The 288358-nt window shown below is 46.8% G+C and overlaps 5 protein-coding genes across 14 annotated transcripts in view; 3 read left to right on the forward strand and 2 right to left on the reverse strand.

Annotated features, from left to right (window-relative positions):
* The first annotated feature begins 319 nt into the window (after positions 1-319).
* Positions 320-55405, forward strand: LOC144609913 (annexin A4-like). 2 transcript variants are annotated; one of them, XM_078428312.1, is made up of 15 exons: positions 320-641; positions 20288-20404; positions 23205-23290; positions 25399-25824; positions 35241-35328; positions 36977-37071; positions 39984-40097; positions 41984-42074; positions 42643-42722; positions 44403-44459; positions 48695-48788; positions 50887-50982; positions 53004-53062; positions 53513-53635; positions 54298-55405. In XM_078428312.1, exons 2-15 carry the CDS (start codon positions 20299-20301, stop codon positions 54355-54357), a joined length of 1575 nt encoding a protein of 524 aa, XP_078284438.1. In that variant the 5' UTR covers positions 320-641; positions 20288-20298; the 3' UTR covers positions 54358-55405. The 2 variants fall into 2 exon arrangements, with proteins under 2 accessions (XP_078284438.1, XP_078284439.1); XM_078428313.1 differs by lacking the exon at positions 25399-25824.
* Positions 55406-61675: 6270 nt separating this feature from the next.
* polr3a (polymerase (RNA) III (DNA directed) polypeptide A) lies at positions 61676-123355 on the forward strand. The gene is made up of 31 exons (XM_078428388.1): positions 61676-61800; positions 71740-71875; positions 72770-72907; positions 73997-74168; positions 75779-75933; positions 76892-77131; positions 77870-78032; positions 82706-82842; positions 82925-83028; positions 84835-84976; positions 85315-85455; positions 87000-87069; positions 88376-88503; positions 89819-89957; positions 91822-91986; positions 94065-94237; positions 97630-97741; positions 99730-99848; positions 100518-100655; positions 102597-102767; positions 103393-103506; positions 108266-108352; positions 108556-108638; positions 114539-114709; positions 115653-115746; positions 117190-117282; positions 117974-118138; positions 119392-119556; positions 120367-120498; positions 122030-122162; positions 122292-123355. Exons 1-31 carry the CDS (start codon positions 61757-61759, stop codon positions 122438-122440), a joined length of 4173 nt encoding a protein of 1390 aa, XP_078284514.1. The 5' UTR covers positions 61676-61756; the 3' UTR covers positions 122441-123355.
* Positions 123356-124519: 1164 nt separating this feature from the next.
* Positions 124520-149899, reverse strand: LOC144609960 (2-hydroxyacylsphingosine 1-beta-galactosyltransferase-like). Of its 2 annotated transcripts, XM_078428366.1 has the most exons (7): positions 149841-149899; positions 148827-149016; positions 143876-144695; positions 129737-129876; positions 128869-128945; positions 126331-126550; positions 124520-124939 (listed from the first exon to the last, which is right to left on the reverse strand). In XM_078428366.1, the coding sequence occupies exons 3-7, from the start codon at positions 144692-144694 to the stop codon at positions 124612-124614; spliced, it is 1584 nt and encodes a 527-aa protein (XP_078284492.1). In that variant the 5' UTR covers position 144695; positions 148827-149016; positions 149841-149899; the 3' UTR covers positions 124520-124611. The 2 variants fall into 2 exon arrangements, with proteins under 2 accessions (XP_078284492.1, XP_078284493.1); XM_078428367.1 differs by lacking the exon at positions 148827-149016 and having other exon boundaries at positions 149841-149896.
* A 4020-nt stretch (positions 149900-153919) lies between these two features.
* Positions 153920-167711, reverse strand: nolc1 (nucleolar and coiled-body phosphoprotein 1). Of its 3 annotated transcripts, none has more exons than XM_078428445.1 (14): positions 167536-167711; positions 165492-165547; positions 164398-164528; positions 164025-164149; positions 163488-163641; positions 163123-163244; positions 161695-161866; positions 161053-161388; positions 159707-159811; positions 158049-158834; positions 156981-157087; positions 156743-156775; positions 155147-155233; positions 153920-154479 (listed from the first exon to the last, which is right to left on the reverse strand). In XM_078428445.1, exons 1-14 carry the CDS (start codon positions 167695-167697, stop codon positions 154321-154323), a joined length of 2535 nt encoding a protein of 844 aa, XP_078284571.1. In that variant the 5' UTR covers positions 167698-167711; the 3' UTR covers positions 153920-154320. The 3 variants fall into 3 exon arrangements, with proteins under 3 accessions (XP_078284571.1, XP_078284570.1, XP_078284572.1); XM_078428444.1 differs by having other exon boundaries at positions 161053-161391; XM_078428446.1 differs by having other exon boundaries at positions 154345-154479; positions 155147-155207; positions 161053-161391.
* Positions 167712-232864: 65153 nt separating this feature from the next.
* Positions 232865-288358, forward strand: part of camk2g2 (calcium/calmodulin-dependent protein kinase (CaM kinase) II gamma 2) — a 298181-nt gene continuing 242687 nt past the window's right edge. For 3 of the 6 annotated variants that reach the window (XM_078428654.1, XM_078428656.1, XM_078428657.1), the window contains exons 1-2: positions 232866-233048; positions 233221-233315. In XM_078428654.1, the coding sequence (XP_078284780.1) occupies positions 232984-233048; positions 233221-233315 (160 nt within the window). In that variant the 5' untranslated portion in view covers positions 232866-232983. Of the gene's footprint in view, positions 233049-233220; positions 233316-288358 lie in introns of all 6 variants that reach the window. The other 3 variants (XM_078428653.1, XM_078428659.1, XM_078428658.1) reach the window with 3 other exon arrangements.

A 288358-nucleotide genomic window follows, 5' to 3' on the forward strand; every position in this document is an offset into this window, starting at 1 on the left:
TTCGTTTTTAAATTGCATCTAAGCAAAGTTAGCAGTCGCCCTTCGACATTTTTCCCGTTTTCCACACATTTCCCCCACCGCCAGCCAACCTGCAAGTGATTTTGAAGTTCACTTTGCACTTTTACACGGAAGAGAATGTGATAAAACCAACGTAGGGAGGAGGAGGGGGAGGGGTTTAAATTTAAAAAAAAAAAAAGATTGTTGCAGTTTTCCGCTTCCTTGACGTTGCGAATGGGAGTGTCTGGGCTGGGCTGGGCTGTGTAACACACACACACACACGCCTACTGTCGCTGGAGAAGGAGGAAGAGAGGAGGGAGGGAGGGAAGCAGAGAGAGAGAGAGAGAGAGAGAGAGAAGAGAGAGAAAGCACAGAGAGAGAGAGAGAGAGAGGAGGAAGGAAGAGAGAGAAAGCACAGAGAGAGAGAGAGAGAGAGAGAGGAGGAAGGAAGAGAGAGAAAGCACAGAGACAGAAGGGAGAGAGAGAGAAGGGAGAGAGAGAGAAAGAAGGGGGAGGGAGAGAGAGAAAGCACAGAGAGAGAGAGGAGGGAGGGAGGGAGGGAGGGAGAGAGAGAGAGAAGGGAGAGAGAGAAGGACGAGAGAAGAGAAGGACAAGACTTGTGACGGTGCGGATTCTGTGAGCAGGTAGGTCGGGGTGTCTGGCAATTTCCAGTCTGCTTCCTTTCCTTGATGTTTTGTGTGAGGCTCGGTCTGATGGTCTGAGGCTCGGTCTGATGGTCTGAGGCTCGGTCTGATGGTCTGAGGCTCGGTCTGATGGTCTGAGGCTCGGTCTGAGGCTCGGTCTGATGGTCTGAGGCTCGGTCTGATGGTCTGAGGCTCGGTCTGATGGTCTGAGGCTCGGTCTGATGGTCTGAGGCTCGGTCTGATGGTCTGAGGCTCGGTCTGAGGCTCGGTCTGATGGTCTGAGGCTCGGTCTGATGGTCTGAGGCTCGGTCTGATGGTCTGAGGCTCGGTCTGATGGTCTGAGGCTCGGTCTGATGGTCTGAGGCTCGGTCTGATGGTCTGAGGCTCGGCTCGGTCTGATGGTCTGAGGCTCGGTCTGATGGTCTGAGGCTCGGTCTGATAGTCTGAGGCTCGGTCTGATGGTCTGAGGCTCGGTCTGATGGTCTGAGGCTCGGTCTGATGGTCTGATGATCTGATGGTCTGAGGCTCGGTCTGATGGTCTGAGGCTCGGTCTGATGGTCTGAGGCTCGGTCTGATGGTCTGATGGTCTGATCCCCAATTCCCCGCAAGCGACTGTATCCGATTAGCTTCAGCAGCGGGGAGAACATGTAGCAACTGCAGATACTGGTTCAGACCGAAGAAGGACCCAAAAATGTTGGGGTAACTCAACGAGACAGGCAACATCTGTGGAGAACATGGACACAGAGTGTTGGAGTAACTCAGGGTCAGGCAACATCTGTGGAGAACATGGACACAGAGTGTTGGAGTAACTCAGGGTCAGGCAACATCTGTGGAGAACATGAACACAGTGTGCTGGAGTAACTCAGGGTCATGCAACATCTGTGGAGAACATGGACACAGAGTGTTGGAGTAACTCAGGGTCATGCAACATCTGTGGAGAGAAAGAGAAGGGACGGGTAGGGTGTCGGGTCGAGACCCTTCTTCAGAGAGTTGGGTTCTTGGTCCTCCAAGATATTCCAAATGGAGTTTAAACTGGTGGTGGTTAGTTGTCGGTGGATTTAATGAAGGGCGGATTAGACAGGGAACAGGAAGAATGTATTTGTTCCCCTCCCTTGTCAGACTAGCAGATAGAACATGGAGAGAACTTGCAACTGGGTCTCTGAGACTGACTGAGTCTGAAGAAGGGTCTCGACCCCGTTCCTTCTCTCCAGAGATGCCTCCTGTCTTGTTGAGTTGCTCCAGCATCTTGTGTCTTTTTTCGGTGTAAGCCAGCATCTGCAGTTCCCCCTGTATACCCACTCTGTCTGCAGCTTTGCTTCTGTTCTGGTGCAGGCACTGAAACTAACGTGAAACTCGCACCGAGGGAGTGGCCAGAGAGTCAGCTCGGTGTTGTCTTCTCGTGTGTTAGTCTTGGGACACGGATCACACGGATTTGCTTTCCCCATGACTTGAATTCGTGTAGAAAGAACGGACCAAAGACCACTCACTCACTCCTGGTCCCAATTCTAAATTTTCAATCTATTTTTTATTTTTTTGCTGAGAATTTCTTAAATTCTCAATTCTAAACCTAATTCTGGTCAGCCCATGGTTTGATCCAAACCCAAGTAACGAGCAGTGCAGTATTACTGAGACCACCACAGCAATGTTACTCATTTGATGTTTACAGAATAATCTGCCATGTTTTTGTTTTTTTGTAATATCCAGTTCCGGTTCTGTGCTGGAAAGGGTGTGTGGAGAAACACAAAATTCCCAATAGGATACACTGGAATTTAGAAGGATGAGAGGGGATCTTATCGAAACGTATAAGATTATTAAGGGGTTGGACACGTTAGAGGCAGGAAACATGTTCCCAATGTTGGGGAAGTCCAGAACCAGGGGCCACAGTTTAAGAATAAGGGGTAGGTCATTTAGAACTGAGATGAGGAAAAACTTTTTCAGTCAGAGAGTTGTGAATCTGTGGAATTCTCTGCCTCAGAAGGCAGTGGAGGCCAGTTCTCTGAATGCATTCAAGAGAGAGCTACATAGAGCTCTTAAGGATAGCGGAGTCAGGGGGTATGGGGAGAAGGCAGGAACGGGGTACTGATTGAGAATGATCAGCCATGATCACATTGAATGGCTGTGCTGGCTCGATGGGCCGAATGGCCTCCTCCTGCACCTATTGTCTATTGATAGAACATTTTGAGCCAAACTTACATGTGTGTGTTCAGAAGGGTGTCCAGCTGTTAAGCTTTGGATAGAGTGATACAGTGGGGAAACAAGCCCTTCGGCCCAACTTGCCCACACCGACCAACATGTCCAATCTACACTAGTCCCATCTGCCTGCGTTTGGCCCACTTCCCTCTAAACCTGTCCCATCGATTGCGCCTGTTACCAGCCACAACTAACCTCCCCCCCCCCCACCCCCGCGCGCCAGTTCCCCCCTTGTTCTTACACCCCTCCCTCACGGCGGTGCCCCCAATCAGGTACAGCACAGGTACAGGCCCTTTGGCCCACAATGTCTGTACTGAGCACAATGTCAAGTTAAACTAATCCCCTCTGCCTGTACGTCTAGAGTCAAGAGTGTTTTATTGTCAAACAAACAAACAGAGAGTTTTCGTGTATAGATGTCCCAGATAGAACAATGAAATTCTTACTTGCAGCAGCACAACAGAATATGTAAACATAGTGCACTGTAAACTATATAATAAACGAGAAAAAACTTCAGTGTGTGTGTGTGTGTATATATACACATACTCACATATGCATATATATATACACACACACACACATGCACACATACATATAAAAACAAATGATAACAGTGCAATACTAACAATAATAATCAATGTAGTTCAGAGCCCATTTAGAGGTTGTAGTGTTCATAGCCTGATGAATGTGGTGAAGGAACTGCTCCTGAACCTGGACGTGACAGTTTACAGAGCGGCACGGTGGCGCAGCGGTAGAGTTGCTGCCTTACAGCGAATGCAGCGCCGGAGACTCAGGTTCGATCCTGACTACGGGCGCCGTCTGTACGGAGTTTGTACGTTCTCCCCGTGACCTGCGTGGGTTTTCTCCGAGATCTTCGGTTTCCTCCCACACTCCAAAGACGTACAGGTATGTAGGTTAATTGACTGGGTAAATGTAAAAATTGTCCCTAGTGTGTGTAGGATAGTGTTAATGTGCGGGGATCGCTGGGCGGCGCGGACCCGGTGGGCCGAAGGGCCTGTTTCCGCGCTGTATCTCTAAATCTTAAAAAAATAGACTTCTGTATCTTCTTCCCAAAGGCAGGGGTGAAATGAGAGCGTGGCCAGGCTGGTGTGGGTCTCTGATGATGTTGGCTGCCTTTTTGATCTATACCCTACGTTCCCAACTTATTCATGTACCTCTCTAAAAGCCTCATAAAGCCATGATCATATCTGCCTCCACCAGCTTCATGATCATGGCCAGGTGATCCTCCAGGAGGCCTCCACCAGCAGCCCAGGCAGCATGTTCCAAGCACCCACCACTCTGTGTTTAAAAAAAAACCTTGCCCTGCACATCTCTTCTAAACGTTGCCCTGTCGTCTCATGTTAAAGTCACACTCCCTACTCTTTGCCATTTCTATCCTGGGAGAAAGGTTCTGACTGTCTACCCTATCCACGCCTCTCATAATCGTTCCTACTTCTATCCAGTCTCCCCTCAGACCCTGATGCTCCAGAGAAAACAATCTGATTTGTCCAAACTCTCCTTGTAGCTAATCCCCTCCAATGCGGGCAGTATTCCAGTAAAGCTCTTAGTTTATAGTTTAACTTAGAGATACAGTGTAGAATCAGGCCCTTCGGCCCACCAAGCCCACGTCGACCAGCCTGTACACCAGCACCAATCTATACATTTGGGACAATTTCCAATTTTGCCGAAGCCAATTAATATACTAATCTGCACAGCTTTGGAGTGTGGGAGGAAATCGGAGCACCCTGGGAAAACGTATGTGGTCACGTATAGGGGAGAACGTACAAACTCCATACAGACAGCAACCGTTGCCAGGATCAAATCCAGGTCTCTAGTGCTGTGAGGCAGGGACTTTACTGCTGAGCCAATATGCCGCCTGTTGTTAAATATTATTTTTAAACATTGTTTTAATCAGGTTGTACAAAAGTATGGTTTAAATACAAAAAAGACATGGTTGACACAGGAAACCTCGTTTCTATTCTATTATCAGAATTTTTAATTATGAGCAAATGTCATTTTCTTGAGCGAATGATCGGGAATTGCACTCGTAAACCGTTGTTGGCCTTGCCAAGTGCTGTCCTGATCCATTGCTGATGAAGGAACATTGAAATATGCTGAAGTTGGACACAGAATGCTGGAGTTACTCAACGGGTCAGGCAGCATCTCTGGAGTAGGAGTGGGTGACATTTGGGGTGGAGACCCTTCTTCGTACGTGCCTGTGGCTCGAATGTTGTGTGAATGGGGGGCACCGATTGGCCTTGGTGATGGAGGTCAATGGCCTGGGAGAGGAAGCTCTTGGCGTAAACCATGCTTAGGGGCATCCTGTCGATGCTGCAATGTGGGATCTCTGGAGGTAGAGGGAATGGTTGGGTTAATGGGCAGGGTACCAAAGGAACAGGTTCCAACATCTCCTAAGGTCTTGGACTTCTAGAGTTGGGTTGGATGTGACGTGTGGAGAATGACCCATCACACTCTGGATGAGTTCTGCGGATGGTGGAAGGGTTTGTTTTCGGGGCCCTGGTCACTCCCCTTCGGATACTCAGCCTCTCCGTGTGTTGAAAGACTGGAGCGACTGGGCTTGTATACGCTGGAATTTAGAAGGATGAGAGGGGATCTTATTGAAACATATAAGATTATTAAGGGATTGGACACGTTAGAGGCAGGAAACATGTTCCCAATGTTGGGGGAGTCCAGAACCAGAGGCCACAGTTTAAGAATAAGGGGTAGGCCATTTAGAACGGAGATGAGGAAAATCTTTTTCAGTCAGAGAGTTGTAAATCTGTGGAATTCTCTGCCTCAAAGGGCAGTGGAGGCCAATTCTCTGAATGCTTTCAAGAAAGAGTTAGATAGAGCTCTTAATGATAGCGGAGTCAGGGGGTATGGGGAGAAGGCAGGAACGGGGTACTGATTGTGAATGATCAGCCATGATCACATTGAATGGCGGTGCTGGCTCGAAGGGCCAAATGGCCTACTCCTGCATCTATTGTCTATTGTCCAATGGAAATGGGAAATGCTAGAAGCACCCAACAAAGTCAGGCAGCATCTGCGGAAAGAGAAATGGTTAACATTTCCAGCTGAGGACCATTGATCAGTGCCTGTGGTCTGCTTTGTCCGTGACTGTTTTGCCAGAATTTTGGTTTGGAGCATCCAGATAGATTTTCAGTAATTGGAGTATTTCATGCAGCATTTTCGGAGGGCAGGTTGGAACTGGTGATGTTCACTGCAAGCTCTCCTGCGTACTGGTTCAGAGCCAAGCAGAAATCAATAGATCTTTGCTCTAGGCACCAGTTGCCTGATGGGGAACCTGCCATGTTTTAGATTGCAGAACAGTACAGCACAGGAACAGGCCCTTCGGCCCACAATATCCACACTGACCACCATGTCAAGTGAAACTAATCTCCTATGATCCATATTCCTTTATTCCCTGCACATCCATGTACTAGATCGAAAAGCCTCTTCACTATTGTATCAGCCTCCTCCACCCCCTTTGGCAACATGTTTCGGACACCCACCACCCTCTGTGTCAGAAACTTGCCTTGGACACCCCCTTTAAACAAGTCAAGTCAAGTCAAGTCAATTTTATTTGTATAGCACATTTAAAAACAACCCACGTTGACCAAAGTGCTGTACATCTGATTAGGTACTAAGGAAAAAAAATGAAACATGCAGTAGCACGCAAACAGTTCACAGCGCCTCCTCAATGAGCCTCAAGCGCTAGGGAGTAGAAATAGGTTTTGAGCCTGGACTTAAAGGAGTCGATGGAGGGGGCAGTTCTGATGGGGAGAGGGATGCTGTTCCACAGTCTAGGAGCTGCAACCGCAAAAGCGCGGTCACCCCTGAGCTTAAGCCTAGACCGCGGGATAGTGAGTAGCCCCAAGTCGGCCGACCTGAGGGACCTGGAGTTAGAGAGGGGAGTTAGAAGATTTTTGATGTAGGGGGGGGAATGTCCATTTAGGGCTTTATACGTGAATAGGAGGAGCCTCTCACCTTAAGGCTGTGCTCTCTCGTCTTTTATGTTTTCACCTGAGGAAGAAGGTTCACACTCTCTTCTCTATCTATGCATCTCAGAATTTGTACGTACTTCTATGAGGTCTCCCCTCGATCTCTGATGCTCCAGAGGAACCAAGCCAAGTTTGCACAACCTCTACTTCTAGCTAATACCCTCTATTCCACGCAGCATTCTGGTGAGCCTCTTCTGCACATTCTCCAAAGCCTCCACATCCTGCCTGTAACGGGGGGACTAAAACTGCACGCTCCAAATGCAGCCAGGCCAACGTTTTATAAACCTACGACAAGATGAAAGTTGGGACACGGAGTCTGAACTCGCATGGGGTAAGAACACCATGTAAGGACCAGATGGGCTGAATGGCCTGTTTTCTGCAGTCCAAATAAACAATGGAATGTTGGCCTTCATAACAAGAGGAGCTGAGTATAGGAGCAAAGAGGTCCTTCTGCAGTTGTACAGGGCCCTAGTGAGACCGCACCTGGAGTACTGTGTGCAGTTTTGGTCTCCAAATTTGAGGAAGGATATTCTTGCTATTGAGGGCGTGCAGCGTAAGTTTACTAGGTTAATTCCCGGAATGGCGGGACTGTCATATGTTGAAAGACTGGAGCGACTGGGCTTGTATGCGCTGGAATCATTGCAATATTGTCTATTGTCTATCAGCCCTGTGCTGGTGATAGGGTGACATTTGTCTCTCGAGCCAACATTAACAGGTAGAAACAAGAGACTACAGACACTGTGACCTTGAGCAAAAATCAAATTGCTGGAGGAACACAGGGTGTGCAGTAGCATCTACGGAGAGAAATAAACATGATGATTTGGGTCAGGACCCTACTCCAAACGCAGCAATATTTTTCCCTTGAGCTTAGTGTATTTCCACATTCCGAGATTGCTTGGAGGGTGGAGGGAATGAGCTGCCAGAGGAAGTAGATGAGGCAGGTACTGTAACAACATGCCTACTTGGACAGGTACATGGATAGGAAAGGACTAGAGGAATGCGGGCAAAACGTGGAGAAGAAGTGTCCGGTCCTCAAACGTCACCTATCCATGTTCCCCAGAGACGCTGCCTGACCCGCTGAGTTACTCCAGCACTCTGTGAAACGTCACCTATCCATGTTCTCCAGAGATGCTGCCTGACCTGCTGAGTTACTCCAGCACTCTGTGAAACGTCACCTATCCATGTTCTCCATTGAGAATGATCAGCCATGATCACATTGAATGGCGGTGCTGGCTCAAAGGGCCGAGTGGCCTCCTCCTGCACCTATTGCCCAGAGATGCTGCCTGACCCGCTGAGTTCCTCCAGCACTTTGTGTCCTTTTATCTAAACCATCATCTGCAGTTCCTTGTTTCTGCGGAGTAGCTTAGATGGAAGAGTCGGGCCGAAGGGCCTGATTCTGGGCTGAATGACTTGACTGTTTGTATCTTGAGCACGTCTTACACCGTTTCTGCCACCGATGACCCTTTCCTTTGAAGTTTTTTTATTTTCGCAGAGAGCTAGTAGGAAGTTTCAAACCTCGTGATATATAATTTACTTTATGACTTCCTGTTAATTACAAGTGTTAGACTTTGTGTGTGTATGTGTGTGGAGTGCAGTCTGTTGCAACACGCCCAGGGTTGGTCTGAACACTCTGAGAGGGTTCTTGCTCCGAGCAGTCATATTTTCCTTTTTGCCGATGATTTTTTATTTGCATAACAGCCTGAAAAAATACGTCGAACTATAACAGCTCGTTTGTTGCCCTGGAATGCAACACCAGACCCAGTTAAAGACCCTGCATCCCAGCTAAAGTTCCTCATACTAAACAAAGCAGTTTTAAAGTTAGATCGCTGTTGTAATGTTGGGAAATAGCAACTATTTTCCAACATTGCAAGATTTCCTTGCAGAGCAATGCTTAAGTTGAGTTTTAGTTTAGTTTAGCGATACACTGGAATTTAGGCTTGTATACACTGGAATTTAGAAGGATGAGAGGGGATCTTATCGAAACGTATAAGATTATTAAGGGGTTGGACACGTTAGAGGCAGGAAACATGTTCCCAATGTTGGGGGAGTCCAGAACAAGGGGCCACAGTTTAAGAATAAGGGGTAGGCCATTTAGAACTGAGATGAGGAAAAACCTTTTCAGTCAGAGAGTTGTGAATCTGTGGAATTCTCTGCCTCAGAAGGAAGTGGAGGCCAATTCTCTGAATGCATTCAAGAGAGAGCTAGATAGAGCTCTTAAGGATAGCGGAGTCAGGGGGTATGGGGAGAAGGCAGGAACGGGGTACTGATTGAGAATGATCAGCCATGATCACATTGAATGGCGGTGCTGGCTCAAAGGGCCGAATGGCCTCCTCCTGCATCTATTGTCTATTGATACATCACGGAAACAGGTCCTTCGGCCCATCGAGTCCGTGCCAACCTGCTATCACCGTGTGCACTAGCTCTACCCTGCACACTCGAGTTAATTTACAATTTTTACTGAAGCCAATTTCTATAAACCTGCACGTTTTTGGAGTGTGGGATGAAACCGGTGCGCCTGGAGAAAACCACACGGTCACAGGGAGAATGTACAAACTCCGTTCAGACAGTACCCGAGGTCAGGATCAAACCCGGGTCTCTGGCACTGTGAGGCAGCAACTTTACTGCTGTGTCATTGTACCGCCCTATCTTTTGCGAAGTTCCTCATAACAAATGAAGCAGTTTTAAAGTATTGACAGTTTAAGAATAAGGGGTAGGCCATTTAGAACGGAGATGAGGAAAAACTTTTTCAGTCAGAGAGTTGTGAATCTGGAATTCTCTGCCTCAGAAGGCAGTGGAGGCCAATTCTCTGAATGCATTCAAGAGAGAGCTAGATAGAGCTCTTAAGGATAGCGGCGTCAGGGGGTATGGGGAGAAGGCAGGAACGGGGTACTGATTGAGAATGATCAGCCATGATCACATTGAATGGTGGTGCTGGCTCGAAGGGCCAAATGGCCTACTCCTGCACCTATTGTCTATTGTTATAATATTGGAGAATACCAGCCATATTCAACATCTCAGGTTTCCATACGGAGGAATGCTTAACATGACGAAATAACTTGTTTTAAGAAATATTGTGTGCAACTGGTAGTGTTGCTGCTTCACAGCACCAAGAGACCACGGTTCGATCCTGACCTTGGGTGCTGTCTGTGTGGAGTTTGCACGTCCTCCACGTGGCCTGTGCGGGCTTTCTCCGGGTGCTCCGGTTTCTTCCCACTTCCCAAAGATTTGCCGGTTCGTGGGTTAATTGGCCCTCTGTAAATTGGCGCTGATGTGTATGGAGTGGATGAGAAAGTGGGATAACGTGGAACTAGTGTGAACAAGTGATCGATGGTCGACGTGGACTCATTGGTCCAAAGACCTGTTTATCATGCAGTGTCTTCTATCAATAAACTAAATTCTTGTGAAGAATGAATGCTTACGTAGGAGTCCAGAGAGACTGGCCATGCCACCCTCAGAGTTGAATGCTACTGGGTCTCTGATATTCCAGTGATTAGGGGCAGCGCAGCGGTAGAGTTGCTGCCTTACAGCGAATGCAGCGCCTGAGACTCAGGTTCGATCCTGACTATGGGCGCCGTCTGTACGGAGTTTGTACGTTCTCCCCGTGACCTGCGTGGGTTTTCTCCGAGATCTTCCATTTCCATTTCCGGTGCTGGCTCGAAGGGCTGAATGGCCTACTCCTGCACCTATTGTCTATTGTCTATTGTCCAAAGACGTACAGGTATGTAGGTTAATTGACTGGGTAAATGTAAAAAGTTGTCCCTAGTGTGTGTAGGATAGTGTTAATGTGCGGGGGTCGCTGGGCGGCGCGGACTCGGTGGGCCGAAGGGCCTGTTTCCGTGCTGTATCTCTAAATCTAAATCTAAAAAATGACTGCACAAAAAAACCAGTTATGTAGATGCCACGTCTACATATCAAATTCGTAAAGGACTGGCGAGGCTAGATGCAGGAAAAATGTTCCCATTGTTGGCGGAGTCCAGAACCAGGGGTCACAGTTTAAGAATAAGGGGTAGGCCATTTAGGACTGAGATGAGAAAAAACTTCTTCACCCAGAGACTTGTGAATCTGTGGAATTCTCTGCCACAGAAGGCAGTGGAGGCCAATTCACTGGATGTTTTCAAGACAGAGTTAGATATAACTCTTAGGGCTAACGGAATCAAGGCATATGGGGAGAAAGCAGGAACGGGGTACTGATTTTAGATGATCAGCCATGATCATATTGAATGGCGGAGCTGGCTTGATGGGCCGAATGACTTCCTTCTGCACCTTTTTTCTATGTTTATTCAAGTGCTTTATCATCGATCTTCTCATGCTCGCTCTGTAGAAATCTATGAGGAAGTTAATATCAGATGCAAATATTGGCTTTCATGTGACCTATTCTGGTGATGTTACTGGGAGTTTTGCCAATAATACTGTTTTTAAAAGACATGGAAATAAAGTTAAATGGAAAAGGCTTTGAGTTTATTTCTAGCATGTACTCCACCGAATGCTTTCACTTCTCTAAGATGGTAGCTGGCTCTTTCATAAGTTTGAGGAGCAGAATTAGGCCATTCGTCCCTTCAAGTCTACTTGAACAGTAAGAATAGTCGGCTACACTGAGGTGGTATGCAAAGCTCGGGAAATTAAAGCGCGATTTTACACCGAGTTCTCCACAATGTCCTGTGCAATATTTATCTCCCAAACAATAGCATTAAGTCAGAGCATCCGGTGATTTTCACATGGACCAAAATGGAGTTGGCTTGTGCATGACATGGCACTGAATTCCCGACATGATATCGGCCACACTATCAAGAGTCAAGAGAGTTTTATTGGCGTGTGTCCCAGATAGAACAATGACATTCTTACTTGCAGCAGCACAACAGAACATGTAAACATGGTACACTGTAAACGATATGATAAACAAGAGAGATAAAAAAGTTAATCCAGCACTTTGTGTTCTTTTCTGGATTTTCGATCATGGTTTATGGGTGGATGGGATCTGGAAACAGAAGAGATACGGTCAAAGGGAACCTCTTTGGCGTTTTCTGACATTTAAGCACTTTACTTCCATAAGGTCAAATTGTGTTGAAGAGAGATGAACAAATATTTGCCTCCCCGTGCACAGTTCCTGTGTTTTGTCAGCAGCCATCGTTTCCTGAAGCTTGTGTTGTTTTGGGCCTAAGCAATGTTGGCCTGTGCTTATTGTCAGGATCATGCCTTTGTTCAAAGAAACAGCCTGCATGAATTGGACTCGAGGATATGTGCGTATTTATTAGGGTTGCCAACTGTCCCGTATTAGCCGGGACATCCCGTATTTTGGGCTAAACTGGTTTGTCCCGTACGGGACCGCCCTTGCCCCGTATTAGGCCCGCGGGCCGCTGTAGGCCGGGACAGTGTAGGCTAACGGAGTGTGTTCGGGGAGCGGGGCCGAGTGTGTTCGCCTAACGGAAGTTGCGTAGCAATCGGCCCCGCTCCCCGAACACACTCCGTTAACCTGCACTGCCCCGGCCTACAGCGGCAGGCTGTACAATGGCGGCCGCCATTGATGGAGCGGGAGCACGTGGCCGCTGGCTGGGTGAGGTCACGTGGGACGCGAGGCAGAGACGTCACCTTGTCCCGTATTTGGGAGTGAGATAGTTGGCAATCCTAGTATTTATACACCTCTGTTATTTTGGCAACAAACCTGGAGTATAATGAGTTGCCTGTGTAAATACCAGTTGTTACTTCTACATTTATTACCATGTAGCTTGACTATTCGCCAACCCCTTCTCCTTTCAGAGAAAGCCTGCCCGTCATTGTAACTGTGTAGGAAGGAACTGCAGACGCTGGTTCACACCGAGGATATAACCAAATGCTGGAGTAAGTCAGCGGTCCAGGCAGCATCTCCGGTTAGAAGGAATGGGTGACGATTTGGGTCAACTCCCTTCTTGAGAAGCATCTCGACCCGAAACACCACCCCTCCCTTGTATCCAGAGATGCTGCCCGTCCCACTGAGTAATTGGAACTCTTCCCCAGATCATCCACCTGAAACATTAATCCTGTTTAAACCACCAGTCTCTCCCCGTGACCGCGTGGGTATTCTCCGGGTGTACCGGTTTCCTCCCACGCTCCAAAGACGTGTTGGTTTGTAGATTAATTGGCTTCTGTAAAAATTGTCCCTTGTGCGTAGGATAGTGCTAGTGCTAGTGATGGTCGCCACGGACTCGGTGGGCCGAAGGGCCTGTTTCCACTCTGTATCTCTAAACTAAACTAAACTAAACTGATGACATATTTTGCTTGGGCAGCTTACAACCCAGCGGTATGACTATTGATTTCTCCAACTTCCAGTAACCCTTGCTTTCTCCTCCTCTCTCCGTTCCTCCCCCACCCTGGTTCTCCGACTAGTTTCACTGTCCTCTGATTAATTTTACTGATTATATTCTTCCTTGTCACCTTCCCCTCTCCTTAGCATCGTCTGCTTTGATCTGTCCTTTTCACACCTTACCCCCCATATCTCGAGACTCCCTCTCTCCTGACTATCAGTCTGAAGAAGGTTCGACCAGAAACATTACCTATTCCTGCTCTCCAGAGATGCTGCCTGTCATGCTGAGTTACTCCAGCATTTTGTGTCTAATCACTTCGCTGTCTGACCGATTGATGCACTATAAGTTGGTGCAATGTATTTAGCCACAAAATGCTGGAGTAAGTCAGCACAACAGGCAGCATCTCTGGAGAGCAGGAATAGGTAATGTTTCTGGTCGAACCTTCTTCAGACTGAAGTCAGGGGAGAGGGCGGTACATAGATAAGGAAGATTAAGGTGTGAAAACAAGACAAAGGGAAGGAAATTCAAGGGGAAATGTAGAATAGATCATTGTTAGCTGGGAGAAGGTAACGACAAAGCAAACATGTTTGAGATAAAATGTAGTCGGAGACAGTCAGACTGGGGAGACAGTCAGACTGGTCGGGGAACGGGAAAGGGGGAGGAATGGGAAGAGAGGGAAAGCAAGGGCATTTCCTACATTGACTATAATATATCAGTCTGAAGAAGGGTCTCGACCCGAAACGTCACCCATTCCCTCTCTCCTAGGTGCTGCCTGACCTGCTGAGTTACTCCAGCATTTGGTGATACCTTCCATAATATAGCAGCATCTTTGAATGACGTTCTGGACGTTCTGACCTTGTGACTGGTAACATAGAAATCTTTTGAAAACAATGTGTGCCTTTGTGTAGGTGAAACAGGAGCCCAGGGAGACTGATCCTGGGGCTACTTGCTCATGCCCGCCAACACAGTGGGTCCAAAAGGAATTCAGCGCAATTAATGAGGCGGTAAAGCTCCAGTGGATTTGTAGTGACAGCGTTTGCTTGGACTTTGAGGCTTAGTTTGGGACCTGTTCAAACTCACCCATGGAGATTAACGATTAATGAGGGCAATTAAACTAAATCCTGGCGATCCTTCCTCCGGGAGTTCTGCAAGACCTTCTCTCTCACTGCTCCCTCTCTGTGATTCCTACTGCTCTCCGGATCGATGGCCTTCCCAGGCCGACCCTGTCTGAGGGAGGACTGAAGAAGGGTCTCGACCCAAAACATCACTCATTCCTTCTCTCCCAAGATGCTGCCTGACCTGCTGAGTTACTCCAGCATTTTGTGAATAAATACCTTCGATTTGTACCAGCATCTGCAGTTATTTTCTTATACTCCCTGTCTGAGGTGATTTGTTGCTGGCCCTGATCATCAGCTCATCAGTGGTAGGAGGAGAATTAGGCTATTCGGCCCATCAAGTCTGCTCCGCCATTCAATCATGGCTGAAATATCTCTCCCTCTGAACCCCATTCTCCTGCCTTCTCCTCATAACCCCTGACACCCGTACTAATCAGGAATGTATCTGTCTCTGCCTTGAGCTTTTTACTGATTTACTTTACTTTGAGATACAGCACGGAAACAGGCCCTTCGGCCCACCGGGTTTGCGCCGGCCAGCGATCCCCGTACACTGGCACTATCCTACACACAAGGGACAATTTACAATTTTTACCGAAGCCAATTAACCAACACACCTGCACAGTTTTGGAGTGTGGGAGGAAACCAGAGCACCCGAGGAAAACCCATGGGGAGAATGTGCAAACTCTGTACAGACAGCACCCGTAGTCAGGATCGAACCTGGGTCTCTGGCGCTGTGAGGCAGCAACTCTACCGCTGTGCCACCGTGCCATCTGATAGATCCTGGTGTTTTCTCCCCTTCAGTTCTTCACCCCAACTTTCAGTCTGGGGAAGGGTTCCTCCCCGATACGTCACCCATCCTTTTCCTCCAGAGATGCTGCCCGACCCGCTAAGTTACTCCAGCACTTTGTGTCAAAACCCTGCATCTGCAGTTCTTTGTTTGGTCAGTAGAAATAGCTGGTGAGTCAATCAATAAGCACGTTGGAACCAGTCAAGCCGGTTACTCTGAGCTGAGCTGGAGAGAAGGAATGGGTGACGTTTCAGGTCGAGACCCTTCACTCTCTCCAGATGCTGCCTGTCCCACTGAGTTACCCCATCATTCTGTGCCTATCTGCCGTTCCCCCATACACACTCTTTACAATGTGATTTGTCTTGATAACTAGCAAAGACCGGGATGAAATTAAACATCCCTGGACATTGCACCAACTACAGTAGTTGCTTAGATGCTGCTAAAGGCATTTAGTGGCGTTTCCCGGTCATTAAACAGTTAACTGAATGTAGCACTCCCATTTAATTTACATTATTCATTTTCCAGACCTTTCTGTTGGTAGCTATGGCAACAGGTTGCATTTGGTAGAGTCTGCTAACTGGCTTGTCTGGACTGAAGGAAGGTGGTAAACTCTACAACCAATCCTCCTCAGTATATGTGTAAGAAGGAACTGCAGATGCTGGTTTAAACCGAAGATAGGTATAAAAAGCTGGGTAGAAAAGTAGCTGCAGATGCTGGTACAAATCACAAAATGCTGGAGTAACTCAGCGGGTCAGGCAGCATCTCAGGAGAGAAGGAATGGGTGACGTTTCGGGTCGAGACCCTTCTTCAGACTGATGTTAGGGGATGGGACAAAGAAAGGATGTAGTTGGAGACAGGAAGACAGTGGGAGAACTGGGAAGGGGAGGGGAAGAGAGGGACAGAGGAGCTATCTAAAGTTAGAGAAGTCAATGTTCATACCGCTGGGGTGTAAGCTGCCCAAGCGAAATATGAGGTGCTGTTCCTCCAATTTGCGGTGGGCCTCACTCTGACAATAGAGGAGGCCCATGACAGAAGTTGTGTACAGACATAATGAGACATAAGTTTTCTACAGACATTTTGTGATCCATAAAAAGCTGCAGTAACTCAGCGGGACAGGCAGCATCTCTGGAGAGAAGGAATGGGCGATGTTTCGGGTCGAGACCCTTCTTCAGACTCTAGCCTTTACTAGCCTTTACCTTGTACTAAACGTTATACCCTTCATCCTGTATCTGTACACTCTGGACAGCTTGATTGTAATCATGTATAATCTTTTCACTGACTGGATAGCACGCAACAAAAAGCTTTTCACTGCTCCTTGGCACATTCCTTGACAGAAATAATTAACTAAACTAAACAAAGTTACGGTCCCCTTAACTAAAATAAAAATTGGAGTGACATTGGAGAATGTTCATAGGAGATTCACCAGAACAATTCCAGAATTGTTTGAAGAAGGGTCTCGACTCGAAACCATTCCTTCTCTCCCGAGACGCTGCCTGGCCCGCTGAGTTACTCAGCATTTTGTGTCTATGTGGGATGGATAGATTGTTCTACCCAACAGAGATTAAATAGTTTGGGCTGGTATTCTGTGAGGATGATTTTATTCAAATATATTAGAATTTAAGGGTGGTTTTCAGGCTGGATGTTGGGATGTTTTCACCATTGGGAGAAACGTGAATAATGGACACAATTACAAGTTAGGAGGCTGGTCATTTTAAAACTGAGATGCACCGAATGTCTATCACCTGTTCATACTAGTTCCACTTTTTCATCCACTCCCTACACACTTGGGGCAATTTACAAAAGCCAATTAACCTCAAACCTGCACACCTTTGGGGTGTGGGAGGAAACCGGAGCACCCGGAGGAAACCCACGTGGTCACAGGGAGAACGTGCAAACTCCGTACAGACAGCGCCCGTGGTCAGGATCAAACCCGGGTCTCTGGCGCTGTGAGGTAACAGCTCTACCCGCTGCGCCAGTGTGCCGACTTAATTTAAAAACAGAAAATGTTAGAAATACTCAGTGAGTCAGGCAGATTCTGTGAAGACCGAGTTCACGTCGCTAGTTGATGTCAAAAAATCATTTTGTTCCGATTGACTCCAGAATGGTTGTTAGCACTTTTGCTTAAATGAATGAGGTCTGAAAGTGTAAATAATAACTGACCAACACGTACAAGTCCAATGTTAGTCTTGGGCGGTGCTGGGACTTTAGACAGCATCAAGTTACTCTGTGCCAAAATATAATTATAATGATGGCCCTCTTTACATGATCTACCGTCTGTCATCCCAGCCCTCCCACTGTTACACCATTGATCTCACCAAGCCCTTCGAAGCTGTTACCTGCTTTAGACGAGTTTGATATTTGTGTGTGTGTGTGTGTGTGTGTGTGTGTGTGAGCATGAGTGTTTGTGTGTATATACACCCATATGTGCCAAGTGCATAAACATTAAGTTATCTTTACACCATTCTAAACAAATAATAGTCTTGTCGTGACTGTCCGTGTTTACTTTGGCTGATGTGCTTTCACCCGATGGAAGAGTGTTCTTTGCACAAAGAAGCCACTTGTCCAGGTGAGTGGGCTTTAATAAAGATGTTTCCGACCCTTCCCTTTCCTTGTGTATGCACATACTTGGCCAATAAGCTTATTCATTCACTTTCCCTGCTCGGTAGGAAAACCTAGAGTTTTCCCAAGTTTCCACCTCGTGTCAATAGCAGGCTGTAGTCCAAGGAAGTGACGTGGACAATGGAGGAGGCCCAGGACAGAAAGGTCAGAGTGGGAAAGGGAGGGGGAGTCGAAGTGCTGAGCCACCGGGAGATCAAGTAGGTTTAGGCGGACTGAGCGGAGATGCTCAGCGAAACGATTGCTTGGTCTCACTGATGTACAGGAATACATAGTGTACTAGACCAAGTGGAGCCGTTGGGCCCAAACCTTTCCTGCATTGGTGCAGCACCCTCTCCTCCCTCTTCCCCCTCCCTCCCCACCCCTCCCCATCCCCTCCCCCTACCCCCCACTACCCTTTGCCCCTCAACCCCCCCCCCTTGTCCACCCACCTCCCTCCCTCCCTAGGAGATAGATTTAAACTTTAAAATGTGAATAATTTAAAAAATATAACACCGATTTCAATAAAACTACTTGCATTATCACTAAAGTGACAAAGGTGAGTAAGGTGGGCCTAAAATTGCCGCGCTATCGTGCACCGTTTTGGCTGAAGTACAGTCACAAACAAGATAACAAACGAGAGTTTTAGTATGGAGATGGGTGATCGATGGTCAGCGTGGATGCGGTGGGCAGAAGGGCCGTTTCCAAGCTGTGTGTCTAAAACAAAAAACAAAACATCTTGCTCACGCATCATTGGGACATGATGAGCATGAGTGTAGTTGTTTATCCTGTGTTTGAGAGAAACAGCAGGGAAACGCCCTTAATTGTCATCTGCACAGCGAACAGAACAATTAAATGTTTATTTGTTGCAGGTTTACTCTTGAGGTTAACGCAACAACACAGTAAACATGCAGTAAACATTGATACCTTAAATTATCAGTTGTACGAGGTAACAGGACCACGATGGTGTAAGCCAACATGTATCATATCATATCATATCATATCATATATATACAGCCGGAAACAGGCCTTTTCGGCCCACCAAGTCCGTGCCGCCCAGTGATCCCCGCACACTAACACTATCCTACACCCACTAGGGACAATTTTTACATTTACCCAGCCAATTAACCTACATACCTGTACGTCTTTGGAGTGTGGGAGGAAACCGAAGATCTCGGAGAAAACCCACGCAGGTCACGGGGAGAACGTACAAACTCCTTACAGTGCAGCACCCGTAGTCAGGTTCGAACCTGAGTCTCCGGCGCTGCATTCGCTGTAAAGCAGCAACTCTACCGAGCCTGATGGCTGAGGGGAAGAAGCTGTTCTTGAGGCTGGAGGTCACGGTTCTCGGGCTCCTGTACATTCATCCTGATGGTAGCAGCGAGATGAGAGAGTGGCCAGGGTGGTGTGGGTCTCTGCTGATGTTAGCCACCTCCATCAGGTGATACTAGCTGCTTCCTTTAGATCCCTGTAATGATGGGGAGGTCAATATGTGATGGACCAGGCAGTATCCCAAACTTTCTGCAGTTGAGTTAGGTAGACTGCAGGAAATCTTTCCCCAAAGCTGACATGGATAAAACAAGAGGACATAGATTAAGGTTAAGGGATAAGAGATTTATGGGTGATTTGAGGGTGATCTTTCCTCCCCAGAGAGTGGCGTCCTAGAATGCACAGCCTGAGAGAGGGGTAGGAGCGCATTAGCTAATGGCATTAAAGAGATTTAAGAGAATCTTTGAAGCACTTCCCTCTGGAAGGCGACTCCAGACTGTCAAAGCAGCCACAGCCAGACATAAAAACAGCTTTTTTTCCACAAGTGGTAGCTCTACTCAATAACCAAAGTCTGTAGTCTCTTTTTTGCTCTGGTTTATTTTCACCCACATGTTTAGACCGCAATGTTGTATCCTTATTGTTTTGATGTGTTTATGATTTATTCTTAGTGTAAGAAAATAACTGCAGATGCTGGTACAAATCGAAGGTATTTATTCACAAAATACTGGAGTAACTCAGCAGATCAGGCAGCATCTCAGGAGACAAGAAGAGGGTGACGTTTCGGGTCGAGACCCTTCTTCAGACAAAGGGTCTCGACCTGAAACGTCACCCTTTCCTTCTCTCCTGGGATGCTGCCTGACCTGCTGAGGTACTCCAGTATTTTGTGAATAAATATGCTTTATTCTTAATTGTTAACTGTATGTTTGTGTTGTCATTTGTGAGCGGAGCTCCAAGGCACATTCCTTGTATATGCACATACTTGGCCAATAAACGTATTCATTCGTATAAGAAAATAACTGCAGATGCTGGTACAAATCGATTTATTCACAAAATGTTGGAGTAACTCAGCAGGTCAGGCAGCATCTCGGGAGAGAAGGATCACAAAATGCTGGAGTAACTCAGCAGGTCAATTTTCCCCCCAGGTCCTTCTCTCCCGAGATGCTGCCTGACCTGCTGAGTTACTCCAGCATTTTGTGAATAAATAAACTTATTCATTCATTCAGATGTCTAGATGACCACTTGAATCCCCTTGGCATACGGGAGCATGGGCCAAGTGCTTGGAGATGGGATTAAAATAGGTGGGCACCCACTGGTCAGAATGGATGTGGTGGGCCGAATGGACTGTTTCCACACTGTATCTCTCTAAAGTATAAACTCACGATGTTTATAGATGCCAATTTTCCTTTCTCTGCAGGTTCGCAGAGGATGAGCTACCCAGGATATCCTGGAGGTTACCCGCCCGCGCCTGGGGGTTATCCACCAGCACAAGGGGGGTACCCTCTGATCCCAGCATCATATCCGCCAGCACAAGGTAGGGTTCAATACCGCACCGTCTCGACAGAGGTCCCAGACAGGGCTGGCACGGCTGACAGGACTTCCCTTCTGAGATCACGGCACGGTGGCGCAGCGGTAGACTCGCTGCCTCACGGCGCCAGAGACCCGGGTTCCATCCTGACTATGGGTGCTGTCTGTATGGAGTTTGTACGTTCTCCCCGTGACCATGTGGGCTTTCTCCGGGTCCTCTGGTTTCCCCCCACACTCCAAAGACGTGCCAGGTTTGTAGGTTAATTGGCTTCAATAAAATTGTAAATTGTCCCTAGTTTGTAGGATAGTGATTGTTGGTTGGCACACACTTGGTAAGCAGGTAAATAGCTGACCCATTAGTTTGACACTGTGGACCCTGGATTAAAGGATATCTCTGACCTAGATTTAGTTTAGTTTAGAGTCTGTGCCAACCAGTGATCTCGATACACTAACACCATCCACGTACACACACTAGGGACAATTACATTTTTTTTACCAAAGGCAATTATCCTGCACGTCTTTGGAATGTGGGCGGAAACCAGAGCACCTGGAGAAAACCCATGCGATCACAGGGAGAACGTACAAACTCCGTACAGACAGCACCCGTAGTCAGGATCGAACCGGGTTCTCTGGCGCTGTGAGGCAGCAACTCCACCGCTCCACCACTCCAGAACAAGGGGTCACAGTTTAAGGATAAGGGGGAAGTCTTTTAGGACCGAGATGAGAACGTTTTTTTTCACACAGAGAGTGGTGAATCTGTGGAATTCTCTGCCACAGAAGGTAGTTGAGGCCAGTTCATTGGCTATATTTAAGAGGGAGTTAGATGTGGCCCTTGTGGCTAAAGGGACCAGGGGGTATGGAGAGAAGGCAGGTACGGGATACTGAGTTGGATGATCAGCCATGATCATATTGAATGGCAGTGCAGGCTCGAAGGGCCGAATGGTCTACTCCTGCACCTATTTTCTATGTTTCTACCACCCTTTGTCGGGCCAACCCCTGTGAGAATTGTGTACAGTTCATTCTTCTAAACAGGAGGGCTTCCACCCAATCTCTACCCTATCCCACGAACTCAATGAACATAAAAATAGATAGCTCTGAAATAGCCACCGAGCCCCACCTTCCCAACCCCCAGCGAGAAACGCTGGACTCCAGCCCGTCTGACTGTGGCCCTCACTCTGCAGTAGTTACGCCCTCATTCATTAAAACTGCAGCTCTCTCGAGCTTTCCCTGACTTCAGTGTTTTCCCGAAAATAATTTCCTAAAGTGCAGTTCAGCATTAAAACCCAAGTGCCCGTGTAATCCCGTCTCCCACCACTCAGTCAGAGGTTTGCCTTTGCTAGTTTTAATTGGAGAGTGCAAGAGGCAGCTCCATGTTACGGCAGTGCAGTGAACTAAGTTATTTCTGTCTGTCCATTGGTCCTTTGAGAGTGAGACACTTCCTTGAAACGAGTGCGTTTGGCTTGGAACAGTCCCTGGTGCAGGAATTTGTTTTCAGTCACGTGTAGTAATACGATGCCCCACCCTGAAACTCGACTCCTTTCTTGGCGATGGTATTTCATGCATCGTGCGATACACTGGTCTCTTCTCCTCAACCCCTTCAAGCCACTCCTTGGAAAGCAATCCGAGTTTGCATGATAGGATAAATGCCCTGTGACAAACAGAGAGCAGTACAGCACAGCACCAGGCCCTTCAGCCCACAATATCCATGCTGGACATGATGCCAAGTTTAAACTAATCTCTGCCTGCACATTCTTGGTTTGGTGTAGAGATACAGTGTGGAAACAGGGACTTCGGCCCATCGAGTCCACGCCGACCAGTGATCGAACAACAGTTCTATCCTACACACACTAGGGACAATTTACACAAGCCAATTAACCTACAAACCTGCACATCTTTGGAGCGTAGGGGGAAACCGGAGCACCTGGAGACAAACCCACGCGGTCGCAGGGAGACCGTACAAACTCCGTGCAGACAGCGCCCGAGGTCAGGATCAAACCCAAGTTCAACCCACTTCATGTCCCTGGTTCCAGCGATCATCCTGTCTGCAGTTTGAGTAGTTGATTCTGTTTGTGACCTTGGCTACAATTGTGACCAGTACGCTTTGGGACTGAAACAACACTTGCTTCTTAAGGTCATAGGGTCATAAGTAACAATAGACAATAGACAATAGGTGCAGGAGGAGGCCATTCGGCTCTTCGAGCCAGCACCGCCATTCAATGTGATCATGGCTGATCATTCTCAATCAGTACCCCGTTCCTGCTTTCTCCCCATAACCCCCTGACTCCGCTATCCTTAAGAGCTCTATCTAGCTCTCTCTTGAATGTATTCAGAGAATTGGCCTCCACTGCCCTCTGAGGCAGAGAATTCCACAGATTCACAACTCTCTGACTGAAAAAGTTTTTCCTCATCTCTGTTCTAAATGGCCTACCCCTTATTCTTAAACTGTGGCCCCTGGTTCTGGACTCCCCCAACATTGGGAACATGTTTCCTGCCTCTAATGTGTCCAACCCCTTAATAATCTTATACGTTTCGATAAGATCCCCTCTAATACTAACAGGAGTAAAATTAGGCCATTCGGCCCATCAAGTCTACTCCGCCATTCTATCATGGCTGATCTACAACCCCATTCTCCTGCCTTCTCCCCATAACCTCTGACACCCGCACTAATCAAGAATCTATCTATCTCTGCCTTAAAAATATCCATTGACTTGGCCTCCCCAGCCTTCTGTGGTGATGAGTTCCACAGATTCACCACCCTCTGGCTAAAGAAATCCCTCCTCATCTCCTCCTTCCTTGTGTGGTTTCAGGTGGTAACCCATGGGGTGGTATCCCAGTTGGAATGGAAGTTCTTGCCAACTTTCAAAATATGAATCCCTCCTATATCGAAGGAATGGTGAGTACTGTTTCATTAACTTGTTCTGAGTGGCACTGTGATACAGTCCCAGGGTTGTTAGTAACCATAGACACAAAGCTGGAGTACCTCAGCGGGTCAGGCAGCATCTCTGGAGAAACGGAATAGGTGACGTTTTGGGTTTGGACTCTTCTTCAGTCTCGAGAAAGACCCAAACGCAACTGAAGAAGGGTCTGGACCCGAAACGTCACCTATTCCTTCTCTCCAGAGATGCTGCCTGACCTGCTGAGGTACTCCAGAATTTTGTATCTATCTTCGGTGTAAACTGGCTTCTGCAGTTCCTTCCCACACATTGTTGGTAACCGTGTTATAATTATTGCCACTGCAAACTGGTTCACTTTGCTTTGTGGTTCAGCATTGTGTTTGAGAAATAAATGCCTCTTTCTAAGTCCTGAGGGAATACAGAAGTAAAACTATCTAAGTGGTATTTGAATGAATTGGCACAATCTGCTTCTCCTGCTGCCATGATAGATAGCTACTGAAAACGCTTTTATGCCAAGGACCACTTGTTTACTGTTAGAATTTCCCTGCAGATTAGGCACCTTTTGTTCAATATGTCTGTGTTTTCACTTCTAACCTGAAGCACTTTGTCACGGTGTAAGATGTCCATTCCCTCGATACCTTAGTCAGCTATTATGTCACCTATCACATTTCCTTTTCAGGTGAGCCAGGGACTAACACGAAAAATAAATCAGACAGGTCGTTCGACATTAACGGGAGGCAGTGTTGTGTTGTTTCAGTTTTTAATCTTTCCAAGTCACTGAACCCTTAACTCACTGAACCCTTAACTCACTGAACCCTTAACTCACTGAACCCTTAACTCACCGAACCCTTAACTCACTGAACCCTTAACTAAAAGTACGAACAAAAAGCAGAAATACTACCCCGGGGTTACGCCCAATCAGCTGCTTCCTCTAGTCCGCTTCTTTTAAGGTGTGTGGGAACGTTTTTATCTCCAACCGCTCCAACCGCTCCTGGGCCTCTGTGTGAACAAGCCCCGCGCTGGGTTTTTAAACCTACCGCCCGGACGCTGCTCCAACCGCCTCCAACCGCTCCTGGGCCTCTGTGGTTGAGGGGAAGAAGCTGTTCTTGAAGCTGGAGGTCACGGTTCTCGAGCCCTGTACATTCACCCTGATGGTAGCAGCGAGATAAGAGCGTGGCCAGGGTGGTACGGGTCTCTGGTGATGTTAGCCACCTCCTGCAGGTGATATTGGGCCCCAGTGCCTATTCCTGTGCTGTGCTGTTCTATGTTCTCAATGTTATTGTGCAGGGAATTCAATGTCAACTCCGCTCAGTCCATCTCAGCCGACCTGATCTCCCGGTGGCTCAGCACTTCAACTCCCCCTCCCATTCCCGAACTGACCTTTCTGTCCTGGGCCTCCTCCATTGTCAGAGTGAAGCCCAGCACAAATTGGAGGAACAGCACCTCATATTTCGCTTGGGCAGCTTACACCCCAGCGGTATGAACATTGACTTCTCCCACTTCAGGTAGTCTCTGCTTCCCCTCGCTGGCACCTCCCCCTTCCCAGTTCTCCCACTAGTCTTCCTGTCTCTGACTACATCCTATCTCTGTCCCGCCCCCTCCCCTGACATCAGTCTGAAGAAGGGTCTCGACCCAAAACATCACCCATTCCTTCTCTCCCGAGGTGCTGCCTGTCCCGCTGAGTTACTCCAGCTTTTTGTGTCTACCTTTGTGTAGAAGTGAGCTCCATCTACAACAGTGTGACTGTCAGCAGATAATTCCTGTGCTGTACTATCATCATATCATATATATATACAGCCGGAAACAGGCCTTTTTTCGGCCCACCAAGTCCGTGCCGCCCAACAATCCCCGTACATTAACACTATCCTACACCCACTGGGGTCAATTTTTACATTTACCCAGCCAATTAACCTACATACCTGTACGTCTTTGGAGTGTGGGAGGAAACCGAAGATCTCGGAGAAAACCCACGCAGGTCACGGGGAGAACGTACAAACTCCTTACAGTGCAGCACCCGTAGTCATGCTAAACTGAAGCAAGAGTTCAGTTGCGCTGTTGCTAGCCAACTATCTGAACCCTGTGGTATTGTCTTCTGTTTCTGTTGCAGGCTCAGACCATTAGCGGCTTTGGTTCAGGACCGCCCAATATTGGGTTTGGGGCACCTCCCAATCAACAGCCAACACCTCCCTACGGAATGTACCCGGGTCAGCCCGGCCAGCCTGGAGCGCCACCCTACAATCCAGGATATCCCGGTTCCGCCCCTGGATTCCAATCTGGCCCCACCCCTGGATATCCTTCTGGTCCAGCTCCGGGTTATCCTTCTGGTCCAGCTCCGGGTTATCCTTCTGGTCCAGCTCCGGGTTATCCATCGGGTCCAGCTCCAGGTTTTGCTTCGGGCCCTGCTGCGGGTTACCCCTCTGGTCCCGCTCCGGGCTACGCATCAGGGTCCACTCCTGGTTATTCATCTAATCCATCCCAAGGATACTCTGCCACTCCCAGCTCCACTGTAACGCCATCAGTAGCACCAGTGAAGGTAAGGCACACCGCACACCATCCCAACACAGTTCCTGCAATGTTCGTCATTACTGTGTCTAGTTGTTAAATTTACTTGTTTAAAACTCGTATTAAAACTTGGAGAAATTCAAGTAGCAAAGACATTTTGGTGTGGTGGATGGGGGGACAAGAGACCCTGAGTACTGTGCAGCGGTAGGAAGGAAGGACACATGTAATTCACTTCACATATTAACCCCTGTACAATTTGGGACCATATTTGGGTCAGTATTGAGTCATAAGGTCATAAGTGAAAGGAGCAGAATTAGGCCATTCGGCCCATCAAGTCTACTCCGCCATTCAATCAGGACTGATCTATCTCCCCCTCCAAACCCCATTCTCCTGCCTTCTCCCCATAACCCCTGAAACCCGTACTAATCAAAAATCTTTCTATCCCTGCCTTAAAAATATCTACTTACTTGGCCTCAACGGCCTTCTGAGGCAAGGAATCCCACAAATTCACCACCCTCTAACGAAAGCCTTGGCTTGTCCACGGGTTTCTATTGGTAAAGCTGCACGTGTCTAATTCCAAGCGTTGCGTACATGTGATGTGCCATATATATTAACCTCTGCATAATTTGAGTCCACAATAATCTCTTCGGCCTTGCCCAAAATGTGTGGTGATTTCCTAAATGGGTGGTTTGCTACGTATTGAATACCTGTGTGGGGTCTTCCAAGGAAAGAATGGTTTTCCATCTTACCGTCTTCGCTTGGTTTAAAATAATACGGTGGTACATTCTATTGTCAAACTATCGGGGGGAACCCTAAAGTGGAGGTGCTGAGAGCATGGGGGGGACAAACCTCTCACACATTGATCGCTCATCTCTCTTGGGTTCCACCAAAGATACTAGAGGAGCAAGATGAACCACTCTGAAGTGTAGCACGCAAAATACACCCGCCATTTTAGTAAGCAAAACCCGCCGTTCGCTATGCCTCCCACAGTGTAATCAGTGTTTTGGGGGAACAGTATAGACAATAGACAATAGGTGCAGGAGTAGACCATTCGGCCCTTCGAGCCTGCACCACCATTCAAAGTGATCATGGCTGATCATATCATATCATATGATCATATCATATATATACAGCCGGAAACAGGCCTTTTCGGCCCACCAAGTCCGTGCCGCCCAGCGATCCCCGCACATTAACACTATCCTACACCCACTAGGGACAATTTTTACATTTTACCCAGCCAATTAACCTACATACCTGTACGTCTTTGGAGTGTGGGAGGAAACCGAAGATCTCGGAGAAAACCCACGCAGGTCACGGGGAGAACGTACAAACTCCTTCCAGTGCAGCACCCGTAGTCAGGATCGAACCTGAGTCTCCGGCGCTGCATTCGCTGTAAAGCAGCAACTCTACCGCTGCACTACCGTGCATTTGATCATTCTCAATCAGTACCCCGTTCCTGCCTTCTCCCCCATTAACTCCTGACTCCGCTATCCTTAAGAGCTCTATCCAGCTCTCTCTTGAATGCATTCAGAGAATTGGCCTCCACTGCCTTCTGAGGCAGAGAATTCCACAGATTTACAACTCTCTGACTGAAAAAGTTTTTCCTCCTCTCCGTTCTAAATGGCCTACCCCTTATTCTTAAACTGTGGCCATGGTCATCACACTTATGTGTGATGATACCATAAAAATGCAGAATATTTCTCATCTATCAATTCACAGATTTTTGTTATTTTTCTTTTTAAATGTTTCTGCGAGTTTCTGCCTACTAAAATGGCGCCGTGACCATCTACGGTTTTTAGGGTCGAGTGGTCTATCTTGCTCTGCTCTATTATCTTTGGGTTCCAGCCTCTTGTTTAGGGTAGTGGTTGAGGATGAGTGAACTCTGAGGATTTAAAGGAGTAAGATTGGTGTTCAGCAAACTCACTGATAATTGGGGGGGATTTAAGAAAATGGTTTCTCACACATTAATCACATTAGCATTAGAGTTGTACAGGATGGAAACAGGACCTTTGGCCCAACTTGCCCACACCGACCAACAAGTTCCATATAGATTAGTCCCACCTGCCTGTGTTTGACCTGTATCCCTCTAAACCTGTTCTATTCATGTACCTGTCTAAATATTTCTTAAACGTTGTGATGATCCCTGCCTCAACTACCACCTCTGGCAGCTCGTTCCATACACCCACCACCCTTTGTATGGAAAAGTTACCCCTCAGATTCCTATTAAATCTTTCCCTCTCCACCTTAAACATATAGACTCTGTTAATATTAATATTCTGTTAAAATTGTTCCTTGGTGTTTTATCCCAGGTTTATTCAGAATTTGAGGTAAGCTTATGGATATGCCTGTTGAGTTGATTCTCCCAATAACTGCATGCTGTGGGCTGAGTGAGCCTGTGGATGTTTCCAATACTCTCTATGGAAGGTTACTCTTCTCTACAGAGCTGCCGTATGACTGTGTAGAGTCGGGGAGGAGGTGCTTCACTGCAGTCTAGATGTTCCCTCTGGGTGCCGATGTTCAAAGTGATTGTGCAGGTAGAAGTCTGCTGGTGTGTGCGTGTGCATGTGTGTGTGTGCAAGTGTACATGCGCGTGTGCGTGACTCTGAGACTGTTTGTGAGACTGAGTCTGTGTATGAGAGAGACTGTGTGTGTGTGTGAGACTGTGTGTCTGCTTGTGTGTTCATGTGAGAGACTGTCTGTGTGTATGTGTATGAGACTGTGTGTGTGTGACTGTGTGTGTGAGACTGTGTGCTTGTGTGTTCATGTGAGAGACTGTGTCTGTGTGTATGTGTGTGTATGAGACTGTGTGTGTGTGACTGTATTTGTGTGACTGCATGTGAGACTGTGTCTGTCTATGTGTGTGTGTGAGACTGTGTGTATGTGTTCGTGTGAGAGACTATCTGTGTCTGACTGTGTGTGACTGTGTCTGTGTGTGTGTGTTCGTGTGAGAGACTGTGTCTGACTGAGACTGAGACTGTGTCTGCGTGTGTGTTCATGTGAGAGACTGTGTGTGTGTGTGTGTGTGTATGAGACTGTGTGACTGACTGTCTGTGTGTGCATGTGAGACTGTGTCTGTGTCTGTGTGTTCGTGTGAGAGACTGTCTATGTTTGACTGAGACTGTGTGTGTGTCTGTGTGTGTTCATGTATGAGACTGTGTATGAGACTGTGTGTGTGCGTGTGACTGTGTGTCTGTGTGAGGAACTGGAGTTTTCAAAGTATCAAAAATTGACAGTGAATGGAATCAGATTGAATACCTAAAGCTGACAACACAGTGAACAAGTCCAATGACACAATATCCCACAATATCTCAACCGTTGCATCTTAAAACATCTTGGAACCTTCAATGAATAGAAGTTGAGAACAAGAGACATTAGGCTGCATGTGACAAGTTGTGTGATGTTCTGGTTTACTCTGAGGCTGTTTCTTTGCTCAGGCGTTAGTGACACCTCATGCAAGATGTCTCTGCATTAATGGAATGGCTTGAGATGATGCAAGATAGGGTTTAATATTAATATTCTTTAAAAATTGTTCCTTGGTGTTTTACCCCAGGTTTATTCAGAATTTGAGGTAAGCTTATGGATGTGCCTGTTGAGTTGATTCTCCCAATAACTGCATGCTGTGCTGTGCTGTGCTGTCTCTCAGTGGGCTGAGTGAGCCTGTGGATCTTCCAATACTCTATGTGGAAGGTTACTCATCTCTACAGAGCTGCCGTATGAATGTGTACAGAGATGGGGAAGAGGTGCTTCACTCCGGTCCAGGTGTTCCCTCTGGGTGCCGATATTCAGGTAGAAGCTGCAGGTAGAAGTCTGCTGGGAAGTGTGTGTCTGTGTCTGCATCTGTCTGTGTACGTCTGTGCGTGTGCGTGTGTCTGTCTGCGTGTGTCTGCGTGTGCGTGTGTCTGCGCCTCTGTGTCTGCGTGTGGCTGCACCTGTGTGTCTGCGTGTCTGTGTGTGCGTGTCTGCGCCTCTGTGCCTGCGTGTGCGTGTGTCTGTGTGCGTGTGTCTGCACCTATGTGTCTGCGTGTCTGTCTGCGCCTCTGTTTCTGCGTGTGCGTGTGTCTGTGTGTGCGTGTGTGCATCTCTGTGTGTGTGCGTGTGCATGTCACTAGAGTTTTCAAAGGGTCAAAAATTGGCAGTGGAATGTAATCAGATTGAAAGCCTAAAGCCGACAACACATAGGACAAGTCCAAATGACACAACTTCCCACAATATCTCAAGTGTTGAATCTTAAAGCGGCCTGCTACTACCCTCAATGGACAATGAGACAATAGGCTGCATGTGACAAGTTGTGTGATGTCCTGGTTTTCTCTGAGACTGCTCCATGCATGTCAGGTGTTCGTGACACCTAAGGCAAGATGTGTAGGAAGGAACTGCAGATGCTGGTTTACACCGAAGATAGACACAAAATGCCGGAGTAACTCAGCGGGACAGGCAGCATCTCTGGAGAGAAGGAATGGGTGACTTTACGAGTCGAGACCCCTCATCAGTCTGAAGAAGGGTCTCGACCCGAGACGTCACCCATTCCTTCCATCCAGAGATGCTGCCTGACCTGCTGAGTTACTCCAACACTTTGTGTCCATCTTCTATTGCAAGATGTCTCTGCATTAATGGAATGGCTTGAAATGACATGAGATGGCCTTGGTTCCATCTGCAATGTTTTCTCCTGTGCGTTTGCATGTGTGTATTGGTGTGTAAGATATTGTTCCTAGAGCTGATTTGGAAGGCTGGTAAAATATAAGGTGGTTATCCAGAGAAAAACTCTGCAGATGCAGAAACGAAAGCAAAAAAAATGGTTGAAGAACACGCCAGTAACCGCGGTGGAAAAACTCAGTATTTCGGATGAATATTTGTCAGTCTACAGTAGCAAGTTTCCCTCTCTGTAGATGCTCTGAGTCACAGAGTCATGCAGCGTGGATGTGAGGAGATATTTGGTTAACATGCCAGACTGGTGACCGACCATCAGAACTGAAGGACCTTCTACTTCATCCATGAACTTTGTTTCTCTCTCCACGGTTGCTGAGTGATGCTTGCGTTTATGCTTCCTATTCTTTGTTTCCAGCAGTTGCAGGACTTTGCAGTTGTGGGTATCTACGAAGCATGCTTAAAATCGAAGAGAGTACAGTAACTTTAATGCATGCTCATTCAATTCTGTACATAGTAACCGACTATGACTGACATACATGAAAGAGTACAGTACAGCACAGGAACAGGCCCTTCGGCCCACATTGTTTGCTGAACATGGCGCCAAATTGGACGGCTCGACTGTAATCATGTATTGTCTTTCCGCTGCGTGGTTAGCAAGCAACAAAAGCTTTTCACTGCACCTCGGTACACTTGACGATAAACTACACTCAAATTCAAATTAGATTAATCTCCTCTGCCTGCAGCTAACCCATATCTCTCTGTTCCCCACATATCCATAGGCTCTTAAACAGCACTGTTGTATCTGCATGAAATCATATCTGTCCTTGTGTAATCAGAATGATACAGCGGGCAGGGTGACCATTCTGCCCATCGTCCCTGTACTAGCTCTTTGCAAGAACTACCCTGAAGACAATAAGAGGTGGAAATAAGGGCAGGCCATTCAGCCCCTTGCTAGTGTCATACCTGGCCAATTAATCCCACTGCTCTGTTCATTGTCAGTTGCCCTGCCCTTTCTACTACTCAATGACAAGTATAGAGATGGAGAGAAAGTATTTAAAGAAACGACCTTTGGTCTTAATTAGATGGGAAATTGAGCAGATCATGAAAATGATTCTGTTCAGCAGCTGGGATTATTTGCACAGTTGAGGATTTGTTTATCAGCCTGGCTGTGGAAAGGACAATGAGGGAGGAATGTAACATGAGAAATGTCAGGTAATTTAGAAACAGAAACATAGAAAATAGGTGGAGGAGGAGGCCATTTGGCCCTTCGAGCCAGCGCCGCCATTCAATGTGATCATGGCTGATCATCAGTCCCCGTTCCTGCTTTCTCCCCATATCCTTTGATTCCGCTAGCCCTAAGAGCTAAATCTAAATCTCTCTTGAAAACATCCAGTGAATTGACCTCCTGTGGCAGAGAATTCCATAGTTTCACAACTCTCTGGGTGAAAAAGTATTTTCCCCATCTCAGTTCTAAATGGTCTACCTCTTATTCTTAATCTGTGACCCCTGGTTCTGGACTCCCCCAACATCGGGAATAATTTGCCTATGAGTCCCAGAAATTACTGGTATGAAATGTTGGAAAATCAACACTTCGTGTGTGACGTACATCATGGAGCTATGCAACATGGAAACAGGCCCTTCGGCCCACCTTCCCCATGCTGACCAAGTTGGCACACTGCACCAGTCCTTGTTGCCTGCATTAGCCCAGAGCCCTCTAAACCATTTCTATTCATATACCTATCCAAGTGTCTTTTAAAAGTTGTAATATTTAAGTAAATTACAGATAGTAATTACACACGTAATTGTAAAAGGAATAATTACCCTTTTCCTCAAACACAAAAGCAGAGATTTTCTCCCTCTCCACCATTTAAGTTTTTAATCTTCTTTGAACATTTCAGGGGTGGCGCATCGGTAGAGTTGTTGCCTCACGGTGCCAGTGACCCGGGTTCGATCCTGACTACGGGTGCTGTCTGTACGGAGTTTGTACGTTCTCCCCGTGACCTGTGTGGGTTTTCTCCGGGATCTCCGGTTTCCTCCCACACTCCCAAGACGTGTGGGTTTATAGGTTAATTGGTTTGATATTATTGTAAAATGTCCCCAGCGTGTGTAGGATAGTGTTAATGTGCGGGGTTCGCTGGTTGGCGTGGACTCGGTGGGCCAAAGGGCCTGTTTCTGCGCTGTATCTCTAAACTAAACTAAACACTTCTTCAGGGCATGAGCATTGAAGAACTGTAGAGACTGGACACGGGGAGCATGGTCATAAGGTTATAAGTGATAGGAGTAGGATTAGGCCATTCGGCCCATCAAGTCTACTCCACCATTCAATCGTGGCAGATCTATCTCTCCCTCCTAACCCCATTCTCCTGCCCTCTCCCCATAACCTCTGACACCCGTACTAATCAAGATAATGGTCTCAGAATAAGAAGTTGGTCAGCCACACCTCTCTGCCTCTCCACTATCTGCGGTCCCGCAATAGACAGTAGGTGCAGGAGGAGGCCATTCGGCCCTTCGAGCCAGCACCACCATTCAATGTGATCATGGCTGATCATTCTCAATCAGTACCCCATTCCTGCCTTCTCCCCATACCCCCTGACTCCGCTATCCTTAAGAGGTCTATCTAGCTCTCTCTTGAATGCATTCAGAGAATTGGCCTCCACTCCCTTCTGAGGCAGAGAATTCCACAGATTCTGACTGAAACTCTCTTTCCCAGCAGTATCTGCTTGTATCTGATGTTAAGATACCATTCTACAAGCCCAGCAAGCCTTGCATGACAGGAGCATGTGGGGCTGGTGTGATGCAGTCATTCAGCATGGAAACAGGCCCATTCAGAGCCCAACTTGCCCACAGCAGCCAACATGTCCCAGCTACACTAGTCCCACCTGCCTGCATTTCTCTCTAAACCTGTCCTATCCATGTACCTGTCTAATTACTTCTTACACATTGTGATCATCCCTGCTTCAGCTACCTCCGCCGGCAGCTCGTTCCGTACGGCCACCGCCCTTTGCTTCTGTTCCCCAAGACAGTCTCAGTTCCTCAGTCTGCACTTCAGTCGAATGAGGAAGCGTTTGGTAACTGAGGAATGCCTGGAAAAACATAGACATCTTCTCATGCCACAAGAGCAGACCACACAATGATGTCATCCCTTTCTGACTACGTTTTACAAACTCAAATAGAAATAATTAAAAGAGTATTGCATGTGAACGGCACCTCTGGCTTCAGCATGGTTGCATAAATAGGATTTTGTAAATTCACTCCAATGTATAATTTGGGTACACATTTCATCATTATACCAGAGCTACACAAGTTTACGTTTGTTAAATGTAAGCACCAAAATGTTCTCCTTTAGTTTAGTTTAGAGATACAACAGGGAAACAGGCCCTTCAGCACACCGAGTCCACGCCGACCAGCAATCCCCGCACATTAACACTATCCTACACATACCAGGGACAATTTACTATAACATCAAGCCAATTAATCTACAAACCTGCACGTCTTTGTCAAGTCAAGTCAAGTCAATTTTATTTGTATAGCACATTTAAAAACAACCCACGTTGACCAAAATGCTGTACATCTGATTAGGTTCCAATGGGGGAAAAAAATGAAACATACAGTAGCACGCAAACAGTTCACAGCGCCTCCTCAATGAGCCTCAAACGCTAGGGAGTAGAAATAGGTTTTGAGCCTGGACTTAAAGGAGTCGATGGAGGGGGCAGTTCTGATGGGGAGAGGGATGCTGTTCCACAGTCTAGGAGCTGCAACCGCAAAAGCGCGGTCACCCCTGAGCTTAAGCCTAGACCGCGGGATAGTGAGTAGCCCTAAGTCGGCCGACCTGAGGGACCTGGAGTTAGAGAGGGGGGTTAGAAGATTTTTGATGTAGGGGGGGGAATGTCCATTTAGGGCTTTATACGTGAATAGGAGGAGCTTGAAGTTGATTCTGTACCGTACAGGGAGCCAGTGGAGAGAGGCCAGAATCGGGGTGATGTGGTCCCTTTTACGAGTGTGGGAGAAAAATTGGAGCTCCCGGGGAAAACCCACGCGGTCACGGGGGGAACGTACAAACTCCGTACAGACAAGCATCCGTAGTCAGGATCAAACCTGGGTCTCTGGTGCTGTTAGGCAGCAACTCTACCGCTGCGCCACCGTGCCGCCCAATTCCTGATACACAGAATTCAATCCTGTAAAGCTTTAGGTAGTAATTGGGTTATTTGATCTGTTCCGAACTGAACCAATATATTCTTGTGCTGTATTGACTGCTACTGATAAATTGTCATTGAATCTGAGATGCTAAATCTGTTCGTGGATACCAAGGGTTGATAGGCGAGGAGATTTTCTCTTATGTATCGATGGGATAAAGTTGTCGCTGGTGATGCTGGTGCTTAACGTCCATCCCTGAAATGGGGTGATGGTTGCAGGTCAAAAGTGCTGGTGAGCCCTGTGTCACACAACAGCTAGGACAATGAGGTGATTCAGCCAACCCCTGGGATCAGCAAGTTTGCTGATGCACCATCTTCACTGGAGAACCTCGTGTGTAGGAAGGAACTGCAGATGCTGGTTTAAATCAAAGATAGACACAAAATGCTGGAGTAACTCAACGGGACAGGCAGCATCTCTGGAAAGAAGGAATGGGTTCTCGACACAAAACGTCACCCATTCCTTCTCTCCAGAGATGCTGCCTGTCCCGCTGAGTAACTCCAGCATTTTGTGTCTATCTTCACTGGAGAACCGTTGGGGCTTGGCGTGGACTTGAAGACATGCTGTTCTCTGCACTGATCTAATGATGTGGCGTTTATGTTTTGTGTTTAGCCCGTCAAACGGGGAACCGTCCGAGAAGCCGCTGGGTTCGACGCTCTGCGAGACGCTGAGGTTCTGAGGAAAGCCATGAAGGGCTTCGGTGAGTAGATTCTAAAGCGCGGCACCATGCTAGAACATAGGACAGTGCAGCACAGGCCCAGCATCAACAACATCGAGGATGGCACGGTGGCGCAGCGGCAGAGTTGCTGCCTTACAGCGCCGGAGACCCGGGTTCGATCCTGACTACGGGCGCTGTCTGTACGGAGTTTGCACGTTCTCCCCGTGACCTGCGTGGGTTTCTACGAGATCTTCAGTTTGCTCCCACATTCCAAAGGTGTACAGGTTTGTAGGCTAGGTAGACACAAAATGCTGGAGTAACTCAGCGGTGTTGGGTAATTGGCTTGGTATTTTTGTAAAAATATTTCCCTAGTGTGTGTAGGATGGTGTCATTGTATGGGGATCGCTGGTCGGCGCAGACTCGGTGGGCCAAATGGCCTGTTTCCACACTGTATCTCGAAACTAAACTAAACATAATGCCAAGACTAATCTTTATCTGCCTGCATGTAATCGATATCACTCTTTTCCCAGCATATCCGTCTACCTGTCCAAACCTCTCTTACACACCTTTACCTGCCTCCACCACCACCCCTGGCAATGTATACCAGGCACTCACCACTCTCAGTATAAAAATCAACCATCCTCACATCTCCTTTTAAACACTGCCCCTCTAGATTTAGATTTAGATTTTTTAGATTTAGAGATACAGCGCGGAAACAGGCCCTTCGGCCCACCGGGTCCGCGCCGCCCAGCGATCCCCGCACATTAACACTATCCTACACCCACTAGGGACAATTTTTACATTTGCCCAGCCAATTAACCTGCATACCTGTACGTCTTTGGAGTGTGGGAGAAAACCGAAGATCTCGGCGAAAACCCACGCAGGTCACGGGGAGAACGTACAAACTCCGTACAGACGGCGCCCGTAGTCAGGATCAAACCTGAGTCTCCGGCCCTGCATTCGCTGTAAGGCAGCAACTCTACCGCTGCGAACCTTGGAAAAAGGTTCTGACTGTCTATTACCATCGATGCTTTGTGTAATTTTATTTAATTTTTTATCAATCTTTGCAACCTCTGGCGTTCCAGAACATAAAGAACCAAATCTGTCCAAACTCTCCCTGTAGCATTTACCCTCTAATCCAGGGGGCGTTCTGGTAAACCTCCTCTGCAGCCTCTCCCTGTAACATCAACCCTCTAATCCAGGGGGAGTTCTGGTAAACCTCCTCTCCAAAGCCCCCCACATCCTTCCTGTAATGGGGCAACCAGAACTGTACGCAATACTCCAAATACGGAAAAACCAAAGTTCTTGTTTTTGAGTATCACAACTTAAACAAAAACATTTAGACAGGTACGTGGATAGGACAGGTTTAAAGGGATATGGGCTAAATGCAGGCAGGTGGGACTAGTGAATGAATGAATGAATGAATAAGTTTATTGGCCAAGTATGTACACATACAAGGAATGTGCCTGGGTGCGCATTCCTCGTGGGTGGGCATGTTGTTCGGCATGGGCAAGTTGGGCCGAAGGGCCTGTTTCCACGCCCGGTGACTATATATTTCACGAGTGCAGCGTGACCCAAGCTGTTTGTGGAGTCGAGGGTTAGGATTTTTGTCATAGTTTGGGTTGAATGGTTGAAAATGTTTGATGGAATTGTTGGCCCTTCCTGACCTTGGCCGTTCCTCTGTTCACAGGCACGAATGAACAGGCCATCATAGACGTCGTTGCCCAGCGGTCGAACAAGCAGAGGATGCAGATTGTCCTGTCCTTTAAAACCGCCTACGGGAAGGCAAGTACCTTAGTCCAGCATTGTGCGGGTACTACACACCTTGCTGAGTCTTTGCTCGCTCCTTACTAATATCAGGAGCAGGTCAAGTGTGTTTTATTGTCATATGTCCCAGGTAGAACAATCAAATTCTTTCTGAAACAACTGAATCTGTAAACTTCGTAGACACTAGAGGAATAGACAATAGGTGCAGGAATAGGCCATTTGGCCCTTCGAGCCAGCACCATCATTCAATGTGATCATGGCTGATCATTCTCAATCAGTACCCCATTCCTACCTTCTCCCCATACCCCCTGACTCCGCTATCATTAAGAGCTCTATCTAGCTCTCTCTTGAATGCATTCAGAGAATTGGCCTCCACTGCCTTCTGAGGCAGAGAATTCCACAGATTCACAACTCTCTGACTGAAAAAGTTTTTCCTCATCTCAGTTCTAAATGGCCTACCCCTTATTCTTAAACTGTGGCCCCTGGTTCTGGACTCCCCCAACATTGGGAACATGTTTCCTGCCTCTAACGTGTCCAACCCCTTAATAATCTTATATGGTTCGATAAGATCCCGTCTCATCCTTCTAAATTCCAGTGTATACAAGCCCAGTCGCTCCAGTCTTTCAACATATGACAGTCCCGCCATTCCGGGAATTAACCTAGTAAACCTACGCTGCGCGCCCTCAATAGCAAGAATAATCTCTAGAGAGAAGGAATGGGTGACGTTTCGGGTCGAGACCCTTCTTCAGACTGTCGGTAAACCCAGTACAGACGCTCCTCAACTTACGATGGGGTTACCTTCCGAGAAACGCATCGGAAACCGAAAATATGGAAATGCATTGAATACACGTGATCATGTGGCCAGAAGCGAGCAGCCGGTCGCTACCATTTGCACCTTCGCAAAGTCGAAATATCGTATGTTGAAGCATCGTAAGGCGGGGAGCACCTGTACTCTGTAAACATATTATAAACGAGGAAAACAAAGTTCAGGAGTTAGTGCATGCACATACGTACACATAAAAAAATAACAATACAATACAATACAATATATCTTTATTGTCATTGTACAGGGGTACAACGAGATTGGGAATGCGCCTCCCATACGATGCAATAATTTAATTAGCTAGTCAGTATTAATTTAAACAACCCAATGAAACAAATTGGAACAGTTTTAAAACAGAATAAAGTGCAAGTAGATCTGTGCCGGATCACTGTGCGATGTGACCATCCGGCTCAGCAGGACCGGTTCATAGCAGCTATGGCCCTGGGGATGAAGCTGTTCCTGAGTCTGGAGGTGCGGGCGTAGAAGGCCTTGTATCGTCTGCCCGATGGTAGAAGTTCGAACAGACTGTTGTAGGGCTGTGAAGAGTCTTTGTGGATGCTGGGGGCTTTTCTGAGGCATCGTGTGTTGTAGATGCCCTCCAAGGCTGGTAGCTGTGTAACCCAACAAAATATAATACAGTTCAGAGATCCCACTGTAGTTCCCACTGGGGTAGCCATCTTCAGTCCTGCATTGCATCTTCTCAAGTGGATGTTCTGTTCCCAAAAGAGAAACACAAGGAACAGTGTATACTGGTTTGCCATAAAAGATTCACAGTGCTGAAGTAACTCGGATGGTCAGGCAACATCTCTGGAGAACGTGGGTAGGTGATGTTTCTGGTCGGGACCCTTCTTCAGACTGGCCTCTGAATGCAAAAGCACCTCATTGCATCTGACGTGTGGATCTTTACATGAAGACCCAAGAAACTGTAGATGTTGGAATCTTGAGGAAAACACAGAGTGCTGGAGGAACTCAGTAGGTCAGGAGAGAATGGAGAGACAAACGTTTCAGATCAGACCTCTCTTCACGTAAAGGCCCATAAATGTCTCTACTTTCTTCAAAGATCTAAAAGCTTTGGTGTGTTGATGAATATTCTCTTGAACTTCTATAGGTGTGCAGTTGAGAGCGTGTTGAGTGGTTACATCACGGACTAGTTTGGTAATTTGAACGCCCTGGAATGAAGGCAATTACAAAACGTAGTGATCACTGCCCAGCCCATTGAGTGTACTCACCTCCCCAACATTGAACTGAATTGAATTGAATACTTTGCTGCCATGGGACATTTCACAGAGATTTTTTTTTGCTTGCATACACAAGGTATGCAAATAGTCGCTACATAAAGGGCACCTACAAGGTGACAGTGTACCCCCGCCCCAGATCCCCCTTTGTTCTCCCCCTCCCCCTCCACACAGCGTTCCCCCCACTCCGGGTCCTTTGTTCCTTCAACCGGCAGCGGCGTCCTCACTTCCGCCCGGTCCGGCCTCGCCATCATCGACCACCGCACCGGCCTCTCCGCTAACGGCGCTGGGTCCTCTCCGTGCCGCCGACCCACGCAGGCCCCAGCCGCGGGCTCCGCAGACCCAGGGGCCGATAGCTGCAGGCGGGCTTTGCCGGCCTGCCAGGCTCCGGCCCCAGCTTCTCAGCGGCACCACCGGAAGGCATCAAGGGATCCCCATCAAGGGATCCATAGCAGGCACTGCCTCAAAATGAAACCTGCCATCCACAAAGACTCACACCACCCTGGCCACACTCTTATTTCACTCCTACTGTTGGGAAGATGGTGAAGGAATCTGTCAACCATCCCATCAGGCTCTGGAACACTGTACAACTCTAACGATGACTAAACCTGTGGACATCTAGGGACTGTCTTTGGTTGCAATAAGGACTTTAGGTATTTTGGCACTGGTACTGTGCTTATTAATTTATTGCATTTCTGTTTCTTGCATTGATTGTGTGTACTGTGTTTACAGACTGTTATGCTGCAGCAAGTAGGAATTGTATTATTCCATTGTCGACAAGTGACAATGAAACGCTCTTGACCTGATGGCTGTGTTTGTGATCTTGCTATAACCTATAGAGTGTGTGACCTCTCTCCTCTCTCCTGCTGCAGGATTTGATTAAGGAGTTGAAGTCCGAGCTGTCGGGCAACTTTGAGAACGCTGTGCTGGCTCTGCTGAAACCAACCTTGCTCTTCGATGCCACCGAGCTGAAAGAAGCCATCAAGGTTGGTGAGCACAGAATGTGCAGGGAGGAACTGCAGAAGCTGGGTTACACCAAGGATAGACACACAGGGGCCGCAGTAACTCAGGCAGCATCTCTGGGGGGGAAACAATGAAGAAATGGGTGACGTTTCGGGTCGAGACCCTTCCTCGGGAGCTGGCCTGCAGACAGATGCCGATGCTCAACATAAAATCCTCCACAGCGGAACAGTGGCACAGTGGGTAGAGCCGCTGCCTCACAGCGCCAGAGACCGGGTTTGATCCTGACCTCGGCTGCTGTATGTGTGGAGTTTGCACGTTCTCCCTGTAACAGTGTGGGTTTCCTCCAGGTGCCCCGGTTTCCTCCCACATCCCAATGATGTGCGGGTTTGTAGTTTAATTGGCCCTCTGTAAAATTGGACCTAGTGTGTAGGGCGTGAATGAGAAAGTGGAATAATATAGAACTGGTGTGAACAGATGATCGATGGTCGGTGTGCTATTAATTGTGTTCTATCCAGTCAAAGGCTACACGTCAATGCAATCAAGCCGTATACAGATAAAAGGTACAACGATTAGTGCTAGACTTAGCAGTGAAGCCCGATAAAGTCGAATTAAAGATAGCTCGATTGATATAGATGGGAGGTCAGGACCGCACTCTAGCTGATGAGAGGATGGTTCAGTTGCCTGATAACAGCTGGGAAGAAACTCTCCCTGAATTTGGAAGTGCCGTTTTCAAAGGTCCGTACCCCTTGCCTGATGGGAGAGGGGAGAAGGGGGAGTGACCGGGGGTGAGACTGGTCCTTGATGATGCTGCTGGCCTTGCCGAGGCAGCGTGAGGTGTAGATGGAGTCAATGGAAGGGAGGTTGGTTTATGTGATGGTCTGGGCTGCGTCCACAACTCTCTGCAACTATATGTGAACTGGCACCTTATTTGTTTGGAAAAAAATCCCTGGATATCATAAACAATGTAATAATTAAAAATCCAACACGACAGAGCTAAGGCAACATGGTGTGCAGAAGGTCTAGAACTAGGGACCATCGGTTCTGGTGATTCTATTTTTAAACTTTGCTCTCTCAGTAATATTAAAAGTGGCATTCCATCATCCTCTCAATACTTAAAGGTTGCATTTTAATATTTACAAATCAGCCTTACATTTTTATTACTGTAGTGGGTGGAAAGGCAAGGCAGTATTAATGCACGTCCCTCTTTGTTCTTGGAGAGGTGATTGTAAGACAATATCACGAGCCAGGGAGCTCCAGAAGATAGATCAAGCAACAATGAAGGAGCGATGTTGCATTTTCAATTCAGATTATTGATTAGTTTAGGAAGGAACAGCACAAGCTGGTTTAATGATTCGTTTAATTTAGATTTTAGATTTTTTAGAGATACAGCGCAGAAACAGGCCCTTCGGCCCACCGGGTCCGCGCCGCCCAGCGATCCCCGCACATTAACACTATCCTACACCCACTAGGGACAATTTTTTTTTTTACATTTGCCCAGCCAATTAACCTACAAACCTGTACGTCTTTGGAGTGTGGAGTATTTAGTTTAGATACAGCGCGGAAACAGGCCCTTCGGCCCACCGAGTCCGCACCAACCAGCGATCCCCGCATATTAACACTATCCCACACACACTAGGCACAATTTACAATTATACCAAGCCAATTAACCTACAAACCTGCACTTCTAGAGTGTGGGAGGAAACCGAACATCTCTGAGAAAACCCACGCAGGTCACGGGGAGAACGTACAAACTCCGTACAGACGGCGCCCGTAGTCAGGATCGAACCCGGGTCTCTGGCGCTGTGAGGCTGCAACTCTACCACTGCGCCACCGTGTTGCGCACAATTGACGATTGATTTTGCAGTCTGTTTTTTCTGTAAGGGTAATTGCTGATACTCTTATTCTGCAGGGAGCCGGTACTGATGAGCAGTGTCTGATTGAGATCCTGTCTTCTCGCTCAAATGCTGATATCCATGAGATCTGCAAGTTGTACAAAGCAGGTGAGATGTGATCGGTGTTCTGCACAGTTACATATTATACACATACACAGCATGTCGGAGGTGTGGCTAAACAATACTAGCCTTTACTTGGATCATTGCTTGGATCCATGTCTCCTCTATTCACTGGAGCGCAGGAGGATGAGTGGAGTGTGGGCGGAAACCGGAGAACCCGGAGAAAACCCACACTCACGGGGTGAATGTACAAACTCCGTACTGACAGCACCCGTGATCGGGATCGAACCCGGGTCTCCGGTGCTGAAAGGCAGCAACTCTACCACTGCGCCGCCGTGCCGCCCTTAACAGGTTTACAGATGGCTGTGTTAGAATCAGTGGATGGTTTAGCCGCCATCTCGGTCATAAGCTCTTAGGTTTCAAGGAATCAAGGGAGATGGGGGGAAAAAGCAGGAACAGGGTACTGATTTTAGATGATCAGCCATGATCCTATTGAATGGCGGTGCTGGCACGAAGGGCCGAATGGCCTACACCTGCAGCTATTTTTCTATGTTTCTATAAAGAATAAAGGCACTGGTACAAATATCGAATGCTGAAGACCGTGATTGTTTTGCAGAATTTAAGAAGACTTTGGAGCAGGATATTAAGAGTGACACGTCTGGGCACTTTGAACGACTGCTGGTCTCCCTTATCCAGGTAACTGTGGCTCAGCGAGCATTCTGCTTTGGCTTCTCCATGTGTTCTTCCTTGAGGCTGATTTACACCATCAGCTTCTGTTTGAGAAAGCCTTGAACATTACAAGGCATGGATCTCAAGCTGACACCGGTCCAGGTTCTGGTTTATTATCGTCATGTGTACCTATCCATTCTGATCAGATCCTTTATCATATATCTGTCCACTGTAACTTGGCTCCATTGTCATCATGTATTGTCTTTCCGCTGACTAGTTAGGGCACAACAAAAGCATTTCACTGTACCTCGGTACACGTCAAAGATACTAGAGGAACAAGATGGACCACTCCGTTGAAATCGAGTATACTGAAGTGTAGTACGCAAAGGAGCCATTTTAGTAAGCAAAACCCGCCGTTCGCTCTGCCACTCGCAGTGTTTTGGGGGAACAGTATGTGTGATGATACCATTAAAATGCAGAATATATTTCATCTATCAATTCACAGATTTTTGTTATTTTTCTTTTTAAATGTTTCTGCAAGTTTCTGCCTACTAAAATGGCGCCGTGACATACTACGGTTTTTAGGTTCGAGTGGTCTATCTTGTTCCTCTAGTATCTTTGGTACACGTGGCAATAAACTAAACCAAACTGAACTGAGATGATACTGGACATAAATACAATCAGGCCAAACTCAAGTAGAATAGGTCCAGGGTGGAATCAGCATTAGAACTACCTGCTGACAGATGTTTACAGATGCACCATAGAAAGCTGACCGTTTGCATCACAGCTTGGTTGGAGAACAGACAGCTCTGCCCAAGACTGTAAGGAATTGTAGAGAGTTGTGGATGCAGCCCAGTCCATCACACAGACCAGACTCCCCACCATTGACCGGCACCTCCTCCAACCTCATCTATTGCATCCGCTACTCTAGATGTCAACTTATTTACATCGGCGAAACCAAGCGCAGGCTCAGCGATCGCTTCGCTGAACACCTGCGCTCGGTCCGCATTGACCAAACTGATCTCCCGGTGGCCGAGCACTTCAACTCCCCCTCCCATTCCCAGTCTGACCTTTCTGTCATGGGCCTCCTCCAGTGCCATAGTGAGGCCCACCGGCAATTGGAAGAACAGCACCTCATATTTCGCCTGGGCAGCTTGCAGCCCAGTGGTATGAACGTCGACTTCTCCAACTTTAGATAGTTCCTCTGTCCCTCTCTTCCCCTCCTCCTTCCCAGATCACCCTCTATCTTCCTGTCTCCACCTATATCCTTCCTTTGTCCCGCCCCCCTGACATCAGTCTGAAGAAGGGTCTCGACCCGAAAAGTCAACCATTCCTTCTCTCCCGAGATGCTGCCTGACCTGCTGAGTTACTCCAGCATTTTGTGAATAAATATCCCCACCATTGACTCCGTCCACACTTCACGTTGCCTCTGGAAAGCAGCCAACATAATCAGAGACTTGTCCCACCCCAGTCATCCCTTCTCCCTGCTCCTGTCCGGCAGAAGGTACAGAAGCTTGAAAGTGTGCACCACCAGACTCAGGAACAGCTTCCTCACCTCGGCCACCAGGCTTCTGAAGGGTCCTTCCGTAACTCGGGCCAATCCGATACTGTCCGGTGCTTCTCAATGTCTCTCGCTGGAGGTGTCTACTTCATGGGCACGAACCACACAAGTAACCACACTCATCCTTCTTTCCGTCTGATCTCCAGGGTAATCGAGATGAAAGCCAACAGGTGGACATGACGCTGGTTAAAAAGGACACGCAGGTAAGTCGATGTTTTCTGCAGGCCATCACTTTGCTAATTGTTGAGGACAATATTGTGATGTTCAGGGCAGCCTGAGGTTCTTCAGAAGGGTCCCGACCGGAAACGTCACCCATTCCTTCTCTCCAGAGATGCTGCCTGTCCCGCTGAGTTACTCCTGCTTTTTGTGTCTATCTTTGGTTTAAACCAGCATCTGCAGTTCCATCCTGCACAGTTCTTCAGATGCCTTATGTAGATCCATTTATGTGACGTTCAAAGACATTTAATCTCTTCCCGATGTCAGTCACCTCTTCAAAAATCCCGACCAGCTTTGTCCAGCATGACCTATTTTTACTAAATCCTTCACCCCGGCCCCTTCCACCCACATCCCTCCCTCTGGCTTTACATTTTACTCCTCTTTTTCTCTCCTTATCTGACACTCTTTAGTCTCCTCGGAAATGGCCTAATGTGTAAATCTGGAAACTGGCTTCTTTGCATTTTCCATTGACTTTACACTTTGGAGATAGGGCGTGGAAACAGGCCATTTGGCCCATCGAGTCCCCGCAGGCCAGCGATCACTAACACTGTCCTACACATGAGGGGGAATTTACAGAAGCCAATTAACCTACAAACCTGTACGTCTTTGGAGTGCGGGTGGAAACCAGGGCACTGGAGAAAACCCACGCGGTCACGGGGAGAACGTACAAACTCCGTGCAGACAGCACCCGCTGTCAGGATCAAATCTGGGTCTTTGGCGCTGTGAGGCACAGCTCTATCACTGCGCCACCAAGCCGCCATTGAACTCTTTAATATTGCGGCCAAGATAAGGCAGGTAAATATTTAGACTGAAGTGGGAGTGGTGCGTGACAGGGATTTGGAGTTGAAGAACAAGATCAGATTAGCCGGGATCTTGCTGATTGGCAGAGTAGGCTCAAGGGCCTTGTGGCTAATCCTGCTCCTATTTCTAGCACCAAATAAACTCTCGATAGAGAGAGAGAGAGAGAGAGAGAGAGAGAGAGAGAGAGAGAGAGAGAGAGATGCAAGCTTGTTAAAATATGATGGCCATTAACAGCCGATCATTGGTGGTATCCTGTAGCATTGCTGCAGGTAACGGGTGCAATGTTTCACGCCGATCGAGGCAAAAATAGCACAAGCCTGGGTTTTGGATTTGAACATAAAATATCCCTACTGCAGCGGGGAGACTTGTTTATCAGTGAATGCTTTGTAACTGGAGAGCTATTTGGAATGTTGCCAATGTGCTGTGCAGATATTTCTGGCTGTGATTACTGTATCGTCAAGCTTATTCTAATGCTTCAAAGTGCCGGAGTAACTCAGCAGGTCAGATAGAGTCTCTGGAGAACATGGATTGGTGACGTTTCAGGTTTTGTTAGTTTAGAGATACAGTGCGGAAACAGGCCCTTCGGCCCACCGAGTCCGCACCGCCCAGCGATCCCTGCACTTGAACACTATCCTACACACACTAGGGACAATTTGCATTTATACCAAGCCAATTAACCTACAAACCTGTACGTCTTTGGAGTGAGTGGGAGGAAACCGAAGATCTTGGAGAAAACACACGCAGGTCACGGGGAGAAGGTGCAAACTCCATACAGGCAGCACCCGTAGTCAGGATCGAACCTGTGAGGCAGCAATCCCACCACTGCCCCTTTGTCAGTGTCTGCAGTTTCTTGCGCCTGCATTCTAATGTTTGCTGGTTTTATTGCAAGGGTGAGGTTGTTTTTGTAATGAATGATTTACGTCAACTCTGAAATATCCAAGTCGTCTTAACTGTGCCTGACAGCATTACACTGCAATGCGCTGTTGCAGCTGTTCCTACTGACTGTGCACTGGTGACTGACAAGCTGGGGAACGCCTTCCGCCCCACATTGTTCAATGCAATCGTCAGTACAAAACAAACGGACATCTCCACAGAGATTTGTTCATCCAACTACATGAGAGTCTGGGCGGCACAGTGGCGCAGCGGTAGAGTTGCTGCCTCACAGCGCCAAAGATCTGGGTTCCATCCTGACTGCGGGTACCGTTTGTACGTTTGCCCCGTGACCTGCGTGGGTTTTCTCCGGGTGCTCCGGTTTCCTCCCACATTCCAAACTCTATGCCAGAAAGGATAACGGAAGTGTCAGAGACACTGAATGAAAGAATATTCAGTCATTGTCCCACTCCAGAGACTTCTTTGTCCCACTCCTGCTGACGTTTTAGTTTAGTTTAGTTTAATTTAGAGATACAGCGCGGAAACAAGCCCTTTCGGCCCACCGGGTCCGCGCCGACCAGCGATCCCCGCTCATTAACACTATCCTACACCCACTAGGGACATTTTTTTAAACATTTACCAAGCCAATTAACCTACAAACCTGCACGTCTTTGGAGTGTGGGAGGAAACCGAAGATCTCGGACAAAACCCACGCAGGTCACGGGGAGAACGTGCAAACTCTGTACAGTACAGCGCCCGTAGTCGGGATCGAACCCGGGTCTCTGGCACTGCGTTTGCTGTAAGGCAGCAACTCTACCGCTGCGCCACCGTGACCGCCGACATTTTAGTGCAGTACTGAGGGAGTGTGGGCTTGCTGGTCCCACTGTCTGTTGTGAGGTGAAACACTGCCCCACCTACCTCAGTGGGAGTAAAGAATTCCACAGCACCTTTTGGAACTGGAGCAGAGGCCACGATTTACCCAAGACTTGGCCGATATTTACCACGTTATTTAATTATTAGCACATTGCTCTTTGCTGGCTGCTACATTGCAGACATTTGCATTTTTGAAACGAAGCCCTTTCTTTCTTAATGAGGTCTCTGGCTTTCTGGAGCGCCAGCGAGCCTCTCTGTCTTGCGTCTGTGCACAGCCTTGAGGCGGGAAGTGTGCCAGAGAATGCTGGCAGTCACTAAGCCCAGAACACACCGCACTGCACTAAAGCCCTTAGCCCAGCCCCCACTGCTTGTTCTACGTCAGGGGAGATTGCTGCCTCCTCTAATGGACCCAGTTCAAAGTACACCCTTCGTTGTTTAAAACCGGGAGGGCTGCATTTTAAAACGCTGACCGTTCAGTTCACACAACCCCATGGTTTAGGTACGGAATGTCAATCTGAAAACCGTCACCCTAAATGTAAATCATAGCCACACCCCAAACAATCAAAGCCTTTTGCCTGGTGTTATTTATTTCTTAGCCAGTTTGAATGCATTTATTAATAAGTGGAAAATTCCATGAAATGCTCCAAGCTACACTGCATATTTTAAATACTTAACGTGTGTGTGTGTGCGTGTATGTTTTAAGGTAACTATTTCTTGCTGTGGTGTATAGAAATTAAAACAGTTCAGCATAGGAACAGGCCCATCCATCGGCCCACTATTTCCACAATGCCAAGTTAAGGTAATCTCCTCCGCTCACGTGATCCATATCCTGCCCCATTCCCTGCATATCCGTGTGCCTGTTCAAAAGCTTCTTAAATAGCACTATCTGCCTCTACCACCACTCCTGGCTGTGTGATCCTGGCACCCACCACCCAAAAAAAAGCTTTGCCCCGCATGGCACGGTGGAGCAGCGGTAGAGTTGTTGCCTCACAGCGCCGGAGACCCGGGTTCGATCCCGACTACGGGTGCTGTCTGTACGGAGTTTGTACGTTCTCCCCGTGACCTGCGTGGGTTTTCTCCGAGATCTTCGGTTTCCTCCCACACTCCAAAGACGTACTGGTTTGTAGGTTAATTGGCTTGTTGTAAAATGTATAAAGGTAAAATTGTCTCTAGTGTGTCTGCAGGATAGTGTTAGTGTGCTGGCCGGGAATGGCTGGTCCGTGCGGACTCGGTGGGCCGAAGGGCCTGTTTCTGAGCTGTGTCTCTAAACAAAACTAAACTAAACTAACATGGCTAACAACAAAATTACCCAATAAAGTGTTGATGCTTGTTTTCTGAACTCCATTTCCGTTTACAAGTTCACGTTATAGGAGTAGAATTAGGCCGTTCGGCCCATCGTGTCTACTCCGCCATTCAATCATGGCTGATCTCTGCCTCCTGATCCCATTTTCCTGCCTCCTGATCCCATATCCCTTGCCACCACCCGTTCTAATCAAGGATTTGCCCATCTGTTTAAACATGAAGTGATGAAGCTTAATTGGCTTATTGACATCAGTCTGAAGAAGGGTCTTGACCCGAAACGCCACCCATTCCTTCTCTCCTGAGATGCTGCCTGACCCGCTGAGTTACTCCAGCATTTAGTAATACCTTTAATTGTCTTATCGTTCCTTTCCCTCAGGACCTGTACAACGCTGGGGAGGGACGTATGGGAACGGATGAGTCGAAGTTTAATGCTATCCTGTGCGCAAGGAATCGACCCCATCTGAGAGCAGGTACTGGTTGGTCATCATCAACAGCAATGGCAATGACGGTCTTGTGAAACTCTTTGAAAGCCACAAAGTTAAAGAGTAGCTTGGTATACCATTGACAGAGTTATTCAGGCTTGGTCATGGCTCGTAGAATCAGAACGAAAACATAACACAAACAGTCTGGGCCAGTTAATGAACAGCTACCCGGCCTAACCCTACCTTTTCAACACGTGGTCCAGAGCTCTGTGAATCAGTTATTTGGGGCGGCACGGTGGCGCAGCGTTAGAACTGCTGCTTTACCGCGCCTGAGGCCCGGGTTCGATCCTGACTACGGGTGCTGTCTGTGCGGAGTTTGTACATTCTCCACGTGACCGTGTAGGTTTTCTCTGGGTGCTCCTGTTTCTTCCCACACTCCAAAGACGTGCAGGATTGAAGGATGTGAAAATGGGATAACATAGAACTAATGTACGTGATCGTGGGTCAGCATGAACTCAATGGGACGAAGGGCCTGTTTCTCCAGTGAGTGTGAACTATGACAAGAAAGTCTGTCTCGGAGTAACCTCCGCACTATCTCACTCACTCATTCTCACTCACACTTGGATTACCCAACTCTTGCACGTGAACGCTCACACTTGCACACACATCTTCGCAGTTGTCCAAGTACTGTACCATCACTTGCATGCACGCATACAAGCACTTGTACACATACTTTAGATTTTAACCTTTTAGACTTTACTTTAGACCTTTGAGATTAAGCATGCAAACAGACTCTTTGGACCACTGAATCTGCGCTGACCAGCGATTACCCAGTACACTAGCACTATCCTACACGCACTAGGAACAATTTACAGAAGCCAATTAACCTACAAACCTGTACGCCTTTGGATGAAACCGTAGCACCCGGAGAAAACCCACAAGGTTACAGGGAGTACGTATAGTCAATAGTCAAGTTTATTTGTCACTACACATAAATGTGCAGTGAAATGTAAGATTACCCACAGTCCAACAATAAGAGCAATAACAATAAGCAATAACACACACAATCATAAACCAACACCAAACAAAAAGAAACATCCATCACAGTGAGTCTCCTCCAGTCACCTCCTCACTGTGATGGAAGGCCACAATGTCTTTTCTCTTCCCCTGCCATACAAACTCCGTACAGACAGCACCCGTAGTTAGGATCGAACCCGGGTCTCTGGCGCTGTGAGGCAGCAACTCTACCACTGTGCTGCCCTACTTGCACATGCACTTTCACACACACACACGCGCGCAAGAACGCATGCAAGCACGCACATGCACTTGTACACATACTGTATGCATACCGGGATGCAGGTCTGCAGCAGTCACCTGCGGGTTACCTGGATCAGGGGGGCTCCAATACGTCCAGCTTGTGGACCGGACTTTGGACTTTTTCTTTGTCTTTGTAAACGGCGCCACAATATGGTGACTGTGCATCTGTGTGTTGTGCAAAATAATGTCACTGTGCTGGGCATACGTGACAATGAAGAACCATTGAGCCTTTGACCATGCACTTGCAAGCACACGAACATGCGTGCCTGCACACACACCATGCTTGCGTGCACACAGACACTTAGAGCACACACACCCACACTTGCGTGCACACACACACACTTGGAGCACACACACCCACGCTTGTGTGCACACACAGACACACTTGTGTGCACACACACCCACACTTGCCTTCACACACACCTACACCTGTGTGCACACACACCCACACTTGCGTGCACACACACACACACTTGGAGCACACACACCCACGCTTGTGTGCACACACAGACACACTTGTGTGCACACACACCCACACTTGTGTGCACACACAGACACACTTGCGTACACACACACCCACACTTGCGTGCACACACACTGACACACTTGTGCGTGCACACACACCGACACACTTGTGTGCACACACACCACGCTTGTGTGCACACACAGACACACTCACAACGGTCAGCAATTAAACCTAGAGCTTGCTCGGTTTGGAGAGCTCAGCACTTTCAATATAAACCCTTTAGGAAGCTTAAGACGGAGGTTGAAGTTCTTTAATGTAGTTTGAGAACATTCTGTGAATGAAATGCTTTTATTTGTCTTTCAGTTTTTGAGGAATATCGGCAGGTGTGTAAGTACGACATTGAGAAGACCATTGCCCGTGAGATGTCTGGTAACCTGGAGAGCGGCATGGTGGCAGTAGGTGAGGTATTCTCCCTCAGTGACCCACAGTATTCCCTTCTCTCACTCTCCTTGATACTGTTAGCTTGGGGGCGGACGGAGAGGACTTTCAATGACCTTGAGATAGGAAGGATGGAGGGATATGTATCACGTGCAGGCGGAGGAGATTGGCTTAGCTTGGCATGATGTTTGGCACAGACATTGTGGGCCGAGCGGCCTGTTCCTGTGCTGTACTGTGCTGTGTTCTTTTAGCTGAACCCGGCACGGGCGGCACGGTGGCGCAGCGGTAGAGTTGCTGCCTTACAGCGAATGCAGCGCCGGAGACTCAGGTTCGATCCTGACCACGGGCGTCGTCTGTACGGAGTTTGTACGTTCTCCCCGTGACCTGCGTGGGTTTTCTCCGAGATCTTCGGTTTCCTCCCACACTACAAAGACGTACAGGTATGGCGGTGCTTGGCTGGTCAGAGAAACCCACATTGGACGTGGAGAGACGGATTTTTAAATTTAGATGCAGCGCGGAAACAGGCCCTTCGGCCCACCGAGTCCGCGCCGGCCAGCGATCCCCGCACATTAACACTATCCTACACACACTAGGGACAATTTTTAATTGACTGGGTAAACTGTAAAAATTGTCCCTAGTGTGTGTAGGATAGTGTTAATGTGCGGGGATCGCTGGCCGGCGCGGACTCGGTGGGCCGAAGGGCCTGTTTCCGCGCTGCATCTAAATTAAAAAATCCGTCTCTCCACGTCCAATGTGGGTTTCTCTGACCAGCCAAGCACCGCCATCTGGTGGCAAAGCCCTTAAACTGCGGTGCTTTCCGCCAATGCAATCCAAGGGCGACACGGTGGCGCAGCGGTAGAGTTGCAGCCTTAAAGTGCTTTCAGCATTAGAGTCGCGGGTTCGATCCCGATTACGGGCGCTGTCTGTAAGCAGTGGGTGACCGCGTGGGTTTTCTCCAAGATCTTTGGTTTCCTCCCACATTCCAAAGACGTACAGGTTTGTAGGTCAATTGACTTGGTATGAATGTAAATTGTCCCTAGTGTGTGTAGGATAGTGTTAGTGCGCGGGGATCGCTGGTCGGTGCAGACTTGGTGGGCAGAAGGGCCAGTGTCCATGCTGTATACCTAAACGAAACTAAACTAAATCTCAGCGTTATGAAACAACTTGTCAGCCTGACGTTAGCTGAAGCCAAACTACAGGGTCTAGAAGTTCATAAACCTAATGCTGTCTAGGATTTTCTGTGTTCAGGAATGAACTCTTGTATTGTCTGAGACTTTACCAACGAAATTGAATATTCGGCAATTTTCGGCGTTCAAATCTATGGTACCTTTTCCAATGGATGCTGTGTGGGGCCAAATGTCCTTTTCACTCCACACATGCTGCCGAACCTGTTGGTTTCCTCCAGAAATTCTTTTTTGCATTTGTGTAAAAAGCTTGTTTCATGTCCGGATGTTTTCACCACTCTCAGGGGTTATGGGGAGAAGGCAGGAGAATGGGGTTCGGAGGGAGAGATAGACCAGCCATGATTGAATGGCGGAGTAGACTTGATGGGCCGAATGGCCTAATTCTGCTCCAATCACGTATGACCTAATTTTTGAAGTGGGCAGTGAATTATTATTGAGCGTCACAGTAGAGTTGCTGCCTCACAGCGCCAGAGACCCGGGTTCAATCCTGACTGTGGGTGCTGTCGGAGTTTGCACGTTCTCCACGTGAGTAGCACTGAGTGCACTTTTGTGTCATTCTGTCTGCAACCAACTGTGAAGACGGATGAAGACTTGTGTCCCCTGTTACTACCGTTCAGCACCAGTTGAAACCTTCAAACTTGGCCAATGATTCGCTTACCTCATTATTACATTGAGCCCGTCACCCTATGCTAAAGCCTTTAGGTATTCTCCACACCTTCTCAGAATAGCCCCTTGGTCTTTTCTACTTATCCTGCCAATGCTTTGGTCTGTAATCCATGAACTGTCAAAGGGATGTTGGCTACTTGTGAGTGTTATACCTTGCCGATGACTAATCTCGAACCTTCGCTAATGTTGCAGTGAAGTGCCTGAGAAGTATCCCAACATATTTCGCTGAGAGACTGTACAAGTCCATGAAGGTAAGATTCGACGGCTATTGCTGCTTGTGTTATGTTATCGTGTGGTCTTCACGGGAACCAGGTATCAGGGGGGGAGTACTTAGGCAATTAACAATGTAACACACCCTTAGGGCCGCACGGTGGCGCAGCGGTAGAGTTGCTGCCACACAGCGCCGGAGACCCGGGTTCGATCCCGACTACGGGTGCTGTCTGTACGGAATTTGTACGTTCTCCCCGTGACCTGCGTGGGTTTTCTCCCGAGTGCATCGGTTTCCTCCCACACTCCACAGACGTGCAGGTTTGTAGGTTAATTAGCTTTGGTGAAAATAGTAAATTGTCCCTGGTGTGGGTAGGATAGTGCTGGTGTGCGGGGATCGCTGGTCGGTGCGGACTCAGTGGGGCAAAGTGCTGGGGAGGCCAGGTTGCAGAATCTCATGTTGAAGTGTCGTGTTCTCCTCTGATCATCTGCAGGGTCTGGGCACAGATGACAAGACCTTGATTCGTGTCATGGTGTCTCGCTGCGAGGTTGACATGCTGGACATCAGGGCCGAATTCAAGAGGATGTACGGGAAGTCGCTGTACTCATTTATATCGGTAACTATGACTTTTCAGCTTTTAACGTGTGTCCAAAGGCCCAGGAAGGAATAGTTCAGTTTATTGTCACGTGGTCACTAGGTTCAGTGAAAAGATTTTGTTGCATGCTAACCAGTCAGCGGAAAGACAATATATGATTACAATCGAGCGGTAGAGTTGCTGCCTTACAGCACCAGAGACCCGGGTTCAATCCTGACTACGGGTGCTGGCTATATGCAGTGTCTCCATGACTGCCTGGGTTTTCTCCGAGATCTTCGGTTTCCTCCCACACTCCAAAGACGTGCAGGTTTGCAGGTGAGTTGGCTTGGTATAATTGGGAATTGTCTTTAGTGTGTGTAGGGTAGTGTTATTGTACGGAGCTCGCTGGTCGGCGCGGACTCGGTGTGCTGATGGGCCTGTATCCTCGTTGTATCTCTAAACTAAACTAAACACTTGTAGTCCAGATATGGATCCAACAAATGCCAAGTACTGTTCCGAATGCCACCTATTGAAGGGCCTGTTTCCACGCTGTAACACTTTTAAAACAAAAATGATTTCCAAGCCTTCCACTCTGTATAAAGCAGTGGTTTAAAACAGGCCACTCCTTGTCACCCATGTATAGATACAAGCAAATACCAGGTACTTTGTTGATATTAACCATTCCTCTTTTTCTGTGTCGCTAGGAGGACTGCTCTGGGGACTACAAGAAGTTGTTGCTGCAACTCTGTGGCTCGAATGACTGAGAACGGCCCGGGTGCCGAGATTTAGACGGTGGTCTCTCAGAAGCACTTCCACCCGTCCGAACATAGAAGCATCCTCATCTTTCTTTCATTGGTTTATTTCCTTTTGTATCGGCTTGTAAATGTAATGGTGTTTTATCAGCATATTCAACAGTGTATTTCACCAGCTGAGGTTTGAGATGATGACCTGACCCAGTTGCTCAGGGACAGCGCTAGTGTGGGACTAACGCTCACCATCCCAAAGCCCTGCCCCTCCTGTTCATGGTCCTCCGTTTGACTTGACATTGGAAGGAGAGTTGTTCCTCTCCCACCCAGTCTGTGACAAGTTTCCACTCTGCCCCTCTTCTGCTTTCACTGTCCAGAGCCCACTGTGCCAATCGCAACGACCATCACCCTTCAATGCCCTGCCTCACCCATGCATGCCGTTCTCAGCTTCAAACTGAGCATCAACTTAATCAACTAACACGATCGCCGGTAAAAACCAAAAGTCAACTAATTGCTTCAAGGGTATTGAACAGTTTGCGATCCTTGTACTTTTAAATATATATTTTTGTAAAATTGTTTGCGAGTGCCAATCTCACTGGGCATTCACCCCTTTGCCACCTTATCCAACTGTCCTGATGTGACAGAAGAAAGGAAGTGTCAAATGCAACCTATTTCCGTATTATTTTGACTTGTAAGAGATTATCTTGCGTTGGGAGGGCTTATTCATATCTTGAGCCAGAGATTAATTCCCTGAGGTAGCCTGGAACCTGGAAAATGTAACCTGTGCACACATCCAGGGTGTAGTTTCCCCATTGCAAAGAACAGCGTCAAAGGCCTAGAGTCATTGTTTGACCAGCTGACCAAAGCTTCTGCCCATGCCCCTGCCTGCTTCTGAAGCTCCTCAGGAATATCAGCGAGGTTGGTGCCTCTTGAGTTATCTGCAAGTCGGCCTCGTTTGGAGAGTCGGCAGATAGTGAAGGCAAATATGTGGATGGAAGAGCTGATGGAAGAAGGGGCAAAGTGCCATGTGCTCAAAAATATAAATGAATCAAAAATAAATACTATGCAACCAATTACAACTGTGTTTGGCTCGATACGATACGATACGATAAAACTTTATTCATCTCTGGAGGGACGTTGGTCTGCCGACAGTCACAACACACAAAGGGGAGAAGGCAGGAACGGGGTACTGATTGAGAATGATCAGCCATGATCACATTGAATGGCTCGAAGCGCCGAATGGCCTACTCCTGCACCCATTGTCTATTGTCACACAACAAGGTACACATAAAAAGACAAGGCTGTCGTGCGCACAGCGGCTTCACCGGAACAAACGAACAAACAAACGCAGGCTTATACATCGGGCAGAGGATTCTAAAACTAGAGTGCCCCCCCTCCTCTCTCCCACACCCACACAGAGTTCCCCTTTGTTCTTTCACCGTCCCTCACGGCGGTCCCCCCACGCTGGGTCCCCATTGTTCTCCCCTCTCCCCTTCATCCTTTCGATCATCCTTTGAGTATGAGTGAACCTCAGTAGCGTACATCTTAAGTAGTTTTGATCTTGTGTTAGAAGAGCCGTCTGCGGCAATGGATTCCACAGATTCACCACCCTCCTCATCTCCTTTCAAAAAGTACATCCTTTAATTCTGAGGCTGTGCCCTCTGGTCCTAGACTCTCCCACGGGTGAAAACATCCTCTCCTCATCCACTCTATCCAGACCTTTCACTATTCAGTAAGTTTCAATGAGGTCCCCCCCCTCATCCTTCTAAACTCCAGCGAGTCCACGCAAAGTGGCATCAAATGCTCATCATATGTTAACCCAATCATCCAAGTCATAGAGTGATACAGTGTGGAAAATTCGGCCCAACTTGCCCACACTGACCAACATGTCCCAGCTACACTAGTCCCACCTGCCTGCGCTTGGTCCATATCCCTCCCAACTTGTCCTATCCAGGTCTTTCATTTTGATCTACCGTCCTCGTGAGAGGGTGGTGAGGATATGTTTACTTTAACAAGAGACCTGTGACAATGCAGTAGCCGCTTGGTGCCAGTCCACCACTGATTTTACAGCACCTCCTTTAATCGAGACAAAGTGCATTTGAAATCTCCTCTGGAAGTCACTCCGAAGTTGTGTTGCTTAGACCGGGTGAGGCGGCCAATCTCGACCTCGTCGGGACTTCCACGGATGGACTTTCAATCGGCAGGACAAATTTCCCCCACTGTGGCCGGGGCTTTGGAACTCTGGCCCGGCCTGAGCCGGCAGATATGTTCTCATAGCCGACTTCCCAGGCCGGCTTTGTGGGGCCGGTATCTCGGCCACCCAGCAGCCTAGTCAGGCCGTTCCGGTACCGTTGGACTCCTCTCGGAGGCCCTGACCTCTGTTGGTCCGGCAAACCGGATAATCCGGCAAGGCTTTGGAATCACGGGTGCCGGAAAATCGATGGTGCACCTATATTGAATCAGAGAATCGGTTAAGGTATTTGCACTGGGCTGCAATGAGCTTTGGTCCCAGAACTATGATTCGGAGCCAGTAAGCAAGGATAACAGTATAACAGTATAACAGAACTTTATTGTCATTCGGTATAAATACCGAACGAAATTTCAGCAGTCACAAGACACTGCAAAAAAGAAAAGAACACAGGACACCCGACCCCAACACCAACATCCATCACAGTGACTCCAAACACCCCCTCACTGTGATGGAAGGCAACAAAACTTCCACTCTCTTCCCCCTCGCGCCCACGGACAGGCAGCTCGACCTCTACCGAGGCAACCGACACGCACAGCCCCCGCAAGGGGATGGAAGGCCCCGCGGCCGAGCCGCACCGGGCACTGAAACGTCCCGCAGCCGAGCCGCGCCGGCGATGTTAAGTCCAGCGGCCGAGCTGGAAGGCCCCGCGGGCGATGGAAGGCCCCGCGGCCGAGCTGCGCCCCGGGGAAGAGACCCAATAAAAGAAAGGTTTCCCCCACCCCACACCCCCCCCCCACACCCCCCACACATACACAGCCAAAAACCATCCCAACACCGACACACACAAAAAAAAGACAAACAGACTGCCAGAGAGCCGCAGCCGTTAGGCGCAGCCACACGTGACAGAGTATTCGGAGATTGTGCCACTGCAGATTGTAGTTATAATGTCTAGTATATTTAAATTTTTTATTAATACATGGAAATGTTAATTTGTGCAGATTTTTTTGTGCTACCGTGATCATCATAAGAGAGTTTATTGTTCCGATATACTCTCAGCTTATCCGTAAACCAGCTGTTCTAGCGTTGTACTGTTCCATGTTGGACCTTCAGCATAGAACAGTACAGAACTGGAACAGGCCCTTCGGTCCACAATGTCAGTGCTGTACACGATGCCAAGACCAACTCCACAGAGAAAATGTGCAGGAAAGAATTTTGGGAGCGGCACGGTGGCGCAGCGGTAGAGTTGCTGCCTCACAGCGAATGCAGTGCCAGGGGACCCGGGTTCGATCTCAACAACGGGTGCTGTCTGTACGGAGTTTGTACGTTCTCCCTGTGACCTGCGTGGGTTTTCTCTGAGATCTTCGGTTTCCTCCTACACTCCAAAGACGTACAGGTTTGTAGGTAAAATTGGCTTGGTAAATGTAAAAATTGTCCCTAGTGTGTGTAGGATAGTGTTAATGTGCGGGGATCGCTGGGCGGCGCGGAACCGGTGCGCCGAAGGGAGTTTCCGAGCTGTATCTCTAAACTAAACTGAACTGCAGATGGTGGTTTATGATCTCCATTCCCTTTGTCTTGTTTTCACACCTTACACTTCCTTATCTATATACTTCCTTATCAATGTACCGCCCTCTCCCCTGACATCAGTCTGAAGAAGGGTCTCAACCCGAAACGTCACCCATTCCTTCTCTCCAGAGATGCTGCCTGTCCCGCTGAGTTACTGCAGCGTTTTGTGTCTATCTTCCACAGAGGAAATAACTGTCAGAGGAGGTAGTTGAGGCTGGTGCTTGGTGGATACATGGATAGGAAAGGTTTAGAGAGAGATATGGTCCAAATGCAGGCAGGTGGGATTAGCAAAGATGGCGCCTCGTTATCGGAATAGGCAAGTTGGGCCGAAGGTGAGTTTCCATGCTGTATGGCTTTAAAACAATAAGCTATATTGATTAACGATTTTTTCCATCAATACACCACCCTCTTCTATAAATTGTCCCGAGTGTGTGTAGGATAGTGTTGGTGTACAGGGATCGCTGGTCGGCATGGACTAAGTGGGCCAAAGGACCTGTTTCTGCGCTCTATCTCTAAACTAAACTCTACAGCAGAATTCTGTGAGCTTGCTGGTCAGGCAGCATCTCTGGAGAACATGGATAGGTGATGTTTCGGGTCGGAACTCTTCTTCAGACTGATTGTACGGGTGGGGTACGGGTTGAACTGCAGATGCTGAAGGTAGACACAAAATGCTGGAGTAACTCAGCGGGACAGGCAGCGTCTCAGGCAGATGAAGGAATGGGTGATGTTTTGGGTCGAGACCCTTCAGACTGAGAGTCAGAGGAGAGGGAAACTAGAGATATGGAAGGGTAAGGTATGAAATCGACAGATCAAAGCAGACGATGCTCAAGTAAACGTGGAATGGTTCATTGTTGGCTGAGGGTAAGATGACATCGAGGCATACAAACAGTAAAATTAATCAGGCCAGTGAAACTAGTCTAACTCTGTGTCTGCCTAACTCTGTCCTTCTATCTCTGTGTGCTCTCTGTGTGTGTGTGTGTGTGTGTGTGTGTGTGTGTGTCTGTGTCTATCTATCTGTGTGCCTGTGAGTGTGTATCTGTGTGTGTATATCTGTGTGTGTGTGTGTGTCTACCTGTGTCTAAGGAGGTGGCTCTAGAAATAGTGGAAGCATTGGAGATCATTTTTCAATGTTCTATAGATTCAGGATCAGTTCCTGTGGATTGGAGGATAGCAAATGTTATCCCACTTTTTAAGAAAGGAGGGAGAGAGAAAACGGGTAATTATAGACCAGTTAGTCTGACATCAGTGGTGGGGAAGATGCTGGAGTCAATTATAAAAGACGAAATTGCTGAGCATTTGGATAGCAGTACGGGATCATTCCGAGTCAGCATGGATTTACGAAGGGGAAATCATGCTTAACAAATCTACTGGAATTTTTTGAGGATGTAACTAGGAAAATTGACAAGGGAGAGTCAGTGGATGTGGTGTACCTCGACTTTCAGAAAGCCTTCGACAAGGTCCCACATAGGAGATTAGTGGGCAAAATTAGGGCACATGGTATTGGGGGTAGGGTACTGACATGGATAGAAAATTGGTTGACAGACAGAAAGCAAAGAGTGGGGATAAATGGGTCCCTTTCGGAATGGCAGGCAGTGACCAGTGGGGTACCGCAAGGTTCGGTGCTGGGACCCCAGCTATTTACGATATACATTAATGACTTAGACGAAGGGATTAAAAGTACCATTAGCAAATTTGCAGATGATACTAAGTTGGGGGGTAGTGTGAATTGTGAGGAAGATGCAATAAGGCTGCAGGGTGACTTGGACAGGTTGTGTGAGTGGGCGGATACATGGCAGATGCAGTTTAATGTAGATAAGTGTGAGGTTATTCACTTTGGAAGTAAGAATAGAAATGCAGATTATTATCTGAATGGTGTCAAGTTAGGAGGAGGGGGAGTTCAACGAGATCTGGGTGTCCTAGTGCATCAGTCAATGAAAGGAAGCATGCAGGTACAGCAGGCAGTGAAGAAAGCCAATGGAATGTTGGCCTTCGTAACAAGAGGAGTTGAGTATAGGAGCAAAGAGGTCATTCTACAGTTGTACCGGGCCCTGGTGAGACCGCACCTGGAGTACTGTGTGCAGTTTTGGTCTCCAAATTTGAGGAAGGATATTCTTGCTATGGAGGGCGTGCAGCGTAGGTTCACTAGGTTAATTCCCGGAATGGCGGGGCTGTCGTATGTTGAAAGGCTGGAGCGATTGGGCTTGTATACACTGGAATTTAGAAGGATGAGGGGGGATCTTATTGAAACATATAAGATAATTAGGGGATTGGACACATTAGAGGCAGATAACATGTTCCCAATGTTGGGGGAGTCCAGAACAAGGGGCCACAGTTTAAGAATAAGGGGTAGGCCATTTAGAATGGAGATGAGGAAGAACTTTTTCAGTCAGAGGGTGGTGAAGGTGTGGAATTCTCTGCCTCAGAAGGCAGTGGAGGCCAGTTCATTGGATGCTTTCAAGAGAGAGCTGGATAGAGCTCTTAAGGATAGCGGAGTGAGGGGGTATGGGGAGAAGGCAGGAACGGGGTACTGATTGAGAGTGATCAGCCATGATCGCATTGAATGGCGGTGCTGGCTCGAAGGGCTGAATGGCCTACTCCTGCACCTATTGTCTATTGTCTATTGTCTGTCTATCTACCTGTGTATATCTGTGTGTCTCTACCTGTGTTTGTCCACCTGTGTGTGTGTCTACCTGTGTGTGTGTGTCTACCTGTGTGTGTGTGTGTGTGTGTCTACTTGTGTGTGTGTGTGTCTACCTGTGTGTGTGTGTGTGTGTGTGTGTGTGTCTACCTGTGTGTGTGTGTGTCTACCTGTGTGTGTATAATCTACCTGTGTATGTGTGTGTGTGTGTGTCTACCTGTGTGTGTCTACCTGTGTGTCTACCTGTGTGTGTATATCTACCTGTGTATGTGTGTGTGTGTGTGTCTACCTGTGTGTGTCTACCTGTGTGTGTCTACCTGTGTGTGTGTGTCTACCTGTGTGTGTGTTTACCTGTGTGTGTGTGTGTGTGTGTCTACCTGTGTGTGTGTGTGTGTGTCTACCTGTGTGTGTCTACCTGTGTGTGTCTACCTGTGTGTGTCTACCTGTGTGTGTGTGTCTACCTGTGTGTGTATATCTACCTGTGTGTGTGTGTGTGTGTGTGTGTCTACCTGTGTGTGTGTGTGTGTGTGTGTGTCTACCTGTGTGTGTCTACCTGTGTGTGTCTACCTGTGTGTGTCTACCTGTGTGTGTGTGTCTACCTGTGTGTGTGTGTCTACCTGTGTGTGTATATCTACCTGTGTGTGTGTGTGTGTGTCTACCTGTGTGTGTCTACCTGTGTGTCTACCTGTGTGTGTCTACCTGTGTGTGTGTGTCTACCTGTGTGTGTCTACCTGTGTGTCTACCTGTGTGTGTATATCTACCTGTGTATGTGTGTGTGTGTGTCTACCTGTGTGTGTGTGTGTGTCTACCTGTGTGTGTGTGTGACTTTCTGCGAGTTGCAGTGCGGCGGGTGGCCGCGTGTGGCGCTGTTGCGGGCGGCGGCGGGGCCTGCGGGAGGGTGGGGAGCCTGGGCCTGGGAGTAGCGAGCGGTCCGGCGGCGGGGAGAGGGCGAGCGGGCAGCGGGCGGCGGGGGCGAGGGGCAGTAAGGGTGAGCGGGCAGCGGCCCCGCCGGCAGCAGCGGCGTCATGGTGAAGGAGCAGTTCAGGGAGACGGATGTGGCGAAGAAAATGTGAGCGGGGGGGGGGGTTAATGTGGGGACTGGTGGGGGGGGGTTAATGTGGGGACTGGTGGGGGGGGGGGGTTAATGTGGGGACTGGTGGGTGGGGGGGGTTAATGTGGGGACTGGTGGGTGGGGGGGGGTTAATGTGGGGACTGGTGGGGGGGGGGGTTAATGTGGGGACTGGTGGGGGGGTTAATGTGGGGACTGGTGGGGGGGGGTTAATGTGGGGACTGGTGGGTGGGGGGGGTTAATGTGGGGACTGGTGGGGGGGGGGGGGTTAATGTGGGGACTGGTGGGTGGGGGGGTTAATGTGGGGACTGGTGGGTGGGGGGGGTTAATGTGGGGACTGGTGGGGGGGGGGTTAATGTGGGGACTGGTAGGGGGGGGGGTTAATGTGGGGACTGGTGGGGGGGGGTTAATGTGGGGACTGGTGGGTGGGGGGGGTTAATGTGGGGACTGGTGGGTGGGGGGGGTTAATGTGGGGACTGGTGGGGGGGGTTAATGTGGGGACTGGTGGGTGGGGGGGGTTAAAGTGGGGACTGGTGGGGGGGTTTAATGTGGGGACTGGTGGGTGGGGGGGGGTTAATGTGGGGACTGGTGGGGGGGTTAATGTGGGGACTGGTGGGTGGGGGGGTTAATGTGGGGACTGGTGGGGGGGGGTTAATGTGGGGACTGGTGGGTGGGGGGGGTTAATGTGGGGACTGGTGGGGGGGGTTAATGTGGGGACTGGTGGGTGGGGGGGGTTAATGTGGGGACTGGTGGGGGGGGGGTTAATGTGGGGACTGGTGGGTGGGGGGGGTTAATGTGGGGACTGGTGGGGGGGGGTTAATGTGGGGACTGGTGGGTGGGGGGGGTTAATGTGGGGACTGGTGGGGGGGGGGTTAATGTGGGGACTGGTGGGGGGGGGTTAATGTGGGGACTGGTGGGTGGGGGGGGGTTAATGTGGGGACTGGTGGGGGGGTTAATGTGGGGACTGGTGGGTGGGGGGGGTTAATGTGGGGACTGGTGGGGGGGGTTAATGTGGGGACTGGTGGGTGGGGGGGGTTAATGTGGGGACTGGTGGGGGGGGGTTAATGTGGGGACTGGTGGGGGGGGGTTAATGTGGGGACTGGTGGGTGGGGAGGGTTAATGTGGGGACTGGTGGGTGGGGAGGGTTAATGTGGGGACTGGTGGGGGGGGGGGTTAATGTGGGGACTGGTGGGGGGGGTTAATGTGGGGACTGGTGGGTGGGGGGGGTAATGTGGGGACTGGTGGGTGGGGGGGGTTAATGTGGGGACTGGTGGGGGGGGTTAATGTGGGGACTGGTGGGTGGGGGGGGGTTAATGTGGGGACTGGTGGGGGGGGGTTAATGTGGGGACTGGTGGGTGGGGGGGGTTAATGTGGGGACTGGTGGGGGGGGTTAATGTGGGGACTGGTGGGTGGGGGGGGTTAATGTGGGGACTGGTGGGGGGGGTTAATGTGGGGACTGGTGGGTGGGGGGGTTAATGTGGGGACTGGTGGGTGGGGGGGGGGTTAATGTGGGGACTGGTGGGTGGGGGGGGGTTAATGTGGGGGCTGGTGGGGGGGGGTTAATGTGGGGACTGGTGGGTGGGGGGGGTTAATGTGGGGACTGGTGGGTGGGGGGGGGGTTAATGTGGGGACTGGTGGGTGGGTGGGGGGGTTAATGTGGGGACTGGTGGGTGGGGGGGGAGTTAATGTGGGGACTGGTGGGTGGGGGGGGTTAATGTGGGGACTGGTGGGTGGGGGGGGGTTAATGTGGGGACTGGTGGGTGGGGGGGGGTTAATGTGGGGACTGGTGGGTGGGGGGGGTTAATGTGGGGACTGGTGGGTGGGGGGGGTTAATGTGGGGACTGGTGGGGGGGGTTAATGCGGGGACTGGTGGGGGGGGTTAATGTGGGGACTGGTGGGGGGGGGGGGTTAATGTGGGGACTGGTGGGGGGGGGTTAATGTGGGGACTGGTGGGTGGGGGGGGGTTAATGTGGGGACTGGTGGGTGGGGGGGGGTTAATGTGGGGACTGGTGGGTGGGGGGGGGTTAATGTGGGGACTGGTGGGGGGGGGGGGTTAATGTGGGGACTGGTGGGGGGGGGGTTAATGTGGGGACTGGTGGGTGGGGGGGGGTTAATGTGGGGACTGGTGGGGGGGGGTTAATGTGGGGACTGGTGGGGGGGGGGGGTTAATGTGGGGACTGGTGGGGGGGGTTAATGTGGGGACTGGTGGGGGGGGGGGTTAATGTGGGGACTGGTGGGGGGGGGGGGTTAATGTGGGGACTGGTGGGGGGGGGTTAATGTGGGGACTGGTGGGGGGGGGGGTTAATGTGGGGACTGGTGGGGGGGGGGGTTAATGTGGGGACTGGTGGGGGAGGGGTTAATGTGGGGACTGGTGGGTGGGGGGGGTTAATGTGGGGACTGGTGGGGGGGGGTTAATGTGGGGACTGGTGGGTGGGGGGGGTTAATGTGGGGACTGGTGGGTGGGGGGGGTTAATGTGGGGACTGGTGGGGGGGGGGGTTAATGTGGGGACTGGTGGGGGGGGGTTAATGTGGGGACTGGTGGGTGGGGGGGGTTAATGTGGGGACTGGTGGGGGGGGGGTTAATGTGGGGACTGGTGGGGGGGGGGTTAATGTGGGGACTGGTGGGGGGGGGGGGGTTAATGTGGGGACTGGTGGGGGGGGGGGTTAATGTGGGGACTGGTGGGGGGGGTTAATGTGGGGACTGGTGGGTGGGGGGGGTTAATGTGGGGACTGGTGGGTGGGGGGGGTTAATGTGGGGACTGGTGGGGGGGGGGGGTTAATGTGGGGACTGGTGGGGGGGGTTAATGTGGGGACTGGTGGGTGGGGGGGGTTAATGTGGGGACTGGTGGGTGGGGGGGGTTAATGTGGGGACTGGTGGGTGGGGGGGGTTAATGTGGGGACTGGTGGGGGGGGGGTTAATGTGGGGACTGGTGGGGGGGGTTAATGTGGGGACTGGTGGGTGGGGGGGGGTTAATGTGGGGACTGGTGGGTGGGGGGGGGTTAATGTGGGGACTGGTGGGGGGGGTTAATGTGGGGACTGGTGGGTGGGGGGGGGTTAATGTGGGGACTGGTGGGGGGGGTTAATGTGGGGACTGGTGGGTGGGGGGGGTTAAAGTGGGGACTGGTGGGTGGGGGGGGTTAATGTGGGGACTGGTGGGTGGGGGGGGTTAATGTGGGGACTGGTGGGGGGGGGTTAATGTGGGGACTGGTGGGTGGGGGGGGGTTAAAGTGGGGACTGGTGGGGGGGGGGTTAATGTGGGGACTGGTAGGGGGGGGGGTTAATGTGGGGACTGGTGGGGGGGGGTTAATGTGGGGACTGGTGGGTGGGGGGGGTTAATGTGGGGACTGGTGGGTGGGGGGGGTTAATGTGGGGACTGGTGGGGGGGGTTAATGTGGGGACTGGTGGGTGGGGGGGGTTAAAGTGGGGACTGGTGGGGGGGTTTAATGTGGGGACTGGTGGGTGGGGGGGGATTAATGTGGGGACTGGTGGGGGGGTTAATGTGGGGACTGGTGGGTGGGGGGGTTAATGTGGGGACTGGTGGGGGGGGTTAATGTGGGGACTGGTGGGTGGGGGGGGTTAATGTGGGGACTGGTGGGGGGGGTTAATGTGGGGACTGGTGGGTGGGGGGGGTTAATGTGGGGACTGGTGGGGGGGGGGTTAATGTGGGGACTGGTGGGTGGGGGGGGTTAATGTGGGGACTGGTGGGGGGGGGTTAATGTGGGGACTGGTGGGTGGGGGGGGTTAATGTGGGGACTGGTGGGGGGGGGGTTAATGTGGGGACTGGTGGGGGGGGTTAATGTGGGGACTGGTGGGTGGGGGGGGGTTAATGTGGGGACTGGTGGGGGGGTTAATGTGGGGACTGGTGGGTGGGGGGGGTTAATGTGGGGACTGGTGGGGGGGGTTAATGTGGGGACTGGTGGGTGGGGGGGGTTAATGTGGGGACTGGTGGGGGGGGGTTAATGTGGGGACTGGTGGGGGGGGGTTAATGTGGGGACTGGTGGGTGGGGAGGGTTAATGTGGGGACTGGTGGGTGGGGAGGGTTAATGTGGGGACTGGTGGGGGGGGGGGTTAATGTGGGGACTGGTGGGGGGGGGTTAATGTGGGGACTGGTGGGTGGGGGGGGTAATGTGGGGACTGGTGGGTGGGGGGGGTTAATGTGGGGACTGGTGGGGGGGGTTAATGTGGGGACTGGTGGGTGGGGGGGGGTTAATGTGGGGACTGGTGGGGGGGGGTTAATGTGGGGACTGGTGGGTGGGGGGGGTTAATGTGGGGACTGGTGGGGGGGGTTAATGTGGGGACTGGTGGGTGGGGGGGGTTAATGTGGGGACTGGTGGGGGGGGTTAATGTGGGGACTGGTGGGTGGGGGGGTTAATGTGGGGACTGGTGGGTGGGGGGGGGGTTAATGTGGGGACTGGTGGGTGGGGGGGGGTTAATGTGGGGGCTGGTGGGGGGGGTTAATGTGGGGACTGGTGGGTGGGGGGGGTTAATGTGGGGACTGGTGGGTGGGGGGGGGGTTAATGTGGGGACTGGTGGGTGGGTGGGGGGGTTAATGTGGGGACTGGTGGGTGGGGGGGGAGTTAATGTGGGGACTGGTGGGTGGGGGGGGTTAATGTGGGGACTGGTGGGTGGGGGGGGGTTAATGTGGGGACTGGTGGGTGGGGGGGGGTTAATGTGGGGACTGGTGGGTGGGGGGGGTTAATGTGGGGACTGGTGGGTGGGGGGGGTTAATGTGGGGACTGGTGGGGGGGGTTAATGTGGGGACTGGTGGGGGGGGTTAATGTGGGGACTGGTGGGGGGGGGGTTAATGTGGGGACTGGTGGGGGGGGGGTTAATGTGGGGACTGGTGGGTGGGGGGGGGTTAATGTGGGGACTGGTGGGTGGGGGGGGGTTAATGTGGGGACTGGTGGGTGGGGGGGGGTTAATGTGGGGACTGGTGGGGGGGGGGGTTAATGTGGGGACTGGTGGGGGGGGGGTTAATGTGGGGACTGGTGGGTGGGGGGGGGTTAATGTGGGGACTGGTGGGGGGGGGGTTAATGTGGGGACTGGTGGGGGGGGGGGGTTAATGTGGGGACTGGTGGGGGGGGTTAATGTGGGGACTGGTGGGGGGGGGGGTTAATGTGGGGACTGGTGGGGGGGGGGGTTAATGTGGGGACTGGTGGGGGGGGGTTAATGTGGGGACTGGTGGGGGGGGGGGGTTAATGTGGGGACTGGTGGGGGGGGGGGTTAATGTGGGGACTGGTGGGGGGGGGGGTTAATGTGGGGACTGGAGGGTGGGGGGGGTTAATGTGGGGACTGGTGGGTGGGGGGGGGTTAATGGGACTGGTGGGTGGGGGGGGGTTAATGGGACTGGTGGGTGGGGGGGGGGTTAATGTGGGGACTGGTGGGGGGGGGTTAATGTGGGGACTGGTGGGGGGGGGGTTAATGTGGGGACTGGTGGGTGGGGGGGGTTAATGTGGGGACTGGTGGGTGGGGGGGGTTAATGTGGGGACTGGTGGGTGGGGGGGGTTAATGTGGGGACTGGTGGGTGGGGGGGGTTAATGTGGGGACTGGTGGGTGGGGGGGGTTAATGTGGGGACTGGTGGGGGGGGGGGGGGTTAATGTGGGGACTGGTGGGTGGGGGGGGTTAATGTGGGGACTGGTGGGGGGGGGGGTTAATGTGGGGACTGGTGGGGGGGGTTAATGTGGGGACTGGTGGGTGGGGGGGGTTAATGTGGGGACTGGTGGGTGGGGGGGGTTAATGTGGGGACTGGTGGGGGGGGGGGGGTTAATGTGGGGACTGGTGGGGGGGGTTAATGTGGGGACTGGTGGGTGGGGGGGGTTAATGTGGGGACTGGTGGGTGGGGGGGGTTAATGTGGGGACTGGTGGGTGGGGGGGGTTAATGTGGGGACTGGTGGGGGGGGGGTTAATGTGGGGACTGGTGGGGGGGGTTAATGTGGGGACTGGTGGGTGGGGGGGGGTTAATGTGGGGACTGGTGGGTGGGGGGGGGTTAATGTGGGGACTGGTGGGGGGGTTAATGTGGGGACTGGTGGGTGGGGGGGGGTTAATGTGGGGACTGGTGGGGGGGGTTAATGTGGGGACTGGTGGGTGGGGGGGGTTAAAGTGGGGACTGGTGGGTGGGGGGGGTTAATGTGGGGACTGGTGGGTGGGGGGGGTTAATGTGGGGACTGGTGGGGGGGGGTTAATGTGGGGACTGGTGGGTGGGGGGGGGTTAAAGTGGGGACTGGTGGGGGGGGGGTTAATGTGGGGACTGGTAGGGGGGGGGGTTAATGTGGGGACTGGTGGGGGGGGGTTAATGTGGGGACTGGTGGGTGGGGGGGGTTAATGTGGGGACTGGTGGGTGGGGGGGGTTAATGTGGGGACTGGTGGGGGGGGTTAATGTGGGGACTGGTGGGTGGGGGGGGTTAAAGTGGGGACTGGTGGGGTGGTTTAATGTGGGGACTGGTGGGTGGGGGGGGGTTAATGTGGGGACTGGTGGGGGGGTTAATGTGGGGACTGGTGGGTGGGGGGGTTAATGTGGGGACTGGTGGGGGGGGGTTAATGTGGGGACTGGTGGGTGGGGGGGGTTAATGTGGGGACTGGTGGGGGGGGTTAATGTGGGGACTGGTGGGTGGGGGGGGTTAATGTGGGGACTGGTGGGGGGGGGGTTAATGTGGGGACTGGTGGGTGGGGGGGGTTAATGTGGGGACTGGTGGGGGGGGGTTAATGTGGGGACTGGTGGGTGGGGGGGGTTAATGTGGGGACTGGTGGGGGGGGGGTTAATGTGGGGACTGGTGGGGGGGGTTAATGTGGGGACTGGTGGGTGGGGGGGGGTTAATGTGGGGACTGGTGGGGGGGTTAATGTGGGGACTGGTGGGTGGGGGGGGTTAATGTGGGGACTGGTGGGGGGGGTTAATGTGGGGACTGGTGGGTGGGGGGGGTTAATGTGGGGACTGGTGGGGGGGGGTTAATGTGGGGACTGGTGGGGGGGGGTTAATGTGGGGACTGGTGGGTGGGGAGGGTTAATGTGGGGACTGGTGGGTGGGGAGGGTTAATGTGGGGACTGGTGGGGGGGGGGGTTAATGTGGGGACTGGTGGGGGGGGGTTAATGTGGGGACTGGTGGGTGGGGGGGGTAATGTGGGGACTGGTGGGTGGGGGGGGTTAATGTGGGGACTGGTGGGGGGGGTTAATGTGGGGACTGGTGGGTGGGGGGGGGTTAATGTGGGGACTGGTGGGGGGGGGTTAATGTGGGGACTGGTGGGTGGGGGGGGTTAATGTGGGGACTGGTGGGTGGGGGGGGTTAATGTGGGGACTGGTGGGGGGGGTTAATGTGGGGACTGGTGGGTGGGGGGGTTAATGTGGGGACTGGTGGGTGGGGGGGGTTAATGTGGGGACTGGTGGGTGGGGGGGGGTTAATGTGGGGGCTGGTGGGGGGGGGTTAATGTGGGGACTGGTGGGTGGGGGGGGTTAATGTGGGGACTGGTGGGTGGGGGGGGGGTTAATGTGGGGACTGGTGGGTGGGGGGGGAGTTAATGTGGGGACTGGTGGGTGGGGGGGGTTAATGTGGGGACTGGTGGGTGGGGGGGGGTTAATGTGGGGACTGGTGGGTGGGGGGGGGTTAATGTGGGGACTGGTGGGTGGGGGGGGTTAATGTGGGGACTGGTGGGTGGGGGGGGGTTAATGTGGGGACTGGTGGGGGGGGTTAATGTGGGGACTGGTGGGTGGGGGGGGTTAATGTGGGGACTGGTGGGTGGGGGGGGAGTTAATGTGGGGACTGGTGGGTGGGGGGGGTTAATGTGGGGACTGGTGGGTGGGGGGGGTTAATGTGGGGACTGGTGGGTGGGGGGGGTTAATGTGGGGACTGGTGGGGGGGTTAATGTGGGGACTGGTGGGTGGGGTGGGAGTTAATGTGGGGACTGGTGGGTGGGGGGGGGTTAATGTGGGGACTGGTGTGGGGGGGGGTTAACGTGGGGACTGGTGGGTGGGGGCGGGGTTAATGTGGGGACTGGTGGGTGGGGGGGGTTAATGTGGGGACTGGTGTGGGGGGGGGTTAATGTGGGGACTGGTGGGTGGGGGGGGTTAATGTGGGGACTGGTGTGGGGGGGGTTAATGTGGGGACTGGTGGGTGTGGGGGGGGGTTAATGTGGGGACTGGTGGGTGGGGGGGGTTAATGTGGGGACTGGTGGGTGGGGGGGGTTAATGTGGGGACTGGTGTGGGGGGGGGTTAATGTGGGGACTGGTGGGTGGGGGGGGGGTTAATGTGGGGACTGGTAGGTGGGGGGGGTTAATGTGTGTGAGGGAGGGGGTAATGTGGAGGGTTAGTTGGTGTGAGGGGGTTAATGTGTGTGAGTGCAGGGGGTGGGTGAGGGGTCAATGTGGGGACGTGGGGGTGGGTGTGTGTGTGGGGGTGCGGGGTTTAACGTGAGCTAGGTGAGGGGTAATGTGGAGGGTTAGTGGGTGTGAGGGGGTTAATGTGTGTGAGTGTGCAGGGGGTGGGTGAGGGGTCAATGTGGGGACGTGGGGGTGTGTGTGTGTGTGGGGGGGGGTGCGGGGTTTAACGTGAGCTAGGTGAGGGGTAATGTGGAGGGTTAGTGGGTGTGAGGGGGTTAATGTGTGTGAGTGTGCAGGGGGTGGGTGAGGGGTCAATGTGGGGACTGGTGGGTGGGGGGAGGTAACGTGAATGAGCTGAGGGGTAATGTGGAGGGTTAGTGGGTGTGAGGGGGTTAATGTGGGGACTGGTGGGTGGGGGGGTAATGCTGGTGCAGTTGAGGGGTTAATGTGGGGACAGGTGGGTGTGTGTGGGTGAGGGAGGGGGTATTGCGGAAGGTCAATGAGGAGTGAGGGGGTTAATGTGGGGGCTGGTATGTGGGGAGAGTTAATGTGGGTGAAGGGGGGTAATGTGGAGGGTCAGTGGTGTGTGTGTGGGGGGGTTAATGTGGGTGAGAGGGGGTTAACATGGAGGGTCAGTGGGGAGTGAGGGGGTTTATGTGGGGACTAGTGGGTGGTGTGGTTTGGGGGGGGTTAATGTTTGTGAAGGTGGGGGTTGGTGTGTGTGGGGTTAATGTGAGTGAGGGGACGGGTGAGGGATAATGTCAAGTCAAGTCAAGTCAATTTTATTTGTATAGCACATTTTAAAACAACCCACGTTGACCAAAGTGCTGTACATCTGATTAGGTACTAAGGAAAAAAATGAAACATACAGTAGCACGCAAACAGTTCACAGCGCCTCCTCAATGAGCCTCAAACGCTAGGGAGTAGAAATAGGTTTTGAGCCTGGACTTAAAGGAGTCGATGGAGGGGGCAGTTCTGATGGGGAGAGGGATGCTGTTCCACAGTCTAGGAGCTGCAACCGCAAAAGCGCGGTCACCCCTGAGCTTAAGCCTAGACCGCGGGATAGTGAGTAGCCCCAAGTCGGCCGACCTGAGGGACCTGGAGTTAGAGAGGGGGGGTTAGAAGATTTTTGATGTAGGGGGGGGGAATGTCCATTTAGGGCTTTATACGTGAATAGGAGGAGCTTGAAGTTGATTCTGTACCGTACAGGGAGCCAGTGGAGAGAGGCCAGAATCGGGGTGATGTGGTCCCTTTTACGGGTACCCGTCAGGAGTCTCGCTGCGGCGTTTTGGACCAATGTGGAGGGTTAATGGGGGTGAGGGGGTTCATAGCTTGTGAACGTGCAGGGGGAGGGTTAATGTGGGTGAGGGGGATTAACATGGAGGGTCAGTGGGGAGTGAGGGGTTTAATATGGGGGCTGGTGTGCCGGGGGGAGTTTGGGACAGGCAGCATCTCTGGAGAGAAGGAATGGGTGACGTTTCGGGTTGAGACCCTTCTTCAGACTACTTGTGCATCTTCTTTGCACCCTTTCCAACTTGACAACATAATTCCTATGACATGTCCCTCTGGTTGATCGCTGTGTTTGGTATATATAGACACAACTATCTTTGATTTGGTTCCTTATATAGAAGCCACATCTGTTTTGGGATGAAATCGGCTAAGGAGATGCGGCAGCAAGCACACATTCATGTGGTCAGTAAGAACCTGTACAGTCAAGACAACAGTCACACCCCCTTGTCCAATGGTGTGCTGGATCATCGCATGGTAAGCATGCATTGGGTTACCACCTATCTCACTCCCAAATACGGTACAGGGTGACGTCACCGCCCCGCGCCCCACGTGACCTCACCCAGTCAGCGGCCACGTGCTCCCGCTCCACCAATGGCGGCCGCCCGGGCCGGGAGGCGGGTTGCTACGCATCCTCCGTTAGGCGAACACACTGTCAGGGGCGCTGTCGGCCAGGACAATGTAGGCTAACGGAGTGTGTTCATTCTACGGAGGTTGCATAGCGGGCCAAATACGGGACAAGGGCGGTCCTGTACGGGACAAAACAATTTAGCCCAAAATACGTTATGTCCCGGCTAATACGGGACAGTTGGCGACCCTAAGCGTGCAATCTGTTCACCCTCGAATTATCCGATAATGAAAAAACATGTCAGCAGTCCCAAGGACTTGGCGTGATCAAGCAATAAGATGAACTCATAATGCTAAATACAAGTGGAACTTGTATCTCTCCTTTAAGTCACATAAACGCACAGATCTCTCGCTGTTTAGTTAAAGCATCAACATTAGCGTGTTGTACACCCTGGATTTATAAATTGACGCGGTGAATTTTCCAATTTAATTGATGCCAACATGTTCTGCTGTTGTTGTAGAAACAATGGAAATAGGTGCAGGAGGAGGCCATTTGGCACTTCGAGCCAGCACCGCCATTCAATATGATCATGGCTGATCATCCAAAATCAGTACCCCGTTCCTGCTTTCTCCCCATATCCCCTGATTCCATTAGCCCTAAGAGCTAAATCTACCTCTCTCTTGAAAACATCCAGTGAACTGGCCTCCTCTGCCCTCTATGGCAGAGAATTCGACAGATTGTGTGGGTAAACACCTGTAAATTGTTCTGTGAATGTATTGATTGTATTCCCTGTACATTGATAGGGCACCAGTGAGAAAGACCGTCCGTGTGAAACGTGTGGGAAGAATCTGGCTGACTGCATTGGACACTATGGTTACATTGACTTGGAACTGCCATGCTTCCATGTTGGTTATTTCAAAGCCATTATTGGAATCTTACAGGTAAGAATAAATTACACAGGCACAAGCAACTGCCGGTTACTGGAATCCTGAGTAAAATGCAGAGTGCTGGAGTAACCCAGTGAGTCAGGCAGCATCTGTGGAGGCGATGCATAGGCAACATTTTGGGTTCGGATACTCCTTCAGACTTAAATAAATAACGGATGTAGGACCAAGCAACTGCAGATGCTGGTTTACCAAGGAAAAAACTCAAAAATGATAGTTATTCCAGCATTTTGTGTCTTTCCTTCAAATAAATAACATCCAGCTATGAGGACAAACAGATTCAAGAAATAGTCATATTGTACTGTCCTGGCACTGCCAGCCTGTTAACTTTAGTTTAGTTTAGAGATACAGCTTGGAAACTGGCCCTTTGGTCCACACCAACCAGCGACCCCTGCATATTAATACTATTCTACACTGGGGGCAACTTTAAATTTATACCAAGCCAATTAACCTGCAAACCTGTACGTCTTTGGAGTGTGGGAGGAAACCGAAGATCTCGGAGAAAACCTACGCAGGTCACGGGGAGAACGTACAAACTCCATACAGACAAGCATCCGTAGCTGGGATCGAACCCAGGTCTCTAGCGCTGTGAGGCAGTAGCTCCAACGCTGCGCCACCGTGCCGCCCCTCTGGAATTTGCTGAGATATTATGATACAGGTTTCACTGTCTGAAGAAGTGTCCCGACCCAAAACGCCACCTCTCTATTTCTTCCAAAGGTGTTGCCTGACCTGCTGAGTGACTTCAGCACTTTGTTTTTTGTTGTTGTAAACCAGCATCTGCAGTTCCTTGTGTCTACATTTCACTGCATCATGGCGACTGATATGCAAGTGTTCGGAAAGTCAAGAGTGTTTTATTGTCATGTGTCCCAGATAGAACAATGACATTCTTAATTAGCAACAGCACAACAGAACATGTCAACATAGAACACTGTAAACAATATAATAAACGAGAGAAAACAAGTTTTTTAAAGTAATATTATTTAAATTTAAAAGTAATTTAATAAGTAATTTAACAGTAATAACCTTATTAATGATTTTAGTTGTAATGTTCATGGGCTTCTTACACCTTTCTGTCTTTATCCCCAGATGATCTGCAAAATATGTTCCCGTGTCATGCTGTCTACAGAGGAAAGGAAAATGTTTATGGATGCTTTGAAAAAACCTGGCTTAACCTATCTTCAGAAAAGGGGCCTGAAAAAGAAAATATCTGAAAAATGTAGAAAGAAGACCATATGTCTATTTTGTGGATCGTTTAATGGTAAAAGCCTATTATAAAAAATATACCTAGTAGCGGACAGCACAGTGGCACAGCGGGTTGATCTGCTGCCCTGCAGCACCAGAGACGTGGGCTTGATCCTGACCTCGGATGTTGTCTGTGTGGAGTTTGCATGGATGCTCCAGTTTCTTCCCACATCCCAAAGATGTGTGGGTTTGTCAATTTTAAATAACCTCTGTAAATTGCCCCCTGAGTGTCGGGGGTGGGTGCGAAAGTGGAATAACAAAGACCTAGCGTGTATGGGAGATTGATGATCAGCGTGTTTGCATGCGGTACCTCTAAATTAAACTATTCAAAAACAGCATAGAAGCAACAGAGAAGGCATATAATATGGCAAAGATTAGCAGGAAGCTAGAGGACTGGGAAGCTTTTAAAAAACGGAAGGCAACTAAAAAAGCAATCAATAGACAATAGGTGCAGGAGTAGGCCATTCGGCCCTTCGAGCCAGCACCGCCATTCAATGTGATCATGGCTGATCATTCTCAATCAGTACCCCGTTCCTGCCTTCTCCCCATACCCCCTGACTCCGCTATCCTTAAGAGCTCTATCTAGCTCTCTCTTGAATGCATTCAGAGAATTGGCCTCCACTGCCTCTGAGGCAGAGAATTCCACAGATTCACAACTCTCTGACTGAAAAAGTTTTTCCTCATCTCCGTTCTAAATGGTCTACCCCTTATTCTTAAACTGTGGCCCCTTGTTCTGGACTCCCCCAACATTGGGAACATGTTTCCTGCCTCTAACGTGTCCAACCCCTTAATAATCTTATATGTTTCGATAAGATCCCCTCTCATCCTTCTAAATTTCAGTGTATACAAGCCTAGTCGCTCCAGTCTTTCAACATAATCAGGGGAGAAAAGATAAAACATAAAGGTAAGCTAGCCAATCAGTGGTGTTTGGTAATTGGAGAGTTTTTTTTTTAGAGAATCCACAGGGTCTACATGCAGCTGTAAAGGTCAAAGAACAGTTAGGGACAGTCAGCTTAGCTTTCTGAATGGGGAATTGTGTCTCACCGATTTGAGTTTAGTGAAGCGGCAACTGAGAAGGTTGTTGAGGGCAGAGCAGTAGATATCGAACGCATGAACATTCGCACAGCCTTTCACAAGGTGCCATGTGGCAAGCTATGCTGGAAGGTAAGATTGTATGGGATTAGCTAGCCCAATGGATACAAAATTGGCTTGAAGGTGGGAAGGCAATGAGTGCTAGTAGAGGGTTGCTTTTCAGACTGGAGGTCTGTCATGGTTGGAATACCACAGGGACCGTTGCTGGGTCCAACCAATCTGGCCTTTGGATGACACGCAACAGAAGTCCCCTTTATCTCCTAATATTTTGTGTCCATCCTAAGAAAAATGAGTGTCCCTGTTGATGGTACTCTTTGCATGCCGTCATGACATTGTTCTTAATGGGCTATTGCACAATGACCGTGTACAATGCAGTTCAACAAATAGCATCTTATGAGACTTCTGAAGTACGATGAAAGCATTGTACAAGCTTTTTAATTTTATTCCTATCAAATAATGAATAATCACTTCTTTTTATTACTTCAGTGTATTTAGCTTTCATCAAGTTAAGTGCCGGTGATTTGTTTTAAATAGGTCCTGTGAAAAAATGTGGTTTGCTGAAAATTATTCATGAAAAGTACAAGACCAATAAGAAAGTAATGGATCCTGTGGTGTCTGATTTTCTCCAGTCCTTCGATATAGCCATTGAACATAACAAAGAGGTGGAGACATTGCTTGGCAGAGCACAGGTTAGTAATGTTGAACATTATTGAGCATATTCTTCACTATTCGCAGAATTCCATTGAATTTCATTTAATTCCATTGATTGAATGATTGCTTTATCAAATAATTTTAGAGATATGATTGGGCAATCTCTAAAATGCTTCTTAATAAATAGAACATTAGAATAAGCTTAAACCGCAGATCCATCTTATTAATGCATTAGACATCAGTCATTTTGATTATTTGCAAGTAATGTTGGGTATTTACTGCGAAGTTACTTACCGATGTGATTGCTTTAAATTTTAGTTTCAATAGACAATAGCCATTCGGCCCTTCGAGCCAGCACCACCATTCAATGTGATCATGGCTGATCATTCTCAATCAGTACCCCGTTCCTGCCTTCTCCCCATACCCCCTGACTCCGCTATCCTTAAGAGCTCTATCTAGCTCTCTCTTGAATGCATTCAGAGAATTGGCCTCCACTGCTTTCTGAGGCAGAGAATTCGTTTAGAGATGCAGCGCAGAAACAGGCCCTTCGTTCCACCGAGTCCGCGCCAACCAGCGATCCCCGCACACAAACACTATCCTACACACTAGGGGCAATTTACAGTTTTTACCAAAGCCAATTAACCTACAAACCTGTACATCTTTGGAGTGTGGGTGGGGAGTGTGGGTGGAAACCGGAGCACCGGAGGAAAACCCACGCGGGTCACGATGAGAACGTACAAACTCCGTACAGACAGCACCCGTAGTCAGGATCGAACCCGGGTCTCTGGCGCTGTGAGGCAGCAACTCTAAAATTGTGCCACTGCACCGCCCCAAAATCTTTATTTTTATCATGTATCTTTATCATGCCATTTGGTCGTGTCTTCTTTAAGATCCAGGGCAAGGCTTTGTGTGTATGATGTCTGAATGCAGCATTGATTATATGCACTGCAATCTAATAAAAATGTGTCTTTACAACTTGTGTACTTCACCTTGCAGGAGAATCTCAACCCCCTTGTGGTGTTAAATATATTCAAAAGAATTCCCTCTGAAGATGTGCCGCTGCTTCTCATGAACCTGGAGGCGGGGAAGCCTGCAGACTTGGTCCTCACTCGGTTATTGGTCCCACCACTGTGCATCCGCCCATCAGTAGTCAGCGACTTGAAATCAGGCACCAACGAAGATGACCTCACCATGAAACTGACAGAAATCATCTTCTTAAACGATGTAATTAAAAAGGTTAGCGTACATTCTTTAACTTGAATTAGAAATAATGAGTGAAATGAAATAACAAATGTGTCAGAGGGTGGTAAATCTGCGGAATTCATTGCCACAGAAGGCTGTGGAGGCCAAGTCAATGGATATATTTAAGGCAGAGATTAGATGGATTCTGGATTAGTACAGGTGTCGGAGGTTATGGGGAGAAGGCAGGAAAATGGGGTTAGGAGGGAAAGGTGGGTCAGCCATGATTGAATGGCGGGGTAGATTTGATGGGCCGAATGGTTTAATTCTGCTCCTATCACTTACGAACTTATGAAATTATATATTCCATGTTCACTAGTGTAAAAGTAAAGTCAATTCAATCTCAATAGCCAGTACGGGTCTGAGCTGGGGTGTTACAATAAGCAGCAAATAAGAGGACATTAAGATCTGCTTAGAAATGGGAATGGGAGCTGATGTCCTCTGCATGATGTGCGATTTATCTCATGTGGAAGAGAAAAGAGCATCTCAGCTGGTATTACAAAATATCAGATGATGAAGGGTAGGAAGGAACTGCGGAAGGGTCTCGACCCGAAACGTCACCCATTCCTTCTCTCCTGAGATGCTGCCTGACCTGCTGAGTTACTCCAGCATTTTGTGAATAAATACCTTCGATTTGTACCAGCATCTGCAGTTATTTTCTTATATTATTTGTAACTTGTGAGTAGATTCCACTTTCAGGGCACAGAATTAGATAATGGTCTCTTGTCTCTTCAGCATCGCATGTCTGGAGCGAAGACGCAAATGATCATGGAAGACTGGGACTTCTTACAGTTACAGTGTGCACTCTATATCAATAGTGAGCTTTCTGGCATTCCTCTCAACATGGCACCAAAGAAATGGACCAGGGGATTTGTACAGCGACTGAAAGGAAAACAGGGTAAGTTGATTTTTAAAAATTACGCTGAACATCTTTCCGGTTAAATGCGCACAGAAAATGCTAGCAACACTCGGGTCAAAGAATCGTTATTGTAACTCTTCCCCTATTAATGTGGAGCATGGAACAGTACAGTACAGGAGCAAGCCCTTCAGCCTACCATGACTGAAGGCATGCTAGCCCTTCAGCCTACCGTGTCTGTACCAACCATCATGGCAGGTTTCCTCATCTGTGGATGGAAATGGACAAGTGACATTTCAGGTCAGGGCCTTTCTTCAGACTTCTTCTTCAGACCCTTCAGTGGGGCAAGAGAGCTGGGGGTGGGACAAAGTCTGGCAAGTGATAGGTGGATACCGGTGAGGGGGATAGGTTCCTACCTGGAGTATTGCGTACAGTTTTGGTCTCCTAATCTGAGGAAAGACATTCTTGCCATAGAGGGAGTACAGAGAAGGTTCACCAGGTTGATTCCTGGGATGGCAGGACTTTCATATGAAGAAAGACTGGATAGACTCGGTTTGTACTCGCTGGAATTTAGAAGATTGAGGGGGGATCTTATAGAAACTTACAAAATTCTTAAGGGGTTGGACAGGCTAAATGCAGGAAGATTGTTCCCGATGTTGGGGAAGTCCAGAACAAGTGGTCACAGTTTAAGGATAAGGGGGAAGTCTTTTAGGACCGAGATGAGAACGTTTTTTTTCACACAGAGAGTGGTCAATCTGTGGAATTCTCTGCCACAGAAGGTAGTTGAGGCCAGTTCTTTGGCTATATTTAAGAGGGAGTTAGATGTGGCCCTTGTGGCTAAAGGGATCAGGGGATATAGAGGGAAGGCAGGTACGGGATACTGAGTTGGATGATCAGCCATGATCATATTGAATGGCGGTGCAGGCTCGAAGGGCCGAATGGCCTACTCCTGCATCTATTTTCTATGTTTCTACTGCGATCAGTCTGAAGAAGGGTCTTGACCTGAAACATCGTCGCTCCGCTTTGCTCCACGGATGTTGCTTGATCTGCTGAGTTCCACCAGCACTTTGTGCTTTTCCCCTCAAGATTCTAGAACTGCCGTTTCTTGTGTCGCCAGTGGAGGGCATCGTCTTCCCACAGGGAAGAACGTAAAAACATAAAACCAAAGCAACAAAACAGACGACAGAACTCCGGGGCCTGTTGCCCACCTAATCCTGCGGTGTGAAATTATCAAGTAGGCATGGACGTTATCTCACATGTCGTAAATAAAGGAAAGTTTTATTAAAGAAAGCATCACAGTCTGCTTCAGCAAGTCGAACACCCAGGAACAAAGACGATTGCAAAAAGTGGTGAACACTGCCCAGTCCAACGCAGGCACTGCCCTTCTCACTATTCAAGGGATATACAAAAGGCTCTGCCTCAAAATGGCCACCAGCATTATCAGAGACCCACACCACCCTGGCCACGCTCTCATTTCACTCCTGTCATCGGGAAGAAGGTACAGGAGCCTGAAAACTGTAATGTTCAGGTTCAGGAACAGCTTCTTCCCAACAACCATCAGGTTATTTATTTCACAAAATGCTGGAGTAACTCAGCAGGTCAGGCAGCATCGCAGGAGAGAAGGAATGGGTGATGTTTCGGGTCGAGACCCTAGGGGGGTCTTGACCCGAAACGTCACCCGTTCCTTCTCTCCTGAGATGCTGCCTGACCTGCTGAGTTACTCCAGCATTTTGTGAAATAAATACCTTCGATTTGTACCAGCATCTGCAGTTATTTTCTTACACCATCAGGTTATTAAACACGACAACCTCCAAATAAGCTCTGAACTATATAGACTTGGGGGCATTTAGTTTTGACTTTGCACTATTACTGTTTGTTCATTTGTTTGTTTTTTATATATTTTTTTATTTTGCTGCTTATTATGGGTTTTACAGAGTACTATGTTTGTGTATCTGTTGTGCTGCTGCTGCAAGTAAGAATTTCATTGTTCCGTTTTGACATGTGTAAATGTTTTGTTAGCTGAGTAAAACAAACATACTGAAGATAATTGTATAAAAATCCAGTGAGACCAGGAGACTCGAGCAATTGGAATAGTTAATCTCTCTCCATCCCTCCCCCACCCTAGTTCCCCGATCAGCCTGACTGTCCTCCTGATTAAAATTCTACATTCTATTCTTTGGTGTCACCTTCCCCTAACTAACAATGATCTATGCTACATTTTCCTTGACCTTCGTCCACTTTGATGCCTCGTTGTTTCACACCTTACCCTTCCTTATCTCTGTCTCTCTCTCCCCTGACTCTCAGTCTGAAGAAGGGTCTTGACCCGAAACATCACCCATTCATTCTCTCCAGAGGTGCTGCCTTTCCCGCTGAGTTACTCCAGCATTTTAGACAATAGACAATAGACAATAGGTGCAGGAGTAGGCCATTCAGCCCTTCGAGCCAGCACCGCCATTCAATGCGATCATGGCTGATCACTCTCAATCAGTACCCCGTTCCTGCCTTCTCCCCATACCCCCTCACTCCGCTATCCTTAAGAGCTCTATCCAGCTCTCTCTTGAAAGCATCCAACGAACTGGCCTCCACTGCCTTCTGAGGCAGAGAATTCCACACCTTCACCACCCTCTGACTGAAAAAGTTCTTCCTCATCTCCGTTCTAAATGGCCTACCCCTTATTCTCAAACTGTGGCCCCTTGTTCTGGACTCCCCCAACATTGGGAACATGTTATCTGCCTCTAATGTGTCCAATCCCCTAATTATCTTATATGTTTCAATAAGATCCCCCCTCATCCTTCTAAATTCCAGTGTATACAAGCCCAATCGCTCCAGCCTTTCAACATACGACAGTCCCGCCATTCCGGGAATTAACCTAGTGAACCTACGCTGCACGCCCTCCATAGCAAGAATATCCTTCCTCAAATTTGGAGACCAAAACTGCACACAGTACTCCAGGTGCGGTCTCACCAGGGCCCGGTACAACTGTAGAAGGACCTCTTTGCTCCTATACTCAACTCCTCTTGTTACGAAGGCCAACATTCCATTGGCTTTCTTCACTGCCTGCTGAACCTGCACGCTTCCTTTCATTGACTGATGCACTAGGACACCCAGATCTCGTTGAACTCCCCCTCCTCCTAACTTGACACCATTCAGATAATAATCTGCCTTTCTATTCTTACTTCCAAAGTGAATAACCTCACACTTACCTACATTAAACTGCATCTGCCATGTATCCGCCCACTCACACAACCTGTCCAAGTCACCCGGCAGCCTTATTGCATCTTCCTCACAATTCACACTACCCCCCAACTTAGTATCATCTGCAAATTTGCTAATGGTACTTTTAATCCCTTCATCTAAGTCATTAATGTATATCGTAAATAGCTGGGGTCCCAGCACCGAACCTTGCGGTACCCCACTGGTCACTGCCTGCCATTCCGAAAGGGACCCATTTATCCCCACTCTTTGCTTTCTTATGTCTATCTTCGGTGTAAATCTGCAGTTCCTTCCTACACAGTTAATTCAGGATATTGATCCCTTGGAAGTGATTGAAATCATGAACAGGTCTAGTACGTTGGTAAGACGTTAAGCAGAAAAGTTTTAATTTCACACAACACATGAATTGGGGAAAGAAAAGATAATTTTCTTTTCGCTCAGAAGTTTCAGCTCCTGTGACCAAACGTTCTTGCAGCAACATCTCCACACCATAATTACATTTAATTCTGTCTGAATCCCGTTCTTATAGCACAAAATGGAACTGCAAACTGTTTGAGATCAGAGGCTGATCCAAAACAACAGTGTATACACAAGTGTAGAAAAAAACTGCAGATGCTGGTTAAAATCGAAGGTAGACACAAAATGCTGGAGTAACTCAGCGGGTCAGGCAGCATCTCGGGAGAGAAGGAATGGATGATGTTTCGGGTCGAGACCCTTCTTCAGATTACCCCAGCATTTTGTGCCTTCCTAGTGTATACGCAGGGCCTTCTCAGCTTATGGTATTGTACCTGCACACTGTTCATCACCTGGACCATCTGCAGGTGGGATAGGTGGCCACTTACATAGGTGCCACCCAGCAGAAGATGCAGCCCCACAGCAGCTAGCAAGTCGATCCTATCAGCACCCCATACACTGCTGCATACGGGCTTTACAAGAGGCGGGCATTATAGGGTGTGGGGGACGTGTACAGTATTTGACATTCTTGCTATCGAGGGCGTGCAGCGTAGGTTTACCAGGTTAATTCCCGGAATGGCGGGACTGTCGTATTTTGAAAGACTGGAGCGGCTAGGCTTGTATACACTGGAATGTAGAAGGATGAGAGGGGATCTTATTGAAACATATAAGATTATTAAGGGGTTGGACACCTAAGGGGTTAAAGGCAGGAAACATGTTCCCAATATTGGGGGAGTCCAGAACCAGAGGCCACAGTTTAAGAATAAGGGGTAGGCCATTTAGAACAGAGATGAGGAAAAACTTTTTCAGTCAAAGAGTTGTGAATCTGTGGAATTCTCTGAATGCATTCAAGAGAGAACTAGATAGAGCTCTTAAGGATAGCGGAGTCAGGGGGTATGGGGAGAGGGCAGGAATGGGATTCTGATTGAGTATGATCAGCCATGATCACATTGAATGGTGGTGCTGGCTCGAAGGGCCGAATGGCCTACTCCTGCACCTATTGTCTATTGACATAGTCAAACTAATTCTCCATTCGAAAAAATGTTCAGGTCGATTTCGAGGGAATCTGTCTGGGAAACGAGTGGATTTCTCCAGCCGGACTGTGATCTCTCCTGATCCCAATCTGCGCATAGATGAAGTGGCAGTCCCAGTGTTTGTGGCCAAGATCCTGACCTACCCCGAAAGGGTGAGTTCTTCTTGTAAGGTACACTTCTTCTCTTGATTTGGAGAGTACCTGTTACACATAAACGTGGTTATTTTTACTGCAGGTGACAAAGGCCAATCTGGAACTATTGCGAAAACTTGTGTGTAGCGGCCCTGAAGTCCATCCGGGTGCTAACTTCATTCAGCAGCGACACACGAATCTGAAGAGGTAAAAACTTACTTTTAGTTTTATGTACAGAAGAAGGAATTTTTTTCTTTACTATTTCCAATACAACTTGAAATATTGTTAGTTTATTTTAGGTGCAGTAAATCATTCATGTTCATGGTTACACTAACTCAAGTCAAGTCAAGTCAAGTTTATTTGTCACATACACATACACGATGTCCGTACAGCTCCTGTAGTCAGGATTGAACCCGGCTCTTAGGCGCTGTTGTGGTTTTATTTGAAGATGGACACAAAAAGCTGGAGTAACTCAGTGGGTCAGACGGCATCTCTGGAGAAATGGAATAGGGTCGAGACCCTTCTTCAGACTGAGAGTCAGGGGAAAGGGAAGTGGCAGATATAGACCGTGTCATAGAGAGATATTGAACAAACTAGACCAAGTGCACCCGTTGGGCCCAAACCTCTCCTGCATTGGTGAAGCACCCTTCCCTCCCCCTCCCCCCCCCACTCTTCCCTCCCTCCCATCCCCCCTCCCTGACCCCTCCTACTTCCCCTCCCCCCACTCCATCCCCCTCAACCCCCCTTATCTCCCTCCGTCCACCCCGCCACCCCCTCCCCCATCTCCTCCCCCGCACTCCATCCCCTTATCCCTCCCTCCCCCACCGTCTGCCCCCTCCTTCCCTTCCCTCCCTCCCCCCTCCCTCCCTAGGAGATAGATTTAAACTTTAAAATGTGAATAACACCGATTTCAATGAAACTTCTTCCATTAGCACCAAAGGGACGGCGGTGAGTAAGGTGGGCCTAAAACTATCGCGCTATCGTGTACCGTTTTGGCTGTAGTTCAGGAACAAACAAACAAACAAACAGACGAAAGTTTTAGTATATAGATGAAAAATATGAGTCGGAGAGCAGGAGGAATCACAGAGGGGAAGCAGCGAGAGAGGATGTTGCAGAACTCTCATCAGAGAGAGGAGAACTTCGAAGCAGGCATATCTTGAGGAAATTTTGCAATGGAGCAGACAAGATGTGTAGGAAGGAACTGTATTTAGTCTTATTCACAAAATGCTGGAGTAACTCAGCAGGTCAAGCCGCATCTCAGGAGAGAAGGAATGGGTGACGTTTCGGGTCAAGACCCTTCTTCAGACTGATGTCAGGGGGGGCGGGACAAAGGAAGGATATAGGTGGAGACAGGAAGACAGTGGGAGATCTGGGAAGGGGGAGGGGAAGAGAGGGACCGAGGAACTATCTAAAGTTGGAGAAATCAATGTTCATACCACTGGGCTGCATGCTGCCCAGGCGAAATATGAGGTGCTGTTCCTCCAATTTCCGGTGGGACTCACTGTGGCACTGGGGGAGGCCCATGACAGAAAGGTCAGACTGGGAATGGGAGGGGGAGCTGAAGTGCTCAGCCACCGGGAGATCAGGTTGGTTAAGGCGGACTGAGCACAGGTGTTGAGCGAAGCGATCGCCGAGCCTGTGTTTGGTTTCGCCGATGTAAATAAGTTGACATCTGGAGCAGCGGATGCAATAGATGAGGTTGGAGGAGGTGCAGGTGAACCTCTGTCTCACCTGGAAAGACTGTTTGGGTCCTTGGATGGAGTTGAGGGGGGAGGTAAAGGGACAGGTGTTGCATCTCGTGCGGTTGCAGGGGAAAGTGCCCGGGGATGGAGTGGTTTGGGTAGGAAGGGACAAGTGGACCATGGAGTTACGGAGGGAACGGTCTCCGGAACGCAGAAAGGGGAGGGGATGGGAAGATATGGCCAGTGGTGGGGTCCCGTTGTAGGTGACGGAAATGTTGGCGGATGATTTGTTGGATCCGCATTTTGTCTTATTTTGTCTTCTTGTAAACAGGTTCCTAAGATATGGAAACAGGGAGAAAATGGCACAGGAACTGAAATATGGTGACATCGTGGAAAGACATCTATTTGACGGAGATATCGTACTGTTCAATAGGCAGCCATCCCTGCATAAATTGAGCATCATGGCCCACATAGTAAGCGTTTTGTAAATCATGAACTACTGTGAAGGGTGGATTATTCATATTCTGGGCTCGCTCATTATGGGTGTATAATTGGAGTAGGTAACATGAATAAACCTTTCACATCAGCTAATTGAATATGGTACTGGAAAAATAATTAGATAAATGTGTAATTTAAAACCAAGCTAACATGTTGTGTTATTGATTGTTTTGACATATCTTCAAGATGTGAAAAATGTAAGATAAAAAGCAAGGGTAATCTGTAGCAGGAAATGATAAATGTAGAGGTTGACAAGATCAAAGAATGGGTAACTGCAAATACTTTATCGTTTTTATTTTGTCATCATTTTCAGGCCAAGGTAAAACCACACCGTACATTCAGGTTCAATGAATGTGTGTGCACGCCCTATAATGCAGACTTCGATGGGGATGAAATGAACCTTCATCTTCCTCAAACTGAGGAGGCCAAGGCTGAAGCTCTTGTCCTGATGGGGGTAGGTGTGATCTAACTACCTTGTTTACTCTTTTCTGACAGTACTTCGGAAGTTGACAGGTATTACTCCTGATTTTAATTTAACAAGGGGAGTTGTAAGGAACTCAATCAATGGGAGAGATTGGATACACTGGTGTGAAGCAGGGTGATTCAGGCAGAAATCCCCTCTAAAAAGAAATGAACGCCTCCAGATTCAGTGGGAAAATAATTGCAGATGCTGGTACAAATCGAAGGTATCACAAAAGGCTGGAGTAATTCAGACTGAAGAAGGGTCTCGACCCGAAACGTCGCCTGTTCCTTCTCTCCTGAGATGCTGCCTGACCCGCTGAGTTACTCCAGCCTTTTGTGATGCCTCCAGATTCAGGGACAGTTTCCTCCTAGCTGTTACCAGGCACCTGATCGGTCCTCTCATCAGCTGGAGTGTGGTCCTGACCTCCCATCCACCGCATTGGAAACCTTTGAGCCATCGTTACGCACACCTCCAGATTCAGGGAGTTTGTTCCCAGCTGTTATCATTCTATCAACAACTAGAGAGCAGTCCTGAGCTACTATCTACCTCATTAGAGACCCTTGATTCAATCTTTAATCGAACTTTACTGAACTTTATCTTGCACTGAACGTTATTCCCTTTACCATGTATATGTACACTGGTAGACACAAAATGCTGGAATAACTCAGCGGGACAGGCAGCATCTCTGGAGAGAAGGAATGGGTGACATTTCGGGTCGAAATATGTACACTGGATGGCTTGATTGTAATCGTGTATAGTCTTTCCGCTGACTGGATAGCATGCAACGAAAAGGCTTTTCACTGTACCTCGGTACACGTGACAATAAACTAAACTAAACTAATCGGATTTTATCTTGCACTAAATGTTGAACCCTTTATCTTTTATCTGTGTACATTGTGGACGGTTTGGTTGTAATCATGTATGGTCTTTCCGCTGACTGGATAGCACACGAAGAAAAGCTTTTCACTGTACCTCGGTACGTGCTAAACTAAACTAAATCCTGGCGGATAGGTGGCAGTGAATTAAACAGTCAGTGCAAAGCCAAACATTGCAGTGGCTGGAACTCTGAAGTAAAAACAAAATGCTGGCAATGCTCAGCAGGTCATACAATCTGTGGAGAAGGAAGCTGTGGACCTTTCAGGTTCATAACCTTTCGTCAGAACCAAGAGAACGTTAGAACAGGTGTTTTAGGCAAGGAAGTGTCTTAATAAAAGGGGTCTTTTCTGTACTTTGGTTTTTATGGCAATTAAGAATAACATACCTGGCTGAAGCTCGCAAGGTGAGAATCTCCAGTGAGTAAAGTGGCTTTCACCTGTCATTGCAACTGCCTTTGAAGCAAGAGATTGAAACTTTCTAACCTTTGTTATTTTATTTTACATCTCTTTGATTAGTGACTGCATTTTAAGCCACGTTGTTAATCATAACTTTTTTTAGTTCTATTATTTATCGATTAATTTTGCTCACTATGTGTCAATCTCTGAACCAGTCAAGATGTTCTGGTGCATAGTTCATCAGTGCATTTCTTTTCTCTTTAGACAAAAGCAAACTTGGTGACTCCGAGAAATGGGGAGCCGCTAATTGCAGCAATCCAGGACTTTTTAACAGGTGAAGTAAAGTTGAGTGTTTTTGTGTTAAAATCTGAGATTTTACTTGAGAGTTGGTTAAAAAGTAATGGAAATACTACACGCAAGGATTTAGTTTCAGGATTTATGTTCTCTGCATATTTACCTGAGCACAGCTGTATATATATATATATATATATATTTTTTTTTGTTTAAAGTCCTTTTGAGTAGACTTACATCTTTGTTTCTTTTTGAGAGGTTGTATAATGCAATTTGCTACGATCCATAGTAATCAATTTTTAATTTGTGTTATTTAAAAAAATCTATGAACATATTCATTATATCTTATTTTAAATGGTTGATTCTTAACAATCTAATCCTTAATTATCAATTTTTCTGTGTTGGATTGTTATTTTTAATAAGTTACCTGATAGGAAGAGAGAGAACATAATAGTTATTGATTGTGCATCGGCCTACTGGTACCAATGTCAGTTTCTCAATCTATCTTTGTTTTGGTAGAGGTGACTAGAAATCTTCAAACATGGTGCACTTTTTGTTTTGTGAACAAATGCAGAAACTAATCTAACATGGTTTCCATTATCAATTTCAAGTTGATCTTGAATCAAGCATGGCAGTGGTCTGAAACAATTTTAACAATCTTTTCCAAAGTAATTTCTGATTTCCAGTACTTGGCTGACATTTTGAGTCTATCCTTAACTAGAGCACACTAAGACTAGCAGAAGATTGATTTTTATCTCCCTCCCCCACCTAATGTTTCTGGATTGGGAATCCATGCTTTTCTAATAACAATATTCAATAGGGTGGCCACAAAATGCTGGAGTAACTCAGCGGGTCAGGCAGCATCTCAGGAGAGAAGGAATGGGTGACGTTTCGGGTTGAGATCCTTCTTCAGACCCCGTTTCGGGTTGAGACCCTTCTTCAAACAGGGTGGCAGTGTGTGCAGCCGTGCAGTTGCTGTCATACAGCACCAGAGACCCGGGTTCGATCCTGACTATGGGTGCTGCCTGTACCTAGTTTGCATGTTCTCCCTCTGCCCGCGTGGGTTTTCTCTGGGTGCTCCGGTTTCCTCCCACATTCCAAAGAGGTGGAGGTTTGTAGGTTAATTGGCTTCTGTAAAATGTCCCTCGTGTGTAGGATAGAACTAGTGTACAATTGGTCATTGGTCGGCGTGGACTTGGTGGGTTGAAGCCCCCTGTTTCCACGTTGTATCTCTAAACTAAACTACATTTGGATGTACTGCTGATATTCCGTGTAGTGTAGTGGCTCGATACTTAGCGGCTATAAAGATGCTCTTTTTAAAAAACTATTTCCCCCCCTTGTCTGTGCAGGTGCCTATCTACTTACGATGAAGGACACTTTCTTTGACAGAGCAAAGACATGTCAGATTGTTGCTTCCATTCTCGCAGGGAAAGATGAGCGAATCAAAATTAGTCTTTCACACCCTGCAATCGTGAAGGTAACACTTATTAAAGAAACTGAACTAATTCATCTTTGGCTGCAGAAAATAAGCCGGACGCTTGAATAGGGCTGTCCTTTGTGCGTTAGTTCCTAAGATGATAATAATAATAATAATACATTTTATTTATATAGCGCTTTTCATATACTCAAAGACGCTTTACAGAGATTTTGAGAACATAGGGAAATGAATAAATAGATAAATAAGTAAATAAATAAATGAACAGAGAAAGGAGACAGAGGGTGAGGTGACCTTCAGTGGTTGAAGGCAGTACTGAACAGGTGAGACTTCAGCGATGTTTTGAATGTGGTGAGTGTGGGGGAGTCTCTAACGGTTTGGGGTAGTGAGTTCCATAGGGTGGGAGCAGCGATGGAGAAAGCCCTGTCCCCCCAGGATCTGAGTTTAGTCCGGATGTGGGGGGATAGGAGATTGGCAGCGGCAGAGCGGAGGGTGCAGGTGGGAGTGTGCCTGTGGAGGAGGTTGGTCAGGTAGGATGGGGCCAGGTTATGGAGGGCTTTGTAGGTTATGAGGAAGATTTTGTACTGGATTCTCTGGGGGATGGGGAGCCAGTGGAGTTTATAAAGGACGGGGGTGATATGGTTACCACATATTCGGGTTATTTTGGATAAGGCACAATCACAGAATATTTGCAGCATAGATGAAGGCCATTTGACTGATCATGTCCACACTCACCGTCTCCCAGTGCTACTAATCTGTTCCTTCCATGGCCCCTTCCCTGTCGCCTTGCCAATCTTTTTAAATATATTTATCCAATTCTCTTTTGAAAACGACACAGAACCTGTCTCCGCATCAGCAGGCAATACCTTCCAGCTTCCCATTTTATACTTGGAGAAATGTAGTTGGTCGAGTTAAAATCCAACTATACCTCGACTCCATAGAAAATGTGTTGATTTCAAAGAACATTTTATAAGTGTACGGGATTCTCAAGTAGGTAAAAACGACCAAACAGTTTTCATTGCCTCATTTAAAGTGTTGGGCATATTAAGTGGCCTGGATTTTTACAGCACAGTGCAAATTTACAGTTAAATTCTTAGATTTTATATTGTAGTATAACAAACAGATATCTATTTTTGTGAGAGTATTATACCATATAGCCAAATTCATACTGCACGCTAGTCATCTCACAGATGAATTCATTCAGGTGCATTGCGCAAATCTGATTCTGTTATGATTGTTTTATGACTTTGGTAATAAAGAACTAAATGATAATTTGTAAATCCATCGTGGCAAATCGAGAGCTGGGCTTGGTGTGTGTGCTAACGTGCAGGATAATGTCAGACTGTCTCCTTCGCAGCCCGTGACATTGTGGACAGGGAAGCAAATTTTTAGTCTCATTCTCAAACCGAACAAAGACTGCCCGATTAATGCCAACCTGCGCACCAAGGGGAAGCAATACTGTGGGAAAGGCGAGGACCTCTGCTCCAATGACTCCTGTAAGTCATCACATCATCAGATCGCAATGGCAAGATTGAAAACAAATTGAACAATATTATATTCTCAAAAATGACTGTTTTTATGGGAGATACTTTTGTTACCAAAGGGTCCAAATTTGCTGCAGATTTGGTGTCAGTCAGGCTGGCTTCAAATAAAACTGAAAGGTGGACACAAAATGCTGGAGGAACTCAGTGGGTCAGGCAGCATCTCGGGAGAGAAGGAATGGGTGACGTTTCGGGTTGAGACCCTTCTTCAGACTGATGTCAGGGGAGGGGGCGGTCCCGCCCCCTCCTCTGACATCAGTCTGAAGAAGGGTCTCAACCCGAAACGTCACCCATTCCTTCTCTCCCGAGATGCTGCCTGACCGCTGAGTTAGACAATAGACAATAGGTGCAGGAGGAGGCCATTCGGCCCTTCGAGCCAGCACCGCCATTCAATGTGATCATGGCTGATCATTCTCAATCAGTACCCCGTTCCTGCCTTCTCCCCACACCCCCTGACTCCGCTATCCTTAAGAGCTCTATCTAGCTCTCTCTTGAATGCATTCAGAGAATTGGCCTCCACTGCCTTCTGAGGCAGAGAATTCCACAGATTCACAACTCAGACTGAAAAAGTTTTTCCTCATCTCAGTTCTAAATGGCCTACCCCTTATTCTTAAACTGTGGCCCCTTGTTCTGGACTCCCCCGACATTGGGAACATGTTTCCTGCCTCTAACGTGTCCAACCCCTTAATAATCTTACACGTTTCGATAAGATCCCCTCTCATCCTTCTAAAGGATGAGTTACTCTCTGCATTTTGTGTCTATTTTCTATTTAAACCAGCATCTGCAGTTTTTTTCCTATTCAAATAAAACTTGTTGTTTTGGCTATCATATCATATCATATATATACAGCCGGAAACAGGCCTTTTCGGCCCACCAAGTCCGTGCCGCCCAGCGATCCCCGCACATTAACACTATCCTACACCCACTAGGGACAATTTTTACATTTACCCAGCCAATTAACCTACATACCTGTACGTCTTTGGAGTGTGGGAGGAAACCGAAGATCTCGGAGAAAACCCACGCAGGTCACGGGGAGAACGTACAAACTCCTTACAGTGCAGCACCCGTAGTCAGGATCGAACCTGAGTCTCCGGCGCTGCATTCGCTGTAAAGCAGCAACTCTACCGCTGCGCTACCGTGCCGCCCAATCTGCAGTGCTTGACATTTAAATGTGATTTTGTACAACCTTCATTATATCATTGAATTTTGAACCCAGTGGAACACACATTGATATCTCTTTGGATTTTCCAGGATTGTTGTGGGTATCAGAGTAGACTATACGATGCGGGGCATACAATACACGACTAGACTGGTTGCAATATTCATGCACCCTTTTAATCTTTTTGCAAATATTTCCTTTATATTTGATATGGAACCATTTTTTAATTTCTTTAGTCGTAGGGTGGTGAATCTGTGGAATTCATTGCAACAGCAGGCTGTGGAGGCCAAGTCTGGATATTTTAAAGGCAGAGATAGATAGATTCTTGATTAGTACAGGTGTCAGGGGTTATGGGGAGAAGGCAGGAGAATGGGGTTGAGAGGGAAAGATAGATCAGCCATGATTGAATGGTGGAGCAGACGATGGGGTGAATGGCCTATTCTGCATCCTATCACTTATGAAGATCTGAAAAAGTGATCATGCAAATTGATGTAAGTAAGAAATTCATAGTTGCGTTTTTGGTATATTTATACACTCTTGACTTGACTCTTGATTCTTGTTCAGAAGGGCCCCTGACTAGTTAGTTATATAATGGCAGCTACAACATTAGGTCTTCTATAGTTACCAGTCCTAACCAAACGTAACATTGTCATTTTGCAGTTGTCGTCATCCAGAACAGTGAGCTGATGGCTGGGACCCTGGATAAAGGGACTCTGGGCTCGGGATCCAAGAACAATATCTTCTACATCTTACTGAGAGACTGGGGACAGATGGCAGCTGCAGATGCAATGTCTCGCCTTGCTCGTCTGGCTCCTGTCTACCTTTGTGAGTATTCGCAAGTAATAACTTATCTGAATACATAGTGAATTTATACAATTGATTATTTTAACATTCTATTTGCCAGCAATAACATTCACAAAGATAGACACAAAATGCTGCAGTAACTCAGCCGGTCAGGAACTACTCCAGAATCTAAAGAGTTTTGAAAAATTATCACTAATGCATCCACTATTTCTGGGGCTACCTCATTAAGCACTCTGGGATGCAGCCTATCTGGCCCTGGGGATTTATCAGCCTTTAATCCATTCAATTTACCTAACACCACTTCCCGACTAACCTGGATTTCACTCAGTTCCTCCATCTCATTTGACCCCCGGTCCCCTGCTATTTCCGGCAGATTATTTATGTCTTCCTTAGTGAAGACAGAACCAAAGTAGTTATTCAATTGGTCTGCCATGTCCTTGTTCCCCATGACCAATTCACCTGTTTCTGGAGAAAATGGAGAGGTGTAGTTTCGGGTCAGGACCCTTTTTCAGAATTATTGTAGGGGGGGGGAGGAACTGGAAGCAAGAAAAGACCAGTACGAACCAGGGCCGGCAACAGATCCCTATCCATTTCCTCCAGAGATGCTGCAGACCTGCTGAGTTACTTCAGCGTTTTGTGTCTACCTTTGGTATAAATCAGCACCTGCAGTTCATTTCTAGTCAATACAATTCATAGTCTACTGAAGTTATCTTTTTTCATTTTTAACAATGTAATAAATGTCTACAGGCTTCTTCTGCTGCTGCAAGTAAGAATTTCATTGTTTGGTATTCGGTACATATGACAATTAAACACACTTGACGATTCTCAAATGCACAGTTAAGCTAATATTCTGTCATTTTTAGTTATGGATACTTTGGGCCAAAATATGCCTAGTTTATTTTGGGAAAATATGTAATTCCAGATGTAAGCTAACCATAAAATATATTCGAAGGTAGACACAAAATGCTGGAGTAACTCAGCGGGTCAGCCAGCATCTCTGGAGAGAAGGAATGGGTGACGTTTCGGGTCGAGACCCTTCTTCAGACACGAAACGTCACCCATTCCTTCTCTCCGGAGATGCTGCCTGACCCGTTGAGTTACTCCAGCATTTTGAGTCTACCTTCGATTTAAACCAGCATCTGGAGTTTTCTTTCCTACATAAAATGTATTCCTTATCTAACTCATATTTTCTTCCAGTTCTTAATTTACCAAATCAATTCATTTATTTTGCTACCGTCTGTCGTTTATTTTCCCAGGAACAGTTATGCGGTCGTACCTAGTATTATAACTCCACTGTTCTGAGGGAGTATGTAACTATTCTGAAATTAGGCATCTACTGCAGAGAATAAGGGCCTTGAGTTTCTATAAATCAAAAAAATCAAGGGAACTGCACTGTCTTGGATACACCTGCCAATAACAAAACTAATTTACCTATTTAGGCTTTAAATTAGCATGTTTTAATTTCATTGTCTTTGCACAATTTCTATTTTGTGTTGATTTTTTGAGTAATTTTGCAGAAGCAAATTTTGCAATGAAAATCTTTACTTTTGACAGATGTGCCATTTATGTTCATGTAAATCAAACAGTTGGAAACCTAAATTAAAAGCGAAAACCATTTTGTTAAAAGCCTAAGACAGACACAAAATGCTGGAGTAACTCAGAGGGTCAGGCAGCATCTCTGGAGAAAAGGAAAGTCAGAGGAGAGGTGAACAAGAGATATGAAGAATAAACCTGCTGAGTTACTCCAGCATTTTGTGATACCTTAGAGATATGAAGAGGAACATAGAACAAATGAATGAAAGGTATGCAAAAGGACATACCGAAGGCAGCAACGATGACCAAGGACAGGTGAAGCCCACAGTGCTCCATTGTCGGCTGTGGAGAAGGTGATCTCTGGAGAAAATTGAGTTAAAAGCCAATTGGACAGGTACATGGACAGGAAAGGTTTAGAAGGATAAGGGCCAAAGGAGGGAAGTTTGGACTAGTGTGGATGGAGAGTCTTAATCGACATGGGCAAGTGGGCCAAAGGATCTGTTTCAGTCCTCTATGACTTTAAATGCCTAATTTTCCTCTCATATGTTTGTTTATTTAAAACATAGCCAATCGGGGATTTTCTATTGGCATTGGCGATGTGACACCAGGACGGGGTCTACTGAAAGCCAAGCAGGAGCTACTTGATGCTGGCTACGCGAAATGTGATGAGTTCATTGAAGCCCTCAATACAGGCAAACTTCAACAACAGCCTGGATGTACAGCAGAAGAAACATTGGAAGTAAGGAGATACCCAAAACTTGCATTCCAAACGTTTCCCTGATTATCTATTTCATGAACAGTTTATTCCTTTTAAGGTAGCCAAAAAATGCAGGAGTAACTCAGCAGGTCAGGCAGCATCTCTGGAGAGAAGGAATGGGTGACGTTTCGGGTTGAGACCCTTTTTCAGTCTGAAGAAGGGTCTCGGCCCGAAACGTCAACCATTCCTTCTCTCCACAGATGCTGCCTGGCCCGCTGAGCTACTCCAGCATATTTTGTCTACCTTCGATTTATACCAGCATCTGCAGTTTTTTTCCTACACTTATTCCTTTTAAGAATAAGATGGTGATTCCTATGGAAGACCAAATAAATTGGTGCCTACATTATAAAACAGAATGGGTGTGATATTTAATGAAGAAGTATGTCTTCCAGAAATTGGTCTCTAAAGTAATATACATGCTGTTTTTCCCCCAACATGTATCTTTTTAGCTGAAATCTCTCGAGTGAATATCAGTTGTTAAGGAAAATGGCTGGCTTCATTTCATCATACAACTGACAGTAATGTAGATTTATAAAAGCAAATTAAATTGAAATAGGAATGCACTATTTCAACCTTTGTTCCTTGAATTTTCCTTATGTAAGTTTGTTTTCAATAAGCTCCTGGTGATCTTTTATCACAATTCTACTTACTTACGCTAACCCAATATTCATTGAATCTCTTAATATCCAAAAGTCTGTCTAGCCCAGTCTTGAATATAATCATCATTCCCAACGATCTTGGGTAGAGAATTATACAGATTCACAAATTTCTTATCTCACTCCAGAAGGAACAGACTCTTAGTTTGAGACTTGCGAAAGGAAATATCAACTCTGCATTTACCCTGTCGAACCCCATAAGAATTTTGTATGTTTCAATGAAATTGTTTCACCTTTCTTCTAAAGTTGAGAGTATGGCAATTGTTTCTTTTCTTGGGTAGACCCACCAGACCTGCTTGGAGCGATCTCACCAGCTCCCTAAATATCTGGAGAAAACTTGTATTAGAAGCGTCTTTTAATAACATTGCTGTTTATCTTCCTAATTGATTGTTCTACCCTGTTGTTTTGGCATCTTTTGGTAATCTGTCTACACATCTGTTCCACTATCTCCCGCTTGTTATTGGGGGGTCGCTTGTTATTGGGGGGTCTATAGTATAATCGCATTAGAGTGCTTACACCCTTGTTATTTCTAGCTCTACTAATTTTGCCTCAGTATAGCCTCTCATTGCTTGTTTACTTTCACCACATTTAATGTAGTTTCCTAATCTATCATAGCAAACCTATACCTTCTTAGTCCACTTTATTCAAAGTTAAGTTTGAACTAAAACATTTAAAAAAAAATTATATGTGAAACCTTTTCATATTATTAACACTGTTAATAAGAATGGTTCTTTAACTACCAGATCATTAATTAGCCTTTTCTCATTAAATAATGCTGGATCTAAAATTGCCTGTTATCCAGAGAGCCTTGGTATCAAAACTCCTGAAACTTTTGCGTGAGAATTATTCAACAAAACCTTCATGTCAATTTATCGATAAACATTCGGGATTTGTTTTTAAAAGTTAGTCTATAAAATGAAAGTAAGGAGGAATAGCAAGACTCATTAAATAGCGGTGAACTGTTAAAACATTGATTTAGGTTTTATGCTTATTGATTTGGGTGTTTTTGATGTTGAGCTAATTAGATTGAAATTCATGGTCCTATAGCTAATCATTTCTAATACTCAAAATAGATACTGACTATTATCTGTTGCCCATTTGGTATTCAATATAAAAAATGAAGACAGCTGAAACCATACCCTTCTGATCTGCACGAGTTGAAGTTAACAAAATATCGTCTTTCAAAGGATTCATAGTTTGGTTATCGCAATTTCAGAGGCTGGTATTTTATTCCGAAATCCCTACTGAGTTATTGGAGGCTATGAATTTCTATTTGTGTCACTGCTTTGTGAAATTGGTGTAAACTAATCACATAGGGGTCATAGAGCTGTACAGCACAAGACAGGCCCTTTGGCCCATCTTGTCCATGCCAGGCATGTCCCCTTTGCCCATATCCCTGTTAACTCTTACTCTCTATATATCTGCCAAATGTCTTTTAAATTTCACAATTGTGCCCACCCCTACATCTTTCTCTGGCCAGTCGTGATTCTGCCCACTTCGCTAGTTTCCTCAAGCAGCCCTTTCCAGCTATGGTGAGAAAGTTGCACCTGTCCGTCTTAATTCTTTCCCTTCTTCCCTTAAGCCTATGTCCTCTAATTTATGCTTGTTTATGCGTGGCCTTGTCGAGGCCGCATAATCCAGGACGAGTCTCACCCCGGCCACTCCCTCTTCTCCCCTCTGCCATCAGACTAAAGGTACAGAAGTGTGAAAATGCACACCTCCAGATTCAGGGACAGTTTCTTCCCAGCTGTTATCAGGCAACTGAATCATCCTACCACAACCAGAGAGCAGTGCTGAACTACTATCTACCTCATTGGTGACCCTCAGACTGTCCTCGTTCGGACTTTGCGAATAAAACGTTATTCCCTTATCATGTATTTGTACACTGAAAGTGGCTCGATTGTAATCATGGATTGTCTTTCCGCTGACTGCAGATCACGCTACAAAAGCTTTTCACTGACCATGGTGCATGTGACAATAAACTAAACTGAGTTTTGGATTTCTTCTCCTTGGGAAAAAGACTGCATCTTCACTTTATCCATGCCCCTCATGATTTTGTACACCTCACCCATCAGTCTCCTACTCTCCAAAGAAAAAAGTCCCAGACTACCCAACCTCTCCCTACAACTTTAACCCCAAGCTCTGTCAACATCCTATCTTTTGCATCCTTTCCAATTTAGTGATATCCTTCTTAGCGCTTGGTGACCAGAACTGCACACAGTACTCCAAGTATGGTCTCGCCAACGACTTGTACAGCTACATCATGATGAGCCAAATTTTCCATGTCCAAATAAAAATCTATGAAAAGATGTACCTCAGATCATTACACTTGTCTTAGGATAATCTTTCCTTGTTTAGTGCCTTCATTTATGTGGTTCATAATGAACAAAGGAACATATATATTTTAGCTGTGTAGGAAAATAACTGCAGGTGCTGGTTCAAATTGAAGGTAGACACAAAATGCTGGAGTAACTCAGCAGGTCAGGCAGCATCTCAGGAGCGAAGGAATGGGTGACGTTTCGGGTCGAGAACCTTCTTCATTCTGAAGAAGGGTCTCGACCCGAAACGTCACCCATTCCTTCTGAAGAAGGGTCTCGACCCGAAACGTCACCCATTCCTTCTCTCCTGAGATGCTGCCTGACCCGCTGAGTTGCTCCAGCATTTTGTGTCTGCCTATATATTTTAGCTGAACAGGTTTTATCTTTTTCCTTTGTTCAGGCCTTGATTCTGAAGGAGCTCTCTGTAATTCGAGACCACGCCGGCAGTGCGTGCCTCAGGGAGTTGGATAAAAGCAACAGCCCACTCACCATGGCCCTCTGTGGTTCAAAAGGTAAGGGGGAAATGGCCTCATCCAAGTTGCAAAGGACATTCATGTATGTCAGAGAGTCTTACATGGGCATGACGTTGCAAAGGTACATCATGGAGTCTTACAGCGTGGAAACAGGCCCTTCGGCCCAGCTTGCCCACATCGACCAACTTGCCTTATCTACACTAGCCCCACCTGCCTGCATTTGGCCCATATCCCTCCAAACCTGCCCTATCCATGTACCTGCCTAAGTGTTTCTTAACCATTGCGATAAACCCTGCCTCTACTACCTCCTCTGACAATTCGTTCCATACACCCACCACCCTTTGTGTGAAAAGGTTACCCCTCAGATTCCTATTAAATCTTTCCCCCTTCACCTTAAACCTATGCCCTCTGGTCCTTGATTTCCACCATTCTAGGCAAGAGGCTCTGTGCATCTACCCGATCTATTCCTGTCTTGATTTTATGTACCTCGATAAGAGTTCGATCCTAACTACAGATGCTTGTCTGCATGGAGTCTGTTTATTCACCCGTGACCTGCGTGGGTTTTCTCCAAGATCTTCGGTTTCCTCCCACATTCCAAAGACATACCGGTATGTTAGTTAATTGGCTTGGTGTAAATGTAAGTTGTTCCTGTGGGATAGTGTGTGGGAATCGCCGTTTGGTGTGGACTTGGTGGGCTGAAGTCCCTGTTTCCGCGCTGTATCTCTAAAGTAAACTAAACTAAATTGTTCTTCTGCCACATCCAGTGAGTGCATGGTGATATGATGCAACATATATAATTTGCTAAGCCTATATTAATTTGCTAAGCTACAAGGGATATATCATATCATATCATATCATATATATACAGCCGGAAACAGGCCTTTTCGGCCCACCAAGTCCGTGCCGCCCAGCGATCCCCATACATTAACACTATCCTACACCCACTAGGGACAATTTTTACATTTACCCAGCCAATTAACCTACATACCTGTACGTCTTTGGAGTGTGGGAGGAAACCGAAGATCTCGGAGAAAACCCACGTAGGTCACGGGGAGAACGTACAAACTCCTTACAGTGCAGCACCCGTAGTCAGGATCGAACCTGAGTCTCCGGCGCTGCATTCGCTGTAAAGCAGCAACTCTACCGCTGCGCTACCGTGCCGCCCTATCAATGGAGACACAAAAAACTACAGGTGCTGGAATCTTGAGCAGAAACACAAAGTGATGAAGAACTCAGCCGGTCAGGCAGCATGTGTGGAGGGAATGGACAGGTAATGTTTTGGGTCAGCACCCTTCTTCAGACTGATTGGAGTAGGGGAGTGAAAGCTGGAAAAGATGTGCGGTAAGGATAAAGCTTGGCAGGTGATAGGTAGTGTTTGGATTTGGGTGATATAGGTAAACAAGACAAACTCATGAAAGTGATGCTGCCTACTCGATCGGCCAAATGGCATAATTCTACTGTGTCTTATTTTTAGATTTAGAGATACAGCGCGGAAACAGGCCCTTCGGCCCACCGGGTCCGCGCCGCCCAGCGATCCCCGCACATTAACACTATCCTACACACACTAGGGACAATTTTTACATTTACCCAGTCAATTAACCTACATACCTGTACGTCTTTGGAGTGTGGGACGAAACCGAAGATCTCGGAGAAAACCCACGCAGGTCACGGGGAGAACGTACAAACTCCGTACAGATGGCGCCCATAGTCAGGATCGAACCTGAGTCTCCGGCGCTGCATTCGCTGTAAGGCAGCAACTCTACCGCTGCGCCACCGTGCCACCATGTGAACTTATCCACATGCCTTCATCAGTCAGAATATTGAGTGTAGAAGTTGGGAGGTCACGTTGCAGTTATATAAAAGGCCACATTTAGAGTATTGTGTTCACTCACTGTACCTTGACAACAATGTCTATTTTTAGGGTTCTATTTAAACTGCAGTTTCTAACCTTTAGGATTAAGTACTGCCTTTTTTTCCTTCAATCTGTCAATATTTAAACTGGGATATAATGAACATTTCCGTCATAGGCTCCTTCATCAACATCTCCCAGATGATTGCCTGTGTGGGACAGCAAGCTATTAGTGGATCCAGAGTTCCTGATGGCTTTGAGAACAGATCTCTACCTCACTTTGAAAAGCATTCCAAGGTGAGCTTAGTTTCATAAGTGATAGGAGCAGAATTAGGCCATTCGGCTCTACAAGTCTAATCATGGCTGATCTATCTCTTCCCCCTCAGCCCCACTCTCCTACCTTCTCCCCATAACCCCTGGCACCTGCACTAATCAAGAATTTATCGATCTCTGCCTTTAAAATATCCATTGACGGCCTCCACTGCCTTCTGTGGCAATGAATTCCACAGATTCGCCACCCTCTGACTGAAGAAATTCCTCTTCATCTTCTTCCTAAGGAATGTCCCTTTATTCTGAGCCTATGCTCTCTGGTCCTAGACTCTCCCATTAGAAACATAGAAAATAGGTGCAGGAGTAGGCCATTCGGCCCTTCAAGCCTGCACCGCCATTCAATATGATCATGGCTGATCATCCAACTCAGTATCCTGTACCTGCCTTCTCTCCATACCCCCTGATCCCTTTAGCCACAAGGGCCACATCTAACTCCCTCTTAAATATAGCCAATGAACTGGCCTCAACTACCTTCTGTGGCAGAAGGAAACATCCTCTCCACATCCAATGGATATTGAATCCAATATTTATACAGAGCTTTGATCATGATATGGCTTTAGATTTGTTACTAATAATTTTATACATTCTGCAAATTGTGCAACTTCTGATGCTATTCACATTTTTTCTTTGTGGCAGCTTCCAGCAGCTAAGGGTTTTGTTGCAAACAGTTTCTACTCCGGTTTAACTCCCACGGAGTTCATCTTTCACACGATGGCTGGTCGCGAGGGCTTGGTCGACACAGCGGTCAAAACAGCGGAGACCGGGTACATGCAGGTAACAGCAGCGTTTCATATATCTTTCCGTTTAGAAATACAGCATGGAAATAGACCTTGTCAACCAGATTATTTCACCACCCACTTACCCCCATGACAGAGTTGACTACGTCCCATGTTTCTCTTTGCCCTATTCACCCTTTAGCGACCCTCCCTTATACTTAAAACAAAAATATACCGAGCATTATGTGTAGGAAGGAACTGCAGATGCTAGTTTAAACCGAAGATAGACTCAAAATGCTGGAGTAACTCAGCAGGACAGGGAGCATCTCTGGAGAGAAGGAATGGATGATGTTTCGGGTTGAGACTCTTCTGAAAAAAGGTCACCCATTCTTTCTCTCCAGAGATGCTGCCGGTTCCACTGAGTTACTCCAGCATTTTGTGTCTACCTAACGTTATAACAGATTGGGTAATAGAATTCACAAATTGAATTCATTTCTGCAAAAGGCTGTGGGGGCCAAGTCAATGGATATTTTTAAGGCAGACAGAGAGAGATTCTTGATTAGTATGGGTGTCGGGGATTATGGGGAGAAGGCAGGAGAATGGGATTGAGAGGGAAAGATAGAACAGCCATGATTGTGTGGTTTCCTCCCACACTCCAAAGACGTACAGGTATGTAGGTTAATTGGCTGGGTAAATGTAAAAATTGTCCCTAGTGGGTGTAGGATAGTGTTAATGTACGGGGATCGCTGGGCGGCGCGGACTTGGTGGGCTGAAAAGGCCTGTTTCCGGCTGTATATATATGAATATGAATATGAATATGAATTGGACGATGGAGTAGACTTGATGGGCCGAATGGTCTGATTCTGCTCCCATCACTTATGAAGTTAGGAAATCACTTCCAAAACTTCTGAGATGCAGAATAAAAATTTACTCCTGTAGAATTTATGTGACAAAAAACTAAATATACACAAATGCGAAAGATACAGGAAATATTGTCAATTTTTGTCAAATGTTGCATTACGGAAAGTCCTGAATCAGGTGGTTTTCTAGGAACGCAACCCCTCCTTAACACGGATACACTGTAATGTGTTTTCTCACTTTCACAATTTTGAAGAGAGACCTTATCATGCAAACATGAACACTGTTTCTCCTTCCACAAAGGGTGCCTGACCTGTGTATTTTCGGTTTTTATCGTCTTCCAGCATCAGCACCTGTCTGATTTCAACACTTTCACTATTGATCAAAACTATAGTGTAGTCTTAACTTCTATTTAAACTTGGAATGACCTTAAATAGATGGGTCTAAGTTTTGTCACCAAGCACAGCTCGGTGCTACTAATCTAGACAGCTTGAAACAGTGCAGTGACTCTCCCGCCTCCCGTCACCTCACTCCGACAAGAGTCAGTGGCAGCTGCAACACATAAGTGTCTTCTTGTGTAAACTGCACTCGTAATAAATGGCACAGGAACGACTGTATGCAGATAATTATTCAGGATTGATGGCGATTTTGTTTGCTCCGTACAAGAAGCAATTACTTCTGAATTATAAACACTGAACTTTGAGCCAATTAGAGTCACAGCGAGATACAGCGCAGAAACAGGTTCTGTAGCTCACGTAGTCTGCATCGCTGATCGATCATTTATTCAAATATTTGAAGCTTATGATGACTCATATATGACTAACGTGACTGATATACATGTCTGAGTTAGCCAACATTTCAAGGTTTCAAGGTCAGTTTATTGCCACATGTACCAATTAAGGTACGGTGAAATTTGAGTTACCATACAGCCAACTAAGTGAAAAAGCAACAAGACACACAACCACATAAAAGTTAACATAAACATCCACCACAGTGGATTCCACATTCCTCACTGTGATGGAAGGCCATAAAGTTCCATCCTCTTCCGCTTTGTTTTCTGACAGTACAATATTAAGAATTATTCTGTTTAGCGGTTTGTACAATTTGAACCATATTTTTCCCGTGTTCTGCTTCTTTCTAGAGGCGTCTGGTAAAATCGTTAGAGGATCTTTGCACGCAATATGATCTCACAGTTCGCAGCTCAACTGGTGACATTATCCAGTTTATCTATGGTGGGGATGGCTTAGATCCAGCAGCTATGGAAGGCAAGGATGAGCCGCTGGAGTTTAGACGCGTTCTGGATAACATTAGGGTAAGGAGAGTCTTTTGATAACTCTGTGACACGTTGTTTAATTTGTTTAGTTCAGAGATACAGCGTGGAAACAGGTCCTTCAACCCACTGGGTCTGTGCCTACCAGCGATCCCCATAAACTAGCATTATCCTTACATAATAAATTTACCATTTACAGAATTCCAGTTAACTTACAAACTTGTACATCTTTGGAGTGTGAGAGGAAACCGGAGCACCCGGAGAAAACCCACACAGGTCATGGGGAGAACGTACAAGCTTCGTACAGACAGCACCCGTAGTCCGGATCAAACCCGGGTCTGGCTGTAAGGCAGCAACTCTACCACTGCGCCACAATGCCTCCCTTGTTCTCTCAAGATTGACTACATCCATCTTCATGTTAACTAATATAACATGGTTGTTTCCTTGAGATCTTCATTTCAAGACTGTTGTCATATGACCTCTTATTCTACATGGAGGTAACTTATTTATGTGGTGATTCTTGGAAATGTTTGATCACCATGTATAAAAGTAACCGTGGCACAGATACGCCATTTCAGATAAAGGAGCAAGCATCAAACTGTTTAAATTGACCACTCAAAGGGAGAGAATGTGCCTCCTGAAATTGTTTGCTTCTCTTCACTCCTAGGCCATTTATCCATCCCCCAATGAACCGCCTCTAAGTAAGAATGAAGTGATACTGACTTCCGAGGCAATTATGAAGAGAAGTGAGTTTATGTGCTGTCAAAATGAATATCTGCAGGTGAGCAAAAATTCTTATTCTCACATCAAGCATATTTTATTTTTGATGGGAATGAAACTTCTATCTCCTGTTGCTTCAATTTTCTGCACTGACGAATCTATCCCATTTCTAAAGGCTCTAACTGGGATCAGTTATGAGAAATTCTTTGAGGTAATGGTTATGATTATGTTGCTTGGGTATTTTTTTTCCCTAAGAACTGTTGTAAATGCCTCCGTTATTGGTTTTGCTGCTAATTGTTCACTGTATCTGGCCAAAAATTAATTAAATCATTTGCAAAGTAAAACTATTTATAATTACTACCTTGTAATCCCTATATCAGCACGTTTTGATATATTTGTATTGGTGCAGTTGTCTCACACTGCTGTGCTAAACCTTAAAATGTCCTACCAGGCTCAGCTTGAAAGTTGAGATTTTTAACTTTTTAGTATTTTAATATTAATACAAAAGGGAAATTTTGAAGAATGAATCCCATACTTGACAGCATTTTAAATCGAACAACAAAAAGGCTTACAGCTTTGGACCACTCACATAACATCCACAAAGCACAGTTGTTCCTCCCACCAGCTCATGCAGTGCAGCACACCTACCAACAGCAAAGGACTATCATGGGGACCTGGGGTATGTGGACCACTTTCCCCTATCTCAGAAGCCACCGATTGTAATCATGCATTGTCTTTCTGCTGCCTGGTCAGCACGCACCAAAAGCTTTTCACTGTACCTCGGTACAATAAACGATACTAAAACTAAACTAACTGGTTAGCGAAAGGGGGACGTAGATGAAATCATCGTGGCCTTCAGGGCACCAACACAGCCTGATAAACAATGTGTTTGGTGGTCAAAACCTCAACCGTGGCACCAGCGAGTCTTGCCCTCCTGGAACATGAACGATTATAGTCGATGCCTGAAAGCCCAGGAGAGATAACACTAATGTGGCTTCCTTAAAACCCTCATGCACGCAAAGTGAACCAACACGAGCATTACTTTAGATTTTTTTAAGATTTTTTGATTTTAGAGATACAGCGCAGAAACAGGCCCTTCGGCCCACTGGGTCCGCGCCGCCCAGCGATCCCCGCACATTAACACTATCCTATACCCACTAGGGACAATTTTTACATTTGCCCAGCCAATTAACCTACAAACCTGTACGTCTTTGGAGTGTGGGAGGAAACCGAAGATCTCGGAGAAAACCCACGCAGGTCACGGGGAGAACGTACAAACTCCGTACAGACGGCACCCGTAGTCAGGATCGAACCTGAGTCTCCGGCGCTGCATTCGCTGTAACGCAGCAACTCTACTGTTGTGCCACCGTGCCGTCCTCAGGCTACTTCTCAGGCTAACATTCCCAGGGCTGTGGCCTTAATTAGGCTAGGTCAGGCCACATCCCTCACTTATCCAATATCAGACTCCTGGAGCAAACACGTTACTCCGATCTCTACCACATGAAGAGATTACCATGGAGAGGGAGAGAGATCCAAGGACTGGTTGAACTCTTGGGAATCCATGGCCATGCTGCAGAAAGTAGAGGAGGAGCATTTGGATGGGCTTTGAGAAACATGATTCAGAGCAAACAAGACTAGGACAAACAGTGGAAGCACATCTCCCAAACTGCTCGCTCAAATGTTCCTTCAAACATCGTGTTCCATCCGTAGCAGAGTTTGCGGATTCTGTAGGGCTGTAGTGGAAGCAAGTCATCCTCGATCATGAGGAACAGCCTGAGAATAACTGAGTTCATCTTTCTTTGTCTGAAGAAGGGACCTGACCAAAAATTCTCATGTCCATTCCCTCCACACTTGCTGTCTGACCCACTGAGTTCCTCCAGCAATTTGCTTTCTTCTCAATATTCCAGCATCTACAGTTTCTGGTCTCTATTATTTTCTTGGTTCTTTATAACTTCCTGGTTCATGCACACAACTCACTCTGCCCCACAACTATTGTTTAATTTACAAACTTAGGCATTCACACTTCTGTGTTTGAAAAGTGGCAAGTGGGGGATGTAAAATGAGTAATTGTTTTATCATTTTTATATATAAGTGACTTAGAAGAAAGTATAAAGTTTCAGTTTAGTTTATTGTCACTGTGTTGGAAAGAAGTGCAGATGCTGGTTTAAATCGAAGGTAGACACAAAATGCCAGAGTAACTCAGAGGGACAGGCAGCATCTCTGGAGAGAAGGATTGGGTGACGTTTTGGGTCGAGACCCTTCTTCAGACTTCAGTTTATTGTCAGGAACAGTGAAAAGCTTTTGTTGCGTACTATCCAGTCAGCGGAAAGACAATACAATTACAATCGAGCCATTTATAGTGTAGAGATACATGATAAAGGAATTACCTTTAGTGCAATATTGCCAAATGGTGTTAAGAAGAACATCATTTGACACATCCCAGCAATCAGACTACATTCTCTTCACACCTTGTCTCTGTTAACAGCGCATGTCACCAGGCAGTAATTGCCAGCCCTTTGCTAGATTGTTATCGGCACTGAAAACATTTGTCAATGATTTCTGCTCTCTTTCTTTGGTGCAGATAGCAACTGTTACACTTTCACCCCTTGGCTCCATTTATATACGCTGCCTCGGCAAGGCTAGCAACAAAATCAAGGACGAGTTGCACCCTGGCCACTCCCTCTTCTCCCCTCTCTCATCAGACAAAAGGGTATAGAAGTGTGAAAGCACACTCCTCCAGATTCAGGAACAGTTTCTTCCCAGCAGCTATCAGGTTGTGAGTGAGCAAGTTAGTTTAAAGTTTATTTTCTAAATAATTGAGCCCAATTTTATAACTTAAAAAAAAAAAGTAATTTCGTTTTCAAATAGGTTTGGGTTTTGTTGGTTCAATACTAGTTTAAATATGAACAGTAATGGCAACCAGCTAATCCAGTGTGGTGTGGCTTGGTTGCCTGCAGGCTTTATCTCTGCCATTGTGTGGATAGATGTTTTGATGGTGGACTCTCATCGCAATGAGGAGTGGGTGAGGTGGTGGTTGGTACAAATGGACAGGGAGGATCTGGTGGAGATGTTACATTGATTGTGGGCAGCTCACTGCTGGCAGCAAGCTCCATCTCAAGTGCTTCACACACCCAGTACTTTCCTCTGATCTGAACATTCAGTATTTATTCACAAAATGCTGGAGTAACTCAGCAGGTCAGGCAGCATCTCAGGAGAGAAGGAATGGGTGACGTTTCGTGTCGAGACCCTTCTTCAGTCTGAAGAAGGGTCTTGACCCGAAATGTCACCCATTCCTTCTCTCCCAAGATGCTGCCTGACCTGCTGAGTTACTCCAGCATTTTGTGAATAAATACCTTCGATGTGTACCAGCATCTGCAGTTATTTTCTTATACTATTCAGTATTACTCAACAGATGATTGTGATCATAAGTGATAGGAGCAGATTTAGGCCATTCGGCCCATCTAGTCTACTCCACCATTCCATCATGGCTGATCTATCTCTCCCTCCTAACCCCATTCTCCTGCCTTCTCCCCATAACCCCTGACACCCGTACTAATCAAGAATCTATCTATCTATCTCTGCCTTAGATATCCATTGACTTAGCCTCCATTGCCTTCTCCAAAATCAGGGGCCACAGTTTAAGAATAAGGGGTAGGCCATTTAGAACGGAGATGAGGAAAAACTTTTTCAGTCAGAGAGTTGAAATCTGAAATCTGGAATTCAGTCAGAAATCTGTGGAATTCACTGCCTCAGAAGGCAGTGGAGGCCAAGTCTCTGAATGCATTCAAGAGAGAACTAGATAGAGCTCTTAAGGATAGTGGTCAGGGGTATGGGGAGAAGGCAGGAACGGGGTACTGATTGAGAATGATCAGCCATGATCACATTGAATGGTGGTGCTGGCTCGAAGGGCCGAATGGCCTACTCCTGCACCTATTGTCTATTGTCTATTCTATGGCAAAGAATTCCACAGATTCACCGCCCTCTGACTAAAGGCCATTTAGAACGGAGATGAGGAAGAACTTTTTCAGTCAGAGAGTGGTGAAGGTGTGGAATTCTCTGCCTCAGAAGGCAGTGGAGGCCAGTTCGTTGGATGCTTTCAAGAGAGAGCTGGATAGAGCTCTTAAGGATAGCGGAGTGAGGGGGTATGGGGAGAAGGCAGGAACGGGGTACTGATTGAGAGTGATCAGCCATGATCGCATTGAATGGCGGTGCTGGCTCGAAGGGCTGAATGGCCTACTCCTGCACCTATTGTCTATTGTCTATTGTCTAAAGAAATTCCTCCCATCTCCGAGGCTATGACTTCTAGTCTAAGACTCTCCCAGTGGTGGAAACATCCTCTCCACGTCCACTCTATCCAAGCCTATCACTATTCGTGTTGAATTAAATAATCTATGAGAGTCTTCAGGTGCTTGCAAGTGCATGAATATCTTGAATGTTTTAACGTGGCATGGTGCTTTGAAATAATCTAGTTGTGACACCAGGCTCGGGTGATTCATTGTGATGCATCTTTTGTATGTGAATTGCCTATTAATTTGAATTGTGAACTAGCTTCACAGCATATTCCATTGTTTACTCTCAATTTGAATATTTTTCTGAATGATAAGTTTGAATTTCCAGGACTAGCCTTATTTTAATACGATCTTGAGATCTTTTTGAACTAAATAAAATGTTGACACAAACATCTGATAAATATCAAACTACATTGTAGATGTGTCACATAATCAGTGAGGAATTGATTAGGTTGTTCATCGCTGCATCAGTGATAAATAATTTGATTTCTTGCAAAATATTTTAAATTGACTTTATTCTGCTTCCTACAGGCAATCAGAAATTTTATCAAGGAGTTTTCAGATAAGATCAAGAAAACTAGAGATAAATATGGCATTAATGACAGTGGATCTACCGAGGTAATGCATTCTCTAACGTGTGTAGAATGTATTTGTAGATAAGATATGATGAATTTTGATCTAGTTATTTATTGAATTTGAATGCTAACATGAATTATGTTTACAACATTAATAAACTTGCGTAAAATATATTTACTTTAGATTATTTGGGATTGCTTTCAAATTCAAAAGCCTTTGGTACTAATCTCTCATTATTTCTTCAGCCTCGAGTTCTGTATCAATTGGATCGAATAACGCCTACTCAAATAAATAAATTTCTAGAAACCTGCAGAGACAAATACATGAGGTGAGATATCTGATGTTCCATTTTAGGAATGTGTCAACAATTTTTAACATTTCATATCAAAATTGTTTAATTCCAGCAATATTATTTTCAGTATATTCTTTGGGTAAAATCGCAACGACATTTAGACTTTTCTTCAGTTGGAGATCATCTGTGTTTAATCTGGGGCCATGGTATTGATGCTGAAGCACATCTTGTTAATGCAATGTAGATTTGCCTTTCATCCCACTGCATAGGATTTTTCCTGGCTTAACATAGTAATCCCCAGAAGTTCAGATGTTTATGTAGTGCTGACGATGTTTACTTTTCTATTGTGGTCAGAGTTGAGGAATTTGGAAAAATGCATCTGATTAAAACCCAATCAACGATAAAATTATAATTTTTGCTTGAATGTAAAATTCTGATGCAATAGCATTGAAGCATGATTCACTCAGGATTTACATAGAATTGATTTCTTCACACTCAAGGTTTTGCTTGAGGCAAAGTTGAATGAACAAGATGTGTAGGAAAGAACTGCAGATGCTAGTTTAAATTGAAGGTACACACAAAATGCTGGAGTAACTCAGCGGGACAGGCAACATCTCTGGAGAGAAGGAATGGGTGACCTTTCGGTCGAGGCATTTAGGGTCCGAAGAAGAGTCTCGACCCGAAACATTACCCATTCCATCTCTCCAGAGATGCTGCTTGTCCTGCTGAGTTACTTCAGCATTTTGTATCTACCCAACAAAAGACTCTTAAACGCAACTATCGTATCTGCCCACACCACCATCCTTGCCAGCAATTTCCACGCACCTACCACTCTGTGAGGAAAAAAACTTACTGAGCACATCGCCTTTAAACTTTGACCCTCTCACGATTAATGCTATGTTGCTATCCAATGGAATTTATTTGTCAGCATTCTTATTAAAATGTGTTAAGATTCACCCTTGGCTAATGAGTAAACTTGGAATTGAGAGTGAGGCCGAAAAATAACTTGCATTTTACCTTTCATGCTCACAGTCCCAGTGTTCTTTAGAGCAATCAACTACTTTGAAAGTGTGATGTAGAGAACAGTACACCCAGAAATTAAAAATGAATGGGGGTGACTGGAAAGATTGCATTGATATTAATGATTGAATAAATGTATGCTGGGAATTGGGTGTTGGTTGTGGGGTGACGAGGGGCAATGTTTGCCTTCTTCAAATAGTCAAGGAGTGTCCTGGGATTCTTTAATACCTGGATGAAAGAATGGACAAGGTCTTGGTTTAATGAGGCATCCAAAATATGACATCTCAAACAATGTGGCACTCCCTTGGTATAAGTCATCAAAGGTGGGACTTAATTTAGAACCAAAAGCTTTAGAGAGTTTTCAGCATAAGACATTCAGTTGTGATTCAAATTTAAATTTAAGCTTAAGTATTTGCTCAGAATTATATAAAGGTGATAGGCCTTGGAAAAATTGTGTCAGCTTTAAGGCGGCACACAGTAGAGCTGCTGCCTCACAGCGCCAGAGACCCAGGTTTGATCCTGACTACGGGTGCTGTCTATACGGAGTTTCTCCCTGTGATCACGTGGGTTTTCTCCGGGATCTCCGGTTTCTTCCCACACTCCAGAGATGTACGGGTTTGTCGGTTAATTGGCTTCGGTAAAATTGTAAATTGTCCCTATTGTGTGCGTGGGATAGTGCTAGTGGACAGGGTGATCGCTGGTCGGCGTGGACTCGTTGAGACAAAGGGGCTGTTTCTGTGCTGTATCTCTAAAGTCTAAACTAATTAATCTGTCACGTGGTGAGCTTGTGTTGCATGGAGATTGTTTGTGTTCTATGATGTATTACCAGCTGGACCTTGGAATGTATCATTTGCAGTAAGGTTGTGGGCTATGATAGACAGTTGGCATCCCGGCATTCTCAGGAATAAATACAAGCTAGACAAACACCAGCAGAGGGAGTATGTATAATTAGAGTGACACAGTGTGGAAACAGGCCCATCGGCCCAACTTGCTCACACCGGCCAACATGTCCCAGCTACACTAGTCCCACCTGCCACCGCTTGGTCCATATCCCTCCAAACCTGTCCTATCCATGTACCTGTCTAACTGTTCTGAAATGTTGGGATAGTCCCAGCCTCAACTACCTCCTCTGGCAGCTTGTTCCATACACCCACCCTTTGTGAGAAAAAGTTACCCCTCGGATTCCTATTAAATCTTTTCCCCTTCACCTTGAACCTTCACACGTATAATGCACACACATTGCCTACAAATCTATGATGTTGCAACAGTCTTTAGAAAATAACCATTATTTTTAATTGTGTTGAATTCTATTACACAGGAATGACAGCAATTAATTATCTGCAGGGGAGGTGGGAACAGATTTAATTGCAACTTTCATAATAGATCACTGCAGCAATAAAAAAACAATATGAAAAGACGAGGGATATTCTCCAGCAGAGCAGATGAAAGAAAGATTTAATAAGCGCTCAAAATTGTGAAATGTTGCCCCACTGATGTGGATCTAGAGCAAAGACTTCCAAAAATAAAATCAGGAACAAGAAGGAATTCTTTTATTCACAAAGTTCTGACGTGCGAGATCAAAGTCCAGCATTGAAGAGTCGGTGGAATTACCTTCCGCTGTCTTTTCAAAAGTCGATTAAAATTACATTTGAAAGGAATAATTTGATGAGGATCATTAAAAGCGTACAAATGTATGCTTTTTCAAACAGTTTGTGCTTTAGATCTGAAATGACTCATATGAGACCAGGTGTACTGGTGTCAGGGGTTATGGGGAGAAGGCAGGTGAATGGGGTTAAGAGGGAGAGACAGATCAGCCATGATTGAATGGCAGAGTAGACTTGATGGGCCTCATGACCTAATTCTGCTCCTATCACTTACGAACTTATGAGATGTGAGATCAATGTAAACTTATCGTAACAGATAAGTGTCCTCAGAAAACCTGCAACAGTTACAAAGGATGTCAGGTCTCTCCTCAAGGACCGTAACACCGCCTTCAGGTCTAGTGACAGAGCTCTATACAGTGCTGCTAGAACCAACCTGAAGAGAGGCATCAAGGATGCCAAAGCGTCCTACAAGAGGAAGATTGAGGACCACTTTTCCAACAATGACCCACGGCGGGTATGGCAAGGCATCCAGCACATCACCAATTACAAGACCAGCAACCGCACGACTGCCGACGGCGACGCCTCGTTGGCTGAGGAACTTAACTGTTTCTTTGCTCGTTTCGAGGTGAAAGCTACAGTGGCAGACATTACACCCTCTCCAGCACCTGAGAGCAACACCTTCACTGTGCAGGAGTATGACGTTAAGCGAGTGCTCAGAGCAGTGAATCCCAGGAAAGCTGCAGGCCCCGATGGTGTGACGGGCAGAGTGCTGAGGGAATGTGCAGACCAATTATCTGAGGTCTTCACAAAAATCTTCAACCTGTCCCTTTTAAAATCCACCATCCCTCCCTGCCTGAAGTCCGCCATAATCATCCCACTGCCGAAAAAGCCTGTCATCAGCGGTCTTAACGACTACCGTCCGGTAGCACTCACACCGGTCATCACAAAGTGCTTCGAGAGACTGGTCCTGCAGCACATCAAAGCCAGCCTCCCACCCACCTTCGACCCATACCAGTTTGCCTACAGAGCAAATAGGTCTACAGGGGATGCCATCGACACTGCTCTTCACACTGCACTGACCCACCTTGAACACCAGGGGAGCTATGTGAGGATGCTCTTTCTCGACTTCAGCTCTGCCTTTAACACGGTCATCCCGAGCAGACTGGTCACCAAACTTTCCGACCTTGGATTTTCCCTAACCATCTGCAAATGGATCAAGGACTTCCTGACCAACCGCCCCCAGACAGTCAAAATAGGCCCTCACCTCTCCTCCACCATTACACTGAGCACCGGCTCACCACAGGGCTGTGTGTTGAGCCCCATCCTTTACTCCCTCTACACTCACGACTGCGCCCCCACCCATCCCACCAACACCATCATCAAGTTCGCGGATGACACGACTGTGGTTGGACTTATCTCAGAAGGAGATGAGACAGCCTATAGGGATGAAATCCAAAGGCTGGCAGCATGGTGTTCAGTGAACAATCTGGTCCTGAACTCCTCCAAAACAAAGGAACTTATAATTGACTTTAGAAAAACCAGTGGAGATTACGACCCACTCTACATCAATGGGGTCTGCGTGGAAAGGGTACCAGCTTTCAGGTTCCTGGGTACGCACATCGCAGAGGATCTCACCTGGTCTACCAACACCATCACCACAGTAAAGAAGGCACAGCAGAGACTCCACTTCCTGAGGATCCTCAGGAAAACCAACCTGCAGGAGAAGCTCATGTTGTCCTTCTATCGCTGCTCCATCGAGAGTGTGCTGGCATACTGTATAACCACATGGTATGCCAGCTGCTCAGAAAAGGACAGGAAGGCCCTTCAGAGGGTCATCACGACGGCCCAGAAAATCATCGGCTGCTCACTGCCCTCCCTGGAGCACCTGTTCAGCCTGCGCTGCCTCAGTAGAGCAGGCAAAATAATAAAAGATCCATCCCACCCCGGCCACCGTCTGTTTGTTCATCTGCCCTCTGGTCGACGTTTCAGGTCAATCAAATCCCGAACAAACAGACTTAAGAACAGTTTTTACCCCAGGGCCATACGAGAACTGAACACTACCTGTGCACTAGGCAACACCGTTAAAAAATCTTGTACTTAATTTAATTGTATTTATGTATTTATTTGTTTTTGCATTTATTGCATATATGTTTGTACGCACCGTCAGGATTGGCTGTTTTTTAATTTCGTTGTACTCGTTGCAATGACAATAAATGAATATTATTATTATTATTATTATTATTATTATTTATATTCTGATTGGATCCGCGATTTTATCATTCTACTTGGATAAATAAAACTAGTGAGGTGAACCCAGAGAAATACCAAGAGATCTCAACAGGCTGGAGGTAGGGAGGTTAGCCTTGACTACAGATTCCAGAGCCAATGGCCGCAGGGGTTGATACCCTCTTGTTTTTAGTAAAGGTATAAAAAGATTTGGGATTTTCTTTAATCTGACTTGCCAAAGCCATTTCATGGACTCTTTGGCCCTTCTAATCGCCCCCTTGAGCTCTTTCCTTTCTTTACACTTGCTGAAAGGAGAGGAAATTATATTTGCTGAAATGGGAAGAAATTTCCTCGCTCAGAAGGTCATAAGGTCAAAAGTGATAGGAACAGAATTAGGCCGCACAGCCCATCTGGTCTACTCCACCGTTCAATCATGGCTGATCTATCTCTCCCTCCTAACCCCAGTCTCGAGCTTTCTCCCCATAACCCCTGACAGAAGATGGTGAAACTCTGACATTTTCCACCCTGGAGGACTGAAGGTTCTGTTGTTGATTGCATTAATAAAACAAAATCAGTAGACCTCTAGAAATTAGAGGGATGTAGAGATAAGGCAGGATATTGGTGTTTTGGTCAGATTTGTCCATGAACCCAACTTGCTGAATGGACCTGAGGGGTGAATGGCTTACTTTTGTATGTATATTCCAATATGATTAAGAAAAATGTCATAAATAATTGAAAATGGCTCATTTGGAATCTGATGAATGTTCATGAAAGTTCAGTTTAGTTCATTGTCACGTGTACCGAGGTACAGTGAAAAGCTTTTGTTGCGTGCTAACCAGTCAGTGGAAAGACAATACATGTTTACAATCGAGCCATTTGCAGTGTATTGATATATGATAAGAGAATAACATTTAGTGGAAGCCAGTAAAGTCCAATCAATGAGGGTCACCCATAAGGCAGATAGTAGGCCAGGACTGTTCTCTGGTTGTGGTAGGATGATTCAGTTGCCTGATAACAGCTGGGGGAAAAACTGTCCCTGAATCTGGAGGTGTGAGTTTTTCTGATCTGTGTATTTCTGTCCTACAGAGCCCAGATGGAGCCAGGTTCTGCTGTTGGTGCCTTGTGTGCACAGAGTATTGGAGAGCCCGGCACACAGATGACACTAAAGACCTTCCACTTTGCGGGTGTAGCTTCCATGAACATTACACTGGGCGTACCCAGAATAAAAGAGATTATCAATGCATCAAAATCTATCAGGTAAATTCAATTACAGTTATGTTTCTCTACCTGTTATTTTTTATTGGATCAAGACGTAATCTGTAGTTAGACACAAGATGCTGGAGTAACTCAGCGGGTCAGGCAGCATCTCTGGAGAGAAGAAATGGGTGATGTTTTGGGTCGAGACCCTTCTTCGGACTGAAGAAGGGTCTCAACCCGAAACGTCACCCGTTCCTTCTCTCCAGAGATGCTGCCTGTCCGGCTGAATTACTCCAGCATCTTGTCTGTATATTCGGTGTCAACCTCCCTTCCTACATATGTGATCTATAGTTCTAATTTCAAAGCAGCTTGAATGCAAGAATTTTAAAATGTAATATTAATATTCACTGGCACTCATTGAGAATACCCTTTATAACCGAATTTAGAAAATTAATCATGAAATCATAGAGTCATACGGTACGGAAAGAGGCCCTTCAGCCCAGCCCATCCATGTCAACCGAAATGCCCCAATTGAGACAATTTCTTATCACATGTGACCTGCCACAGTGTGATTCTTTGTTTTGCGTACACTAGTATGCAAAGAGTCACCACATAAAGTTGCAAAGTATTCCATTTCGTCCACAAATCCTCCTTTTTTCCCAGCGGCCCTCGTCCCCTTTTATTCTCTCAGCGCTCGTCCACGCTAGGTCCCCCTTTGTCTGAGGGAGGAGAACGATTGAGTTTGCTGTACTGGGACCTTGCACCTGCATCAACTGCACCTGCACAAACTGACTGGATAGCACACAACAAAAGCTTCTCGCTGTACCTCGGTACACGTGACAATAAACTAAACTGTACTGAACTCTTTAGGCTGAATGATGTGCTACCTGTGCCCCATCCAATTCTGTGACAACCACTTCAAGCCCATCAATAATCCTTGTTCTAATTCTTTCTTCGAGGCAGCGGCAGCAGTTGACCAGTCATTGTTTCCCTTTGCTTGCAGCACGCCGATTATCACGGCACATCTTGTTCAAGATGACGATGCTGACTTTGCCCGCCTGGTGAAAGGGAGAATTGAAAAGACTTTGCTCGGGGAAGTAGGTGACCTTTGTGTGTTTTAATGTAAACAATGTCAAGATTAAGTGGCAAAGGACCTGCCTGCGTTCTAGCTCCAGTGTGCAGCAGTCACAATGTTTTCAAATGGAAGAAGCACTTTAGTGACTGCTTCCCAAACCTGGAAGATGTCTCTTGATCGCACCTGAAAGTCATCTGACTGCTCTAAACCAGGAGTGTTGTACATTCAAACAAACCCCTTAGTGTGATTTCCTTCACAAACAGCAGAGAATCTCAAAGTCCAGAGTAAATCCAGACATTTAATCCCTTGGTCCCCTTTTCCTCATCACCCGACCAGTGGGACTATTTTGTCAAGTCAGCAGACCTAGTGACAGGACAAATTGATCAGTCTGATGAAAGGTCCTGACCCGATAACGTCATTGGTACATTCCCTCCTCCGTCCCTCTCTTTCCCCTCCCCCTTCCCAGTTCTCCCACTAGTCTTCCTGTCTCCAACTGCATCCTTTCTTTGTCCCGCCCCCCTCCCCTGACATCAGTCTGAAGAAGGGTCTCGACCCGAAACGTCACCCATTCCCTCTCTCCAGAGATGCTGCCTGACCCGCTGAGTTACTCCAGTTTTTTGTGATTCCCTCACAGATGCTGAGTTCCGCCCGCACTTTGATATTTGCATCGGACAAAGTGATTGTTCCCTAAGCTTCACTTCCAAATCACATTCATGGGATCTGTAGACAGACACACAATGCTGGAGTAACTCAGTGAGACAGGCAGCATCTCTGGAGAGAAGGAATGGATGACGTTTCGGTTCGAGACCCTTCTTCAGACATGGGATCAGTGATTGATGAAACAGTGCGAACCGTTACAAACCTTGATAAATGCTTTATGTATCTCTTGTTTAAATACTATTTAATTCTATTCATTTACTAAATCTTGGTTTCGCTGGTACGGCCATTATTTACACCATTCTTTTTTAGTTTAGTTTACAGATTCAACTTGGAAACAGGACCTTTGGCCCACCGAGTCCACACCAGCAATTGATCACCCATTCACATTAGTTCTGTTATTCCCATTTTTGCATCCATTCCCTATACACAATGGGCAATTTTACAGTGGCCAATTAACTTACAAACCCGCACGTCTTAATTTGCCTTGAAGGAAATGGCTGTTTATGAACTTCATTAACTATTAAAAATGCCATTGGAAGGGTTGTTGCCTGAAGCACTGTGATATTTGAATTAGTATCTTATAAAAGGGAAAATCAAGGGCACAGTTAGATTGTTGGAATACCTGCAGAGGGAGGTAAACTCCACTGTAGCCGAAACCTGATACAGGGAGGACTAATTAAAATAAAGTGTCCTACTGGTTTTATAAAAATTTAAATAATGTGTCCTGCTGGAAATATAAGACTTTAGCTGAGTTTGAAATGAAATATCAAACAAGCCTTTTCATCTAGTTGTTGTGAATTTGCAGATCTCGGAGTATATTGAGGAGGTTTTTCTGCCGGATGACTGCTTCATTCTCGTCAAGCTTTCCCTGGAGAGAATCCGATTACTGAGACTGGAGGTAAATAATGAAAGAAGCAAAAATAAAAGGCAAATGGTGGAAATACCCGAGTCAGGCAGCACCTGTGGAGAAAGAGCAAAAGCTAGTGATTCGGGTCTTAGTTTAGTTTAGTGTCGAGATACAGTGCGGAAACAGGCCCTTCGGCCCACCGAATCTACATCCTCGTACACTAGCACTATCCTATGCACTGGGAACAATTTAAAGTTTTTACTGAAACCAAATTAACCTACAACCCTGTACGTCTTTGGAGTGTGGGAGGAAACCAGAGCACCCGGAGAAAAACCCACATGGTCACGGGGAGAAAGTCCAAACTCCGTACAGATAGCACCCATAGTCAGGATCAAGCTCGGATCTCCGGCGCCAGAGTATGTGCGCTCTCCCCTTGTCCTGCGTGAGTTTTCCCCGGGTGCTCCGGTTTCCTCCCACACTCACCAGGCGTACAGGCGTGTAGGTTAATTGGCTTCAGTAAAATTGTAAATTGTCCCTAGTGTGTGTAGGATAGTGTTTGTATGCGTGAACCGCTGGTCGGCGCGGTCTCAGTGGGCTGAAGGGCATGTTTCCGCGCTGTATCTCTAAACTAAATTAAAGTAATTCTTTCTTGGGGGTAAGCTGCTTCAGCTGATCTCAAGAGTTTCACTCTGCAAGAATGGTTTGAGACAAAAGTAATTTTTTGCTTGCTCTTGATTTCAAGGTGAATGCAGAAACTGTGAGGTATTCCATCTGCGCGTCGAAACTACGAGTGAAACCAGGTGACATTGCCGTTCATGGTGAGGCGGTGGTGTGCGTCACGCCTCGAGAGAACAGCAAGAGTTCAATGTACTACGTGCTTCAGTATCTCAAAGAAGAGCTGCCAAAGGTAAGATGGATAGGAAGGCCGAGCCAGCCCTACCTCAGAATGCAGCTGAGGTGAAATGAAGGGCTCAAAATGCACAACAGGCATATTGACATCTGCAGAAATAATACATCTGCCATCTGTTAGTGTGCATCTCGCATCACCTTTTATAAAACTAAAATTAAAGGGTGGGAAAAGCACCAAATCTGTAAGATTTACAAATTGGTGTATCTTGCTTTTGGAGTAAACAAAATTTGATACCAGATGGTGAAAGAGAGGGGACGTTTATCATTGCAGTGAGTTTTAATGTCAGCCATGTAGCAGAACTACAAAAATGCTTGAAAGTTAGGACAGATGCAGTGTGGCACAGCGGTAAAGATGCTGCCTCACAGCGCCAGAGACCCGGGTTCGACCCTGACCACAGGTGCTGTCTGTACAGAGTTTGTACGTTCTCCCTGTGATCGCATGTGTTTTCTCCGGGATCCTGGTCTCCTCCCAGAGACATGCAGGTTTGTAGGTTAATTGGCTTCTGTTAATTGTTCCGATAGTGTAGGAACGAACGATTGATGGTTGGCACGGACTCGGTGGGCTGAAGGGCCTGTTTCCATGCTGTATCTCTAAACTAAACGATGACATGGAATGATTATGGAGGCCATTGGGGCCATCCAGTTCGTGTCGCTCCTTGTTGAGCAATGCAATTATTCCTGTTTCCCCCTTCGTTCTCCATGGTCCTTCTGCAAATTGGCCTCACTCTCCGCCTTCCCAGTTCCCCCCTTGGGAATCAACCATCACTTGCAAGCAGTGTGTTGGAGATCTACGGGCGCTGTCTGTACGGAGTTTGCACGTTCTCCCTGTAACAGTGCAGGTTTTCTCCATGTGGTTTCCAACCACATTTCATAGACGTGCAGGTCTGTTGGGTTATTTGGTCTATGTCAATTGACCCTGGTGTGTCGGATAGAACTAGCCCATCGGTGATTGTAGGTCGGTACGGACCTCTAAACTAAACGAAACAAAACAATCAGAATCATCCTCTGCTTGGAATCAAAGTGCTTTTCCTCTACCTTGTGCTGGGTTAAATGCTATAAACTTGTTTCATGGGTAGGAAAAATCTAGCTCTATGCTCACATTGCCTAAATCCAACTCTGGCCACATTCATAAAATCTTTGAGTGTTGTTTCGTGCTAAGAATATAGTACCATGGCTGTTTAAAATTGTGTCCGTGCCTGCGTCTAGTGTGTGATCCACCATTTATGAAGGTCTATCTTACCAATGTTTCAGATTGTTGTCCAGGGCATCCCTGAAGTCTCCAGGGCAGTTATTCATATTGATGAGCAGTGTGGAAAAGAGAAGTACAAGTTGCTGGTGGAAGGAGATAACTTGCGTGCAGTCATGGCAACTCATGGAGTCAAAGGGATTCACACCACATCAAACAACACCTATGAGGTAATGTACATCTGCACTGCTGTTCCCTGTAAAATGCCCTGTGTGGGCATTGCCATCTGTAGGTGCTGATCTCAAATCACCCACGCAGTGATTTTGGGGTGCTGTCTAACTGTGGGAACATCTCTCCGGTTCTCCATCCCTTAAAACTGAACAATTGTAGACACAAAATGCTGGAGGAACTCAGCGGGACAGGCAGCATCTGTGGAGAGAAGGAATGGGTGACGTTTCGGGTCGAGGCACTGCTTCAGATTTTCAGGTCTGGACCCGAAACGTCACCCATTCCTTCTCTCCAGAGATGCTGCCTGACCCGCTGAGTTACTCCAGCATTTTGTGTCTACCTTCGGCTTAAACCAGCAACTGCAGTTCCTTGCCACACAACCTGAACAATTGTATTGGGAATTGAGAGTGTGAAGCTTGTGTTCACTCATCCCATGCTTCACCACAAGTCTGAAGAAGGGTCTCGACCCGACACGTCACCTATTGCTTCTCTCCAGAGACGCTGCCTGACCCGCTGAGTTACTCCAGCATTTTGTGTCTCACCACAAGGCCAGGTCAGTATAAATCTGAAAGTGTCCTGCTTAAATCTGAAGGTTTATCTTCAGTCTTTGGTGCACAGTTGCACTGCTGGTAGAGCTGCTGCCTCACAGCGCCAGAGATCCGGGTTCGATCCCGACATCAGGTGCCGACTGAGCAGTTTGCATGTTCTATTTTTATAATGTTGGCCTTGTCAGAGTGTCCCAGCTTGTAAATGTTTTGGTTAGAAGCGTCAATGCTTTTGTTTGTGAGTTTGTATTTTGTACTGGTTCACAGGTTGAGAAGACCTTGGGCATCGAAGCTGCTCGATCCACCATCATCCACGAGATCCAGTATACCATGAAAAACCACGGGATGAGCATTGACAGAAGACATGTCATGCTTCTGTCAGACCTGATGACCTACAAGGTGAATACCAGAACCAGTCGGTCCTGACTACAGGTGCCGTCTGTGCGGAGTTTGTACGTTCTCCCCGTGATCTGCATGGGTTTTCTCCGAGAACTTCGGTTTCCTCCCACACATCAAAGACATATAGGTTTGTAGGTTAATTGGCTTGGTAAATGTTAAAAAACTGCCCCTAGTGTGTGTAGGATAGTGTTAATGTGCGGGGATCGCTGTTGGGCGCGGACCCGGTGGGCCGAAGGGCCAGTTTCTACGCTGCAAATCTAAACTAAACTAAACTGAAAAGAAGCATTTGCAGAGAGACAAGTATTAGATTAGGCCACCCTCATTTGAGGAAGGACATTATTGCTATTGAGGGAGTGCAGCGTAGGTTCACTAGGTTAATTGCCAGGATGGAGGGACTGACATATGATGAAAGAATGGGTCGACTGGGCTTGTATTCACAGGAATTTAGAATGATGAAAGGGGATCTGAAAGAAACATAGAAAATTCTTCTGGGATTGGACAGGCGAGATGCAGGAAAAAATTTCCCGATGTCGGGGGAGTCCAGAACCAGGGGGTCACAGCTTAAGAATAAGGAGTAGGCCATTTAGGACTGAGATGAGGAAAAACTTTTTCACCCAGTGAGTTATGAATCTGTGTTCTCTGCCACAGAAGGCAGTGGAGGCCAATTCACTGGATGTTTTCAAGAGAGTTAGATATAGCTCTTGGGGCTAACGGAATCAAGGGATATGGGGAGAAAGCAGGAACAAGGTACTGATTTTGGATGATCAGCCATGATCATATTGAATGGCGGCAACTCCTGCACCTATTTCTATGTTTTTATGTGCCACGTGATCTGGCTTCAGTTCCTAATTTGTCTGATGAAGGTGTCAAAAGCAATGCTGAACAAGGGGAAATGCTTTGCCTTCAACTAGGAAGATTTAGTGAGCAACATTTATCTGTTCCAAAGCAATGCTGTGAGACTAAACAGGCAGATATCCCTGTGCTTCAAGCAGCACGTTGGTGGAATAAAGTTTGAGGATGCCATTTCTCTTTAGTATTCCTGCAGTTTAGTCTTAAAATTATATTTACAAAAATGTTCCTCATACAATTTGTGTGTGAAATTGAAGTTTCATCTGTCTTTAAAATATAATGGATTTTCAAATTTATTAATTCAATTTTGATTTTATGAAATGATTCTCACCTAAAAAAGTATGCCTCGTTTTCCAAAATTCCCCAAAATTCTTCCAAGATATGTTCAGTTGACACATTTGTAGTTTCTAACATCTAACCACTATCTACCTCACTGGAGACCCTTGGACTATCTTTGATCAGATGTTACTGGCTCTAGCGTTATTTCCTTGTCATGTATCTGTACACTGTGAATAGCTCGATTGTAATCATGTGTCGTCCTTCTGCCGACTGGTTAGCACGCAACAAAAGCTTTTCACTGTATCTCGGTACACGTGACAATAAACTAAACAAGCTTTTGGTTGTATAATCATTTAAGGTTGAAGTTGATGCATTTATCATTGCATCCTCCTTAACTTTGCAGGGAGAGGTGTTGGGAATAACACGATTTGGCTTAGCAAAAATGAAAGAGAGTGTTCTGATGTTGGCATCATTTGAGAAAACTGCAGATCACCTGTTTGACGCTGCGTACTTTGGACAGAAAGACTCTGTTTGTGGTAAGTAAGACATGTTGTTTCACTGTTGATTATTTTGATTAACGAAAGCTTTGGTCACAATGTTTAGTCATCAGCTTTCATCCTCTCAGCTCCTCCTAACCGAACTGTCTCTTCCTTTTGTCTCTGAAGGTGTGTCAGAATGTATTATCATGGGAATCCCAATGAACATAGGAACGGGACTGTTCAAACTGCTCCACAGAGCTGACAAGGACCCTGACCCACCCAAGAGACCTTTGATATTTGACAATAACGAGTTCCATATCTCACTGGTTACGTAGCAAGAAGTGCCTGGACTGCTTTGAACCCGAGTGAGGGCATTCTGCACTGTGTTTCAAAATCTGCAGCTGAGCTTGGGATTTCTGTAAAGATGCAGACCAAACTCTTGGAAACCATCTACACGGAACTGCAGACCATGTGAAAGAATTGCTGCTCTGGAGCGAGTGTGCACAAGGATATAAATTGTTGAGTGGCTGCTAAAATGAGATTAATCTCAGTGTCAAGATGTTTATTTCAAAGCAAGATTATGGATTTTTTTGTGAGCATAGGGGGTTTGGTAAGTTTATGTATTTTTAAGCTCAAGATATTGAGATTTTGTGAAGCTTGGAAATAACCCAGGACTGATTTGAGATGTTAAGTTGGTTCATGTACCTCTCCCAAGATTCGACAGGATTCTGTTCCTGAGAATGCACTAACCCAAATTGGAAATGTGGCCATCCAGCAGTGAAAACACAGGCCAACCACGGGCAATTTGTAGTTATACCAGGGCGTTTAGTTGAACTGTACAGATGCAGCCATGAACCCTGTTCCCATCTGGCAGAAGCTGCCTGTGGCAGCCAACAAACCCAAAAGCTGGGTCTAGTGTACGGGCTCCACGTAAGTCAGGCATTCATTTGTTCTTTGTACCTCATCATCCCTCTCCCTCTCCCCTGACTCTCGACCCAAAACGTCACCTATTTTTTTCCAGAGATGCTGCCTGACCTGCTACGTGACTCCAGCATTTTGTGGCTATCTGCATCTTTAACCTGGGCAGCATCTGTAATTGTGCCTGATTGCAAGATGTGGCCAGGTTATCATGCTGACCGACTTAATGCAGAAGTAATCAAACAACATTAATAAAGCTAGACACAAAATGCTGGAGTAACTCAGCGGGTCAGGCAGCATCTCTGGAGAGAAGGAGTGGGTGACGTTTCGGGTCGAGACCCTTCTTCTGAAGAAGGGTCTCGACCCGAAACGTCACCCATTCCTTCTCTCCAGAGATGCTGCCTGACGCGCTGAGTTACTCCAGCATTTTGTGTCTACCTTCGATTTTAACCAGCATCTGCAGTTTTTTTTCCTCAACATTAATAAAGCTATGAATTTATCCAATGCTTCTGGGATCATCATTCAGGTGGTAACTTGGTGCATCAATTTAGTTTTGGTTTGGCTGCATTTGGACAGATTTTGAAGAGTCACAGTGATGATATGACAGTGTGCGTGAATAAATCCAAATAATTTAAACATTAATAACTCATTGTGGTAATTTTTGATAGAAATAAGACAAACCTTATTGTACAACGCTCCACATGGAATGTGTCTGTCTTGCCCCAAACTGGCATATAATGGACCAGTTCAGCCTAGTTTGGGAGAAGGGACTGTACCTGTTGTTCTATTTGAGCACTCGCCTATGATCTGGGCGGTATTGTTGAGAGTCTGAAGAATGGTCTCGACCCAAAACGTCACCTATTCCTTTTCTCCAGAGATGCTGTCTGACCCGCTGAGTTACTCCAGCTTTTTGTGTTTATCTAGAGTTTTCACAGTGTGGGAGGAGCCCGCATTCATCAGTCTTGGCTTGCTAGTCCAGCAACGTGGTCACGGTCCATCTGACATGTACAGCCCACAGCTATGTTCCTCAATGTCTGGGTAGGAGCTGGTCTTCCAGCCATCTTGCTCATGACAACAGGTAATAAATTAGTCTTTGCCAGAGTCACCAAAAGTAACAATTAAAAAGTGAAGGGAATAAGGAGTGTGCAAGGAACTGCAGGCGTTGGAATCTTGTGTAAAACACAGAGTGCTGGAGTAACTCAGTGGGCTAGGCAGCGTCTGTGGAGGAAATGGAAAGATGATGTTTCACATCAGAACCCTTCTTCAGACTCGAGTCTCTGAAGAGTCCCAACCCAAAATGTCCGTCTATCCATTCCTTCCGCAGATGCTGCCTGGCCCGCTGAGATACTCTGTATTTTGTGTTATTCAATAACAAGTTAAATAAGGATAAATTAGGTGGAGAATAAACAGCTATAGCAGGGCCTGAAACTACAGAAAATGTCTCCACCATTTTATAAAGATAATCTTTATTATAAAAAATTCAGTAGAAATAACAAAACTTCCATTAGCTTGACGCTAACAAAATACTTTTTCAAGTGTTAAGAAATCCAGTTGGGTATCTGTTTTCCACTATCATTGGTGAGTGGGATCACTTCTTTTTCTTGCCATGTGATATGATCTTCCTATTTTGAAAACCATTCTGCGTTTGACTGCATTTAACTTTCGGCGACAGTCTTTCTTTCAGTTTTCTCAGCAGTCTTCGAAAACAGTAGCAGAGTAATATCACGCACCCAATGGAAATGGCCGCCACGTCCAGCATGTAATACTGATAGAAGGCCATCTCGTACAGTGCGGGCCGCAGGTGCGGCGCTCCGTTGTGCCGTAGAACGTAGTCCAGCCAATACACGGTGCGGTTCACTGGGTGAAGAGGTTGGTCCCGATACAGTTTGGACAAGTACATCGCCTTCTTTTTGTAACTGGAAATCAGAGCAAACTCGTGTCAGTACATGTGCGCTGATTTGCTGTCTTTAAGCTTTTAATTAAGTGGCACTGCAGTAGAGTTGCTGCCTCACAGCGCCAGAGACCCAGGTTCCATCCTGACTACGGGTGCTGTCCGTACGGAGTTTGTACGTTCTCCCCGTGCGTGGGTTTCCTTCAGGATCTCCAGTTTCCTCCCACACTCTAAAGTTGTGCAGGTTTGTAGGTTAACTGGCTCGGTATAATTGTAAATCGTCCCTCGTGTGTGTAGGACAGCGTTAGTATGCGGGGATCACTGGTCGGCGCGCCGAAGGGCCTGTTTCCGCGATGCATCTCTAAACTAAACTAATTCCGGAGGTAATGTAATGGTTACTGGCACCAAGCAAATTTAGAAAAGGGCAAAGAAATCTGTTTTAAATAGAAAATGTTGCTTGTGAAGCCTTGTTGTGGAGTGCACTGGTTAGTTGGCGGATGCTGACTCAGAGGGAGAGGGTGTAGTATAGTAGTCAGAGGCAGGATATCTCGGTTTCCAGTTAGATCTAGATCAATTTGTACTTTGGACCAAGGAATGGCAAATGGAATTTACCCCTGACAAGTGTGAGGTGTGGTACTGTGTATGTGAAGCCAGTGGCAGGACTTGCACAGTGACTGGTAGGACCCTGGATTGTGTTGCAGAACACAGAGATCTAAAAGTACAGGTGCACGGTTCCCTGAAAGTGGAAAGTCAAGTGAACAGTGTGGTGAAGAAGACATTTGGCAAGCTTGCCTCTATTATAAGTCCATGTCATCGGAGCTGAAATAGGCCATTCGGCCCATCGAGTCTGCTCTGTCATTCAATTATGGCTGATCTATCTTTCCTTCTCAACCCCATTATCCTGCCTACACCCCATAACCCTTGATACCTTTACTAATTTCACTGTACCTTAATGGGTACATGTGACAATTAAATTGAATCTTGAATCTTAATCAAGAATCTGTCAAGCTCCACCTTAAAAATTGCCAAGACTTGGCCTTCAGGTTATTAAGAACTAAAGTTGGGACATAGCCTTAAGGTGGGGTTTGATTTAAGAGGACTTCAGGGGCAAGTTTTTCACTCAGAGTGTAGAATGTACCTGGAATAAGCTGCCAAAGTAAGCTGTACAGGTGGATACAATTAAGGCATCTAAACGATATTTAAACAGATATGGATAGGAAGGGTTTAAAAGGCCATGGGCCAACTTGGTCAGCATGGACAAGGTTTGTGTGCTATACAGCTCTATGACTTCTCAAAGAGAAACTGCAGGAGTTTGGGGAAAGGAAGCTGGGATCAAATGGGTTGCCCTTCAAGCTGATCGTTGCAACTGGAGGTGGGGTAACTGGTCAGCCTGGTGGTGGGGGTAATGGTTCTTACCTTGGGTTGGTGGTCACTGTGATGAGAGCTTGATAAATATCTTCTGTTGACATTCTGTTCCACGACAGATAAATCCCCATGCCTTTGGCATGAACTCTCGTCATGATATCGTAGTGGTCTCCAAAGAATGGTATCCCTACCACCGGCACGCCGTGGTAGATGGATTCATAGATACCATTCAAGCCCCCATGGCTCAAAAATGCTTTGACATTCTGGTTACCTAAATCAAATAACCCAATGTTAATATAACTGGCAGTGCCATGAGAATCTGTTAAACTTTGTAAATATTAGTCTGAGAGAAGTAGCAGAAACAGGTTCTTCGGGCAATCAAGAGGATTGTCACAGTCAACCGTGCTTCCATTTTATCATGCAGTGTGGAAACAGGCCCTTCGGCCCAACTTGCTTAATCCTAATGCAACATGTTCCAGCTACACTAGTCCCACCTGCCTGCATTTGGGATAGTCAATAGACAATAGGCGCAGGAGGAGGCCATTTGGCCCTTCGAGCCAGCACCACCATTCAATGTGATCATGGCTGATCATTCTCAATCAGTACCCCGTTCCTGCCTTCTCCCCATACCCCCTGACTCCACTATCCTTAAGAGCTCTATCTAGCTCTCTCTTGAATGCATTCAGAGAATTGGCCTCCACTGCCTTCTGAGGCAGAGAATTCCACAGATTTACAACTCTCTGACTGAAAAGGTTTTTCCTCATCTCCGTTCTAAATGGCCTACCCCTTATTCTTAAACTGTGGCCCCTGGTTCTGGACTCCCCCAACATAGGGAAAATGTTTCCTGCCTCTAACGTGTCCAACCCCTTAATAATCATATATGTTTCGAATAGTCCCAGACCCAGTCTCAACTGCCACCTCTGCCAGCTTGGTCCATACATCCGCCACCCTTTGTGTGAAAAGGTCATCCCTCAGATTCCTATTAAATCTTTTCCCCTTCACCTTAAACCTATGTCCTCTGGTCCTCGATTCGCCTACTCTGGGCAAGACTCTGCATCTACCCCTCTCGTGATTTTATACACCTCAATGAGATCACCCCTCATCCTCCTGCCCTCCAGGGAATAGAGTCCCAGCTTACTCAACCTCTTTAGAGAGCTATTTAGTCCTGGCAACATCCTCGTCAATCTTCTCTGTATCCTTTCCAGCCTGACAACATATTTCTTATAACATGGTGCCCAGAACTGAACACAATACTCTAAATGCGGTCTCACCAACATCTTATACAACTGCAACATGACCTCCCAACGTCTATACTCAATACTTTGACTGATGAAGGCCAATGTACCAAACTACCTTGTCTATCTGCGACTCGACCTGCAAGGAACCATGCACCTGTATTCCCAGAGCCCTACCATTCACTGTGTAGGTCCTGCCCATGTTAGACTTCCAAAAATACAACACCTCACATTTCTCTGTATTAAATTCCATCAACCATTCCTCAGCCCACCTGGCCAATCGATCAAGATCCTGCTGCAATATTTCACAACCATCTTCACTATCTGCAAAACCACCCACTTTTGTATCATCAGCAAACTTGCTAATCTTGCTATGTATGTTGTCATCCAAATCATTGATGTAGATGACAAACAGTAACTAGCCCAGCACCGAACCCTGAGGCACACCACTAGTCACAGGCCTCCAGTCTGAGAAGCAACCTTCCACCATCACCCTCTGCTTCCTTCCATGGAGCCAATTCACTATCCATTCAGCTATCTCTCCTTGGATCCCATGCGATCTAACCTTCCAGAGCAGCCTACCATGCGACAACTTCAAATGCCTTACTGAAATCCATGTACACAACATCTACAGCTCTGCCCTCATCCACGTTTTTGGTCAATTCTGTTTCAGTTGCTTTCAAGGTCAAGGTCTCAGCAGATGAGCTGCTCACCAGAACCAGATCATGAAAAGTAAATTGAATTGTTGCTGCATTTATATATAATGTCTTGGAAAATAGGGCCACCTTCATAGAACACAAGAAAATAGGAGCAGGAGTAGGCCAACTGGCCCCTCGAGCCCGTTCCGCCATTCAATATGATCATGGCTGATCCTACCCCACCCCCCTTCCCACTATCACCCTTCTTCCCACCCAAAAGAACCGTGTGATCTCCTGGGAGAGGCGAAAAACCGGATAAAAACCCAGGCCAATTTGGGGGAAAAATCCGGGAAATTCCTCTCCGACCCCAAGCTAGGCGATCGAAACTTGTCCAGGAGATTACTCAGGTCTTACTATACTAACAATAGCTCATGTCCACTTCCCTGCCCTCTCCCCGTAACCCCTAATTCCCTTGTCTATTAAAAAACAATCTATTTCTGTTTTTAATTTATTTAACGTTCCTGCTTCCACAGCTCCCTGAGGCAGCGAGAAAGGGAACTCACCTTGGGCAATATGTTAGTTTTCACTTTGTTGGCTTGTAATTTAAAGTCACGGTGGTACAGTCCACGCATTTTAAAATCTCATTGTTTAGTTGGTGATCAAAACCTATGGCAACAGTCAACAATTGGGTGCACCAGAAGACTACTGATACATACCAAGCAGGTCATTCTGTGGGATCCATTCCATCAGCTTTGTATTATTCCCCAAGCCACCTGGCTTCTTTCCAAAATACCTGAAGGATGAAGAAGAGATGGATGGCATGACCCAATTTTACAAAGAGCTGCGAGGTGGAATGAAGGAAGAGACGACTTTTAAAACAAAACCAACAGGGAACACAGGGAGAAAAGATGAAATTACATCAAAGAGGAGAGCAACATTTTTTTTCCCCAGAGATATAAAAATTAAGAAAGGGACAAGAATGGACGTTGGACTGCTGGAAAGATGATAATGTGGAATGAGGAAATGGCAGAGGAACTGAATAACTTGGAGGGAGGAAGAAACTCACTCACTCACTCCACAACTCATCTGCCCTTTCTTCAACATTATCACTTGCCCTCTTTTAAGACATTCTTTCCTCAATCTCTATCTTCCTATTTATTTTTAATTGGACAGCTTAGCTTGATTATGGGTGGCGCGGTGGCGCAGCGGTAGAGTTGCTGCCTTACAACGAATGCAATGACGGGTTCCATCCTGACTACGGGTGCCGTCTGTACAGAGTTTGTACGTTCTCCCCGTGACCAGCGTGGGTTTTCTCCGAGATCTTCGGTTTCCTCTCACACTCCAAAGACGCACAGGTATGTAGGTTAATTGGCTTGGTAAATGTAAAAATTGTCCCTAGTGGGTGTAGGATAGTGTTAATGTATGGGGATCGGTGGTTGGCACGGACCCGGTAGGCCGAAAGGGCTAGTTTCCACGCTGTATCTCTAAACTAAAATTTCTCTCCCCTTTTTTGCTTTTTTTCATTGCCTTACCTTCCCCATCCTCGAGCTTCCTACTTTTCTATGCCAGCTCTTGTTCACTCACCTCCAGATTACTCTGTGAGGCAAACGTCCCACAGCAGCTGTTAATTTTGTTGATAACTCTTCCGACAGGTACTTGACTCCAGCACCAAATGACACCACCACCACCCCATCCACAGCATCCTCCACCCAGGTGGTCAGCTCCTGCAGATAAATCAAAAACACAAACGTTAGCAATATCGTGCAGTGATACAGCGCGGAAACAGGCCCTTTCGGCCCGCGCCGACTAGTGATCCCCGCACACTAACACTATCCTACACACACTGGGGACAATTTTTACATTTACCAAGCCAATTAACCTACAAACCTGTGCGTCTTTGGAGTGTGGGAGGAAACCGAAGATCTCGGAGAAAATCCACGCAGGTTACGGGGAGAACGTACAGACAGCACCCGTAGTCGGGATCGAACCCGGGTCTCCGGCGCTGCATTCGCTGTAAGGCAGCAACTCTACCGCTGCGCCACCGTGACCGCTCTGAAGCAATAAAGTCCATCTACGATATTCTAGGGATTGATAAGTTCTAGTATGTTTCTACAGGTCCAGCTTACTACAATGAGTTTCTCCTTACTCCTTTGCCTTGCTGTCATTGAGAGAAAGGTTGCTGTCTCTACACCAGGTCACAAAGTTCTCAATCTCCCTCCTGTACTCCGTCTCATCATTATCTGATATCCGGCCGACTACAGTGGTGCCATCTGCAAATTTGTAAATTGGTCGACACAAAATGGTGGTGAAACTCAGCGGGTCAGGCACCATCTCGGGAGAGAAGGAATGGGTGACGTTTCGGGTAGAGACCCTTCTTCAGACCCGAGATGCTGCCTGGCCCGCTGAGTTACACTAGCATTTTGTGTCTTCCTTCGATTTAAACCAGCATCTGCAGTTTTTTTTCCTACACAATTTGTAAATTGAATTGGATTGTACTCGGCTCCACGGGCGATAAAGAGGGTAGAGACATTCTACTTTTTCTGTGAACTTTTCACACATTAGCCTTACATTTAATACTGCCTAATTAAATCACAAACCGTTTCAGAGCAAATCAAACCGGACTCTGGGTATCTGCAGAATATAGACAATAGGTGCAGGAGGAGGCCATTCGGCCCCTCGAGCCAGCACCACCATTCAATGTGATCATGGCTGATCATTCTCAATCAGTACCCCGTTCCTGCCTTCTCCCCATACCCCCTGACTCCTCTATCCTCAAGAGCTCTATCTAGCTCTCTTGAATGCATCTAGCTTTCCTTTAATCGAGAGCGGAGAGGTGTGGCGTTGCCAAGAATGGCCCAGATATTGTCTACGCTTTCCCATTCACTATTCCAAGATTCCACTTGCACACTATACAGTATTTACAGAGGCCAACTCATCTGACTTTGGAATGCAGAAGGAAACCTCACCATCACAGCATGCAAACTCCACACAGACAGCACCCGAGGTCAGGATTGAACCCGGGTCTCTGACGCTGTGAGGCAGCAGCTCCACAAGTCTGGTGTTCTCCACAAAAGACTTCCAAGTGCAAGCGTTTTGGGTCGAGATGCTTCTTCAGACTTCAGTTCTAGTGTATCGTATTAAAACACAGAGACAACCATTTGCTACCCTCGGTCAATAAAGTAAATTCTGCAGATCGACACAAAAAGCTGGAGTAACTCAACGAGACAGGCAGCATCTCTGGAGGGAAGGAATGGGTGACGTTTCAGGTCGAGACTCTTCAGATTTTTGTATCTACCTCCGGTTTAAACCAGCATCTGCAGTTCCTTCCTACAAATAAACTGCAGTCTGAAGAAACGTTGTGGCCTGAAACGTCACCTATTGCTTTACCCAGAGATGCTGCCTGACCCGCGGAGTTACTTTGTGACTATGTTTATTATTACTCCTGTGCCAGGTTTGAAGACAGACGCAGACCACAAGCACTGGTTTCATTGCTCAAGGCCACAGATGTTAAGGGCAATACCCCTGGGGAACTGGAGCCTGGTTGCTTCCTCTGACATACACAGAATATTTTCCACTCTTCCCTTCAACACCACATCACCATTTTAATTATCACCGGTCTGTAGCTGCTCCTTTCTTACTGCCTGCTGGCTGTGATGCGTTGGAGTTGTGTTGAAAAATAGCCCTGTTCACAAGTTATAGGAGTAGAATCAGGCCATTCGGCCCATCGAGTCTACTCCGCCATTCAATCATGGCTGACCTCTGCCTCCTAATTCCATTCTCCTGGCTTCCCCCTTAACCCTTGACACCCGTTCTAATCAAGAATTTGTCTATATTTGTCTTAAAAATATCCACTGACTTGGCCTCCACAGCCCTCTGTAACAATGAGTTCCACGGATTAACTACCCTCTGACTAAAGAAGTTCCTCCTCATCTCCTTTCTAAAAGAGCGTCCTTTAATTATGAGGCTGTGACCTCTGGTCCTAGACTCTCCCACCAGTGGAAACATCCTCTCCACTCTATCTATGCCTTTCATTATTCTGTAATTCTAACTCCACTCCACTATCATCACAGTGGGCTCGATAAACAGACAGTGCCTGAACTATCCAAGACAGCAGTAGTCAAACACTTGGCCTTCTAAACCAGAGATACAAACTCAAATCCCAAACAAAATAATAATGGGATAATAACAATGAACCTTATTACTGAAGACCACAGTAGGATTGGCATAGAAATCCATCTAGTTATCTAAAGCAAATGTTATGTTGGCTCTGAAGAAGGGTCTCGACCCGAAACATCACCCATTCCTTCTCCAGAGATGAGTTACTCCAGCGTTTTGTGTGTCTATCTTCATGTTGGCTTTTATTGCAAGGGGATTTAATGAATAAAGATATTTTATTACAATTATATTACTCTTGATCAGACCACATCTGGAGTAATTGTGTTCAGGGCCCTTCTTCAGTCTGATCAGGGAAGCAAAATGTCTGAAGAAGGGTCCCGACTCAAAACGCCGACTGTCCATTCCCACCGCACATGCTGCCTGACTCACTGAGTTTCTCCACCACTTTGTTTCTTTGCCCTTTACACAAGTCTCCACAAGATCACAAGGTTAACACAAAAGAGGGAGTTATACAGGATGGATCCTGGCAATGATTGTCTTGGAGACAGACAGACACAAAAAGCTGGAGTAACTCAGCGGGCCAACATTCCCACCACAGATGCTGCCTGACCCCCTGATTTACTCCAGCTTTTTGTGTCTGTCTTCGGTTTAAACCAGCATCTGCAGTTCCTTCCTGCACCTATCGTCTGCAGTTCCTTGGTACACATCATTGTCCTGGAACTCCCTATACAAGAGCACTGCAGAAGAAACTATCACCAGAATGACAGCTGAGGTTTAAATCACCACGTTGGCAACTTGCCAGTAATGCTCACATCACAAAGAAACACTGAAAATAGGTGCAGGAGGGTGCCATTCGGCCCTTCTAGCCAGCACCGCCATTCATTGTGATCATGGCTGATCATCCACAATCAGTAACCCGTGCCTGCCTTCTCCCCATATCCCTTGATTCCGCTAGCCCCATGAGCTCTATCTAACTCTCTGTACAAAAGGGACGGGTTACACCTTAACAGCAGGGGGACCAACATTCTGGCAGGCAGGTTTGCTAGTGCTACACGTGTGGGTTTAAACTAAGTAGTGGGGGGGAGGGGTTGACAAATTGGGAATATGAAGATGGAGTTAAAGGGGAAGCGAATACAGGAGAAACTGTAAAGGACTCGAATGAATGGGAAGGGAAGTTCTAGAAGGGATATGAGAGTAAGGTCAGGGCCAATTGTGACCGGTGTGAGAGGGGAGGTTAATACCGAAGTTAAAGTGTTGTATTTAAATGCGCGAAGTATAAAAAATAAAGTGGATGAGCTTGAGGCTCAGTGAGACATGGGCAAGTATGATGTTGTGGGAATCACTGAGACATGGCTACAAGAGGACCAGGGCTGGGAGCTGAATATTCAGGGGTACATAACGTACAGAAAAAAAAGGCAGGTGGGGAGAGGGGGTGGGGTAGCTCTGTTGGTAAGGAATGATATTCACTCCCTTGCAAGGAGTGACATAGAATCAGGAGATGTAGAATCAATATGGATAGAGATGAGGAATTGTAAGGGTAAAAAGACCCTAATGGGAGTCATCTACAGGCCCCCAAACAGTAGCCTCGACATAGGGTGCAAGTTGAATCAGGAGCTAAAATTGGCATGTCACAAATGTAATGCTAAAAATCAGGTTGGTAATGGACCGCAGGAAAGAGTTTGTGGAGTGTCTCCGAGATGGATTCTTAGAACAGCTTGTACTGGAGCCTACCAGGGAGAAGGCAATTCTGGATTTAGTGTTATGTAATGAACCTGACCTGATAAGGGGACTTGAGGTAAAAGAGCCATTAGGAGGCAGTGACCACAATATGATAAGTTTTAATCTACAAATTGAGAGGGAGAAGGGAAAATCGGAGGTGTCAGTATTACAGTATAGCAAAGGGGATTACAGAGGCATAAGGCAGGAGCTGGCCAAAATTGACTGGAAGGAGGCCCTAGCAGAGAAGACTGTGGAACAGCAATGGCAGGTATTCCTGGGAATAATGCAGAAGTTGCAGGATCAATTTATCCCAAAGAGGAGGAAAGATTCTAAGGGGAGTAAGAGGCACCCGTGGCTGACAAGGGAAGTCAAGGACAGCATAAAAATAAAAGGGAAGAAGTATAACATAGCAAAGAAGAGTGGGAAGCCAGAGGATTGGGACTCTTTTAAAGAGCAACAGAAGATAACTAAAAAGGCAATACGGGGAGAAAAGATGAGGTACGAGGATAAACTAGCAAATAATATAAAGGAGGATAGTAAAAGCTTTTTTAGGTATGTGAAGAGGAAAAAAATAGTCAAGGCAAATGTGGGTCCCTTGAAGACAGTAGCAGGGGAATTTATTATGGGGAACAAGGAAATGGCAGACGAGTTGAACCGTTACTTTGGATCTGTCTTCACTAAGGAGGATACAAACAATCTCCCAGATGTTCTAGTGGCCAGAGATCCTAGGGTGACAGAGGAACTGGAGGAAATCCACATTAGGCAGGAAAAAGTTTTGGGTAGACTGATGGGACTCAAGGCTGATAAATCCCCAGGGCCTGATGGTCTGCATCCCGGGGTGCTTAAGGAGGTGGCTCTAGAAATTGTGGACGCATTAGTGATTATTTTCCAATGTTCTATAGATTCCGGGTCAGTTCCTGTGGATTGGAGGGTAACTAATGTTATCCCACTTTTCAAGAAAGGAGGGAAATTATAGACCAGTTAGTCTGACATCAGTGGAAGATGCTGGAGTCAATTATAAAAGACGAAATTGCTGAGCATTTGGATCGCAGTAACAGGATCGTTCGGAGTCAGCATGGATTTACGAAGGGGAAATCGTGCTTGACTAATCTGGAATTTTTTGAGGATGTAACTAGGAAAATTGACAGGGGAGAGCCGGTGGATGTGGTGTACCTCGACTTTCAGAAAGCCTTAGACAAGGTCCCACATAGGAGATTGGTGGGCAAAATTAGAGCACATGGTATTGGAGGTAGGGTACTGACATGGATAGAAAGTTGGTTGACAGACAGAAAGCAAAGTGGGGATAAATGGGTCCCTTTCAGAATGGCAGGCAGTGACTAGTGGGGTACCGCAAGGCTCGGTGTTGGGACCGCAGCTATTTACAATATACATCAATGACTTGGATGAAGGGATTAAAAGTACCATTAGCAAATTTGCCGATGATACAAAGCTAGGTGGCAGTGTGAACTGTGAGGAAGATGCTATGAGGTTGCAGGGTGACTTGGACAGGTTGTGTGAGTGGGCGGATGCATGGCAGATGCAGTTTAATGTAGATAAGTGTGAGGTTATCCACTTTGATGGTAAGAATAGGAAGGCAGATTATTATCTGAATGGTGTCAAGTTAGGAAAAGGGGACGTACAACGTGATCTGGGTGTCTTAGTGCATCAGTCACTGAAAGGAAGCATGCAGGTGCAGCAGGCAGTGAAGAAAGCCAATGGAATGTTAGCCTTCATAACAAGAGGAGTTGAGTATAGGAGCAAAGAGGTCCTTCTGCAGTTGTACAGGGCCCTAGTGAGACCGCACCTGGAGTACTGTGTGCAGTTTTGGTCTCCAAATTTGAGGAAGGATATTCTTGCTATTGAGGGCGTGCAGCGTAGGTTTACTAGGTTAATTCCCGGAATGGTGGGACTGTCATATGTTGAAAGACTGGAGCGACTAGGTTTGTATACACTGGAATTTAGAAGGATGAGAGGGGATCTTATCGAAACGTATAAAATTATTAAGGGGTTGGACACGTTAGAGGCAGGAAACATGTTCCCAATGTTGGGGGAGTCCAGAACCAGGGGCCACAGTTTAAGAATAAGGGGTAGGCCATTTAGAACAGAGATGAGGAAAAAAAAATTTAGTCAGAGAGTTGTGAATCTGTGGAATTCTCTGCCTCCGAGGGCAGTGGAGGCCAATTCTCTGAATACATTCAAGAGAGAGCTAGATAGAGCTCTTAAGGATAGCGGAGTCAGGGCGTATGGGGAGAAGGCAGGAACGGGGTACTGATTGAGAATGATCAGCCATGATCACATTGAATGGCGGTGCTGGCTCGAAGGGCCGAATGGCCTTCTCCTGCACCTATTTTCTATTGTCTATTGTCTTAAATCCATCCAGTGAATTGGCCTCCACTGCCCTCTGTGGCAGAGAATTCCACAAATTCACAACTCTCTGGGTGAAAAAGTTTCTTCTCACCTCAGTTTTAAATGGCCTCCCCTTTATTCTTAGACTCTATGGCCCCTGGTTCTGGACTCCCCCAACATTGGGAACATTTTTCCTGCATCTAGCTTATCCAGTCCTTTCATAATTTTATACATCTCAATAAGATCCCCTCTCATCCTTCTAAACTGCAGTGGATACAAGCCCAATCTTTCACAAAAGACGTTAAGATTAATAGTTCAGCACTATCTTCGCAGACAGAATCAGAGTCAATCTCTCAGATCAGAGTAACGAAGACTACTCCTGCGCCTATTTTCTATGTTTAGATTTAGATTTAGAGATACAGCGCGGAAACAGGCCCTTCGGCCCACCGGGTCCGCGCCACCCAGCGATCCCCGCACATTAACACTATCCTACACACACTAGGGACAATTTTTACATTTACCCAGTCAATTAACCTACGTACCTGTACGTCTTTGGAGTGTGGGAGGAAACCGAAGATCTCGGAGAAAACCCACGCAGGTCATGGGGAGAACGTACAAACTCCGTACAGACGGTGCCCGTAGTCAGGATCGAACCTGAGTCTCCGGCGCTGCATTCGCTGTAAGGCAGCAACTCTACCGCTGCGCCACCGTGCCGCCCGTTTGTATGATGGCAGAGCAGCCTCGACGGGCCGAATGGCCTAATTCTCCACGAGTGCTCGTTTTACATTCACAAACAAGAGTTGCGGAGGACGCATAAACAGCAGAAGACAAATTGCCATCGTATTCCCCCCAGTCTCAGACTGCAAGCCTATTAATTCCTTATCATCAAATCGACCGCGAGGGTGGGTTCAATTAACGAACAGGCCAAGTGCGCAAGTACTTCAACGCTTCTGCGAGCTGCCATTCAACTTCACCAGGAACAGGCCCGGGGAACCAGTGTAAAACAAGTGTCAACGTGACAGGGAGGCCCACTACGCCTAACCCGTCACCTCACCACCCCGCCTCAGACTCAAAGAAGACAGAAGACACAAATTTTCCACTTTGCGGTCCGTATCGGTACCATTCACCACTTAAATCAATACTGCATCCCTGATTCCATTACAGCCACAGTATTGATCGCTCGGATAAGACTGTCTCCTTGACTCCCTGATCAGTGTGTGTTTCCATGGCAACGTCTATAAATGTATAGATCGCAGAGAGCACGTCTAAAAATGCGTTCATGTGAGTAATCAGGAAAATTGAAAACTCTTCATTAAAACAGAGCTGGCGGCGTTTTAGTTTAGTTTAGAGATACATCACGGAAACAGGCCCTTCGTCCCATCGAGTCCGTGCCCACCCACACACTAACACTTTCCTACACACACAAAGTGACAATTTACAATTATGCCAAGCCAATAAGCTGACAAACCTGGACATCTTTGGAGTGTGGGAGGAAACCGAAGATCTCGGAGAAAACCCACGCAGGTCACGGGGAGAACATACAAACTCACTCTTTCCCTAGAAGTCTCATTGCATCCCCTTCACAAGTCACGTTGAATACACTACAATGAATCCACCACCCAGATCATCGTCAGGTTATGTGGGTAGACACAAAATGCTGGAGTAACTCAGCGGGTCAGGCAGCATCTCAGGAGAGAAGGAATGGGTCGAGACCCTTCTTCAGACTATGTCAGGTCATTCGGGGGTCCCAGCACATGTCCTTGCCTACAGCCTCCAGAAACTATTAGAACCTAAAGTATGTACAGTCTGGTCGCCTGGTTACAGGGCGTGGAGGCTGTGGAGAGCATGCACAGGAGGTTCACCAGAATGTCGCCTGGACTAGAGGGCATTAGGTTGTATAAACTTGGATTGCTATCTCCAGAATGTCAGAGGTTGAGGGGAGACCTGTTAGAATTTCATAGATATAGAATTATGAGCGTCATAGATAGTGTAAGAAAATAACTGCAGATGCTGGTACAAATCGAAGGTATATATTTCACAAAATGCTGGAGTAACTCAGCAGGTCAGGCAGCATCTCAGGAGAGAAGGAATGGGCGACGTTTCGGGTCGAGACCCTTTTTCAGTCCGATGTCAGGGGGGCGGGACAAAGGAAGGATATAGGTGGAGACAGGAAGATAGAGGGAGAACTGGGAAGGGGGAGGGGAAGAGAGGGACAGAGGAACTATCTAAAGTTGGAGAAGTCGATGTTCATACCACTGGGCTGCAAGCTGCCCAGGGCGAAATATGAGGTGCTGTTCCTCCAATTTCCGGTGGGCCTCACTATGGCACTGGAGGAGGCCCATGACAGAAAGGTCAGACTGGGAGTGGGAGGGGGAGTTGAAGTGCTCAGCCACCGGGAGATCAGGTTGGTTAAGGCGGACTGAGTGAATGTGTTGAGCGAAACGATCGCTGAGCCTGCGTTTGGTTTCGCCGATGTAAAGAAGTTGACATCTAGAGCAGCGGATACAATAGATGAGGTTGGAGGAGGTGCAGGTGAACCTCTGTCTCACCTGGAAAGACTGTTTGGGTTCTTGGATGGAGTTGAGGGGGGAGGTAAAGGGACAGGTGTTGCATCTCCTGCGGTTGCAGGGGAAAGTGCCTGGGGTTGGGGTGGTTTGGGTGGGAAGGGACGAGTGGACCAGGGAGTTACGGAGGGAGCGGTCTCTGTGGAACGCATAGGTGAGCGTCATAGATAGGATCACCAGTCCGAAACTCTCCCCCACGGGTGGAGATGCCAAGGACCAGAGGGAGTAGCTTTGTGGTGCGTGCGTCAAGGTTTAAAGGAGATGTTTAGTTTAGTGTAGAGATACAGCGCGGAAACAGGCCCTTCGGCCCACCGGGTCCGCACCGACCAGCGATCCCCGCACACTAACACTATCCCTACACACACTAGGGACAATTTTTTTACAGTTACCAAGCCAATTAACCTACAAACCTGTATGTCTTTGGAGTGTGGGAGGATACCGAAGATCTCGGAGAAAACCCACGCAGGTCACGGGGAGAACCTACAAACTCCGTACAGACGGCGCCCGTAGTCGGGATGGAACCCGGGTCTCCGGCGCTGCATTCGGTGTAAGGCAGCAACTCTACCGCTGGGCCACCTGCGTGGGGTAAGCTTTCTTTACAGGGGGTGGTGGGGGCCTGGAACGCGCTGCCAGGGGCGGTAGTGGAGCCAGAGGAGCTAGTGATGTTCAATACGATGTTAGAATGGCATTTGGATATGCAGAGATATGGATTGCACGCAGGCAGAGGAGATTGTTCTATTGTGCTGCTGCAAGTAAGAATTTCATTGTTCTATCTGGGACAATAAAACGCTCTAGACTAGTTTAACCCGACATCATGTTCGGGACAGACATTGTGGGCTTGAGGGCCTGTACCTGTGCTTTAGATTTAGAGATAGATACAGCGCGGAAACAGGCCCTTCGGCCCACCGAGTCCGTGCCGCCCAGTGATCCTCGCACACTAACACTATCCTACACCCACTAGGGACAATTTTTACATTTGCCCAGCCAATTAACCTACATACCTGTTCGTCTTTGGAGTGTGGGAGGAAACCGAAGATCTCGGAGAAAACCCACGCAGGTCACGGGGAGACTTCATACAGACGGCGCCTGTAGTCAGGATCGAACCCGAGTCTCCGGCACTGCATTCGCTGCAAGGCAGCAACTCCACCGCTGCGCCACCGTGCCGCCCCGTGGTGTGTTACTGTTGTGTTTATGACCCATTTATCCCTGCTGTTTCCTGCCTGTCACCGAGACCTACGGGGCACTGATTGAGAATGATCAGCCATGATCACATTGAATGGCAGTGCTGGCTCGAGGGGCCGAATGGCCTCCTCCTGCACCTATTGTTTATTGTCTACCCCACTGTATTCCCACCCCCACGTGGCCACATTTTGCTCTATACCCTCTACGCCGCACTCTACTGAGCGCCTTCTTACGGTCTCTCCTCTCTTATCTCTTCTGCTCTTATCTCTTCTGCTAGTTACAACCTGAAATAAACTCATGTTATTTATTCCCTCACCATATCTCTCTGGACTCTGCCCCAACCCGTCCTCATTTCCTCACTGCCTGTCACCACTAAGTGGACTCCAGCATTCTCCTGGCACACCTCCCACATTTGCCAACCACACTGCATATTCCATATTTCGCTTGGGCAGCTTGCAGCCCAGTGGTATGAACATTGACTTCTCCAACTTTAGATAGTTCCTCTGTCCCTCTCTTCCCCTCCCCTTCCCAGTTCTCCCACTGTCTTCCTGTCTCCACCTATATCCTTTGTTTGTCCCGCCCCCCTGACATCAGTCTGAAGAAGGTATTTATTCACAAAATGCTGGAGTAACTCAACAGGTCAGGCAGCATCTCAGGAGAGAAGCAATGGGTGACGTTTCGGGTCGAGACCCTTCTTCAGACAAAGGGTCTTGACCCGAAACGTCACCCATTCCTTCTCTCCTGAGATGCTGCCTGACCTGCTGAGTTACTCCAGCATTTTGTGAATAAATACCTTCGATTTGTACCAGCATCTGCAGTTATTTTCTTACTCAGTCCGAAGAAGGGTCTCGACCCGAAACGTCACCCATTCCCTCTCTCCTAGATGCTGCCTGACCCGCTGAGTTACTCCAGCATTTTGTGATACCTTCGATTTGTATCTGCATCTGCAGTTAGTTTCCTACACTGCACACCTAACTCTCTCCACTGCCCGGCGTGCCAGGGTTTGGTACGCCAACGAATACTCTATGGAACTCAGGGCGGCCCGGTGGTGCAGCGGTAGAGTTGCTGCCTTAAAGCGAATGCAGCGCCGTGGACCCGGGTTCCATCCTGACTACGGGCGCCGTCTGTACGGAGTTTGTACGTTCTCCCCTTGACCGCGTGGGGTTTCTCCGAGATCTTCGGTTTCCTCCCACACTCCAAAGATGTGCAGGTTTGTAGTTTAATTTGCTTGGTGTATGTGTAAATTGTCCCTAGTGTTTTGTAGGATAGTGTTAGTGTGCGGGGATCGCTGGTCGGTGCGGACTCAGTGGGCCGAAGGGCCTGTTTCCGCGCTGTATCTCTAAAATAAACTAAAAGAACTAAACTTCTACAGGTGCGTATGGTCGAGAGTACACTGACTGGTTGCATCATGGCCCGGTTCATCAAGTCAAACACTCAGGAACGACGGAGGTGGCAGAGGTGTCATGGGTACTGACCTCCCCACATCAAATGGATCTACAGGAGGCACTGCCCCAAGAAGGCAGCCAATATCATCAAAGACCCACACTACCCTGGCCACCCTCTCATCTCGCCACTACCATCGGGAAGAAGGTACGGGAGCCTGAAAACCGTGTCATCAAGGTTCAGGAACTGCTTCTTCCCAGCAACAAACATGCTTTGGAACATTGTACAACAATAACCTCAGCAACTGTGAAGTTCTATGGAACTGTGTCTTTGGTTGTAACACAGACTTCAGTATCTGCATTGTTATGGTCACCTCATATAACCGTTATTAATTTATTGGGCCATTCTTTGGAAAGTGAACCAAAAATGTCACACACGTGACCAGACGTCAATAGACACTAGGTGCAGGAGTATCATCACATAAAGCAATACATTAAAAATTCTTGTAAAAGATTAATCCTATTCATCGCTATTTTCTTACCTACAGAACTATAATGCATCAGTCTGAAGAAGGGTCTCGACCCGAAACGTCACCCATTCCTTCTCTCCTGAGATGCTGCCTGACCCGCTGAGTTACTCCAGCATTTTGTGAATAAATACCTTCGATTTGTACCAGCATCTGCAGTTATTTTCTTACACGAACTATAATGCATGTCTGCTAAAGATATGAACATTCTAGCTTTTTAAAATTCAGAGTTTGTAAAATAAAACTGAGTTATGAAAAATATGATTCCATGTGAGGTCACACACGTGACCAGTCGTATTTGACCTCTGACCCCAAACGTTTCGGGTCGAGACCCTTCTTCAGACTGATGTCAGGGGGGCGGGACAAAGGAAGGATATAGGTGGAGACAGGAAGATAGAGGGAGATCTGGGATGGGGATGGGAAGGAGGGACAGAGGAAGTATCTAAAGTTGGAGAAGTCGATGTTCATACCACTGGGCTGCAAGCTGCCCAAGCGAAATATGAGGTGCTATTCCTCCAATTTAAGGCGGGCCTCACTATGGCACTGGAGGAGGCCCATGACAGAAAGGTCAGACTGGGAGTGGGAGTTGAAGTGCTCAGCCACCGGGAGATCAGGTTGGTTAAGGCAGACTGAGCGAAGGTGTTGAGCGAAACGATCGCCGAGCCTGCGTTCGCCGATGTAAAGAAGTCGACATCAAGAGCAGCGGATACAAGAGATGAGGTTGGAGGAGGTGCAGGTGAACCTCTGTCTCACCTGGAAAGACTGTTTGGGTCCTTGGATGGAGTTGAGGGGGGAGGTAAAGGGACAGGTGTTGCATCTCCTGCGGTTGCAGGGGAAAGTGCCCGGGGTTGGGGTGGTTTGGGTAGGAAGAGACGAGTGGACATGGGAGTTACGGAGGGAACGGTCTCTGCGGAACTTGGAACCTTGACTCTCGGCTCTTGTGTCAAGCAACGTGAGTTAACCGTCCATTGTCACCTATACCCAGAACAGAAAGGTGAAACTCACACCTGCTTCTGGAACCCAAAAGACTGCGGGTTTTTTACCCTGCAAGTCATACTTGGTCTCATTTTGCACTCAATAATTTCTGGTTTTTGACCATTTATTTTTAATTAAAAAAAATCCAAGATCATTTGAAACCAAACCGAATTGATACTGTATGTGTTCACTTCAGTTTGGCCACATTTCTTCAGTTTAGAAGTTCAGACAAAATGGTTCATATCATTGAGCAAAATACAAAGTGCCGGAGTAACTCCAGCAGTTCAGTAACTTTGAAGTTCGGATCGCATAATGGAAGACTTGACCTGGAACGCCTCCTGCCCATTCCCTCCACAGATTCTCGCTTAGTTTATAAGTAACAGGAGCAGAATTAGGCCATTCGGCCCATCAAGTCTATTCCGCTATTCAATCATGGCTGATCTATCTCTCCCTCCTAACCCCATTCTCCTGCCTTCTCCCCACAACCCTTGACATCCGTACTAATCAAGAATCTATCCATCTCTGCCGTAAAGATATCCACTGACTTGGCCTCCACAGCCTTCTGTGACAAGGAATTCCACAGATTCACCACCCTCTGACTAAAGCAGTTCCTCCAGCACACTGCGCTTTGCTCGAGACTCCAGCATCTGCATCTCCTTGTGCCTCTGTGATTATGATCATTAATCGTTACTTGGGTGCCTTTGGGTTTCATCGTTACTTTTTGCACATCTTTTCATTCATTTGTTCTATATCTCTCTATATCACCGTCTATATCTCTTGTTGCCCTCTCCCCCGACTCTCAGTCTGAAGAAGGATCTCGACCTGAAACGCCACCCATTCCATCTCTCCAGAGACGCTGCCTGACCCGCGGAGTTACCTCAGCCACTTGTGTCTCTGCACGGTATCACTCACCTCTGAGAGTGGGTTTGCCTGCCTGGTGAGGATGCCACCCACAAACACAATCGAGGGCAGAGTTGGTCGCGGGAACTCCAGGGCCATGTCAGTGCAGAGAAGAAACATGCTGGAGGCTTGGACCACATCCATCATGGACCTGGAGGGCCCGTCTTTGTGCTTCTTTATAATGGAGTCATATTTGGGCAGGATGGCCCATCTGGTGCCCAAGCGACTGATAACATAAATTAAACTGTTCCAACCACGTTCCAGGAGATTCATCCGATCGGTCATGAGGGAATTAAATTCGGGGACATAGGAGACCGGTGCTGGAGCGCCAAGTTCTGCCGGGAACCACAGCCCGGTAGAAAAGGTCACGTGCCTGATGCCCAAGATTTCAGCGTAGACATAACCACACATCTCGTTGGGGTCCACCAGCAGCAGGTCAAACTTCTCTTCCCTCAGTCGCTCCTCCAGGTTCCGGTTGCTCACCATTAGCCCACAGTTTGCAGAGTAGGACTCCAGGATGGCAAACAGCTCCAGCGAGGTCAGCTTCCCAGAGAAGATGTTCCTCATCCTCTCCTGCAGGAACTGGTCGGCAGTCTGGCTGGTGAACATGCCGGGGTATAGCTGAGAGCGATAGTGAGGGGACGGCTCGATCTCTCGGCCCTGGGACACCACGAGAACCACCTCGTGGCCTTGGCTGTGCAGCGCCTTGGCCAGTGTCCGGAATATCTGCAGGTGGCTCTCGAACATGATGGGCGGGATGACCATCATCTTGGCTGCCATGGAAAGATTGGAGGTGGCGAAGGCCAACAGGAGGTAACAAAGCACTTTCATCCTGCAGAGAGGAACAGACAACAGGACTGTTAATATTTAGTTTAGTTTAGAAGATACAGCATGGAAACAGGCCCTTCGGCCCAACAGGTCCGCACCGACCAACGATCCCCACACATTACACCCACTAGGGACAATTTTTACATTTACCAAGCCAATTGGTAAACCGTGTCCCGTATTTGGGAGTGAGGAAGTTGGCAACCCTACTAATACGGGACAAGGGCGGTCCCGTATGGGAGAAACTAATTTAGCCCAAAATACGGGATGTCCCGGCTAATACGGGCCAGTTGGCAACCCTAATTTGTACACATACACATGCGGCACGGTGGCGCAGCGGTAGAGTTGCTGCCTTACAGCGAATGCAGCGCCGGAGACTCAGGTTCGATCCTGACTACGGGTGCTGTACTGTACGGAGTTTGTACGTTCTCCCCGCGACCTGCGTGGGTTTTCTCCGAGATCTTCGGTTTCCTCCCACAGTCCAAAGACGTACAGGTATGTAGGTTAATTGACTGGGTAAAATGTAAAAAAAATTGTCCCTAGTGTGTGTAGGATAGTGTTAGTGTGCGGGGATCGCTGGGCGGTGCGGACTTGGTGGGCCGAAAAGGCCTGTTTCCGCGCTGTATCTGAAATATGAAAATAATAATATGAAAACATACAGTAGTGAGCCTCTGACACACACAGAAGAGTATAGCACAGGAACAGTCCATGCCCAGAATGCCCGTGCTAAACATGATTCCAAGTTAAATTAATCTCCTCTGCCTACACTTGATCCATATCCAAGTGCCCATCTAAAAGCCTCTTAACAGCACAATCGTTTCTGCCTTCATCACCACCACTGGCAGCGTATTCCAAGCCCCCACCACTCTCTGTAAAAAAACTTGCCCCACACATCTCCTTTAAACTTTGCCTCTCACCTGAAACCCAATACCCTCTAGTCTTTGACATTTTCACCTTGGGGAAAAGATTCTGTCTACACTATCTATGCCTCTCATAATTTTATATACTTCTATCAGGTCTCTCCACAACCACTGACGTTCCTGAGAAAACAATCCAAGTTTCTCCAACCTCTACTTGTAGCTAATGCCCTCGACACCAATAGACGATAGACATTAGGTGCAGGAGGAGGCCATTCGGCCCTTCGAGCCAGCACCGCCATTCACTGTGATCATGGCTGATCATCCACAATCAGTACCCCGTTCCTGCCTTCTCCCCATATCCCTTGACTCCGCTATCTTTCAGAGCTCTATCTACCTCTCTCTTGAAAGCATCCAGTGAATTGGCCTCCACTGCCTTCTGTGGCAGAGAATTCCACAGATTCACAACTCTCTGGGTGAAAAAGTTTTTCCTCATCTCTGTTCTAAATGGCCTACCCCTTATTCTTAAACTGTGGCCCCTGGTTCTGGACTCCCCCAACATCGGGAACATGTTTCCTGCCTCTAACGTGTCCAATCCCTTAATAATCTTAAATGTTTCGATATGATTTGAATATGTTTCAACCAGGCAGCATCCTACACACGCTCCAAAGCCTCCACATCCTTCCACTAATGGGGGTGGCCACAACTGCAAGCAATACTCCAAATGCAACCTAACAACATTTTGTGAAGCTACAGATTAGTAAGTTAAGAATTAATATGAAGCCACAACTCACAATTGTCCATAAACCCCATGTAAACTATCAGTAACAAATGAAAAGTCAGGAGCTGGACGAGGAACCATCAGAAGCAAAGTGTTACTCAGTCGACGCGCAAATGTTTAATTTAGTTTAGAGACACAACGTGGAAACAGGCCCTTCGGCCCACCAAGTCCGTGCTGACCAGCGATCTCCACACACTAATACTATCCTACACACACTAGGGTACAATTTACAATTATACCAATCCAATTAACCAACAATCCTGTACGTTTTCAGAGTGTGGGAGGAAACCGGAGCACCCGGAGAAAACCCACACGGTCACGGGGAGAACGTACAAACTCCACACCAATAGCGTCTGTAGTTGGGATTGAACCCGGATCCTTGGCGCTGTGAGGAAGCAACTCTGCTGCTACACCACCGTGCCTCCCTTGTATTTATGGCAACCCAACATCTACTATCTTTCCCAAACATCTACTATGTTTATATACGTTGCTGCTGCAAATAAGAGTTTCATTGTTCCGTTTCGGGATATGACAACAAACGCCTGACTCTTGGCAAAACAAACCTTTCCATGGTATCTCACTACATGTGACTACTTAAAACAGAAACCTAATCTGTCCCCTACTGTGACCGCCCGTGACCTTTCCCTTCCTCTTGCAGTGCATTGTTCCCCAAACCCAGTTCAGCAGCAGGATAAGCTTCCATCAGAGAGAGAGAGAGGGGGAGGGAGGGAGAGGAGGAGAGAGAGGGGGAGAGGGAGTGAGGGGGAGAGGGGGAGGGGGATGGGGAGAGAGGGGGAGGGGGAGTGGGAGTGTGCCTCACTCAGGAATAGATTAGGCCCAAATGCCAGCAGGCCTGTCCTTGTAGATCTACTACAGACTCACGGGCATTCTCCAGCAGATACCCTGGGCAACGCTGAGTTCCCAACTCAGACTGGCACAAATACACATCATGAGGTAGGGGTTGTCTCACATCAACAACCCAAAAACATCTCACAAAGAGAAGGAAAAAGCACTCCCATTCTTGCACTAAACGTTATTCCCGATATTCCCTTCATCCTGTATCTGTGCACTGTTGGCAGCTCGATTGTAATCATGTGTTTTTTTAGAGATACAGCACGGAAACAGGCCATTCGGCCCACCGGGTCCGCGCCGCCCAGCGATCCCCTCACATTAATACTATCCTACACACACTAGGGACAATTTTTACATTTGCCCAGCCAATTAACCTACATACCAGTACGTCTTTGGAGTGTGGGAGGAAACCGAAGATCTCGGAGAAAACCCACGCAGGTCACGGGGAGAACGTACAAACTCCGTACAGACGGCACCCGTAGTCAGGATCGAACCTGAGTCTCCGGCGCTGCATTCGCTGTAAGGCAGCAACTCTACCGCTGCGCCACCGTGCCGCAAATACACACCGTGCTGGTTAGCACGCAACAAAAGCTTTTCACTGTACCTCGCTCGGTACACGTGACAATAAACTCAACTAAAACCCATTTAAAACTGCACACTTCCCCTTAGTAACAAAGATCCTGCAATCAAAGATATTCTCCAACTCGTGGACAGTCAGGATGAAAATGTAAAAATCCAGAGGGCACAACTTAAAGATCAGATGGGAAAATGTTTTAAGGAGACTGCTATTGAGGCAGTGCAGCGTAGGTTCATGAGGTTAATCCCCGGGATGGAGGGACTGTCATATGAGGAAAGATTGGAAAGACTGGACTTGTATTCACTGGAATTTGGAAGGATGAGAGGGGATCTGATAGAAACGTATAAAATTATAAAAGGACTGGACAAGCTAGATGCAGGAAAAATGTTTCCAATGTTGGGGGAGTCCAGAACCAGGGGCCACAGTCGAAGAATAAAGGGGAGGCCATTTAAAACTGAGATGACAAAAAACTTTTTCACCCAGAGAGTTGTGAATTTGTGGAATTCTCTGCCACAGAGGGCAGTGGAGGCCAATTCACTGGATGAATTTAAAAGAGAGTTAGATAGTGCTCTAGGGGCTAACGGAATCAAGATATATGGGGAGAAGATTACTGATTGTGGATGATCAGCCATGATCACAATGAATGGCGGTGCTGGCTCGAAGGGCCAAATGGCCTCCTCCTGCACGATTAGTGCAAGGTAAAGCCAGTAAAGTCCGATCAAGGTCAGTCTGAAGAAGGGTCTCGACCTGAAACATCACCCATTCCTTCTCTCCTGAGATGCTGCCTGACCCGCTGAGTTACTGCAGTATTTTGTGTCCACTTTCGGTGTAAACCAGCATCTGCAGTTCTTGTCCTATTCAAGGTTAGTCCAAGTGTCACCAATGAGGTAGATAGTAGTTCAGGGCTGCTCTCTGGTTGTGGTAGGACGGTTCACTTGCTTGATGTTACAATGTTTTAGATAGAGTGAGCTACAAAACTCTCTGTTGCTCCAATCTCCCACATGTACCATAAAAAAACTTGAGATCAAAATACAAATTCCATTTGAGTGACTGGCTCAATGTTGTTTGTACCTTGGAACAGCCAAGGGTTTCTTTTGTAAAACCAAAGTCAACTGGAATGGCGACCATCAGAACGTATTGTGCTTCGTGTTGTTTTCCTCTTTTATTCCCAACTTGACAAAACTCAACAGACTGGAGCTCGGAAATGAGTTGTAAGACTGCAACCAGTGGCTGCTCTGCCTCGCCTCGCCAACACAGGAAGCTAGCCGGGATAATGCGAGCAGTCAGACTCTTGTTTGCAGTTCTAGGCACGGGTGGTAAACCCCACAGCTTGTAACCTGACTGATACTGCACATAACCTCTGCCTACCTTTCCCCTCCCTCTCCCCACTCTCTCCCCCTCCACACTCTCCCCTCCCCACTCTCTCCCCCTCCACACTCTCCCCTCCCCACACTCTCCCCTCCCCACACTCTCTCCCTCCCCACTCTCCCCCTCCCTCCCCTCCCCACTCTCTCCCTCTCCCCACTCTCTCCCTCTCCCCACTCTCCCCCCTCCCCACTCTCTCCCTCTCCCCACTCTCCCCCCTCCCCACTCTCTCTCCCCTCCCCTCTCTCCCCATTCTCCCCCCTCCCCTCCCCACTCTCTCCCTCTCCCCACTCTCTCCCTCTCTCCCCACTCTCTCCCCCTCCCCACTCTCTCCCCCCCTCCCCACTCTCCCCCTCCCTCCCCTCCCCACTCTCTCCCTCTCTCCCCCTCCCTCCCCTCCCCACTCTCTCCCTCTCCCCACTCTCTCCCCCTCCCCACTCTCTCCCTCTCTCCCCCTCCCCCCCTCCCCACTCTCTCCACCCTCCTCCTCACTTTCTCTTCCTCCCCACTCGCTCCCCTTCGCCACTCTTTCCCATTCCCCGCTCTCTCCCTCTCCTCCTCCCCTCTCTCACTACCTACCTCTCCTCTCCCCACCTCTCCCTTCTCTCCCTACCTCTCCTCTCTCTACCTACCTCTCCCTTCTCTCTCCACCTTACCTCTCCCCTCTCTACCTACCTCTCCTCTCCTCTCCCCTCCCCGCCCCCCTCGTCTCCCCCTCACCTGTGGGGCTGGGCTGGGCTGGGGTTTCTGGTCGGTGTCCCACCTCTCTCTCTCGCTGAGTCGGGGAGCAGGGAACCTTGGTTTCACTTCCTACCTGAATGCTCCGCCCCAAATCTCAACCAGTTCTACTGGATCAGTTGAGCGTTGCCTCTCCCCCCCAGTCACAGACAACCTTCTCAAGGGTCAGAGATAAGCACAGAATGCTGGAGGAACTCAGCGGGTCAGGCAGCATCTCTGGAGAGAAGGAATGAGTGAATGTTACCCATTCTCCAGCATGTTGTGTCTGACTTCGGTGTTTTCAAGAGCTAAATGGGTGATTTGTACTTATACAGCCATGATCATATTGAATGGCGGTGCTGGCTCGAAGGGCCGAATGGCCTACTCCTGCACCTATTTTCTGTTTCTATGTGTAAATCAGCATCTGCAGTTTCTTCCTACATATTTCTTAAAAGCCAAGATTGTCTAATTGTCGTGTAAGAAAATAACTGCAGATGCTGGTACAAATCGATTTATTCACAAAATGCTGGAGTAACTCAGCAGGTCAGGCAGCATCTCGGGAGAGAAGGAATGGGTGACGTTTCGGGTCGAGACCCTTCTTCAGACTGAAGAAGACTCTGCTAGCACGCAAATAGTCTAATTGTCATTTGATCAAGCCAGTCCCAATTGTCCAAGTGGATGCTTGTTGATGGAGAAGAGAAGTTGTTGCTTCATTTAATAATCACAGTTGTTTAGTTTAGACACAGCATAGAAACAGGCCCTTCTGCCCACACTGACCCATTCACACTAGTTCCATGTTCTCCCACTTTCTCATCCACTCCCTCCACACCAAAGGCAATTTACAGAGGGCAATTAACCTGCAAACCTGCACATCTGCCACAACTGCATGTAACATCTGGAAACAAGAGCACCCAACCCTGGGATTTCCTGTACAAGATAAACAATCAGAGAGTGGTGAAGGTGTGGAATTCTCTGCCTCAGAAGGCAGTGGAGGCCAGTTCGTTGGATGCTTTCAAGAGAGAGCTGGATAGAGCTCTTAAGGATAGCGGAGTGAGGGGGTATGGGGAGAAGGCAGGAACGGGGTACTGATTGAGAGTGATCAGCCATGATCGCATTGAATGGCGGTGCTGGCTCAAAGGGCTGAATGGCCTACTCCTGCACCTATTGTCTATTGTCTAATATATACAGCATAGTGTATAAAATCAAGAAAGGAATAGATCGGGTAAACACACAGTCACTTGCCCAGAGTAAGGGAAATCGAGTTTCAGTTGAGTTTATTGTCACGTGTACTGAGGTACAGTGAAAAGCTTTTGTTGCGTGCTATCCAGTCAGCGGAAAGACAACACATGATTACAATTGAGCCACACAGTGTATTTCAGTACCTTAACAGTGCAGCACAAGGGAATAACGTTTATCAAAGTTAAAGCAAGAAATGTTGCTGTAGAAATAGAGATTTAAGATATGGATCAATTGTGATACGTGTTTGTGGATCTGCTTCTGTGGCTAGCACGCAAATAGTCACCTGGGTTGCATGCCATCTTCGAAGAACATATGGAGAACCAGAGGACATAGATTTAAGATGAGGGGCGAAAGATTTAATTGGAATCTGAGGGGTAACTTTTTCACACAAAGGGTGATGGGTGTGTGGAACGAGCTGCTAGAGTAGGTAGTCGAGGCAGGGACGATTGCAACGTTTAACAAACATTCAGACATGGATGGTCGGTGTGGGCAAGATGGGCCAGGAGACCTGTTTCCATCCTGTATGACTCCAATTGATAAATTCTTCCCGTTCAAAGCAAATGGCCAGAGTTTGGGTCACTGTGTTTCAATCCCCTTCATCTGTGTCCAGAAAGGGTACAAGACCATGAAGTTATAATAATTTGCATTTACACAGTACCTTTTGTATCCCAAGGTATTTTATGGGCACATTATCAAACCAGACTGTTGTATAATAATATATTGTTAGCACTTTCTGACTGAAGGGTTTAACCCAAAATGTCACCTACCCCATTCTTCAGAGATGCTGCCTGATCTGCTGAGTTACTGCTGCACTCTGTGTCCTTTAAGGGATTATTAGGGCTTTCCAAACCAAATAAGACCCAATTTTCAAGCTTACTTATCATCTTTCCTGATGGGCAATATGAGAATTCCTTCATCTGGAAGTTATTAATCTGGATAAATCTCCATTCTAGAGCGCTTTGCATGTTGCCATTGCATATTTATACAGAATATACAACACAGAAACTGGCCCTTCAGCCCACAATGTCTTTACTGACCACAACATCAATTTAAACCACACATCTGCTTGCAAGTGCTCTAAATTCCAATTTCCAGGTATGCAAAATTAGATTTTGGGGCACAAAGCAGATTAATGATATGCCAAGCAATCAGCAATTAACTGCTAGTGTTAAGAAAATAACTGCAGATGCTGGTAGAAATCTAAGGTATTTATTCACAAAATGCTGGGGTAACTCAACAGGTCAGGCAGCATTTCAGGAGAGAAGAAATGGGTGACGTTTCGGGTCGAGACCCTTCTTCAGAACTGCTTGTGTGGCAGAGACCCAAGGGTTGGATGGACTACCTCAGTATCTCTCAAGCAACTTTCCACATAGGCCAACAATGGGCTAAAATTACCAAGCAGTCAGGCCAGATGTTGTTTTATTTTTTTAGATTATGCGCAGAAACAGGCCCTTCAGCCCAGAGTCCGCATTGAACAGCGATCCCTGTACACTAACACTATCCTACACAGACTAAGGACAATTTACAATTTTACCAACACTACCTTCTGGAGGTGTCGCTGAGCTGAGGCCGGAGCCTCGCGGGCTGGCGGAGCCCATGGCTGGGTCGGTACAATGGAGGCATCCAGAGGACCCAGCAGCATTAGTGGAGTGGTCAATGCTGGCGCCGACCAACGGATGGACACGTGGAGGACTTCGCTGCAGAGGGAAGGAACAATGGAGGACCCAGCGTGGGGAGGAGTAGAACGATGGACAATGGGGACCTGGCCTGGGGCGACCACCTTGAAGAACAATGAACTACCTGGCGTGGGGTGACAGGGAGAGGGAGGGAAGAACAAGGAGGGAACTTGTAACGTTGTATGCGCCCTTTATGGGCGACTATTTGCATACCAAGGCAAGGTATGGAAAGCATTTCACTGTGACTCATCACATGTGGCAATATTCAATTCAAACCTGTACGTCTCTGGAGTGTGGTAGGAAACTGGAGCACCTACGTAAACCCCACTCAGGTCACGGGGAGAACGTATAAACTCTGTACGGACACCCATCGTCAGGATCAAACAGGGTCTAAGGAGCTGTGAATGATCAACTCTACCGCTGCGCCACTCTCAATGTGTTTGGCAAACAGCATGGAATTGTTACAGCACAAGAGGCAAATCTCAGAGCAATGCCAGTTTATTGTCACATGTACCGAGGTACAGTATAAAGCTTGTTGCCAACAATATAATTCCCAACAAATTCCCCTGAAGCCTACAACTGATTTTCCCACCCAGCATTGGCTTCCACCTCTCAGTAAATTCCAGGTAACCACCGTGTGAAAAACTGTTCCCTCATGCCCTCCCTAAATCTGTTAAAGGAAGCACATGATCTCCATTTGTTCCATTAAAAGCCACCCTACCCTCGCCACCACTCACTCTCCCAACTCATTTGTTTCACGAACAAGTTTATTCGATTTAAACTTACCATGAAACACTCATTTTTTGATATATTTCAGAAGGGGCAGCACAATGGTGCAGCGATAGAGATGTTGCCTTACAGCACCAGAGGCCTGGGTTCCATCCCGACTACGGGTGTTGTCTGTATGGAGCTTGTGCTTTCTCTCTGTGACCACATGCAGGTCAAATGACTTCTGCAGATTGTCCCTAGTGTACAGGTTAGACCTAGCATACATACGATTGCCAGTCAGCGTGGACTCAGTGGGCCAAGGTGCCTATTTCCACGCTGTATATCTAAACCAAACACCACAGTACTCCATTTTCAGTTACTAGCGTACGGTGCTTCCTTATTTCTTGAAACCGTGTTTCAACCAAGATGTACAAAAGCATCACCAGTCAAAGCAAAGAATGAAAAGTGAAGATTGTTTTATTAAAAAATCAACTCACACATGGTTCATTAATGTGCTGTTTATGAAGCATCCATAATTTTCTGCCCTAAAATAACTTCACACAGAAACACTGATACTCAAAACTGCCCCAAAATGCCAGACCTGTTTTTAAAAAGATACAATTCCAGCATTTATCTTGAGGTTCGCTATTAGATCACGTTAATATTTTACATAGAACAAATATTCCATTCAAAAACAAATTTTAAATACCAACAATTTTGCCTGTAAAGAATGATATACTTCCAGAGAATTAACAAGAGATTTTTTTTAAAAAAAGTGTCAGAAATACACATTCCAAGCTTAAATCATTGGTAAAAATGATGTGCCATAAGGTGACTGTCAATTGGGTTAAACGGTTTGTTCATTCACTGTCGAATTTGATGGAGTTCACAGTCATGGCGATGGAGCCACCTCGATAACTTCCTCGCTTTTTCTTTGTCTTCTCGTGCCGGAAGGATTTCCCTCTGGTGAATTTCAAATCATGATTGGCTTTCTCGCCCCAGTCACCCGATGCCCCTCTCTGTAAAGCAAATGGCTGAGGATGAGTGGACCACCAGGACTAAAAGACACACTGCCAAAAAACGTCAGCCTGATTGCTTGTTGAGAAACCTCAAATGCACGACACGCCCCAAGATCTGAGAGCTCTCTGATGCCTTAGCCAGCAGATGTACAATGTGCTCAATGGGTAAAGATCAGAAAGATGCAGAGGGGTGTAAGATGAGAGGGGCAACGTTTAAAGAAGATGCTCAGGGCACATATTGCTTACAGCGAGCGATGGGTGCCTGCAATGTAGTGATGGGTGCAATACAGGCACCCATCACTTGCTGCAAGCAGTATTTGCCCTGCGCGTCTTCTTGAAACATTGCCTCTCTCATCTTACGCCTCTCTGCATCTTTCTGATCTTTCCAGGGATGATGTGGCTGCAGATACGACAGATGGATATGCAGGTCAAGGAGGGATAAGGATCACATGCAAGCTGATTAGATTAGTTTAAAATGGTAGTGTTCAGCAGACATTGTGTTTCGAAGGACTTGTTCCCGTGCTGTACTGTTTTATGTCTATGTTTTATGTCTAGGTCTGGAGCAAGGTAAACAAAGACAAACCATAACCGTTCCAGCAGGTATAGAGGGGAAAATATGGGTGGAAAATAACGCAACTTTGAAAGAGCATCTCCAGTCCAAACTTACCTTAGCATTAAACGCATTATTTGAAAAACGTGGATCAATTTCAACTTCTTCTTCTCTTACTCTACGAAAAGGAGTATTAGGTTGAAGCTTGTTTATACGAAAGAAAAATAGGGAACAAAGCATATTAACAATACACACATTTTACATGTTGGGCAACTATGAAAGATAAGGAAATATCCCACCCACTCGTAGTTATCAATAAATGAAGCTTGGAAGAACAAGGAACTGCAGATGTTGCTTTACGTCTAACGACACAAAGTTCTGGAGTAACTCAGTGGGTCAGGCAGCATCTGTGGAGAACATGGGTCTTCATCCCAAACCTGAAGCGTGACCTACCCACATTCTCCAGAGTTGCTGCCTGACCCACTGAGTTACTCCAGCATTGCCTTTGTAAGCTTAACACTGCTGCAGGTTAGTCAGGCAAGTGTAGCTGCATCAAATGTGGCTGCAGTGAGGTTGCCCAACACTAATCTTTCCAGCAACATTGTAGTCATTCTTTATCGTTATCCTTCCAACACCATCTATAAATTGAGGCAATCATTTGGATTGCCAATTGCATTTTACTGTGAGGCCAACACTAAATTTGACAAAGCAAGGCAGAGGAGAACAGCTAGGTGTAGACACCTTCTCATATACAACTTACATCAAATATATACAACTCATGAAATCTACATACCAAGATTAAATATTTCAGCATAAATGGCTGTCCTATGAAGTAGAAATATAGCAGAGAAACCGAGCCCATGCTGTCCATCAACTACCTCTTTTAAATGACCTTACCCTGATCCCATTTTTTAATTTCCCCCATTCTCATCAACCACAACCCCCCCCTCCCCCCCACAAGATTCTACGAGATCCACACACTAGGGACAATTTACAGCAGCCAATTAGCCGACAAACCTGTATCTTTGGGGATGTGGGAGGAAACCTGGGGTCCTGGAGGAAACCCAGACGGTCACAGCGAGAACATGCAAAATCCCCACAGATGGCAGCCGAGGTCAGGATCAAACCCACGTCTCGTGCACTGTGAGGCAGAGGCTCCAGCTGATGTGCCACTGTGCCATCCTTCTCTAGAGCCTTTTTGTCATTTGATGCCATTGGGTTCAGAAGGTGCAGTGAAACAGGGAAGGTGGAGCAGCACAGTATTGTCAGAACTGCGAATCTTAAAAGCAGAACTCAGTAAATAACCCCTTACAGCAGAGAACCTTGCACAACGCATGCATGGAATCTGGTTGAACCAAGTCAACGTGCTTCCAGTGTCCACAATCACCCAGTACCAGTAGCTGATTTCAGCCAATGATGCCATTGTTGGCCATGAGTCTTTGCCTTCCCCACACTCATCCTTACGGGAAATTAACTGCACCTTCCTATTTCCCATCAAACTGCAATGCGAGCAATTGCACATGTACAGCCAGCAGGCAAAACAAAAGCCTTAACCACACTGTCATGTGTGAAGTAATGGACATATACAGGATGTGTGTGATGATGCAGCGTTTAGGTCAAGGTATTTAAAGTCCAGTGTAAGTATATCTTCACAAAGGCAGATAATTAATTCTAGTACATTATGTCAAGGGATCGAATGATTAGGAATCCAACCTGATTATCACTTGTCTTCATGGATTGGGATTTCTAAAAACAGAAAAATTAGAGTTATGAATTGAATGATAGATCCAGTCCAAAATTTCCAGGAAAATTCAACAAATGATGCTTTACACTTCCTAATCTCCATGCAAATATTTTAAATTCATATCAGTGTCTTGAAACTAAACTAGTGTTCATTTTCAAAAAAGGATTTACAAATATCTTGAATGAAACGTTCCCAACATGGCTTTACCTTTTTAGTTTTTGGAACCGTGTTTGGAGTTGTCGTCTGTTTCTGGATCACTTCACCTTTAGCAACTTGCAATTTAGGTCCCTTCTTCGTCTTGGTGTTCACTGTGCCTAGGTCAAAATACAATTGGAACCATTAACCATCGGGGCGGCATGGTGGCACAGCGGTAGAGCTACTACTTCACTGCCCTAGACACCCAGGTTCGATCCTGACAGCGGGTGCTGTCTGTACGGAGTTTGTACGTTCTCCCCGTGACCTGCGTGGGTTTTCTCCGGGTATCTCCAGTTTCCTCCCACACTCCAAAGACGCACAGGTTTGTAGCTTAATTGGGCTTGGTATAAATGTAAAAAAAATTGTCCCTAGTGTGTGTAGGGGTATTAATGTGTGGGGATCGCTGGCCGGTGCGGACTCGGTGTGCCAAAGGGCCCGTTTCCGCGCTGCATCTCTAAACTAAACTGAATGCGGCGAGAAGCCAGGGCACTGCGGGTTGGCAACTACACAGCAATAATTCACAACTGGCTCAGAAGACATTCGTTCACAGGAGCATGTTGTTTCTGTGTCAGACTTCTATTAAAACAATGTACCATTAGTGTAATAATGGTAGTGAAGAGACTGCATTAAAACTACATGTGTTCACATTAATGTATAATGAAAACGTGGTAGAGAATACTAGCAGAATATACAAGATAAAAGTCCTTAAATGTATTGCAGTAAAAGCAGTGCTGTCAGTGATACTGCCCTGAAAATAATCTTGACACCATCACAGTAGCTCCCAGTTATATGAATTCACTTAAATGATTCAAAGTTGACCTACTAGACTGCCTGGTGAATTCTGGAGGGAGAGGCTGATAAAGGTCGGTGGGGTAGTACCTTCTTTTTACTAGACCACCATTTAAGAGCAATGGCTTCTAGAACTTAATTCCCCACCCTTGGACAAAGACTGTGCACATCCACCCTATCTACTCCCATCATGATTTGATACACCTCTATAAGATCACTCCTTAGTCTCCTGCATTACAAGTTTACCTTTTCACTCAATGAATAAGAATATTAACCATGTACAAAGCTCACCATTTACTGACTTGGTGTTCTTTTCCTCCTCCTCAGATGAGGAAGAGTCATCTTCTGAACTGCTTTCTGTTGCCTTCTTGGAAGGTATTGAGGGGGGCGTTTTCACATTGTTGGGAACAGTCTGTTTGCCTTTTGGCTTCTCCTCCTCTGACTCGGACTCTGAACTATCTGAGCTGCTGCTGTCGGCCTTTTTGGCCGCAGACTTTGCAGGCAGCGGAGAAGACGCGGCCTTTGCCTTTTGTAATGGGGTTACGGGGGTCTTCAACTGGGGCTCTTCGTCGCTTGAAGATTCGTCAGTGCTGCTGCTTTCATCTTTCTTCACCACTGCAGTTTTGCCTTTTTTCACCACTGCAGTTTTGCCTTTTTTCACCACTGCTGAGGAATTGGTTTTCGGAGTCACCGCTGCAGTTTTGCCTTTTGCCACCACTGCTGAGGAATTGGTTTTCGGAGTCACTGCTGCAGGTTTGCTTTTTGCAGGGACCAGACCTTTTGCTGGAGGTTTTGCCTCTTCCTCTTCGCTGCTGGAGTCTTCCGAATCCGAGCTGCTTTCTTTGGCAGCGGCCTTGGCTGCTGGAGTGTTTTGCTTCCCTGGTTTTGCAGCACTTCCTTTGGCAGCCGGTTTGATCGTTGCCGCTACCTTGGTCTTTTCATCAGAATCACTGGAACTGTCCGAGTCAGAGCTGCTCTCCTGTTGCTTTGTTTGGGCTGCAGCTGCTTTGACCACGGGTTTTGCAGCAGCTTTCAACTTAGGAATTGGTTTGGTTTCCTCTTCAGAACTATCAGAATCTAAATATTAGAGACAGTTATTATTACTCGGATATTAACAAAGACGTACAACTACTTTCATCAGCCGACAATTTCCTCATCGAAAAAATCTCTCCCAGCAAAGAAAAGCAAAGTCAGATCTTTAGCCAAAAAAACACTGATTGTCAGCTGAAATTGTGCTCTCATGCCTCAGAGGATGGCTGGAAACCACCTCCTGGATCAAAGATGACAGTGCTATCAGCAAGCCAAGCCTGGTACTCAAAAATGACAACCCTTCTCACAAACTGCTGCTGTCAACCTGTTGCTATGTGTTTCCCCAAACAAAATGGCATGGTCTATGGGACCATAAAAGGACCAAAAGGTACTGAGAGCTCGCAAAAAGTTCTGAACGTCCCCGGCATTCAGAAACATAAGAGCGTCAAGAGTGTTTAATTGTCATAAGTACCAAAATGGAACAATGGAAAGGCTTGGATGGACATGGGCCAAACACTGGCAAGTGGAACTAGTGTAGATGGGGCACCTTGGATGGCATGAGCAAGTTGGGCCAAAGGCCCTCCATTCCATGCTTTATGACTCTATTAAAGTGAAAGCCATTCAACTAATTCAAAATATATAAATTTTAAACTTATCCTCTCCCTTGCAGTTGTCCCTCCCTATGCAAATTAATGAACTGCTTGTTCTATAAATTTAGTGCACAAATTCTTAATTTAACAGCATGGTTCATTTACTACAATGTGTGGCGATCATTGTGAAAGTGCTTAGACGGTGTTACCAGCAAAATGATTAATTTCCCAAAGGAAACATGTACTCTAAATGCTGGTCTGCACACCAGAAACAAAGATGCCTCGCATCTCCTTCCCCTCCGAGCAATGAGATTGTCCACGTTCTCTTACCGGTCTCGCTGTCCGAGCTGGAGCTTGCCTTCTTGGCTGCAGGTTTCTGAGCGGCAGCAGTGGCCTTGGCCGGCGTAGGGCCAGCTCTCGTCTGGGCAATTGTTGCTGTCAGGAGAGAGAGAGAGAGGGGAGAGTCAGAGGGCAACATTGAAAACATCATGTTCCTACATCACGTTATGACGAGAGACAGCACTGTTGTGTTTATGGTAAGCAATCCACTCAGCACACTGAATTGAGCTAGAATTTCATAGGCTAGTGCAAGATGTCATGTTTCCCCATTATGTGCTTCCATACTTTCAAGATTCCTAATTTAATCTAATTCAGGCATTTTATTTATAACAAAATACTGACTACCAGATTATAGGATAACAGCAGCTGATTTATTACATAATAAACATCCAAATGACTGTCTTTGTCTTTTTCTTGAAACCTCAAGTTAAGTCCCCTCTGAGTGACGCTCCTGCCGTGTCCTGTCAGGCATACTCCCCCTCGCTCGCCTGATTCCGTACCTTCTGAGCTATCTTACCCCATGTCAATTCATTAATACATTTTGTATTGTTTTCCTAGCCACAGTTCTTCTGCAGATTGAACCGACCACCAGTTGCTGCCTTGCAGACTGAACCACCCCCTGAATGGGATCCTTAGTAATCATCTTGCATTCAGCTACTGATGTCTTTTGCCTGGATGACAGTTCTTTGGATGTTGCAACTCCTCTCTTGTTCTCCTTAGCAATTTGCACTTGGCTCCTAATTGAGTTGCACTTTGTTGACAGACTTAATGTACTTTTGTCCCCAGTTATCAGTCTGCTTCACAAGCAATGGTCGTGTTACTCAGTCTCCTAACTTTCCCAATCTGCAAGTTTTAAACGCATTCTAGTTTTAGTGCATTCCTCGCACTAAACATGTTTTAAAAAATTTAATCGACCATGGTTTGTTATTTTTGATCTTATATCACGTTAACACTGAGTTCATACATATTGTTTTTGCTTTAACAATCTTTAAAACTATTTCATAACATTAACAATATTAAGACACTATTTCACATTAGAAACACTTATACAAGTATATGTTTAAAAACATTTCGGTTTAAGCTAGCTCTTACATTAATAAGTTAGAAGGTGTTGCTGTCAACAGTTACAAACATTCCTTAAAGGAAATCTTCCACCATTGTTTGCTCCATACACAATTCCAGCCTTACAGCATGTGGTAGAAACAAACATAAGCTTGTATCTCGACAGCACCTTCTACATTACCTTTTACAACACATCAAATCACTTTACTTCCAATTAAGTATTTCAAAACAGAGTTTACAATGTGTATCATTTATCAATCTAGTCTGACACTTACTGGCAGGTTTTAGGGGTGCCTCTTCATCACTACTGTCTGAGCTGTCGTCTGACGAGTCATCGATTTCCATTTTGGTCACACTTGCGGCTGGTTTCTTCTTGGTCACGCGTGCAGCAGCCGCCTTTTTGGATGCATCCACAGCTGGCACCTTCTTAGACGCTCCTGTCGCGACTGCCTTCTTGGCTTCACCCGTCTTCTTTGCAACATCTGCCACTGCCCCCTTCTTGGCTGCACCTAAAGCTGCCCCCTTCTTGGCTGCATCTGTAGCTGCTGCCTTCTTGGCTGCACCTGCTTTTACATTCGGAACTTTGGGAGGCGGTACAGCACAGTACGAGCCTGCTGGGGAAAGAGCAAAGGAAACCTCTCAAAAGACTGTTGTTAGATCATTAACTGTCTCTCCTGGTCAATTCCTGTCAGAACCCCTGTAACATCTACCCATTTGATTATGGGATAGAGGGAAAGAAAAAGGATGGGAGAAAATAAGATTCACCACACTTGCCCCTAACTAAAGTCCTTCATCATATGTCCCAAGCTAAAGCTCAACATGTAAACAGATTGTACTATGAGTGCAGATGTGCTTATACTGATGCAGATGTGCTTGTATTGATGCAGATGTGTTTGTACTGATGCACTAATTTTCACCTTGTTGTGCTTTGGTTTTCGGAGACTCATCATCAGAACTGTCAGACTCTTCACTGCTTGAACTCTCCTTTGCAGTGGCTGCTGCTGTTTTAGCCCGGGCTGCAGGTTTTGCATTCTTTGCCTTTCCAGCAGCAGGAGACTTGGCTGGCTGCGTTTTCTGTGGCACTACTTTCTGTTAATACGAAGAGTACATTTATCAACACATGAAACAAGACCAAGTGCCTGTGACCAAGAAAGATTTTTACATCATGCCAGCATTCCTGTAACACTTAATTCATCAAAAAGCAAACAAATCGATGCAAACATTCCCCTCAGAGGAAAATAAGGGAAAGGAGTGCAGCCAACACCTTCAAGCTGCACACTTCTCAAAGAGTTCATTGTTTAATTTTGGTTTGTTCATCACCGTAATGCATTCTAACTTTATAGATAATTATATAAGGAACGTAATTTGCCCCCCAAATCTTGTCCAGAGCCCCAAACAACACTGCATTTACATATGTTATTTGGTTAGACTCAGTTTGATTAGCACTAGGACTTGGGTAAGAATCTTGCCAAAAAAATCAGGGAACTCTTGTTGCATGAATAGGCACAACCAGTCTGCGGGAGTAGGCACAGTCGTCCTCAGAGCTAGAAGGTTATGCGAAGATTCAACACAGATGCTCTAACAAGGGTGGATGTGGAGAAACTACTGCCAGTGCAGAAGGATTAGAACTGGAGAACAAAGAGCAACGATGATTGCAACAGAACAATCGCCATGGGAAATTAAATCTATTTAGTTACCGCACATTTTATGATCTGGAAGTAACGACCCAAAAAGAAAGGGAAAATCGGTTAGCAACATATACTCACACTGGGATGGACCTCTTGCTTCTGTCTAAAGGGTTCAGATGTCAACAGAGTAAGAATGCAAGGTAGACACAAAATGTTGGAGTACCTCAGCAAGACAGACAGCATCCCTGGAGAGAAGGAATGGGTAATGTTTTGGGTCGAGACCCTTCTTCAGACATATCAGGGGAGTGGGTGGGACAGACTACCCCCACTCCTCTGACATCAGTCTCCAAGCATACCAGGTACATGCAGTGAGTGGCGAAACAGATAGATACGACGACTGCATGGGCATTTTATGGACTCTGAAGCTTTGAAATCAGACCACAAAGTAACATGGGACGGACAGCATTCCTGGTGGACATGGATGACATTTTAGTCTGAAGAAGGGTCTCGACCAGAAACGTCACCCATTCCTTTTCTCCGGAAATGCTGTCTGACCGGCTGAGTTACTCCAGTTTTTTGAATCTACCTTTGGTTTAAACCAGCATCTGCAGTTCCTTCCTATACATTTTGAGCAGATTGAAAATCGAGCTTGTTTAAACTCTTACACTATGGACGGAAGATCATCAGTGCCACAGATCAGATAGTTAAATGATTTACTTGTGCAGGGGTTGGTGGTTTTGCTGCAGCCGAGTCGGAATCACTGGAATCATCACTGGAGTCATCACTGGAATCATCACTACTCTCCTCCGCTGCTTTATTGGCAGTTTTCGGAGTAGTCACTGAAAATAGAACATAGTTTGTTGGGAAAGAGTTCAATTCACCAGAGTGCAGTAGAAAAAAATGACTTAAGAGACAAAAAATAACAATATCATTACAACATACACCCTGAACTCTATTATGTTGGCTGTTCCCAAAACAAACACAGTTGGCCTAATTTTACCTATTTTTTAATTACATAGCAATAACACTGCTAGCCACAACCAGGCAGCTTGGCAATAGTAAGCATAGATTTTGGCCTCTACCTGGTTTCACAGGAGCTTTTGCAACAGGTTTCTCATCTTCTGAACTGTCTGAATCTTCGCTGCTAGAACTTTCATCTTTTTTTCTAACAACTGGCTTGCCGGCTGGAACTGCTTTCTTTGCAGGAGCTGCACTTTTAACAGAGACAGCCTTCCGCTGAAGTGGAAAATGCAAAAGAGAAAATGGAAAATAATTTTTTTGATTAAATAATTTAATAATTAAAAGTTAACCAACGCTGAACAATTCTGGCAAATAAATCATAAAGAGAATATGGAAAAGACAATCTGTTCTTGTTTGCACATTGAACATTCACTAAAATATTCTACGGCTGCTGACTCCAAGATTAAAACAATCACCACTTTGCCCATCACATTTCTCCCTCACAATAGAGGAAAAAGAAAATAGGTTTAGGTTTATTATGGTCACATGTACAGTGCACATTCCTCACCAACATAATCTGTTACAGTGAACCCATGTAATGAAAACAGGTGATTAACACAACTGCAACAGAACCACCACATAAGTAATTGTGCTCCGACCTGTGCTGGTTTCTTTTCTTCTTCAGAATCCGAAGAACTTGAATCTTCACTACTACTGCTTTCCTTTTTCATTACAACATTTTTGGCAACGGGTTTGCTTACTGCAGGTGTCGGTGGCTTGCTCACTGCATAAATAGTAAACAGCTGCGTCAAGGTGATAATGTTTCATCACAAATTTAATGCACCTTATTGTTTATACACCATTCCCCCACCCCAAGATTTTCTCTTCCTCGTTGGAATTTATTCTGAGAAATCTCTATCCAGCAGTGCTTGCTAAAGGCACACATTTGAGATTGGTTAACTGAAGATTAATGTTATTCTAAAATCTACAACGGTGTCCTCCAGTGAAAATGTTTGGCATATTTTGTCATACCTGGTTTCTTTGCAGTTTCCTCTTCAGAACTGTCTGAACTTTCTGAGCTACTGGAGGATTCATCTTTCTTGACCCTTTTTGCAGGAGGACCATTAGGTACTGCCTTCCTTTTCTCCGGTTTTCCAGACGATCTGCAGTGATTTAGAAGAGTTTTTAACGAAACAGTCAATAATCCTGTCTAGAAAACATAGATGACCAAACACTTCCATTGATAGACATTTAGGGTGACTTCTGTGAGAACTTCAAAACTTTCAACAATGATAATACGATCAAGGTGACTTAATTAAGTAAGCATGGAATAAAATAGCCTGCAGTAAAATGTTACAGAAATCCAACTTGTTGATTAGTTCCATTCAGGGAAGAAAAAAAGTCATCCACCAAAGACACAGTCTTTCTGAAACTCCCGATGCACAACAACACAGCTGAGTCTTAACTATCCACTATTAAAGTCATACAAGCAACATAGTCAAGGGCAGTAAGCATTAGATTTTAAATGCTAACCTTACCACCAATACTTTTACATTGGTAATTAATCATTAACATGTGACTCTTCAGGGAAATTAAGAGTACTCGGAACTAAACAGATAAATTCAATTACTCCAGCATTTTGTGTTCATCTTTATGTCAGATTCAATGTTCAACACATCAATAAGGTGCAGATGAATATGTATCTACCAGACTGTTTACCTTGAAAAGTTTATTTCAATTACTATACATTTACGATGCAATGGGGAGAAATGAGCAGATCGAACATGCGGTTAGCAGCTATTGAATGGAAAATACCACCACCTGTTTTACAATGTTTGGCACAACTAAAAGGTTCAAACCCGACCTCTGGTACCACCTGTATTGTATTTGCACATCTCACTGTGACCGCATTGGATTCCCCCAACGCACTGGTTTCCTCCTAATCCCAAAGACATCCAGGTGGTAGATTAACCGATTGCTTAAAATAGGATTAAGTGTACATTTGTCTAAATAAGAGTTTCATGGTCCACATGGACTCTCTGGGTTGAAGGGCCTGTTTCTGTGCTGCAGACATAGAACAGGATTTAAACCTAAGGGCAATAACAAAATCATGATTTAGAACTTACTTCACCCAGAAGTCAAAAATGTCCACGAGAGAAGGTGACTTTATATCTGGAATTTTCTGAAGACAAACAGAAATACAAAATATAAAGAAACAGATTTTATCATTAAATGGAGTAATTACAAATAATTTCACTTTTTTGAAGATTTCAATACACCTTTATTTTCCTAAAATTTACAGGAATTTAACAAGGTAGCTTGTGTTAAATTTAAATGTCCATTGACAATGGACATGATTTTAATCTAATGTTGGCTTGCAACGAATGGAGAACATAAATTTTGGCACCTTTATTCATGAAGGGCAGAGGAGCCAAGTCATGTCATTACAGGCCAGCAAGGTTAACATCAGAACCAGGGAAATTATTGGAACAATTCGGAAGAATAGGATTAATCTGAATTTAGAGGCAGGAAATTGATCAGGGTTTACCACCTTGGCATAGGTGAGGGAGACCCTTCCTGACTGGTTTAGCTGGATTTTTAGAGCAGCTTCAGTAGAGAAACATTTAGAAGTATGGTCTTTGACGAGATTCTAAATAGGACATTACTTCTAGAGGGCAAACCTTGGAATATCAGGCAATTTTCCAATTTAGTCCAGTGATAAGCAGTCAAGGATTGTTTATGCTATTGGAATCCAGTGACCAGAGGTGTCCTGCAGATTAGTGATGGCTATTTGCTGTATGAATTAACAAACCATACGTAGAAGTGGGAAGTACAATCAATAAATATGAGCTCAACCGTTTGGCTCTGCTGTTGGTTGTTAGGGGGATAGTCTTTTGCTATAAAATGAGATTGTCATTTTAATATTATGGTTATCTTATCTTAATATTCGTAAGATATTATTACCCACCAGGTCCACATCAGTAAAGATTTACCAGGATGTTGCCAGGACTGTAGAGACTGCTATAGGGGGACATGGGGCAGGCTGGGAATTGTTCATGGAAGACAGTGTTCCTACAGAGGTGTATAAATCCATGAGGCACATAGCTACGATGAATGTAGTCTTTTAACCCAGGGTAAGGAGTAAAAAAATATAGGGGACAGGTTTAAGGTGAGGGGGGCAAGATTAATTGGAACCTGAGAAGCAACTTTTCAGAGAGCAGTCGGCATATGGAACAAGCTGTCAGAGGAAGCAGTTGATGCAGGAACTATTACACATAGGATTTAGAGGGATATGGGCAAAACGCAGGCAAATGGGCCTAGATTAGATGGGGCATCTTGGTTGTCGTGGACAAGTTGGGCTGAAGGGGTTGTTTCCATGCTGTATGACTATGACTCCTGTTACTCAACTCAGAGCCACGTCTTGTCCCCTAGATGAACTTCCTGGCATGTGCATAGGCATACCCAGGAACGCACACACAGGCATTACATACCCAGTAACGTACACACACACACACACACAGGCATCATACCCAGGTACACAGGCATTACATACCCAGGAACGCACACACACACACACGAGTATCACATACCCGGGTACACACACACAGGCATCATACCCAGGTACACACAGGCATCATACCCAGGTACACACAGGCATCATACCCAGGTACACACAGGCATCATACCCAGGTTCGCACACACGGGTATCACATACCCAGGTACACACACAGAGAGGATGTTTCCACTGGTGGGAGAGTCTGGGACTAGAAGCCACAGCCTTAGAATGAATACCTCCGGGGGGGGGGGGGGGGGGGGGGGGGGGAGAGGGGCCACACGAGAATTGCACCCTCCCCCCCCCCCCCCCGCCCCCCGGGGCGCGTTCACGCCGATAATTGCCCGGGGGGACGCGCGCACGTGGATAACGAATGCCCCCAGAGAGCGCGCGCGCGCACGTGGATGACGAATACCCCAGTGGGGGGCGCACACACGGACAATACCCCCCCCCCCCCCCCCCACCACCACGGCGGGGGCGCGTTCACGCTGCAGCGGCCGCGTGCACGCGCCGGGGCCGCCCCCCTGGCTCGGGCCTCATGGCGCGGCCGCGGGGAGTGAGGGTGTCGTGGCACCCACGCCGCCCCGGGGTGCCGGCCGGGCGGCGGACAGGCTCACCACGTTGGCCTGCTTGAGGAAGGCCCTGGCCGCCTTGTCGAACTTGTTGTGCAGCAGGAAGGTGTAGACCTGCGGGTACAGGTCGCTCGGCACCGCCCGCGACTCCATCTTATCACGCTGCCCGCCCCGACGTCCGGCCGCGCACTGCGCCTGCGCGCCCATCCACGTGGGCCCGGCACCCCCCGCATGCGCAGTCGGGCCCGGCACCCCGCATGCGCAGTCGGGCCCGGCACCCCGCATGCGCAGTCGGACCCGGCACCCCCGCATGCGCAGTCGGGCCCGGCACCCCCGCATGCGCAGTCGGGCCCGGCACCCCCGCATGCGCAGTCAGCCCCAGCCAGGCTTTACGGCAGACCCAAGGCCACTCGGCCCATCTGGGCTGGGCTGGATGGCAAGTGCCAAGTGTGAATGGGTAATCATCAAGAGTCAAGTGTGAGTGGTCCAGAGTCAATGGTCAAGTGTGAGTGGTCGAGAATCAAGAGTCAATGGTCAAGGGTTAAATGTCAATGGTCAAGAGTCAATGGTCAAGAGTCAATGGTCAAGAGTCAATGGTCAAGTCAAGTGTGAGTGGTCAAGAATCAAGGGTCAAGAGTCAAGTGTGAGTGGTCAAGAATCAAGAGTCAATGGTCAAGTGTCAATGGTCAAGTGTCAAGAATCAATGGTCAAAAATTAAGAGTCAATGGTCAAGAGTCAAGACTCAAGTGTCAAGAAACATAAACAGATACATAGAAAATAGGTTCAGGAGTAGGCCATTCGGCCCATCGAGCCAGCACTTCCATTCAATACAATCATGGCTGATCATCCAAAATCAGTACCCAGTTCCTGGTTTCTCCCCATACCCCTTGATTCCGTTAGCCCAAAGAGCTAAACCTAACGCTTTCTTGAAAACATCCAGTGAATTGGCCTCCACTGCCGTCTGTAATAGAGAATTCCAAGAGTCAATGGTCTAGTGTCAAGTGTCCAGATAGACACAAAATGCTGGAGTAACTCAGCAGGACAGGCAGCATCTCGGGAGAGAAGGAATGGGTGACGTTTCGGGTCGAGACCCTTCTTCAGAACCGAGTGTTTTATTGTCATAGGCCCCAGATAGAACAATGACATTCTTACTTGCAGCGGCACAACACTGGAGTATAAAGTGCATTTACAGAAAACTCAGCTTTAAGTGTCGAATACTGTAGTTCGGGAAGGACATTATTGGCAACAATGCTGAATTCAACTGTCAGCTCCTAATGCCAGGTTAGCCACAAACAAAAATCAGATTCATTTCTGGTTTCTGGAGTGAGAGACAGATTGCATTTTGTTCTACTGATGTGTAGCAGCGGGTCAGGCAGCATCTCTGGAGATGCTGCCTGAGATCTTGGCCGCGGGACTTAGCTGCGCACGGCTCGGTCGCGGGGCCTTCCATCGCCCGGTTCGGCCGCGAGACGTCTCAGCGCCCGGTGCGACTCGGCCGCGGGGACTTCCATCCCCTTGCGGGGACTGTGCGGGTCGGTCGGGGACGAGCTGTCTGTCCGTGGGCGTGGGGAAGAGAGTGGAAGTTTTGTTGCCTCCATCACAGTGAGAGGGTGTTTGGAGTCACTGTGATGGACGTTATGTGTTGGGGTCATGTGTCTTGTGTTCTTTTTTGTGTGTGACTGCTATGTAGTTTCGTTCGGTACCTTGGTACCGAATGACAAATAAAGCTCTGTTGAACTGTTGAACTGTTGGAGTAAAAGGAATAGATGACGTTTCTGGTCGAGATCCTTCTTCAGTGTTATCATATGTCCCAGATAGAACAATGAAATTCATACTTGCAGCAGCATAACAATGTAGTTCTGTGGCTTGGATTAATGGTACATACTGTAGGCATGACTTCAACCCCTGTCCCAGCAACTGACTTTAATATGGGAATTAAAGGCAGCAGAGTTTAGACACAAAGGAACTGCAGATGCTGTTTAATCAGAATCAGAATCAGAATAACCTTTATTGTCATCCAAAAAAACAAATCTTTTGGACGAGATTTTGTCACCCACAGTCCAACAATAAGAGCAATAAAAATAAGCAATTACACACACAATCACAAACCAACACAAAAAACAACAAAAAAAAGAGAAACATCCATCACACTCCTCCAGTCACCTCCTCACTGTGATGGCGACACAAAAGGACACAAAGTGCTGGAGTAACTCAGCAGGACAGGCAGCACCTCTGGAGAACTTGGATAGGTGTTTGGTTTAGTTTAGAGATACAACATGGAAACAGGCCCTACGCCGTCCATCGCTCGCCCGTTCACACTAGTTCTATGTTATCGCACTCTCTCATCCACTCCCTCCACTACACTAGAGGCAATTTACAGAGGCCAATTAACCTACAAACCTGCATGTCTTTGGGATGTGGGAGGAAACCAGAACAACCAGAGGAAACCTACACGATCGCAGGGCGATTGTGCAAACTCCACACTGAGGTGAAGGTTGAACCCGTGTCTCTGGCGCTGTGAAGCATCAGCTCTACCAGCTGCGCCACTGTGCTGTCCCGATGGACACAGGCTGAATGCCTATTACTGCAACTGGACTGGTGACCTTTAATCAGAGAGTAAAAAGAAGCAGTTATTGTACCCGAGGTTACCAGATTGTCAGAAAAGCACGATTAACATGCTTTAAAAAGGAAATCCATGGACCTTACAGGATCTTGTTATGTGAGTCCAACACAGCAACGATGTGGCTGACAATGAGTGTAAGAAAATAACTGCAGATGCTGGTACAAATCGAAGGTATTTATTCACAAAATGTTGGAGTAACTCAGCAGGTCAGCAGCGTCTCAGGAGAGAAGGAATGGGTGATGTTTCGGGTCGAGACCCTTCTTCAGACTTCAGACTGAAGAAGGGTCTCGACCCGAAACGTCACCCATTCCTTCTCTCCTGAGATGCTGCCTGACCTGCTGAGTTACTCCAGCATTTTGTGAATAAATGGCTGACAATGACTATCAGTGGAATCAGTGGAACTTGTAAAAGTGAGAACTGATGGTCTATTTATTACGTGGTTTGTGCACTGACAACCAAGGATACATTTCTACCCCCTGGTTCCCACGTTCCTTGAGGTGCATAAACACCTGCTGCACCAGAATAAAGTGTTGCATGTTCCCACTGCAGAAGGAAAAAAAAACTATGCTTTCAGAATACAACTTGGAACATATGAGGATGTTTGAGACATTTGATTTGTAAAATGTGACATTTATGACATATTGCGACTTTAATGAGAGCAGCTGCTCCTCGACACAGATAAAAAAACAAGCTCTTCCTGCCACCGGTTAGCACGTGGTTTGATATTTGACTAAACATGCCCACGGTTAACAAGGCAACATAATATGTAGGTGTAGATGCTGGAATCTTGAGCAAAACTATAAGTGCTGGAGGAACTTTACTCTAGACTTCAGCACAGTGCTGTCATAGAAACATAGAAAATAGGTGCAGTAGGAGGCCATTTGGCCCTTCGAGCTAGCACCACCATTCATTGTGATCAAGGCTGATCATCCACAATCAGTAACCTGTGCTTGTCTTCTCCCCATATCCCTTGATTCCACTACCCCAAGAGCTCTATCTAACTCTCTTTTAAATTCATCCAGCGAATTGGCTTCCATTGCCTTCTGTGGCAGAGAATTCCACAAATTCACAACTGTCTGAATCGTCTGAATATTCAGTCTGAAGATAGGGCCTCAACTGGAAATGTCACCCATTCCTCCTCACCCGAGATGCTGCCTGACCTGCTGAGTTATTTCAGTATTTTGTGTCTACCTTCGATTTTAACCAGCATCTGCAGTTTTCTTCCTACACAGTGCTATCCTCATCTTTTGGCCCATCTATACTAATCCCATTTACATGCATTAGGACCATATTCTTTTATCCCTTACATATTTTCCCTTTCTAAATGCCTCTTAAACATAGTGATTATTTGTGATTCCACCAGTGGCAGTTATCTAGCACTCTTTGTGTAAAAGACTTACTTTAAATCCTCCTCCCTCTCACTATAAAATAATTCTCTAAAATCATAAAATATAATGATAATAAATAAATAAAATATTTTTTTTAAATCATAAAAATAAAACCAACCAATTTCCCTCTGCTAACACTCTCAGCCGCCTGTCTGCACCTGCAACAACGTCTCCTCTCACATTCTCCAAGTTAAAGGAGTAGCCATGGATGTCGAGCTTATTGATTTCATTAGCTTCACCGCCATCTTCCACCCTACCCTCAAGTTCACCTGGACTATCTCTGACACCTCTCTCCCCTCTCTTGATCTCTGTCTCCATCGCAGGAGACAGAACATCAACTACAATCCTGCCAATTCCCACACTTCTTCTCACTCCCAAAAGGTCTAGAAAATTCAAACATGTTTCAGCCTCAACTTATATTCATCAACTGTCTGATCAGTTCCCTGGTTGGATGCAGACAACCTGTAGCTGCTGAAACCGTCTGATGGCATTCGATTAACAGCTCCCTTCAGGTTTCTCACTCTGCCCCGGTATGAGACCTTGTCTGTAGTTTGTGGGGCATGAAGACTCACAAAGATTTATTTTGCTCCCAGCCTAGACAGTTCATTCTTTCCTAACGCACATAGCCTTGGTTTTCTGGTATAATTCTTGTAAATCTTCTCAACATCACCTCCAGTGTCTCGACTCCCAGAAGCTAGAACTCCCAGCAGCACTTTATGGACGAATACAGGCTTGAGCGCCTTAACTTTAAATTCTGAATGAACCAGTGCTAGTGAGGGCAGCAGTAGGAGGATAGGACAGATGGATGGCTGAGGAGTTGGTGCCGGGGACCGGGATTCTGATTTCTGGACCATTGGGAACTCCTCTGGGGTAGAGGTGACGTGTACAAGAGAGGCGGGTTGCACCTGAACTGGAGGGGCGCCAACATCCTTGCAGGGAGATAGACACAAAATGCTGGAGTAACTCAGCGGGACAGGCAGCATCTACGGATTTAGATTTAGATTTAGAGATACAGCGCGGAAACAAGCCCTTCGGCCCACCGAGTCTGCGCCGCCCAGCGATTCCCGCACATTAACACTATCCTACACACACTAGGGACAATTTTTACATTTACCCAGTCAATTAACCTACATGCCTGTACGTCTTTGGAGTGTGGGAGGAAACCGAAGATCTCGGATAGAAGGAGTGGGTGACGTTTTAGGTGGAGACCCTTCTTGAGACTTTGTGACTATCTTCGGTTTAAACCAGCATCTACAGTTCCTTCCTGGCAGAGAGGTTTGCTAATGCTACCAGGGAGGGGTTAAACTAGAATGGCAGGTGGGGTGGGAACCAAAGCAGCAGATCAGCAAAGGGAAGGACTGGTGTGAAAGTGGAGGTTATGATAAGCAGGCAGCAGAGATCACTTCAGCTAGGTATCATGTTCGGCCAAATATTTTGGGCTGAAGGGTCCATTCCTGTGCTGTACTGTTCTATGTTCTGTGTTCTCTAACCCGTGCTTGATTTACATGTATTTTAGTCATGGTGAATTGAGGCACAGCTTTTCACAATGTTCATTTATTACTCATAATCCCGTATTTCCTTATGAGTATGACAAATCCACCACGATATTTTATACATTAAAACCCAATAAAACATATATATTCATGAGTTTTTCTCAGATTGTCAAAAATAAAGGTGACTCAAGCAAACCTATTTAACAAAATAATGCGAATGCTACAGTCTGAAATAAATATAGAAAATGCTGGGAATAGTTCTCATTTTCCCATTTACCATGAGAGGTCTCTAATGTGAAATCAATGTTTCTCTCTTCACTGATGCCACTTGATGTGCTGTGTTATGGCGAGTCCGAAACTTGCTAGTTGTAGACGAAGTTTATTGCAGCCGCAATACACGAATACAGAATCAAAACAACAAGTTACAGGACAACCAATATAAACTTACTGTCTTCCTTGAAGACTTCGCCGAACTGGCTAAATCGGGCGCCAAACGCGCACCTGACATCGCTGGCCAATCAGCGATGTCGTTTGCTGGACCAATCCTCATGGTCGCGTTCCCACGTGACCTCGCTGGCCAATCCGAGGGTTCGACGACCTGGACCATTCTCTATGGTCGCTACATGACCCCCCCCAGAACCCGAGGTGCGGAACCTAGCAGGGAGCCGGATTTCGCGACCATAACGAGTACGGAGAGGGACAGCCTGAACCACAGGAGCCGGAGGTTCCGGACTTGGTGGAACAGCCGGAACGGGAGGTTCTGGAGGAACTACCGGAACAGGGGGTCCTGGAGGAACTGCCGAAACGGGGGGTCCTAGGGGAACTGCCGAAACTGGAGGTCCCGGAGGAACTGTCAGAATGGGGGTTTGTGGACTGGGCGGAACTAACGGAGGTCGGCCTCTTCTAGGGGTTTGACCGACCAGGACTGGTTGATCTGGGTCCAAATGGGCAGGTTTGAGCCGGGACACCGAGACGAGTTCACTCTTGCCGCCCATGTCTAAGGTGAAAGTAGCCGTTCCCTTACGTAAAACCCGAAACGGCCCTTGATAGACCCTCTGCAACGGGGCGCGATGGGCATCTTTACGCAAAAAAACAAACTCACAGTCCTTCAGGGAAGACGGTTCATGTACCATGGGACACCCATGACGTGAAGTCGGCACTGGAGCCAGGGAGCCCACCCGTTCCCGGAGAGCTGCTAACGCTGATGGGACTGTAGGGAGCAGGGCTGAAGTATCCGGAAACAGATCTCCAGGTACTCGAAGGGTCGAGCCATATACCAGCTCTGCGGACGACGCACCGAGATCTGGCTTAGGAGCCGTCCGGATGCCCAACAGAACCCAAGGGAGTTGGTCTACCCAGTCTGGGCCTTCAAGCCTTGCACAGAGGGACGCCTTAAGTTGGCGGTGGAACCTTTCTACGAGTCCATTTGCCTGGGGGTGATATGCAGTTGTGGGTTGCAATTTGGACCCGTACAGTTCCGCCAGCGCGGCCCAGAGGGACGAAGTGAACTGTGGTCCTCTGTCAGTTGTAATAACTGCCGGGACCCCGAAACGAGCTACCCAGTGAAGGGCCAAAGTCCTAGCACAAGACGCTGACGAGATATCACACAATGGGAAAGCCTCTGGCCACCGGGTGAACCGATCCACCACCGTGAGGAGGTGGGTGTAGCCCCGGGAGGAAGGCAAAGGCCCGACCAACTCCACGTGGATGTGGAAAAAACGAAAAGCCGGGACTTCGAAATCCTGTACGGGGGGCTGGACGTGGCGCTGGACCTTAGCGGTCTGGCAGGGCACGCAGGAACGTGCCCATCCCGCTACCTGTTTCCGCAGGCCATGCCAGACAAACCTCGCTGCCACCAAGGCAGAGGTGGAGCGGATGGACGGGTGTGCCAGCCCATGAATGGCATCGAAAACCCGGCGCTGAAGGGAGGGCGGTACTACCGGCCTGGGGCGAGGAAGAGAAACATCGCACCAGACTTTCGTGCCCTCCGACCCACAAGCTACCTGGGCCAACTTCAATCCCGAAGTGGTGGACTGGTACGTCGAAACGGTATCCGCCAGGAGCTGTGCCTCCGCGAGCTCCTGGGGATCCACTTCGCAGTCCACCGCCGAAATAGGGGGAAAAGCAGGTCTAGACAGGGCGTCAGCAACGGCATTCAGCTTACCCGCGATATGACGGACATCTGTGGTAAATTCTGAGATAGCAGTCAGGTGCCGCTGCTGGCGGGCCGACCATGGGTCAGACAATTTCAAAAAAGCAAATGTTAATGGCTTGTGGTCCGTAAATGCCACAAATGGGCGGCCCTCGAGGAAATACCTGAAATGACGGACAGCTAAATGGAGAGCTAGAAGCTCTCGGTCAAATGCGCTATATTTCAGCTCGGCCGAATTTAGTTGCCGGCTGAAAAACGCTAAAGGCTGCCAACGGCCACCAACCTGCTGCTCCAGAACCCCGCCCACCGCCACGTCAGAGGCGTCAACCGTCAGGGCCGTGGGGGCGGAGGGGCTCGGATGGACCAGCATGGTGGCGTCTGCCAAGGCTGCCTTAGCTGCCGTAAAAGCCGACTCTGCGGCCGGGGACCACAACAACTCTACCGGATTACCTGCAAGGCATTGGAAAAGTGGGCGCAGGACTCGCGCCGCTGCCGGAACGAATCTATGGTAGAAATTAACCATGCCTACGAACTCCTGCAGCCCTTTTACTGTGGTAGGCCTGGGGAAAGCCCGGATAGCCTCCACCTTCTCTGGCAAAGGGACAGCGCCGGCAGAGGTAATTCTGTGACCTAGAAAATCGAGAGCAGGCAGGCCGAATTGACATTTGGAGGGTTGAATAATGAGCCCGTGGTCTTGGAGCCGCTGGAACACGATCCGCAAATGGGCCTGGTGTTCTTGCACTGAGGGGCTGGCTACCAGGATGTCGTCTAAATAAATAAACACAAAGGGTAAACCCCTGCCCACGCGGTCCATCAGTCGCTGGAAAGCCTGTGCCGCGTTCTTTAAACCGAAAGGCATACGCAACCATTCAAACAACCCGAACGGAGTAATAGTTGCAGTTTTTTGTATGTCCTCCGGTCGCACCGGAATCTGATGGTATCCTCGCACCAAATCGATTTTGGAAAACACCACCGCTCCTTCCAGTCCAGATGAAAAGTCCTGTAGGTGCGGTATGGGGTAGCGATCAGCCGTGGTGACAGCATTGAGACGCCGATAATCGCCACATGGCCTCCACCCCCCAGATGCCTTGGAGACCATGTGTAACGGCGAGGCCCACGGGCTGTCAGACTGACGAACAATTCCCATTTCCTCCATCTTCCTGAACTCCGCCCGTGCCACCACCAGTTTGTCTGGCGGTAGTCTCCTGGCCCGAGCGAAAACGGGAGGGCCTTCAGTGCGGATGTGATGGACTACACCGTGCTTAGCTGAAGGTGCGTCAAAACGTTGGACGAGCAGCTCTGGGAGCTCTGCCAGAATCGCAGCATACGAGTCGGGGGCCGCGACGACGGCCTGGACAGTAGGGCTGGGCGAGGAGGCGATTGCCGGAGCGACGTGCTCGTCTTCAGCAGCGGGTCGGAGGTCGTTACCGCGGACATCAGGAACCAGTGAAAAAGCCCAGAGAAAATCTGCGCCCAGGATCGCTTGTTTGATGTCGGCTATGATGAATGGCCATTCGTACGTGCGGAGGCCTAACGCAAGGGACATCTTCCGTGTGCCGAAAGTGCGAATTGGGCTGCCGTTAACCGCGATGAGGGTGGGACCTGTCTTACCCGATCTGGTTTCGAGGTCGGTCGGCGGCACTATGCTGACGATGGCTCCAGTGTCTACCAAAAATTCTGTGTCCGTGAATCGATCATGGACATAGAGGCGCCGGTTCTGGCCAATCGTAACTGCCCCTATGTACGATCGGCCGAGGCATTTCCCGCGAAGGTACAAGGCAAACGACAGTTGCGGGATTCGTTACCCCATCGTAGGTGATAATAGCACCAGCCGCGCTTGTGCGGATCTTTTTGGCGGGCTTTCGGGGAATTGGCGGGAGACGTGGCGCCATCTTTCCGTCGCTGTGGCGTGGTCACCGATGTCGAGACTTTGTTGATGGAATCACTGGCCTTGTTTTTTCCCGCTATGAGCGCGTCCGCTTTCGCTGCATATGCTTCGGGGTCCTTAAAAGAACAATCCGTGAGCAGCAGTCGGACATCCTCGGGAAGTTTCTCGCGGAATGCCTGTTCAAACATCGGGCAATCCGTATGCTCACCGGCTAGCACCATCATTTCAGCCATGCGGACGGAAGGCAGTTGGTCTCCAAGCTCCGGTAGGTGCAGAAGTTTTGCCGCACCACCATGCTTATTTAACCCGAAGGTTCGCAGTAATGCCTTCTTCATGGTTTCGTATTTGTCTTCTGCAGGTGAAGTTATGATAAACTGCATCATGCGCTTGGTTGTGTCCGGCGATAGGGCGCTGACGAGGTAGAAGTACTTCGTGGAATCGTCCGACACCTTCTTTATGTGGAATTGAGCCTCGGCGTGGATAAACCAAGCTTGCGGTGCGTACGTCCAAAATAACGGAAGATGAACGCCTGCCGCGCCTGACTCTGGTGTGCCCTGCTCGGTCATCGTCAACGAGGCGTCGGGTTCCTGCTCAGTTGGTGATCGTCCAGATCACGTCGGGGTCACCAATATGGCGAGTCCGAAACTTGCTAGTTGTAGACGAAGTTTATTGCAGCCGCAATACACGAATACAGAATCAAAACAACAAGTTACAGGACAACCAATATAAACTTACTGTCTTCCTTGAAGACTTCGCCGAACTGGCTAAATCGGGCGCCAAACGCGCACCTGACATCGCTGGCCAATCAGCGATGTCGTTTGCTGGACCAATCCTCATGGTCGCGTTCCCACGTGACCTCGCTGGCCAATCCGAGGGTTCGACGACCTGGACCATTCTCTATGGTCGCTACAGTGTACTCTTTACATTGTCATTATTATTTTACTTATTCACTTATGTTTGCAGCTTTGACTACATTAGAATGGCTTGTTAATTGCCTGTCCTTACTTGAGCTGATAAACTAGTAGCGAATGTCATGTTTACCAAATACTTTTGACACTGAAATTTTATGGGTGGCATGGTGATGCAGCAGTAGAGTTGCTGCCTCACAGCAGCAGCACCAGAGACCTGGGTTTGATCCTGACTACGGGCGCTGTCTATACAGAGTTTGTACGTTCTCCTCGTGACCGCGTGCATTTTCTCCAGGTGCTCCGGTTTCCTCCCACACTCCAAAGACAGATTTGTAGATTAATTGGCTTTGGTGAGTTGAAAAATAAATTGTCCCTTGTGTGGGTATGGGTTTAGTGCATGGTGTGATCGTTGGTCGGCGCGGACTCAGTGGGCCGAAGGGCCTGTTTCCGTGCTGTATCTCTAAAGTCTAAAAATAAACAAAGAAGCACAAACAAAGTGTTGGAGGAACTCAGCGAGTCAGGCAGCATCTGTGGAATGAAATGGACAGAGGATGTTTCCAACTGGGATCCTTTATCAGCAGTTTGTGTTTTTGCTGCCCATTTCCTTCTACAGATGTTGTACAGTCGGCTGAGTTCCCCAGCAGTTTATTTTCCACTCAAGATTTTAGCAACTGCAGTTTCTTGTGTCTTAATTATATGAGAACAACTGGGTAAAAAACAAGGAAATTGGATTAGCACATATTTTCTAATTTTTGGATGAATGTTTTATGATGTAATTTCTGTAACGCTAAAGTTGCAGTGCAAAAACGACAACAAAATGGAAACCTAATTTACAACATGATATTACTCACTAATTTACTCTTACATTTTCTCAATAGTTGACATCAGTTAACTTTGTTCAACATACAAAGTCAGTCTATCACAGAATGTCAAAAATCAGGATGATTTTTTTTTAGATTTAGAGATACAGCGCGGAAACAGGCCCTTCGGCCCACCGGGTCTGCGCCGCCCAGCGATCCCCGCACATTAACACTATCCTACACACACTAGGGACAATTTAAAAAAACATTTACCCAGTCAATTAACCTACATACCTGCACGTCTTTGGAGTGTGGGAGGAAACCGAAGATCTCGGAGAAAACCCACGCAGGTCACGGGGAGAACGTACAAACTCCGTACAGACGGCGCCCGTAGTCAGGATCGAACCGAGTCTCCGGCGCTGCATTCGCTGTAAGGCAGCAACTCTACCGCTGCGCCACCGTGCCGCCCTGATTATTGCTAACTCATTAAAAAAATGTCAATGCTGTAAATATGAAACAAATATATGGATAAAAACAAAGTGCATATGAGGATTAATTAAAAGAAGTAACTGGTGAATATATATGTTGGTGTAACTTGATTTCTATCCATATCAGTCACCAATCTGTTATATTAGCTCAGCTTGTTTGTGTGTTTGCCCTCTATTTTCCCTTTGTTTTCTTTCCTCTTTTATTTTCTCTGGGAGTGGATGACATGCCCAGACTCAGCTGCCAGGCATGTCCTCTTCATAAAGTCATAGAGCTGTAGAGTATGGAAACAGGCCCTTCAGCCCACTTGTCCATGCAAACCAAGTGGGCATACTGGGCTAGTCCCATCTGCCTGCATTTGACCCATAGCCTCCAAACCCTTCCTCTCCATATCTGTCTAAATGTCTATTAAAAGCTGTAAAGCACAAGACCTACATTCTCTTGTCTATGTTCTCCCCCTCTAACTGCCCCCATTCACTCATCAACCATTGACCAGAAAATCTTGTTTACATCTGATCCTCTTGTTTACATCTTCTCCCCATGGTCACCATGTGCTACCTTATCAGAGACATCCACCTCCCACCCCTCAGTCCAACTTGGCACTTAATAAGCTTCTTTGCTCCCTTCCCAGTTATGACAAAGAGTCTTGGATCTGAAACATTCATCCCGGTTTTCTTCCTACAGATGCAGCCTGGCCTGACCATTTGGTTTGATTTTAAATTTCCACCATCTGCATTTAATTTAAAAAAATCATCAGTGATGCAGCTGGTAGAGCCACAGCCTCACAGTGCTAGAGTCCCGGGTTCGATCCTGACCTCCAGTGCTGACTGTGTGGAGTTTGCACGTTCTCCCTGTGATCCCTGTGTATTTCATCTGGATGCTATGCTTTCCCACATCCCAAAGACATGTGGGTGTCTCGGTTAATTGGCCTCTGTAGATTGCCTCTAGTGTGTCGGGAGAAAAATGAGAAACTGGGATAACATAGAACTAGCGTGAGAAAATAACTGCAGATGCTGGTACAAATCGAAGGTATTTCGAACTAGAACTAATGTGAATCGAAGGTCGGTGTGTACTCGGTGGACCGAAGGGCCTGTTTCCACGTATCTGTAAACTAAACTAATTTGTTGATGCAAAAGAACCCACACAAAGTGCTGGAGTGTTGATGTGTTTGTCTGCATTTAAAATGTGCTCCTTTTGTCCATAAGATGGCAGCATCCACATTGTATGCATTCCAACAGCGCAACAAAAAAACAGGTCGCTCTCAAAGGACGCATGTCCAAATGCTCGTAATGCTAAAAACCAAACTCCTGAAGGAATTCAGCGGGTCAGGCAGGATTGGTGGAGGGAGAGGGATAGTTGATGTTTTAGTCCTGATGGTAAGGTCTCAACCCGAACCACTGACCATCTCTCTGCCTCTAAAAACACTGCCTCTCCTGCTGAATTCCTCCAGCTATTTCTTTACTGCTCCAGATTACAGCATCTGCAGTCTCTTGTCTCTCCACTGATCTCATAATGCAGCTTTTCCCACTGTTTAGATGCACACTGTAGAGAGAATTGCAGAATCTTGCACTCCTTCAGGATGTTATGCCCACACCAGCACATTCCTGTGACCCAGATTTCATGAACATAAAGTTATTGTGCAGAATCATATGAGGGTTAGAATCATAGAAGTTGACAATAAAGCAAATACTTGGCCAATAAACTTATTTGTTCATTCATTCATTCATTCATTCATTCATTCATTCATTCATTCATTCATTCATTCATTCCTTCATATATTCCTTCATATAAGGCCAAGGGGGGCATTAAATAGGGTAAATGAAGGACTAGAAGGCATAGGTTTAAGCTGAGAGCGGAAAGATTTAATAGGAACTTGACGGCTCATTTTTTCAAACTGAGGTTGGTTGGCATATGGAACATGCTACCAGAGAATGCAGTTGAGGCAGGTACAAGAACAATATTTAAAAGACAGTTGGACAGGTACGTGGATTGGAAAGGTTTAGAAGGCACGGTGGCGCAGCGGTAGAGTTGCTGCCTTATACAGCGAATGCAGTGCCTGAGACTCCTGACTACGGGCGCCGTCTGTACGGAGTTTGGACGTTCTCCCCGTGACCCGCGTGGGTTTTCTCAGAGATCTTCGGTTTCCTCCCACACTCCAAAGACGTACAGGTATGTAGTAGGTTAATTGACTGGGTAAATGTTTTTTAAAAAAAATTGTCCCTAGTGTGTGTAGGATAGTGTTAATGTGTGGGGATCGCTGGGCGGCGCGGGCTCAGTGGGCCGAAGGGCCTGTTTCCGCGCTGTATCTCTAAATCTAAAAATCTAAATCTAGAAGGACATGGGCCAAAAGCAGGCAAATGGGTCAAGGTGGAGTGAAGCAACATGGGTGTCATGGACGATTTGCTCTGAAGGGCATGTTTCTGTGCTGTATGACTCTAAATACTAATAGAAAACAGTGCAAACAGGACTGTCATAATCTTCAATAATTGACGTAAACTGATTAAAAAAATTACTAGAGACCTAGTGTGCATCAAAAGATAGCTGGATAGAGCTCTTAAGGATAGCGGAGTCAGGGGATATGGGGAGAAGGCAGGAACGGGATACTGATTGAGAATGATCAGCCATGATCACATTGAATGGCAGTGCTGGCTCGAAGGGCCGAATGGCCTCCTCCTGCACCTATTGTCTATTGTAAAAGAAATTGAAATGCAGCTTTTACAAAGGCCTGAATGTAATGGTGTACGCATTCTACACCTGAAGTATTTATCATTACTTGCCGTTTCCCTAAAGATAAACTAAATTAGGATTTAGCCAACAAATCAATTGAACAAAGCAAAATTAATTATACAATATTTTAATTCAGCATGGATGAATAGATTGGAACAATTGAAATAAAGAGCCACATGGCCCTGAACAACGCACACATCTATCTATCTATCTATCTATCTATCTATCTATCTATCTATCTATCTATCTATCTATCTATCTATCTATCTATCTATCTATCTATCTATCTATCTATCTATCTATCTATCTATCTATCTATCTATCTATCTATCTATCTATCTATCTATCTATCTATCTATCTATCTATCTATCTATCTATCTATCTATCTATCTATCTATCTATCTATCTATCTTTCTATCTATCTATCTATCTATCTATCTATCTATCTATCTATCTATCTATCTATCTATCTATCTATCTCTAAAACTCTCTGTCCGTGTGTATGTGTGTATGTGTGTATGTGTGTATGTGTGTATGTGTGTATGTGTGTATGTGTGTATGTGTGTATGTGTGTATGTGTGTATGTGTGCAGCATAACTTTTGTCGCTCGCACAGCCAAAACGGTACACCACAGCGCTACAATGTTTGCACCACCATACTCACCATTATCCTGGCCATATATTAAAACCACTCTCATTCAAATTGAAGCGATATTTTTAAAGCTAGAGAGGATTTTAAAGTTTAAAATTTTCCATTGTAACCCATTTCCTGAAGGTCGTCAGCGTGTGACATCACAATGGCACCCGTGCACCTATGAGAGATGAGCTCGCGCTCCCCCCCCCCCGCCGGTGTACAGCGTGTGATGTCACAATGCAATGCGACCCGCACATCTTCAACAGATCAGCTCGCTCTCGCCCCCCCCCCGACCCTTAACTGATGCGTGTGTGTCCCCGGACATTTAACTAAGAGAAGAGTGGGGGTGGGGGAGAGTGGGGGTAGGGAGGAGGGAAGAGTGGGGTGCGGGTAGGGAGAGTGGGGGTAAGGGAGGGGAGGGAGGTGGGGTTCGAGTGGGGAATAGGGGTGGGGAGGGGGAAATGGGGGTGGAGGCAGGGCCGGGGGCAGGGCCGCCCCGGAGCCCCCGCCATCACTGCTGCAGCCGCTCCAAACCACAGGCGTCTCCTTCACTGCTAGACCCCAGAGCCCTGCTGATCCATCACCCAGCCGCCGCTGCTTCTCCATCCTGCTCTAAACCCCGGGCGTCTCAATCATGGCCGCAGCTCCGCTCTCCAGCTCCGCTGAGCCATCACACCGCCGTCGCTGCTCTCGCTCTAAACCCAGGGCGTCTCCATCATGGCCGCCGCTGCTCCTGCTGCCACTCTAAACCCCGGGTGTCTCCATCATGGCCGCCACTGCTCCTGCTGCCGCTCTAAACCCCGGGCGTCTCCATCATGGCCGCCGCTGCTCCTGCTGCCGCTGTAAACCCCGGGCGTCTCCATCATGGCCGCCGCTGCTCCTGCTGCCGCTTTAAACCCCGGTCGTCTCCATCGCTGCCGTCGCCGCCGAGCCTTCAGCTCCCGCTCAGCATCACCGCTGCTGCTGCCGCTCTCAGCCACGGGCGTCTCCTTCACCGCTCAGTCCCGGAGCTGCCGCCGAGCAGTTAATGGTCAGACTAATTAGATCAAGCGGATAAGCTGCGACCAAACCCCTCCCACATTCCGTCGGCGCCGACGGCAGGCCTAACGCACCGGGCCTGGCGCGGCGGCGGGTTGTCTGCGCCAGACGGGCTGCTGCTGCTGCAGAGGGGAGGGGATGGGCCCGCCGGCAGCAGCGGGACAAGTGTCACCCATGGCAACGGCGCTGTAGGCCGCAGGCTCCGGGTTAACACTGACTCACGCGAGGAGTTTTCCTCTCATCTCCCTTTCCCATCCCATCCCCCGAGGCCGTTCTGCCCCTCCCCTCCATCCCATCCCCTCCATCCCCTCCCTCCCCTCCCTCCCCTCCCCTCCATCCCCTCCCTTCCATCCCCTGCCCTCCTCTCCCCTCCCCTCCCCTCCATCCCCAAAATTTCCAACATCTGCAGTTCCCTGTGTTTGTCTCTCTCTTTGTTTTTCTTTTAACCTTGGCTGTACTTAGACAGGAGAGTGCGGAGGATGTAAAATAAATTGCATCTTGTTCTCATTGGAGGCCCGCACACTTGTATGTACAGAACAATTAAAAAATAATAATTTGGCATCTCCTGCCTACTCTACAATTCAATGATAGATCAGCCATGATATTATCTCTTTACAACTCGCCCTCACTAAACCTATATCGTTTCATTTGCTCCAAGTTAAATTTTGCAAGTGCTGAATTCTGTTCACGAACTTTAAATGTAGTGGCCAGTTGGAGTCATAAGAGACTGTGGGCGATGTAATTTAGAGAGAAAAACAGACTATGTAGGAATTCAGCATCTGTGGCACCTCATCAGGACTGATTGGCTAGTTTTTTTTGTGCTACAAGTGTTCTTTGCAGAAATGACGTATTTGCATTCTTGGGCACCTGTTCATCTATACATTTGTAACATTGGGCAGTTTTTCAAAATTATTTCTGTTGGGATTGAGCAATGTTCTGTGATTTGGTTTATTTAAAAAAGTACTGATGCAAACTGATGAAAATGCTCCCTTGAGACACCACCTGATAATTGCCCCACTTTGGGAGGGTTTGGTGGTATTAAATTAAACCTTTATAATAATACTAAAAGTATAAACAATAATAAGTGTAATCTTATAAGAGTGGTATTCTTTAAAAAACCTTTTCAGTTATTCAAAGTTCAATAGTTAGCAAAAAATATAAATTAAATATATTTTAAAAATCAAAATTAAACGCAAACCAAATTTTAACTTTTAGTATAAACTAGACCAAGTGGACCCGTTGGGCCCATAACTCATTGGGTTGCCATTGTGATGCTGGGAAAAATCACACTTTTTTCTTTAAAATAAATGCCTTTAAAAAAAATTAAACAAATCTCAATGAAAATCGCGATTTTTCTTTAAAATGTTTTTTTTATTTCTGCATTGGTCTAGCACCCTCCCCTCCCTCACTCCATCCCCCTCAACCCCTCTTCTTCCCCACCGACTCCCCCCCTTCCACTCCCACACCCCAGTCACCCACTCCATCCCCCCTTACCTCCTCCTTCCATTCTTAGGGGCTCTCTGGCCATTCCCGCCCGTCGGGTTTCCATTGTGACGTGGAACATGGAGGTATTACTGCACATGGGCGGCTGACGGGCACAGCAAGTGGGAAAGGGATTTATTGAAGTTTAAAATGTGAATAACAAAATATAACAATTTGAACGTTAATAGGATTTCTTGATGCAGGAATTTTCAACATCAGCATCATTTCCCCTTTTCACAACAGGAAGGAGTTGGCGAAAATCGCCACAACAAAATGTACGAATGCCGCCAAAAGGCTCATCGTTCTTTTTGCATAGATGTCGAAGAGTTCTGTCCACCACTTCAAAGCTCTCCCTCCTAATCATCGGGCACTCAACCCGAACAATCAGTCTCACACTCCTGATCAAATGAACCATGTTGGAGTTCTTCTCAATGTTGCACATGGTATTATCGGTCACTTCGATGGGTATCTTGAATCGAGAATGTGCAGTTCTTCCACCAGGCATCAATGTAGCTGCTATACCAGAGGATGCTATAGCAAAAGCAACATCAACTTGACTTCGAACTTTGGAGAGGATCAAATTGGTGAGAATGGTTTTGCCCATTCCTGCTGGTGTATCAATGAAAAACATTGAAGGAACATTCCTTTCCAAGCAGCTGCACACATGGTCATACATTGCTCTTTGCTCAGCATTCAGCAGAGGCTTCTTCTCTTCAACAAATCACTGTTGTTCAGGTCTATTATACTGCAGTTCACTCAACAATTCAGGATTGTCACCATCAAGTTTCATCCTTCCATGTCTTGGTAGTGGCACATGAAATTATCCCAGTGTCTTGTTGTAATTCACTAGCTTGTTTTGAATATACAACAGAGCCTGATCATGATGCTTCTCATCAATCATGATATTTGGATCATCGATTGTTCTCCATTCTCTTTGAAGGTAATCTTCAGACATTGAATTCTTGAAGCGATCCCATAATTGTCGAGAAGTGTTGATCTCAGCAATCGTCAGCAAAACAACAAATCTCTCATTGCTTCGAGGAATCTTGTCCGTTCAGCATCTTCCATCGTCTGTTGCCAATGGTCGTCAGTTTGCAACAAACCTCTTTCTATGCAGACGTCTTTGAAGGAAGGAAGAATATGTCCGTCATGTGTTCTCGATGAATCGAAGGATACTGGCCCTTTTACGTGATGGAGAAGCAGTCTCAAGTAGTAGAGGTCACATCTCAAGTAGTAGAGGTGACTCGGACAGTGCCCTAGCTTATGGAAGGACTATTCAAAATCCTGATAACAGATGGGGATCTGCCCAAAAAGAGCAGGGAGAAGAAGGAATGACCAGGGTGAGACAAGTCTCTGATTACGTCGGCTGCTTTTCCGAGGTTGCGTGAAGTGCACATGGAGTCAGAGGCGGAAAGCCTGGTTTGCGTGACAGACTGGGCTATATCCCCACCTCACTGCAATTTCTTGCAGACTTGGATAGTTCCCAAACCAGTAAAACCTTTTAATGACATTGCGAACAGTAAATAGTGTAATAACAAGTAACTGCAGATGCTGATTTACCAAAGAAAGGTTTAAACAAAATGCTGAAGTAACCCAGTGAGTCAAGCATCTCAAGAGAATATGGATAGGTGACTTTTCAGATCAACACCCTCATGCAGTGAGTAGTGTAGGTAGAAACTGAAACTTGAGAAACGGCATTAACAAATTGGGAGTGATGAAAACGATGACAATGGAGTTCAGCATTGAACGTGGAGTCATCCATTTTGGATTCTAATTAAACACCACAGATTTTTTTTCTCAAGAAGACAAGAACTATGGACGAGCAAGAATCTAACTGAAGAACACTTTGTGGAAAGGCAAAATATATAAAAAGGTCAAATAGATTTTTGCCATAACATCAAGGATACAACTCTAAAGTTAATGCGTGCACTCTCTTCTAGATTATTCTGTTCAGTGCCGGTAAATAAACCAGGAAGGAAATATGATCTTGGAGTGGCATAAAATGCTAATTAGCAACGATGATTTGGGACTATAGTGGGTAGTTGTGTCGGCTAGGCCTGTATTCCTGAAACTTTAGATATTATCTATATTCAGCATTAAAACTAATTGAAGAACTAACAAAGAGAAGCTATCTGCTCTGTCATGCCAACTGTCCTTCCCACTCCCCTTACCCACTACGATCTCATCCCCTCTCAACGCACTGCCCTCCCCTCACTCAGCAACAGTGCGCGTATCTCCATCGTTATTGTTGCGTCCAAGGCGGTAGAAGGTAAAGTGCATGGACCTCCATCATTCTGCATCTAGCTGTGATTGCTTGAGCGCAGATGCGATCCATTCCCTTGCCAAATGTGTTAGGTGGATGGCCAGAAACCCATGGATCAACTGTGTAAAACCAGTGCCAGCAGGAACAGCTGCTGACAGGAGGGGTGAAAAGAAAATCTGGGGCAAGGGGATAAAAACCCCAGTAAAACAATCAAAGGAAAGGTGAACAAATGGTTATCATTTGCCCATGGAATTGCTCCCTCTCTCCTCCTCCTCCCTCAGACACATCCATCCAAAAATACACTGCGCTGAAAATGACAAGAGAATATTTTGCTCACCCTTTCAGTGCAATAAAATCTGACTGCTTATGCAAGTGTCTATGAAACTGACAACATGCAGTGGCATCGTCTGTTAGAGTCATAATGCTGTACAGGATGGAAACTGCCCCTTCGGCTCACCCTGCTCCTGCCAACCAAGTTGGCACACTGTGATAGTTCCATTTGTCTTTGTTTGGCCCTTAGCCCTCTAAACCCTTCCTAATCATCTACATATCTGTCCAAATGACTTTTAAAAGTCGTAATTATATTGGCTCTCATAGCTGCCTCTGACAGCTCATTCCAGACGTAGAGTACCCACTGAGTGAAAAGGTTGGCCATAAGGTCCCTCTTAAGTCGTTCCCCTCTCACCTTAAGCCAAAGCTCTCTGATTTAAACATCTTTCCCCCAGTTAAGATACTGTGAGCATTAACTTTATCCATGCCCCTCATGATCTTGTACATCTCAACGACTCGCCCTTCAGTCCCCTTCCTCCAAAGAAAAAAGTCCCAGTCTGTCAAGCTCACCCTATAACTCTTGCCTGCATGCCTAGGTAGTATTTTGGTGAACCTCCTGCACCCTTTCCAATGATATCCTTCCTAGAGCTGGGTGACCTGAATTGTGCACAGTACCCCAGGTGTGGTCTCACCAATGCCTTGTACAGCTGTATTTGGACTGAATGCCCTTCCTAATGAAAACAAGCGTGTTATAGAGAATTTCCCTGAAGCAATTTCCCTCTGGAATGCCCTCCCACAATCCTCTGTTGATGCGCCCACCTACGCAACCTTCAAGACCCCCACCCAGGCCCACAGCCAGCACAGCCCCCGCTAAACCAGACCCACGCTCATCAACTTCCAGGATAGTCCCTGGTGGACTCTTCGCAGGTGATGACTACAAGATGCAAGACACAAGGTACAAGATGGAGAGATACATTATGAAAGCAAGCCCACTGAGTGCGGAAACTATCACGAACCCGGTTACACTAACCCTACATTAACCTGATAATTTTATTCTGCCCACATTCTCATGGAGTCATGCAGCACAGAATCTGACCCTTTTGCCCAACACATCACGTCATCCAACATACCCCATCTACGTTAGTCCCACCTGTTAACCTTTCGGCTATATTCCTCTGAACTTTCTATCCATATACTTGAACGAATATCTTTTAAATGTTATTATTGCACCTACCTCAACTACCTCCTCTGGCAGCTCATTCCATATACCCACTGCACAATGTATGAAAATGTTGCCCCTCAAGTTGATGCAGAAATAAACAAGTGACTTATTGAATTCCACGATCCCATTGGTTGTCTGCCTTCCCTTTCCCTTGCACTTTCACCAGCAATGACCCATCCTTCTTTCCCATTGTATGCTTGCACTGCAGATCCAAAATGTGTCCGTTTCAGCTAGACGTCACAGCCTGGGGGAACATGTTGGCTTACTTGGCCCTGAACTGAATGGTTGTTCCTTCCTACTGCCGTTCACATGTAATTTCCCTAATCTGAAGGCAGATGCTGCTGCCAACGTGTGCCTTTCCCAAACCCGACGGGCATTAACATTGGGTGTAAACAAGGAATCCAGCCCACAGAAAGATGACTATGATGTGACGTGGGGATAGCTTGTGTCCTTTCACAAGGATGACCATCTGAGGTCAGTTTGTAATGTTCTGATGCATATGTTTTCAATGACGCTTTTAACCAACATTGACGAACCTTAAAAGATGAATGATCGCCAGATAACGTAGTTAGCACAATAGAGCTCTCAGGCGCACGCATACACACACACACACTCGCACATAGATATGCACACACACATATAGACAGATACACAGACACACACACACACACACACACACACACACACATGCTCTCAAACGCGCACACACACACTCGCACACAGACATGCACACACATATACACAGACACACACACACACACTTGCACATAGAACTGCACACACATATACACTGATACATACACACACACTCGCACATAGATATGCACACACACATATACACAGATACACACACACACACATGCTCGCAAACGCACACACACACTCGCACACACATATGCACACACATATACACAGATACACACACACACACTTGCACACAGACATGCACACACATATACACAGATACACACACACACACACACACACACACACACACACACACACACACACACACGCACACACAGATGCTTGCAAATGCACACACAATACCGATGTCAAACAACTCCTGAGCTGAATTAGAAAGAAATTGATGGAGTGGCGTTGCAACCATCTGTACTGTGGTTTCAAGTATACGTGCAGGTAACCTGCAGATTCTGGGCTCTGTGGTAACCAAGTGCTCATTCTGATGGGATCTCTTCTCCTGACTAGCCTGTAATTTATGTTTGATAATAGACAAAGTTCTGGAGGAACACAGTGTGTCAGGCAGAACCTGTGGAGGGAATGGCCGGATGAAGTTTCAGGTCAGCACCCTTCGTCAGAAAAATTACTTCAGAAGAAGGATCCCGACCCGAAATATCATCTGTCCACTCCTTCTCTCCACAGATGCTGCCTGACCCACTGAGTTCCTCCAGCATTTTGTGTTCTGCTCAAGATTCCACCATCTGCAGTTTCTTGTGCCTCCAATTTATGTTCGGTACTGGCCCCTCATGAACTGTGGAAATATTGCTGGCAATCAAATTGGTTCTTTAGGTACATGACCCTATTTAACATGAGAGGCATCTCAGTCAAGTGAATGGTTGCTCCTTCCTCCTGCCGCTCAAATGTAATTTCCGTAATCTGAAGGCAGGTGCTGCTGCCAATGTTTGAATTTCCCAAAAACGCCTTTCCTTTGTTTGCCTATGCTAATGTTTTCCTTTCCCAGGACGGCACGTGGCACAGCAGTAGAGTTGCTGCCTCACAGCTCCAGAGGCACGGGTTCGATCCTGACCACGGGTGCTGTCTGTACGGAGTTTGTACGTTCTCCCCGTGACCTGCGTGGGTTTTCTCCGAGATCTTCGGTTTCCTCCCACACTCCAAAGACGTGCAGGTTTGTAGGTTAATTGGCTTGGTATAAATGTAAATTGTCCATAGTGTGTGTAGGATAGTGTTAGTGTGCGGGGATCGCTGGTCGGTGCGGACTCAGTGGGCTGAAGGGCCTGTTTCCGCGCTGTATCTCGAAACTAAACTAAACAAAACTAAAGTGGAATCATGCATTGATACGAAGAGGTGCCACAGTCATGACAAATCATGGTTAAATACAAAAAAAAGACACAAAGTGCTGGAGTAACTTAGCAGGTCATTGAAAACATGGATGTTCTCCAGAGATGCTGCCTGACCTGCTGAGTTAGTCCAGCTCTTTGTGGCTTGTTTTGTAGACTAGCGTCTGCAATTCCTTGTATCTACACAGTTTTTAGATTTTAGATTTAGAGATACAGTGTGGAAACGGGCCCTTGGGCCCACCGGGTCCGTGCCGCCCTGCGATCCCCGCACATTAACACTATCCTACACACACTAGGGACAATTTTTTTTACACTTTACCCAGTCAATTAACCTACACACCTGTACGTCTTTGGAGTGTGGGAGGAAACCGAAGATCTCGGAGAAAACCCACGCAGGTCACGGGGAGAACGTACAAACTCCATATAGACGGCGCCCGTAGTCAGGATCGAACCTGAGTCTCAGGCGCTGCATTCGCTGTAAGGCGGCAACTCTACCGCTGCGCCACCGTGCCGCACAGTTTTTAATACGGCTTGCCGAAGGGGGACAGTTTGATTCAGTTTGGCTTGCAGTGTCTTGGCAGGTGTAGCAGGCAATGGAAATGGAATGGTTCAATAATGTCATTGCAACCCAGGTTTCTTGCTCAAGAACAAGATCTTCATTTTCCCAAAGGTTGCAGATTGTGCTTTAACTTGAAATTAGTCATCGTACACTCATTAAATTCTGGCTTTATTCTACTCAAGCTAATTTCTAACTAATTATTGCAGGTACGTGGGCGGAAAAAGAATAACTATTTTCTAACCCTTTTTGTTCAAATTAGAAACTAAGTCTCAGGTGACCAAATAGAATTATTGAGTCAGAAATCTGTACAGCAGAAGTTCCTGCAGAGTTTTCTCAGGAGCAGTGACACAGTGATTCCCACTGCTACCTCACAGCGCCAGCATGCAGGTTCCATCCTGACCTCTGGCAAAGGAATGAATGAATGAATAAATACCTTATTGACAAGTCACAGTGAAATTCTTTGCTTTCAAGGTATGCAAATAGTCACCACATAAAGGGCGTGACAAAGTTACGAACTACCCCCACACCAGGTCCTTCTTTGTTCTCCACCACCCCCTCACGGCGGTCTCCCCGTGCCGGCTCCTTTGTTCTCCTCCCCCACCCCCCGCCCCTCCCCGCTGTTCCTCCTCACCGGGTCCTCCTCTGCTCTTCCTTCTCCCCCCCCACCCACCCCCCAATTTATAGGTACTCGCTGTCACTGGGTGGGATTCCTCTGGGTACCCACTGGTTTTCACCCACATCTCCAAGTGCTGCCGATTAGGTTTACTGTCCAATGTAAGTTGCTCAACGTTTCAGCAGCAGATGGTTGAGAGGGCGGTGAGATTGTGTTGTTAATTAGCACGTTTGAGAAATTGGATTCCAAGGGAATAAGCGGGAGATTGGAATATTTCTGAGACCCGGAACAGACTCGATGGGCCAAATGTCCTTCATCGATGTCTTTAATAAATAGATCACAAAAGCATTCGAGCTACAAACAAACTGCTTAAGGAAAACAGCGGACACGGGTCTGAAGAAGGGTCTCAGCCTGAAGAAGGGTCTCAACCTGAAACGTCACCTATTCCTTGTCTCCAGAGATGCTGCCTGACCCACTGAGTTACTCTAGCATTTTGTGTCTATCTTTGGTGCAAACCAACATTTGCTGTTCCTTCTTATACATAGGGTGAATGAGTGATTGATGGTTAGTGTGGACTCGGTGAGGTGAATGGTCTGTTTCAGAATACAGAATACAGAGAATACAGAGCTTTATTTGTCATTCGATATAAAACCAAACGAAATTACATTTCCAGCAGTCACAGAACACACAAAAAAAAAGGACACAAGAACACGACCCCAACACAAACATCCATCACAGTGACTCCAAACACCCCCTCACTGTGATGGAGGCAACAAAACTTCCACTCTCTTCCCCCACGGACAGACAGCTCGACCCCGACCGACCCGCACAGCCCCCGCAAGGGGTGGAAGTCCCCGCGGCCGAGCCGCACCGGGCGCTGAATCGTCCCGTGGCCATACCGGGCGATGGAAGGCCCCGCGGCCGTACCGGGCACTGCTAAGTCCCGTGGCCGAGCCGCGCCGGGCGATGTTAGGTCCCGCGGCTGAGCTGCGCCAGCGATATTAAGTCCAGTGGCCGAGCCGCGCCGGGCGATGGAAGGCCCCGCGTCCGAGCCGCGCCCAGGGGAAGAGACCTAAAAAAAGAAAGGTTTCCCCCACCCCATCCCCCCACACCCCACCCCACCCCACCCCCTCACACCCCCCACACATACACAGCCAAAAAACAAAAACAAAAACCATCCCAACACCAACACACAAACAAACAAGGAAAAAAAAAAGACAGACAGACTGCCAGCGAGCCGCAGCCGTTAGGCACCGCCACAGTGGCGTAGCATTACAGTGCCAGAGACCCGGGTTCGATCCTGACTATGGGTGCTGTCTGTACGAAATTTGTACATTGTCCCCGTGACTTGCGTGGGTTTTCTCTGAGATCTTCAGTTTCCTCCCACACTCCAAAGGTGTACAGGTTTGTAGGTTAATTGGCTTGGTATAAATGTAGAAAATTGTCCCTAGTGTGTGTAGGATAGTGTTAGTGTGCGGAGATTGCTAGTCGGCACGGTCTCGGTGGGCCGAAGGGCCTGTTTCCATGCTTTATCTCTAAACTAAACGAAGGTAAACTAAACGAAATGGAACAAAACAAAACGAAACGAAACGAAACGAAGTGATCCCTGGGAGACACCCATAGCTTCAACCAGTGACTGCATCTGCAACATATTAGCTGCAAAATTGGAACCTTTTCCTCCTTTAACTCTTCAAATTTCCACCGCCACCATCCTATCACATGAAGAATTTGTTTGATAGAAATAACCTCAGGTGAAGTCCCTCGACAAATGCTTGCTGAAGAATTTTCACTATTCACTGCGCAGAATATTCTCTAAGAAGTCTATGTTACATTTACACAGTTCATCTGAATCCCAGAATTCATGTTGTGAATTTTTATGTCTAATTATGAGGCATCTCAAAAATCTTCCCAATAATAAATGCTGGCCTTACATAACAACGCAATTTAAGTGTTTGAAAACATGATATTCTTGTAAGATGCGTTACATAAATGTTTTTTTTCTACTATTACATTTTATTTTTCAACGGACTGCCTGCAATTGTTTATAATAGTCCATTTATTAATCAGTGCACAGATTGTGTTCGTGTTCAGACAGGAGGTGTGGGATAATTGGACTAGCGCGCATACTTATGTATGAACATAGAACAGTACAGCACAGGAACAGGCCCTTCGGCCCACAATATCTGTGCTGATGCCATCAATCTCCTTTGCCTACACTGATCCCCACCTCTCCATTCCTTGAAAATGGTTAGGCAGGATCATGTGTCAGCAAATCCCCATATCAAAATAACATCATTAATATTACACAAGGATTTAGCATCCTTGTTAAATAAAATTGCATGAATCTCATTGCTATTTCAGAGGAAATAATGTTGGATTAATTTGTGTGCGATGGACCCATAACGCACACCGGAGGCAAAACAAGTTCCCTCAGTGTTCAAAATGCTAAGCTAATGACCACAGACATGTGAACTCACAATGGATAAATTGTCATAAAAGTGTGTCAAAAATTCCAAGTGGGTGATAAGATTATTTGTGCAGGAATTGATCAGTGAGATATGTTTTAATACTTTATAGACATGGTGTCTGGGACCTGACTGATGGATAGACGCAATATGCTGGAATAACTCCCCCTCCCATTCCCAATCTGACCTTTCTGTCCTGGGCCTCCTCCATTGTCAGAGTAAGGCCCAGCGCAAATTGCACCTTATATTTCGCTTAGGTAGCTTACACCCCAGCGGTATGAACATTGACTTCTCTAACTTCTAACCTCGCTTTCCCTCTCTCTCCATCCCCTCCACCTTTCCCAGTTCTCCCACCAGTCTTACTGTCTCCGACTACATTCTATCTCTGTCCCGCCCATTCCCCTGACATCAGTCTGAAGAAGGGTCTCCATCCAAAACATCACCCATTCCTTCTCTCCAGAGATGCTGCCTGTCCCGCTGAGTTACTCCAGCATTTCGTGATCTACCTTTGCTGGAATAACTCAGCTGGTCAGGCAGCATCTCTGGATAAAATGGATAGGTGACTTTTTGGGTCGGGACCCTTCTTCAGACCGATTATAGAGGGGAGCAACTGGAAGCAAGAAAAGACCAGGAAAAAACATGGCCAGCAACAGATGACTTTAGGCAGGGTGGTTCTGTCTAGGGGTCATTGTTTAGATTATTAGATTGCAGTTTAGTTTAGAAATATAGCGTGGACTTCAGCCCACCGATTGAATGCAGACAGACCATGATCAGCCGTACACTAGGTCTATCCTTTACACAGGGATAATTTACAGAAGCTAATGTGGAGGAAACCCACGCAGGCACAGGGAGAATGTATAAACTTTGTACAGGCACCACCCGTAGTCTGGTCTCTGGTGCTGTAAGACAGCAACTTTACTGCTGCACCACTGTGCCGGCCGCCCCTGGCCTGGCGGTTCTTTGGAAGAAGCTGTCCCTGAATCTGGACATCACAGTTTTCAGACTCCTTTTTACTTTCTTCTCGAAGGCAGGAGATCGATCCCACAAACCCAGCGTGCGGATCGGACCGTGACCTGCGGAGCAGAGGCAAAGGGAATCGACAATATCATCTGGCCAGGCCGACCCTGCAACTCCAACCCAGTGCCGCTGCCATGACAACGGGCCTTTGTGGCCAAGTTAAGACTCTAACATTTTTAACAACTTTGAACTTGAAGGATAGAAGATGGCACAGGAAGCATGATGACTCATGTGTACTGCCTCAGTGTGAGCTGCTATTCTTACATTCTTACACCACTATAAGATCACCCCTCAGCCTCTTGTGCTCCAAGGAATAAAGTCCTAGCCTTCCCAACCTCTCCTAAAGCAAAGGGCCACGAGCTTCTTGAGTGTTGATGAACCAACACTCAACTTGGCAAGTGGCTATGTCCATTATTTAATGTATTGATTGATATTTTTATTAGCATTACTTTAATGCTTTGCAACTAAAGAACAACTCTAATCATTACAAGCATATGTAATTGTGAAAGCATAAACTTGCCAGAGGTCGTGAGGGTAATTTGTGGGCAGGAGGCGGTGATGAGGCCTAGTCATAAGTGATAGGAGTAGAATCAGGCCATTTGGCCCATCTGGCCTTCTACGTCATTCAATCGTGGCTGATCTATCTCTCCCTCTAAACCCCATTCTCCTGCCTTCTCCCCATAACCCCTGACTCCCTGGGTTGGGGTGAGGACTAGCCAGGCTCCATGACTACCAACTCTAAAGCCCTGACCAAGGAAGCAGCTTCTCAGCATTGCATCTGTCAACGAATTTGATGGGTTTCAATGAGATGCAGGTCTTTTCTTTGTTTTTGCCTCCAAAGCTGACAGTGCCTCATCCACCTGTCAGTCATTCCCAACTTCTTGATGTGTGCAAACTCTGAAGGTTGAGCAGCTGTGCCACAGAAATTATGACAGGATTAATTTTCAATTGATTACCAGTGCAATTTACAGTCAGCATGTACAGTGCAATATGATATGTTATTACTCTAATGTGATATATATTCCACATTAAACAATAAAGCCCACACATAGAAAGTGATCATTAACCATTAAACTAAAAATCAAAATTAACCGTCTTAGGAAAAGATTCAGAGGAGAGAAACAGCATTGAATTTTTTGGTCTTGCTTATTTGTTCAGAGATACAGCACGGAAACAGGCCCTTCGGCCCACCGAGTCCGCACTGACCAGCGATCCCCGCACATTAACACTGTCTTGCACCTGTACGTCTTTGGAGTGCGGGAGGAAACTGAAGATCTCGGACGAAACCCACGCAGGTCACGGGGAGAACGTACAAACTCCATACAGACAGTTTAAGAATAAGGGGTAGGCCATTTAGAACGGAGATGAGGAAAAACTTTTTTGGTCAGAGAGTTGTAAATCTGTGGAATTCTCTGCCTCAGAAGGCAGTGGAGGCCAATTCTCTGAATGCATTCAAGAGAGAGCTAGAAAGAGCTCTTAAGGATAGTGGAGTCAGGGGATATGGGGAGAAGGCAGGAACGGGGTACTGATTGAGAATGATCAGCCATGATCACATTGAATGGTGGTGCTGGCTCGAAGGGCCGAATGGCCTCCTCCTGCACCTATTGTCTATTGTCTATTGACAGCACCCATGGTCAGGATCGAGCCCACGTCTCTGGCGCTGTAAGGCGGTAGCTGTACTGCTATGCTACCATACCGCACCGTAAAGAACTTACTGAAGAAAGCTTAAGGAACAGATTCTATACCGTGTTTTAGTGCTGGCAGATAAATTGTAGTCATGATATCTGTTTTCGTTTGGGATGTGGATGTTACAGGCAAAGCTAGTACGTCTTGCCTGTCCTCACTTGCTCTTGAGATGGCGCTGAGTGAGTTGCCACCATGAACTACTGCAATCCTTCATGAAGTCTTGCTGGGGCAGGAAGTTTCAGGAGTTAGACCTGACAATAGACAATAGGTGCAGGAGTAGGCCTTTCGGCCCTTTGAGCCAGCACCGCCATTCAACGTGATCATGGCTGATCATTCACAATCAGTACCCCGTTCCTGCCTTCTCCCCATACCCCCTGACTCCGCTATCATTAAGAGCTCTATCTAACTCTCTCTTGAAAGCAACCAGAGAATTGACCTCCACTGCCTTCTGAGGCAGAGAATTCCACAGATTTACAACTCTCTGAATGATGAAGGACTGCCGATATATTTCCAGGTCATCGTGGTGTGTGACTTGGAGGGAAACATGTCAATGGTGGTGCCCAACTGTGTCTATCCTTATTGATAAACGAGGGGCGGCATGGCAGCGCCGTGGTGGAGTTGCTGCCTTACAGCTCGAGAGACAAGGGTTAGAACCTGACTATGGATGCTGTCTGTACGTTCTCCCCGTGACCTGCGTGGGTTTTCTCCGGGTTCTCTGGTTTCTTCCCACACACCAAAGACGTGCAGGTTTGTAGGCTAAGTGGCTTGGTACAATTGAAAATTGTCGCTAGTGTGTGTAGGATAGTGCTAGTGCCTGGGGATTGCTGGGGATCACTGGGTATTATTCTTGACAATTATCAGCCTGTTGCCTGTATGTTGTTTATTTCTAGCTGCCTGCAAGCATGGCCTGCTTCATTTGCTGAGGAATTGCAAACAGAACTGCGCATTGTGCAATCGAGTCATAGACTCGCAGAGCTGGGCAGCACGGAAGCAGGGCCTTCAGCCCACCTTATCCATCCATACGTGGTGGGTATATGGAACGAGCTGCAGGTTGAGGCAGGTACTATCGGAATGTTTAAGAAACATTTAGACAGGCACATGGATAGCGTGGGTTGAGAGGTATATGGGCCAAAGACAGGAAGGTGGGACTAGTGTAGATGGGACATGTTGGCCGGTGTGGGCAGCTTGGGCCAAAGGGCCTGTTTCCATGCTGTCAGACTCTATGGCTCTCTGCCAACCAAGTTGGCATACTGGGCTAACTCCATTTGCTTGCATTTGGCCCATCAACAAACATTCCCACTTCTGACATTATGACGGAAAGTAGGTCATTCATGAATCAGCTGAAGATGTCTGTCCTGCCGTTGGAAATTCTACACTCAAACCTTGGGTTGAAATGATTAACCATCAACAACCACAATCACCTTGCTTCGTGCAAGGCATGAGGTCAGCATTGGAGTGCTTTCCATCGCCACCCACTGACTTCAGTCTAAGCCACGCTCGATCAAACGTTGGTTTGAAGGGCAGACACTTAGAAACATAGAAACATAGAAAATAGGTGCAGGAGTAGGCCATTCGGCCCTTCGAGCATGCACCGCCATTCAATATGACCATGGCTGATCATCCAACTCAGTATCCCGTACCTGCCTTCTCTCCATACCCCCTGATCCTTTTAGCCACAAGGGCCACATTTAACTCCCTCTTAAATATAGCCAATGAACTGGCCTCAACTACCTTCTGTGGCAGAGAATTCCACAGATTCACCACTCTCTGTGTGAAAAAAAACTTCCTCATCTCAGTCCTAAAAGACTTCCCCCTTATCCATAAACTGTGACCCCTTGTTCTGGACTTCCCCAACATCGGGAACAATCTTCCTGCATCTAGCCTGTCCAACCCCTTCAGAATTTTGTAAGTTTCCACAAGATCCCCCCTCAATCTTCTAAATTCCAGCGAGTACAAGCCGAGTCTATCCAGGCTTTCTTCATATGAAAGTCCTGCCATCCCAGGAATCATTCTGGTGAACCTTCTCTGTACTCCCTCTATGGCAAGAATGTCTTTCCTCAGATTAGGAATTCAGCTCTTTGCTCCGTTTGGACTAATGATGTGATGAGCTCCAGAACCACATGGACCTGCTGAAACACGCACTACGCATCAACAAGCAGAGTATTGGTAAGTGTTGTTTGATTGCACTGTTGCTGATAATTGAGAGTAGATTCATTGGGCATAATAATGTGCATTGGATTGCTCCTGCTGGGCAATTTTGCACATTTTTGGACAGTTTCCAGCGACTTACCTGTGCAAGTTTCATGAAATAGCAAAGAATTGAATCGTAGAACATAGAACAGTAGAGCACAGGAACAGGCCTTTCGGCCCATAATGCTTGTGCCGAACCCAATACCAAGACCAACTCTTATCTGGCTGCACATAATAAGTCTGAAGAAGGATCTCAACCCGAAACATCATCTATCCATGTTCTCCAGAGATGCTGCCTGACCCGCTGAGTTACTCCAGCACTCTGTGAAACGTCACCTATCCATGTTCTCCAGAGATGCTGCCTGGCCCGCTGAGTTACTACAGTACTCTGTGAAACGTCACCTATCCATGTTCTCCATAGATGCTGCCTGACCCGCTGAGTTACTCCAGCACTCTGTGAAACGTCACCTATCCATGTTCTCCAGAGATGCTGCCTGACCCGCTGGGTTACTCCAGCACTTTGTGCCTGTCATGATGTTGGCCTCTTCTTCCATCGCCTTTGCCTCCATACCTATTTATTTGCCAAGGAGTTCTTATCCGCCACAAATCACCCTTACTCCCGTCTCCAAACTCATAGCGTCATAGAGCATGGAAACAGAGCCTTTGACCTAACTCGTCCATGCCGACAAACATGACTCATCTACGCTAGTGATACACCATTTGCCTCTGTTTGGCCCATATCCCTTTAAACCTTTCCTATCCATGTACCTATCCAAGTGTCTTTTAAATGCTGTTATAGTATCTGCCTCAACTACCGCCTCTGGCAGCTTGTTCTATATACCCACCACCATTGAAAAAGTTGTCCCTTAGGTTTGTATTAAATCTATTCACTCTCACCTTAAACCTATGTCCTCGTGTTTTTGACTCCCCTACCCTGTGTAAAAGACTCTGCGCATTCACCCTATCTATTCCCCGTGATCATGTACACCTTCATAAGATCACTCCTCAGTGTCCTCCACTTTTCTTCTTGCCTTTAACTCTAACTTTCTCGCTCCCCGCGCACACGCACGCCAACCTCACGCTCTCCAAATCCACAGCTCTTCACTCACTCTACACCAACCCCAACCCTGTCATCAATCCCGAGTCGCAACTTGAAACATCAGCCAACACTTTGCCTCGACAGTACTGCCTGACCCACTGACCTCCTGCAGCAGGTTAATATGTGCCCAATATGTGTCTAAAGTAGGGTCTCGACCCGAAACATCACCCATTCCCTCTCTCCTAGATGCTGCCTGACCCGCTGAGTTACTCCAGCATTTTGTGATACCTTCGATTTGTACCAGCATCTGCAGTTATTTTCCTACATTAATAAGTGCCCAAGAGCCAGCATCACCAGACTCTTGCCTCTCCAGTACAAATGACTTTTTTCCCATTGATGTTGATTTTGGTGAAGGGACATTGACCCTGTTTCTCTCTCCTATGTCCTATGGTTCTTGTTCCCTTTTCCCTGTGCAAAAGACTCTGTGCATTCATCCTATTTATTCCCCTCATGATTTTATACACCTCTATTAGATCAACACTCGACCTCTTTAGCCTTTCCCTCCCCCTCTGTCCCACCTTGAGTTGTACCTATTCCTCCCCTCCCCCTCCATCTTTATTCCCTCCTCTAGCTTCACAATTCGCAGCTCTTTAATCCTTTTGTCTCAAACCTTCTGTTTTTTCATCTCTGGCCTTTGTCCAACCATCTGCCTATCAAACAACCCCCTTGCCTATGTTGACCGATGACCTGCCCGCACTTCGACCTGCCCCTCCTCTCTTCCAGCTATCGTCCGTCCCTCCCCTATCATCAGTTTATGGAAATGTACCAACCCAAAACGTCACCTGTCCATATTCCCCAGAGATGTTGCCTGACCTGCTGAGTTACTCCAGCACTTTGAGCCTTTTTTGGTAAACCAGCATCAGCAGTTCCTTTCAGATTTGCACCTTTCATTGGATGGTTGCTGGACCTCTTGAACTTCACCAAAGGTGGATAGGATTAAAAAAGTGTATGTTTTGAAAGCACAAAATGCTGGAGTAACTCAGCGGGTCAGACAGCATCTCTGGAGAAAAGGAATAGGAGACATTTAGGGTCGAGATGAAGTCTGATGAAGGGTCTCGACCCGAAACGTCACCTATTCCTTTTCTCCAGAGATGCTGCCTGACCTGCTGGGCTACTCCAGCAATTCTTCCCAAAGCATTAAAGTGAGATTTATTGCACAGTTGGAAGTACCCGCTGTTTTGCCTTAAGTTAAACATGGTATCTGTTGGAGACAGGTGTGTGATTTTTCAGCCAGCAGTGTTAATGCAAACTAATCTAGTCATTCTGTAGCAGTGAAAAGTCTTCCTCTGTGAATAGGGCTAATATCAGGCTTAAAAATAGTTTTTTTTAATGAGTTGGCAAATGTAAAGAGATTAATTGTTTTGTTATTCAAAAGTAGTGACATTACACACAACTCAAGGGTGATTAGTAGACAGGTAATAAATAGCAGTCGTGCCTGCATCCCAAGTGTGAATTAAAATAAAGTATTAGTTTGTTCTGCTGAACAGTTCAACATCTGCAAATATACATAAGAAGGAACTGCAGATGCTGGTTTACACAGAAGATAGACACAAAATGCTGGAGTAACTCAGCGGGTCAGGCAGCATCTCTGGAGAGAAGGAATAGGTGACGTTTCGGGTCAAGACCGTTCATCAGACTCTGATGAAGTCTGATGAAGTCAGAGTCTGGTGAAGTGTCTCGACCTGAAACGTCACCCATTCCTTTTCTCCAGGGATGCTGCTGGACCTGCTGGGTTACTCCAGCGTTCTGTGTCCATCTGCAATTAGTCATTCAGCAAGCCTGTGCACTTGCGACGGGCAATGCTTCTAGGAACTGAGGAGGTGCCTCTCACTGGTTCTGCCATTCCATGAGATGGTGGGTGATCCAAGCCCTGCTCCATCAGTCCAAACTCTTCAATCTCACTGTGGTCCAAACTGCCGCAGGCCTTTGCACAGCACCCATTTTCTAGCAGGAGTAGTGGGTGATTGACATTGGAACAGTCAAGGCTTTCCCCTCAAGCAAGCTCCACTCAACCCAACACACCATGTCTACCTTCGATTTAAACCAGCATCTGCAGCTTTCTTTCCTACACATCATGCCGTTCCAGAGGGGCAACTTTTTCACTCAGAGGGTGGTGGGTATATGGAATGAGTTGGCACAGGAGGTAGTTGAGGCAGATACGCAGATACTGCAAATTCTCCTCAAGGTGGGTCTACTTTGAAGAAGTTCTCCTCCTCTCTTCGACGAGCGTTTATCAACATGCTCTCTTACTGCTCACCCTCTGCGATTCCTCCTGCCCTCCAGCTCTACGACCACGTTTTAACCCAGATCCCACTCTCCCTTCGCAGTTCTCCCACCAGTCTTCCTGTCTGCGACTACATCCTTCCCACCCACTCCCCGACATCAGTCTGAAGAAGGGTCTCGACCCGAAACATCACCCATTCCTTCTCTCCAGAGATGCTGCCTGACACGCTGAGTTACTCCAGCATTTTGTGTCCACACCATTCATGAGTTGGCGTGATGGAGTCATAGTCATTCAGCATGGAAACATGCCCTTTGGCACGACTCATCCATGCCGACCAAGATGCTCCATCTAAGCTTGTCCCATTTGACCCAGAACCTTCCGCATTTGACCCATAACCCTCTAAACCTTTCCTATCCATGTACCCTAGGGTTGTCAACTTCCTCACTCCCAAAGACGGGACAAGGTGACGTCACCGCCTCGCGCCCCACGTGACCTCACTCAGCCAGCGGCCACGAGCTTCCGCTCCACCAATGGCGGCCGCCATTGGTGGAGCGGGAGCACGTGGCCGCTGGCTGGGTGAGGTCACGTGGGGCGTGGGGCGTGGGGCGTGGGGCGGTGACGTCACCCTTTGTCCCTTATTTGAGAGTGAGGAAGTTGGCAAACCTGCTAATACGGGACAAGGGCGGTTCCGTACGGGACAAACTAATTTAGCCCAAAATACGGGATGTCCCGGCTAATACGGGACAGTTTGCAACCCTACCTGTACCTGTCAAAGTGTCTTTAAAATGCTATTATAGTATCTGCCTCAACTACCTCCTCTGCCAACTCGTTCCATATACCCACCACCTTCTGAGTGAAAACGTTGCCCCTCAGGTTTGTGTTAAATCTCATCCCTCTCACCCTAAACATATGTCCTGCAGCACAGGAAAAGTCGCTTCAGCATATTATGTTTGGGTCGAACATGATGCCAAGACCATCTCTTATCTACCTGCACAAAGAGTCATGGAGTCATACAGTTTGGAAACAGGTCCTTCGGCCCAATTTGCTCACACCGACCAACATGCCCCATCTACACTAGTCCCACCTATCTGCGTTTGGCCCACATTCCTCTCAACCAGTCCGATCCATTCTTCTTCTTCTTAAGCCCTTGGCTCCTCTAGGGAGCATAGGCCATTGACAAATGTCCTCCACCTCACTCGGTTGTTGGCGGTTCTTTCGAGATCTCCCCAGTTGAGCCCACTCCCAGACATTTCTGCCTGGACACCTCTTCTTCAGCTGTTCCTGGGGCCACCTCTTTTCCTTTTGCCTTGGAGGTTCCATTTAAGGGCTTGCCGGGTGATGTTTGTGGCAGGTTTTCTGAGGGTGTGTCCAATCCAACTCCATTTTTTCCTTCGAATTTGTAAGTCAATGGGATCCTGGCTTGCCGATCCATGTACCTGTCTAATTGCTTCTTAAACATTGTCGTAGTCCCTGCCTCAACTACCTCCTCCGGCAGATCGTTCCATACACCCACTACCCTTTATGTGAAAAAGCTACCCCTCAGATTCCTATTAAATCGTCCCCTTCCACCTTAAACTGTGTCCTCTGGTTCTCGATTCCCCATCTCTGGGAAATCCATAACCCTCCATTCCCCTCATATGCCTGTGCCTCTGGAGGGAGTGGACAGACAATGTTTCTGGTTGTGACCCTTCATCTGGACAGGCCCATAATCCAATGGCTTAGGATAGTCATTCAGCCCAGTGAACGCTAAAGCTCGGCAGACCGCAGTGGCGGGAGGTGACCACTGAAGACGTTGAACGTGACTGGCAAGGGCCAGCTGGAGGGTGAACCGGGGTAATGCCTCCAACCCCTTCAAGGTTGGCTACAGGAAGCAGCCCCGCGACACAGAGATAGCGGGGCGAGGAGAGGAGTGGGACGTCGGTTCGTGGGCCGATCCGGTCGAGGGTGACGGAGGAGGCCCCGCAGGAGCCTGGGGCTCGCCTGGATTGGGAGCCGCTCCAGTAGACCGAGCACGCGGGGCGACCGGACTTTGGAAATGGCGCCAAAACATGGCAGGGCCTGCATGGGTAAATATGCCAAAATAATTCCACCGTGGGTTGCACTTGTGCCAAATAAAGCACCATTGAACCATTGAACTATTGAGTTGCAATCTCACTAAGTTCGTTTAACTTCATTTAATAATGTGGAATTAGGAATTAAAATTGTTATAAAAACCCATCTGCCCCTCTGATATCTTTCAGGGAAGCTGATGTGCCGGACAACACACATTGCCGCACTGGTGAGTAAAGCAAGGCAGCACCTTTACCACCTCAGACAGTTGAGGAAATTTAGAGTCTCTCTGAGGATCTTTCAGTGCTTCTACTCTGGGGCTGTAGAAAGCATCTTGTCCGGAAACATCTCAATCTGGTTTGGGAACAGCTCTGCCCAGGACAGGATGGCCCTGCGGAGAGTAGTGCGTTCGGCTGAACGCACCATGGGAACTACACTCGCCCCCCTGCTGGACCTATACATCAGGAGGTGCAGATCCAGAGCCAGCAACATTATGGGGGACCCCTGCCACCCCAGCAACGGACTGTTCCAGATGCTACGGTCAGGCAAACGCCTCCGCTGTCACGCTGTGAAAACAGAGAGGATGAGACGGAGTTTCTTCCCACAGGCCATCAGGACTGTTAACTCTCATATCACCAGGGACTAATTTAATTTACTGTATTAATTTATTTTTTTGTGTTAAAAATATTTTTTCTATTCTGTTTTGTAGTTTTAGCACAATCTGCAGACGTTGCCACTTTCATTTCAATGCACATCTTGTGTATATATGTATGTGACAAATAAACTTGACTTGACTTGATCCTTAGCTGGTCTGGTCTACAAGTTCCTCAAGCCCCCAGCGATGTGGTTGAATCTTAAATGCCCATTGAACTGGTTCCAATAAGCCGCTATGTTCAGAAGCAATTCAGGTGGCCAATAAAGGCTGGTCAGTTTTCGAAAGTATTTGAGACGAACAAATCCTACAAGCTATTATTTGAGATGAACGACCACGCAGTATTCATTTGTTCTTGCCATTTAATGCAATTTGCAATAGTCTGCTATTTTAAATTGTGCTGTTTTCCTTGTCAACTCTTGTTAACATTTCTCTACATGAGTACAGCATTTCCTGCCTACACACATACGTATCATGTTCTGTTAAATTTATATGTTACCTTGGCCACTTCACACCCTGCTGTAGGTTGACAGAGCTTTGATGAATGCAAAGTCGATCTTGTCTGTGAAATTGAGAGAAAGTCGGAAGATAGAGTCGTAGAGCCAAACAGCATGGAAACAGGCCCTTCAGCCCAACTTGTCCATGCTGACCACATGCCCCATCCTTCTTCAAAGGGGTCTCGACCCGAAACGTCACCCATTCCTGTTTTCCAGAGATGCTGCCTGTCCCGCTGAGTTACTCCAGCATTTTGTGTCTATGTCCTGCCAAACCTTGATGGTTGTTGTAATTAGTTCAAGGTCCAAGTTGCATGGTTTAAACATTTTAGACAAAAGATGCAAGGGGGATTTGTAAAAAAACAGATTGTGCAGAGAGCAGAGATGATCTAGAATTGAGACACAATCAACTTCAGATGCTGCAATCTTGAGCAAAACACTAAGTACTGGACAAACTCAGTGGGTCAGGCAGCATCTGTGGAGGAATGAATTGTCCCAACCCGAATTGTTATCTGCCTGTTTCCCTCCTCAGATGCTGCCTGCCCGCTGAGTTCCTCCAGCAGTTAGTGTTTTAGAATCTTGAATTCACTGCCAGCAAGGGCAATGGAAACATAATCAAACAGTGCTTTCTTCCATCCCATTTCTCTGCTCTTGCAAAAATTCCTGCAAATTATCTTCTCGAAACAGTCTATCCAATTCCTTGTTGAAAGTGTAGGGAGGAACAAAAAGTTGGAGTAACTCTCGAAAGAAGGGTCTCAACTCGAAATGACACCTATTCCTTTTCTCCAGAGATGCTGCCTGACCTGCTGAGTTACTCCAGCTTTTTGTGTCGATCTTTGGTTTAAACCAGCACCTGTAGTTCCTCCCTACACTTTCAACAAGGAATTGGTTAGACCGTCCAGAGAAGATAATTTGCAGGAATGTTTGCAAGAGCAGAAAAATGGGATGGCTGTAATTATTCTGAGAGAAGCCAGTATAAACTCAAGGGGCTAAATGGTCAGCTTCTGTAATGTGACAATTCTGATTCTATAATTGTGGTTACTTTTCCAAAAAAAAGACTTGGTACCCAAAATGAGAAATAAAAAGTGTAAGGGGTCTTTCCCACTTAGGCGTTTTGTTGGGTGACTGCCGGCGACTGTCATAGTCGTAGCAGTTCGCCGAAAAAACGGCGACTGGACCCCCCCTACGACAATGTCCACGACAAGCTACAACAACCTACCACCTAGTCGACATCAAGCTACAATAGACAATAGGTGCAGGAGGAGGCCATTCGGCCCTTCGAGCCAGCACCGCCATTCAATGTGATCATGGCTGATCATTCTCAATCAGTACCCCGTCCCTTCCTTCTCCCCATACCCCCTGACTCCGCTATCCTTAAGAGCTCTATCCAGCTCTTTCTTGAATGCATTCAGAGAATTGGCCTCCACTGCCTTCTGAGGCAGAGATTTCCACAGATTCACAACTCTCTGACTGAAAAAGTTTTTCCTCATCTCAGTTCTAAATGGCCTACCCCTAATTCTTAAACTGTGGCCCCTTGTTCTGGACTCCCCCAACATTGGGAACATGTTTCCTGCCTCTAACGTGTCCAACCCCTTAATAATCTTATACGTTTAGATAAGATCTCCTCTCATCCTTCTAAATTCCAGTGTATACAAGTGTATACAAGCCTACGACCGGCGACCCAATCGTCACGACTTAGGACGTCCACCTAGGACCGCACCTACGACAACCTACGACCACACAGGCGGCAACCTACGACAACCGAAGTCAACCCACGTCTACCTGCACCAAGCTACGACAAGCTACGACTCTGTCGGCGACAACTGAAGACAATTCACGTCATTCTGGCTTCCAGTTGTCGCTGGTTGACGGAGGTCGTCGCCAATGGAATTCACCGAGGTCAGCACCCGGCAACAACCTACGTCACCTGGCGACAACCTACGACAGCGCCCCCGTCAGGAGACGTCAAGCTACCATCATTGGCGTCAAACCAACAGTCACCGAAAATGTTTAAACATTTCAAAATCCAGCGGCGACCAGAAAAACGCTACGACTCTTTGGAGACGACTCACGTCCGTACAGGCGACACCCCGGCAACCGTGTGGCGACGGCCTAGTCACCTGTAGTCGCCTAAACAATCGCCTAAGTGGGACAGGGGCTTAAAGGAGCATTGGGCTGTCCTTATTATAGAGAGAAATATCTGCTCATGAGTTAGTATGACATTTATTGGTTATGTTTGCAGATAAATTCACCCTAAGATGAGCTTTGGACCTCATCTGCACTATCATGAAGGCTTGACTTCACTTCATCTGTTGCTAAAACCCCATGCTCTCTTTCACACCCCAGATCTTACTGTTCCAATGCCCTTCTGATCACTTTACTTGATTGAATTGACTGAAGGATACAGCACGCAAACAGCCCTTCAGCCCACCGAGTCCACATGGAGCACACTAGTTCACACTAGTTCTATGTTACCCTACATTCTCATCCACTCCCCACACATTAGGGGCAATATCCAGAGGCCGATCAACCTACAAACCCACACGTCTCTGGGATGTGGGGAGGGAACTGGAGCACCTGGAGGAAACAGGGAGAATGTGCAAACTCTACACAGACAGCACCCGTAGAGTCATAGAGTGATGCAGCGTGGAAACAGGCCCTTCAGCCCAACCTGCCCACACTGACCAACATGTCCCAGCTACACTAATCCCACCTGCCCACATTTGGTCCATATCGCTCCAAACCTGTCCTATCCGTGAACCTGTCAGTTTCTTAAACGTTGGGATTGTCCCAGGCTCAACTACCTCCTCTGGCAGCTCGTTCCATACACCCACCACCCTTTGTGTGAAAAAGTTACCCCTCATATTCCAATTAAATATTTCCCCCTTCACCTTAAACCTATGTCCTCTGGTCATTGATTCACCTACTCTGGGCAAGAGTCTTTGTGCATCTACCCGATCTATTCCTCTCATGATTTGTTACACCTCTATAAGATCACCTCTCATCCACCTGTGCTCCAAGGAAGAGAGTCCCAGCCGACTCAACCTCTCCTTGCAGCTCAGACCCAGTCAGGATTGTCACATAGAAACATAGAAACATAGAAAATAGGTGCAGGAGTAGGCCATTCGGCCCTTCGAGCCTGAAACGCCATTCAATATGATCATGGCTGATCATCCAGCTCAGTAACCTGTACCTGCCTTCTCTCCATACCCCCTGATCCCTTTAGCCATAAGGGCCACATCTAACTCCCTCTTAAATATAGCCAATGAACTGGCCTCAACTACCTTCTGTGGCAGAGAATTCCACAGACTCACCACTCTCTGTGTGAAGAAATGTTTTCTCATCTCGGTCCTAAAAGACTTCCCCCTTATCCTTAAGCTGTGACCCCTTGTTCTGGACTCCCCCAACATCGGGAACAATCTTCCCGCATCTAGCCTCTCCAACCCCTTAAGAATTTTATATGTTTCAATAAGATCTCCCCTCAGTCTTCTAAATTCCAGCGAGTACAAGCCCAGTCTATCCAATCTTTCTTCATATGCAAGTCCTGCCATCCCAGGGATCAATCTGGTGAACCTTCTCTGTACTCCCTCTAAGGCAAGAACGTTTTTCCTCAGATTAGGAGACCAAAACTGTACACCTCACTGGCGCTGTGAGGCAGCAGGTCAACCCACTGTACCACCCTCTCCACTTACTGACTTACATTGCAGACCTACACGCTCTCATTTACCCTGTCTAAGCCTGTCAAGGTTTTAACCATCTCTATTTCACCTTCATCTGCTCTGTGCTTTGAATGTCCATGGATCTGACCTTTACAATGTGTCTCCTGAGCCCCTCTCTCCAAAGAGTCAAGACCTTGACAGCCTGCCTCTGCCACAACCTATATTTATCAAGCTGTTCACTCCCAACACAAGGCACCTAAAAAAACAAGTCAGTAAATAAAGCTCAGTAAGCTGCCTTGGTAGGAGGGAAACATGCAGCCATGGTTACCTGCTTGGATGATGTGGTAAAGGATATAATTACACCCCGGGATACAATTTTTTTTTCTCAATAAAACTGTGTTGATTCATCTCTCCAGAAATGATGAGTGTTCTCTTTCCAGGAGCCAGTGCTGGGAGAGGAGGCCAGGCTTTGTGAGGAGGTGGCGAGAGGGGGGGGGGGGTGGAATTTTATTGAGAGGGCAGTTGCCTCTTTGGAGTTTTCATGGGTGCCCCACTTTCTGGTCAACGGTAAAGGGAACCCCAGAGGTAAACCGCGTAGATGAAGTGTATGGATCATAGGTTCATAGGTTCTTGGAGCAGAATGAGGTCCATCAAGTCTACTCCGCCATTCAATCATGGTGGGAGGAAACCGGACCACCTGGAGGAAACCCACGCAGTCACAGGGGGAACGTGCAAACTCCACACATATAGCACCCGAGGGCAGGATCGAATCTGGGTCTCTGCCACTCTGAGGCAGTGACTCGAACAGCTGAACCACTATGCTGTCCTAAATTACTAGTAGATCTGGAAATTCCCCAGATTTGTTTCCCGCTCCTGTCCAGTTGAATTGAATGCAGATGACTTCCCTGCAAATAGATGGCCAAGTTTACCCATAGATACAAATTCAGTTCCATCCCCACACATTCTGGGGACAAGGGTTGGGTTTAAAGCCTTCTCATGAACCTGTCAAATTTTAAGGGCAAAGAATGCTCTTAAAAACGACTCTTGATATATAGAAAGAATCACGATGTGAATCATTGTATTCACAAAATGCTGGAGTAACTCAGCAGGTCAGGCAGCATCTCAGGAGAGAAGGAATGGGCGACGTTTCGGGTCGAGACCCTTCTTCAGACTGATGTCAGGGGGGCGGGACAAAGGACGGATATAGGTGGAGACAGGAAGATAGAGGGAGAACTGGGAAGGGGAGGGGAAGAGAGGGACAGTGGAACTATTGTAGTCACGTATATAGAACGGAATTCGTCAGATGACTCAAGGAGATTATTTAGATCTCAGGGAGGGCTTATGGTTTTTCAGGATGTTGCCAGGACTTGAGGGCCTGAGTTATATAGGCAGAGGTTGGGCAGGCGAGGGCTTTATTCCTTGGAGTTTAGGAGACTGAGGGATGATGTACAGAATTATCAGTGGAATGGTTTGTGAGTTCCAGAATTTTAACCAGTGGCTCAAAGGGATGAATGTACAAAGTCTTTTTCCCCGAGTTAGTAAATTAAGAAATCAAGGTCATCGGTTTAAGATGAGAAGGGAACCCATGGGATTATCTTTTCCACTCAAATGGTGGTAAGTAAACAACATTTAGAAGACATTTGGACAGGTACAAGGTTTAGAGGGATATGGGCCACACAAATGAGACTAGCTTAGTTGGGCTTGGGGTTGGGCATTATGTTGGGCTGAAGGGCCTATCTCAATGCTGCATGATTCTATGACTTGATAACTGTAAAAAAAAGTTGGTAATTAAAAGAGGAAAATGAATTATAACTCCAGTGTCTGTGTGGTTTACGGATATTACTTCAAAGAAAAAATCAATACAAGAATGTCATGGTGATTCCAGAAATAAATGTGCATCAGTCATAATTATTAATAACTAAAATTGTGGGCTGTTTTATTCCACACAAATAAGCACTGTCACAGTGGAATAACTGCCGAGGCACTTTGTAAAAATTGAATGACTGAAACTTTAATTTTTATTCCTCTGTTAATTTCTGTCAGATTTCATTTGTGTTTGGAGAATGATTTGGATATTCATGATTTTAGGTTTAGTTTATTGATGTCACGTTTACACAGACATTGTGAAAAGCTTGTTCTGCGTGCTATCCAGAAAAATCATCAATCTACACATGAGTGTATCGGATCCTCACCTAGAACAGCACACAGATGGCCACAATGCTCTGTCTTCATCTTGCAACTTCCAGGTCTATGAAAAGTCCAACTTTGGCACAAGAAGATACATCTCTCACCTTCAGGCCCTGTGTCCAGGCAGCACTGGATCGATGAAGTAGGGTTTGGCTTAGCTCAACCTAATGCCAACTTAGATTTCTTTGGGCTGCTTCTCTAAGTGTATTGATGGGGGTGTGATATACTTTGGTGTGGACAATGGACTTTCATTGGGATGAAAGTCACCATCGAAGCTTGAGATGCCAGTGCCTCTTCCTGCCCATGCCCAACGAGGGACTGCACCCAGACACAGGGGCAAAGACAGAGCTGCCGGAATAAGCCAGATACCACCAGCTCCAAGTTCCACACAAGGGCCTGGAAGCCATCAGGGTCAGCTAGCTGCAAGAGCTCCTTGATATCTCTTATCACTCACCCTCAGCATGTGGAGATTAAGGATAGAGTCATACAGTGTGGAAAGAGGCCATTCGGCCCAACTTGCCCACACCGACTATCATGCCCCATCTACACTAGTCCTACTTGCCTGCCTTTGGCCCATATCCCTCTAGAAAAAAAAGAAAAAATGCATTATTAGAACTGTCCAGGCCATGTACCTATCTAATTACTTCCTAAACATTGCGATAGTCCCTGATTCAACTACCTCCTCCGGCAGCTCGTTCCGTATACCCACCACCCTTTGTGTGAAAAAGTTACCCCTCAGATTCCTATAAAATCTTTCCCCCTTCACCTTAAACCTACGTCCTCTGTTTCTCGATTCCCGTACTCTGAGCAAGAGACTCTGTGCGTCTACCTGATCTATTCCTCTCGTGATTTCGTACACCCCTCATCCTCCTGCACTCCAAGGAATAGAGTCCCAGCCTGCTCAACCTCTCCCTATAGCTAATCTGAAACACCATCTTCCATGGCCTCCAGAGATGGTGGCTTGAGTTACTCCAGCTCATTGTATGCTGCACTGATTAAAAGAAAAATGCTATTTAAAGGAAATTCCCACACAGGGCGTGGATCATGCTGGGGAGATGATGATTATTGCACATCCCTTATTCCCTTTGAACTGAGTGGCTCACTGGTCTACTTCAGAGAGTAGTAAGGAATCAATCATATAATACATGTCCCTGACGTGCTGGGTAGGGACTATAGACTTCCTTCCCTAAACAATGATATGCTATTGTTTAGAGAAGTGAATTATCAGGTTGAGCCTTTGATGTGTGTGGCTGGCCCCTTGACTGGTAATTAGCAATGGACAATGAATGCCAGCACCTCAGCATCATCCACATCTCATGAATGGATGAATAAATAAAGAAAGTTATTAATTGGCCAAACTTTCTCTTCGACACGATGGAAGCGCTCTATATTCCCGCAGCCAAGATACTCATAATTGTGAATGGACACAAAACGCTGGAGTATCTCAGCGGGACAGGCAGCATCTCGGGAGAGAAGGAATGGGTGGTGTTTCAGGTCGAGACCCTTCTTCAGACTGATCAGTCTGGGGAAAGGGAAACGAGAGATACAGAAGGCGATGTGGAGAGGCACAGAACAAATGTATGAGAGATATGCAAAAAAAGCAACGATGAAAAAGGAAACAGGCCATTTTTAGCTGTTTGCTAGGTGGGAACGAGAAGCTGGTGCAACGTGGGTGGGGGAGGGATGGAGAGAGAGAGAATGCAGGGGTTACTTGACGTTAGAGAAATCAATAATCATACCAATGGGTTCTTCAGACGCTCAGCCTTAAGAAGGGTCTCGACCCGAAACGTCCCCCATTCCTTCTCTCCAGAGATGCTGCCTGACCCGCTGAGTTACTCCAGCACTCTGTGAAACGTCACCTATCCATGTTCCCCACAGATGCTGCCTGACCCACTGAGTTACTCCAGCACTCTGTGAAACGTCACCTATCCATGTTCCCCACAGATGCTGCCTGACCCACTGAGTTACTCCAGCACTTTGCATTTATCTTCGGTTTAAACCAGCATCTGCAGTTCCTTGTTACTCATTATTGTCCATTCTTAAAGAGGAAATACATGCAGTTCCCTTATTAAAAGGGAAATGTGCTCATATTACAACTCCAGCAACACCACAGCCATAAGGTCATAAGGTGATCGGAGCAGAATTAGGCCATTCAGCCCATCAGGTCTGCTCCGCTATTCAATCATGGCTGATCTTTCTCTCCCTCCTCACCCTATTCTCCTGCCTTCTCCCCATAACCCCTGACACCCGTACCAATCAAGAATCTATCGATCTCTACCTTAAAAATATCCATTGACTTGGCCTCCACAGCCTTGTGTGGCACAGAATTCCACAGATTCACCAGCCTCTGACTAAAGAAATTCCTCCTCATCTCCTTCCTAAAAGAACATCCTTTAATTCTGAGGCTATGACTTCTGGTCCTGGACTCTCCCACTAATGGAAACATCCTCTCCACATCCGCTCTTTCCAAGCCTTTTATTATTTATCAGAGCCAATGGCAATCTGATAGTATATATCAATGTGGTCGTTTTATTGCCACCATTACAGAGACTATCATCTAATTTTATAATATATTTAAGTTTGGTTAACTAACGTCAGTTAACTAAATTTAATTAACAGCTTCTTCCTCTCCATTATCAGGCTTCTGAACGGCCCTTCTATAAGCTGGGGTAATGTCCTATTCACCTCTACCCCATTGCGGACATTGGACTTTGTCTATGGAACTGGTGCGCTCCAATACTGAGATTTATGTTCTGCACTCTGTATCATCATCTTTGTTCTATCCATTGTGCTTGAGTTTGAACTGGGGGTATTTATGTATGGTATATCTGTTATATCGTGCTATTTGGATCGCATGCAAATCAAGGCTTCTCATTGTACCCTCGGTCCATGTGACCATAATAAACCTCAACCTTCACCTAAACTTCACCTCCCATCCTCTTAAATTCCAGCAGATGCAAGCTGAGTTTACAAAATCTTTGTATCAGCTGAACTGTTGACAACCTTACAAAGCAAGGAAACTGGCTCTTCGGCCCACTGAGTCCACACCGATCCTACGATCACCCATGCACTAGTTTGATCCTACGCACTAGTTTTGATCCTACACACTAGGAACAATTTACAGAAGTCTGCAAACCTCCACGTCTTTGGCATGTGGGAGGAAACCGGAGCACCCGGAGAAAACCCACACGGTCACAGTGAGAACGTGCAAACTCCGTACAGACAGCACCTGAGGTCCGGATTGATGGAGGCCTTCCGTGAACGCTGGTCGCCGCGGGGGGGTCGAATGTATTGTTGACAGAGATGGCGGGATTTTAATGTGATAATTGTTTATTTTGTAAACTGCCGATACAGGCGGCTTTTGTTTGATCACATTTTGCTTAGTATGTTTGTATGTTTTTCTTTGGAATAAAACTTTTATATTTAATTTTTTTTTAAAAAAAGATGTCCGGATTGAACTTAGGCCTCTTGCACTGTAAGGCAGCAACTCTACCATTGTGCACTGCTCCACAATGGTGGTGCCTTTTCCTGCAATTTTGTATATTCCATGCACTTCCATCGTTTTTCCTGTGGTGAAACATTGCTGTTTTCTTCTCCTTGCTCACTAAAACGTGTGTGTGAGTGGATGGGTAATGAATGTCAGGATCTGCGCCCTGTCCTGCCTATTGTGTACAGTTCCCTTTTACTTGTTACCTGTTGAAAGGATCAAGACAAATATTGCTTCCCTTCTGTTTTGTCCTGTGGTTGTACAACAGGTTTTGTACATGCTGGCGATGAATACAAACGCTGACTGCCAGAGTTGTTGGAGGAAGTACTCATTGTCTGAAAGATTTCATGGCTGTAAGCAAACACTCAAAATGAACCAGAGCCAACTGATTTATTATATCGAAACACAGCAGCTGTGCTCTGCAAGGAGAAATCAAATCTCCGATGCTGAAGGATAGGATGCAGAATAAATGGATCAGAGACAGACACAACATGCTGGAGTAATTCAGTGGGTCAGGCAGCATCTCTGGAGAACATGGATAGGTGACGTTTCACAGAGTGCTGGGGTAACTCAGCGGGTCAGGCAGCATCTCTGGAGAACATGGATAGGTGACGTTTCACAGAGTGCTGGGGTAACTCAGCGGGTCAGGCAGCATCTCTGGAGAACATGGATAGGTGACATTTCACAGAGTGCTGGAGTAACTCAGCGGGTCAGGCAGCATCTCTGGAGAGAAGGAATAGGTGACGTTTCGGGTCGAGACCCTTCTTGGATCAGAGACCTGCCTTAGGTTCCAATGCCCTAGTACAGGGGTAGGAAAGAACTGCAGATGCTGGTTTAAATTGAAGGTAGACTCAAAATGCTGGAGTAACTCAGTTGGTCAGGCAGCATCTCGGGAGAGAAGGAATGGGTGACGTTTCAGATTGACACCCTTCTTCAGACTGATCAGTCTGAAGAACGGTCTCAACCTGAAACGTCACCCATTCCTTCTCTCCCGAGATGCTGCCTGACCCGCTGAGTTACTCCAGCACTCTGTGTCTACCTAAGTACAGGGGCAGGGTTTTCTGAGTTGTTAATCTTTCCTAATGATGGTATTTGCTGCCATAGTTTTCATGTGCAGGAAGGAACTGCCCATGCTGGTTTATACCTCGGTCTATTAATTTGAATACTGCTTTCCCTCTCCATCCCTCCCCATCCTAGTTCTTCGACCAGTTTGACTGCCCCTCTGATTAAATACATACCTCTCTATGCTTCGGTGTCGCCTTCCCTGAGCTAACAATGATCTATTCTACATTTTCCTCATCCCCCATCCCCTTTGATGTTTCGTTTTCACACCGTACCCTCCTTTACCTCTGTGTCTCCCTCTCCCCTGCCTCTCAGTCTGATGAAGGATCTCGACCCGAAACCCATTCCTTCTCTCCAGAGATGCTGCCTGTCCCGCTGAGTTACTCCAGCATTTTGTGTCTACCTTCACCATAATTTTCAAGTTGTGGAACGTTTCAAGTATAACGGGTAAAAATAAATATTGCATCGACTTCTTCTTCCCTTCAACTTGATTTTACCTGTTGTTGTAAAATTTAAAGAACCCTAATTAATCTCACACCAGGAGCCTCGGTCATTACAGATCGTCCACCTATATGGTCACTGGCTTGCTTCTTGAGTTAGGTTTAATTGGAGAACATGGATAGGCAATGTTTTGGGTCAGGACTCTTCTTCAGAAGGTACACCTTGCTTGCTCCTATTTGCTTGTGTTATTATTTTAAAGATTTCAGTGCCAGCAGGTAATCCCCACACATACAGCACCCAAGGTCATGATCGACCCTGGGTAGAGTCATAGTCATACAGCACGGAAACAGGCCCTTCAGCCTAACCTGCCCATGCTGACCAAGATGCCCCATCTATATTAGTTCCACCGGCCCATGTTTGGACCATATTCCTCTGAGCCTTTCCTATCCATGTACCTGTCCAAATGTGTTTTAAATGTTGTTCCAGTACCAGTAGGTGTGAGGCAGCAGGGCTGTCTGCCTCTTCAGAGTCAAGGAACTGCAGATGCTGGTTAAAACCAAAGATAGACACAAAGTGCTGAGTAACTCAGCGGGTCAGGCAGCATCTCTGGAGAAAAGGGATTGGTGATATTTTGGGTCAAGGCCTTTCTTCAGTCTGAAACGTCACCCAGTCTTTTTCTCCAGAGATGTTGCCTGACCCATTGAGTTACTCCAGCACTTCTTGTCTAATTTCAGAGTCCAGGTATGGAGTGACATATTGGCCTGACCAAATAAGCTGAGGTGATTTCCTTCCCTAAAAGCATTGGTAAACGGAGATCAGTTTTCACAAAAATCCAAAGGCTTTGCAGCCATCGTAGCTTTTAATTGTTTTCGCCTGTGTTTGAGAACGCATGTCCACACTTGTTCAGAAATGTCCTCACGTTACCATTTTGCCTCAAATGCTACCAGCTGAACCAGTTTCTGTCTCCTCCTTAAACGCCTCCCGTGACCCAGCTTCCACAACAATGGCTGTGATTCACCGCCCTCTGAGCAGAAAAACCTCTGCACCTTGCTTTTAACTTGCAGTGATGTCCCATTGTTCAAGAACCTTCCATTAGTTGAAGCATTTCAACATCTAAGCTCCCCCTGGGATCTTATAAGCTTCAACGAGATCATGTCTCATTCATCTAAGCTGCAGAGAAAACAGATCTAACTTTATTAGCTGCTTGAGATGGGTCAAGCCTCTTGTTCGTGGAATACGTTGAGTTTGGCCTGCCTCCAAAGTTAGTAAGTGCTACCTTATATGAGCAAATCAAAACCTGCACCTGTGCCATTGCCCTGTATAATTCTAATGAACCTTCTCAGAAGTAGAGTCCAAGTAATGTCCCTTGCAATAAAGATGCTGCCTCCAATGGTTTGATTTTAGCTGATGTAAGGATGGCTGTTTTCGTCCCCTGAAGTTTTTTGTTAATTTTGTTGAAGACACAGCATGGAAACAGGCCCTTCGGCCCACCAAATTTTGTTTAAGACACAGCATGGAAACAGGCCCTTCGGCCCACCGAGCCCATGCTGACCATTGATCACCCATTCACGCTGGTTCAATATTATTCCCCCCTACATATGAGGGGCCGGATTAAAGAGGGCCAATTAACCTACAAACCTGCACGTCATTGGCATGTGGGAGGAAACCGCATCCGGGGAAAAGCAACACGTTCACAGGGAGAACGTGCAAACTCCACACAGACAGCACCCGAGGCTGGGATCAAATCCAGATCATGGGAGCTGAGGGGCAGTGGCTCAAACAACTGGGCCACTGTGCTGCCCTGAACCTGAGAGATTTTTTCAACAATCTGGTTTCATAGATATCATTACAAAAAGGTCATTTCAAAGATAGGTCCTGATCATTAACTGTACGTAAACTGCACATTTGTCACTGTGGGGTTGGTGCTCAACTCTGCTAACTGCCTGCAGGTCTCTGCGTTACTAACCCAGTCATTTAACTACGGCAGCACATGCAAACCACAAAATATTCTTATGATATTTGCATGCAAATGCAGCCTGTGTTTGGGCACATTCGGATGAGACCTTGCTGAGTAACACAGGAAGATCTCAGAGAGAACGCTTGATGTTGGGGTGGACATCGATGCTGGACATTTTATTCTCTGTGTGAGTGTCTATGATATAATAATCAGCCAGAGACTTGCCAACAATCATCCCAGGAGAGTGTGGGGAGATGAATAATAAGCATGGCTCATTCCTCGTACTATCTGAATCATTCAGTAGGCTGGTCTCTTCACACTTTGAAATGCTATTAACATGTTGACTCTGTTGAAATGTGCAGACTCAACCTCAGGCCTCCACCAATATTCATTCCTACGGCTTCACACTTTGCTTCCGTCTTAGGTAGACACAAAATGCTGGAGTAACTCAGCGGGTCAGGCAGCATCTCTGGAGAGAAGGAATGGTTGACGTTTCGGGTCGAGACCCTTCTTCAGACTGATACGCTAGCACTATCCTACACACCAGGGACAATTTTACCGAAGCTTGTTAACATACAAGCATGGACGTCTTTGAGATGTGCGAGGAAACCAGAGCACCCGGAGAAAACCCACAAGGTCACAGGGAGCACGTACAAACGCTGTATAGACAGCACCTCTAGTCAGGATCGAAACCGGGTTTCTGGCGCTGTAAGACAGCAACTCTGCCTTTGCGCCACTGTGTTGCTCCTGCTTCTCTGGAGAACTTGACCGGTGACGTTAGAAACATAGAAACAGACAATAGGTGCAGGAGGAGGCCATTTGGCCCTTCAAGCCAGCACCGCCATTCATTGTGATCATGGCGGATCATCCACAATCAGTAACCCGTGCCTGCCTTCTCCCTATATTCCTTGATTCCACTAGCCCCTAGAGCTCTATCTAACTCTCTTTTAAATTCATCCAGTGAATTGGCCTCCACAGCCTTCTGTGGCAGATAATTCCACAAATTCACAATTCTCTGGGTGAAAAAGTTTCTTCTCACCTCAGTTTTAAATGGCCTCCCCTTTATTCTTAGATTGTGTCCCCTGGTTCTGGACTCCCCCAACATTGGGAACATTTTTCCTGCATCTAGCTTGTCCAGTCCATTTATAATTTTATACGTCTCCATAAGACCCCCTCTCATCCTTCTAAACAAGCCCAGTCTTTCCAATCTTTCCTCATATGACAGTCCCTCCATCCCAGGGATTAACCTCGTGAACCTATGCTGCACTGCCTCAATAGCAAGGAGGTCCTTCCTCAAATTAGGAGATCAAAACTGCACACAATACCCCAGATGTGATTTCACCAGGTCCCTATACAACTGCAGAAGGACCTATTTGCTCTGAGACTCAAACCCTCTCGTTATGAAGGCCAACATGCCATTAGCTTTCTTCACTGCCTGCTGTACCTGCACGCTTACTTTCAGTGACTGGTGTACAAGGACACCCAGGTCTCTTTGCACTTCCCCTTTGAGTCAGGAGCAGTTGTTATCAATTCACGAATTGCAGAGAAATGACGGGACAAAAGGGCTTTGCATTGTCCAAGTAATTCCCTCCTGCCCCCACCCCTCTGTCCCCTGCCCCACCCCAGTCTGGTGTGTACACATCTCTCCCATCTCCATCTCTATCCTGGACAATTCCATCATCAGTATGAAGCTCTGGGCTGAGCATTTACCATATTTAAAAGGAGAACCGTTTTTTGTTTCCCCCTCTGAGACATCCATATAATTTCCCCACAAGATTATTCAGTACATATTCATTCGAGCTGAATGTCAGCTCCGGCGTTCTTTGTTTAAGGTACTAATTTATTTTCAATCCTTTCCTCTGTCTTTATCTGTCATGTTTGTGCCAGAGCCTGTGAAGCTTAGACCAGATGAGATATCTGCCTCTGTGTAATGCCAACCCAGCTTGGTTACCAGCGGCAACCACAGCTCCAAGGAGATAAGCTCCCTTCATTCTCATGGGAAAAATATTTAGGGGCGAGGTTAAAATCATTTGCACCTGAAATTGGCCAGAGGGGGCCTCAATATGCGAGGAGCCCGCCCCCAGGGGTGGAGCCCACCCCAGAGGAGCCCACCCCCAGGAGATTGTACTGCAAGGTACCTGTTCATCTGTGTGTCCGGCTAACACTAACCCTGCTCAAAACACCAAGCGTTGCAGGAACACTTGTTGTAAGGCAGCACGGTGGCGCAATGGTAGAGTTGCTGCCTTTACAGCCGGGTTCGATCCTGACTACGGGTGCTGTCCGTACGGAGTTTGTACGTTCTCCACGTGACCTGCCTGGGTTTTCCCCTGAATCTCTGGTTTCCTCCCACACTCCAAAGACGTACAGGTTTGTAGGTTAATTGGCTTGGTGTAGATGTAAATTGTCCATAGTGTGTTAGTGGTGTACAATGGTGTTAATGTGTGGGGATCGCTGGTCGGCCAGGACTCTGTGGGTAATGAGTGCCTAGATTTAGACCAAGCTACAGTGAAGGAACAGCATTATATTTGTTATTGGGATGGTGTGCGTCATGGATGGGAATGTACAGGTGGTAGTGTTCCCCTGTACCTTGTTCATATTGGAAAGACCTTACTATAGGTAGGATGTAATGAAAGCTAAACATAGTAGAGAGATGATTTACGAATAGCCTGAAAGCCATGACCACCAGGTTCAAGAACAGGCAGCAAGGTGGAGCAGCGGTAGAGTTGCTGCCTTACAGCACTTGCAGCGCCAGAGACCCGGGTACAATCTTGACTACGGGTGCTGTCTGTACGGAGTTTGTACGTTCTCCCCATGACCGCGTGAGTTTTCTCCGAGATCTTTGGTTTCCTCCCACACTCCAAAGACGTACAGGTTTGAAGGTAAATTGGCTTGGTATAAATGTAAATTGTCCCTAGTGTGTATAGGATAGTGTTAGTGTGCGGGGATCGTTGGTCGGCATGGACTCAGTGGGCCGAAGGGCCTGTGTCTGGGCTATATCTCTAAACTAAAAACGAAACTAAACAACTTCTTCCCAACGTCCATCAGAGTGGTGAATCTGTGGAACTCTTTGCCACAGAAGGCTGTGGAGGCCAAGTCAATGGATATTTTTAAGGTAGAGATAGATTCCTGATTAGTACGGGTGTCAGGAGTTATGGGACAAAGGCAGAGGAATGGGGTTAGGAGGGAGAGATAGATCGGCCATGCTTGAATGACGGCATAGTTTTGATGGGCCGAGTGGCCTAATTCTGCTCCTATCACTTCTGACCTTATGAATCAGGCTTGAACACTTCCTAACACTAACTAAACCATGCACTATGGACTAAAGGACACAGAGTGGTGGAGTAACTCAGCAGGTCAGGCAGCATCTGTGGAGAACATGGATAGGTGACGTTTCACAGAGTGCTGGAGTAACTCAGCGGGTCAGGCAGCATCTCTGGAGAACATGGATAGTTGACGTTTCACAGAGTGCTGGAGTAACTCAGTGGGTCAGGCAGCATCTCTGGAGAACATGGATTGGTGATGTTTTAGGTTGAGACCGTTCTACTATGGGGTGTCTCGGTTGCACTTAGGACTTTGGGAGTTTTGTAGTAGTATTGAAGTTATTAATTTATTGAATTTTCTCTTTGTTCATGATATGTCTTCTATGAAACTTGTTCACCTGCTGCACGCGGAAATTTCATTGTTCCTTTGTCAGTACGTATGGCAATTAAACACTTGTCTCGCTAAAAAAAACTGCACATCACATGTTAGTATTCTGTACTCAAACCTTCACATCAATTCCCAAACAATGTCAACTCCTTACCCTTTTACATAATAACGTTTGACACTGCAATTCTGTATTTCAAATCTAAATGGTATTAATGTGAAATAAACCAAAAATAAATCAAATGAATGATTCTACTCACCTGTGTGAAGTAGTAAACCTTCGAAGAGGATGTTGGTACTAATCAACACTACAACTGCACTGCCCTTATGTATAAATATAAATAAATTATAAATCATTTTACCCTTATTTTGCATAACAGTTGAAATAAAATTTCACTTATTTTCATAAAAACAAAACAGTCTCTAATGTTTGCCGGTAGCGTGAGAATTCTAGATGTTGTTGTTGTTGTTCGTCCTTCGGGTTCGAAGATGACCATGACTTCACTTTCAATCCTATTATTTCGACCGCTGATTGGGATCGGGATCAGCCGTGTGTGTGCTGGCCGAGGTTGAAGTCATGACTTGCGCTTGACTTGGATGCAAGTGAGGGGGATTTGCACAGATCGTCGGCCTCACTCTCTCGTCCCGGCCTATCGGGTTCCAGCAGCAAGACATAGTAGGGACGGCTGGGGACAGGTCGGGATGCATTGGATGGTCAGAAGTGCCCCACGTATCTCACTCTGCCCTGTTTGTGCTCCACGGCGCTTTGCTGGGATCGTCTTTCTGCCCGTTGAACCTTCTGGAGGTTTCCTCCGCGCAATCCACCGAACCCAGGCTTCACGTGCTAGGTAGACAAGCCCCAAGCCACTGGAACCAACGACTTGCCGACTGTACATGTGGCATGCACACAAGACAGTGGAGACATCATGGGGGCGGGGGTAGTCCTGCGGCTGATCCCACGGCTTGGGGGGGACGGTCGAGACCGGGGTGGTTCTCTCCGGGCGGTGGTCCGTAGATGTATACATACTGGATGAACAAGAGTTTACTGCCTTCATTGCCACAGGGTCTTCTTGCTTCATCGAAACACCATCAAATGTATCTGACACCAACTCACAATAAAATGATTTCAGTTCAGGTAACAGGTAGGCTTTAAGGAATACCTTAACGGAGGAAAGACTTAGAGGGTGGGGAGATACAGCACGGAAACAGGCCCTTCAGCCCACCAAGGCCATGCCGACCAGCGATCACCCTGTACACTAACACTATCCTACACACGAGGGACAATTTACAATCTTTACTGAAGACAATTAACCTACAAACTTGCACTTCTTTGGAGTGTGGGAGGAAACTGGTGCACCTGGGGAAAACCCACGTGGTCACGGGGAGAATGTACAAACTCCGTACAGACAGCACCCGCTGTCAGGATCGAATCCTGTTCTCTGGCGCTATAAGGATGCAACTCTACTGCTGCACCACCTCGTGTTATTGGGATTGAGGAGACTAACAGTGATTGAAAGCCAAGATATAACTGTTAAAGCTGTGGCTTTGTATGGTGAAGATGCTGTTGTGAGAGATCTGAAATACAGCCAGCATTTTAATCTAATATTAAAATAACCCACAATATAAAATGTGTAAAAATACTTCACATAATAATTTATTCATAGCCAATAAAGCTACTGAATCGCACAGAATAACTTTAAGACATATTGAATTTCAATATATTTTTACTAAAACAATGGCATATATTAACATCACTATTTTTCCAGAGTAATACATTTAATTAGTTTGAATTTACCATATTAACCACAAGGTATTAAGGTAGCCATTTTTACAATCTTCATAGCTGAAGCTCAATAATCAAAGTGTGGGTTCTGCTCCATGTTTTAACTAAGGCGGCACGGTGACGCAGCGGTAGAGTTGTTGCCTTACAGCGAATGCAGCGCCGGAGACTCAGGTTCGATCCTGACTACGGGCGCCGTCTGTACGGAGTTTGTACGTTCTCCCCGTGACCTGCGTGGGTTTTCTCTGAGATCTTCGGTTTCCTCCCACACTCCAAAGACGTACAGGTTTGTAGGTTAATTGACTGGGTAATATGTAAAAATTGTCCCTAGTGTGTGTAGGATAGTGTTAGTGTGCGGGGATCGCTGGGCGGCGCGGACTCAGTGGGCCGAAGGGCCTGTTTCCGCGCTGTATCTCTAAATCTAAAAAAGAAACTTGGTTCCATTTTTCGCCAACACGGCTGCCACGTACATGGCATGGTTTTCTGATCATGCACAATCTTCGGAAAGAATGCTTTGCCATAACTGTGTGCTTTTCCTTGAGTAGAAAGCAAAGTAAGGTGTGCGCTGGTGGAGGTCCACCAGTATCTCTCAAGGTGGAGGAACAGCACCTCATATTTCACTTGGGCAGCTTACAACCCAACAGTATGAATATTGACTTCTCTAACTTCATGTAACCCTTGCTTTCCCTCTCTCTCCATCCCTCCCCCATCCTAGTTCTCCGATCAGTCTGACTTTGTCCCTGATTACATTTTATCTTTGTATCTTCGGTGTCACCTCCTAGCTAAACAATGATCTATTCTACATTTCCCTTGAGCTTTGTCCCCTTTGATGTCTCATTTTCACACCTCACCCTTCCATATATCTGTGTCTCCCTCTCCCCTGACTCTCAATCTGAAGAAGGGTCTCGACTCGAAACACCACCCAATTCCTTCTATCCAGAGATGCTGCCTGGCCCGCTGAGTTATTCCAGCATGTTGTGTCAATCTTCAGAGGTACCATTATTTGGATGAGACCCTTGTGTACGGTCCAGTCTCATGGGCATTTGAGATCCAACGTAACTGTTTTGAGGGAGAACTAAAGAGACCTCCTGCGTGCCCCAGATACTTGTTATTCCTCAGCCCACATTCATTAAAGCTGTCCGTGGAAGCGTGCTCTGTTCAACCTATTTGATGTTTAATTTCTAAAGTTGCAAAATTAACCAAACATCAAAGGTGCCACACAGAGGCACTTTGTGATGTCCTGAATGGAAATTAGAAGGTGCTATAAATAAGCAAATCTTTTTTTCACTCCCAGTTTATTTGGCTTAAGCGATACAATACGGAAGCAGAACCTTCAGCCCACCAAGTCCATGGCAGACCAGCAATCTGATCCGTTTGGATAGCTTGCAAAATAAAGCTTTTCACACTGCCTCAGTACATGACAATAATAAATCTAATCCTTTTGACTTCATAACTTGCAATTGTAGGCGTGATTACATGATATTAGCCTTACCTCAGTCTACACAACAATGCAGTAAGTTTCTCTTGTTGAAGTCCCATTCTGAATCAGGTCCTACAGTAGTCTGCCCTTAGTGCACCGTCTCACAATATTGTCAAGTACTTCCTTCTTTTCTTTGGTTTCAACAATATTGTGGTCTCTCTGGTTCCATCCCCATTGATTGAGTGGCACAACATTAATTTTCAAATCCCTGCGTCCCACCTGCTCTCAGCCAAACTCCCAGTGCCCTGATTGCAACTCCTCCCATGTCACCTCTGATGGCAGACGCAAAAAGCTGGAGTAACTCTGCATCTCTGGAGAAACTCTGCATCTCTGGAGAAAAGGAACAGGTGACCTTTCAGGTCAAGACCCCTCTTCAGAGTTGAAACTTACCAAAACGTCACCTATTCCTTCTCTCCAGAGATGCTGCCTGACCCACAGAGTTACTCCAGCTTTTTTGGGCCAAACTTCGGTTGAAACCAGTATCTGTAGATCCTTCCTACATATTACCTCAGATGGCTTTCCTTTATATTATCACTGACCAACAGTTTTCTGCCTCCCCTCAGTCTGGGTTTAGGTCAAGTTCAGTGTTTGTGTCATTGGCCATGGCTATAGAACTGCAATGTCTGCATTGGTACTGGTCTTAAGGTGAACGCACATGATGGGCCTTATTTCCAAAGACAGACAATAGTGAAAGAATGCCCAGGTCCACACAGGGGTGTAGCCCTTCATTGATACTGAGGTAGAGTGATTGACTCCCTCTGGCTGGGCCTCCTGGGTTTATAAGTAGTGGGGCTGATGGGATGCAGGTGAGTTGGTCCAATCACCACTATTTGGGCCCAGCTGTGTCTCGTTCGGCTTTGGCCTCAGTTTACTCCAGAGTGTCGGCGTTTTCCAGCAGCCCCAGGTTGTTTGTGGTGTTGGTTGTAGGCTTCGTCTTGCCTGTCTGCTGGTGATAGGGGTAGACACAAAATGCTGGAGTAACCATGATTGAATGGCGGTGTAGACTTGATGGTCCGAATGGCCTAATTCTGCTCCTATCACTGATGATCTTATGGGTTCAATCCTGACCTCGGGTGCTTTTGGCGTGGAGTATGCACTTTCCCCCAGTGGCCATGCATGGTTCCTGTGGTTGCTCCATTTACTCCCATTCTCAAAGAGATGCGGGCCGGTAGGTTAATTGGCTGCTGTAAATTATTGTGAGGAGAGTAAAATAGATGAATGTAAATGGGAGGTTGCTAGTTGATACAGACTCATTGGGCCTAAGGACCTGCTTCCATACTTTGTGATTCGATTTGAAGCACTTACACAAAACACTGGTGAAAGCAACTGAAAGCTACCTCTCGAGGATAAAACAAAGTGCTGGTGGAACTCAGCGCGTCAGGCAGCATCTGTGGAGGTAAAAGAACAAACAATGTTTTGAGTTAGAAGGTAGACACGAAATGCTGGAGTAACTCAGCGGGTCAGGCAGCATCTCGGGAGAGATGGAATGGGTGACGTTTCGGGTTGAGACCCTTCTTCAGACTGAACCTTTGATTTAAACCAGCATCTGCAGTTTTTCTCCTCATGTTTTGAGTTAGGTCTCTTCTTCAGACTGATTGGAGTTGTGAGCAGTAAGCTGGAAAAAAGAGATGGGGTGGGACAAAGTCTGGCAAGTGATAGGTGGTTAGAGGTGAGGTGGAGGGCGGGTTTGATTGGCTGAATAGGAAATCTGAAGAAGGGCGTTGAACCAAAATGTCATCTGCCCATTGCCTCCACAGATGCTGCCTGACCTCCTGAGTTCCTCCAGCACTTTGTGTTTTTCTCAGCATCCCAGCATCCGCAGTTCCTTGTGCTTCCATGAAAGCTATGTCCTCCTGAGCTGTGAAGTCACTGAATAGACGGGGACTCTGTTCTCTGGAACAAAAGGCTGACCAGATAGACGGTGAGTCAACCTACAAAGGGAGCTCACTAACGTGGGCAGAGAGAAGATGCTTTTAATTGCAAGGAGACGTGAGCAGTGAGTATGATGGGACCGAACTTTACATGTTGGATTGCATCAGGTCCAGTGTCAAAAATATAATGTTTAATTTTGTTGAGCTCATTATTATTGTCAGGTGCACCAACGTACAGTGAAAAGTTTTAGTTTGTGCGTTATCCAGTCAGAGAAAAGACTATACATGAATACACTGAAGATGGATACAAAATGCTGGAGTAACTCAGCAGGTCAGGCAGCATCTCTGGAGAAAAGGAACAAGTGACACTTTGGGTCGAGACCCTTCTTCAGACAGCTGTCCCCAGTGCAGATACAGGATAAAGGGTACAACATTTAGTGCAAGATAAAGTCTGATAAAGTTGGATTAAAGATAGTTCAAAGGTCTCCAGTGAGGTAGATGGGAGGTCAACACTACATTCTAGCTGAAGAGAGGACGGTTCAGTTGCCTGATAACAGCTGGGAAGAAACTGTCCCTGAATCTGGAGGTGTGCGTTTTCAAACGTCTGTACCTCTTGCCTTGTGGGCGAGGGGAGAAGAGGGAGTGACTGGGGGTGAGACTGGTCCTTGATGATGCTGCTGGCCTTGCCGAGGCAGCGTGACGTGGAGATGGAGTCATTGGACGGGAGGTTGGTCTACGTGATGGTCTGGGCTACGTCCACGACTGCAATTTCTTGCGGTCTTGGATGGAGCCGTTCCCAAACGTACTGTGCGTCCCGATAATCCAATACATAAACCAGGCACGTTTGAAGCTGAAGGAAAATGAACGGGGAAAGTAATTGAGGGGGATTTGTACAAACGAGGAACTGCAGATGCTGGTTTGCAAAGTGCTGGAGTAACTCAAACAGGTCAGGGAGCATCTCGGGAGAATATTGATCGGTAATGTTTCAGTTCGGGACCCTTCCTCAGCCCGATCGTAGGGGGTGGAGAAACCTGGAAACGAGGAGGGGCAGGACAAGTGATAGGTGGATACAGTTGGGGTGTGGAGGATACACTGATCAGCCAAAACATTATGACCTGATGAGCCAAAACATTATGACCACCTGCCTAATATGCTGTTGGTCCTCCGTGTGCAGCCCCGTACGCAGCAGGGTGCGATGCACTGTGTATTGTGACACATTCCTCCTGTGACCACCATTAACATTTTCTGTGACTTGTGCCACAGTCGACCTTCTGTCGGTTCGGACCAGACGGGATAGCCTTCGTTGCCCTCGTGCATCGATGAGCCTTGGGCGCCCAACACCCTGTCTGTCGCCGGTTTGTGGTTTGTCCCTCCTCGGACCACTGTCGGTCGGTACTCACCACTGCTGACCGGGAGCACCCCACAAACCTTGCCGTTTCAGAGATGCTCTGACCCAGTCGTCTGGCCATAACAATTTGGCCCTTGTCAAAGTCACTCAGGTCTTTACTCCTGCCCATTTCTCCTGCATCCAACACATCAACTTCAAGAACTGACTGTTCACTTGTTGCCTAATATATCCCACCCCTTGACAGGTGCCATTGTAACAAGATAACCAATGTTATTCACGTCGCCTGTCAGTGGTCATAATGTTTTGGCTGATCGGTGTAAATGCTGGAAAGGAGCAGGTGGGCTGAGTGGCCTGTTTATGTGCTATAACTTTTATGTAATTCCATGCCAATCATCTCTCATTCCACATCGAGTCCTGATAGTGGAATATATCATTCCACAGGAGGTTTTTCACCACTTCAGGTTTTCTTTGAGATAATAACTAGTAATTAGTGCCATGTAATGCTATAAATGCTGTAAAATGTACACTGATACCAATTATGCACAGAGAGTGAGATTGTTTAAAAAAACACGTTTTTGGAGAACTTGTTCTCTGCCAGTGTGTTTGAAATAATGTCTGTAGTAAGATGTGCCGTGTGGCTACACCTGCAGAGGCAGTTTCCAACCAGGGACACCATGAATAGACTGCTTAAGGCTACTTATCTAGTCAAAAACAGACCCAGCATCTCATCTTTCTTGTAGAACAATGGTGACATTCAAAAGATGACACAGAGTGCTGGAGTAACTCAGCGGGTCGGGCAGCATCTAAATGTACAAGCTCGAGGCTCCACCTAAAACTGTGATCAGATGGAGCTTGCACGTTGCACAATACCAGGGCCCAACTCAAATGGGGAAGATCTTCATCAGTGCCAAAGTGTGTGAACCCTCTCAGCCACTCCCACGGACTGACCATTGCCCACCCAATGCTCGAGCCCAGACCACCCAGATCTGACCAAACGTTTCAGCTCTCTGAAGATCGACACAAAAAGCTGGAGTAACTCAGCAAGTCAGACAGCATCTCTGGAGAAAAGGAATAGGTGACGTTTTGGGTCCAGACCCTTCTTCAGATTCTGGACTGGAGCATCAACACACAGTGACCGAGGGATGTGTATTCATGGGAAACAAAACAATCACTAAAAGCGCAAGAGTAGAAACAAGAAGCGGCTGGTTTACAAAAAAATGACACAAAGTGCTGGAGTAACTCAGCGGGTCAGGCAGCATCTTTGGAGAACATGGATAGGTGACATTTCACTGAGTGCTGGAGTAACTCAGCAGGTCAGGCAGCATCTCTGGAGAACAGGGATAGGTGGTTTTTCAGGTCGGGACACTTCTTCATAGAGTTCTTGGTGGATGAGAACCACTAACTTTTTAGTTTAGTTTAGCGATACAGTGGGAAAACAGGCCCTTCGGCCCACCGAGTCCGCACTGACCAGCGATCCCCGCACACTAACACTATCCTACACACTCTAGCGACTATTTTACATTTATACCAAGCCAATTAACCGACAAACCACCTGCACGTCTTTGGACTGTGGGAGGAAACCGAAGATCTGGGAGAAAACCCACACAGGTCACGGGGAGAACGTACAAACTCCGTACAGACAGCACCCGTAGTCAGGATCGAACCCGGGTCTCTGGCGCTGTGAGGCAGCAACTCTACCTCTGTGCCACCGTGCCGCCCTGGAGTGGCAGGTGAATTGTGGAACTCAATTCTACTTCCTCAGAAGGCTAAGGAGGTTTGCATGACTCCAGCAACTCATCGACTTCCACAGATGCACCCAACTATCCTGTCACAAAACATCTCAATTTAGTTTGGGAATAACTCTGCCCATAGATTTGCAGAGTTCAGATCATCACATGGACCAGCCTCACTCTGCACCCCCCCCTCCTTCCCCCCCCTCCTCCCCCCCCCCCCCCCTCTCCCCTGTCAACTCTACCCTTCAGCTGCCTTGCAAAAGCAGCCAACACAATCAAGAACCATTTACATATTTTCCTCTTCACCCCTCCCCTGTCGGGCAGAAGATACTAAAGCTTGAAAATACGTATCATGGGACTCAGGAACAGCTTCTTCTCTGCTATTATCAGACCAATGAATGGTACAGTTAGAAGCTTTTTTTGTTGCATGCAATCTAGTCCTTGTGGAAGACCACACATGATTACAATCACACCGTCCACAGTGTGCAGATACAGGATAAAGGGAACAACGTTTAGTGCAAGAGAGTCCTGTATAGTTTGATTAAAGATGGTCTCCAATGAGGTAGATGGGAGGTCAGGACCACTCTCTCTTGGGGGCACCCAGAAATGTTGGCTGTTTCTAATACCTCCTCTCACCCGCTTCTCCATGGAAGTGAGAGCATCGAATTAAACATGACATTTCCTCTTTCTGCGATAGACGGCTGCAGTCCAAAGTTGAGAAATATGGGGAAATAAGACTTATCTCCAGCACCGCTGAAATTTCCCCAACTAATACACTAATACCAGGTGTAGGAAAGAACTGCATGTGCTGGTTTATATCAAAGGTAGACACAAAATGCTGGAGTAACTCAGCGGGACAGGCAGCATCTCATGTCTCTTCAGACTGAGGAAGGGTCTCGACCCGAAACGTCACCCGTTAATACCAGGTGATCCCTTACAAAGGCAGTTATTCACAAAATGCTGGAGTAACTCAGCAGGTCAGGCAGCATCTCAGGAGAGAAGGAATGGGTGACGTTTCGGGTCGAGACCCTTCTTCAGACTGAAAGGCAGAATTAGTTTGTCCCTATCGCATGCTTAGTGCTATAGGTTTGAGAGATCTATGTACTTTAGCAACGAGAGTGTAATCCAAACATAAAACATTCGAGCGTTGTAAACATGGAACATAAGCACAGGACAGGAGCAGGCCATTCGGCCCGCAATATCTGTGCCGAACATGAATCCACTTGCACATGGCCATATCCCATTCCCTGTATATCAATATACCCAACCTATGCTACTACCAACCCAGCAATATAGTCAACCTGTCCAAGTGTCTCTTAAATGCCACTGTTGGACATGCCTCTGCCACCATCTCCTTTATCATGCTAAATGCAATTCTTGATTTGCTTTAAGGAGGGATTTTCAGGGGCAAAAGTAAGTTTGGTGGCGGGTTGTGGCAGGCAGTGCCCAGATCCACTGCATTTGGAAGCTCTCTCCCTTCCTTCCTTGCTTCCTTCCTTTCTCTCTCTCGCTCCCTCCCCCCTCTCTCCCCCCTGCCTCCCTCTCTCTCTCCCCCTCCCTCCCTCTCTCCCCCCCTCCTTCCCTCTCTCCCCTCCCTCCCTCTCTCCCCCCCTCCCTCCCCCTCTCTCTCCCCCCTCCCTCCCTCTCTCTCCCCCTCCCTCTCTCCCTCTCCCCCCTCCCTCTCTCCCTCTCCCCCCTCCCTCTCTCCCTCTCCCCCCTCCCTCTCTCCCTCTCCCCCCTTCCTCTCTCCCTCTCTCCCTCCCTCTCCCTCTCCCTCTCCCCCCTCCCTCTCTCCCTCTCCCTCTCCCCCTCTCTCTATCTCCCATTCCTCCCTCCCTCCCTCCCTCCCTCCCCCTCCCTCCCTCCCTCTCCCTCTCTCTCTCCCCCCTCTCTCTCTCTCTCTCTCTCTCTCTCTCTCTCTCTCTCTCTCTCCTTCTCCCTCTTTCCCCCTCCCTCTCCCCCTCCCTCTCTCTCCTTCTCTCTCTCCCTCCCTCCCTCCCTCCCTCTCTCCCCCCTCTCTCTCTCTCTCTCCTCCCTCTCTCCCCCTCACCTCTCTCTCCCCCTCTCTCTCCTCCTCCCTCTTTCTCTCCCTCCCTCCCTCCCTCCCCCCCCTCTCTCCCTCCCCCTCCCTCTCTCTCTCCCCCTCTCTCCTCCTCTCTCTCTCTCTCTCTCTCTCTCTCTCTCTCTCTCTCTCCCCCTCTCCTCCTCCTCCCTCTCTCTCTCTCTCTCCCTCCCTCTTTCTCTCCCCCCTTCCCTCCCTCCCTCCCTCCCTCTCTCCCTCCCTCCCTGTGTGCTGTACTCTCGCGTTACTGTCTGCACATCTCTGCTGCCCTGCCGCTGACAGCGAGTGCACGCAAAGCAATTGCAGCTTCCCATTTCAACATGGCCACGACCGTAACGTGTACCCGGTTTAGTGAGGAATACCAGTTATGTGAAGAGCTCGGAAAGTATGCCAGCCCTGCCCTGCCCTGCCCTGCCCACCCCTGCCCTGCCCAGCCCACCCCTTGCCCCTCATTGCCCCGTGCCCCCCATGTTACCCCCTTCCCCTATGTTACCCCCTCTAACTCCCCACTCTAACCCCATGTCTGCCTGTTTCTTCTCTCTCTTCCCCACTCCCAGGGGCGCCTTCTCCGTTGTTCGCAGATGCGTGAAATTATCCACGGGACAAGAATATGCGGCGAAGATTATTAACACGAAGAAGCTGTCTGCCCGGGGTAAGTGACCCTGTGTGTGTGTGTGTGAGAGAGGGAGGGTGGGGTGGAGGTGGAACAGTCGGGTAAGGGGGTTTCAGTAACTGGCAGCGTCGCTCTGGGTGCAATGACTTTGCAAAGTGTGGGGGTAACAATCTCTGTGCCCATTATCAGTATCCAGCCACTCTGTGACTGTCTGAGACCACAGACACAGCCAAGGAGATGCCACAGGCGTGGCTGCCCGGCGTTTTCACTGACGCCTTTTTGCCTGGTATTTGAACGTATCGCAGTAATTGTCAGTGTTGTATTCTCTGCGCCGGTCTGCATTACATGTTGTGGACCAGCCTGGGGTTAAATTGTGCATCGGGAACAATTGCTAATGCAGTGCCCAACATTTAGCCGTGCTGACTGTAGCGACCGTGAAACTTTCTAATAGGATGGATGCATCGTTATATAAAGCTGTTTGTTATGTGTGTGTGTGTGTGTGTGTGTGTGAGTGTGTATGTGTATGTGAGAGTGAGTGTGTGTGTATGTCTATGTGAGTGTGTGTGTATGTGTCTCTGTGTGTGTGTCTATGTGAGTGTGTGTGTATGTGTGAGTGTGAGTGTGTGTGTGAGTGTGTGAGTGTAAGTGTGTGTATGTGAGTGTGTGTGCGTGAGTATGTGTGTGTATGTGAGTGTGTATGTGTGTGTATGTGTGTGTGTGTATGTGAGTGAGTGTGTAAGTGTGTGTATGTGAGTGTGTGTGTGCATGTGAGTGTGTATGTGTGTGTGTGTATGTGAGTGTATGTGAGTGTGTGTGTGAGTGTAAGTGTGTGTATGTGAGTGTGTGTGTGTGTGTAAGTGTGTGTATGTGAGTGTGTGCTGAGAGGAGCGTTCTCTGTGTGTCAGTAAGCAGTCGTTAGCATCAAAGACGCAGGTACACTGTGGCGTTAAACCCACAGGTTTTTATAAAAATGTTGGGGCCTCTGACGGAACAAAACGGGACACTGCGTGAACTAAACCTCTTTTAAATAATTTAAAGAGCCAGCAGGAATTAATGGTGACCGGAACTAAATACATATTTACAGTCAATTGGATTGGTCACATTAGGATGTCATTCTGAGCTCAACTTTCCACGCCGTGGGTTCACTCACAACTCGTATTCTGCCTGGCACTCATTAAGATGTGGATTTGTAGAACCATAGCCAACTCCAGGCACTAAGCTCCGGGTCTTGTACCGAGTATTGTGTTACTGACTTCTCTTGACATCTTCCTAACCAAACACCGGCGCTTGGCCAACTGGTTGCAAAACTGTCCTATTGTGCGTTGGTTAAAATGCAATTAAAATGCTAGTGGATGCATATTAAAGTGGCGGTTTTTATTTTGCAAAATTGCAGTAGTCTTTACAAAAGAAAGGTTAGCATCAATGGATCCAGACGGGGAGATCAGTGGAGCGGCAGGGACTGCGAATGTAGACACAAAATGCTGGAGTAACTCAGCGGGTCAGGCAGCATCTCTGGAGAGAAGGAATGGGTGACATTTCGGGTCGAGACCCTTCTTCAGGCGCGGTGTTGAATTGTTTACGTGTAGTGACCTCGACACACCTTGAGATACAGAGCAACATACAAGGTGCTGGAGGAGCTCAGCGGGCCAGGCAGCATCTGTGGAAAGAATGGAGAGGCGATCTTTCGGGTTGGGACCCTTCTTCAGACTTTAGTTTAGGGAGGGAGGGGGAGAGAAAGTATGAAACGACAGAAGGGGGTGGGACAAAACCTGGGCAGGTGAAAGATTCCAGCATCTGCAGTTCCTCTGGTCTCCTTGAGGTAAATATTTTGTTTAGGAAGGAACTGCAGATGCTGGTATACACCAAGGATGGACACAAACAGCTGGAGGAACTCAGCATCTTCGGAGAGAAGGGATGGGTGACGTTTCGGGTCGAGACCCTTCTTCAGTCTGAGAGTCAGGGGGGGGGGGGGGGGGGGGGCGAGAGATACAGATGGTGATCCAGAGAGATATAGAACAAATGTTTGTAAGATACTTGGAAGCGAAGCAAAGGGTGGAGAGAGACATCCTCTGTTAACATCCTCTGTTTGTCTTGCGCCACCGGTTTGGGTTATTGTGTGTGTGTGTGTGTGTGTGTGTGTGTGTGGGGGGGGTCACTCCAACCGCAATGCAGGTGCCGACAGCACATCAGGGAGGGAGGGAGGGGTCAGTGAATTATTTGTATGACTGTGTAAGAAACAAGAGATTTTTTTTCTTTGAAGGTGGGGGGGAGAGGGAGAGGAGAGTTGCAGTACTGTCTTTGCGGTGTAATAAATTGACAAAGATACGCAGCTTGTCTCTTTCTTATCCCACCCCCCACACTCAGCCTCGTGTGATGAATCACTCTGTCCACATCTAAATCACACACTTGCTGCGACGCAGCCAGCTATTTTTACTCCTGTCTTTCCCTGCTATTTTGTTGGGCGCTGCCATTAGCTGTAAATGTCATTTGCAAGCTCCAGTATGTGTGTGTTGTGTGTGTGTGTGTGTCTCTGTGTGTGTTGTGTGTTGTGTGTGTGTCTGTCTGTGTGTGTGTATGTATGTGTTGTGGATGTGTTGTGGATGTTGTGTGTGTTGTGTGTGTGTGTGTGTTTGTGTGTGTGTGTGTGTGTGTGTGTGTGTTTGTGTGTGTGTGTGTGTGTGTGTGTGTGTGTGTGTGTTTGTGTGTGTGTCTCTCTCTTTGTGTGTGTGTGTGTTTGTGTATGTGTCTCTCTTTGTGTGTGTGTGTGTGTGTATGTGTGTGTGTGTTGTGTATGTGTGTGTGTGTGTGTGTGTGTGTGTGTATGTGTGTGTGTGTTGTGTATGTGTGTCTGTGTGTGTGTGTGTGTGTGTGTGTGTGTGTGTGTTTTTGTGTGTGTGTCTCTCTTTGTGTCTGTGTTGTGTGTGTGTGTGTGTGTGTGTGTCTCTGTGTCTGTGTGTGTGTGTGTATGTGTGTGTGTGTCTTCTGTTTGTGTGTTGTTTGTGTGTGTGTGTGTCGCTGTGTGTTGTGTTTGTGTGTGTGTGAGTGTGTGTTGTGTGTGCACGTTTGCAGTCAGTCGTTCACCTGCCATTGTCTCCCAAGTCCCTTTAAGGGAAGGAACAGACACTCAGATTCCGAAGTGCTCTTTCATTTTCAAATGAGACGCTGCCTTTGAATGAAATGCGTCTCCCTGTGTGTGTGTGATAAAGTGGGGCGATTGGCCTCCTCCTCCTCTGAAAATCCTGTGTTAATGTCAAGTCTGCACACCGTTGGATGACAGCAGCCCAGTGCTGCAGGCAATCACTGACTTCCTGGCGCTTCGACTTGAGCAAATGTGTGTTATCCCCCATCCCCCCCCCACCACCTCCCCTCTTTCCAGCGGTAAATATCAAAAGACAGCACTAGGGGCCACTCAGTAACTCGTGGTTACACACGGCTTTATAAAGAGCAGTACACAGGGCCGCTCACTCGACCACTTTGTTGTGCAACAGTGTTTGTTTAAAGAGCGTTTCGTTTTTGAAAAAAAAAATACTGTTAAATGCATCTGTGTTTTTCAGCATCTGGAAGTAGTTTCTGCAGCCGTTTCAGGATAAGTGCAGATCCGCTTTACAAGTCCAGTGTGCGTTATAAACCTTTTAAAATTCCCCATTCGGGTTTTTCCATCCTCTGCAATGCTGTGCTCTCTGCGACAGATGACTCGTTAAGTTGGAGAGTCTAAAGTGGGGCATTTTAGTTGCTGCCTGGTTTTCAGTAGAAAGGTAGCTCAACTCGGTAAAGCTGCATTTCAAACTCCACACTGCAATGCCCAGGTGCCCCGAGCCTGTTAATCCAGGCTGCTGCATATTGACATTGCGATTCATCTTGCTCTCTCCAGTTGTCATTGCACCTGTCCGCCCTTCCTGCCTGCGTTTTAAATCTCCCCACTCCTCTCTTTAATCAGCACATCTTGCAGAGGGAATACTGCACGGTGTTCTTTCAGATGAGACCTTAAACCCAGACCCCATCTGCATGCTGCAGATAGACACAGAGTGCTGGAGTCGCACAGCGGGACAGGCAGCATCTGTGGATGGAAGGAGTGGGCGACGTTTCGGGTGGACACCCTTCTCCAGAGTCCCGTCTGCATGCTGTCAGCTTGCATCACAGCTTGGTTTGGGGGCAGCTCTGCCCAAGAGCGCAGTACATTGCAGAGAGTTGTGGATGTAGCCCGGTCCATCGCCCAGACCAGGCTACATCACTGGAAAGCAATGGTGTGCAAGAACACGGAACACCTCCCTGATCTGACTCTCGTTGGCAGAGGGGACCAGTGAAGGCTGGAGGAGACTGCTGCAGCATAACAGTGTTAGGTTTGTCAATCAGGGCTAATGCTTACTTCAGGTATTCAGGAATGGTATTCACTTCAGGGGTAGTGGAAATCTTCATGATCATTAAAATCTTTGCAATCATAAATAAGGTGGCATCATTAACATATAATTGAATTGAATACATTTTATTGGCCAAGTATGTACACATACAAGGAATGTAGGAATGTAACTGCGGATGCTGGTACAAATCAAAGGTATTTATTCACAAAATGCTGGAGTAACTCAGCAGGTCAGGCAGCATCTAGGAGAAAGGGAATGGGTGACGTTTCGGGTCGAGACCCTTCTTCAGACTGGTCCGCTCAACTCCGCTCGCAAGTAACAACACGACATACAGTAAACAATTAAGAATAAAACATTAAGAGTAAGACATTATAGTTTAAACATGTGAATGAAATAAAATACCAGAGCAAAAGGAGGCTACAGTCTTTGATAGACACAAAATGCTGGAGTAACTCAGCGGGTCAGGCAGCATCTCTGAAGAAAAGGAATAGGTGACATTTTGGGTCAAGACCCTTCATCAGATGACCTGAAACATCACCTATTACTTTTCTCCAGAGATACTTTTATAAAACGCTGAGTTACTCCAGCATTTGGTGTCTATATTCAGTGTAAATCAGCATCAGCAGTTCCTGCCTTACATATAAAGCCTGTGGCTGAAAGCTAACAAAATAAATAACACAAGTTGATTTTCTTTTAGGGCAGGTATTTATTACATCCCTGTTGCTTGTCTTGTCTTTTATTGGGTATTGTTGTTACAGGCTTCAACCTAGCATTTCCTGCAGGATACAGTGTTTTTATTGGGAGCAGAGATGGTGCGGTTTCCACTTTTATGTTCTGTGATTCAATGTGGTGCATTAAAATACCTGCACACGATGGAACTGTTCCCATTTTTTACAGCTCATAAACCATGAGCTTGTCAAGTCGTAGTCGGATTCTACATTTAAAACTGGAATTGAGCACAAAATGCTGGAGTAACTTAGCGGGTCAGGCAGCATCTCAGGAGAGAAGGAATGGGTGACGTTTCGGGTCAAGACCCTTCTTCAGACTGATGCCAGGGGAGGGGGAGATACATAGATAAGGAAGTGTTAGGTGTGAAACAGGACAAAGGGGAAGGAGCTCAAGGAAAATGTAGAAATATAGTCAGATTCTACACTTAAATCTGAAATTGAACACTTTGAGTTAAGGTGAGAGGCAGCATGGAAACAGGCCCTTCAGCCCACTGAGTCCCTGCTAACCCTCAACCACCCATTTACAGTCACCTTGCATGAATCCTATTTTTATTCTCGCCACATTCGCATCAGCTCCTGCCCTGGTTCTATCATTCATCTACACACTAGGGACAGTGTCTGTTAGCTAAGCAACCCACACATGTTTGAGATTGTGAAGAAATCTCAGCATCCCGAGGAAACCCACGCTGTGACTGGGAGAACATGCAAACTCCACACAGACAGCACCCAAGATCTGGATCAAACCTGGGTCTCTATCACTGTGAGGTAGAGACTTTACCAGCTGCGCCACTGAGGTATCAGTAGGGAGGAGTAACTTTATAGTTACTAAAGATTTGACTGTGCTAATTAACTTAGTGGAATCTTGCATAGAACACAAAGTACTGGAGTAACTCAGGGTGTTGGGCAGCATCTCTGGAGGACATGGATAAGCAACGTTTCGGGTCTGAAGAAGAGTACTGACCCAAAACGTCACCCCTGCATGTCCTCCAGAGATGCTGTCTGACCCCCAGAGTTATTCCAGCACTTTGTGTTCTACTGATGATAACACCAGGTCTGACAGAAACTGCGTAGGGATTGTATTTTGTGTCAATGGCCTTTTATTCACAGTCTGAAGAAGGGTCCCGACCTGAAACGCCATCTATCCAAGTTCTCCAAAGATGCTGCCTAATCCGCTGAGTTACTGCAGAGCGTTTTCTTTGTGATTTATGCCACCTCTTACTGTGATGTGGGACCCAGACTCAGTAGTGTCCCGAGAATGCTGCAATCAAAATCCTATTTTGTATTAATCGAGGTACAGCTAGTGAAACCTTTCATGTTTTACCTCAGTTTGGGGATTTTTCTTAAGCGAAGCAAACTGCAAATTTCATCGAAGATAGACACTTAAAGCTGCAGTAACTCAGCGGGTCAGGCAGCATCTCTGGAGAAAAGAAACAGGTGACGTTTTGGGTTGAGACCCTCCTTCAGACTGAGAGTCTGATATTTTAATCGGTCTCCTTTGTGTCTGGTCAAATCAAGAGTCCAGAGTGTTTCATTGTCATATGTCTCAGACAGAACAATGAAATGCTTACTTGCAGCAGCACAACAGAATATGTAAACACAGTACACTGTAAACAATATAATAAACAAGAAAAAAAGTTCAGTGTGTGTGTATATCATCATCATCAGCGGTCACTCGAAGCGAGTATGACTGTCCTCTCCATAGGGTGGGACGCCTGTGTGTGACGTTGTTTAACGTGGGGAGACTGGTGCACAGACAGCCACCACACGGTCCTTGACAGATCTGGGTCAGGATCCAGTGGCGTGGAGTCCAAAGCGACTGGGGACCCTTTTCTGCTGCAGCCTCCATCCATCCGCCTTCCCAGCCGTTGTGACGCTCCACTAAAGTCAGCCATCATCCTCCCTCCGCCTGTTCCACCGTTGAGGTCTTGGTTGGATTGCTCTTTGTCAGGGACCTCCCCCTCGACCTTACCGCCGTGGGTGACCCTACCAGGAGCCTAGCTCCAGACGGCATCGCTCTCAGGATCTCAGGGCCACACAGGCTTCTCCACCATGACAAGGTGACAATCCTTGGAGAGGGTGTACATACATATATACACATACACTCACACACACACATACACATATATAACACACACACACACACACACACATAACACACACACACACACACACACACACACACACACACACACACACACACACACACACATATATAACACACGCACACACACACATATATAACACACACACATATATAACACACACACACACACACACACATATATAACACACACACACACACATATATAACACACACACACATATATAACACACACACACACACTCACACACATACACATATATAACACACACACACACACATATATATAACACACACACACGTGCACATGATAACTGAACAAACTACTTGGTCTTTATTCACAAAATGCAGGAGTAACTCAGCAGGTCAGGTAGCATCTCAGGAGAGAAGGAATGGGTGACTTATTTTCGGGTCGAGACCCTTCTTCAGACCCAAACCTAAACTACTTGGTCTAATTGGCATCTTCATGTAACCAAGTGAATGAATAATCTTCCTCTGACTGACACGTTCCTGTATATTTGGTCTCACAGCAAGCTTCCTCCCCTTTTGCCCATTATTGCCTCCCACTTTGTTTAGTTTGTTAGATACATTGGATAAGTTAAGTGCCACTTCTCTAAAAATACTCTGAATAAGCCAACCAGATTTTTCTTCAGGCAGTCAGAACCAGCTGGGTATTGGAAGGAGGAAGTCATATTATTGTCACCAGACGTTGCAATTGAACTCAAACACTTTGCTGCTGCAAATGCATGCTAAGTCTTTAATGTACAGCTTGGTCCGAAATATAATACTCAATATCTGTAACGAGCAACGGCTGAAAATATAATTGAGAAAGTGGTCATGAAGGCTGAGCGAAGATAAATCTCCATAATTAATATGCAGGAAAGAACTGCAGATGCTGGTTTAAATCGAAGGTAGACTCAAAATGCTGGAGTAACTCAGCGGGTCAGGCAGCATCTCAGGAGAGAAGGAATGGGTGACGTTTCGGGTCAAGTCCCTTCTTCAGTCTGAGGTAGGGGCTCGACCTGAAACGTCACCCATTCCTTCTCTCCAGAGATGCTGCCTGTCCCGCTGAGTTACTCCAACATTTTGTGTCTATCTCAATGAACAATATTGGTGTCAGGCTTTTACCCGAAGATGAACTCGGGTCAGCAAATGTGTCGTATCTAAGACTGCTTATTTTCAGCTCATTAATAGAAAAGCAAATGCTGGATATACCTTTTGAAAATGCAGGAAGACTCAGCGATTGTGTGGAGAGAAGCCTGTTGAAGCTCTCCCCAGCATTTTTGGATTTTATTCCACTTCTGTAGTTACACCTCCTCCCCTGTTGAAACTCCCAACCATTGCCCTGTTACTAGTTGATAGACACAGCATGAAAACAGGCCTCTCGCCCACCAAGTCCATGCCGACCATCAATCACCCCTTTACACTAGTTCTAGGTGATCCCACTTTCTCATCCACTCCCTACGCACCAGACGCATTTTTTCAAAGCCAATGTCTTTGGGATGTAGGAAGAAACTGGAGGAAATGTAAGCGGTCATGGGAAGAACGTGCAAACTCCACACAGACGGCACCCGAGGCCAAGATCAAACCAGGGTCTCTGGCGCTGTGAGCAGCAGGTCTACCCACTGTGCTCCGAGCCACACTTATCCTTTAGGCTTGACTACTGCAATATGTTTCTGTGTTGCCTAGGTTATTTTAAGGCCCTTAAGGAACTACTTCTCCTGTCCACACATGCAGACGTTGGAGGCATGTTTAAATAGCTTCATGTTTACAAATGCCTCAGTCCCAAGATTGAAGTGGGTTTGGGTGCTTGAATGTGGGATTATTAAAGTGTACAGTGCCAAGATACCTCTTTTAAAAAAAGGTGGCCGATGCACTTTTTCTGGGATTTCGCCGAACAGCATGTAATATTATGGAAAAAAAAACATAGTGCTGGAGGAACTCAGGGGCAAGGCAGCATCTGTGGAGGGAATAGACAGGCAACGTTCTAGATCGAGACCCTTTTTCAGACTGGTAGCAATGTCCATCAATTTCCGCACAGATGCTGCCTGACCTGCAGAGTTCCTCCAGGATTTTGTTTCAAGATTCCAGCACCTGTAGTCTAGTGACGCCATGTAATGTTGTAATATGCTTCATTCTGGCAAAGGAACGCTGGTCCAATTACATTGAGAAGTCTACAAAATAAACACTCCTTTTATTACCTTTTATGTAACGTGGTCGATAACAGAAACCTGAATCAGCTCTTTATCCAATCCCTGCTTCATTACATTCTCTCTGCAGATGAGAGCAAGCAATCTCCTCTCCTCTGAGGGGGCAGGAATATGGGGGAGAGGGGCAGGACTGTGGGGAGAGAGGGGGCAGGAATATGGGGGAGAGGGGGCAGGAATATGGGGGAGAGGGGGCAGCACTCTAGGGGTGGCGCAGCGGTAGAGTTGCTGCCTTACAGCGAATGCAGCGCTGGAGACCCGGGTTCCATCCCGACTACAGGTGCTGTCTATACGGAGTTTGTACGTTCTCCCCGTGCCCTGCGTGGGTTTTCTCCGAGATCTTCAGTTTCTTCGCACACTCCAAAGACGTGCACGTTTGTAGGTTAATTGGCTTGGTAAATGTAAAAATTGTCCCTAGTGGGTGTAGGATAGTGTTAATGCGCGGGGATCGCTGGTCGGCGCGGACCCGGTGGGCTGAAAGGGCCTGTTTCCGCGCTGTATCTCTAAACTAAACTCCTACACAAGAGCCAAGAGTCGTCAAGAGTGTTTAATTGTCATATGTACCAAAATTGGAACAATGAAAGACTTACCTGCTGCTGCATAACAGGCCTGTAAACACCATACTCATTGATACCATAATAAAGAAAGAAAATTATTACATTAAAACGAAAACAATCTTGTTGCAAAAAGCCCCAAATCCTTGGTGCAGCCAGGCCAGTTTGTTGTTCATAGTTTAGATAGTAGTGGTATTGACCTATTGATACCAGGAGTCAGGAACGTGCATTTTCCTTCAGTCACCTCAAATACAAATGCTGATTGTCTTGCACTTTTTAAGTTTAAAAAAATGCGTGCCACATTTTTGGATCATAAATAAATTGAGGGATTGCTGTTTAGCACGGCAAAGTGACATTGAGAGAACATTTCAGCCATGCCTTTATTGAATGTGGAGGAAAATAACTGCAGATGCTGGTTCAAATTGAAGGTAGACACAAAGTGCTGGAGTAACTCAGCGGGTCAGGCAGCATCTCGCGAGAGAAGGAATGGGTGACGTTTCAATAGACAATAGGTGCAGGAGTAGGCCATTCAGCCCTTCGAGCCAACACCGCCATTCAATGTGATCATGGCTGATCACTCTCAATCAGTACCCCGTTCCTGCCTTCTCCCCATACCCCCTGACTCCACTATCCTTAAGAGCTCTATCTAGCTCTCTCTTGAATGCATTCAGAGAATTGGCCTCCACTGCCTTCTGAGGCAGAGAATTCCACAGATTCACAACTCTCTGACTGAAAAAGTTCTTCCTCATCTCCGTTCTAAATGACCTACCCCTTATTCTTAAACTGTGGCCCCTTGTTCTGGACTCCCCCAACATTGGGAACATGTTTCCTGCCTCTAATGTGTCCAATCCCCTAATTATCTTATATGTTTCAATAAGATCCCCCCTCATCCTTCTAAATTCCAGTTTCGGGTCGAGACCCTTCTTCCGACTGATGCAAGACTGACATTGAAGGGTCTCGACCCGAAACGTCACCCATTCCTTCTCTCCCGAGATGCTGCCTGACCCGCTGAGTTACTCCAGCATCTTGTGTCTACCTTTATTGAATGTGGAGCGCATATTGAGGCCGCAGAGCCCAGGCCAGCTGGTTCTGCTTCTTTAGTCTGAAGAAGGGTCCCGACATGAGACGTCACCTGTCTAATCACCTCTACCTGGTCCCTGACCCACCAGTCAGACGCTGGTTAACCCTCTGAGTTCCTCCAGCAATTTGCATTTTGCTCAAGATGCCAACATCGACAGATTGATGTGTTGACATTTGTTTCGTATGTTTCTTTTAGACATCAAATTCATTTGTGTGCACATTGTTTTGCGTGCAGTTCCTATGAGCAGCCACTTAGACAATAGACAATAGGTGCAGGAGGAGGCCATTCGGCCCTTCGAGCCAGCACCGCCATTCAATGTGATCATGGCTGATCATTCTCAATCAGTACCCCGTTCCTGCCTTCTCCCCATACCCCCTGACTCCGCTATCCATAAGAGCTGTATCTAGCTCTCTCTTGAATGCATTCAGGGAATCGGCCTCCACTGCCTTCTGAGGCAGTGAATTCCACAGATTCACAACTCTCTGACTGGAAAAGTTTTCTCTTATTTCTTCTCAAAGATGAACTCTCAAGGTTTGCTACGTTGTACAACAGAACGTGGCTGTTATGAGAAAACAATCACTTTGAAAGTATCACAAAATGCTGGAGTAACTCAGCAGGTCAGGCCGCATCTAGGAGAGAGGGAATGGGTTTTCCCTACACTTTTAACCTTGATGTGATAATGCTCTCTGCGTTTTAACTGGCCCATCAAATGTAACTTGGTTGTGTGTGTGAAGATCGAATAGAACTCTTTTTCTTAAAGTTTGATGTTTCAGGTGTATTCTTTCAAGGTATGTGAATGATATAGGCAAGGACAGCAGTATGTGCACCACTCCACACCCTTGAATAGGTAGTTTAGTTTAGAGATACAGCATGGAAACAGACCCTTTGGCCCAACGGGTCCATGCCAACCATTGATCGCTCTTTCGCACTACCATGTTATCCCACTCTCCCATCCATTCTCTACACAGTAGGGACAATGTTACGGAGGCCAGTTATCCGTGAAACGGGCACGTCTTTGGGATGTGCAGGGAAAATGGAGCACTTGGAGGAAACCCACGTGGTCACAGGGAAACATGCAGACTCCACACAGACAGCACCTGAGGGCAGATCGAACCCCGGTTTCGGTTGCTGTGCTGCTCTGTTGCTGTGCTGCTCTGTTGTAGTGCACAGGCAGGGTTGGGGTTAGTGAAGAGAGCAGTTGATACAGCAGTGCAGAAGGACAAGTGATGTATTTCCAACTGAACAGGGTGTGCTAAGTTCCTACTAGTTCCACTGTTCGCATCCTTAAATCCCTGTCGTTAACACGCCTTTCCCAGCCAACAATGGGCCATTATGGACTCCACCCTTCCTGAGGTCAGCTGTGATATTTATTCAATGTCACCATTGATGTATGGCACTTACTGTTGGAATCACAAAATACTCATTATTTCTTGCTTCAAACAGACTGAAGCAGCAGGGAGCACCTATATTCTGAACTCTGTATCTTCCCCTTTGCTCTATCTATTGTACTTGAGTTTGACTTGATTGTATTTATATGTGGTACTATCTGAATTGCCACATACAATGCCAAACAATAAAATAACACAAAGAGTCATAGAGCCGGACAGTATGGAAAAAGGCCCTTCGGCCCAACTTGCCCAAAGGCCCAAAGACTGGAGCGACTAGGCTTGTATACACTGGAATTTAGAAGGATGAGAGGAGATCTTATCGAAACGTATAAGATTATTAAGGGGTTGGACACGTTAGAGGCAGCAAACATGTTCCCAATGTTGGGGGAGTCCAGAACAAGGGGCCACAGTTTAAGAATAAGGGGTAGGCCATTTAGAACTGAGATGAGGAAAAACCTTTTCAGTCAGAGAGTTGTGAATCTGTGGAATTCTCTGCCTCAGAAGGCAGTGGAGGCCAATTCTCTGAATGCATTCAAGAGAGAGCTAGATAGAGCTCTTAAGGATAGCGGTTAGGGTGTATGGGGAGAAGGCAGGAACGGGGTACTGATTGAGAATGATCAGCCATGATCACATTGAATGGCGGTGCTGGCTCGAAGGGCCGAATGGCCTCCTCCTGCACCTATTGTCTATTGTCTTTTGCCCACATCGACCAACATGTCCCATCTGCACTAGTCCCACCTGCCTGCATTTGGCCCATATCCCTCCAAACCTGTCCTATCCATGTAGCTGTCCAAATGCTTCTTAAACATTGAGTTAGTCTCTGCCTCAACTACCTCCTCTGGCAGCTCGTTGCATACACCCACCGCCTTTTGCGTGAATAAATTACCCCTCAGGTTCCTATAAAATCTTTCCCCCTTCACCTTAAACCTATGCCCTCTGGTTCTCGATTCCACTACTCTGGGCAAGAGACTCTGTGCATCTACCCGATCTATTCCTCTCATGATTTTATACACGTGATTTTGTACGTGTGACAGTAATGAACCTATAACTAAATCTAAATTGTGGGGAGAACCCTCTGGCTAGCTTGTACATCGAAGATAGAACATACAGCATACAATAGTACAACAGAGGAACAGGTCCTTTAATCCACAGAGTCTGCACTGAATATGAGACCAAGTTAATCTAATCTCCGCTGTCTTCATGTGATTTGCTTCCCTCAATTCTCAGCCTATCCATGTGCCTATCCAAAAGCCTCTTAAATACTGGCTCGAAGGGGCAAATGGCCTCCTCCTGCACCTATTTTCTATGCCACTATCGTATCTGCCCTCTCTACCGTTCCCAACAGCACATTCCAGGCACCCACCACCCTCTGTGTATAAATAGCTTGCCCCACACGTCTCCTTTGATGCCTTGCCCTCTCACCTTAAAGTATCCCCTCTCGTCTTTGACATTTCCCTCCCGGGAGAAAAAGCTTCTGACTTTCGACACGATTTTAAACCTCTTCAGAAGCATTGCCAAACATTCCCAGCCTGCAGTACTGAGCATTTTTTGGGAACACTTTCACTGCTGTTCTGGAAATGGTTAACATGGGAAATGCTCTTCCTGTGGCAGGCACTGAAGGCAAGAGAAATCAATCCTTAATGCTTCCGTATCCTGTTTCCTCACTAGCTATGTGACATTTATCCTGGTTTGCAGTTGTAGGGTGCAATACCACATTTCTGTCAACCTACAGCAACTCGACCAATTCATCTTTATTGCCTTTAATAGTTTTAAATTAAGTTTGCAAACATTTCTCCACTTGAAGCATAAATCTTCCCTGACATCAGTGACCAAAACTGTTTCAGATTATTATAAAGCGTTGGGTTTAGTCATTCATGTTTTATTTTATGTACTTCACTGTTCTGTTATAAACTCGAGAACTACTGAAGAAGGACAGAGTATCTTGGGCAGTATTGTTCCTTTTGTTTTTGATAGTAAGAATTTGGAACATAGAACATAGAACAGTTACAATGTTCACTGGAATTAAGAAGGATGAGAGGGGATCTTATAGAAACATGTAAAATTATAAAAGGACTGGACAAGCTAGATGCAGGTAAATGCTCCTAATGTTGGGCGAGTCCAGAACCAGGAGCCACAGTCTAGGAATAAAGGGGAAGCCTCTTAAAACTGAGGTGAGAATAAACTTTTTTGTGAATTTTCTGAGAGTTATGAATTTGTGGAATTCTTTGAGATTTGTGAATTTGTGGAATTCACTGCCACAGAAGGCAGTGGAGGCCAATTCACTGGATGAATTTAAAAGAGAGTTAAATAGAGCTCTAGGGGCTAGCGGAACCAAGGGACGTGGGGAAAAGGCAGGCACGGGTTACTGATTGTGAACGATCAGCCATGATCACCATGAATGGCGGTGCTGACTCGAAGGGCCAAATGGCCACATCATGTACCTATTTTCTATGTTTCTGTTACTGCATAAGAACAGGTCCTTCGACCCGCAATGTCCATGCCAAACATGATGCCAAGACCAACTCTTATCTGCCTGCATATAATTGATACCCCACCAATCCCTGCATATCCGAGTGCCAATCCGAAAGCCTCTTAAACACCACTATCATTTCTGCCTCCACCACCACCTCTGGCAGCGTGTTCCAGGCTCCCACCGCCCTCTGTGTAAAGTAACTTGCCCAGCACTTCTCCTTCAAACTTTGCTCCTCTTACCTTACGGGGTACTGATTGAGAATGATCAGCCATAATCACATTGAATGGTGGTGCTGGCTCGAAGGGACGAATGGCCTCCTCCTGCACCTATTGTCTATTGTCTATAGTCATATCCTTGGCTCGGGTCATTAGCTCATGTCATGGAAATGAGCTACTTGTCTCCCGAGATGCTGCCTGACCCGCTGAGTTTCTCCAGCATTTTGTGTCTACCTTCATGGAAATGAGCCTTTGAACCAATGACTGTCTGACCCCAAGGCGGGCGTGTTGCACCTGAGCTAAAGGTTGCAACGTCACAACTTACCCTGGGATCAAAATGGCCTCAACGCCTATTGAAATCAGCTATTGAATTTCAAAGTGGTTGTATGTGAAATGGACTGATGTTTGAGGAAACAGTCTGGAGATGCTGGTCATTTTGAAAGACAGGAATTGTCATGGTTTGCATTCGTTCCAAAGCTCCCTTGAGTGCGAGTATTACTGTGGATAATGTTCTCCTTCATCGGGACCGCAATCTTATTGTCTCTGCGGCTTAAGCGACGTAATCCATAGACGGCTGCCTATGTAATTTGTGTGTCTCAATTTGTTGTGATGACAACTGTAGTGAAGCCCGTTCCATGTCCTTTAGCCACTGACGTAAACAATTACAGGATCACGGGATGAGTCATAGATGGAGCTTGCTCTGACAGTGTCTCTTGTTGAGTTGCTGCCTTTTGGACTGGGGGTGGAGTTGGGGAGGAGAGTGATGTTTAAACCCAGTCGCTTCCAAGCAATGGCACATTATTTCCAGACAAACAGATCAGATTGTGCTGAAATTTGATGGAATGAAACAAAACCTTAGACACAACGAACGGCGGATGCTGGTTTACAAAGAAAGTCGTAAAGTGCTGGAATCACCCGGTGGGTCAGGCAGCATCTCTGGAGAAATGGACTGGCAACACTTTTTGTTGGCGCCCTTCTTCAAACAATAACCTGATCTGCCCAATCTTTCCATCAGATCTAGTGCTCACCACTCTCATTTTCATTTATTATGGTGTGAAGTGTGAAGTGTCAAGAGTGGAGGTCCCTTGTTAAGATATTGCATCAGTTCATCTAGGTTTTGGATACAGACAGAAAAGCTTCATTTAACTATTGTGTAGGAAGGTGCCTGTCACAGTCTGTCCTGTTCACTCACCTGCTAGCCACGCCCACCACGTTAAGCCAACTCCCCTCACCTGTTCACTCACCTGCTAGCCACGCCCACCACGTTAAGCCAACTCCCCTCACCTGTTCACTCACCTGCTAGCCACGCCCACCACGTTAAGCCAACTCCCCTCACCTGTTCACTCACCTGCTCCAGATCACCAATCAAGCCAGCATATAAACCCTTCCTACACACACACACACACTCTTTGCCAGATTGTTCTTAGCCCTCATGCAAGACTCTCCAGCATTCTCTCTCGGACTGATTTCCCGTTGCCGATCCTGCCTGCTCCCGACCTTCATGCCTCGTCGTAGCCCTGGTGAACGCCTCAGTCTTCTGTCCCCGATCACGAGCAGGTAGAAATAAAGCTCATTCTAAAACTACTTCCTTGGTTCAGCGTGCTGCATTTGGGTGTACCTGCGGTCCGTTACAGTATCGCAGATGCTGGTTTACACTGGAGATAGACACAAAGTGCAGATAGAGAACAGAAACAAGCCCTTTGGCCCAACTCGTCCTTGCTGACCAAGATGCCCCATCAAAGCTAGTCCCACTTGCCCATGTTTGACCCATATCCATCTGAATCTTTCCTATCCATGTACCTGGCCAGATGTCTTTTAACTGCTGTTATTGTACTTGCGTGAACAACCTCATTTAACAGCTCGTTCCATCTACCCACCACCCTCTGTGGAAAAAGTTGCCTCTCGGGTCCCTATTAAATCTTGCCCCTCTCAACTTAAATCTATGTCCTCTGGTTCTTGATTCCCCTACCCTGGATAAAAGACTGTGCATTGACTCTAAGATGTGTAGGAATGAAAACTGCAGATGCCGATTTAAATCGAAGGTAGACACAAAATGCTGGAGTAACTCAGTGGGTCAGGCAGAATCTCTGGAGAGAAGGAATGGGTGACGTTTCGGGTTGAGACCGTTCTGAAGAATGTCATATGAGGAAAGATTGAAAAGACTAGGCTTGTATTCACTGGAGTTTAGAAGGATGAGAGGGGATCTTATAGAAACGTATACAATTATAAAAGGACTGGACAAGCTCGATGCAGGAAAAATGTTCCCAATGTTGGGCGAGTCCAGAACCAGGGGCCACAGTTTTAGAATAAAGGGGAGGCCATTTAAAACTGAGGTGAGAAGAAACTTTTTCACCCAGAAAATTGTGAATTTGAGGAATTCTCTGCCACAGAAGGCAGTGGAAGCCAAATCACTGGATGGATTTAAGAGAGAGTTAGATAGAGCTCTAGGGGCTCGTGGAATCAAGGGATGTGGGGAGAAGGCAGGCACGGGTTATTGATTGGGGATGATCAGCCACGATCACGATCAGGGGCGTCACGGTGGCACAGCGGTAGAGTTGCTGCCTTACAGCGAATGCAGCGCCGGAGACTCAGGTTCGATCCTGACTACGGGCGCCGTCTGTACGGAGTTTGTACGTTCTCCCCGTGACCTGCGTGGGTTTTCTCCGAGATCTTCGGTTTCCTCCCACACTCCAAAGACGTACAGCTATGTAGGTTAATTGGCTGGGCAAATGTAAAAATTGTCCCTAGGGTGTAGGATAGCGTTAATGTTCGGGGATCGCTGGGCGGCGCAGACCCGGTGGGCCGAAGGGCCTGTTTCCGCGCTGTATCTCTAAATCAATAAATCTAAAAATCTAAATCACAATGAATGGAGGTGGTGGTTCGAAGGGCCGAATGGCCTCCTCCTGCACCTATTTTCCATGTTTCTATGCTGCCTGACCCGCTGAGTTACTGCAGCATTTTCTGTCTACCTTGTGCATTGACTCTTGTCTATTCCCCTCATGATTGACTTACTGTAGACACCTCTACTAGATCATCCTTCAGCCTTCTGCACTGCAGGGAATAAAGCCCCCAGGTTGCCCAATCTCTCCCTGTAGCTCACGCCCTCGAGTCATGGGAACGCCCTCATGAATCTTCTCTGCGCTCTTTCCAGCATAATGACATCTTTCCTCCAGCAGTTTTGTGACCAAAACTGAACAAGGGCACACCAAGCCCAATTTGTCCAAATCAGGGCAATTAAAATCAACACATCAACCGTTTCACCAGGCGTGTCTGTTAAAGCCCTGGAACAAAGTCCACGAAGATCAGAAGATTCACCAACGCATAGCTCCATCAATTAGCTCTGTTCTGTTTCCTTAGAGATGTGTAATCTTCTTGACTTCCGCCCCTCTCCCCCTCCTCCGCAATCCTAATTCGGTGTTTTCTGGGCAGTTGCTTGTTTTCACGCAGTGAGCTCTGCTGCAAAATGACCTTCTCATTTATCTCTTTGCAGGGAGTGGATGAGAAAGTGGGATAACATAGAACTAGTGTGGATGGGTGATTGATGGTCAGCGTGGACTCGATGGGCCAAAGGGCCTGCGGGTGTAAGGGAGTAATAAGGGACAGCAAATTCTCTTACCCTGTCCCTTTGCTGTCCCTTATTACTCCCTTATTACTCCCAGACGTGCGGGTTTCCTGGTTAATTGGTTTCAGTAAATTGTAAAAATTGTCCCTTGTGCGTGTAGGTTAGTGTATGGGGTAATCGCTGGACGGCACGCACTCGATGGGCCAAAGGGCCTGTTTCAACGCTGTATCTCTAAACTGAACTAAACAAGAGGCTAAAATTAGAAGGCGGTTTGTTCCTTCTGACAAGGTTCATATCTGATTATTCTAAGCAGGACTTCTGCATTCCCCAACGTAAGAAATGTAACTTTTTCTGTGTTTTACATGGTAGTCCTAGCCCTCTTGGTTTCTCACCACATGACAGTGATGTTGGCAAGGCTTTTATGTAGGAGATGAAATCAAGTGCGGTTTTCAAGGCAGAAGAAGTGGGAGGCCACAATGTGCTGAATCATTTACTCAGCAGCTGATTGCCACAACGTTTGACTTGATGTGTTCTTCTAAGAGCAGGTTTAAACAAACAGCTGTCTAACTTTAGTCTAGTGTGGTATTAAATTCCCCAGTCCTCCCCACAACAGAAATATCAGCGACACTTGTTTGCAGGTAGGTTCCATTTATTATGAGGACAGGAATTTACATCAGGGAACATTGACACTAACTGCATGCAGAAGTGTGATTTAGATGCTGCACATATTCAGTGTCAAAGTTGTTTCCCCTACAGTATTTCAAAGACGTGCGGGTTTCCTGGTTAATTGGTTTCAATAAATTGTAAAATTGTCCCGTGTGCGTGTAGGTTAGTGTATGGGGTAATCGCTGGACGGCACGCACTCGATGGGCCGAAGGGCCTGTTTCCACGCTGTATCTCTAAAGTCCAAAGGTTTGTATTTTGTGTCCGACTCAGTTTTACTGTGTCGAGCAGGGCCACTCAAACAACAGACAACTAAAACGGTTTATTGTTTTCCACATGGTCTTTGGAGCCATCTATATATACCTGGTCTCTGTTATCCCACTTTCTCATCCACTCTCTGCACACCAGGGGCAATTTTACAGAGGGTCAATTAACCTAAACGTCTTTGGAAAACTGGAGCAGATGGAGGAAAGCAATGTGGTGACAGGAAAAACGTGCAAACTCCACATGGACAGCACCCCAAGGTCAGGATCAAACCTGGGACACTGGGGCTTTGGAACCGATTTGAGTTGGGAGTGGAAGTTCAGTGGTGACCAGGCTGGGGATGAGGAGGCAGGGGGGGGGCACTGATCTTCCCCCAGGTATCGGGGGTACGTGTCCAGTCTTCAGGAAAGAGTGTTGGGAACACACATCTATTAGCTTTAGCAATTTCTGAAGTAACTGCCTAGTTATATTTAAGCACGTATAAATTTTACTTTCTTGCACGAAAACTGTGTAGAAAGTTTTATTTATTGTGACTTGAGAAATAAAGAATTTATGGGATGCAGTTATTCGGTCAGTCATTCGTGCATGTTACACATTTGCACCTTCAGAAGGCAGTTATATTGGATTATTATCCCTGAGTGTAAACAATTTGCCACACTATTATTGCTGTGTGTTCTGCATGTGTGTGTGAGCGTGCGTGCGTCTAAAATAATATATGGGGTTGCTTAGTCAACTCATTATGTGCTTACGTTCGATTTGAGTATGTGTAACTCAGTGCACAGGGTAAGAGAATTTGCTGTCCCTTATTACTCCCATTCCGAGGATAATGAAAATCTGAGTTTCTGTAAGTAATACAGAAATAGCAGCCGCCTTCAAGTGAAATTGCACATTTTATCAGGTTGATTTCTCATTTTTCCTGAGTGAAAGGGCGTTGTCTTCTGAAAGACTGTCAGGTTTGAAAGTCTATGGAACTGATGCACTACAAAGCTCTACAATGCTGAAAACTATACTCAACTACACTCATCTTATAGAAACGTACAAAATTCTTAAGGGGTTGGACAGGCTAGATGTAGGAAGATTGTTCCCGATGTTGGGGAAGTCCAGAACAAGGGGTCACAGTTTAAGGATATGGGGGAGGTCTTTTAGGACCGAGATGAGAACGTTTTTTTTCACACAGAGAGTGGTGAATCTGTGGAATTCTCTGCCACAGAAGGTAGTTGAGGCCAGTTCATTGGCTATATTTAAGAGGGAGTTAGATGTGGCCCTTGTGGCTAAAAGGATCAGGGGGTATGGAGAGAAGGCAGGTACGGGATACTGAGTTGGATGATCAGCCATGATCATATTGAATGGTGGTGCAGGCTTGAAGGGCCGAATGGCCTACTCCTGCACCTATTTTCTATGTTTCTATGTTTCAAGAGTATGATTGTGCTTGTTTATAGTAAGATTTCTAGTGAATTGTACGTAAGAAAGGAATTCCACTATACCTAGGAACATGTGACAGTAAAAGTACCATTGGACCATTGTGTCATGTCAAGAGTGTTTAATTGTCGTGTCCACCGAAGCAGAATCATAAAATCCTTATTTGCAGCAGCACATTGGTTTGTATAGATGACGTCAACAAAAAAGATTCAATAAATAAAAGACCCCAATATCGTGCAAAACTAAAGTCCAAGTCCCTAGACTGTGACCAATACAATTTGTAGTTTGAAGATTAGTCGGTGTTTGTAGTGTGCAATAGCCTAATGGCTTTGGGTAGAAGCTGCTCCTTAACCTGGAGGTCACAGTTTTCAGACTCGTAATCTTTCTTCCGAATGGCAGGAGTGAAATGAGAGCTTATTTGCACTCTATCTTTCCCCTTTTGCTCTCTCTATTGTACCTGAGTTTGATATGATTGTATTTGTGCGTAGTATTATCCAATCTGTTGGGTAGCATGTAAGACAAAGCTTTTCACTGTAGCAATGATAAAGCTAAACCTGAAAGCATAGTTTAGTTTAGAGAAACAGCGGGGGAAACAGGCCCTTCGGCCCACCGAGTCCATGCCGACCAGCGATCCCCACACACTAGCACTATACTAAACACTAGGGGGAATTTTACATTTATCCTGAGCCAATTAACCTACAAACCTGTATGTCTTTGGAGTGTGGGAGGAAACCGCCCAAAAATTAAAATTCCTCTCTTGCCACAGAACAATGAAGAAGACGGGATGAAATTTGGCATTGTAAATTAGGGGTAACAAAAATACAGCACCCCCCCAGCTGGAACAGGGATAAATATTTTATTCCTTGGGAAGTAATGAAAGTGCAGATAAAACCCCAGCAAATTGTAGAATGAACTTTGGAATTGACGCGTGAAACACAATGTGCTGGAGTAACTCAGCGAGTCGGGCAGCACTGTGGAAGGATTAGATAGGTGACATCTTGGTTTAGGACTCTTGTTTAGACTCGGCGATGTGGGTGAATTGCAAATAAAATGTCAAAGACTAGAGGGTACAGCTTTAAGGTGAGAGGGGCAAAGTTTAAAGGAGATGCGTTAGGCAAGGATTTTATACAGAGAGGAGGGTGACTGGAACGCGTTGCCAGGGGTGGTAGTGGAGGGAGATATGATAGTGGCATTTAAAAACCTTTTGGACAGGCACATTGAAATGCAGGGAATGGAGGGATGTGGATCATGTGCAGACAGAGGTGGTTAGTTCATCGTCGTATCTTGTTTGGCACAGACTTTGTGGGCCGAAGGGCCTGTTCTGCTGCACAGTTCCATGTTCTGTATTTTAAAACAGGAAAACTTATTGCAGGTATCCTCCTTGTCAGTTGTGGGAGTTTGTAGAAGTCATTAGCTACATTTTTAGCTATTTTAGGACATTGGAACCAGTTCTGGGAGAGGTGGGACCAGTACAAACAGGACGGTCTGCACCTGAGCTGGAATGGAACCAATGTCCGAGGGGGAGTGTTTGCTAGTGCTGTCGGGGAGGATTTAAACTAATGTTGCAGGGGGATGGGAGCTGGAGCAGAGAGACAGAGGGGTGTAAAATGAGGGTAGAAGCAACAGGTAGCAAGGTGAAAAGTAAAAGTGGCAGGCAGACATATCCAGGGCAAAAATCAAAAAGGGCCACTTTTCAACATAATCGTACAAGGGGTAAGAGAGTTGTAAAAACAAGCCTGAAGGCTTTGTGTCTCAATGCAAGGAGTATACGTAATAAGGTGGATGAATTAAATGTGGAGATAGTTATTAATGATTATGATATAGTTGGGATTACGGATACATGGCTCCAGGGTGACCAAGGCTGGGAGCTCAACATTCAGGGATATTCTATATTCAGGCGGGATAGACAGAAAGGAAAAGGAGGTGGGGTAGCGTTACTGGTTAGAGAGGAGATTAAAGCAGTGGAAAGGAAGGACATTAGCTTGGAGGAAGTGGAATCGATATGGGTAGAGCTACGAAACACTAAGGGGCAGAAAATGCTAGTGGGAGTTGTGTACAGGCCACCTAACAGCAGTAGGGAGGTTGGGGATGGCATCAAGCAGGAAATTAGAAATGCATGCACTAAAGGCGCAGCAGTTATAATGGGTGACTTTAATCTACATATAGATTGGGTGAACCAAACTGGCAGGGGTGCTGAGGAAGAGGATTTCTTGGAATGTTTGAGAGATGGTTTTCTAAACCAACATGTCGAGGAACCAACGAGAGAACAGGCCATTCTAGACTGGGTATTGAGTAATGAGGAAGGGTTAGTTAGCAGTCTTGTTGTGCGAGGCCCCTTGGGCAAGAGTGATCATAATATGGTAGAGTTCTTCATTAGGATGGAGAGTGACAAAGTCGATACAGAAACAAGTGTTCTGAACTTAAAGAAAGGTAACTTTGAGGGTATGAGGCGTGAATTGTCCAAGATAGACTGGCGATTGATGCTGAAAGGGTTGACGGTGGACATGCAATGGAAGGCATTTAAAGGTCGCATGGATGAACTACAACAAGTGTTCATCCCAGTTTGGCAAAAGAACAAACCAGGAAAGGTAGTGCATCCGTGGCTAACAAGGGAAATCAAGGATAGTATTAAAACAAAAGATGAAGCATACAGATTAGCCAGAAAAAGTAGCATACCAGAGGACTGGGAAAAATTCAGAGTCCAGCAGAGGAGGACAAAGGGCTTAATTAGGAAAGGGAAAATAGATTATGAGGGGAAAACTGGCAAGGAACATAAAAACAGACTGCAAAAGCTTTTATAGATATGTCAAGAGAAAAAGATTAGTTAAGGTAAATGTAGGTCCCTTGCAGTCGGAAACAGGTGAATTGATCATAGGGAACAAGGAGATGGCAGACCAATTGAACAAATACTTTGGTTCTGTCTTCACTAAGGAAGACATAAACCATCTGCCGGAAATAGCGGGGGACCGGGGGTCTAAAGAGATGGAGGAACTGAGGGAAATCCAGGTTAGTCGGGAAGTGGTGTTAGGTAAATTAAATGGATTAAAGGCAGATAAATCCCCAGGGCCAGATAGGCTGCATCCCAGAGTGCTTAAGGAAGTAGCCTCAGAAATATTGGATGCATTAGTGATAATTTTTCAAAACTCTTTAGATTCTGGAGTAGTTCCTGAGGACTGGAGGGTAGCTAATGTAACCCCACTTTTTAAAAAGGGAGGGAGAGAGAAAACGGGGAATTATAGACCAGTTAGCCTAACATCGGTAGTGGGGAAAATGCTAGAGTCAGTTATTAAAGATGTGATAGCATTACATTTGGAAAGTGGTGAAATCATCGGACAAAGTCAGCATGGATTTACCAAAGGGAAACCATGTCTGACGAATCTTATAGAATTTTTCGACGATGTAACTAGTAGAGTGGATAAGGGAGAACCAGTCGATGTGTTATATCTGGACTTTCAGAAGGCCTTCGACAAGGTCCCACATAGGAGATTAGTGTACAAACTTAAAGCACATGGTATTGAGGGTTCAGTGTTGAGGTGGATAGAAAATTGGTTGGCGGACAGGAAGCAAAGAGTAGGAATAAACGGGTCCTTTTCGGAATGGCAGGCAGTGACTAGTGGGGTACCGCAAGGCTCAGTGCTGGGACCCCAGTTATTTACAGTGCATATTAATGATTTGGACGAGGGAATTGAATGCAACATCTCTAAGTTTGCGGATGACACGAAGCTGGGTGGCAGTGTTAGCTGCGAGGAGGATGCTAGGAGGCTGCAGAGTGACTTGGATAGATTAGGCGAGTGGGCAAATGCATGGCAGATGCAATATAATGTGGATAAATGTGAGGTTATCCACTTTGGCGGCAAGAACAGGAAAGCAGAGTATTACCTGAATGGTGACCGATTGGGAGAAGGGGAGATGCAACGTAACCTGGGTGTCATGGTGCACCAGTCATTGAAAGCAAGCATGCAGGTGCAGCAGGCAGTGAAGAAAGCGAATGGTATGTTGGCATTCATAGCAAGAGGATTTGAGTTTAGGAGCAGGGAGGTTCTGCTGCAGTTGTACAGGGCCTTGGTGAGACCGCACCTGGAGTATTGTGTGCAGTTTTGGTCTCCTAACCTGAGGAAAGACGTTCTTGCCTTAGAGGGAGTACAGAGAAGGTTCACCAGATTGATCCCTGGGATGGCGGGACTTACATATGAGGAAAGACTAGATAGACTGGGCTTGTACTCGCTGGAATTTAGAAGACTGAGGGGGGATCTTATAGAAACATATAAAATTCTTAAGGGGTTGGAGAGGCTAGATGCGGGAAGATTGTTCCCGATGTTGGGGGAGTCCAGAACCAGGGGTCACAGCTTAAGGATAAGGGGGAAGTCTTTTAGGACCGAGATGAGAAAACATTTCTTCACACAGAGAGTGGTGAGTCTGTGGAATTCTCTGCCACAGAAGGTAGTTGAGGCCAGTTCATTGGCTATATTTAAGAGGGAGTTAGATGTGGCCCTTTTTGCTAAAGGGATCAGGGGGTATGGAGAGAAGGCAGGTACAGGCTACTGAGCTGAATGATCAGCCATGATCATATTGAATGGCGGTGCAGGCTCGAAGGGCCGAATGGCCTACTCCTGCACCTATTTTCTATGTTTCTATGTTTCTATTCCTGCCTGGAGGGGAATCATAAATTCTTCAATAAATTTAAACAGGCACTTAAATTAGGTCTTCAGAGTATTTTACTATCAGTCTGAAGAAGGGTCCCGTTCCAAAACATCATCTATCCATGTTCTCCAGAGATGCTGCCTGACCCGCTGAGTAACTCCAGCACTCAGTAAACGTCACCTATCCATGTTCTCCAGAGATGCTTCCTGACCCTCTGAGTTACTCCAGCACGTTGTGTCATTTAAAAAAAAAACAGGATCTGCCGCTTCTTGTTTCTACTCTTGCGCTTTTAGTGATTGTTTTGTTTCCCATGAATACACATCCCTCGGTCACTGTGTGTTGATGCTCCAGTCCAGAATCTGAAGAAGGGTCTGGACCCAAAATGTCACCTATTCCTTTTCTCCAGAGATGCTGTCTGACCTGCTGAGTTACTCCAGCTTTTTGTGTCGATCTTCAGAGAGCTGAAACATTTGGTCAGATCTAGGTGGTCTGGGCTTGAGCATTGGGTGGGCAATGGTCAGTCCGTGGGAGTGGCTGAGAGGGTTCACACACTTTGGCACCGATGAAGGTCTTCCCCATTTGAGTTGGGCCCTGGTATTGTGCAACGTGCAAGCTCCATCTGATCACAGTTTTAGGTGGAGCCTCGAGCTTGTACATTTAGACGGCCACATAGCTAGACCCCAGAGTGTGGTGCAAAATGGACAAATGTCACAAGTTTAGCCAAAACCCTATTAGTTGACCAGTTATGCCAGGTTCTGTGAATGTTTGACAAGAACCAATGGCTCAATATAATGCAGGAAATGAACATTGAATCGGATAAATGTAATTAGAAATAAGAAGGCCTTTTTCAAGATTATTATAATATCACGGTGTGAAATAAGGGCAGATAAACTCCCTCAACTGTAAGACATAGTTTTTTTCCTTCGCAATACAGCTTAATACTTCCCTTCAAGATTCAAGATTCAAGATATCTTTATTTGTCATCCAAAAAACAAGTTTTTTGGACGAAATTTCGTCACCCACAGTCCAACAATAAGAGCAATAAAATAAGCAAATTACACAACCCCAACCAACACAAAACCCCCCAAAAAGAAACATCCATCACAGTGAGTCTCCTCCAGTCCCCTCCTCACTGTGATGGAAGGCCAGAATGTCTTTTCTCTTCCCCTGCCGTCACCTCCTGCGGTCAGGCTGTTGTCGTTGCCATATTCCAGGCTGCGCCGGACGGTGAAATGTCCGCAACGGGCCGACCCAAGCCCCGCTGCAAGTTGGGGCGGTCGGGGCTCCCGACATTGAAGCCCCCGCCGAGCAGAGAAAATTCCGTGGCCTATTTCAGGCCGCGCCGGTCGGTGAAATATCCGCGGCGGGCCGACCCAAGCCCCGCGATCCGGGGCGGGCGAACACGCTGCCGCTGCCGGAGCTCCCGATGTCGGCATCCACGCGGCCCGAGCCTAAGGCGAGTCGCAGCCGCTCCCGCAGCCTCCGAGAACGGCCGGCTCCGCTGATGGTGAGTCCGGTCCGCGGGCTCTGCGAACCAGAGCCCTGGAGGCCGCCAGCTCCAGGAGTTTGGCCGATGGTAGGCCGCAGCAGGAACGGAGACCCGACCTAGAAAACAAAGGTCGGGTCTCCGTTCGGAAGGGACAAATATACAATTTTACAGTTCCTCCCTCCCCCCCACACACACACATAGTACACAACAACAAAAACACGACATCACATTTACAATTAAGACAAAATCCCCCAACAAAAACACAAAGACAAACGGACTGCAGGTAAGCCGCAGCTGCTAGGGCAGCGCCGCCATCTTCAGATGGCAAATGGAGAACCACCCACACTCTCCTTTGCAAATATTGTTTTTCTTAAATTCCTACTTCGGGTGAAGTTTTTCTGAAATGTTGGTGACAGTTTCTATTCTTAATTTATCCCTGCCTAACCCACTGAGTTTCTCCAACACTTTGTGTGTTTTACTCAATTACTATCAATGTCGTTCAGTCCTCCACATCCTGCTTCACTTCTGTTTTGTGGCTTTGATGCAATGACACACTGACTTTTGTTTAGTTTTTAGTTTAGAGATACAGCGCGGAAACAGGCCCTTCGGCCCACCAAGTCTGCGCCGACCAGCGATCCCCACACACTAACACTATCCTACACACACTAGGGGACAATTTGCACTTATACTGAGTGTACAAACCCAAGCCAATTTACCTCCAAACCTGTGCGTCTTCGGAGTGTGGGAGGGAACCCACGCAGGTCACGGGGAGAACGTACGAACTCCATACAGGCAGCACCCGTAGTCGGGATCGAACCTGCGTCTCTAACGCTACAAGCACTATAAGGCAGCAACTCTACTGCTGCACCACCGTGCCGCAAGATCTGACTGTGTCAAGTCTTTATCTGACTGTGTCAAACAAAGCAAGTTCCTCTGTCTGTTGGTGACCCTGCACTGACATCAGTTCACCGGTCTGCACGGACCAACAGCCATGACTAATGGGCCAGGAAGCTCCAGTAACTGCACTTCCTTCAGAAGAATAAAATAGTTGGCTTCTGTAGATGAACTTTACTCTTCCTCACTGTGTAATTTAACAAGGTGTCAGTCCATCAGAAAGGAGGACAGAAAGAGTATCGGCAAGTTGGCAACCACATTAACGTTGGCTCACTCACATGCACATTGTTTCATGAACTTTAGCAAACCTTGCAGTTTTTTCAAAAGTTCATCAGTCATAGGAACAGAATTAGGTCATTCAGCCCTTCAAGTCTGCTCCACCATTGAGTCGTGGCTGATCTGTCTCTCCCTTTCAATCCCATTCTCCTGCCTTCTCCCCGTAAACCATTGACACCCGTACTAATCAAGAATCTGTCAATCTCTGTTTTAAAATTGCCCACTGACTTGGCCTCTACAGCCGTCTGTGGCAATGAATTCCACAGATTCACCGCCCTCTGACTAAAGAAATTCCTCCCCATCAGAAACCGGAGCATCCGGAGAAAACCCACGCAGGTCACGAGGAGAACGTACAATCTCCGTACTGACAGCACCCGTGGTTGGGACCAACCGCAGCTCTCTGGTGCTGTAAGGTTGCAACTCTACCGCTGTACCATTGCGCTGCATATGTAGTTCTCAGCATTATAGCGCATCAGCTCCATAGACTAGACTCCCCTCCGGCCACATGGCCCTCAGTGACTGTACTGCCACATAAACCAGGTCGCTACAAGGACAAGTCAAAGGCTTGTGAAGAGTTACCGCACTTACTGCCTCTGCCAAGCCTTTCCTGCCAATCCAGTCAAGGGTCCGTGTGTTTAATTGTCACATGTACCGAAACGGATGAATGAAATTATTTCTTGCAGCAACACAACAGCTATGTAAACCCAATACTCAATAGATAATATAATGAGCAAATACAAAAAAACCCAATAAATTTAAAAACTCAATCTAGTGCAAAAACAAAACAGCCCAAAGTCCCCAATGCAGTTTATAGTCTAGTTGGAGTTTGTAGTGTTCAATATCCTGCTGATTATGGAATGTTTTTGTTAAGTGATATTGATCGTTTTCCCAATGACTCGAAATGTTCCTTTAATTCTGCAACAATTTCCATATACAAGCCATCTTTAGCATTAATAAAATGTGCCACAACATGCTGAAGTAACTCAGCAGGGCAGGCAGCATTTCTGGAGAGAAGGAATGGGTGGCGTTTTGCGTCGAGACCCTACTTCAGTCTGAAGTCACCTATTGCTTCTTTCCATAGATGCTGCCTGTCCCGCTGAGTTACTCCAGCATTTTGTGTCTATCTTCGATTTAAACCAGCATCTGCAGTTCCTTCCAACACAACAAAACGTGCCAAGTGGAATTTTGAGATACTAGGTCACACGACAAGGTCACAAGCTCAGTCAGAGAGGTTTATTTAAGGAGCATATTTAATGTGGAAAAATGATCCGGGAGTTTTGGGCAGGAAACTGCAAACCTAATGCTCGTTGAATTACAGGCAAGACTGGCAACAACAGAACAAGCAGTGTGGGCATGGATGCGTGAAGGAAGCCTCCTCTGGTGGGAGAATCACGAACGGGGGGGGATAGTGTCAGGAGATAACGTGGACACGGCTTGCCACCAGGGATAGGGACCTGTATACTCTTCAACATGACTGGAGAGACCTGGTGAGAATGCAGCCCACAGTGAAATCAACGTGGGCTATCCCTGGATTAAAGTCATAAGACTGTGATGAGGAAAAATTCCTTCTCATGAAGGGTTGAGTCTTTGGAGTTCTTTACTTCAAGCGGTCACGGTGGCGCAGCGGTAGAGTCACTGCCTTCCAGCGCTTGCAGCGGCGGAGACCTGGGTTCGATCCCGACTACGGGCGCTGTCTGTCCGGAGTTTGTGCGTTCTCCACGATGACCGCGTGGGTTTTCTCCAAGATCTTGGATTCCCTCCCACACTCCAAACATGGACGGGTGTGTAGGTTAATTGGCTTGGTATAAGTGTAAATTGTCCCTTGCGTGTATAAGATAGTGTTAGTGTGCGGGGATCGCTGGTCGATGAGGACTCGGTGGTCCCAAAGGGCCTGTTTCCGCGCTGTATCTCTAAACTAAACAAAATGGCCAAGTCTTGTGTTCATGCAGGGCTGGGGTAAAGTTTTTTCATCATTATGAGGGTCAAGGGTTCAATGGTTCTTTACTGTCACATGTACCGAGGTACAATGAAATTCTCTTTTTGCATACAGTTCAGTAAAATATTACCATACATTAGTACATCCCAGTTTAAGTAGAAACTGTATAGAAATAGTCTACTGAGACCATATGCAAGAGTCGCCAGGCTCTAAAGACTGAAGAAGGGTCCCGAGATTCTCCAGAGATGCTGCCTGACCCGCTGAGTTACTCCAGCACTCTGTGAAACGTCACCTATCCATGTTCTCCACAGATGCCTGACCCACTGAGTTACTCCAGCACTTTGTGCCTTTTTTTGCAAACAGGCATCTGCAGTTCCTTGTTTCTACACATAACAAAGCCTTGTTATAAATAAACAGTATCATTGCGTATATATTTATGAAATAATTTGAGAGGATAAACATCAGCCGGTTTAGGTATAACAAGGTCCTCTGCCTTGTTATCTGCCTGGATTTGCATTGGATGTCCGGTGTGGAAGATCATTTGTCTTCTGCAGTGATCAGGTCCATTGCCAGGTTTTGGGGAAGGAATGTACAGTGTCCATGTAGACGTTAAAGAGCAGGAACATGGGCAAGGAATGGGGTTTCTGATGGTGTTCAAATCCCTCTAACAAGAGTCAGTGCTCACACGAACCAGTGGTAGTCAGAGGAGTGGTAGATGATGCCATATTCCACCATATCATTCCAACCTATCTCTGAAGACCTTTAATCTTGAACAATCTTGATTCTTGATTAGTTCCGGTGTCAGGGGTTGTGGGGAGAAGGCAGAAGAATGGGGTTCGGAGGGAGAGATAGATCAGCCATGATTGAATGGCGGAGTAGACTTGATGGGCCGAATGGCCTAATTCTGCTCCTATCACTTATGACTTTAATCCAGGGATAGCCCACGTTGATTTCACTGTGGGCTGCATTCTCACCAGGTCTCTCCAGTCATGTTGAAGAGTATATAGGTCCCTATCCCTGGTGACAAGCCGTGTCCACGTTATCACTAATTGAAGGATCAGGATTCTATCCTCTCTATTTCACTCCATTGGTCAGCTGTCCCCGGTAATGCAATAGACTTGCACCAACCAATCTTGACCTTTGGCACTGTCTGTGTGGAAGAGGATAGACACAAAGTGCTGTAGTAACTCAGCGATTCAGGCAGCATCTCTGGAAAGAAGGAATGGGTGACGTTTCACGTCAAGACCCTTCGTCAGACTGTCTGTGTGGAGTTTGCACGTTCTCCCTGTGACCTTGTGGGTTTCCACTGGGCGCTTCAGTTTCTTCCCACATCCCAAAGATGTGTGGGTCTGTAGGTTAATTGACCTCTGTAAAATAGAGCCTAGGAAATAGATGAGGAAGTAGTAAGACATAAAATGAATGTGAACGGGTGAGTGGTGGTGGTTGGGATTTGGTGGGCTGAAGGGCCTGGTTCCATGGCGTACCTCTAAACACATCTTGGACAGGAGATCCTGAAGTTGGTGCAGAGATGGACCGATGGCTTCTTTGACTCCATCTATTCTTCCATCTTGCTCACTTTCCCACTTTCCTTTACTCTTGTTCAACACCACCACCATTAGACCCAGGGACAGCTTCTTCCTCTCTGTTATCAGGCTTCTGAATGGTTCTTCCATAAGCTGGGGTACTGTCCGATTCACCTCTACCCCACTGCGGACATTGGATTCTGTCTTTGGAACTGATGCACCACTATGCGCAGCGGTAGAGTTGCTGCTTTACAGCGAATGCAGCGCCGGAGACTCAGGTTCGATCCTGACTACGGGTGCTGCACTGTAAGGAGTTTGTACGTTCTCCCCGTGACCTGCGTGGGTTTTCTCCGAGATCTTCGGTTTCCTCCCACACTCCAAAGACGTACAGGTATGTAGGTTAATTGGCTGGGTAAATGTAAATGTAAAAATTGTCCCTAGTGGGTGTAGGATAGTGTTAATGTACGGGGATCACTGGGCGGCACGGACTTGGAGGGCCGAAAAGGCCTGTTTCCGGCTGTATATATATGATATGATATGATATGATATGCTGAGAGTTATATTCTGTAACCTCGATCTTTCCCTTCACTCGACCTATTGTGTTTGAGATTGTCTTGATTGTATTTATGTGCAGTATTATCTGACTTGATTGGATAGCTTGCAAAACAAAGCTTGTCACTGTACTTTGGTACATGTGACAACAATAATCTTAACCCTAAACCTCATCCTAACCTTTGATCAAAAGATGCCACGTTCTGGCTGTGCATCCTTCTCTTTGAGTTGGTGTTATTGGTCGCTGGACTGAGAGTCCGGGCGCTCTTGCTGGGGTTACTGAGCCAATCCTGAATGGTGGCTGTCCTTTGAAGCACACTGACATTTCAGGTCATCTTGCTTCTCTGCACTCCTGCACAGTTAGATACTAGCTCTTAATGGAAATAACCAACAACACCTCATGGGTGATTTGCAAAGTTAATTTTTTGCAACCAGTTAATAGTCCGAGAGGTGAGTGTTTGCCACAACCATGCTGGGCCCTGCCAATATCTAATTAACAACCATCTGCTTGGTAGACTATGTTTGCACTAAGTTAGTGAGCATTTGTACATTTCATTTACATCAGTGATTAGTCCACTGTAGACAATTAGGGAGAGAAAAGTTGTTGCAAAAGGTTTATTGAAAAAGGAACTGCAGATGTTGGTTTACACCAAAGATAGATAAAGGTTGCCGGCCCTGCTTGTCCTGTTTTTTTTCACTTCCATGGCATATCGGACAACCTTGCCTGAGGTCACCTTTTGCGGCCTTGATTTGTTCTGTTCTTCTTGCTGGAGTAACTCAGCGATTCAGACAGCATCTCTGGAGAATTCTCTGCCTCAGAAGGCAGTGGAGGCCAATTCTCTGAATGCATTCAAGAGAGAGCTGGATAGAGCTCTTAAGGATAGCGGAGTCAGGGGGTATGGGGAGAAGGCAGGAACGGGGTACTGATTGAGAATGATCAGCCATGATCACATTGAATGGCGGTGCTGGCTCGAAGTGCCGAATGGCCTCCTCCTGCACCTATTGTCTATTGTCTAAAAGGAATAGGTGATGTTTCGGGTCGAGGCCCTTCTACAGACTGTCTGTGTGGAGTTTGCATGCTTTCACTGTGACCACGTGGGTTTCCTCTGGGCTCCCCTGCTACAATCAGTCTGACGAAGGGTCCCTACACACAATGTCACTTGTCCATTTTCACGAGAGGTGTTGCTCGAGCCGCTGAGTTACGCCAGTGCACTTTGTGTCTATCCTTGCAATGAAGTATCCTGGTTCTGGATTAGATGAGGATGGTTTGGTCTCACCACATTCATTATTGGTATTGGTTTACCACTGTCACTGTTTATCACAGTGAAAACCTTTTGTTTATGTGCTGTCCAATTGAATCAGATAATACTATGTCTGTACAATGAAGCCATACACAGATACAACAGGTAGTTCAACGAGAACAAATACCAGATTGCAGATTAATACAGACTGCAACAAAAACCTTTCACTGTACCTCGGTAAACTAAACTAGAGTGTTGCAACATTGTAGAGTTAGAGTTCCAGAGATAAAGTCCAACGTCTGCAATGAGGTTGTCTGATAACAGCTGGGAAGAAGCTTCTCCTGAATCTGGTGGTACATGCTTTCAAGGTCTGGTAAGTTAACAAATTTTCTGAACCTTCTCTGCAAGCACATTCTTGTTTCCATAGGCAACAACTTGAATTCTCCATAACTTTCAATTCCAAGTCCGAGTTCTTGGATGAAGGCAGACAGCATTTTAATTAGATCAGTTCATGCATCGTTCGTGTAGTTACAAGGTGGTGAAAGATGAGACTTCAAGGCAATCATTAAACCCCAAACAACCTCTGTATGCATCTGACTGCAAGGAACGTAGGAAAGAACTGCAGATGCTGGTTTAAATCGAAGGTAGACACAACATGCTGGAGTAACTCAGCGGGTCAGGCAGCATCTGGGGAGAGAAGGAATGGGTGACGGTCTGACCTCACCCAGCCAGGCCCTTCAGGTCACCGAGTCCACACTGACCATTGAACAACCATTTACATTCATCCTACACTAATCCAATACAATTTTACTTTGACCAGATTATCATCAACTCTCCCCATTTTCTACCAGTCACTTGAGGTAATTTACAGAGGCCAATTAACCTGCCAACCTGCATGTCTTTGGGATGTGGGAGGAAACCGGAGCACCCAGAGGAAACCTATGTGGTCACAGAGAGAACGTGCAAACTCCACGCAGACAGCACCAGAGGTCAGGATTGAACTTGGGTCTTGGGCGCGATGAGGCAGTAACTTTACCAGCTATGCAACTGTATAATAATAATAATAATAATGCATTACATTTATATAGCGCTTTTCATACACTCAAAGACGCTTTACAGGGATTTAAAGAACATGGGGAAGTGAATAAATAGATAAATAAGTAAACAAACAGAGAAAGGAGACAGAAGGTGAGGTGACCTTCAGTGGTTGACGGCAGTACTGAACAGGTGAGACTTCAGTGATGTTTTGAATGTGGTGAGTGAGGAGGAGTCTCTGACGGTTTGGGGTAGTGAGTTCCATAGGGTGGGAGCAGCGATGGAGAAAGCCCTGTCCCCCCAGGATCTGAGTTTGGTCCGGATGGGGGGGGATAGGAGATTGGCAGCAGCAGAGCGGAGGGTGCAGGTGGGAGTGTGCCTGTGGAGGAGGTCAGTCAGGTAGGATGGGGCCAGGTTATGGAGGGCTTTGTAGGTCATGAGGAGGATTTTGTACTGGATTCTCTGGGGGATGGGGAGCCAGTGGAGTTTGTAAAGGACGGGGGTGATATGGTCACGGATCGGGGTTCAAGAGCCCAGTGGTTGCGGGAATTCATCTGTTCACCCATGTCTTGTTCTGTTCTCTGATCTCATGACAAGTGTACTGAGAATTTCCCTTAAAACACAGTCCTAAAATATTCATGACTGACTTGAATGCTTTGAGCACCTGATATTCAGCAGAATGCCGGGCAATGGGTAAAATATAGTGAAACAGTATATCTCAGGAATTTACTTGCCCTTCTGTAATATTATTCTACTTGGATGCTTGGATTAAATCTTTGTCTCATTTCAGGTAACAAAAATGGATCTGGTGTAGTCCAAACATGTCTTAGTGAAAATGATATTCTGGTGCTTGTTACAGATATATTTTGTGGACATTACTCGGAGGACCTGCACACTTGGGTCATTATAAAATGGTTTCTATGATCTATTTCTTTGAGTTATACCAACATTTTTTTAACACAAGATTACTCTTCGTCCCCCATCTACATGTTCCACGTGCCCTTTGGCCAATATCTCTCCAAACCTTTCTCATCCACGTTCATGTCCAAATGCCTTTTAAATGCTGTCATAGTTCCTGCATTAACTACCCCCTCTGGCAGCTCGTTCCCTGCACCCACCACCCTCTGAGTGGAAAACGTTGCCCCTCGGGTTCCTTTTAAATCTTTCCACTCTCACCTTAAACCTTTGTCCTCTGGTTCTTGATTCCCCTATCGATCCTGGTTATACCCTCTCCTCCCCTCTCCCTTCAGGCAGAAGAGGCCAGGAGAGGGTATAGCCTTGGTAGCACAGTGGCACAGCGGTAGAGTTGCTGCCTCACAGCGAACGCAGCCCCTCCTTCCCTCCTTCACCAATGTCCTGTAAATTATTTTCTGAAGTGTCCATCCAATCCCTTTTGTTAATTATGAACAGGCCTTCCAATGCCTCCCTTGCAGGCTCTGAGTTTAAAACAAGATTGGGACCGAGTTGAACAACATATCTATCTTTACGGATGAACTAATAACCGGGGGGTGGGGGGGTGGGGCACTCCCTTGAGTGCAAACACAAAATGCTGGATTTAGATTTAGAGATACAGCGCGGAAACAGGCCATTCGACCCACCGAGTCCGTGCCGCCCAGCGATCCCCGCACATTAACACTATCCTACACACACTAGGGACAATTTTTACATTTACCCAGTCAATTAACCTACATACCTGTACGTCTTTGGAGTGTGGGAGGAAACCGAAGATCTCGGAGAAAACCCACGCGGGTCACGGGGAGAACGTACAAACTCCGTACAGACGGCGCCCGTAGTCAGGATCGAACCTGAGTCTCCGGCGCTGCATTCGCTGTAAGGCAGCAACTCTACCGCTGCGCCACCGTTTCTTCTAAGTCTGAAGAAAGGTCTCGACCCAAAACGTCACCCATTCCTTCTCTCCCGAGATGCTGCCTGACCCGCTGAGTTACTCCAGCATTTTGTGCCTACCTTCGATTTAAACCAGCATCTGCAGTTTTTTTCTTAGTCCCTTGAGTGCTGTACACTCCCAGCACGCCTCTTGAAAGAAGAGGACATCCTTGCACCCTTTGCACTAAGCTTTTAAATGTGAGCTTCATGAACCACTCACTAATAGGGATAATAATCCCATCTATTTACTCTGATCAGTCATGATCCCACTAGTTTTATCACTGTTCTTTCAACAAGCTCCACCATATCCAAGAATTCTTGCTATTGAGGGCGTGCAGCGTAGGTTCACTAGGTTAATTCCCGGAATGGCGGGACTGTCATATGTTGAAAGACTGGAGCGACTAGGCTTGTATACACTGGAATTTAGAAGGATGAGAGGGGATCTTATTGAAACATATAAGATTATTAAGGGATTGGACACGCTAGAGGCAGGAAACATGTTCCCAATGTTGGGGGAGTCCAGAACCAGGGGCCACAGTTTAAGAATAAGTGGTAGGCCATTTAGAACGGAGATGAGGAAAGACTTTTTCACTCAGAGTTGTAAATCTGTGGAATTCTCTGCCTCAGAAGGCAGTGGAGGCTAATTCTCTGGATGCTTTCAAGAGAGAGCTAGATAGAGCTCTTAAAGAAAGCGGAGTCAGGAGGTATGGGGAGAGGGCAGGAACGGGGTACTGATTGTGAATGATCAGCCATGATCACATTGAATGGCGGTGTTGGCTCGAAGGGCCAAATGGCCTCCTCCTGCACCTATTGTCTATTGTTTAATTTGTGCACATTTGAGCAATGGAAACCATTTAATTGCTCAGATCACTCGAGCCAAATGCATTGCGTGTTTCATTGAACGGTGGAAGGCAGTCCGATCTGGAAGGAAATGCAGGTCTAGTTTATTGAAATAATATTATTTTTCTTTCTTTCTTTTTCTCCCTGTTGCAGCAATTCTTTAACCATTTTTCCATTCTGCTGTGATCCTGTGTGTTGTTCTTGGGCTCCCTCTTTCATCCATTCTCTGCCTCTTATCTTTGCCCACTTAATTGTATTTTCTGTCACAACTTGTGCCTTCCTTCAGTTTTTTTTCTGGCTGATTTAAATTTCCTTTCATGTTACCTTTCCTGTTTTATTTTAGTCGAGGCTCCGTGCCCAGTGGTGCAGAACATGTATGTGAACTTTGATGATTTTTTTTCTTCCTTGGTCAGAAGTTTCCAGGGAATTTGATTGGGAGGGTTGTTTCAACTTTGTGAAATGTTGATGTGAAGGTAGATGGAAACAGCCCCTTGACATCCTAAAGCACCCATGTACTTGATGGGTGCTACTGATTTTGTTTTTCCTTCCCAAGAATAAAACACGGAACTTATTTACAAGTTTCTCCCTTCTGAGATTCAATACAGCTGAAAAGGTTTGTTGGCCGAATGCTTGCAAGTATAGCCTTGTGTCAAGGATTTGCCGCAAAATTAGTGGCACACTAGAGCCTGGTATTCCTCGTACTGGTTATTAGTTCAACCGGAAAGATAGATATGTTGGCCGACATATCCCAGCGGTATGAACATTGACTTCTCTGACTTCAAGGAGCCCTTGCTTTCCCTGTCTCTCGATCACCTCCCCCTTTCCCAGTTCTCCCATCAGATTTACTGTCTCTGACTACATTCTATCTCTGCCCTGCCCACTCCCCTGACATCAGTCTGAAGAAGGGTCCCGACCCGAAACGTCACCCAGCAGTAAATGGAATGTGCTCCCAGAGAAGGCAGCACGGTGGCGCAGCGGTAGAGTTGTTGCCTCACAATAGACAATAGGTGCAGGAGGAGGCCATTCGGCCCTTCGAGCCTGTACGCACCGCCATTCAATGTGATCATGGCTGATCATTCTCAATCAGTACCCCGTTCCTGCCTTCTCCCCATACCCCCTGACTCTGCTATCCTCACAGCACCAGAGACCCGGGTTCGATCCTGACTACGGGAGCTGTCTGTACGGAGTTTGTACGTTCTCCCTGTGACCGCGTGGGTTTTCTCCTGGTGCTCCGGTTTCCTCCCACACTCCAAAGACGTGCAGGCCTGTAGGTTAATTGGCTTCGGACAAAATTGTGCCTCGCGTGTAGGATGGTGTTAGTGTGCGGAGATGATGGGTCGGTGCCACTGTGACAGTGTTGGAGTCAATGTACATGGAGGTGGATATGGTGCCAGTTGAGTGGGTAGCTTTGCTCTCAATTGGGATTGGGGCATTTTATAATTATTTTTGAACAGCTCAAAGCCCAACGATTGTAAGTTGCACACTAACATTTATTTTTGCCATTTCCAAGCACTGAGAACAATTTCAACAAGATTTATTTATGCAGCATCTTTCACATGACAGCGTTGTCCCAAGGCACTTGACAGGAGCCTTCTCTAACAATAATATTGATGGCAGACCACATAAGGTTGTGTTGCGGCTGAGAACGAGAATGTTGGCCAAATGGCTTCTGTTAATGGAGGGCAGAGGCGTGGAGAATTTGAGAATTGGTGTCTATCTCACTGGGAGGGTAATCAGTGCGTGGAGTGAGCTGTGAGCTAGTCGGTATCTGGCCTTAGGTGTGGCCCGAGAGGAAATTGCCAGCCAACATGTTTCCTGGACACTGGTTTAACACGTGGGCCAGATCCGATTTTTGCTCCTGTGGTCGCAGGCAGGGAGTGTGAGAGAGCTCCGTGGTGACACAGTGTTGTACTTGAAATGCATGTGGTTTAACCCTCGCAACACCTCCTGCCCATGTATTGAAAGATTCATCTCCGTACAAATAACAGTCGACTCACAAACCGCAGTTATGAAGGAATGCCTCATCAGTTATGATACTGCTTTCAAATCAGTTGGATATTATTAAGGCAGAGATAAATAAATTCTTGATTTGTACGGGTGTCAGGGGTTATGGGGAGAAGGCGGGAGAATGGGGTTGAGAGGGAGAGATAGATCAGCCATGATTGAATGGCGGAGTAGACCTGATGGGCCGAATGGCCTAATTCTTCTTCTATCACTTATGAACCTATTTGGACACATGGATAGGAAGTATTTAGAGGGATATGGAGCAAATGCAGGTAAATGAGAAGCCCAGTATTCCAACTTGGTTGTCATAGACAAGGTGGGTCAAAGGGCTGTTTTTGTGCTGTGCAGTGCCCGGGCTTAAATAAGAAAGTTCTTCTTTAGACCAGGGGAGCGTTTTTAACCTTTGGCTAATATTTTTCCCTCAGCAATTGTCGCTAAGTTATAACCTTTTAACCTGTTAACACATCATCCCTTAAGAAGGGTCTCGACACAAAACGCCACCTGTCCATTTCCTCCACAGATGCTTGAAAGGACACAGAGCGCTGGAGTAACTCAGCGGGTCAGGCAGCATCTCTGGGGAGCAGGGATCAGTGACGTTTCGGGTCGAGACCCTTTCTCACACTGCCTGACAAGCTGAGTTCCTCCAGCACCTTGTCTTGTGCAGTTCATTCTCTCTCCTGCTTAGAAACATGTCCAGTGTTCTTGGACAAGCGGTTTACAGTGTGGTGCAGTTTCTCACCATGTAAATTTGTCCAAACCCTTGAAACTCACACACAACAATTTAATTAAGGTGCATAAATAAATACAACTCATTAGAAGAACTTAGTTTCAGAGTGAGTACAGTAATGGTGATTCTTAAAGACGATAGCCTTGGGTAGCCAATGTCATGTAGTTATCGCAAGCCCTTTATCCCACTTTTCTGTACTGGTTAAAAAGTATCTCTCTGTACTCATCCCATTTCCCAACATTTGCCCCTCATCGTTCTGTGCTTTATATTTCAAGTGTGTATCTAATACATAATTGCTGTAGAACACCTGATTCACCTCCCCTTCAGGCAGCACGTTCCAGACTTCAACCCCCAAAAAACTCCGCAACTCTTAGCCATATCTATTGACCTTTATCTTAAGCATAGACTTCTCTACCAAATGTTTAGGAAGCAACTGCAGATGCTGGTTGACACCAAAGATAGACACAAAAAGCTGGAGCAACTCAGCGGGACAGGCAGCATCTGTGGAGAACATGGATAGGTGACGTTTCACAGAGTGCTGGAGTAACTCAGCGGGTCAGGCAGCATCTCTGGAGAACATGGATAGGTGACGTTTCACAGAGTGCTGGTGTAACTCAGCGGGACAGGCAGCATCTCTGGAGATAAGCAAACATCACCCATTCCTTTCCTCCAGAGATTCTGCTTATCTCGCTGGGTTACTCCAGCATTTTGTGTCTATTTTTTGACTTTTCTACCAACCCTGCTGCTGCCCTTCATAATTTTGTATGTTTGTGTATTATTGAAAAAATACGTGCATTGTTTAAAAAAGACACAAAGGTACTTTGGTCAAGCACCATCTCTGGAGAATATGGATATGTAATCAACACTGTTGATTGCACCTCATGACGTGTTGAAGGTACATTGAGAAGTCACGAGGTGCAATCAACAATGAAGAGGGAACAAAACTTCACACTGTGAAGTGTGTGACAAATAAACTTGACTTGACACTGTATATTCAAAAGGTGAGAGATGTGTGGGGGTCAAAAGATATTCTGCTGCTATAGACTCAACGTGACTCCAATGTAGTTAAGGGCAGTTGGTCTACAATAAAATAATACATAGAGTCATAGAGTGATACAGTGTGCAAACAGGCCCTTCGGCCCAACTCGCCCGCACTGGCCAACAATGTCCCAGCTACCCTAGTCCCACCTGCCTGCACTTGGTCCATAAGCCTCCAAACCTGTCCTATCCATGCACCTGTCCAACTGTTTCTTAAACGATGGGATAGTCCCAGCCTCAACTACCTCCTCTGGCAGCTTGTTCCATACACCCACCACCCTCTGTGTGAAAAAGTTACCCCTCCGATTCCTATTAAATCTTTTCCCTTTCACCTTGAACCTATGTCCTCTGGTCCTCGATTTCCCTACTCTGGGTAAAAGATTGTGCATCTACCCGATCAATTCCTCTCATGATTTTGTACACCTCTACAAGATCTCCCCTCATCCTCCTGCGCTCCATGGTTTAAAAATGGCTCTTATTCACAGTGTGACACACATTCAGCCATGCAATCTATTTCCAGTTCTGGGCTTGGGCAATGATGTTTCTGAGGATCAAGGTCATCAAAAATATTCCAATTGAAATTGGCCATTTTCATTAGTTTATCATTGTCATGTGTACAGAGATACAGTGAAAAGATTTTGCTTGCTGGCTACCTAATTACATCATATTATATAAGCCATGAATACAATCAAGCCATCCACTAGTGTAACAATTAATGCTAAGCGAAAAATACTAGAGTATAGCTTCTCAGTATTGTAGCGTAACAGTTCTGGAGAAAAAGTCCAAGGTCCACGATGAGGTAGGTTGGAAGATTGGGACTACATCCTCGCTTAAGGGGGGGGCTGGTCAGCAATGTGATAATGCAGGGGTAAGTTCTCGAGTACGGCAGAGGGTACTTTCAAGCTTTTATATCGCGTGCCTAGCAGGAGCGGGGAGAAGAGGGGATGACCGTTAGTGAAGGAAAGTCCTTGGTTATGTTGGCTGCTTTCTCGAGGACAATTCATCCCTCCCCGTTTTTTTAGATATTCACCGTGTGAAGTTTGATTTTCCTTTGCACTCCTGGTCACTCCTCGTGTTTCAGTCCTGGTTGACTCTATAATCGGCAGAAGGTATTCATCTAGATTGGCCAGACCCACCTTGAGAGACTGGACATTTAGCCCAGGTGGTGCCCAGCAGGTGAGGTGGGCTGACCAGGGGTGGTGAGGCAGCACGAGGGGTTCTAGTCACTCCCTCGTGGTATAAAAAATGCGTGGTCTCCATCATGAATGGACCTGCGTAGAAATCTGAAATGTATCACGATTTACGTACGTAATAGACAATAGACAATAGGTGCAGGAGGAGGCCATTCGGCCCTTCGAGCCAGCACCACCATTCAATGTGATCATGGCTGATCTTTCTCAATCAGTACCCCGTTCCTGCCTTCTCCCCATACCCCCTGACGCCGCTATCCTTAAGAGCTCTATCTAGCTCTCTCTTGAAATCATTCAGAGAATTAGCCTCCACTGCCTTCTGAGGCAGTGAATTCCACAGATAATCTGTAGGTTTGGGACTTCTGGTGGCGTTATGGAGAGGTAGGACGTACGTCTAAGTAGCTCCGCACTGTGCTGTACAAATCACGTCAACAAAAGAATAAAACAGTTCATTTAGCAACGTATCCACTGGTTAAACAGCTCATTACTGATACGCAATTTTACAAGGAGGAGTGGTAAACAATCCACAATGCCACCCAAACAAAGGCTGACAAAAGACGGAGAGCAAGGCCGCACAGAAGCCCCCTGCTCGCCTGAGAAACAGTCCTGTGAAGAGACAACAAACCAAACACCGGTCTTACAAGCCATTGAAATCCTTCGCCGAGAACTCTCTGCATTGAAGCAAGAAATATGCGCCAAAATAGACTCTCGCATTGAAGAGGTAATCGTGAACCTGAGAGGGGACATTTTACATCTAGAGACCGAAGTCAACCGTAAGCTGGAAACTACTCGGGCTACTTTACTCGCCCACAGTAAGACTACCCGTGCGCTGGAAATAACGGCCACAGCTAGGTCTGATGCTACGGACGAGTTGAAAATTGAAGTGGAGCGTATTCCCGGTTTGGTATCAAAACTATCAGAACAATGCCTACATCTGCAGGGGCATTCCAAGCATCAAAACTTGAGAATAATCGGAGTGAAAGAAGGTAAAGAATACGGTCAAATTGTCCGTGACTTTACAGCACAACTACTTAAAGACACACTCACTTTAGATGAGAAGCCCGTGCTTGACCGAGCGCACAGAACTCTGAGAGCCTGGCCGGACGACAAGGTGCCGCCGTGACTGACGCCTGATCCCGCGGGTGCATTACTGTCATGTCCTGGAGGAAACACTTCGTAAAGTGGCCAAGGGTAGGAACTTATCATATCAAGGTCAACGCACAAGGATCTTCAGGGACTATCCCCCTGAAGTCGTTAAACAAAGAGCACTCTTTTCCAAGACAAGAGAAATACTGAGGGACATAACAGGAGTTTGATTTGGATTATTATACCCAGCCAAACTCCATGTCACACATGATGGTGCTGAATCCCTCTTCACTGACCAGAGCGAAGCATTACAGTTTGCCCAGAGCATCGCCGGAGTGGCCAAGGGATAAGTACTAGCCCACAGAGGCTATAAACTACTGGCTGATAATGGCTCGCCACTTTGTAATATGGTAGAAATACTATTGACTGAAAGATGACTATTACGAGACCCATGTCGGTTAACTATGTACTCAGTTACCTTGACGACTCAAATTTTGCTGCTGGTGGAGTTACTTTAAAGACTCCAACATCCAAAGTGTATTTCTTAATTACCTGCTGAAACGCAAATAGGACGAGCTCTGATTTCTTCCACACAATATGCCATCCTGTAGAATGTTAAGTAGAGTGGAATGTTGAACCACTAAAAGATGGTTCTGTTTAGTTCTTTAATACGTTATAGGTGCAGGAGTATCAAATAAGTACAATACTAGTATTAGAAGTTAATTGTAGGAAGGTTACCTTAACTTTACTGCCATTGCGAGGTGTTTGTTAGCGGCATCTCTATACTTTGTTCCTTTTTCCTAATTCTAATTATCTATTTCTTTCTCTTGTTTTTGCAATATATATCTTAGTTTCTTGGGACTAATGCACATTTCTCTTGGTGATATTCACGGGAGTTGGGGGAGTGGGGTGGGGGGTTTCTTACTCAGCCTATATTCCAAAAAATACTTTAATTACTGTGATAGAACATTTATTTCAGCAGAAGATACATAGACTAACTATGCAAGATGATCTAGCAAGCAAAACTGGGGGGAAAGGACTTGCCTTTGGTAGTTGGATTGTCAAGGGCGTGAATGAACCAAGAAAAAGGGGTAAAATACTAGCTCACTTAAAATCCCTTAACACTGACATAATATTCCTCCAGGAGACTCACCCCAAGAATGACTCACACAACAGGCTGAGGTGCAGGAGGATTGGACAGCTGTACCACTCCACCTTTCCCTCAAAAGCCAGGGGTACCGCAATCTTATTCCGCAAAGGTACCCCGTTCAAACATAAATCTACAATAGTTGATAAGGAGGGCAGGTATATCATAGTGACCGAAGGTATTTATTTCACAAAATGCTGGAGTAACTCAGCAGGTCAGGCAGCATCTCAGGAGAGAAGGAATGGGTGACGTTTCGGGTCGAGACCCTTCTTCTCGACCCGAAACGTCACCCATTCCTTCTCTCCTGAGATGCTGCCTGACCTGCTGAGTTACTCCAGCATTTTGTGAAATAAATACCTTCGATTTGTACCAGCATCTGCCGTTATTTTCTTACTCATAGTGACCGGAGAAGTGTATTCAACCTCACTGACTTTGGTGAACATATACGACCCAAATTTTGATAACCACCAATTTTTCAATAAAGTATTTAATTTAATCCCAGATATGTTCGTTAATCCAAGAAACCCGCCTCTGACAGTTCCCTTTTAGAATTGTTACCGATAAATTCAGATATGTCGGAGTTTACATTACCAGGAAATATTCCCTTCTGTTTAAAACAAATTTCCCTCCATTAATTACAAAACTTCATACTTATATTCAATTGTGGAAAACACTGCCTATTTCCCTCCTTGGCAGATTGAATGCCTTAAAGATGATTTTTCTCCTGCAGCTTTTATATTTATTTAAGACAATACCGATACATCTTCCCAAATCTTTCTTTAAAAAAATGGATTCCATTGCTACTAACTTTATATGGGACTACAAAAGTCACCGAATACATAAACGGCACTTGTGCAAATCCAAAGAGAATGGAGGACTAGCTTTACCCAATTTTCTTTTTTACTACTGGGCAACGAATATTAAAACCATAATCTTCTGGTTGGATGATTCGTACCAATAGGCCAATTGGCTAAAAATGGAAAGAGAAGATTGTTTGCCTTGTTCCATAGGCTCGATTGTCCTGTCCCCAATAACCCTGAATAAGTCAATGTACGATTATAACCCTATAATTCATGGTACTATTCGTATCTGAAAACAGTTGAAGTTCAGTCATAAATTGACAATAGACAATCGACAATAGGTGCAGGAGTAGGCCATTCAGCCCTTCGAGCCAGCACCGCCATTCAATGCGATCATGGCTGATCACTCTCAATCAGTACCTCGTTCCTGCCTTCTCCCCATACCCCCTCACTCCGCTATCCTTAAGAGCTCTATCCAGCTCTCTCTTGAAAGCATCCAACGAACTGGCCTCCACTGCCTTCTGAGGCAGAGAATTCCACACCTTCACCACTCTCTGACTGAAAAAGTTCTTCCTCATCTCCGTTCTAAATTGAGAGTCATGTCTCTCCTCCTTCCTATTGCAAATAACCCCTCTTTTAAACCCTCTACTGTAGACGGTGTCTTCCCCCAATGGAAGAACAAAGGAATTAATACAGTGGGAGACCTATACTGGAAGGGGACTTTTGCCTCCTTCCAAGAGTTGCGGGTGAAATACGATTTGAATACGAATAGTTTTTTCAGATATCTTCAGGTTAGGGACTGTGTGAAAACATACATGCAAGACTACAACACTGCAAGTCCAGGTAAACTTGACGAATGTTTGAATAGACATGAAGATACAGAGAAGTTGATATCCTACATTTACAATGTTCTTCAAAACATCAACTCCCCATCATCTGAGGTTTACAGGCGTGCATGGGAAGATGAGATGGGTCAACACATTGTCAATGACACATGGGACGAAAGCTTACAACATATCCAAACTTGTTCCTTAAATGCCAGACATTGCCTGATACAGTTCAAAGTGCTGTACAGGTTATACTATTCAAAAACCAAACAGAACAACATTTTCCCCAGTGCTTCTCCTCTTTGCGATAAGTGTCAATTCCAAGAAGCCACTTTAATCCATAGTTTCCTACTATGTACAGAAATAGAAAGTTTTTTGACGGAAATATTCAAAGTTTTCAATATATTTGTAATGGCAGTTTCTATACCATCTCGAAATCCCACTTCGATAGCCATTACTTCTCGGGGATGAAATGTAGTTATAGCTTACGCACACGTCGCACCCTGATATGACAAAACGAATATTTCTAGTTTATGAGTCATTCATCACTTTCTGTACTTTATCAACTGAGCCAATAACTGAATTAAGCATAAATGGCTCCTACAATACTGAAAATCCCATTCGAGCCAGACTCCAAACTGATAATACTGGGAATATCAGAAGCATGTAGTACATTGACTGTTTTTCAGCGACGCTTTGTCGGCTATTGACTAATATTAGCAAAAAAACTCGTACTTAAATTCTGGAAAAGTGTTGAAGTTCCTCCAGTGAAGATGTGGATTACACAAATATCATATATCATCATATCATATATATACAGCCGGAAACAGGCCTTTTCGGCCCTCCAAGTCCGTGCCGCCCAGTGATCCTCGTACATTAACACTATCCTACACCCATTAGGGACAATTTTTACATTTACCCAGCCAATTAACCTACATACCTGTACGTCTTTGGAGTGTGGGAGGAAACCGATGATCTCGGAGAAAACCCACGCAGGTCACGGGGAGAACGTACAAACTCCTTACAGTGCAGCACCCGTAGTCAGGATCGAACCTGAGTCTCCGGCGCTGCATTCGCTGTAAAGCAGCAACTCTACCGCTGTGCTACCGTGCCGCCCTAATGATGGACACTACATTTAGAGAGAATTAGGTTTATCTCGAATGACAAAGTGAAGCAATTAAAAAAAATATGGTCACCTTTTATCGATTTTCTCAAACAATACAATACTTGAACACAATTCAAAATCACTCGTAGGGCTGGGTGAGCGGGCAACATGGGTGGATCGTCTGGTATACCTCCCCTTTTTTCTTTTTTCTTTTTTATATCCTCTTTTCCTTCTTTCTCTTTTTATTTAAATGCCCTTTTCGAAAAGTGTTAAAATTGAAGCTGTTCATAAAGCTACAAAATTGTCGTGTTTTTTTACACAAATGCTTCCAATAAAACATAAATAATTTAAAAAATAACTAATAATAATCTGTAGGTTTGACCTATTTTTAGCCATTAGGTTTCTCATGACCTTTTGTCTTCCTGAATTAAGTCTCTTGGCTGCACAGATAACCCACAGTAATCTTTGCAAATCTTTCTGATCATCTGCTTGTTTTTTCTTCCACGAGCGGGCAGTGGGAGGGGTCTGAGCACAGGGTGACTGGACCAGTGAGCTCAACGTCCTGGTCGTGTCTGGTCACTGCCTCAGAGTCACAGATGTGGAGAGGGTGTTTCCACCAGTGGGAGAGTCTAGGACTAGAGGTCACAGCCTCAGAATTAAAAGACGTTCCTTTAGGAAGGAGATTAAGAGAAATTTCTTTAGTCAGAGGGTGGTGAATCTGTGGAATTCTTTGCCACAGAAGGCTGTGGAGGCCAAGTCAGTGGATATTGTTAAGGCAGAGATGGATAGGTTCTTGATTAGTACGGGTGTCAGAGGTTATGGGGTGAAGGCAGGAGAATGGGGTGAGGTGGGAGAGATAGATCAGCCATGATTGAATGGCGGAGTAGACTTGATGGGCCGAATGGCCTAATTCTGCTCCTATCACTTATGACCATGTGACCTTATGGCAGAGCCGAACAGTACCGAATCAGGCCCTTCTGCCCACCATGCCAGTGCCAGCCATCGAATACCTATCTCAGGATTGTCAGAGTTTGCGGGGAGACCGGATAGAAGTATATAAAATTACATGAGCAAGTGCCAGGTTTCTACTATCATTTGTCAACTTTTCTTAAAGGAAATATTCCTATTTTTGGAGATGTAAATAGCCTCCAGAGGAAAGATTAAACAGTATAGGTAATAATAAAAGCAAATGCTAATCATACTCAGCAGGCCAGACAACTAACGTGGAGAGAGGAACGCAGTTCATGTTTCAGCCTGATGGAGTCACGCCTCATGGACAGAGACCCTTCAGCCCAACCCGTCCATGCTCATCCAAGCTAGGCAAGGTCTGAAGAAAGGTCTCGACCTGTAACGTCACCCATTCCTTCTCTACACTGATGCTGCCTGTCCCGCTGCGTTACTCCAGCGTTTTGTGTCTATCCCCGCCCAAACTACTCCCATTTTGCCCATGCCTGGCCCATATGCCGGTAAACCTTTCCTATCCATGCACCTGTCCATGTGATGACCACTCAGTTCTGATAAAACTTCTTCAATGTGGAACTCCACAGATGCTGCATGAAATATCTCCAACAGTTGTTGACTTTATTTCACATTTCCAGCATCTGCAGTATTTTGGTGAGCTGTGTGTATACCCGATCAATTTCTCGTTTTCAGCACCTCCAGTCAGGCCTAGGCTTCAGGGAGACAAGCCTAGTATATATATAAAAACATATAAAAATAGGTGCAGGAGTAGGCCATTCGGCCCATCGAGCCAGCACCACCATTCAATAGGATCATGGCTGATTATCTAAAATCAGTACCCAGTTCTGGCTTTTTCCCCACATCCCGAGATTCCTTTAGCCCTGAGAGCTAAAATCTAGCTCCTGCTTGAAAACATCCAGTGAATTGGCCTCCACTGCCTTCTGTGGCAGAAAATTCCACAGTTTCACAACTCTGCGTGAAAAAGTTTTCCTCATCTCGGTCCTAAATGGCCTACCCCTTATTCATAAACTGTGACGCCTGGTTCTGGAATCCCCCAACATCGGGAACATTTTTCCTAGTCTGGGCAATCTGGGCAATCAAAGTTCAGTCCTAGAAAACCTGATGCTATTTGAGTATGGTTGAAAGGTCGTCCATCCAAGTCAAAAGATTCACCATGAACAGAGTACGTAAACGACCATCCAATCGTTCCAGGAAGGCTCCACCCAGAACTCTCGTCTTTCCCCTTTGTCCAAATCCTCTGAAGGTCAGCAAAGAGTCTTCTCCTTTGAGTTAGAAAGAAATTTCAGACTTCAGCGAGAGTATATTTTGAGAGAAAATTGCCTCCACAATGTTATAGGATATTCTCTGGTGCATTTGTGTAATTAAGATGGATTATTCTGGTGTCAATAAACCGGATTGTTTTGGTAACAATGGATGGCAGGACATAGAAGGTTAAACATCTTTTCCAATATATCTTTGTCTATTCCAAAACAATGAAATGTGGTCTTTTATTTATTTTATTTTTATATAGGATGCAGGTATCATTGGCAAAGCCAGTGCTAATATATCTCGAGAGAGAGAGAGAGGTTTATTTATCCCCATCTCCCTTCCTATCACATTTCACGCCTCTTCTCACCTCATCTCATAGCCTCTAGTCCTTTCATCTCTGGCCATTGAAAAACCATCAGTCCTCACCTGTCCTCACCCGTCCTCACCTGTCCCCACCTGTCACTTGTGTAGAAAGGAACTGCAGATGTTGGTTTAAATCAAAGGTAGACACAAAAAACTGGAGTAACTCAGCGGGTCAGACAGCATCTCTGCAGAAAAGGAATTGGTGATGTTTCAGGTCGAAACCCTTCTACACCTATTCCAGAGATGCTGTCTGACCCACTGAGTTACTCCAGCTTTTTATGTCTATCCACCTATCACTTGCCAGGTTTTGCCCTGTCCCCACCTCTCTTCCCGCTTTCTCCACGAATACAGTCGGTCTCACGATGGGCCCCAATTCATCTTGGGATCCTGAGGAGCTAGAGCGGGTGAGGAAAAAGCACGTGACTGATGAATGAACAGTCTTGGTGTGAGTCAAAATGCAAACAGAATGGCCTCAAGTAAACGTGGTGTTGGTGAAGGGAGTGATGGACTAGTCAAACATCAACACAAGAACATACGGTTACAAGTCTCTTCGTGCCTGCTCCACCGTTCAACAACACAGATATTCTTCCACTGATACAGCTCCACTGTCTTGCATCATCTACTGATCTCAGCTTCCAGTGAGTTCAGTGACCCAGTCTCCTAAGTCCCACTGGGGTAAAGAATTCTAAAGATTCACCCACCTACGTGGAGATTTATCCTTCTTTTTACCTTAAGTCTTCCTCGATTTGAGACAATACACCCTGGCTCAAGATTCATCAGTCAAAGGAAACATAAGTTCGTAAGTCATAGGAGCAGAATTAGGCCATTTGGCCCATCTAGTCTCGTCCACCGTACTATCATGGCTGATTTATCTGTCCCGCAAACCCTCTCTCCGCCTTCTCTCAGTAACCTTTGACACCCGTACTAATCACGATCCTGCCATTCTCCACTTTAAAAATACCCACTGACTTGGCCTCCACAGCCGTCTGTAGCAATGAATTCCACAGATTCACCACCCTCTAACTAAAGAAATTCCTCCTTATCAGAAACCGGAGCATCTGGAGAAAACCCACACAGGTCACGGGGAGAACGTACAATCTCCGTGCAGACAGCACCCGTAGTCAGGATCAAACTCAGATCTCTGGTGCTGTAAGGTTGCAACTCTACCACTGTACCACTGTGCCACATATACAGTTCTCAGCATTATAGCTCATCAGCTCCATAGACCAGACGCCTACACGGCCCTCAGTTACTGCATTGCCACATAAACCCGGTCGCTACAAGGACAAGTCAAAGGCTTGCTGCAGCCGTCTGTAGCAAAGAATTCCACAGATTCACCACCCTCTAACTAAAGAAATTCCCTCTCATCTCCTTTCTAAAGGTACATCCTTTTATTCTGAGGCTGTGCCCTCTGGTCCAAGACTCTCCCACTAGTGGAAACATCCTCTGCACATCCACTCTATCCAAGCCTTTCACTGAGGTTTCAATGAGTTTCAATGAGGTCCCCCCTCATGTTTCCAAACTCCAGCGAGTTCAGGCCCAGAGCTCTTCATGTTTCCATCATTATACAATACAACATCCAGACTGTTGTAAGAATATTGTGCTTTTCAGAGTCATACAGCATGGAAATAGGTCCTCAAGCCTAACTTGTCCTTGTGACCAAGATGCCCCACTAAGCTTGTCCATGCTGACCAAGTTCAGCTTACTTTAGAGATACAGCGCAGAAACAGGCCCTTCGGCCCACTAGGTCCGCGCCGACCAGCAATCCCCGCACATTAACACTATCCTACACCCACCAGAGACAATTTTTCATTTACCAAGCCAATTAACCTACAAACCTGTACGTCTCTGGAGTGTGGGAGGAAACCGAAGATCTCGGAGAACACTCACGCGGTCACGGGGAGAACGTACAAACTCCGTACAGACAGCACCTGTAGTCAGGATCGAACCCGGGTCTCTGGCGCTGCATTCGCCGAAAGGCAGCAACTCTACAAGTTGCCCCACTAAGCTTGTCCATGCTGACCGAGACGCCCCACTAATTTGTCTAATTTGCCTGCGTTTTGCCCATATCCCTAAACCTTTCCCCTTCAAACCCCTGTCCAAATATCTCTGTCAGATTATCTCTCTTTAAAGCCAAGAGATTACAAGCCAAAGCAACTCAAAAACTTGGCATAAAGTGGTGGCCCACCATCTCGGCACCTTCAGAGATGAGGCAGGAGTGGACCTTTTGTATCTCTGCAAGAGTATGCGTTGCTGTGACATGTCTCCTCTGATATATGTGCTGTAACAGTGACGATGGGTGCTGCTCCAAGCCAGTGGGGGGGGGGGGGGGGGTGGATTGTCATCCTATTCTCAAGGAGGCACAAGTATTGGGTTTGATCTATTTGACAGGAAAATGACAGAGCAAATGTATAAGTGAGGAATGTTTTCAACAACTGACAATGGGAAGGTGACAATCTCAGACGGGTTTGAATGGGAGATTTACTGTAAGAATTGGCACTTTAGAAAATGGAGCAATCTCTGCAGAATAATAGCCAAGGAACAAATGTGAATGGGCAATTTTTGTCAAGTATAAAATGAGATATCTTGTGGCTTATTCCATAAAGTGAGTGAGAGGGAGGGGGGAGGGAGAGAGAGGGAGAGGGAGAGAGAGAGAGAGAGAGAGAGAGAGAAAATCAACGAATGAGAGAAAAAAATGAGAGAGATAAAGAATACAATAAATATTTAGAGAAAGAATATTAGAGAGAAAGAATATGAGAGACAGAGAACAAATACGAGGGAGAAAGAATACAAGGCAGAGAGAGGGAACGAATGAGGGAGAATATGAGAGAAAGGAAGAATAGCTGAGAGAGAATACAAGAGAGACGATGAGAAAACGATTGAGAGAGAAAGAAAACAAGAGGAGAGAGAAAGTTTAGGAGAGAGTGCAAGAAAGAATATGTGAGTGAGAGAGCGAACACAAGGGAGAGAGGTAGAGAAAGAATGTAAGAGAGAGAGAGAGAGAGAGGAAGAAAAAATGAGTGACGGGGGAAAACAACAATAGTGACAGGAGAGAAAGGGGAACAACCTTGGTTCAGGTTGAAGTAACCAGAGTAAATGTGAAGGAGTGTAGGAAAATAACTGCAGATGCTGGTTCAAATTGAAGGTAGACACAAAACGCTGGAGTAACTCAGCGGGACAGGCAGCATCTCTGGAGAGAAGGTATTGGGTGATGTTTCGGGTCAAAACCAATCTGCAGTTCCTTCCTACACGCATGGTAACTATGTCCCCTCACTGGAGGCATCCCCACAGGTGAAGAACATCTCGACATCTGCCCTGTCAAAACGTCACCCATTCCTTCCATGTAGAATAATAATCAGATCAATCGTCACCCATTCCTTCTCTCCAGAGATGCTGCCTGTCTCGCTGAAGAAGGGTCTCGACCCGAAACGTCGGCCATTCCTTCTCTCTAGAGATGCCGCCTGTCCCGCTGAGTTACTCCAGCTATTTTTGCTTTAAACCAGCATCTGCAGTTCCTTCCTACACATTGGCTAGACTTTGACTGATTGGAGAATGCGGTGTTGTGGTGGGGGTGGTGGGGTGGTGGGGGGGGGGGGGGGGGTCAGCCCAGGGAGTTGTCGGCTCATCGATCTTTAGGCACCCAGAGGTCAGTCTAATCCCAACATCCCAAGTACCTCACAGCTGTTGGAAGCACACCTAACGTGGGAAGAGAAGAAGATACTTAAAAACTGCGCATCTAAATCATGAGAGACAGCAACGCTGGCCTCAATGGACCACTTGTAGAATGTTAATAGAATATCTAACACCACCTCCACATTGCATTAATCAAATTTAAACTTGTCTTTGGAAGCTAATTTATTTTTACAAGAGCTGCAGATGCTGATTATGGTTTAACGAATCAAATTAATTGTGTACAATATCGGCCTAATTAATTTCAAATCTATAACCTGATCACATTGTACAGGTTGTTGGTGTGGTGTGGTACATGGCATGATACAAAAGGCAGGCAGGAACACGCCTGGCTCTCCGTGGAAACGCGAGGAATGTCTTTGAGAAATGGAGGAGCTGTGTTGTCAAATTATCAACTGTCACGCCACATATTCAAACACCTTTCCCACCCCGGTTATTCCTCCTTGTCCCTGCTCCCGTCCGGAGGAAGGAACAGAAGCTTGAAAGCGCGCACCACCAGACTCGGGATCAGCTTCTTCCCCTCTGTTATCAGGCTTGTGAGTGGTCCTTCCATAAACTAGAAGGTACCACAAAAAGCTGGAGTAACTCAGCGGGTCAGGCAGCATCTTCAGAGAGAAGGAATGGGTGACGTTTCGGGTCGAGACCCTTCTTCAGTCTGAAACGTCACCCATTCCTTCTCTCCTGAGATGCTGCCTGACCCGCTGAGTTACTCCAGCTTTTTGTGATACCTTCGATTTGAACCAGCATCTGCAGTTATTTCCCTACACATCCTTCCATAAGCTAGGGTACCGTCCAAGTCACATCTACCCCATTGTGGACATGGGACTTTACCTGTGGAACTGATGCTCTACGAGGCTGAGAACTATATTCTGCACTCTGTATCTTCCCCTTTCCTCTACCTGAGGTATGAGTTTGGCCTGATTGTACTCATGCCTGAGATGATCTGACTTGATTGTATAGCATACAATATGAAGCTTTTAACTCTACCTTGGTACACATGATAAAAATAAGCTATCGGTATAGCCATTGGGGTTAGCAAAGGTCACATCTGACCAAGGCTTTCATTTGAGTTTGGAGCTCAAGAAACTGTCGATGCTTGTCCATTCCCCACACAGATGCCACCTGGAGTCTGACTCGAAACATCTTCTGGGCATTCCCTCCACATATGCTGCCTACCCCAAAACAATTTGCCTTTCGCTTCCTGTGGGCTAACTCAATTGGGTGCAAAATAATACCAGCGATCACTTATTGTTGAGTAGATTATAGACAATAGACAATAGGTGCAGGAGGAGGCCATTCGGCCCTTCGAGCCAGCACCGCCATTCAATGTGATCCTGGCTGATCATTCTCAATCAGTACCCCGTTCCTGCCTTCTCCCCATACCCCCTGACTCCGCTATCCTTAAGAGCTCTATCTAGCTCTCTCTTGAATGCATTCAGAGAATTGGCCTCCACTGCCTTCTGAGGCAGAGAATTCCACAGATTCACAACTCTCTGACTGAAAAAGTTTTTCCTCATCTCAGTTCTAAATGGCCTACCCCTTATTCTTAAAC

The sequence above is a fragment of the Rhinoraja longicauda genome, chromosome 35 (genome assembly GCF_053455715.1).
Source record: "Rhinoraja longicauda isolate Sanriku21f chromosome 35, sRhiLon1.1, whole genome shotgun sequence".
Classification (NCBI taxonomy): Eukaryota; Metazoa; Chordata; class Chondrichthyes; order Rajiformes; family Arhynchobatidae; genus Rhinoraja; species Rhinoraja longicauda.

Bases quoted from the DNA above. Each gene is read 5' to 3' on its own strand.
- polr3a (XM_078428388.1), top strand. From the start codon at position 61,757: ATGGTGAAGGAGCAGTTCAGGGAGACGGATGTGGCGAAGAAAAT. The intron at 71,876-72,769 runs GTAAGCATGCAT...GTACATTGATAG, and splicing joins GTGTGCTGGATCATCGCATG to GGCACCAGTGAGAAAGACCG. The intron at 84,977-85,314 runs GTAAGCGTTTTG...CATCATTTTCAG, and splicing joins TGAGCATCATGGCCCACATA to GCCAAGGTAAAACCACACCG.
- nolc1 (XM_078428444.1), bottom strand. From the start codon at position 167,697: ATGGGCGCGCAGGCGCAGTGCGCGGCCGGACGTCGGGGCGGGCAGCGT. The intron at 164,529-165,491 runs GTAAGTTCTAAA...AAATCACTGCAG, and splicing joins ATTTTTGACTTCTGGGTGAA to ATCGTCTGGAAAACCGGAGA. The intron at 161,867-163,122 runs GTAAATCATTTA...TCGTATTAACAG, and splicing joins AACCACCAACCCCTGCACAA to AAAGTAGTGCCACAGAAAAC.
- LOC144609960 (XM_078428366.1), bottom strand. From the start codon at position 144,694: ATGAAAGTGCTTTGTTACCTCCTGTTGGCCTTCGCCACCTCCAATCTT. The intron at 128,946-129,736 runs GTGAGTGAACAA...TTCATCCTTCAG, and splicing joins CCTCACAGAGTAATCTGGAG to GTATTTTGGAAAGAAGCCAG. The intron at 124,940-126,330 runs GTAAGAACCATT...TCTGATTTCCAG, and splicing joins ACAGTGACCACCAACCCAAG to TTACAAAAAGAAGGCGATGT.
- LOC144609913 (XM_078428312.1), top strand. From the start codon at position 20,299: ATGAGCTACCCAGGATATCCTGGAGGTTACCCGCCCGCGCCTGGGGGT. The intron at 20,405-23,204 runs GTAGGGTTCAAT...GTGTGGTTTCAG, and splicing joins ATCATATCCGCCAGCACAAG to GTGGTAACCCATGGGGTGGT. The intron at 53,636-54,297 runs GTAACTATGACT...CTGTGTCGCTAG, and splicing joins CGCTGTACTCATTTATATCG to GAGGACTGCTCTGGGGACTA.